This window comes from Schistocerca americana, chromosome 1 (assembly GCF_021461395.2).
Source record: "Schistocerca americana isolate TAMUIC-IGC-003095 chromosome 1, iqSchAmer2.1, whole genome shotgun sequence".
NCBI classification, from domain to species: domain Eukaryota; kingdom Metazoa; phylum Arthropoda; class Insecta; order Orthoptera; family Acrididae; genus Schistocerca; species Schistocerca americana.
Window position 1 is genome coordinate 705,147,965 of NC_060119.1, and position 288,358 is coordinate 705,436,322.

A 288,358-nucleotide genomic window follows, 5' to 3' on the forward strand; every position below is an offset into this window, starting at 1 on the left:
AAAAGTTAAGCATAAACACAAAAATACGAAAATGAAAAGAGAAAAGGTGAGCACTCGCCCAAGTTCACCATAGATATTTACCTATAAACCCTACTTGTTCACTCTGTGTAGGAAAGCAGTACTCCCTGGTGTGAATAGCAGCACAACCAAAAGGTAAACACATGCATTGTATGAGACCCCTCATTCTCAGTCTTGTTTGTCCATTCACAGTGGGCAAAGTGTAATCCCTTTGTGACGCTGACAACATAATGCCACAAAGACGCCATTTGGACCCTGCTTTGCAATATAGAATGTTCGGCCGCCTGGAAGCAGCCCAGATACAGGCTGATGTGTCAATATCTTTGGATGTGCCGAAAAGTGTCATTTCGAGGCCTTGGCGGTGGTTTTGAGACACAGGAGATGTTCGTCATAGGTCAGTGCAAGAGCAACGAAGTATAACCACCTCACAGCAGGACCAATGTCTGGCCTTAACTGCCGAACGAAATCAGGGTACATGTGCGAGACAATTGGCTGCAGAGCTTCCAGCTGCCTAAGGATTTCCTGTGTACCGACAAAATGTGTATCGGAGGCTCAGGATAGCAGGGCTGTTTCCCAAACGCCCAGCCTTTGCATCCCGCTCACTACAGCACAGAGATAAGCCCATATAATGTGGAGTCGGTTGAATTCCACTTCAGTTTGAAAAATGATTCTTGTCGCACATTACTCTGGAGAGAATCTGGTAGCTGATACAACCGCAGGAATATCATGCAAAGAGACCAGTTTGGTGGGATGATGGTGTTATGGTATGGGCAGGCATCATGTTGAATGGCTGTACAGATCTGCATATCTTTGTTGGTGGTTGGAAGAATACTATAAACACTCAGAGGAACAGAGTTGAGCTACCGCTGCCACATGGTCGTCTTTTCACTTGGTCTAGACTTCCTGTCTGTATCGAGCTGCTCTGGTGGATGAATTTCTTGAAGGTGAAGATATTCATTGCATGCACTGGGCAGCAAGGAACCCAGATCTGAGTCTTATAGAAGGTGCCCGAGAATCATTAGGGAGACGAACTACATCACGACAGCCTCTACCAAGGACATTTCCAGACCACTGCAACACTCTTCCTGCAAAATGGGATCAACTGCCAAGAGAGATCTTGAACCATCTCACAGAGACCGTGCCATGTCGCTATGCAGCATGTGTAGCTGTTAGGGATAACCATATCCCTCATTAATAGCATTTTTTGATGTGGAACAGATTTCCCAGCTGTGTTATTTTCTTACAAATGTGAATCTTAGCTATCAGAGCATTTCTAACAGTAAATTTTGGGCACCGTTGTATGCCAGATGTCTTGTAACTAAGCTGTAGCTTGTTCAGTAATCATTTCAACATTCAGATAACACAATATGTTCACTTTTCATATATATTAAAAAGATATATACATATCTACATCCAAATGTTTGTTAGGAGATTGTGTAAAAATCCGAAATAAATCATTCTAGAACTTTTCGAGATGTTGCTAACAAAATAGATCTTTATATCTGAGTGTCTTAAAAATATGGTATATAGTTTGTATCCATCCAAATCTTTATTAGAGTATTATGTAGAATTTTAAGTAGACCAGTCAAGAACTTTTTCCTGTGCCTGTCCCAATATTTATCAGAGTATTGTTAAAAAATTGGAAGTGAATTGAAGAAAAACTTTCAGAGATTTTGGCTAATACGTTTTCCCTTAATATACAGTATTATGTATGTATTTATAAGTTATTTGTATTAAAAATATGTAGCCTATGTCCACACTAACATTTCTTAGAGTGTTGTATAGAAATTTGAAGTAAACTGGTCCAGAGCTTTTGGAGATTTTTGCTAACAACTTTTCCCCTGTATGTATTTTTAAGAAATATATTAAAAATATATAGTGTATATCCCTCTGAATGTTTACGAGAGTATCCTGTAAAATTTTGCAGTAAGTTGGCCAATAACTTTTTGGAAAACAACTTTTCCTGTTTGTATATCATGTACATATTTATATAACATATGTACATATTAAAATATTTGTAATCTATAACTGTCTGAAAGTTTATTAGAGTATTGTGTAAAAATTTGAAGTAAACTGGTCAAAAACGTTTTGAGAATTTTGCTATCAATGTTAAATAAGTCTTGTCTTTATACAGTAATGTAGGTATAGATTTAAGTTTCATTGCTACACTGAGGATATCTGCTTCTAAGTTTCTCATGCTGGCAGCTGTTCTTCAGTAAAATTCTGGAGGATTTACTTCGTCTTCTTTGACGAAAACCATGTTTAGTAAATTCACTTTAGTGGCACTCTCATTGGTAACGTTATTGTGCAGTGAAGGTATTTATTATGTCTTGCCACTGATGTGCATTACAAATGACCAGAATCTCTTTAGATTTTCTGCCATATTGTGAGACAGAGTTTCGCTTTGGAATCTATTAAAAATCGTCTTGCATTGAAGTATGTGGTAAATTTCTAGCTTCTGTAACAAATCGCCAAACTTTGAGCTTTTGCATTATTTTAAATTTGGCACATTCACTTCATTGCTCCTGTGACAGTGTTCTGATCTATTCTGTTTGCTATGGGGGATGTGTTCTGTCTCTTATTAATATATTTAATATAAAGCTCCCAAGTACTGTCAATACTATTTCTTTTAATTAAAGCCACATCTGGTCGACAAGCACATGCTTAGTTTGAAAGGAGTGGGACCTGTTTCTTAAGACAATATTTAAGAATATCTTTTAGGTAACATTATCTAGACAGGCTTTCTGCCTGGTAGATTTATTGTAAGGTGCAGCCTACACTAGTTGCCTGTGATTAAGGGAACAGAAATGGAATAACATTAGAGTATCCAACAGAAAGCTAGTTTTAGAATTAATCACAATTATGTCAGATTAATGATTCAAACACTGAAATTTTATCCTTGTTATATCTGATTAAGTAAATTAACAGATTATTTATATGTTTCATATATGGTTTGGTATCATAAGACATTCAGTATTATATACTTCAGTCTCAGGTCACACAAATTATATGACATCCATCTCCAAGTTTTAGCAGGTCACCATCAGATGATTGGAATACATCACATAGTTAGTTGCTGCACTTTGAAGGATTAGTAAGTAACATATTCATATCATCTGCTAATGCTTTGTTAAGAAGCTGAACCCTCTACTTATGTGTGGCCTTAGGCCGAAATGTATAATAGAAACAGTTTACAACACCATCACTGTGCTCCTCCAAGGTAGTAAGCCTAGTCTGTGTAACTTTGATAACAGTTCTGATAACTTGGTATACAGATACAATACCAGCCTTCCTTTTAAGGTAGTGTTCAGCCAGAGTTTTAGTTTCCCCCTCCTGTACTAAATATTTAATAACTATTATATTGCTCTTAAGGCAATGGTGTAACCTATCTTGGATGGACCCTGCACCAAAATTTGTTGTTGGGCCATTTTATCTGACTGTTGCAAAGCTCAAATGGAGGATAAAGATTTTTCACAAAAGAAACAAAAATTCTTATTTTGAATAAAATAAATATTTATTGATTAAGTATAGATTACATAGCTAAGTAATTAGTAACGACTAATGCTCCTAGGAGCCAAGTTAGCCAAACAATTCAAATATATATTTTCTCGCCTTTTTTTCAGCAAACTTACTCATTAAATCATCCATAGCTGAAGACGGTTTTAGTTTTCAGAGATGTTCTGCCTCTTTAGACAGCACTGAGAAGTCTGAAAGCCGTTCTTGCTTCATAGAAGTCCTAAGATAGCTTTTAATCATTTTAAATTCGAAAATATCTTTGAGCTGTTTCAGTTGTTATAGCAAGAGTAAAAAATTGGAAACATGCTGTTATTATCTACGGAAAACTGAATGCATAGCTATTGAATGTAATCAGTAATCATTCCATGAGTTCCTTAATGGAATGGATTTTCTGAATTTCAGTTTTTAAGCATATTTCCAAAGAAATTAAATGTTATACAGATCCAATTACGTGTCTTTATTGTATTTAACAGTCGGTTTTCCCACTTCCTTTTTTATTATTTCACTTGAAAATGAGGAAATTTCTCCAACTGTAATACTTTGAATATATTATTAAGGTTAAGGTCACAGAGATTTTGAAATCTTTGTTTAGTTTGAGAAATTAATGTACCTAAACAGCAATAGTACACATTGACTTTGAAGTTCGATTCTGGGTCTGAAATTCTCTCATCTCCAGATAACTCTTCAAAATATCGCTTTGTTATATTCCATCTTTTATTTCTGAAAACAGTTGTCACCCACCACTCTTTTGCTAGTTCTCTGGACTCGCTTGAAAACCATGGAATGAATTCTGATTTCTTATTTCGCTCAGTCTATTCAGAACATAACTTAGTAAAATACTAGCTTTCTGCATGTTATTATTTTCAAGCTGTAGAGCCTTAGAAACTGGATTAAAGATTTCAAATAATGAATTTAAAAAGGTGAAAATCACTATAAAATCATACTTCTCTACAATATTAATTATACTTTTACACTCATATTTTTTAGTGGAAATTAAATTTATCTGGAACAAAGTTTTCATTTTTAATGAATAATTTTTCTTTATAAAGCGTCATGTCTTGAAGACCATCCAGTAGCACATTCCATCTTAAGGGTAATTTTATATTTTCTGTATTTATCATTACTCCACACTAATCAGCGTTTTATACTATTGTTAAAAAAGGAATATATATATTTTCCAAATTATCCAGAAAATTGACACATCAGGAAAATGTTCCACACCATCATTTAAAATCAAATTTAATGCACGTGCAACACAACGAATATAATCAGAATTCTACGCATTTTCTTTTATAAGCGCTTGCAAAGATCCCGAGTTTGAGCCTTGGTTCGGCTCATTGTTTTAATCTGCCAGAAAGTTTCAGATCAGCACACACTCAGCTGCAAAGTGAAAATCTCATTCTCCATACACTCCTGACATAATATTTGCTCCATCGTAACTCTACCCTCTACATTTGGTCAAATTAATTCCATATTATTTTACAGTATTAAAAATTTCAGTTTTCAGTCCTTCTGCACTACTATCAGCTACTGATATAAACCCAAAATGGAAATACAGACATTAATTTCCTTAGGCACATGATCATCATTTTTGCTATCGAGATGTATCAAAAATCTACAGATATTTGGTCTGTTTTTGACAGACTAAATAGTTGCCAGAAATTGCGGATTTTTAATTTCTAAAACAATATTTTCTGTAACTCCAGTAGCAAGTTAATTAACAATTTCATTTTTAATAGTGTGGCTTAAGTAATTTATTGCATATTTTGGCTTTAAAAGAAGTTTCGATAGTAAACATAAAATTGATATTAAATTTCCAGATACAGAATTATAGCGTTTTAAAGGTAAAATGCATGAAGCTAAAGTAATTATGACATTAATAACACCATGCAATACATCTTGCCACAAATTAATTTTACTATAGATTTCATGTTGGAGTAAAGTATCAATGACGTTAACCCGTAACCAATTATTAACAGATAGAGCACATTAATATGCTGCTGTGAGTTTTCATGATCAGATCTATATTGTAAAAAATTTCTTATAGCTGAAACACTGTTGACCCATGTGGAGGAATATGATTTGCTTTGACCATCTGCAGACAACTAACAAAAGTAACAATACAGTTTATTTAAAATATTAGAATAACATAGCCATTGCCTTGAACTTTTTATACCGTCCTTCCTGGAATATGAGTAATGATAAACTGAAAAACATTGTTTGGTTTCTGGAGCCTTTGGGAACAGTCCTTGTGGTTTAAATGAGCCTGTGGGGCGGCGGTTGAGTTTGTAAAATTATTTGTAAACTGTAGAAACATTTCCCGGCCGATGCACCATATGTGGGGCGGCGGATGTATAAGTTTGTAATAATAGTAAATCTACAGTTGTATAAACGCTTGCGTGTTGAATCAGTTTCTAGCTTTTAGAATGTTGTTATTGCTGTCTTTTGCCGTTCTCAACACTGGCTCTCTATTTACTCCGTGACCCCCAGAAAGTGATTTAATAAAACTTGGAGCCAGTAAATAGATATCCTAGTGCCCACTTTACCTGAGAATGTTCTTATAGCTGCAGCTTATAGCTCTGAGGAATTAGGAGATTGTCCGGGATTTCTAATCAAAAACGGTTTTCCAAAATAGTTGAGTATATTCTGAAATTCACTGATAAAAACCACAAGTATCCCTACAACCTAACTAACAGAGCAGTTCAGAGTCTAATGCGCTGATGCAACTATAAATGTCCGAATTAAATGTTAAAAAGAATGCTCGCCATAATTTGATGAAAATATTTCATCAAACACCACGCTAAATATTTGGTAGAATGTCTGTCCCGCGACGGCACGTGAAAATACGACAATACGCAAACTGAAGCTAGTTAATGAAAATCATTCCAGAATTAACACTTCACATAAAATGTCTTCATGGTTCCACGTATCTCTAGTAACTTAATACGGCACCCGAGGCTGTCTGTAGCAGATACACTGATGCGACGCGACTCCCGACACAGATGGCGTGTCATTCAGCGTCTGGAGAGAACTGGGGCCTTCCTTCCTCGCGCAGTGTTCTTATATATAAAGCCGCGGTGCGGACGGCTGAGGGATCGCCTGATCAAATACGCTCTCCCGACTAGCCGCTGGGCTAGTAACGCACCACTTCAAGATACATAATAATTTATAGCTTCTTTGGCTGATGGCCGAAGAAGCTCTTAATTTAAACGTGCATTCAGCACGCAGGTAAGTATTGATAATAAAATTTTGACGTGGCTAAGTTAAATACTTTGGGCGAGAGAATTAATCTAATTACCCTGCACGCAGCAGATGAGCTCTGAACTGTCCCTTTTTAGATCCGCTATCGCTATAATTTTATAGGTACTAAAAAGAAACTTTACACATCTTCATAATCATAGCGGACCTCCAACCTATTTAAATCTAAACATCCTAGCCTTATTTACTAACCTACTTAATCTATCTTGCTTCCTTCAGTTTTGAGATGAAAACCACAAAATCATGAATTTCCACTAAAATCTTAATTTGTGAAATCCAAAGTACTATTTTTATTAAATCATTATGAAAGATGAATCTAAATATAAATTTTGAAGTCTCTAGCTCTTTTCTGTTGCGCCAATGATTTTTCCAGAAAAACGTCCAAATCTCGGAAATGGCTGAAGTTATCGAACTGATATTTAACACACATTAATTTAGTATTATTTTTGATATGCTAGAAAAGTTTTAGTTCATTTGCTTGATTTTTAAGGTATTGCGCAACATTTATGACGTCAGAGCTAGTTACAGCAGACTGGCTGGCACACAATGGAAACTGATGTGAATTTACTACAGCGTGAGTAGGCTGCTTCCCTACATCACCCTCTACTTAAATTTTTTTTTGTTTATGAATGTTAATGAATGAAAAAAAATATTTAATTACAAAAAGGGAAGCAAGAGTACAGTTTAACTCCCTATGAAAATCAAAATTGAAATATAAACCTGTAGAAACATTAAAGAAAACTGATTACCTACATTAATTATTTAAATTGTGGGCATGTTCACTGCCTTTTAAACAATGTCATTACTCAAAATTTTAAGCAAAGTCAACAAAATATTTTGGCATACATATTGCCTTAGACAAACAAACACATACAAATTGAAAAATTATGAAAATCTTAGATCCATTAAATACATTTTTACATACACAAATTCAAAGAAAATAACATGATACATAAACAGATGAATATCTCTTAGCAGTCTTTTCTAAACCTGAAAGAAAAGTTCACAAATAATTTTTACACACGTGGTTGTAGCCGCTTTGGCTGGCGTCCTACACTTCCATTCACAAGGGTAGAGAAGGGGAAGTTGCTATGGTGTGCGTCCTTCACGTTCTCTCTAAACTACATGGGGGAAAGGGGAGGGGTCACTGTGAGTTGTGTCCAAGTCACTCCACACTTTCACGCAGCTACCAGGCTGCCATTATCTGGTTTGTCCTGTAGAACAAACAAAAAGAGTGCCTCAGACTCTGTTCACTTAATATCTAAGGGTGGGTCACAAAGAAATGGGGATATATACATTTTATCCTTCAGTATGTTGCTGGAACAAAGTTAACAGAACCTTTCTCAATTTTACTCTCATGGTTACTTAACTGTCATAAAATCGGTAAACAAATGGCTCAAAACGCCGTTAGTCACTTACTAGAGAAAATTTTATGCTCAAGGCATATAATCATAAATCATATTTAATCTGAATTTATCATTTCTGGGCCGGAACACTGAAACAATGCTCGGTACATTCCTGACAAATATGCATCTTATTTACTTAACTGACTCATCTTTGATTACCTTATTCTTAGAGATAGTATGAGTATGATTAGTGGTTGTTTTCTCAGCTTCCATGTACATGTGAGTAACTTTTGGTAATAGTACAGTTTTGAGTGTTCAATACACACTACGTTTAGTTGACTACTAAATCCACTTATTGGTCCTCAGCTGTTGTCAGTTCCACATCTGAAATTACGTACTTACTTACTTTGAAGTGTATTTATGCGGAGCTAAAATAATGTTTTACGTCTGCCATTATGTACTTACTTACTTTGCTAGTGTATGAACTTAAGTAATACTCACTCCATTAATTTAAAGCATAGGAAAGCACATTGATTTCATATTCATAGTGTATTGCAGCTGATTAGTTTGCTCACGTGGCAATCCATTTCCACTCAATCGGACGCTGAAACCACAGGTAGTCTCTCTCAGACCTACCACTAAACTGCATCAAATAATTATGGACGAGCGTAATGCTAAATTCCTTAAACCTATAGGACACCATGAGCTGCTCTGTCTCATATAACATAAGGGTACCTATGGTCGCATTCACGCCTCCAACTCATAACCTCAATACGTGTAGGTGTATCCTGTCACACACTACACTAAAATAATGGCCAGCTCCAACCTTATAAATACTTCAGGGACGTGTCCTTCACGTCTCAACCACAAACACTGCTCAATTCTATTACACTGCCTTTCCTTGCTACACCAGGTGAGTTTATCCTTACAACTTATCTGCATATTTTTCATAACACTAAGCAGTCTCTTTTATTATTAATTAGTTAGCTCTACAGCATACACTAGGTTTCACTACCACTTCAGATCCTGCTTATACATGAACTAATATATCTTTTTAAATTACTGTTGGTGGACCATTTCCAATAAAACAACACTTTGTACTTACTATATTACCAGGTTTCTACACATACTTGTTACTCCAATATATTTTATCTTAATTACTTCATACTTCTCTATTGTTTGTCACTATTAGGTTTGTCACATTAGGTATTTTTCTTCACTAATCGGTAGATAGAATGGTTACATAACTCATGGCTTGATATCCATGACAGAAAATTTTCATGTCTGGAAAGAAAAGGTTGAAATTTTTGTGGATAGGAAAGAGGAAGAATGAGTGAGACCTGAAAGGGAAAGAAGATCTCACACAGCTGGGACTGCACAGCTGCCACACTGTGTAGAGGTTACAGAACAACCTCCTCCCTACAGCATTCATTGGTTTAATGCTGTAAAGAAGAGTTAGAAATTTTAGGTGGATAGAAAAGATGAAGAGTGAGTGAGATCTGAAATGGGAAAGAAGATCTCACACAGCTGGGACTGCACAGCTGCCACACTGTGTAGAGGTTACAGAACAACCTCCTCCCTACAGCATTCAGTGGCTACCTATGAATCTGCCAGGTCGATCTGAAAATACTTTATGATGCCTTTTTAGAACCTGTCTCAGTTCTTCCTTCTGATTGGCTGAAATCCTATCGATTTCCTGCAATTTAGTTTCTATTTTGTCTAAAATAATTGCTTCTTCTTCTTCTTCTTCTGTGTTTAGCTTACTTGTACCAAGATTAACATCCTCGTCCCAATACCTCCTATTTTTCAGAACTCGTATAGGCAGCTCCCAAGTTCCATCATCAGTTACTACATGTTTATCACTAAAAGGGACTGTAATTACTCCGGTTATTGGCAAGACCATTTTTAAATGGCTTCTTTCAAAGTCAACAACACTCTGATATTTTGACAAGAAATCTATGCCAATTAAAACCTCAATACTGAGATTGTTTACAATTAAACATGGATGATCAATTAAATTACCATTAATGTTAAAGGGCAGTAAAGCTTCTTGCTTTACCGTTTTTTGTGCCGGGCCAACTTGCTCACCCAGCTAGTAATATTAGAAATTCAGCTTAGCAATGAACAAAGCATAAGTGGTACTGCAGCACAGCACAAATGATCACTGCATAGATTGGCTGATGTTTGAAATCAGCATGAAAGCTTCTAAGCATCACGCTTGAGATTCCTTTAGATCATACGGGGGTTGTCAAAATGTGAATAAAATAGTGGAGTACAGGGCTTAATTTGGGCAGAAACACACTGGAATGGCGTTTCGTCATCTCTGAGGAAAGATTTTTTTGGTCCCGAGGATACCAAGTCTCCACAGAGATTGGAAGTAGTACACTTATTTTAAAACGTAATGTAAAATATAATTCGCTGCTGCACAGACACTGGTGAACGTTACAGTGACTGGCTCTGTGTTAGCAATTTGTTTGCAAAAAGCAATTCTCACGAACATAAATTTGCAATAGCTGCAAAAACTGCAGTGTGCATTGACTGGCCTCTCTGTATTTGTGCTCTTCCTATTTGCATTCCTCTGTGAGTTTGGTGGATATCGAGAGATATTTCTGTTCAGTCATGTTACACTTCTGTAAAGTGTTACTTATGCACTTATACTGTAGTGTTCCTGTCCTTTTTCGACATAAAATGTGCATTTCTTTTCTTTGGTGAGCTGTTTTTTCATTCTCTCCATTTGTGGCAAATGAAAGTTGTAATAAATGCCATGTAAGCATATTGACCTATGATGTTTTCCAAGGCGCATCAGGTTAGAAACAAATATTTGTAGTTGCTCTAAGACGAAATGAATGGTCTTGGGGAATGTGTAACCAGCATAGTCAACACATCGAACGTATCATCTTGGAATTTATATCGCTGAATCAGACTTTTCGTCTAACCTATAATCCATAAATTCATCGATCTTACTCTAAAAATTCAATTATCGTCTTTACTTACAACGAATGTTCCATCGAGAGTTCTCCCAAGGAACTTTTGTTTTGTTATTGGAGGTACCAGCTCTCATTTTGTTTTCATTATGTGTGACAAAGCGCAAATATCTGTAAAACATACATGCTGATGATAATCGCGGCTCCCGACCTACAATACGTTAGAAACGAGTCAACAATGGGTAGTTACCTGTGTAGTTACATGTCTCGCGTTCATTTCGGAAAAAAATACTGTAACGTTGGAATTTTGTGTTAAAATGTAATTTAACTACGCTTGGGAGTGATAAACAGTTCGTAATTCGCCAGAACCGGAATTCGTGTTAACCGAAAAAAATATACTATTAGAACTAATGTATTCCTATAAGGGCCAAATTTTTTTCGCGTTAACCATGAGTTCGTCTTGAGTGATTTCGCGCTAACAAGGTCAAACAGTGATGGCGTACTACATCGGTTAAAATTTTATATTTTATAAAATCCACATTGACTGATTTAGTTTTCATTGCCCTTTCCACACAAGATGTGTTAGCTGGAAGAGATCTCTTCCTGATATAACCTCACTGTTGTAAACAAATTTAATGTATCACCATCCTGTTAATTGTGTATGACAAAGTGTGTAAAATTAAACATCCATATACCTAATGTGGGAAAACTTGTGTACATAAAATTATGGAATGTATTTTATGGTTCGTACTGCATGTGTACAAATCTAGTGAACGCGCTGATCGCATGTATTTACCTAGTGCATTTCCGTGACGACGTGTAATGATACTCATAAGTCCTATGTCACACAGCGAGGAACGCTACATAACGTAACCTAAATTATAAATCAGAAGTATTTTTTTCCGTGGAGATAGATACGTTTCTAGTACTTACCATTGCAAACGAAATCACTCATAGAATCTGACTTCTGAAAAAATGAAGAAATGTCGGGCAATTTGTTTATAACTTCCTTCTTCTCCTGTTTATCTCTTCATTTCATAGCTCCACCAGGGTAATTTCTCTTTTTTTCACTCATTTCTTTTACAATTAAACCTATTAACGAACAAATAATCACTAAATTTACAACGTTGAACATCATAAACTGCGTGCACAGATTGAAATAAACGCGTATACATTGTTCTCATTCAACTGAATACCGAAATCATTGTTGTCTGCTAAAGTGCGCCGCGGGAAATCTGAGACGTTCATTGTTGCCAACATTTGGCCGCCCGATTAATTAAGTGTTTAGGGCAAGGCCTATGACTTCAGCGTTCACCTTAAGCGAGATTGCGGAAAACATTTTACGAATGGGCGCCGTATCATTGACATGGCTGATGCGGCAGTATCTTAAGGTTAAGAACAATTGTAACTTGTATTGATACACTTCTTTTTCTATACTTTATCAATCATAATCAATTAAAAGATCAAAACCAACTGGACCACACTTCTTGTACTTGTTTTCCTTTAGCCAACGCTCATTCACACACTTTATACGACACTGCAGTATTTCTAATATTGGATTTTATTTCTTATTTATTATACATGACTGTGGGAAAAAGCTATAATTTAATGAAACTGAAGCAATCATTTTGACCTACAAGAAAGGCGACTTAGTATATACAAAAAAAAAAAAAAAGCAATAGCTGCGGAGGACCTAGATCTCTGGTGGGCCACACTTTCTCCTGAAAAAAACTTCTGATTTAGTCAAGTAAACACTTCTCATTCCGGTAATAGTTATATGTGATATAATACAAAGCGGGAGTCTAATGCCGGTAGGTCTGCAATACGAGTCATCCGTGTACAAATGCCAGCAATCCGCGCCACATGCGTAGTCGTGACCCTTCCAAGAATTATATATTTGGCGATAATAAATGAATTGGTTTAAATAAAATAAAATTTTTAAGAAGAATATAGTAATAAACATTTGCAATAAGCGGTGTTCTGACGGGCTCTAGTTGTAATCACACTATGGTATTTCATTATACGGAGAATCTCTGGAATAGTTTCTGTCTCAGAATCATATGGTTGCCTGAGTGTTTAATTAATGACAAGAAAATCTGTGTGTTTTTGTTCGTAAGTGAAACGGCAAAAATAAATAATTATATTTTTAACCATTAGTGGAAAAAGTCGTGAACGGTAGTGTTACTGGTTAGTATGCTGTGTATATTCATGCTAAATAAAATCTAGTTTGTGTGTTGACATTTCGCTAGAGGAATATCGTGTAATCAACCTGTTTTGTCAACCACAATAAAAGAAATAAAATAAAATAAAGACGGTAGTTCAGTCGCTAGTTTCCTTTTGCGTCAGTATAATCAAGGATTTGTAAAGTATCATTGCGAAGTTCCTTATACGAAACGTATGTTCACAGGATTATAACTTAGTGTGAAGTCACAAAGGAAGCGGAGATGCTTCATTCCGAAGAGGGAAAAATAAAGCAGTATTTGTCGAAGGTAATAAATTTTTTGTTACTTTGCGACTGTAAGTCGTACCTTAAGAAACATAAAACCATCAGCTGTGTATAATGGATGTGACTCAACTGTTTCAATATTTTGTAAATATTTCCCGTGTTGTTAACAATTTGATTTTGTTGTAAATGTTAAGAGTTGTGTAGTGTCTCCACCAGTTCCCATATCTGGGTACATGTTTCATAGTTAACGTACTAGCCTTATTCATATCCACCGTAACTGCTCAGTTAAAATCTTAACATAGTTTATTTTCAGAGAAATACTACTTAATCATAAATGAGTGGAAGTTGATAGGATGAAGTTCATAATCCAAATGTTGACTGTGTGACTGCCGTTGGAGAACAGGTGTGAATACTTTCAACAGGACCACAGTATGATAACAAGATTTCTTCACTTCACATATTTATTTATTTATTTATTTATTTGTCTGTCAGTTTCTGTGTGCCCTTGCAAGCCAAAGCTGAGTCAGTATATAATTTACAGGCTGCTGATTAGAAAATTTATAAACAAAACTATTAATCACATGAGAAAGAAACAAGCTTATAGAAATAAACAACTCATTACAGAGAAAAGTTTTTATTTATTTAATATCCATTTTTGAGTATAGAAATGCAATTGATTGTATCATTTAGCTTACATACGTGCATACATCTGTAAAACTATATAGATATTAAGAGAAATATATATTGATATGTGGTAGGCCATTACTGTAACAATATAATTAATTCAAAAACAAACATTATGTTTTACATACAACATTAATGAATCAACATTAGTCTTAAAGATCATCTTTCGGACACATTTAAAATTTTAGTGGTGTCTACAATGTATTTTGCCCAAGACAGTTTCATCCAGTGTTACTCTGTGCACTAAGTGTCACATGATGCACATAATGCAAAGACCTTCTCTACAGAATAGAATCAGTGTACCACAAGGAAACCTTTCAACAGAGATTTGAGAACCTTATGTTTATCTGTCTTTTTTCTGTTGTACTTGAAGCCTACTGAAAATGAAACATGCATAGTGAACTCTTTCCTGTACAATGCTTAAGGAAATATTATCCAAGTGCGGCCATTTTTCTATCTTATGTTCACCGAATAAGTATATAAGTTTCTTCTAAATGAATGTTGTAAACAGCATAATCAAGGGAAGACAGTGTTCGAATTCAAAGACATTCAAACACCAGCCTCACAAAGTTGGCAAACTGACATCATGGATCATTCTGCCCACCGTTTTCTGGGGTAAGAAAATTCTTGGTAAGTGCACTGAGTTGCCCCAGAATATATTACCACATGAGATAATAGAGTGAAAGTAAATCATTTTTATCTGTTTTCCATCTTTCCTCTAGTTGCCCAGAATTCGTGGGGGTATGTACTGTCTGTACAACTAAATGAAGGCAGTTTGTTTATTGCCATATGCGTTTTGCTTCTTTTATTTGGGAAGCATCATCAATGGCCTGAAATACATGTTTCCTTTTATACATACAATAAATGTATTACGTGGTAGATATAACATGCTGCTATGGTACATTTTGTCATGTTTTTGTCATGCTTTTTAGCTTAGAAGCAACTTTTGTAGCAGAAGTTCCGTATTCCGAACGTTACATTCACAATATGGAACTTGTGCTACAGAAGTTGCATCTTACCGAGAAACAAGATAAAAACATGACAAAGTGTAATAGAGCAGCATATTATATCTACCACGTAATACATTTATTGTATGTGTAAAAGGAAACATTTATTTCAGGCCACTGATTATGCTTCCCAAATAAAAGAAGCGAAACACGTATGGCAATAAACAAACTGCCTTCATTTAGTTGCATAGATGGTACATACCTCCACGAAAGAAAACTATCCTTTGTGGTTGTGTCAGAGTGGAGACTGTCATAATGAAGATAGCAAATATTCTTGTACATAGTACTTCCAAGAGAGCTTTCCATCTACCTTCAGATTAAAAATTTAAAATGGTCTTCTTTACCGACTGACACATTGGGATGATTAAATTTCATGTTTACAAGAGTACTGTGTCATAAACTACATGCTTTGCATTTTGTTGTAGTTGAGTGTTAAGCTGTTCTTTGAAAGCTGTCTGCTGATTTTACCACCTAACCTATTATCTACAATATATCATATACATTTTGTTCCACATCTTTCACACTGACACTTGTCAGTTTCTTCTTCTTCTTTCTAGACTAAGCCTGGTCTCTGCAGCCACAGCTTCCTCTCTTCAGTTGTCCCCACCACCTCCATCTGTGAAGAACATCCCATCTCAGTAAACATATTTTTTAAATAGGATGTCCTTGATCTTACCCTCATTTTCTTCTGTATGATCTTGCCTTCAGAAATGTTTTATAAAAGAATATCATATTCGATTAAGTGTCCAGTGGATTTTTCTGTATTTCATGTAGAACCACCTAATTCATTTCCTTATCCCTCCAGCTAGTTCTTGTAATTTTCCTTCACAACTTAATTTTATCATCTTCGATGTGCACAAGATTTCTTGGGCTTTGCCAACTGCCAGGTTTCACATACGTATGTTGGGACAGCTTTCCCAAGCACCAGGTTTCACGTTCGTATGGCGGGACACTCCATACAAAAGTCTTTATGAAGCTTTTCTTAGAGTCGAAGCTGATCTGCTTCTTTAGCAGAAGGTTCTTCTTATTTTGGAAGGCACTCTTTGCCTGTCGTTTTCTTGTCTTGATTTCCTTTTACATCTAGTGTTCCCCTCTGCATTCCTACCAAGATAGGCCTAGTGAAATTTTGTTACTACCTCAAGTTGCTCACAACTTACGCTTGTGTCAGTCTTATTTCAGTCTCCTTTCTTGCCTATGACCATGACTTCTGTCTTCTTTGTATTTGTAGTTTTTGTTATCTCTTTGAGACCTTAAGCATTTTATTTACTTCTTTCTCTGCTTCTGCCACTGTTGCAGAGTCACTGGGAAATCTGACACAGTGAATATGTATACCATTAATTTTGATTCCAATCATCTTTTCTTTCGTTGTTTTTAGTGTCTCCTTGATGAACATATCAAACAAATAAGGTGATAGAGGGCACCTTCTGATTTTTGCTCCTTTTTTACTGTCATTAATATCCAGTTCACCAGTTTCCCTTTCATATATACTCGTAATTAGTCATCTGTCTTTCCAGTCATGCCCTACTTTGCTCAGTGCTTTAAGTAATAACTTCAATCAGCCATATCAAATTCTTGTTCTAGTTCAGTTAACTGCAGTATATGTTGTTCTGTTTACTTCTAAATTTTTTTTTTTTTTTTTTTTTTCAAAATTTGACTTTGTTTCAGATTGCTTCCCTTGATCCTTTCCATGCTGGGAAACAAAATTGATCATTGGCTAAGTTGCAATCTATTTTCTTTGTAAATCTCTCTCTTTATTCACAGTAGTACTTCTGATGCATCTGACAGAAGAGCTGGTGTTCAATAATTTGTACATTCCTTTGTAATTGTCCTCTTGGATAATGCAGCAATTCTACTGTTTGCAAAATCATTTTGTATGGTACCCTCTTCATCACATTTGTATATATTAACGTGTCATTAGGATGAGAGATTTTTTTTTAGTCATATATAGTGGCTGATTGTTGATGTAGGATGCATCAAGAAAAGTAACAGATCTGTGACATAACCTTGTGGCCGCACCCTACTTAACACTACGCTCATTCAAATTTCTTCCCTATTTGTTGACTTAAAAGACAACCTTCAATTTCCTACTCTCAGTTATGATATGGATTGTGGTTGAGCTTTTTCCCTAATCCCACAATTTGCCAGTTTATGCAAAAGTATTGCATGGTCAACACTGTCTTTACATCTCTCTCTCTCTCTCTCTCTCTCTCTCTCTCTCTCTCTCTCTCTCTCTCTCCCCCTCTCCCCCTCTCCCCCTCTCCCCCTCTCCCCCCCCCCTCTCCCCCCCCCCCCACTTCATTTGCTGGCAATTGTTCTTTTTATGAGTGTGATGCTGACATCAAGGCATCAGAGCTCCTACAGCCTGGTCTGACTATTCAACTGCTATATGATTCCCCCTCCCCCAGATGGGACCAAATCAATGGAGCAAAGATATCTTTTTTTTTTTTTTTTTTTTTTTTTTTTTAACATCGTGTCTATTACCCTCATGGGCGGGGGGGGGGGGGGGCTATATTTTTCCTCTGTTGGCTGATATCTTCAAGTTCTTAACAGGTTTCATGTTCTTAATAAAGGATATCATCATCTACCATCATCTACCTGTGGCGATTCAGTTAGTTTTATTTTTCCTCTGTTGGCTGATATCTTCAAGTTTTTGATAGGTTTCATGTTCTTAAGAAAGGATATCCTCATCCACATCTCCTACCCCTGTGGTCATCCAGTTAGTTTGTTGGTTTTTGTTTTGTTGAAGTTTTGTGTTGTTAATGATGTCATCCATTCATCATTCCTTATGGCTCACATATCTGCCATGTAAATGATGTCATTGGTCTGTCAGCTTGGAAACGCATTGTTTATTAATCCTGGAATGTGTGGCTTACTATTATCTCTTTTTGATTCCAATATAAGGTTAAACAGCCAATGTGTTGCACGTTAACATTAGGTGTACATTGACCTGGATTTAGACATTTATTACAGGTGGCTTCATCAGAATGAACAGTTGGTAAATCGTAAAATTACATTGCTAAGAAGCAGTAGTCAGAATTTCGAGCAGCTATGCCCAAGTCAAAGGTAAAACAAAACACTGTAGCTTTTGCCACATGTACCCAGCTGGGAACATCATCAGACTGATCTTTTTGATTCATTCTTTGTTTCCATTTTTTCTCCTTAACTCTTCGCAATATGTTTTTCATTCCTTACTTGATCATTGCATCTGATCTGCAACAGTCTCCTATAATAGCACATTTCAGTGGCTTCTGATCATTTCATTTATGTCTTTCCCATTGTTCACATTTTACGGTTATACCACCATATGCCCAAACATTGCTTTTAATTAAGTTTGTTTGGTCTCAGTTTTTATATTTTTGGGTGTTAACTGTTGTTTCTTTTTATAGAAATCCCCTGTTACTTTGCCTTCTTGCATCTTCATTCTTCATCTGTTCTATTTCCGATGCAGTATAATTCATCTTCTTCCAGAGTCATGCCCAAGTTGGACACTTAGTCATCCAGCATGCCCATCTGTAGTGCACACTATTGTCTCAGGTTGCTTCTAGCTTAGGTTCATACTGTAATGATCAGCTGGCATATGTTCCATTTCATTAAGCATCTAATTCACTTCCTGTTTACTTTTGGGGACCACTCATATGTTACTAGTGGATCATGAAATTTTTTTCATCAAGAGTCGTTTATATCTCTCAGTGTCTCCTCAATACACAAATTAAATATCAGCTCTGACAATAAGCAACCCAGCCTCACATCTTTTGTGATTTTGGCATTTTTTTTTTTTTTTTTTTTTTTTTTTTTTTTTTTTTTTTTTTTTTTGTAACATTCAGTCAGTGCTGACCACTCCAGTGAGATTTGCATAGAGAAAATGGACTAATGGACTAGCTTGCAGCTGTGAGCTATGTTCTCATTTTCAGTTGAACTAATTTCTTATGTGCAACTGTAAATCTTTTGCAAGCATTGTTTCCAATTTCTCGACCCATTTTGAGCCTCCATTACCCAATCACTTTTTTTTTTTTTTTTTTTTTTTTTTTTTTTTTTTTTTTTTTTTTTTTTTTTTTAAGCAGATGTTAAAAATACCACTTCAGCTGTAAATTTCTGTTAGAAGCCCATCTTCAGGTGTTGTAGCTGCGCTGTGGACTCCGAGTGCCGTGTGTACCAGGTGCGGTGTGCTGCCTATGAGCGCAGAACAGTGACTACCCCACCAAACTTTGTCTGTAAAAAAGATTTCCTGTGCCATATCCTCAAACACCCCCAAACTTCCACTAAACCCAAGAATTAGCCATGAAGGAGCACCTCCTTGTCGCACAGAATCATCCATGAAGTGAGATACAGCCTACACAAGATACTTTCCATCTCTCCTAAAGCGATGTTCCATCACTCACCCAACCTGCACTACATTCTAATCCATCCCTATGCCACTCCCATTCCAACCCCCTGCCACAGGAATCAAATCCCTCCCCTGCACCACCAGCCTCTCTGAACCATGCGAAAGGGTCATATCCTTGCAACATATTGTTTGCTCCCTTATTCGTTCTGGGCTCCATCTCTGGTAGCTCACATTCCCCATATCCTGCACCAGCAGATCCCCCTTTCTCCATGATGTTACCCCCTCCCAGTTCATTCTGCTTTTCAGTGAGTGGCCTCCTGTAATGTCTGAAAAAGTAACAATATGTGTATTATAAACTTAGATTAAATTTATTGCCCTGTATGCAGCCTTAGAATTGATAAGTCACACATATCGTAATCTATAATTGGATGAAGCATGGTATGTGATAATAAATATTTTGTTTGAATATAATAGAAAGAAACATTCCATGTGGGAAAAAAATATGTATAAAACAAAGATGCTGTGACTTACCAAATGAGAAAGCACTGGTAGATAGACACAATAAAAAAACTTGTGTGCGTGTGTTTGTGTGTTTTTTTATTGTGTCTATTTACCAGCGCTTTCTCATTTGGTAAGTCACAGCATCTTTGTTTTAAATATTTTGTTTGATTTACATATATTATTATTGCAACTTATTTATTTCATGGCCTTCATTGGACCACTTTAGTCGATTATACAAGGGTTTATACATGGAGTAGTTATTATTTAGTAACCCTATTCAGTTCAATAATATTTCAGTAATACGATTCAATAATAGGCCTACAGTGGTTATATAAAGGATTGTTATAATTTATTGCTATATAAAGTTTATGCTCTTCTGTCTGCCCAGAATTTCTTCATTCTTTCAATCTTTTTTTTTTATCACACCACCTATAGTTCTTCTACTGATCTTCATTTGTATTATGTTTATGTTCATTGCCGTACAGTAGGTCATCTACTGTAGTTGGTGTCCTCTTATGTCTTCATTAATTTCTGTAATCCATTTAATGTTGCTCTTAATATTCCACCATTTTTATATTATTATCTTGCAAATTATGTTTTTTACTGTTCACACACACACACACACACACACACACACACACACATTCATTTTCTTTTAAATGCTATTCTGAGCCTGATTGTCTGTGATATTTCTTGTAGCAGTTTAACTTGTTGTCTGGTTTCTTGAACATTGTTGGCGAAGGAGACCAAGATCATCAGCAGATCCCAAGCAGTATGAACTTGTATAATTTTGTGCTCTTCCAATCCTTTGGATTGTCCTTGTGCCATTCTCTCATTATCTGATCGTCATTAGATGCATTTTCTGTGGTGTTTCTTAAGATATCTGTAATATTGTTTTTGCAGTGTGTACCAGAGACCAGCCCAAACAAATGTAGCTTGTCATGTATTTCATATGACACCCAGTGTTAATGGAATGTGTCAGTTTGTTTCCTGTTACAAACAGAATAGTTTTCAAAGTGGAATTTTATGTGCCTATTCGGTTAAGCGACTCCAAATGAGTCAAGTGTGGTATTCATTTTATCGCTAAATTTGACTTTTGGTTTGGTATTGGTTAGAGTAAGTTGTATTAGTTTAATTAGTTTTAGAGAAGTGGTTGTTGTTGTTGTTGTGGTCTTCAGTCCTGAGACTGGTTTGATGCAGCTCTCCATGCTACTCTATCCTGTGCAAGCTTCTTCGTCTCCCAGTACCTACTGCAACCTACATCCTTCTGAATCTGCTTAGTGTATTCATCTCTTGGTCTCCCTCTACGATTTTTACCCTCCACACTGCCCTCCAATGCTAAATTCGTGATCCCTTGATGCCTCAAAACATGTCCTACCAACCGATTCCTTTTTCTAGTCATGTTGTGCCACAAACTTCTCTTCTCCCCAATCCTATTCAATACCTCCTCATTAGTTACGTGATCTACCCACCTTATCTTCAGCATTCTTCTGTAGCACCACATTTCAAAAGCTTCTATTCTCTTCTTGTCCAAACTGGTTATCGTCCATGTTTCACTTCCATACATGGCTACACTCCATACAAATACTTTCCGAAACGACTTCCTGACACTTAAATCTATACTCGATGTTAACAAATTTCTCTTCTTCAGAAACTATTTCCTTGCCATTGCCAGTCTACATTTTATATCCTCTCTACTTCGACCATCATCAGTTATTTTACTCCCTAAATAGCAAAACTCCTTTACTACTTTCAGTGTCTCATTTCCTAATCTAATCCCCTCAGCATCACTCGACTTAATTTGACTACATTCCATTATCCTCATTTTGCTTTTGTTGATGTTCATCTTATATCCTCCTTTCAAGACACTGTCCATTCCGTTCAACTGCTCTTCCAAGTCCTTTGCTGTCTCTGACAGAATTACAATGTCATCGGCGAACCTCAAAGTTTTTACTTCTTCTCCATGAATTTTAATACCTACTCCGAATTTTTCTTTTGTTTCCTTTACTGCTTGCTCAATATACAGATTGAATAACATCGGGGACAGGCTACAACCCTGTCTCACTCCTTTCCCAACCACTGCTTCCCTTTCATGCTCCTCGACTCTTATAACTGCCATCTGGTTTCTGTACAAATTGCAAATAGCCTTTCGCTCCCTGTATTTTACCCCTGCCACCTTCAGAATTTGAAAGAGAGTATTCCAGTTAACGTTGTCAAAAGCTTTCTCTAAGTCTACAAATGCTAGAAACGTAGGTTTGCCTTTTCTTAATCTTTCTTCTAAGATAAGTCGTAAGGTTAGTATTGCCTCACGTGTTCCAACATTTCTACGGAATCCAAACTGATCTTCCCCGAGGTCCGCTTCTACCAGTTTTTCCATTCGTCTGTAAAGAATTCGCGTTAGTATTTTGCAGCTGTGACTTATTAAACTGATAGTTCGGTAATTTTCACATCTGTCAACACCTGCTTTCTTTGGGATTGGAATTATTATATTCTTCTTGAAGTCTGTGGGTATTTCGCCTGTCTCATACATCTTGAGAGAAGTGGTAGCTTTCTTAAAATTTTTAATGCTGAAGGTCTGTTAAGGCAGTCATATGCCATCTTAAAAGTCTGCAAATGTTACTAACAGAGATTTGTTCCATTTTCTGTAGTATGCCATAATTACGTTTAAACTAATGATCTGATCTGCACAGCTTCTCCATGGTCTGACACGTCCCAGATATTCTTCTAAGTCCTACACTAGTTGTTCCATGATTCTTCCATATAAGATTTTGGATAAAATCTTGTATGTGCAGTCTAGCAGAATGGTCCAGCTGTCGTTGTCCAGATTGCTCTTATCTCCTTCCTTGTTTATTAGGTGAACGGTGGCTGTTATCCAATGTTCTGGGAATTGTTCTGTTATCCAAACTTTTGTTAGAGCCATTTGCATGGAGTACTTAATTGCATCACTTGAATGTTTCCACATGGAAAAAAACTTATCTTCTCCAAATGCTTTACAATTATTTTCTAGTTTTTGAAAGTTGGAGGGTCAAATTTGGTGGGTTTAGTTTTTATCAGGATATTTACATTGATTTGTAAGAGTTCTTTACATTTCATAAGTTTATTAAATGCTTTTGCCATGATTTCAGTATTTTCTGTGTTACAGTGTGCCATTCTTCCATCTTCATCCTTTAGTATTAGTGTAGGAGGCTCATGCTGTTGTTTCCCAAAAATTTTGTAGTAGTTTCTGAAATTGGTTTTGTTGTTATTACCTTCTATAAAATTTATTATGTCTTTATGAAGTCCTCTTTTGAGTCTCCTAATGTTTTGAGTGAATCTTTTCCTTTCATTTTGAGGTTGATGGCATTTTTTGTCTTTGAAGCTTTAATCATGACTGGTGTCTTTCTTCATGGAATTTTTTACTTTCTGGTGTTCAAGGGAGATAGATTCTTGGCTTGGTTTTGAGGCCTGGTACCAGTTCTCCTAGATCATCTGTCAAGTGAATGGTGTGTGTTACTTGTTGATATTTGTCATTTTTCATTAGCTGATGTGGGTTGTAGCTCCCATTCGTTTTTATTGATTTTTCCATTCTTTCCCTCTGACTTAGCAAATTAGATTTTTATTTTAACTAAGTAGTGGCCTGAGTCTATATCTACATTTCCCAATACTTTTAATGTTGTAAGTTTCCTTATGAAAATTTTTTATGTATATAGACATGGTCTAGCTGCCATTCTCCCTTCCTCCAATCTGTGTATTTCCACATTTTAAGCTTAGACTTCTTCTTGAAGTACCAAGTGAGAAGGCACTGTGGTTAGCACACTGGACTTGCATTCAGGAGGACAATGGCTCAAACCTCCAGCCATCCTGATGTAGGTTTTCTGTGATTTCCCTAAATTGCTTCAGACAAATGCCAGGATGGTACCTTTGAAAGGGCACAGCTGACTTCATTTCCCATCCTTCCCTAATCCAATGGGACCAAAGACCTCACTGTTTGGTCCCCTGCCCCAAAGCAACCAACCTCTTGAAGTATGTTGATTTAGATAGATGCTGTGCTCTTTGCAGAGTTCTAAGAGCCTTTGGTCATTCTTGTTTGTTATGTTATGTGGGCTTCATTTTCCAATTGTCTTGATATTTTGTTTATTTTCCCAACTAGGCATTGAATTCTCCCAATAAGATTTTCACATTTCTCTTATTTATCTATTCATGGTTTGTTTGATAAGGTCCCAAAATTTTCCTTTGTTTTTGTTAGATACTTTATTCATTTGTAGGAGAATGAAGATTTATTATTGTGTAAGTTTTATTCATTGTTTAAAAGTTACAGGTCTTTGTGGTATTGCTTGACAAGCAGTTACTGAATCTGTTATTTTTATATTTACTTCAAATCCTGTTCCAAATTGGGGCATTCCTTCAATGCCCTTTGCCCTGGTTTCCTTTTATAGACTTGTATCCTTGTGGTTCAAATGGCTCTTCTATTTTGTCTCTCATTTCTTGGAGCTCTCCTATTAAAACATTTTGTAGATTAGGTTCAAGTTGGACTGTGGTAATTTGCTTGTGAGTTGGTGAGCCAACGAATCCCAGCACAAAAATAAGATTGCCCAAATAGATTTTGGTGTGTAGCATAGCCCAAAATACACATTAATCATCACAGTATCCTATTTGTATGTCTTATTTCCAATTTTATTGAAAATTCTGGTGATCTGGTGAAATTCTAGCCTTATGTAACAAAGTACATGCAAATTTCATTTACTAACCATATGAAATTATGAACTAGCATCTCATTCTCTACCTACATCTCTCTCACAATTCACCATGTTGACCTCTCATGATTCATCATGTTGAGCCACTGCCAGTAACAGCACACAATGGAAAAGCCTCTGTGAGCATAAACACACTTTTGCCACTTAGATATTTAAGATGATCTGTAACATGTGACTGTCAGTTCAGGTTTCTATCAATATAGACATCTAAAAATTTAGAATGTTCTGTTACATTTATTGATTTACCCTCATGCATTATTTCCATAGGTTTAGTCAGGTCTTGTACAGTAGGCCACCTGAATAGCAGGTGTTGCTGTTCACATAAATTCAGTCAAAGTCCAGATGTAGAGAACCAGTATTTATATTTTTGAGTGTTGGAGCTACTCTTTTTCAAGCCTGATTGTAACACTTGCATCATCAGCAAAGTGAACAGTTTCTGTTTCGTGGATATACGATGGAAAATCCTTTGGATATAAGAAGAGCATAGTATCAATCTCTATGGTACAGCTGTCTTGGTTACCCCCCTGAAGGTTCTGTTTCATTGTATAAATCCCCCCTCCCCAGAGGTTCTTAAAGCAACATTATGCATCCACAAATTTAGACAGGATGTAAAAAAATGACAAGATCAGTTAGATCGCTGATGCTGTAATATTTGAAATTTTCTGAAAGAATTCTGTGAACTGCACAATCAAAATGCTTTTGAAAAGTAACAGAAAATAGCTGTTGTGGCAGTATATTGTCATTCTGATTTTGTGTGATTTGACTCTTGAATTGAAAACTGGCCTGTTCTTAGAGAGCCCATTAAAAACCCAATTTTAAACTGACTCAGTATCTTATTTTGAAACAGGTGTTTTATGATTCTTATGTGCATGATATTTTCAGTACCATCAAGGAGGAGGTATGCAGTGAGACTTGTTGGTAACTATTAACATCTGCTGTGCCATGTTTGTTGTAAACATTCGGATATTTCAGTCTAGATGGAAATATCCCTTGTGATAGTGATGTATTGCATCTGTAACTGAATGCATTGCTTGTATGTGAGAAACAAGGTTTTAGTACTAAAAGATATTACTTACTTATTGAGAGTTTTTGATTACGAGGCAGAACATGGATTAACTTTGATTTGTCTGTATGTATGTGGCATTTCTTCTTGCGTATATTCTATTGCTTTATCACTTGTAGTACCCTTGTCAAACATCTCAGATGCTTCAGGAAAGTGATTCTTGAATATAGTGGCTGCTTGACTGCTATAATTTATTTAGCTTTTTCTTTAATGACAATGTTCTCACATTCTTTCAGCGATTTCCTGTTTCTTCTTATATAAGTATTGGTTGTATCGATTGACATTGTTGTCATAGGATACTAATGGTTAGTTATAATTAAACTTTCCCTATTAAACTCATTATATCATGGGAACTAATTACCGCAAGAGTACTAAACTTGGTAGCATTAATGTCCAGAGTATGGGGTGCATGATTTACATGTGTCACAGCGCCACTGTCCAGTTCCAACTATGGCTACCGGGTACTGTGATCAGTCATTGAATATCGGCGGCTGAAAGGATTACAGAAGGGTCCTCTTTCTCCACCTGCTGGGAGGAACATGATGAAGAAACAGTTTTTGACGTCACTGAGCAACAGTCATACAATAACTTTTAAATGAACATACCACCATTTGACTGTATTGTTGTCTATGTAATTACAACCCAGGTTTCAGCCTTTTATGGCATGTTCAAGCAGTTGAGTTTGTCATTAACATATACTGCAGGACATCAAGCTCAAAATTAAGCTAATGATGAGAAAGTTCGAATCAACTCAAGAACTGGACATCACTACACAGGGAGGCCGATGACCGATTGCACCACAGGTGGTTGATGAAATCACTGTTGCTATAGCAGACAACACTGTGCACAATTCCCAATCATCAGGCAGTGCGCATACTGTGTCATAACAGTTGAACATTCTATGATCCACTGAACGGAAGGTGCTTCGAACCATTCTCAAATGGTATCCATACAAGATCCATATCATACAGCAGCTTGCACCACAGGACACATGACAACATGTTGACTTCACTCTCCACTTTCTCGCGAGGATTGAAGTTGACAAGGCCTAGCCCTGGATAATCCTATGGACAGTCAAAGCTCATTTTTCTCTGAGGGTGCAGTGAACACAGAATTGGTGAATGCGGGGCTCTTCACCTCGAATCACTGTGCATGAAATTCCTCTGTATGCTGAACGCGTCACTGTATGGTGCGGTTTCACGGCTGCATTCATTATTGGCCCATTGTTTAGAACAGGATGGCATTCAAGGACCAAGGATGTGCAGCGTGTCTGGTCAGCGTTACTGTGATATGCTTCGCCAGCAGGAGAGACACACATTGAACTGAAATGTTTTCATGCAAGACGGGGCCCCACTGCACATTTGTCATGAAGTTTACCTGCTTCTCTGAAACACACTTGGAAATGATCAAATTATTCCTATTGCTTGGCTGGCATAGTCACCTGATATCACTCCCTGTGATTTATGGTTGGGGGGCTACGTGGAGGACTGGGTTTACCAGGGGAACATTCAAACATGTACTGATCTGAAGCACAGCATATCAAGAGAGGTAGCCAGCATACCTATGGACGTGCTTCATTCTGCTGTGCAGAATGCAATCCTGTGCTTTCAGAATCTTCTGGACACTGATGGGTGTCATATTGAGCCCCTTTTGTATCAGTAATGGTATCAGTATGTAATGGTATGATGTACCGTAGCAGCACATTAAAAGTGTTTCAGCTGAATTCATTCTGCATCATTATTTCCCTTTCTCAGGTCCTTGACATTAATGCTACCAAGTTTGGTACTCTTACAGTAATTAGTTTCCATGTTATAATGTGTTAAATAGGGAAAGTTTAATTATAACCACCTGGTACTTTACTGGATTTAGTGAAGTGTACAATCCAACACGTCTGCCCATTTAAAGGAAGTTTCCAATCTCTGTGCCACCTGAAAATCATATTAAGATCTGACCCAATATTTGTGCAATGTTTTTCAAATAGTACTTAATTTTAAGTAACTAGGCAATTTGTAAAAAGTCCGAGGTTGCTATTAATATTGTCTGCCAGATCATTGCTACATAACATGAACATCATTGGTTATGATTCCCTCCCTTGGGGCACACTTCGCTTTTGTCAGTGACTCCCCATTGAAGACAACATGCTATTTCCTCCCTACCAACATATCCTGTATCGAGTCACAAATTGTGTTTGATATCTCATATGATAGTAGTTTTGTTAAAAAATGTTGGTGTGGTACCAAGTCAAATGCTTTTCAGAAGTCAAGAAATAGAACATTCAGCATTCACTCGATTGCCTTGATCCATGGTTTTCAGGATGCCATGTGACAAACGTTCGAGGTGGAACCCATGCTAATTTTTATGAAGGTCATTTTGATAGAGCTCAAAATATGCGCTAAAAAAATGCAACAGATGGATTTCAGTGACATTGGACAGTAGTTTTGTGGATCACTTCTGCTAACCTCCATATAGGTGGCCGTGACCTGTGCTTACTCCAAACTGCTGAATGAAACAGTTTGTTCAAGGGATCTACAGTGTGTTGTAGTTAAATAAGGGGCTAATTCAGCTGCTAATTATGTATACAGTCTGATAGAGATATAATTGGACCCTAGAATATTGTTTAATTTTAATGAATTTAACTGTTTCTCAGACACTAAACTTTCACTTTGCTACCCTCTGTTTCTGTTCCTGTGCATCTGTGAGCATCTTGACACTATTCTGGTGCCACTGACATCCTTCATGACTAGAATTTCTTAGGTTTTGTGAGAGATCTTTCAATAAGATCCTGCTATCGTAGTCAGTAGGCTTCACATCTTATCTTGTCGTTTTGCCTGCTAAGCACGTTTCATTTAACATGTTTGTATCTATTTCACAATGCTTTATTTTAAACTATTATGCAGTCATTACTGTTTCTTTAGAAATTCCTTTACAGCGATTTTGTATCATGGAAAGTGTTTCCCACCATGAACTGTTCTGCTAAGCTCATATCCATCCAGTGCTTGGTCAGCTATTCTATTAACTGTCGAGCAGGCGTGCCTACGTATAAAGTCTGCCAATCACAAATAACATTGTCGTGTGACATTCTGTTGTTGTTTTCCAATTGCGAGCCTCTACCTATTCCTTCATCATTGCCTCAGCTAATACAGTGATAAGTGGTATGTTGTCACAGAAACTGCGATCTAGGTGAGAAAAAATTTACGATCTATCACTCAGATTCTGAGCTAGCAGTATAACCCCACAATGAGGCAGTTGTCTACAAGATAATTAGTAATTGAATAAGCAGTTGGGAGGGGTCTGATGCAACTGCACTGTTTAATGCTCTGAGGGGTCCATTGCTGAGGAGTAGCACTTGTACATGGCAACAGAATGATCCAGCGAAAGCTACATTGTGTTATTGTTTAATTAAACAGTGATTTAACTTATATGAGTTTATTTTATGATTGATTGATTAAACCAAGGTTAAACTGTGCTTTTGCTCATTCACGTTTACCTTGGGGGGAAAAAAACAGCTATTCTTTACATGTGTACAAAATACACCACGCACCTGCTCGTGTTAAGAAAATCAGCACGCCTACTCAAGGGTTAAACTTGAGCCACAGTTGTACTACAGAAGCCTGCTCAGAGGTGAATGTGTTAAGTTCCTCTTTGAGGTATGACACAGCTGCCTCGTTATCTAGCTCACTAAACATGTAGAGGTTTGTACGCGTTTTAGTTGCATTTTTGTAGTATTATGATCATCGTTGCTTTGACTGCCTCACAGTCATTGGTACCAGTTTCAGTGTTGAAACCTCCAAGGAGGTCAGGTCTGTTTGTTGTTGCAAGTTCCAATATATTTCCATAATGAGTGGGCTTCTGAACTATATATATATATATATTTTTCCAAATAGTTTACTAAGAGGGCATTTAGTTTTTTTCATAATATGCACCAAAATACTCATTTGAGAGTAGGGTATTGTGTAATACAGATCTTTTAAATTGTATTCATTATTATTAACACCAAAAAGCACATTAAATATGGAGTGCAGTCCTTGATTGAAGATATAGCAGGCAGAGGGATCATTGTGTTTTATGTTATTTGGCTGATGGAAGGAGTCCTTTTACATGTCTCTTAATTTAATTTATAGATTTCATTTAATTCTTCAAATGACTTCAGATAGAAACAGGTAACTGTACAGTTTATTCTACAAAAACAGACACAAAAATCTGCACATTCTTAAGAGTATGGCACTGATGATCACTCCTTACATGCATGAGCATTGTTCACATACTAATGTGGTTGATGTGACCGCTCAAGTTATTGAGAGAGCACTGTCATATGAAACAATTGATAATCACAATAATTGGTTTTAGACTGAGTGTTAAAGTAAACAGTGGTCATTGAAAGACACGTTTATGAGTCTTACAAATATTTCAGCAAACACTAGCACAAATTTGCCATTGAAAATCCTTTATCATGTGGCACATCTGTGAGATCGACTTAGCCCCACAGATACTTGTAGTTCTCATTATTTACTTGCATTGTATAATATGCCATTAAGGAACATTGGGATTCTGTATTTTCATCATTCCAGATGTTAAAATTATAAATTTTCTATCAGTCTGTTGAAGTAGATTTCTGTTTCAAATCGTTACACGCACCAGTATGACCTGTTCAGTTTTTGTTTACAACCTCTTCATTGTTCTGAATGACTGTAAATTATCATAGCTTATATGTCTCTAGTTAACTACAAACACAGCTGGTTGGTTGTTTTTCAGGATAAAACAATCTTAATAACTTTACTTTAAGCTATGGTTTAAAGTGTGTGCATGGTGAAGTTTGTCAGCTGTTTTAAGTTTTTTGGGGTGCTTATAAAATATTTTCAGAATCACGTCATGCTTAGAGATGTCAGTTTGTTTTTCAGACTTTTGTGTTGTACAATTTAATGGTTGGTTTAACCTGCAGATGTCTGCTTTCAGAGATATGTATAGACTTTGACATGAGCAACAATTAACTCATAGATGCCAGATTTGTTAAATTTTGTTTTGCTTGTGTTGTTTGTACTGAATTTTTTTTACAGTTTACCATTTTGATCCCCCTCCTCCCTTTGTCCCTTCATTGTCTCTCCCCACCACTACCTACATTATTGCAGTAGGTTAATATGTGATATCTGCTTTTGTTAAAATGTTCTCCCCCTATTATGCCCCTTTTGTGGTCTGCTGACAGTGTGATGGTTTTGCAAGATATTCTGCAACATTAATTAACTTTCATCTGTAAACTGAGGTGACAAAAGTCATGGGATACCTCCTAATATCGTGTTGGACTTCCGTTTGCCCAGCATAGTGCTACAACTCATGTGACATGGCTCCACAAATCATTGGAAGTTCACTGCAGAAATATTGAGCCATTCTGCCTCTGCAGGTGGCTGGTGCAGGATGTGGTGCACGAACTGAGCTCTTGATTATATTCCGTAAATTTTCGATGGAATTCATGTCAGGCGATCTGGGTGGCCAAATCATTTGCTTGACTTGTCCAAAATGTTCTTAAAACTAATTGCAAACAATCATGGTCCAGTGACATGGTGCATTGTCAGCCATAAAAATTCTGTCATAGTTTGGGAGCATGATGTCCATGAATGGCTGCAAATGCTCTCCAAGCAGCCAGTCAATGATCGGTTCAGTTGAACTAAAGGAACCAGTCCATTCCATGTAAACACAGCCCACATCATTATGGAGCCACCAACAGCTTGCACAGTGCCTTGTTTACAAATTGTATCCATGGCTTTGTGGGATCTGTGCCACACTCAAAACCTGCCATCAGCTCCTACCAACTGAAACTGGGATTCATCTGACCAGGCCACAGTTTTCCAGTCATCTAGGGGCCCAACCGAAATTGTCCCGAGACCAGGAGAGGCACTGCAGGTGATGTCATGCTGTTAGCAAAGGCACTCGTGTCAGTTGTCTGCTGCCATAGCCCATTAATGCCAGATTTTGCCACACTGTCCTAACAGATATATTCGTCATACATCCCTCACAGTGTTGCTGGTTTGTTAGCACTGACAACTTTATGTGAATGCTACTGTTCTTGGTCATTAAATGAAGGCTGTTGGTCACCGCATTGTTTGTGGTGATAGGTAATACCTGAAGTCAGGTATTTTCGGCATTCTCTGGACAAAGTGTAACTTGGAATATTGAATTCCCTAATGATTTCTGATGCGTCTAGCTTCAACTATCATTCTGCATTCAAAGTCTGTTAATTCGTGTCATGCAGCCATAATCACATCAGAAACCTTTTCAAATGAATCACCTGAGTGTAAATGACAGCTCCACCAAAGCACTATATGTGTACAAGCATATCACTATCCCGTGATTTTTGCCCCTTCAGTGTATTTAATAACGCCCAAGAAATTTATTTTTATGTCTTCTTCTGCCTTAATGGTGAAATGACTTGTACATCCACCACTGTGTAAATGGATAGTCTGGGTGCAAAAAAAAAAAAAAAAAGGGGGGGGGGGCGCTGATGTATAGCAGCACCAGTAAATTATTGTATAGGTGCGACATGTTTCAGAGTTTTAGAATGTCTACTATTGTTTGGATTTTTCCTGTTTCCTGTATACTGTTTCAGTGTCCATTTTTGGTGCAAGTGGGTCAGTAAACCTCCAGAAATAATGGTGTCATAATGTTTCCTTTGTTAGAAAATATTTAGCAGTAATAGTTTCTTAGGAAATGATGATGCATTGTTGTATGGCAGCTGGATACGGTTTTTATTTTGTTGTTTTTATTGCAGTACCAGAATCCTGATGCAACAAGAAATGATGTTATGAATGCTCTAGACCAGTACCGTGGCCTAGGTGCTCACTATGAACCATTTGGTGAGTTTAAGTGTAAGAACTAAAATATTGACAATTTGATGATAGGTAGTTAATACGGTCTTATATGTTGTTTAAGTTGTGCACTCAGTTATTTTACATTTCTGTATTCCCTCCATTTCAACATTCACTTTTCACTTACTGTAATATTACAATTTTAATGTGTGTAAGTAAGGGAAAGCTCACACATCTGAGTTGCAATACTTGAAATGTGATTTTCATTATATTTGGTTTTTGTTTTGTAAATGTGACCATAAGTTACCGGAAAAAAAAGTTATGGAGGAAGAATTTTATCGATAGAGCAAGGCTGGGTGCATGTGCTTACCTGTCGTGACTTACTTGTTCCTGTATGGTGCAACTGTGATTATTGTGCTTATTTTGCATCGGGAAAGCTGAGTAGTATACACAGCTGAGCAGCTAGTGACAGACTAAAGATAATCACTCACCAAACAGTTGAAGTGTTGAGTCATTGCGAGGTGCATAAACGAGACGGAAAACTTCACTAGCTCTTGGGAGAATCCTTTTCCAGTCTAGAGTTTCTCTCTCTCTCTCTCTCTCTCTCTCTCTCTCACACTCACACTCACACACACACACACACACACACACACACAGAGCTACATTGAGCTGGTGCAGTGTAGCTGTTTAGGTGAGGGTGGGAGATTCAGTGAGTTGTTACCATCACTCTGAAGCATGTTAATTTTCTTTTTGATATTAGCACTGTAAATTACTACAATACATTGAACAACTTTAAAATTTTTGACACAGTTCCTCATAATAAACTAAAGATCAAATTTTACATCATAGTTCGTGCATACTTCTATTGAAATTATCTATAGATACACATGCTTCGAAATTAGTGATACAAAATGCAAAAATATCAGTAGACTTGGCCGCATGAATTTTAGTTTGTCTTCTTTCTCCTTTACTTGCCCTGCAAATAGGACTTCATTGTTCTTTCCTGCAAACTACAGCATTTATTTCTAGTCCTTAGATCATCATCATTTTTAAGTCCATATTTTCACAATCAGACACATTGTGTAAAAGATTTCACCATCTTGACTATGAGAAAATTAATCTAATATTACTTTTCTTGAAGCCTTGTATTTATTTTTTGTTATTTTTTCAGATGTAATGTGCTTTAAAATTAGTTTTCAGTTTCTTCAATCTGTCAAAGGTTTGAAATTCAATTCAGCACTTTTTTAAATTCTCAGTACTGTTGATTTCTCTTTTTTTCTACCCCTAGTTTTACTTTGTGTTGCTGCCTTAGGAAAGCACCAGATTTCATCACCTTCACCATTTCACTTTCTGCATTTCACTTATGCTTACTTATAGGTCTTTGATTTTCTATGGTAAGTCTAGGTCTGCAGCCCAAAACAGCTGGATTTTCTTTGTTTGTACTAGGTTCTTGTTCCGTTGTGCACTTCACTTCAACATGTAAAGCACCACCTACAACTTCTAGGTTGTATATTGCTTGTCATATAAAACTACCTAAACAAATAACTTGCCCATAACAGTCAAAAGATATTGTAAACTTTGCTTTACTGCAAGCTGTTGCCCTCAAATGCCAGTGTTTTCAGTTTTTGCTAAGGTGAACTGTTGATAACAGCTTATGAAGCCTTGACTCAACCAGTTACATTAACGTTATTTACACTCCAATTATTTTCTGTGCTTGGGTCTGGCTGTTTTTGCATATTCTAAGCTGTCATGTATCTTTGGAAGTCAGATTATAGTTCACAATTTTAACATTTAGTAAAGATATTGTAACTCTTTCATATATGGCAGAGGACTAAACTAGCAGTTGAATTAAATGGATCATACCTTGAAAATAGTTAATATGAAAAATATTAACAAAAGTAAAACAAGGATAATGGAATGTAGTCAGAGTAAATCAGCTTATGCAGAAGAAGTTAAATTAAGAAATGGCACATTGAAAGTGGTTATTGAGTTTTAGTATTTGGGCTGTAAAATAACAGAAGTTGGCAGAAGTATAGAGGATGTAAAATGCAGACGATCAATCGGAAGAAAAGCAGTTCGTAAAAAATTAAAATTGTTCAGCTTTGAATATAAATTAAAGTGTTAAGAACTCCTGAAAGGTATTTGTGTGGAATGTGGTTTCGTGTGGACGATACACAGTTAAAACAAGAACGGAACAGAAGCTTTCAAAATGTTGTGTTACAGAAGAATGATGCAAATTAGGTGGGTAGATGAAATAACTAGTGAACAATCCGTTTTACACCACTGATGAATTTTTTGAAGAAGAAAATACTGCATTCTATTGTGTACCTATTTTATGTAAACCAGTTTACATCAATATTGTAGTTTATGTGGAAATATATGCTCTTGACTTTGTCTTTTGCTGTAATCAGCCGAATGACAATAAAATTTTGTTATTATTATTATTATTGTTATTATTAGTGAAGCAGGTTGGAGGAAAAAGAAATCTGTGGCACAATTTGACACAAGATGGAGTCAGTTGATACAACACATCATGAGGCATGAAGGAATTATCAGTTTGGGAGTAAAAGGAAGTGTGGGGGAAAGAGTGTTGGAAAACAAAAGGCCAGTTACAGTAGCTGTTTTAAATGGATTTAGGTTGCGAAAATTACTTGGAAGAGGCTTGCACAGGATAGAGTATCATGCAGAGCTGCATTAGACTAATCTTCAGAGTAAGACAATGGTGACAACAACTTGTTGACTTGTGATTGAGGCTTTTACTTTGCACTTGACAAAATCATTTTTATTGATTAGCAATCTTCTTATGGTTAACAGTGGAGGGAGACCAATTGTCAGCTGTTGTGGAATTTGATGTTTACATATCGTCCATTTAAGCAGAGATTCAGTTGGTGAGAAATTCAAATTGTTGTATGTACCTTTAGTTGAAATGTATCACAAATCTTACCTGTTGTTGTAACATCTAAGTAAAGGTATATTTTTAGTGAAATGTGGGAATTACCCAGTTCTAAGAACATTACAAAACTCTTATTGAATATTCTATGCCAGAATTGATTTTTGCCAATAGATTCATACACACTTTTTCTTGTGTGAAAATTGGATGATGTTATGAAACTCAGATTCCTTGGGTGTTAATGGAATTTTATGTTGAGAAATTCTTGCATATTGCTGTGATAAATGTCTCCACTAATCACAGAGAAAGTATTGAGTGATGTACTGTCAGACGGGGTGATTTCGGACGGTTTTGTCATTATTTTGATTGTAACTTTCGTCTATATTGTTAGATTAAATTGATTGTTGTGGAAGTGGTAGGGTATATGTGTAACGAATAAAATATCCCAGAACCAGAAATTGTATGTGTAGGTGTATTTATCTGAGGAAGTTAAATAAAGTGTCCGAAGTCACCCCATGGATTGGGGATGTGCTTTTAAAATCTCTGTCCGAAGTTACAGTACATAGAGGGCGAATTTGGACAGTTACTGCCTTTTTTAAAATTTACCCGGAGAAGGTAAAGGTGATGCGCTACCAGTGCGACGTGCGACCTTACGTCCCGCCTCCTATGCGCTGCTTTCGGTGTTTGCGCTTTGGGCACATGTCGTCACGGTGTGAGGCTGAGCCCCTTTGTGGCGATTGTGGGCGTCCTCTTCGTGAGGAACATACATGCACCCCACCACCTCAGTGCGTCAATTGTCCTGGCATCCACTCGCCTAGATCTTTAGACTGCCCCGCGTATCAGATGGAGGAGAAGATCCAAGAATTAAAAACTTTGGATCGCCTCTCTTATTCTGAGGCCAGGAAAAAGTATGACCGCCTCCATCCCGTGACGTTGACAACTTCATTTGCCTCAGTCGTGTCCGCTCCTTCCACAGTATCCTCACCCCTATCCTGTCCCCCCCACCACCTCCTCACCCCGTCCGGGGTCTATGCCTCCGCCTCCCAAATCCCTCCCTTCCAAATCCTCCTCCCTCGCGGCCCCTGCCCCTCTGCCCCAGGGGCCACCCTTCCTCCTCCTCCCCCTCCGCTGCCTGAGAAGCGATCCTCTTCTCAGGCATCCATCGGGGAAACGTTCCGAGGTCCGGTGTTCCAAAACAGACCCCGCACGTGAGGACCTTCTTCGGGTCCAGCCCACCATCCCCGTGCCTCATCGGACTTCCCAGAAGGCCTCCAAGAAGAAGTCTTTATCCCCCTCTCCACCCCAGCGCGTTTCTTCTGACGCTCCATCCGTGAGTCGCTGCTCCCGGCCGTCCTCAGTTTCGCCGGGACGCTCTGCTGCCAGGCGTTCAGCTGGCCTCACGTCGGTGATTGATGCTGCCCCTCCTACGCAACCCGGGAAAGCGGCTGCAGCTGGCGACGACTCGATGGAACAGGATCCGCCTCCCGCCGGTTGTAGCGTTGTTCCCTCGAAACCTGGCCCTCCGCAGCCATCGAGGTGACCAGCTCTTCACCCGTTTCGTTACCCCTTTTTTCTGACTAGCGATGGCTTTGTTACATTGGAACATAAGAGGTATTCGATCTAATCGGGAGGAATTACAACTGCTCCTCCGCCTGCACTGTCCACTCGTCCTTGGTCTCCAGGAAACCAAGTTGTGCCCAACTGACCATCTTGCTTTTACCCACTATACCTCGGAGCGGTCTGACCTCACCCCTGTGGACGGTATTCCAGCTCATGGTGGGGTCATGTTGCTCGTTCGGGACGATGTCTATTACCATCCCATCCCATTGACCACCCCACTCCAAGCAATAGCTGTCCGTATTACTCTTTCTGCCTTTACTTTTTCCGTTTGTACCGTCTACGCTCCATCATCATCCGCAGTTAGTCGGGCTGACATGATACACCTGCTTGTTCAGCTTCCTCCGCCGTTTTTATTGTTTGGCGACTTCAATGCCCATCATCTCCTTTGGGGCTCTCCTGCATCCTGTCAGAGAGGCTCCCTCTTGGCGGATGTCTTCAACCATCTCAATCTTGTCTGCCTCAATACTGGCGCCCCGACTTTCCTCTCGGACTCTACTCATACCTACTCCCACTTGGACCTCTCGATCTGTTCTACCACTCTTGCCCGTCGGTTCGAGTGGTATGTCCTTTCTGACACCTATTCGAGCAACCACTTCCCCTGTGTCGTTCGTCTCCTGCACCACACCCCATCCCCACATCCTTTAAGCTGGAACATACCGAAAGCTGACTGGGGACTTTACTCCTCCCTGGCGACATTTCCGGACCACGATTTTCTCAGTTGTGACAGTCAGGTTGAATACCTCACGGCTGTTATCATCAAAGCTGCCGAACGTTCCATTCCTCATACTACCTCTTCTTCACGTCGCGTTTCCGTCCCCTGGTGGAATGAGGCTTGTAGAGAGGCTATCCGTGCTCGACGACGTGCTTTACGCACCTTTCGCCGCCATCCTACGTTGGCAAATTGTATTGGATACAAACGACTCCGAGCGCAATGCCGTAGAGTCATTAAAGACAGCAAAAAAGCTTGTTAGGCCTCTTTCACCAGCTCCTTTAACAGTTTTACTCCCTCTTCTGCCGTCTGGGGTGGCCTGCGCCGGCTGTCGGGCTTTAAGGCCCACTCCTCGGTACCTGGCCTGACTTCAGGTACTGAGGTCCTTGTTGATCCTGTGGATGTCTCCAACGCCTTCGGCCGCTTTTTTGCAGAGGTTTCAAGCTTCGCCCATTACCACCCTGCCTTCCTTCCCAGGAAAGAGGCAGAAGGGGCTCGGCGACCTTCCTTCCACTCGCTGAATCTGGAAAATTATAATGCCCCCTTCACTATGCGGGAACTTGAACGTGCACTTGCACTGTCCCGGTCCTCAGCTCCAGGGCCAGATGCCATTCACGTTCAGATGCTGGCCCACCTTTCTCTGGCAGGCAAAAGCTTCCTTTTTCGTACCTACAATCGCGTCTGGACCGAAGGTCAAGTCCCCATGCGTTGGCGTGACGCCGTCGTTGTTCCTATACCCAAACCCGGGAAGGATAGACACCTTCCTTCTAGTTACCACCCCGTTTCTCTTACAAGCTGTGTCTGTAAGGTGATGGAGCGCATGGTTAACGCTCTGTTAGTTTGGATTCTTGAATCTCGACGGCTGCTTACCAATGTTCAATGTGGCTTTCGTCGCCGCCGCTCCGCTGTTGACCACTTTGTGACCTTGTCGACATTCATCATGAACAACTTTTTGCGAAAGCGCCAAACGGTAGCCGTGTTCTTCAATTTGGAGAAGGCTTATGATACCTGTTGGAGAGGAGGTATCCTCCGCACTATGCACAGGTGGGGTCTACGCGGTCGCCTGCCGCTTTTTATTGATTCCTTTTTAACAGATCGCAATATTAGGGTACATGTGGGTTCCGTATTGTCCGACGTCTTCCTCCAGGAGAACGGAGTGCCTCAGGGCTCCGTCTTGAGTGTAGCCCTTTTTGCCATAGCGATCAATCCAATTATGGATTGCATTCCACCTAATGTCTCGGGCTCTCTTTTTGTCGATGACTTCGCGATCTACTGCAGTGCCCAGAGAACATGCCTCCTGGAGCGCTGCCTTAAGCGTTGTCTAGACAGCCTATACTCATGGAGTGTGGCAAATGGCTTCCGGTTCTCTGAAGAGAAGACGGTTTGTATCAACTTTTGGCGATATAAAGCGTTCCTTCCGCCATCCTTACATCTCGGTCCCGTTGTTCTCCCATTCGTGGAAACAACTAAGTTTCTAGGGCTCACACTGGACAGGAAACTTTGTTGGTCTCCGCACGTCTCTTATTTGGCTGCCCGTTGTACACGTTCCCTTAATGTCCTCAGAGTTCTTAGTGGTTCATCTTGGGGAGCGGATCGCACTGTCCTGCTTCGCTTGTATCGGTCCATAGTCCGATCAAAGCTGGATTATGGGAGCCTCGTCTACTCGTCTGCTCGGCCATCCCTCTTACGCCGTCTCAACTCCATCCACCATTGGGGGTTACGTCTTGCGACCAGAGCATTCTACACTAGTCCCGTCGAGAGTCTTTCTGCTGAAGCTGCCGAATTACCATTGACCTACCGGCGTGACGTACTGCTTTGTCGGTATGCCTGCCGGCTGTTGTCAATGCCCGACCACTCCTCTTATCAGTCCTTCTTCACCGATTCTCTCGACCGTCAGTAAGGGTTGTATGTGTCTGCCCTGCTGCCCCCTGGAGTCCGCTTTCGTCGCCTGCTTCGACAATTGGATTTTACCCTCCCTACCACCTTCAGAGAGGGTTAGAGCCCGACACCACCGTGGCTCTAGGCTCCGGTTCATATTTATCTCGACCTCAGCTCGCTCCCGAAGGAGGGTACTCCGGCTGCAGTGTATTACTCACGGTTTGTCGAACTTCGTGCGCGACTTGCCAGTCACACCTTTATTTACACTGATGGCTCCAGAACTGACAATGGTGTCGGCTGTGCCTTTGTCGTCGGGGCCGGCACCTTTAAATACCGGCTCCTCGACCAGTGTTCCAGCTTTACGGCCGAGCTTTTTGCTCTCCATCAGGCCGTTCATTATGCCCGCCGCCTCCGCCACTCATCGTATGTACTCTGCTCTGATTCACTCAGTGCTCTTCAGAGCCTTGGAGCTCCATATCCAGTCCATCCCTTGGTGCAACGGATCCAGCAGTCCCTCTATTCTTCTGCTGCTGATGGCTCTCCTGTCAACTTTCTGTGGGTTCCCGTCCATGTAGGAGTGCCTGGGAATGAGGCTACTGACACTGCAGCCAATGCTGCAGTCCTCCTGCCTCGGCCAGCCTCACATTGTGTCCCGTCATCTGACATTAGTGGGGTTGTTTGTAGAAGGCTTGTGTCTTTGTGTTGGGATACTTGGTCAACACTTCAAGGAAACAAGCTCCGGGCAGTAAAACCATTCCCAACTGCTTGGACAACCTCCTCCCGACCATCTCCGCGAGAAGAGGTCCTTCTGACCAGATTGCGGATTGGGCATTGCCGGTTTAGCCACCGCTACCTGCTCTCCGGTGACCCAGCCCCGCAGTGCCCTTGTGGTCATGCATTAACAGTGCGCCATGTTTTATTGTCGTGTCCCCGTTTTAGTCAGTCTCGTGTTGTCCTGTCTCTGCCATCTACTTTACAGGATATTTTAGCTGATGACGCTCGAGCAGCTGCTCGTGTTCTTCGTTTTATTACTTTGACTGGCTTGTCCAAAGACATCTAACTCCTTCACTTATTTTATCTGCATCTTTGTAGGAACTTTCTGGTGCCCCCCCCCCCCCCCCCCCTCCCCTTCAGTTTTACTAGATTCTATGTGCTCTAACAATTGTGACTGGGCGCTAATGACCTCAGTAATTGAGCGCCCTTAAACCAAAAAAAAAAAAAAAAAAAAGCCACTTGGGCGACTTTTGTGTCGATGGGGATGAGATGATGATGATGATGATGATAACACAACACCCAGTCCCTGAGTGGAGAAAATGTTCGACCAAGCTGGAAATCGAACCCAGGCCCCTTGGCATGACATTCCATCGCGCTGACCACTCAGCTACCAGGGCAGGCATAATATGGTTTTTGCCACATTCAGACTATCTTGGTGTTAAGCTGTAATCTTTCTTTATGTCCTTCACATTATTATTTTTCTATGAGCACTGCCTTCTTTCAGTTTTTTATTCATCCACACTGTACACTTAAATGGACATCATGCCATATCATTATACAATGCTGGACTAAGAAAGAAACATGAGCTGTGGTATTAGGTAGACTTCACAAGGAGGTGGCACATAGATACTCCTCCCTCCCCTCTCCTCCCCCTCCCCTCCCCTCCCCTCCCCTCCCACATAACCCATTCTCTTCCTACCATTGTATGAATGGACTTCAGTGGATTCTGGGAACTGTACACATATTTTAAGAATATTTCTTTGACGTATGGCTTCACTGCCATGGATTGTATGTCACAAGGTCAAGTTGTCATTGCAGGTGGGTATGTTTAATTTTGGAAATTTTATGCGTATGCCATACTTGACATTCACACGATCTCACTTCCAGGAGCTATGGCAAACTATCTCATGGAAGTTACTTCATACGATTTTCTCACGCACAACTTTGACCAAAAGCTGTCAAACACAATGTTGTTGTCCTTATGACTCAGTACCATTGTTGTTTTGTCTATTTATTTTTAATTTGATTGGAACATAGTGTCAATTACAAAAGAACATTCTTCACAAAAGAAAATAAATCTTCTTAACAAAGTATTGGGCTATTATGAAGTGGCAAAAGTTAAAATATTAATGGAATAACATAAAAATTACAATAAGTCTGCTGATGAAAACAAAAAAAGAATATCAATAAAGGTACACCATGAGAATTAACATCATTTTATACATGTTAATAATGAAGAAGGGAAGAGGAATGTTTGAGCCAAGGGCTATTGCAGCGTTCATCTTCAATGCTTTGGGAAAACTGTGTAAATCGCAAATAATGAAGGCTTCATTACATAAATAAGTTAATCCTGAATCTACAGTACATGAGCAGTTTTCCTACTTCTCATATTGTTTTAGTGAATTATTGTTAAAATAACACAGTGGAGTGGATGTGAAGTAATTTACGAATTGTATTCTACTTTTCCATTCATTATTTTCTATAACACAATTAGGATGACTCAAAAGGATGCCTGCAGTCAGCAGAAATTTGCCAGAAGGCAATTCTTCAGCTTGTGTTTGGAAATAAGTTCTTTGTTACTAACAGCTTTCAACTCTTATGGAAGTATATCGAAAATGAATATTAGGTAGTACTTCATACTTTAACACTGCTTAAGAATGTACTACCAACATTGGGATTGTTTCTCTTCCTTAGAATTCAGTAAATGGATGCTAATAAAAATAATTTCATGTGGCTCAGAGGTCTGGTGGATGTCTTTCAATTGGACACCACTTTGACGACTTAACTTTTTCCCTAACTTGTCCCAGTAATCTGTCTCTTCTAAGCAAGCTCATGTTGTCAACAGAAAATTTTATAAGGAAGTAGATGTACTGCCATGCCACTTTATGAAAGTCTATGGGGATGAGATGATGATGATGATAACACAACACCCAGTCCCTGAGTGGAGAAAATCTCCGACCAAGCTGGAAATTGAACCCAGCATAGTGTTTGAATCTGGTGTGCTGGCAGCCATACCCGCGACACATATCCAAGTACGATATACAGGGTTATAGCACTTTGCAATTAAAAATTGTCCCTAATTAGCACCAGTTATGTTCTGAAGCTTACTTACTTTCAGTATTTTCATTTCTTGATGACTTATGAAATATTGTTTTAGAGCACCTTAGCACAGACACACAGAACAATTTTACACCAAGATTAGTGTCATGTTGACAATTGGGCGGTCTGAGATGGAACACAAGCTCATATGGGTACTTCTTTGCTTGTGCATACTTGAATGTGTCTTTGGTGGCTGTACTGTTACTTGCATCTTACATTATGACACAAGTGGCAACGAGTTCACTTCTGTGTGGTCAGTTTCTTTGGCTATTTCCTCTGTTCTCATGTCTGTGGGGGCAGTACTCAAGTCTCTCCTCAAGCAGCAAGAAGCTCTTACACTTACTGTTAGAAATTTGTTTGCCATGGTGACTGTGCAGGCTTCTACATCGCTTGCGTATCCACCGCCTCTTTCCCCTTACGATGATGTGGCCAAAGACTGGGAAACTTACAAGAAGTGGGTTTGGGACCACTTCCTCATGTTTGGTGTCACTGATGCTAACATGTGTAAGGCTTTGTTTTTTTTGTTGGATTTGCCCTCTTATTTATCATTTGTTGTGCCACTTAGCCCTGCTCCAAGAACCAGCATCACTTTCATTTGACAAAATGTGTATGTGTTTGTCTAATTATCATTGTAAATGCATGCATGTCATTACACCAAATGGCAAGTTCTGTTGTCATAAACAGCCCCATCAGTCCTACGAGGCTTGGGTGACCAAACTCGCCAGCCACAGTCACAAATGTCAGTTTGTTACTGATGCCCATCACGATTTCTGTGCTCATTCTATGGACCGTGACACCATCATTTGGTTGGCTCCCAATGTCGATATGCACTACAGTGCAAAAATTTGTCATTGACTGAAGTGTTAAATATTGCCCAGTGTTTCAAGATGTCTCGTGCTGCTGGCAATCAGATCAAAGCTAGGTGAGGTGTTGCTGCCGTGGCTCCTGCTCCTAGGCATCGGGCATCAGTTAGTTCTTGGGGATGTGCCAGACGAGAATAACCACAGCAGTGGCAGTGCTCAGTCCTCCCATCTTGACCATCTTTTGTGCACCATGACAGGGCCAGGTGCTCTAAGTGCTGGGCAACTTGCAGTAACTGTAGAAAAAAAAAGTGTGACATTCCCAGCATTCTCTTGCAGATATAGACATGGATGTTAATTGTGTGTCTCCATTGCGTACAAATACTAGAAAACTGTTTATTGAAGCGCAAGTGACGGACAAAGTGCTCTGGTTTCATCCACAGGTGCAGCTGTGACATTGCTGAACTCAAAAGCGTGAGGACTTTGGATCTCCGTAGTTGTCTTCTGTTACTCGAAATTTGATGAGTTACAACATGTAGCATGTTCCAGTTTTGGGGCACTTTATGGCTCCTGCTGTTTGTAAATTGGTGGTTTATTCCTTGACTTTTTTAGTGGTGGATGATGCATGCCCCAACAACTTTTGTCTGGATGCTTTCAGTGCTTCTGGTTTTTCTAATGTGGATGCAGTACACTACATTTCCAACAAGTTCCCTTATCAGCAGTTAGATTCTCTGTGTACTAAATTCTTGTCTTCTTTTCTTTTGGATTGGGTTGAGCCACTAATTTTATGGCCCACATTACTCAGAAATGTGTAGCACAACCACATTTCTTCCAGGTACACGCTATTGCAGTGGCCTTGCATGATCAAGTGAAATCTGGGTTGGACAGACTGATGTCATTGGGGATCACCCAGCCTACTATGTCAAATGTTGGTCAACCCATCTTGTGATCGTTAAGAAACTGAATGGTTAGCTTCACCCCTGTGGTAACTTTTAAGTGTCTGGTAACACTCACTCTATCATTGACACCTACCATTTGCCCTGTCAGGGCAAGTTACTGGCTAAACTTGCCAGGAGCCAGTGTTTTCCTAAAACTGATACCGTATTTACTCGAATCTAAGCCACACTTTTTTTCCGGTTTTTGTAATCCATAAAACCGCCTGCGGCTTAGAATCTATAGTTCAATTCATTTATCTTGGCGGCTCGCGCATGCCCGCCCAGACGCGGGAGATTGCAGCGTTGCCAGTTGTACGCGCCAAGAGAAGCAGCGCCGTAGCAGTGTAGTTCTCAAACTTACGTTTAGGGGGGAGCGCGCAGTTTATGAAGTAAAGCCACCACGGCCGCATTAAACCTTTCGCTGCTACAGAGACGTGCTCCCCGCATTCCACGCCGTGCGCGATTTTGTAACCACTGCACTGCTCGCCTGTGCAGACACATAGTGTTCCGACTGCTTTGACACACTTATCATTCGATTTCACAAAAACTATTTGGCCCAAAAATTTGATTTTGACACATCTTCTTGACTGATACCTTCCCCCCATAAATGACTTAGTTTTGTTTCGATTTTCAACGCAGTTATATTGCAGCATTAAATGTAGTAAACCATTGCACGAAATTTTGAAGAGTTTGCAGAGGTAAAGTTCATAGCGTATACTTTCCGTATGTTCGATTGTAGTTACCACAATGTTGAGAACGAAATGTGGACAAGATACCTAAATTTCATATAAAATTTACTGTATAACAACATCTCATTTAATTTAAGTACCAGATTGGTGTCGTATGTAATATTGAGAAATATTCCGTCTTTCGCGACTGTAATAAAAGTTTTATTTACACCGGGCGCGTTTGACTTTATTTTAAAGCACTTCAATCAATCAAAAGGAAGTACACAAAATACTTTAAACAAAACTGTGGACTTACAAAAACATTAGGACTTGAATATACTGTGTATCAGTGCTCTGAGCTATGTCAAATATAATTTTTGTGTGTGGCACACACAAAAAGCATTTATTTGCTAAAACACTGATCGGCCGACACAAACGTTGAATATTGTGTTACCTCAGCACAAAACTACGAAAGGTGACTTGGCAATGGAGGAGACAAAATGCTGTCCAATGAAGATGCTTCAAAAGAAAAAAACGCATCTGGTCTAAATAAGACGCTTATTACAGTTGCAGAAGAGGAATATATTTCAATACCATTGGTAAAATTGCAACTGTGGAACAAAAACAAGAAAGAGAGCATGAGTGTTATTGTGTATGTGCCTTACCCTTCATTGTTGTCAATCGCTGCGATAGTCTTCTGCATCGCTGTAGTCAGTGTCGCAGTCCGAATCATCAGGTCTTAGAGTTATGACGATGGGTTCAAGCAGATTGTCAGTTACAATTTCCCTGTCCATGTCCTCCTCCTGTAGCCTTTGTGCATGCCGAACACATTCAGCCCATGCTGAAGAAGTAATTCTGTCAAGTGCTTCGTGCAGAAGCCTTTCTGTATCGGCAATTTTAAATGTCACGTTTCGTTCTGCGACATACCCTTTCACTTGTGCCCAAATTAACTCTATCGGATTGTATTGGCAATGGTACGGTGGCAAACGCAAAACTGTGTGTCCATGTTCCTGTGCAATACAATCGATTTCATAAATTTTTGTGCGAGGCTTATGAAGCACTACAAGATTCAACATTTCAGCACGAGTTTGGTTGGCAGTATGTGGAATAGTTTTACTTGCAAGCCATAACATGATATCGGCTTTTTTTGTACTTGTTGTGGGTGTCTTGTCAACAACAACAGAGTGATAACTTGCATTGTCCATTACAGTCATCGAGTTTGCAGTCAAGTAAGGGAGAAACTGATTCCTAAACCACAATTTAAATGTCTCAGAGTTCATTTCGGAATGATAATCCCCTGAATTTCTCTTTTTTGCCCGGAACACTAATTTGCTTTCTGGAATGAATCCAGAACCAGAACCAGCGTGAAGCACAATTATTCGTCCACCTTTACCAACTGGTACTTTAAACCCTCCCGAACCATCACTCATTTTCCAACACGCTTTCCTTGTGTGATTTTGGTTCACCCATGTTTCGTCCAAGAAAAAAATGTTCTTATTCCCGGATTTTCTTACTTCAATAATACGTCTTAAAAACTGTGCCCTTGAAGCAGCGATATCACTACGTTCCATTAAAAACTTTCTTCCGTCATTTGTATGTACATATTTGAATCCAATGTTTTTAAGTATTCTATTCATTGAAGTCATGCTACCTTTAAAATTTATGGTTTCACGCATTTTCACAGTGATTTTTTTTACAGTAGGAAATTCGCCTGTGTTGTACATGTTAAGCACTTCTCATCTTAGAACATCTTTGTCGAAATTATCTAAATTAGTTACAGTCCTCTCACGAGTGCGATATTTCCCTGGTGATCTGAAAAGTGGGCTTCCACAGGTCTCCGTAGATAACTTTCCTTCATTGGCAATCCGCTGAACGGTTCTCAAACTAACGCCTGTCGCTTCTGCAGTGCGTTCCTGAGATCTGGCGACATCCGTGATAGGTCCACCGTTTTCTGCTTCGCGCTTGAAAAAAGCGTGAATCCGGTAAATTATGTCCCTCGCCTGTTTATGGAGAGTTTGTCGCTTACCACCATTATCAGCCATGACAACTTGCAACAAATGCGATAAAAATTCACCAAAGAATAACTACAATCACATTTAACACTCGCACTCGCCAAGACATTCCCAGCAGACCGTTCAGAAAACTACTGAACACTCATTGGCTGTCAGCGGATGCATGACGTCAGGTGCGTAGAACGAGCCTTAAATCAACCGCAGTCGTTCATGGTTCCAACTATACAGAGTGTTCATTTTAATTGGAGACATTGAAATATCCGCAAATCTACACATCGGATCAAACAAATTTATAAGTAATTTTTTTTTGTCTCAGAGGGGGACATCCAACGATACCAAATTCGACGAATTTGTAGTCAAATTGGTTATAATTGGATGTCCCCTTCCGGGAGGAACTAATTTTCATTAGGATTTCTTTTGGCTCTGTGTGTCGTTTTCAAGAGATTTCAATGTCCCCATAAAATGAACACCCTTTATAACATAAACAGTGTTTATAAATTGGGAAATATTCTATCTTTAGCAACTGTAACAAAACTTTCTTTATACCAGAGTCATTTCGCTTTTTTCTAAAACGTTCTGATTAAAACGAAGTTGGCGAAGTACACAAAACTGAATTTTGGACGCAATAAAACATAAAACTAAAATATATTGCCAGTGAGGCACAGTGCGCAAACATTTTGTTTTTGTCACAACGGACAGCAAATACTTGCCAAAACATAGATCAGTCGACGAAACCATTGAATATGATGTTGCCAAAGCAGCGAAGCAAAGAATTCCGTCAGACAATCAAATAGCTTGGCAACGTACGAGCCGAAATTCTGCTCTAAATAATACTTTTAATATTGCTGCAAAAGAATATATCTCAATATGAATAGTAAAACAGCGACTGCGGAAGAGGCGATATACAAACAAAACGGATAACATGAATATTGTATGTGTGCCTTTTCGTTGTTTTTAATTGCTGTGAAAAGAAATATTGGAGGAGAAAATTACAAAAACTGAAAACTTATTATGATTATAATGAAGCACAGGAAATTTCAAAACATTACATTCAAACGAATAAAATTCATTAAGTAAGACACTTCGCTATTGTTTTTAAATAAATAAAATATTTAGTATGCAACAAGCCTTGAACTCAGAATCTTCCGATTAGCAGCCCAACACCTTAACCATTACACCAACGCAGCTACTCATTTCTGGCATCTCCTGGAGCACTCTAAACGTTTGCAAAATACCGACAAACACTGTTGGGATTACTATGAATTACTCACGTTGCGTCGAAGTACAATAGGAAATAAACAATTACCGCTGTTCTTTATTGCGAAAAAGCGGTTCGTGAGACTGATACAAACACCTTTCCTTGCTATCGCCTGAATTAGGAGGCTTATTGTTTGTTTGGTTTAATTAATTAATAGAATATGAAGCAATTGGTGTAAAGAATGCTTTTTCCAAACTTTCTATAAAAGAAAGTCTGCTATCAAGACATTGCTTTTGTTCAATTACTTCATTTATGACTGAACGTTTCTAAAATTGAAGACACTCGTCCGTGCTCTGCACTGCAGTCGAGATCTGGCAACGTCGTTCTCTGTTCATTGGCTGACTGTGATTTGTGACGTCAAATGCGCAGAACGAACCTAAACTCGGCCGCCAAGATATATGACGCGCACCTTAGTTCAAAGCAAGCGGAAGTTCTGAAAAATGTTGGTAGGTGCCGCCACAACTAACTTCTGCCGTCGAATATATGTAGCACTACACAGTCATGCCTTGTTGGCACAAAGATAAATACTGGCGCCAAAACCTCTGCGTCAGTAAATAAATTTAAAAAAAAAGGTGGAAGACGATCTTTTTTCCTCCGCCCTGAGTTTTGACCACTGCATTTTCATTCATTATCTAACAAAGTAAATACAAATTCTGTATTGTTTGTTCATCTTCGAATGTAGCAGCATTTCAATGTACTACGAAAATCCGACTGGCAAGACTGTTTGGGATGTTTGTCAGTATGGCCAACTCTACATTCTGAATTTTTTCCTACCTGTGAGAAGAGATGGTTGCTAATAGGAGCTTGATGAATTATGAATCACATGCAGTATTCTCTTCACCATAAGAATAATACGAATATAAACATTTTGCCACGTATTCTTTCATGTTTGCTGCTATCTCATTTAAATCCTGTCTGCCTAATAAACTAAGAAACTAGAGTGAGACAACAGCAAACGCGGAAGAATATACGTATCGTGTCATGTTTATATTCGTATTATTCTTATGCCTAATAGTGATACAGTCAGAAATGAAGCACGGCAACTGACTAGATTTTTAAATGTAAGATGACTCTAATTTCTGTGCAGAATGTAATGTACTAAAGAGGCACCTGCAAAGATTTTCAAACAGAGAAAAATTTTCGCTACACTCTCGTTCAGAACATGTTCTATCGTACGCAGTCTATTATTTGGTTCTTGTTGATCATTATCAAAGAAAGCAGCAGTGTAAGTAACAACAAATAGCAGTCTCTTGCCATTGTTTCGCTAATGAGACGATTCCTCTCTCTCTCTCTCTCTCTCTCTCTCTCTCTCTCTCTCTCTCTCCTTTTTTTTTAAATTGTAAGCGGCAGTAGCGCGCACAAAAGCAAGCCATTCCGCGAGCAGCGACAGGCCATAGTACAGTAATGCATTTTCAGCTTAGAGTGACGAAAACACCTATAACAAAGAAAACGGCACTTATCAGATCAAAGCAAAATAAGCAATCGATTCAAACGAGACGAAGCACGTGAAAAAGGAAGGGTACCCGTATAAATACGGCCGGAGCGCCTGATGCATAGCAATGGCTACCTGGTAAAGCTTGACTGCTAAGCTTACAACTCGAACCAAACTACTGTAGCTGTATAGTCATTCATTCGACCTAAATTGTGTCTCATATTACAATGGACCAACTTTGTTTCGCTTTGGACGTGCGGCCTAAAACTTTTTTGAGTCTCAAATTTCAGGTGCGGCTTAGATTCAGGAAATTTTTTTTCCTTGATTTCGAGTCTCATTTTTCAGGTGCGGCTTAGATTCGAGTAAATACGGTATATCTGAAGTTTACAAGTTCCATTGGATGAGGATTCAAAACAGCTCCTGGTGATTAACACACCCTTTGGGTTGTACCAATATCAGTACCTCTTGTTTGATGCAGCTAGTGCCTGCGGTTTTTTAGCATTTTTTGGAACTATTGATGATGTCCATTCTGGGGCACATCAGCTATCTTGATGACATCATCATGACAGTTGCATCCATATGTGAACACTTACGCATCTTACCCTCATTGTTCCTGACCTCACAGTCTACAGGTTTGAAGTGGAACTTGGCCAAGTTCCACTTTTTTCAGCAAGCAATTGTGTATTTGGCATTTGAGCTTTCTCGGAATGGTGGGTAAAGCCTTTGAGTTATTATTTTACAGCTGTCACAGCTATTCTGTGCCCTACAAATGTCAAAGAACACCAAGCATTTTTAGAGAAAATTGTGTACTATGTATCATAAATTCATTTGAGTACAGGCACATTAGCCCATCCTCTCCACCCCAATTACTCCACAAGGACATTCCTTCTCAGTGGGCGGCAACCTCGGAGCACGCTTTCACTCTTTTGAAATCTAAATTACATTCTGCTTCTTGTTTCGTTACCTTTTGTCCTTGCCATCATGTGGTGTTGGCTGCAGACGCCTCCCAGTATGGGGCTCAAGGCTATTCTTGCACATCGCTATGAGGATGCTTCTGAATATCTGATAGCTTATGCACCAAAAACACTTAACTGTGCTCAGCAGCACTACTCCAAAGTTGAAAAGGAAGTGCTTGCTATCGTCTATGCCCTCAAAAAATTTAATGTATTTTTGTATGGGTCTTTGTTTCCCCTCATCACAAGCAACAAGCCTTTGGTTTCATTGGTTAATCCTTCTGCTTCATTGCCCAACAGGGCTGTATATTGCCTCCAGCATTGGGCGTTTCTGTCTCGCTGCAAATATTAAATACATTTACAGCCTACAACGCAGCCCGCCAACGTTGATGTACTGTCCCGGTTCCTGATGGGGCTGGATCCTACTTTTGATCAGGACGAACTCCTTTGTTTTCTCTTAGATGTTGAGGCACAACATGCAGTGGAAGGTCTCCCTATTAGTCCTTCGGATCACAGCTGCTGTTACTGCTGATCCAGTTTTGCCCAGGTTATTAACCTTGTGCAGCATGGCTGACCACACAGGCCTCCAGACAGGTCTTCTGATCCTGTATGTAACTATTTGCCCTCCGTCACTGCCTGTCAGTGTTTGAAGTTGTTGTTCTCTTAGCTATGGATGGGCTGTCACCCATGAGTGTGATCCCAGCAGCTCTCTAGCAGTATGTAAGTCAGCTCCTACATCAGGAACATTGGTAATTGGTTGTCAATGTCTTCCCAAAATTTTCATATGTTGTCCATTGTTTTTGCCACGTGAGTCCACGGCTGTGCCATTTCCATCCCTACTCACCAGTTCCAGCCCAAAATCTCCTTTAGCTGCTGCCATCATCATCCACAGGTCTCACTGCAGACACTGTGGATGTGTCATTGGTCATCTCAATGCCTGCATCGGAGGAGCACCTTTTTCCCAAGGGAGAGAGTTGTTATAACCTTGTATATCATACCTGGATATGTACTGCACACATGGCTGCTGGCGCACTAGATTCAAACACTCCACCATCAGCGTCTGTGCGGGCCGGCCTCCAGAGGCTGCCTGTAATTTGTGTACATAGCACGGCACATGCTTCATTGTCTGCTGGAACTCTTCCCTATATAAGGACAGTGTGGCAGACACTTGTCCTCAGCTGTACTCTACTGCTTTGTATTGTTACTATGCTTGTGTTTACGTAAATGTATATTAATAAACTCTTGTCTTTGGTGGCCACACTATTTATCATTCATTATGGCATAAAGTGGTTACAATGTTGGGAAGTTGTGAATATTTGTCTTCCATTAGAACTTCCTGGCTACCAAATTCAGTATCTTTTGAACATGCTTCACTATATTATTCAGTACTTGATAAGAGTCTGTGACAATTATGCTCATATCATATTCAAAGAATGTAGCTTTTAGGGGTATATGCTATAGTTAAAGCAAGTTATTAATAAATGGCAGGAAGAGAATTGATCTTAGTATGAAACCATGAAGAACTCCACATGTCACAGTTGAGTATTAAATTATTCCCATTATGTGAAAACAGCCTATGTTCCAGAGGAAAAGGTCCTAGTGAAACATCAAACTGAGTCAGATGCTGATGATGTGTTAGTGTAATAACTGTGAGGACTATTATTTGAGGCCGGCCGGTGTGGCCGAGCGGTTCTAGCCACTTCAGTCTGGAACCGTGCGACCGCTACGGTCGCAGGTTCAAATCCTGCCTCGGGCATGGATGTGTGTGATGTCCTAGGGTTAGTTAGGTTTAAGTAGTTCTAAGCTCTAGGGAACTGATGACCTCAGATGTTAAGTCCCATAGTGCTCAGAGCCATTTGAACCATTTGAACTATTATTTGAACCATGAGCCTCATGCTGTGATTTCCCTGTCTTCCATAAACAGTTAGATCCAATTCGTGGAGGTTTGTAAATTGCAGGGCTGTATGCTTCCACTCTTGGTTATATAAGCCCATCCTTTTGCCTCTGTATATTTCTGTAGTGTCCAGTGTTAGGTGTTCACCAGGATGTAAAAGTACTGCCATATGATTATAAATTACATGATAATTTAGTTTGCTATATATCAGGAGGAGCTTTCTGACCGTAATGGTGAGAATAGTAACTGCTGTGTATTTGGCCGACAGCATGTACATAAAATATGATTTGATGAAATGTAAAGCATGCTGTGTGTCAGTTAATTGTTGAATTAAATTGTTTGAAACTGTTTGTATTAGGAAGGATTTAATTTAGCCAACCTACTAGTTGCTTCAACCAAAGTGTCTATAATTCTAAATAAACCAAGAGCATTTGCATATTTCACTGCAGTGTGTGTATACTCTGTGCTTAAGTACACTCTTAAGTACTTTAATAGGATGCACCTGGCTTGTAGCTATCCAGCGCCCCCTTTCTCTCATGATGCTGGTGACACACTGCAACATGGACTCAATACAACACCAAAAGTGTTGGGAACTCTCCAAATTCATGGCTGCCTACAAAAAGCAGTACTGGTCAGTGCTGGGTCCAAGGTGTGCACATCTTGTTCGCTCACATTCCAGAGGTGCTCAATGGAATTGTCGTCAGATGTAATGTAGGGCCTCCCAAGTACAATCATGTTCTTGGTGAGTTCCTTGAACCATTCTGATGGACTTCAGCAGTGATGCATTGCCATGCTGAAGGACAGATCACCTGTAATGTATTGTAGGTGAAAACTGATGCACGTGATTGGACAATGGGTTCTGTATAGTTTACCTGCGAAAAACAATGGCAGATATATTTGGAGCTGCATATTCTCCTCACTGAACATCTTCCACATGAGAAGTCCACCATCTGTCTAAAGAATGTGCTGTTGGTAAGCAGGATGCACTGTCTCCTTACATTTTCAGGGTACTCTCATGCCAACATCAGCATGTAACGCTGTGTACTTTGATTCATGAATCCAGGTAACATCTTTTCATAGTTTGAGGATCCAGTAGCAGTGTTTCTATGCTCATGATAAATCAGCGTTCCCAGTTAATGTTCAGCGTTCCCAGTTAATGTACACAGGTACATATGTAGGATGTGAAATTCTGAATCGCTGTCCGTGGGGTTTTGTTAGACATTAATTTAGCAAGTGGTTTGTTTGACAGTGACTTATCTACTCTGCTGTTACACTATATGATAGCTTATGACAATCCCTGTCACCAACGCATTGTTGTTCATGGCAGTTGAATCTTGTAGTTGCTGCTTTGTTCGAGTTAAGATACTCAAGCTACATCCTTCACAAAGTGTCATGTAAAAAGCGGGTTGCCTGCATCATGTCATCCAGCATGCAACTGTCTTCTCTCTTCCAACATTACCACTTGTGTACTTGTAAAACAAATGAAAAATTCAAAATAGGCTGTAATGTGCAACGGCAGCAAATTAATTATGAAGTCCTAAAATGAAGTATGCCGTGTAATGCTAGTGTTATATGCTGTAAGAGTACATCTTTGCCCATTTACAGGCTGTTGTTGAGTCAATTTGTACGAGGGTCATTCAATAACTAAAGAGACAAAGTGGTCTGGAGAAAGGAGCATTTATTTTTACAAAACAGTACGTTTTTTGCTTTTCAATATAAACCCATTGAACATTTATGGACTTGTTCCAATGGGCTACAAGCTTTATTCCAGCTGCAAAGAACTCTATATCTTGATGTTTGAACCAATTTCCTACGATCTTTTTCATGCCCTAATTGTCCTGTAACCTCTTCACATGTAATGCCTCCGTCAGTGCACCAAACAAATGGAAACCACTAGGTGCTAAATCAGGACTGTAAGGGGGATGATGCAGTATTTCCCAGCCCAGCCCTGTTTGTTGATAGTTTCACAGGTTAGTTGAGCAATATGAGGGCATGTGTTGTCTTGCTGGAGAATCTCACCTCTCCTCTGAGATCCACGTCTTCTCTCTCTCATGGCTGGCTTCACCTTGTTTAAAAGCAAATCCGAGTAGTATTGGCTGTTCATTGTATGCTGCTCTTTGAGATAATCACAAAAAACTGGACCTTCAGCATCCCAAAACGCTGTTAACATAACTTTTCGTGCTGATGCTTGGGTTTTGAATTTTTTTCTTGATGGGTGAGTTGGTGTGCTTCCACTACATGCTTTGTCTTTTTGATTGTGGCTCATAATAATGCACCCAAGTTTCACACAAGCTAAAATTTTGTTGAGGAGGTGCTCATGTTCTCTTTCATAGTGCTCCTTTAGCTCTGTGCACACTTTCAACCTTGTTTCCTTGTGTAGCCACGTGAACTCCTTTGGGACTCATCTTGCACTTGTTTTGCAGTACTTCAGCTTGTTACAGATAATGCTATGAACTGTACCAGTATTAACTTGAACCTTATCAACTATCATTTCCACCGTCACATTGCAGTCAGCACAAATAATGTCATCAATTCGACTCTTCAAGTGAGGGAGTTGAAACTGCAACTGATCAGTCAGAACGTTGTTCGTCAGTCACTGAGTCACGACTATTTTTGAAATTCTCTACCCACTTGTAAAAATTTGCATGATTCATACAATCTTCACCATAAACTTTAGACATTCTACAGTATATATTCACGGGTTTCTCGCCTTCAACAAGTAAAAAACGAATAACAGAACATTGTTCAACTAATGTGGATGTTTCAAGCAGGCTCACCATCTTGAAATGTATTTTTGAGGTTATAAACAAAACAATGCTGATACATCAGCTGATCAGGGCTCATCTCATTGATACCATTTTAAAGCCATAAAAGCACCAATCGTGCCCTACTAACAGTTTTTTCCCCCAGACCAATTTGTCTCTTTAATTATTGAATGACCCTCTTAACATAAATTTGTTCAGTTTGTTTTGTTCACTTTGTAATGTACATATTATTTTTTTCAATCAAAGAGTGTCATACTGTGTGCACAAATGTGCACTATCACTCGTCATCTTGGTCCCAGCCAAGTTCATGATGACTACATTGCGTACTCTCTCTCTGACTCTGCCCAGAAAAGTTTATATGCTCAGAAAATTAACACTGTCACTTGCTCGCAAACACTTTATGTGTTTGTTTTGTGCCACCCATGATTAATATACTCATAATATCTGAAGTAACATGAAATCAACACTAAATGTTCTGTGTTTCCTCTGAAGTGCATACTACAGAGCATGACAGAATGATGCTATTGGCTGGAGTGTTAGATTGTACACTGCCCCTTGTCACTGCACATTGTCCCAATATGTGTAATAAAAGATTTCATAGAAATGTGTTCATCAAGGTCTGATAATTGCAATATTATTAAAAGGTAGAAATATCAGAGCAACATTAAACCATGCTATAATCCATGTTTGCTTAAAAAATTAACTTATGAGAAATTCCAAATAAGTGCTTAGTTCCAGAGACCTGTATAGTGTCAACTTGTGCAGTGTTTGCTGCACCTAGTGCAGTGTTTCCATTTCAGTGCTCAGGCTGTGCGCAGCTCTGACCAGTGAAGGAGCACCCTCATTCTAGACAGACAATGTTAAATTGGCCATATGTCACAGCTGAGCAATTCTTGCTGGGAGGGTGGGATACACATGTGGCCAACAGATAGATGAATGATCACAGTCTCTTTAAATGAATGTACTTTGAGTGGTTTTAGTGGAAGAAAATCTGGTGACATACGCATTTTACAGTGACATGGCAGAAATAGCTTGGCTTGCTCAGAATGAAAAGTTGCTTTGAACTTAATACATTGGGAATAATTGAATTGAAAAACTAAATCAAGCATTTGAACACTTTCAGTTTAATTATGTAGTTTAGTTGAATCTAACACCTGTGGCATGTCTTATCAGATAATTGTCTATTAATAGAGGATACTGAGATTGGGCTGCTTATTTGCTTTATGTCTGTTGATCTCTTCTTGAATGAAAAAGATTAAATCTTGCGCCACATCTCTGTAAATGCATAGGCCCTTGTTCTCTAATGATTCCTCTGTTACATTCCACTGATTATAACAAATTTCACTGTAATTATGTTAGCGTCTGGTGTAAAGGGAATCTCTATTCTCATAGGATTGTTTTGGAGGGAACCTACCTCAGACCACTTCATTTTGTATCAATAATCAATGCTTTGCATTGCACAGTTAAAATATGTAATAAACCACAGTGGAGGGTAATGTGTAAGACATGATGACATGTTGAAATCTCTCATCTGTGACAACATACAACCGTTTTACTAAATCAGGTTTGATGTTGATGCATGCAGCTCGGCTAATTGTGGCATTATAAATACCTTTGCCAGTATGTGGCGGCCTTCGTATCCTTGGAATTTTTTAGTGGAAAATATCATACATTGCAGTTTTCACCTGTACATTTAAAGAAAAATGAGGGTAATATAATGGTGGCCCATGTACTTACTTGTTCAACCTTCTATTGTGAATTCAATACTACCTCCCCATAGTGCTGACAATTCTTCAGTCAGATCTTATGTGCCTCTTGCAATTGTTATTTCAGTGCCTAACACTTGTTGCGGGGGTAGGGGTAGCAATTTATTTGGATTGACACATCCAAAAGAAGCACCAACATTTTCGGCAGCCTTTACCACATTTATTAGGCATCTCCCTTCAGTGGTGTAAATAACTACCAGTCTGGTGCATGGAATTCGACAGGTGTCCCTGTAATTCTCTTTTTCTCTTGTGATGATGATATAGAATATCTGTGGGTCAGAAAAAAAGGCAGTAACTGCAAAGATTGCAAAAATTTTACCTTTATAGATATATTTACTAAAGATGCTCTAAAGTATCTTAGTTTGTACTCAGGCTGCTGCACTGCTATTGCTCCCCAGACTTTCACATCTGTGCTTTAACAAATGTTTTATACCATTTACTACACCTCACTAATCAGACAAATACACCAAAGTATTTATCTCATACAAGATCCATAGATTTGAATATGTTGTGCGTCATTGATGTAATTATATTTGTCTTCAGTTAATGCCAGTTTCTATCTTTTCACTGATGGAATCACTACTTTCTTTAACTGGCACCTAGAGATATATACAGAGATGTAAGTATTAATTACAGAATTCCACGGAGGCGATCATTAGCACACTCAGATATGTGTAAGAACATTTTGTTTTTGCAGTGTCTGCATAGGTACTATTCCCAAATGTGTAGCAGGCTGCAGTACTGTGCACAGGGCACTTCTTGACTCCCTGTGTTTGCTGCGTGAATCTCTCATCACAAAACCCTTATGTACTATTGTAAAACATTTGTATTACAGCTCAGGTACAGAGCTCAATGAAAAACAACACACTGAAATGTGGTAGGACTCTGTTTTCATGGTTTGGCAGCTACCCAGCCTCCAGTGATGATAAGAAAGGGTTCTCGGAGGGACAGTGAAAAACTGTATGAAATACTGCCGCTGAGAAGAAGTTTATTTCTCTTGTCCTATAAAATAGCTGCAGTTATCCCTTTTGCTTTGTTAGAATTTAAGTTCCGTAAAATAGATTTTTTCAGACATAAAAATAACCAAAGGGATTTTAGCCAATAAAAGTGGTATGTACTGTGGTAAACCACATTTTTCTTTGAAATAACCTTTGCAAAGTGTTCTGACATTATAAAACTTTTTTTATGCACCATTTTTTTTATTTAGTTTTTAGTGTGATAGTCAGCTGCTTCTGTTGTTGCTGTTGTTGTTGTTGTTGTTGTTGTTTACTGTGATGACAGTTTGCTTTGATGTTCTATAGTTGAGACGGCGTAAGTTGACCCATGACAGTTGCAGTGGGCTGTGTGCAGCAGCTTTGTAGACCTACCTCAATGAATAATGTAACGTGGTTTTGTAAACATCTCTTATGGCAATGCCCCAGTGTTGTGAAGGTGCTGTAGATGGCTACTGTTTTTGCCTGCAGCCGTTACCACTTCGCAGTTCAAAGTTGGCAACAGCCCTGCAAGCTGTTAGGGATCTCCTAATCTCCTTACACCGCCTCGACCATAGGCTCCATTCTGGTTTTACCTTACTAACCATACATCCTTCACTGTTGGCTGCATTTGATTTGTCTGTGTTTTAAATGTACCCTCATTACTCAGATGTTGTGCATGTTTCAAATGTGACTCTTAAACAAAAAATTGCAAAATATCATTTAAGTTTTCCCCATAAAAAGTGCTCCTGATGTGATTTTGTGTGTAAATTGAAGATGAAGAGGTGATGAAAGGAAAGGAAAGGAAAGAAAAGGGAGGGGATCACTACTTTCAGCTGCATCGGGATATTATGCAGAATCAGCAGCGACGAGTGGAAATGTGTACCAAACTGGGATTTGAGCCCAGGATCTGTGTAGTGGTTAATGCACCTACTTGGTAAGCAGAAGATCCTGGGATCAAATACCAGTCCGGTACACATTTTCACTCATCGCCGCTGATTCCGCGTAATGTCTCAATGCAGCTGACAGCAGTAATTACCTTCCTTTCCTTTCCTTTCCTTTCCTTTCCTTTCTTCCCCTCTCTACCTTCAATTTACATTTAATGTTTAATAGCTGCGGATTCTGCATGATGTCTTTTTGGGACACGTCTGAGAGAACGGACACCACCCATTCGTATAACATACATGATATGGTTTTGACAGTTGATAACAAGCGGTATATATTTTTTCTCTAATGTATGTGAAAAATGTTTCTTAATTTAACTTAAGGAGACTCACGTAGGAGATATGTTTTGTTAATCCCAGGAAAAGTTTTACTGATTCTCAGGAAAAACACACAGTTCTGATAACAACCATCTCTCATGATACGTTGAGCCCCATTCTTCTTTCCTTTTCTCTTTCACACTGTAGCTCCAACAGTCTAATACAGTAATAATTATTATACTGCCAAACATAAATTAAGGGTAAAGGTGATAAAATGTATTGTAAAAAAGGGTAGGAAATCCTGGGCAAGTGGTTTATTTGTAACAGAATGATCATTGCTTCTGTAAGAGAAAACTGGTCGAATAAACATTTCAGTTAGTGTGTATAAACAGTACATATTCAAAAGGCAGATGCAAAGATAACCACAAATTGCATTCACCTCTGACAGACAATTATTTCAAAAAGCCTTATGGATATCACTGCCTCATTATATGGTGTTTACAAATGCTAAACAGTTCATTTCTTGTGTGTGTTCATTACATGTGGAAAGATCTTTGTTGCTCATTTAATGACTATGGAGAGAAGGGAAAGAGCCTTTACAGAGAACGTATTACCTTTTCATTGAAGGGTTAGGAGTGATGGCCCTGCTTGCCACTCCGTTAATATGATAATGTGCTCCTTCAACTATAGTTTAATTGAAAGAGCTCTTTGTGCTACTATCTTGTTGTATTATTTTTGCTATTCATTCTTAGGTGATACTGATGACATGGCAGTGCATTCATGTCATATTTTTCTTCTAATTATACCAGGTGGGTGATAAGATTGCCCAGGTTCTCATTTGAGATGCCTAAATCTAGAATCTTGCTCTCATGAAAATTAAGGCTCATCTGGTAGATTGACTGCCAAAGCTCTTGGGTCCAACACACAAATGCTCAGTTACATTGTAAATAATCTCTTCTGTGTGCTGGGTAAGGAACACACAATTACATAAATGCATACGTGAACATATTTGGGATCAAGAGGAATATTTGATTTGAGTCATCAGCTTTGAGCACTAACATAATGTTAAAGGCTGTTTTAACATCACCTTTTAGTGTATGTATTAACAGTTTTGTTGTTAAGTGGCAAAGCCAAAGAATGTGAAAGCAAAATAATGGTTGCTGTGCTGATAGACCAATCTGTAGTTTGGCCTGAGGTCTAGGTTAGTTTGGAAAGTGACAATTTGGTTGTGAGTTGCTAAAGCCAATGAATTAAAAAAAAAAAAAAAAAAAAAAAAGAACCTGGTTATGGTGACAGACTGATCTTTCGATTAGATTGTTTGAAAAAATCGCCATTGATATCATATTATAGTCACCGTGTTGTTTACAGCATTTGTCGCGTGTTTCCTTTGTCACTGGCCAAAGTCGGCAACTTACATCAAATATTCCTCTTTATCCTGTATTTGTTATACAGACTGCCTGACAGTAAGCATAATGCCGAGACATCATTGGTTTGATATGACATACCAATTTCCTAGAGCACTTGTACAACTGTGTCATTCAATGTATGCCCAAAATTTTGTACAATTAATATACCCTACACCCAGTTACATTAGACAAATGTCTTAAAAAAGACAAAACAGGCACATACTACTGTTATGATTGACACCGACATTGTTGTATTGCCAGTCTGTAAATCGTTCTGGACATCTGCGTCTCAATCAAATGGGGTATATTGAATCTGAAATCCATTATCACATTTAAATTAGATATCTTTTATCTAAATGGTTGTGTTAAACCACATTTGATACAGTTTCCTTCCCCATAACTCTTCTGCCTAGAATTTTGTGATAGCATAAACTGACAGCAGTGATGTAGGGGAAAATGAGAACATTATGGAGAACAGAACACACTAGAATGAGATAGGAAGTCAGAATAAATGGAGACTGGAGGTAGGAAAGAAAATAAAATTAATTGATTTCTTGTCCAGTGTGAGGAGGAACATCTCAGCAACAGTTTCACAGCTGTTGTAATGGTTTTAAAGAAAATGTCAGCATCAGTTGCACTTTTTTTTATTTAAAACCATGACAGTATCTGTCATGTGTCCTGTGTCCTCCCACGAAGTCTGACATATAAAATGAGCTCTTTGCTTGGCTGTGAAGGCACGAGGGATGTCTGCTGACTGCCGAGTCATCCTCTGCCTTGTGGCGTCATGCGGATGCGGTATTGAGGGACATGTGGCCAGCACACCCAGCCTTTATGTAGACTTTCCAGATCATGTAACCCCAACTGCTCTGTCAAGCGGTTCCTCAATTGGCATCACAAGGCTGAATTCACCCCGTGCCAGTCCTCCCACCAAGGAAAAAATCCTTCCTATACTGACCACTCAGCTACTGAGGCAGACCAAGGATGAGATATACCACTAGATAAATCACTTCGGGGACCAAACCGGTCGTGGTTATAAATAAAAAGAAAAATGCAACTGGTGCAGACATTTTCTTCAAAATTAAAAAAAAATTAATATGCCATATTCCTAAGCCCTTGATTTCTAATGCAGTGGGGTTAGTGCAAAAGCTTTTAAAGAATTACTGACTAGAAAGTAATTGACATGCTTTTTGTATTCTTGATACCAACATAAGACACTTACAGATAGGCTTACCATGTAGAAAAGGTGTGTTTTCATCAGGTGTAGTAAGTGAAAAATAGCAACTACTGACTCAATATTCAAATAATTTCATTTCTCAAGTGTGCTTGATATGACCAGTTCCTTTGGTTCAGGGTAAACATTACTGGGTGCCCAGTCAATAGCGACAACTTGGGTTTAACAATTTGACAAGTTTACAGCATTTGAAGAGCTTTAGCTTTTATTGAGATAAGACCTAGCTGTAAAATATATTTCCACATTAATCGTTTCCTTTGAATTGCATAAAACTGTAAATGTATTCTGATAATTGTGTTACTGACATTGAATTTCAGTCCATTAAACCAAGCATGTAGATAGAAAGACACTTTCAAACTAGAGAGATTGTGACACCCTAGTTGAAGCAAGCTGTTGACTGGCCACACTTTCTCAAATACAACTAAATTTTTTTTAGTATGCACTACATGTCTCGTAAGCATTCTATATAGTTTTCATGTGAATGTTGTCTGGCTTGTCAAGGAAGAGCTGTGAATGTTTGACTGCATTTTGATTGTAGTCTGTATCTTAGATGGGATTTGCACTAACTCATCTGTAGTTGCTGAATGTCCATTTTTCCCCTGAGATCTGGTTTGGCTGTAGAATTTTTAGCTTAATTTTTTGATAACCTTTTTCAGTACTGTGCATAATATATATTTTTCTGTAGTCTTCAATGATGGATCACAAATGGAGCTGTTTAACCTGCAAGGAACAATCCCTGTAAATTACAAGGGTGAGTTTATAACAACAGTAAGTTGCATGGAACACAATTGTTGCCTGTTTCATTCTGTAATGTGATTTTAACATTTTTCATTTCATTACTAATTAATAGAAAAAAAGAAAAGGTCCTCTTCTCTTGGGAAGGAGAAAACTTACTCATCTGTGCAGGTATGTCTAATTATAAGATATTTAATATTGCTTACACCGCATTTCTCATAGAATGTCTACTGTGCAGAGCAGCTTTTGTCCTTCTGACTTATAGTGCGTGTGTAGGGGGACAACTATTGTACAAAGCTGATGACTGTCTCTTTAACCCAAATATCAGCATTTTTTCCTCAGTTTAATGAGTGTCTTTCAAAAGAAACTTCCAGTAAATATGATTTTGTTGTTAGACAGAAACCAGCCATTGTATGTGATGTGCATTGCTTGGATTTCAACCATGTGCTCTTCTGTCTGTTGTGTGGCATCTACACCTCCAAGGAAACATGATAATCAGTGTGTGGGATTATAGACTTTCCCAGCATATACTATTGTTGAGAAGCTCTTGGATCTCCAGCCATATTGTAGTGTTGAGATGCCGCGACATTTTGATACTTGTCATACTCATCATCTTTGCCAGAAGTTGAAGAGTATGACACTCATTGAAGTGTACACAGTATCTTCTCAACACTGCTGCCTGGCTGGAGACTCTAAAGCTTCTCAGTAGCATGATAATTAGTTCCTGCCTATTATCCCAAAAAACATTTTTAGTATTTCCCTAACATAGTTTCTGTTTTTCTCTGAGTCTTCATGTTCATTATATAAAACAGAAAATCATCCCAAATGTAACAAAAGAAAATTGGAGGAGGGAGGTGGGCAAATTAAGTGGTTCATAGTGACTAAAATGCAACTGTCTAACTTTTTCAAATACTTGCATATTTATTAGGGATTTGGGCATGAGCTAGCACATTTAACACATAAACCTACCCATTCTGTTCACACCGCCCATTTTTCGAAATGGAGAGTTGTGAATCACACTGTTCTACAAATTTTCAAAAGTTGAATGTTATGGTGAAGAAAATTATCAGGAACTTCTTTACAACGCCGTCTTGCACCCAATACCTGGAATTCTCAGGGAAATTTGTTTTTCAAGTTTGGGTAGCCACCCTGTCCTCATTTTTGTATATGTTCTTTTTGCATTAGTGGCATATAGCAGAGGAGTGCAAAGAAATTCGTTTCAATTTTGTAAAAGTACTGCTTTATCACTTTGCTCTCTGTAATGCAGACATAGGACATCACAGTGTGCCCTTATTTAAATAACCACTGCTTGGGCGGGGAATGTACCACAGAAAATTGTACGCATCTCCTAGTGGAACGAGTGAGGCAACTGATAAATGATTGGAGTATGCTTTAAAATAGAAAGAGCACTTTCATTCAAATTTATTTATTCATAAGCATTAAAGTACAAAACTTTTCATTGTGTCTTATTTTTTTAAACATTCTTTGGGGTGCTCTGCTTTTTTCGTCATTTCATTTGAATTGTTTAAAAATGAATCACTGCCATCATCAAAATCAATGTCATTCTTATTTTCACATAGAGATTCTTCTATAAGTGCTACAGTCTCCCCCTCAGAAAGTTATGTATGTAAAGGGCTAGCTACTTTGTACTGGCTACCCTTGAATGTAACAGTTACAACCTTTCTCTCAACACAACTGCTACAGTTAGACACTGAGTTAGCAGAGGTATCCCAATATGGCAGTACTATGCAGCATTGATGCCTAGTACAGTCAGATTCAAGAATGGAGCATATGTAAGCAATGAAAAATTGTGCCGAAGGAGGCTTGGCATTGGCGTGGAAAACAAAATTCATAATCTTGAGTGCCACTTGCCATTGGCGTGGAAAGGGTTAAGACCTGTCTTCAAATCATCGATGAACAGTCACTGTTGATCAGGACTATGCTTTATATTCGTTGCCTCATCAGACCAATTAGGTCTTACAGAATGTTAAGCACCTCAAGTTTTAAAAAATTGCTCAAATTCTTTATTTCTAGTGCAAAATGCCGCTTTCACAGAGTTGTGCAGGTACTTCCACTGTTGTAAGTGTGATGCCAACAGTTCTGCCTTATTTTTAGGAAGTTCTAATCACTGATGAGGTCGTTGAGCTCCCCTAAAGTCTTGTGATCCGAGGATGGTTTGCTTGCAAAGAAGTTCACACGTCTTGAAGATGATGGCAGTTCATCTTCATATTCAGTTATGAAAGCGTGGTTCACAGAAGCATTTTCTGCGGGTTCAGAACAGGAAGCTCTTTGTCATGAGGTACTAAGGTGAATTACAGAGGATATATTAGGGTACACAATCATCGATTTTATTTGTTTATAAGGTGAACCATACAGAAATAAGTCAGTAGTATGCTTGTTGGGCTCCCTCCAAATCATTGGGACTCCAAATGCCATATGATGCCCTTTACTACTCATCCATGCCCATATTGGACAAACATGTAATGTAACATACATGTGGTGCCCATTTTTAATCCTGGTTCGCTATCTTACAGCCAAAATACAAGAACAAAGCCATTTTTATATAAAACATAACTGAACGCTTTCTACAAGCAAATGTTACTTTAGGCCAAATGTATCAGAAGTTATCTATATTATTTATGAGACTTCTTTTACTTTCCTGTGTGCAGTAGATTGTCAGCTAGAAGTATACCGCAATACAATTATCTTGGAAGCAATTAGAGACACGACAAAACAAGACTACCTTAAATAATACTTGCCACAATGCTCTTGTCCGGCCACAGACTGCTGAACATGTGATGGCCAAGTGCACAGATGTAACCAGTTACATGGTGATACCTTTCCTATGAGAATGATAATATGCTTAGGTAGTGAAGCAGATTGATTATATATGGGATTCAGTGTTTTGTGATGAAAGAGCATAATTACAGGCAATGGCTGTTATTCAAAAACTAGAGCTAACATGCAAATTGGAATGTCTGTTTTAAATTCAGGGACACCGAATTAACAAAGTTTAGCTCATTTCATTTCCATAACGTGTTGTGTGTAGAACAGTGTCATTGTTGAGAGTAATATTATTCAGGACCCCAGTGTGTATTCTGTTTGGTCTTCAAGGATATATGGCATTTTGCATGATGGGTGTGTATTGCACTCATGGTTTGTAGTGTGCCAGTTGCCAAAGTATCTAGGGTTGCTCTTCCATGTCGAGTTCTGCCTTTATGCACTGTTTGCATTTAAAACAGCTTTGTATTGTTCTTTTCTGCATTTATTCAATTGAGAGTAACATAATACTATTAAGACGGCCTCCAGTTAAAGTTGGTAGCAGCACTAGTAATGTTTTTGAAAATACAATAATAATAATTTACAATTTGCTACTCACCATAAAGGTGACTCGTTGAATTGGCGACAGGCACAACGAAAAGACTGTTACACATTATAGCTTTTGGCCAAAGCCTTCTTCAGCAAAGAATACACACACATATTCACACAAACAAGCCCACCTCACTCACACATAACTACTAGGACTGGCTGCTCTGACCGGAGTTTCCATTGCGTAATAATAATTTAGCCACACTGAAAACTGTGGAGAAAAGCTGTGAAATGAAATCTTTCTTGTAGAGGCTATTTCAATGTCTCGAGTAATGTTGGTTGTGAATGAATTTCCCAAAGTTACAGTTTCTCTGTAATGATGTGGTAAACACAAGCAAGCAGCAGGCAAAAAGGAAAGAGCCATAATATGTATTGAAAAGCTAATGTGGTGTGTGGTGGTGATATTCAAAAGAGTGCAACACTGATATTACTTGTAAATTAACTTGTTCTGCCCAGTTAGATTTATTTATCCATAAAGGTTGCTGTACTGCCTATAAATTAAAACTGTTGGTGGTTATGTTGAACTGGAACACAGTAAATACTGTGTAATTGCTAAAAGCAGGTAGAGTGTTTTTATTTGTCTGGTTTTGTCATGCCATGTTAGGGTTTTTCCCTGTATTATGAGTTACGTTTACTGGGGCATGAACTGTGATGTATTGTAATATTTTACTATTAACACTTTGAAAAATTTGTTTTCTTTTGTACCTAAAATAGAAGTTTCATAAAAATTGTTTCAAAGTTTGTGTACAATGTGGAAGAAATGTGAAAAATAATGAATCTCAACACCAACTGTAGCGGATGATGAATAGTATTCATATTAGTATGAACCTTCATCAGAAAATGACTAAGGATAGTTCTCTATAGCTGTACGGAAAATAGTTAAAATCCAGTGTTTTATTACAATCATTCCATTAATATACAATAACAACAGAAATCAGCAGCTACAGATGTTGTACCAGCTGGCTTGGAATCTGTAAAGGTAGAAGTACCTGTTCATGACTGCAAAAGTCAGGCACTACTGTACAACATTCCATTAAAAAATCCACAGAAAATAAAATGTCCCAAGATCATCTCATTCCATGCTAGTAAACTTTCAATCCATTACTCTATAATATTGTCATTATATTATTTAAAGTGAGCTTTAAATGACTGACAAGTGGAAGCAAAATCTACTGGTGTTTATCTTCAAAGGTTAAAGCTGACGTGTGGAACCTTATTCACTCTGCATTCGACTTATGTTCTAGCTTAAGAATTCATTTTGCATTCAGTTTCTGTTCTGTCTTACGGATTCGTGAAAGAACATAATGCATATCAGTAATGTATCAACTAAAATATACCTTGGGAACATTGTGACATGTAGCACAGCGATATGGCTACACAGTACGCAGAAAAATGTTTATGGGCTGTGGGTTACACTTAGCCACAAGGCCAAGGCTGTAATGGGGTATAACACCCTTACATAGCAGTATAGGACACCTAGTGGCTCCACGTGCTGCAGATTAGGTTTTCCAGCTTGGCTTATAGTAATTCCTCTCACTTCTGGGCAACAAACAACTAATCAGCAGCAGTCTGCTGTAGGGTGTTTAAAGAGTCACATTTTTCAATCTAGTCTCTTTTTCAATCTAATCTCTACTTTGCATGTTAATTGAATTTAAGGTCAAGAAGTTTTTTGGCCATTCTAGACATTTGATGTCATTTTCCATGTATTAGTCCCATCAGGTGAGGCATGTGTGATTGTGTATTATGTTTCATCTGATGGACCCCAGGTCTATGTCCACTCCAAAAACACACACACACACACACACACACACACACACACACACACACACACACACACACACACCATTGTGGAAAGTTTTCCCTATAGACCACAACTGTCACGTAACCCCTATGAAACATATATATGATCTTAACATGCAGCATCCCCAGACTTGAACACCGGTGTTGCCATATTGATCTTTTTCCACAATATTGAAGGTGTTGAACCTTTTTAATTAGTATGCCAGAACAGCAGTCGAGACTCAGTCGTGATGCTGGACAACTACTTATCCATAAACACAACACTGACACACTGTTTTTGTCTCTCCCCACAGTGGGCAAGAAATCAGATTATCTGAACCATGTACAGCATTCCTATTAGAAGAATGCAGTTGGTAGGCTGCAGTGCACACAGATGACTTTTTGAAATCAATAATACATGTGATGTGTAGCTTGGAAGCTGCTGTGAGGTCACTTCTCAGTGTAGGTGCTCTATTGGTCGGCTTTCTTGGGCTCTTAGGGCAAGCTATACATTCTGGCACTGGGTTGTAGCAAGGCTTAATGAGCCATGTATCATTGTTGATTATTTTCTTCCTCTGGCTTCTTTTCCACAGGCATAAACTGATGCTGCCTGTAAAATTGAATGTCCAGTACACCATATGCTGATTGTGGCTGTTTTTTTATCTGGCTGTGATCCAGCCACACGTAGTTCATCCAGGTAGTTCACTAACCACCCTACTTCCCTCTGACTCAATACTGTGTGCCAAATGTGCACAACACACCTTAGAACTACTATATCAAAGATTTTTGCCCAAATATGCTATTGCGGGCGTACTAAGTAATATCATAATGGCATATTTATCGCCTGTTTCCATGTCATCCTGCCACAGTTTAATCTGCACAGTGTCACCATGGAGCAGTTACTTGAAGATATTATAACTTGTCTACTTGACTGTAGTTTGATGCATTGTGAGTGAGTAAAATATACACCTTGGCACCCATTATGAGGGTTAGTATTACACAGCAGTTTCTCTGTATGCTTGCTGCAGTCATAGATTGTTTTGGTGAAATTTGTTTGCATGTTTGCTCTGCTAGTAAAGTAGTGTGTTCATATTCACCTTATTCTTCTTTCCCTGTTATGTTTCACTAGAGCTAGATGTTTCTATGTTTCTCTCTCTCTGTGTTTGTGTGTGTGTGTGTGTGAGAGAGAGAGAGAGAGAGAGAGAGAGAGAGAGAGAGAGAGAATGTAGTTATCTTCTTCCTCTCTTTCACAGTGTTCACCTTCCGTTCCTGTCACCAGTTTCATCTTCTACCTCATACTTACAAATATATTAGGTATTTGAAGTGTAATTTAGAAAAGAGAGGAAGGTGATAAAGTGCTTAAACACTGGATTTGCATTAGGGAAGAACTAGGCTTTTGAACATTATTTCACATCCTGCTGAGTGGATCAGAGAAAAGGCAATTTTGGTGCACTGATTACGTAACTGCATACCAGTTTGGATACTCTAGATCTGTGAACCTTGCATTATTTGTGAGCTTTCATACATGCATCATATATTATTTTAAAGGGCTATGAGGTATTGCATCTCAGTCGGATAATCTCATTTGAACAGCGTTCTATTTTTCAAAGTCAGAGAAACACCTGATTTTATGTTAAGACTAATGAAGCTATGCTGCAAGGGGCGTATTTAACTTCCTAAGATAATACTTTACTTGCAAAGTCAATAAATTTTATTTCATCTGAAAGTGGCAGGGACATCAGGTTTGTTCTTTGTGTGAAAAGAGAGAATGATTGTGGGGCTCAATGTGGGGCTCAATATAACCACAGGTTCCAGGATCCTGCAAACACCAAGGATTGTATGAAATGAGAATGACTATAGATAATGACTGAAAACTAAATATGGATAGATCGTACGACTTGTTCGCAGGTGAATTGGTGTGGCTGGGAGGAATAGGTGAACACTCAATTCCAGAACACACTGGCAGAAGGTCAACGTACAGACTTAAGAATCTGTGGATTGAGATCCATCTTTACTTTGTTATTTAAATTCCTTGTTTGTTCTAGAACATTCCAGATGATCCACAAGAACTTAAATTTATGTTTGTGTGTAAATGCTGTATATGATTTAATGTGGAGTGAATCAACTCGGAGCAAGAATATGAGCTCCTGTGCTTGTTTCATTCTTATTGCTTCACTGATAATAAATTAGGACTTTGTAATTCGGATTAGAATATAGTGAATCTCGCATCCCTGAGGGACTTGTGATGCCTTGTTACTTTATGTCAGTAGTCTTCATTTGCGTTATTATGTAAAGTGCAATGTACATTCTTTGAGAACAAAAGTGTTACAGAAACAACTGGTACAAGTTAATAAGAAAAAGGAGAGAAATGAATAGTAAGCAATATGTATATATTTCTTACTATTGTGATACCTCATGCAGTAGGCATATGTCAAGAAAGCAGACTATTACATTATAGATAGGGAATTATTAGAACAGTCATTATTAAGGTGTTGATAATCACTGTCTTTGTTGATGGCTGATTAGTAACTTAATGTAAAAGTTGCTTTTATGTGTGTGTGGTGTGCCCATGGCAGACATTGTAACAGAATCTGTGTTATATTTGGGATTCATTCTGTGGATTAATTTCAGTTTTCTCAAATTCATTCTTGCTGTGTAAATGTTAGTGGATAACTTGTGAATATGTGTGTTTTCTGTATGACACATACTGTTCACATGCACTTAAGCTTTTCTTGTGTAGCTTTTACTGATAATTTTCTCATAGTGATTTTCCTTTGTCATTTTCATAAAAGTTTTCTCCAATGGTCTTACGAAGAATCTAGTGCATCTAAGTGGAACAATACCTGTCCGCTTTAAAGGTAAGTTTCTTTTTATCTTATGTTGTGTGCACAATTCTTCCTGCTTTCACTTACACAAAAATCATTCCAATAAATAACAGCTTTTCTACATTTCAAGAAAGTTGTTCTCACAGTAATGTACATTAATACAGAATATTAAATTACTCTGCAAAAATTACATGTTTTGGTTATACAAGGTTGAATTGAAAAGTGGTGACCACCTATTTCTTTCAAAGTAAGAAACATAAAAGGAAATATGTTGAATACTGCTGAGCACAATATTGTCCTCATGGAATGCCGAAGCGTAATACTTTTATATTGAATGCATTGTCCGGTTACTCTGTAACACTAATATTCTGGATTGAAATATGGTGTGAAAACTTTTCAAATCACCCTTGAAAATCTTCTTGACCTCTGTATCTTGTTTTTAATTAGTTTGCAATATTTTGTTACACTGTTACTAAGCAGAGGTATGAGTAACTGAGTTCAATTAATTATCTGCTAAAGAAAATTAAAGGGTGAGGGGAGGGGAGGGGATGTTAATCATAGTAAGTGATCTGGTGAAAAGTCAGACAAGGATTTTTTTTTTCTTCAAGGGCAGCAATTCACACAGAGACAGAGGTTAGCAATATATGCAAAAGTGGTTGTTGAGATATATGTATGTAAGATGTTGCAACAGTGAGAAGTTAGGAAGAGGAGAAATAATTTCTTGTGTGAATTTTATAACACTTGCCTTCCTGTATCTGTTTAAGTGTTCAGCAATGAAACTGAAAATTAATAAGCTAAACAAGGAAGAAGAGGTCATTCCATGTCAAAACATGCAATAATTCAAGGATTTGTAACCCCGTTTCTGAGATTTTCACAAAACTTTGCACATTTGCTTGTATCATAGGAACTAGTGCAAAATCTTTTTGGTCTCAGACTACAACTTTATTTTATATCAAATTTTAAATGTAGTTGTATTCTGACAACTGGGCTCTGCAAGAATGTCAATGCAAAATGGTACTTATCTATATAAATGCCCACAACTCAGGTGTTTATGAAGCTTTTGACTTGGAATTTTTTTTCAGAAGTTAAGTAAAGCATATAGTTAACAGATATCAAGTTTTGAAGCAATAAAGTTACAAAATTTTTTAAAAAAATATTAATGTATGTCAATTTTCGATTTCAGAAAAATTGCGAGGACATGGAAAAATGCTTATATCACATTTCTCCAATCTGCTTGGAACCTGATTTTGGTCTTAAATAATCCCCTAGATTGTAAGCTTTTTAATAAAATAAAAATTTGAATGGGTCTTCTGCTAATTGACAGACACATCTGAAATCAAACTACTTTTTGCTGTGATGGAAAAGGGTCATTTTAAGTAAGTTCATCCACTCATTGTCTCACTGCCTCTGATGCATTGGTACCAAATTAGCATATTGAAGTATAACTCATTCTTGGCAGGCAAGTTAACTTTAAGTGTGAAAATTTATTTCCTTTCATTTGACTAATTCAGTAATTTTGAAAGACTGTAATATATATGTTTTATGTGTTCAGCCAGTCACCTGCTCACAGTGATAAAAAAGTGTTCTTAGACAGCAGTAGCTTGTTTGAAACCTTGTATGCATGAAAACAATGCAACAATTGCTGATATTCATGGTTGAGAATAACTAGTATGCAACAATTAGTCTATTTGGCCTCAGTTGCTCTTTGTCTTTCTATGAGACAGGTCATATGTGTTTCTGGTGTGGCCCCATCATTCCAATTGTATAACGTATGTTTTAAGTGAATTAGTGCTCAGTTAATTACAATGGAAAATGTGAATTTATGCACTAAAAACACCATGTCATTTGACTACCTGTACCTTAGTAAAAAGTTAACAAAAAACAGAAGAGCTGAGTGAAGACCAATGAGATTTGATATTGCCGCGATCCCATGTAAGCTTTCCACAAGATCAAGAAAGTGCTACCATATGTGGACATCATCAAAGAACTTGTGATCCTTCCAAAAAACACAGAAAAACAGTTAAAAAATCTTTGAGTCAGTTTGCTTGTCTTTGTCGAAAACATTAAGTGCTAAAAGGATCTATGTAAAACCAGACCAAAAACTGTGCACAACATGTAAGATTAGTTAACAGAAAACTGAAATCAGTGATAAAAACGAAAGTGATGTAGATGACCCAGAGGTGACATTTCACAAATCAGTACTAAAAAGTCGAAGTATTGAGGATGCAAACAAAACTTTACATGATTTGGAGTGCTCTCCCTCAAAACTTTACTCCATTCCAAATTACAGCAAGGCTTCATATGGCAAAAAGAAGCTAGAAAAAGCAAAGCATTTTTTGGAAAGAAAAGTGTGCCGAGCATTAGATTCTGACAATAGAGAAGAAAAATTTGACGATGAAATTGTTAAGAAAGCCAAAGGTTTTGATGCCATGATATTGTTAATGAAAGAAAAATTGGTTAGTGTAAGAGTACCTAAAAAAATTTGTATTTTAACTTTAGCTCCACTGCCTTGGTCAAAAGAAGTATAATGTCAGAATTCAATGTTAGTGAGTACCTGGTTCGAGAAGCAAGTGGCTATTTTATCAATTCCTAAACCAAAAACGGGGAAAGTTATTGCTGATGAAGGGGTAAATATTGTCACTGATTTTTACCAAAATGATGAATATACTCAATGTTACCAGGAGCAAAGGACAAAGATAGCATTCAGAAGACTGTGTATATGCAAAAAAGACTCATCCTTTGCAGTTTAAGAGAACTGTACTCTTCTTTTTTTCACTAAGACTGAAGTGGTGTATTTTAGCTGATGCTGCCAGTGCTCATTCAGTGTGTGTGTGTGCGTGTGTGTGTGTGTGTGTGTGTGTGTGTGTGTGTGTGTTTTATCCACCACAATGTAAAACTTCTTTTGGACCTGAAACACATTGAAGAAACACACAAAGAACTAATAAAATTTCTTGTATGTGATTCTGAAAACTACGATTGCGTGCTTAATCACTGTGATAATTGTTCCAGTGATGACAAACTGTCCAAATTATTAAACCAGAAATTAGCTTACATAGATGCTGATGATCAAATTGAGTTCAGCCAGTGGATAAACACAGATCATCAGGCAGAATTGATAAAGCGGTCTGCAACTGCTGGTGAATACATAGACTGGTTAGTAACAAAATTACAGGCACTTAAACCAAACTCATTTATATGCAAGTGTCAGTCAAAATCCTTGAAAAAATTGAAAGAAAATGTAACCCTGGAAAGAGCAATTCCGTTAATGGACTTTGCTGAAAACTACAGTTTTGTAATTCAGAGTTACCACTGGACAAGAAGCAACTCTACAATCCATTCCATGTGTATTTATGTGGCAAATGAAGAAAGTAAATTGGTAATAGTGAACCACTGCTTTATAAGTGATGATATGGAACATGATGAAGGATTTGTAAATGATGTCTGGAAAGAAATGGTGAAGTGGCTGGCAGAGCATTACCCACAAGTGAAGAAAGTGCATTATTTCACTGATGGATGTACTGCTCAGTACAAGAATAGAAAAAGCTTTAAAAATTTGTGTGAGCAAAAAAAAAAAAAAAAAAAAAAATCTATTAATGCAGAGCATACTTTGTTTGCTACTAGTCACGGTAAATCTGTTTGCGATGGTTTGTGAGGAACTATAAAACGTGTATTGAGAAGAGCTAGTCTTCAACTAGAGGATCTGCATCTGGTGTTTATGATTTCTGCAAAGTTAATATTGGTAATTTTTCTCCTTCTTCTCCTTCTTCTTCTTCTTCTTCGTCTTCTTAGACAAAAGTCGATGTAGATTTGCTATACAACAATCTTGAGAAGAGGTTTTCGACAACCCACACAATACCTGGTACCAGGAAATTTCACCATTGCAAACCACTTTCTTACGATTCTTTAGAGATTAGAAGAGTAACTTTTTCTGAAAAGCCTTCCTTGATTTTTTTCATTCATTGAAAATACCCCACAGTGGACATTCACTCTTCCTCAACAAAATTCTTATGTAGCAGCTGTACATGATGACAGGTGGTGCTTTGGCTTCAGCAGAAATGTCTGTGATGAAGATGGAGATGTTGAACTACTATTTCTGGACCCACCTGGACCAGTAGTGTCATTCATTTGGCCTGAGAAGGAAGACTCTTGTTTTGCACCTTCAGAAAAAAATTTGTGTGCTCTTGGTGTACATAAATCAGCATCATTAAACAGAATGTATTACTTTAATGAAAAAGATATGAAGTTAACAGAATATAATTTATCACAGTGGATTAAAAACAGAGATGCTCTTAAGAATTTTCATTGGTAGTTTCAGGGCTCTTCACTACTGAACATGTACATTTTAAATTAACATTAATGTGGCTAGAATAATTGTTGTTTAAAGATGCTAGTTTGACACCCTAAATAAAGTTAACCCATGTAATGAAAATGTTTCAGTTAAATTTATAACTTTTGGCTCTGTACTTTAATGGGGCAGCCTTACTATAGGTTGTCAGTTCACATAACCTTATTTGAATGACCTGAACGATGATGTGATATATATAAAGAGTACATCCAATATCTATCAAAACTCAGGGTGCTTCTTCTTTTGTCTTTTTTAAAATATTATCAGAGTTTCAATAAAAATACAAGGGTGAGTCAAATGAAAACCTTATATTTGTAATAACAAATTGAAATTTCATGTCATTATTGTGTAAGTTGGTAAGCGTGCTACAAACAGCATGCAGAGTGGCCTGTAGGTGGCAGCATAGTGCAGATGCACACATACCATCGCAGTATCTGTGTAAAAATGGCCACCGCACTTGTGACTTGCACCAGGGAAGTACAGTGTTCTGTTATTTGGTTTTTGCATAGTGAAGGTGTGAAACCTATTGAAATTCATTGATGAATGAAGGTTCAGTACAGTGATGCGTGTTTGTCACAGCAGCAAATCTACGATTGGAGTAGGAAGTTCGCAAGTGGTGTGACTTCAGTGGAAGATGCTCCTCAACCAGGTCAGGCATAACGAGTTGTGACTCCACAGAACATTGCAGCAGTTGAAGCCATAGTGAAGGAAAACCACTGAGTGACACTGAATGACATTGCAGCATGTTTACAGATTAGGTCAGCACACCACATTGTGCATTATGTGCTCCAGTTTCACAAAGTGTCTGCATGATGGATGCCACAGCAGCTGACTCCTGAAATAAGAGAACGACGTGTTGATGCTTGTGAAGAAATTCTTCGGCACTTTTAATGAGAAGGTGATGGCTTCCTTCCAACAATCGTTACTAGGGACGAAACCTGGATTCACTTCCACCAACTGGAAACGAAGAGAGCGAGCAAGGAATGGTGCCATTCCTCATCACCAAAACCAAAGAAGTTTCGAACTGAACCATCTGCCGGAAAGGTTATGCTGACTCTCTTTTGGGACGAAAAAGGCATCATTTTGGAGCATTACATGCCTAGAGGGACCACTGTCACCAGTGCATCATACACAGATCCCCTAAAAAATCATCTGCGGCCTGCAATCAAATCAAAGTGATGTGGATTGCTGTCAGCAGGTGTCCTTTTGCAACATGATAATGCAAGGCCCCACACTGCCTGTACAACAGTTGCAACAATCACAGACCTGCATTTTGAGTGTCTTCCTTATCCACCATACTCACCAGACCTTGCCCCAAGTGATTTCCATATGTTGGGACCACTCAAAGACGCAATGGGAGAAAAGAAGTTCTGTTCTGATGAAGAGGAACGCCACACCATGCATGAGTGGTTGCACGGACTACCAAAAGAATTTTTTTCATAAGGAATTTATGCACTTAGTAAGTGCTGGAGGACTTGCATTGAGTGTGAGGGAGATTATTTTGAAAAGTGATAAAGCTCTGTACCACTTCTGCACAATATTTAAAAAAATATTTAAGGTTTTCATTTGACTCACCCTCGTACATCTGTATCACCTGTCAGAAAGTGTTTTACATTTTAAAAAATCGTTATTTGCACCACAACAGCTTAAGTTGATTTTCTATATTCCTGTAAGCCAAGAATAGTAATTATTTTTTTTTTTTTTCCAAAAGATACATCCCTTCCGAACAACAAACTTCAGTTGCAACATTTATGTTAGTTAAAAATTTCCATTTTCCCCTCAAAGAATAATACATGAAGTACATGGAGAAATTCTGCATTGACTATTGCAATGCAAAAAATAACAAGCAGAAAAAGACTCATGAAAATCTGAAGCAGTGGATGTCAGGTATGAATGATCTTACTTAGAATTTTTTGTTTCCTTCCTCACAACACAATGTATTGTAATATCAGATTTATTTGTGTGTTCATTTGTGGAAACCCATTAATAATTTTATTTTATTACAATGTGTAGTGTCCTGGGAATTATTTAAGACTAATTGTGAGTTCCCACCAGGTTGGAGTAATGTGATGTAAGCATTTTTCAATGTGTCTGTACTTTTCCATAAATTGGAAAGTGACACACATAAAATTTTTTGTATTTTCTTTGTAACTTTACTTCTTACATAATTACGTGTCTATTAAGTATGTACTTCTCTTAATCTATGAAAAAAAATTCCAAATGAAAAGCTTCATAAACACCTGAGTTATGGGCATTTATGTCGATAAGTACCATTTTGCATTGACATTCTTGCAGAGCCCAGTCATCAGAAAATCACTACATTTAAAATTCAATATAAAAAAAAGTTGTAGCCTTGAGAGCAAAAAGATTTTGCACAAATTTGTATGTTTTAAGTATAAGCAACTGTGCAAAGTGAAAATCTGATACGATGGGTGACATGACCTGTGTTATTTGATTTTGAATGACCCAAAGTCCAAAGTAACAAGTGAATTAATATTAATAGACAGAAAATTTAAAGGTACAAAACTTAGAAGAATGGAAACAAGCAAAAACAAAAAACAGAAATATTGATAATTAGAAATTTAATGTTGATGATAAATATTTCTATTTCTTTATAAAATGAAAGGGAACTGTGATTACAAGTTATGCACAACAAGGAGTTTCTTAGACATGCCTTGCAATTTGGTATAGTCTTATAGAATCGGGTGCACCACCAGTGGCCTGCATCCTCCCAACATGATATTTCAACATCGTAACTCAGTGTCTTCATCAGGTGTTTCTTGAGACTGATCACTTTGCTGACCGAGTGTCATATTTATACCTGGGTAGTGCCTGGTGTTCACAATGCTGTCCACGTATACTGTGACTGTTTCTTGCAGAGGTATCCATGTCCAGATGTCCAGGCATATACCCTCTTCCATTCACATTCATTCCAGCTGTCTGCAGCCTTATGCTGTTGGAGTTGTGTATTATGTATGCACATGCTGCAGCAATCTCTTGTGGTGGTAGCCGCCATCTGGTGTTCCGTATTATGCTTGCTGTCAGGTTGTGCAGTGCTTGAGGTTTCAAGTGGTTGATGTTGTTCCCTATCTTGTCTGTGACCACTGTGGCTGTCTCCTGAGGAGCTAGTTGCTGCCTGGTGCTCCATATGAGGCCATATCCTGTTAATTATGCCCCCAGTCATCCGAGATTCATTACCAGAGAAGGGAACTTTTTTCTGGTGTTGCTCTGTAGTTCCAAAGCTAGTTCCATGCTGTACTGAGCTGGTATCCTGCTTCTTATTTCATCACATTCTCTGTCAACATGATTTTAATAGATTCATTGATGACACTACCCTAGAATCTGGAATTTGAGCCAGGATCCCGGTTTTGTCATAATTCTTGGTGTGTTCAAGTCCCAGGCAATGTTCTGCTATTGCTGATTTTGTTTTTTCAAAGATGAGGCCCTTACAACTGCTGCCCACCAGCCTACATTTTTCTTCAGCTATGTTGATGACACGTTCATCATGTAGCCACATGGCTGCAAAAGATTGGATGAATTCCTAAACCATGTGAACTAAAGACATCCGAACATTAAGTTTGCTATGGAACTAGAGAATGGTGGTGAACTCCCATTCCTACATTTTCTGGTGGAGAGGAAAGCAGGTGGCACATTCGGCTACAGTGTGTATAGGAAATTGACACATACTGACTTGAATCTACAGGCTGACAGTTGCCAACACCCAACACAGAAGAATGGGATGCTCAGAACACTTGCACACAGAGCCAAGACAAACTCCAACCAAGACAGCTTGATAACAGAGTTACAAGTGTTCAGGCACAGTGGATATTCAACTAGGGACATTTGCAAAGTGTCACATACCACCAGACGACCTGATACCACTGAAGAGGGACAAGAAGAAGAGACCAGGAAGGTAGCCTATCTGTCATATGTAGGGCCTGTCTCTGCTAAGGTCAGCAGAATCCTGAAGAAACACAAAATCAAAGGTGTGTTCTAAGTGCCCAGCAAGATCTGGGTGCTTCTTAGAATGGTCAAGGGTGATCTGGGGTTTAAGGAAACCTGCATTTACTATACACCTTGTGAATGCGGAATGTCTTACATTGGTCAGACTACCAGAACAGTTGATGTAAGGTGTAAAGAACACCAAATACTTACCAGGCTATGGCAGGCCACTAAATCAGCAATAACAGAACATTGCCTGGAACTTGAACACACCATGAATTATGACAAAGCCAGGATCCTGGCTTGAACCCCCAGATTCTGGGATAGTGTCATCAGTGAATCTGTTGAAGTCAAGTTGGCAGAGAACACGATCAACCGAATAGTGGAGTACCAGCTCAGTTCAGTGTGGAATCCGGCTTTGCTTCTGTTACACAGACACCAGAAGGAAGTTCACTTCTCTGGTAATGAATCTTAGACAACCAGAACCAGACCCCCATACAGAGCACAAGGTGGCAACTACCTCCTTGGGTGAAACTTGCTGAAACTTCCAGCAGCTCACAACCTAGGGACAAACTTAAAGGAGAACACCAGACAGCAGCTACTGCTACAAGAGATTGCTGCAGTATGCCCAGATATGATACACAACTCCAACAGCACCGTGATGATACAGTAAACGCATCTCACAGGTGCATACCAATTTCAGAATGCCAGGAGGATGACATGCCCATGAGAGAGAGAGACACAGTGCTCATGAACAGCACAAGGGACGTCTTCTGCCTCACAATACTGCTAGAAATGTGCTTCGCAGTTGCAGAAGTAATATGAAATGCCGTGGAATGGCTGCCACTGTGGAAGACAGCTGCAACTGGTGCAGATGAAAGAGGGGAAGGTTGGAGACAGATACCACCACAAGAAACAGCCACAGTGGATGCAGACAGCAGATTGAACACTAGGCACTGCCCAAGCATTAGTATGGGACCTGGTCAGCAAAGCGACCAGTCCCAGGAAATACCTGATGAAGATGCTGAGTTACAGTGTCGAAATATTGCGTTGGGAAGATGCGAACAATAGGCAGTATACCCGATTCTACAAAATGACCACTTGTGCATTGTTGAGTCCCATATAAATAGAACACTACACTTGGTTTAAGAATCATGAAAGAAGGTTTTATACATGGAAGAATCCTGGAGATACTAAAAGGTATCAGATAGATTATATAATGGTAAGACAGAGATTTAGGAACCAGGTTTTAAATTGTAAGACATTTCCAGGGGCAGATGTGGACTCTGACCACAATCTATTGGTTATGAACTGTAGATTAAAACTGAAGAAACTGCAAAAAGGTGGGAATTTAAGGAGATGGGACCTGGATAAACTGAAAGAACCAGAGGTTGTACAGAGTTTCAGGGAGAACATAAGGGAACAATTGACAGGAATGGGGGAAAGAAATACAGTAGAAGAAGAATGAGTAGCTCTGAGGGATGAAGTAGTGAAGGCGGCAGAGGATGAAGTAGGTAAAAAGACAAGGACTAGTAGAAATCCTTGGGTAACAGAAGAAATATTGAATTTAATTGATGAAAGGAGAAAATATAAAAATGCAGTAAATGAAGCAGGCAAAATGGAATACAAACGTCTCAAAAATGAGATTGACAGGAAGTGCAAAATGGCTAAGCAGGGATGGCTAGAGGACAAATGTAAGGATGTAGAGGCTTGTCTCACTAGGGGTAAGATAGATACTGCCTACAGGAAAATTAGAGAGACCTTTGGAGAGAAGAGAACCACTTGTATGAATATCAAGAGCTCAGATGGCAACCCAGTTCTAAGCAAAGAAGGGAAGGCAGAAATGTGGAAGAAGTGTATAGAGGGTTTATACAAGGGCGATGTACTTGAGGACAATATTATGGAAATGGAAGAGGATGTAGATGAAGATGAAATGGGAGATAAGATACTGCGTGAAGAGTTTGACAGAGCACTGAAAGACCTAAGTTGAAACAAGGCCCCAGAAGTAGACAACATTCCATTGGAACTACTGATGGCCTTGGGAGAGCCAGTCATGACAAAACTCTACCATCTGGTGAGCAAGATGTATGAGACAGGTGAAATACCCCCAGACGTCAAGAAGAATATAATAATTCCAATCCCAAAGAAAGCAGGTGTTGACAGCTGTGAAAATTACCGAACTATCAGTTTAATAAGTCACAGCTGCAAAATACTAACACGAATTCTTTACAGACAAATGGAAAAACTGGTAGAAGCCGACTTTGCTGAAGATCAGTTTGGATTCTGCAGAAATGTTGGAACACATGAGGCAATACTGACCCTACGACTTATCTTAGAAGCTAAATTAATGAAAGGCAAACCTACATTTCTAGCATTTGTAGACTTAGAGAAAGCTTTTGACAATGTTGACTGGAATACTCTCTTTCAAATTCTAAAGGTGGCAGGGGTAAAATACAGGGAGCGAAAGGCTATTTACAATTTGTACAGAAACCAGATGGCAGTTATAAGAGTCGAGGGGCATGAAAGGGAGCACTGGTTGGGAAGCGAGTGAGACAGGGTTGTAGCCTCTCCCCGATGTTATTCAATCTGTATACTGAGCAAGCAGTGAAGGAAACAAAAGAAAAATTCGGAGTAGGTATTAAAGTCCATGGAGAAGAAATAAAAACCTTGAGGTTCACCAATGACATTGTAATTCTGTCAGAGACAGCAAAGGACATGGAAGACCAGTTGAATGGAATGGACCATGTCTTGAAAGGAGGATATAAGATGAACATCAACAAAAGCAAAACAAGGATAATGGAATGTAGTCGAATTAAGTCGGGTGATACTGAGGGAATTAGATTAGAAATGAGACACTTAAAGTAGTAAAGGAATTTTGCTATTTGGGGAGCAAAATAACTGATGATGGTCGAAGTAGAGAGGATATAAAATGTAAACTGGCAATGGCGAGGAAACCATTTCTGAAGAAGAAAAATTTGTTAACATCAAGTATAGATTTAAATGTCAGGAAGTCGTTTCTGAAAGTATTTGTATGGAGCGTAGCCATGTATGGAAGTGAAATGTGGACGATAAATAGTTTAGACAAGAAGAGAATAGAAGCTTTAGAAATGTGGTGCTACAGAAGAATGCTGAATATTAGATGGGTAGATCACGTAACTAATGAGGAGGTATTGAATAGAACTGGGGAGAAGAGGGGTTTGTGGCACAACTTGACAAGAAGAAGGGATCAGTTGGTAGGACATGTTCTGAGACTTCAAGGGATCGCCAATTTAGTATTGGAGGGCAGCGTAGAGGGTAAAAATCGTAGAGGGAGACCAAGAGATGAATACACTAAGCAGATTCAGAAGGATGTAGGTTGCAGTAGGTACTGGGAGATGAAGAAGCTTGCACAGGATAGAATAGCATGGAGGGCTGCATCAAACCAGTCTCTGGACTGAAGACCACAACAACAACAAAATTATTACTGGCACTTGAAAAAGGAAATAGTATTTTTGGAGGATAATTGAATTTGAATAATTGTATTAGAGTAGGTGTAAACTTGCTGGAGACACCAGGTTGTAGTAATAGTGCATTGTTAATTGAGACTCTACAAACAGTGTCACTGTTAATAATAATGGTAAGCTCAAATAGTTTCAGACCAGAGCTTTCTCTTGTTACATTACATTGGAAGAAAAGAGACTGGTTCACAAATCTCTGGGGCAAGAGCAAATATTTTTCAGTAATGTGAGAAGATCGTGGAAAATAAAAGCCATAACAACTTCAGAAATTAATGGTGGGTTTTGATTTTTAGACCTTCAGTAGGCAACATTTGACTAATGGTCACCTGGAGGATACTATCTAAATGAAACATACCTTAAATGCTAAAGGTATTACAGAATGTTTGTTCATTACAGAGGAGGACAAGTAACTTAATATCAAGGGCTATTTGTTGTAATGTTTACTGACTAGTGTCAAATGTTGAACGATATTAGAACTTAATTTTTGTGGATAGTTTGTGGCTGGTGAGTATTTTGCTGTGAAATGATAAATATATTCAGACAACAGAGAAATTGGACCAGGGTGGGTAAGGAGGAGGGCATGTGGGAGAGATAAGTGGTAAACACACAGAGATTGTATTACAGTATAATATTCTTCAGTCAGCAGAATTTGGTTTCGATGTATGGGGATATGATATGACTGCTCAATTGATTGGCTTTGGGACAAGGATTGAAAATTCTCCGTACAGATTACAAGGTGTTTGACATCTATATCTAGCAATGCTTGCTGCATTCAAAGTGTTAGCAGGATCAGTAATTAAGAGTCCACATGTTTTGTTACATTCACCTGATAGCATAAATTGTCATAATGTAATAAAACATCAACTCCATTTAATGTTCAAAAAGAATCTTGGATTATCAACTGTTCTGTTTTTATGCTAGGATATATGTTATACTTATTATATTGTAAATGAATATGCCCTATACAGTCATAAATGCTTTGCTATACAAGTAAGAGTTGCTCCATCTGTGCATGAGCTCACTGAGGTTCGGACATTAGTGTTTCATATTAAATATAGCACTATGTGTAACAAGTAAAATCTTATGTTTTTGATTGAGTTAATGTTAATCCTTAGAACTGCAAGTTTGTTGGTGGTCTGTGGCCAGTTTCTAGCACAGCCGAGTGTGTGAAGTATATCTCCATCTTCTTATCGTTTTCCAAATTTATTTGTACACTGCTGCTTTTCATTCTTGTATATCTGTCTTTCAGTGAATCATTGTTTTTCGTCCAACATTTCTTTGTGTTGCGATTGCAAACGTTTCAAATTTCTTATTTACAATATGACTGGCTCCATAGGAAATGTGAGCTCAGATCATAGTCTTGCAGTCTCTGATTGTACACACATCAAAAAAAGTTTTGCATCACCTCGGTTCCGAGAGTTCCAAAACCTGTACAGAAAATTGGAATAGAGTTCATCATAAACATCATTTCTGCCCTTTTTATTGCTCAGGAAAACCACACATTGCATTTTGTACCACCATACTGCAAGACCTTCAGTGGTGGTGGTCCAGATTGCTGTACACACCAGTGCCACTAATACCCAGTAGCACGTCCTCTTGCATTGATGCGTGCCTGTATTCATCATGGCATACTATCCACAAGTTCATCAAGGCACTTTTAGTCCAGATTGTCCCACTCCTCAATGGTGATTTGGCATAGATCCCTCAGAGTGGTTGGTGGGTCACATTGTCCATAAACAGCCCTTTTCAATCCATCCCTGGCATATTCGATAGGATTCATGTCTGGAGAACATGCTAGCCACTCTAGTCAAGCAGTGTCATTATCCTGAAGGAAGTCATTCACAAGATGTGCACGATGGGGGCGCGAATTGTCATCCATGAAAAGAATGCCTTGCCAATATGCTGCCGATATGATAGCGCTATGGGTCGGAGGATGGCATTCATGTATCGTACAGCCATTACGGCACCTTCCATGATCACCAGCGGTGTACGTCGGCCCCACATAATGCCACCCCAAAACAGCAGGGAACCTCCACCTTGCTGCACTTACTGGCAGTGTGTCTAAGGTGTTCAACTGACGGGATTGTCTCCAAACACATCATCGACGATTATCTGGCTGAAGACATATGTGGCACTCATCAGTGAAGAGAACGTGATGCCAATCCTGAGTGGTCCATTTGGCATGTTGTTGGGTCCACCTGTACTGCACTGCATGGTGTCGTGGTTGCAAAGATGGACCTCGCTATGGACATAGGGAGTGGAATTGTGCATCATGCAGCCTATTGTGCACAGTTTGAGTCATAACATGATGTCCTGGGGCTGCGCGAAAAGCATCATTCAACACGGTGGCATTGCTGTTAGGGTTCCTCTGAGCCATAATCCGTAAGTAGTGATCATTCACTGCAGTAATAGCCCTTGGGTGGCCTGAGCGAGGCATGTCATTGACAGTTCCTGTCTCTCTGTATCTCCTCCATGTCTGAACAACATCACTTCGGTTCTCTCTGAGGTGCTTGGAAACTTCCCTTGTTGAGGGCTCTTCCTGGCACAAAGTAACAATGTGGACGCAATCGAACCGCGGTGTTGACCATCTAGGCATGGTTGAACTACAGACAACACGAACCTTGCACCTTCTTCCTGGTGAAATGACTGGAACTGATCGGCTGTCGGACTCCCTCCGTCTAATAGGGGCTGCTCATGCATGGTTGTTTACATCTTTGGGCGGGTTTAGTGACATTTCTGAACAGTGAATGGGACTGTGTCTGTGTTGCAATATCCACAGTCACCTCCTATCTTCAGGAGGTCTGGGAACCAGGTTGATGCAAAACTTACCTGCTTCCTGCATTCTTGTTGCCAATTTTTGTGCTATATTTTCTTTAATGCTTTTCTAGTGTACTAAATGTTGCTGTTTCGTCAAACACCAATTTTCATCACTTGAAAATAATGAGCATGTGAAATATTGCAGAGTTTCAATGATGTTATCCAATGTAATACTGGAAAGCATCAGCAACAGTTTCTTTGCTGCCAGTTAATCCTTTGATGAGTTTATGTGTAGACTTCTATGATGTAATAGTTTCACCAGACACTCCATGTACGAAGTTTTCGCTCCTTGTTTCCTCAAAACTTACCGGTTACTTATTGTTTGATATAGCTACTTTTCATACTTTCCGTAAACTAATGCTGTGCACTTGCTGACACACTTGTTAAATCTACTATCATAGAGCTCCTCAAGTGCTGGAGCATCACAATAAGGCATGAATATAATCTTTGTGGTGGACGAATAGTGCTGCTGTTGTGAATCATTTTTGTAAGCAGTTACTGCAGCAGTGTGGTGGTATGCTTCTGTTTAATTCAAGATTATCAAATTTCTTAGTGCATCATACAAAAATATTATTAGATGACCAACAAACAAAATTAAGTAAAAAAACAAATATAAGTTGGAAAGTTGTAGTCAGTAGCAACAGGTATGTAGGGTACTTTTTCTAATTTCATTTTTCATGTATAAATATAAGACTGTAAGCAAGTTCAAAGCTTGTAATCAAATATGTATTTACGTATTTTCTGATATTTATGCATTATTTTGACTAGTTGATTTTTCTTTTTTGGGAACAGGAAATGTATATAACATACCGGTGTGCATTTGGTTAATGGACACTCATCCAAATAATGCTCCAATGTGTTACGTAAAGCCAACTCCAGATATGCAGATCAAAGCATCAAGATACGTTGACTTCAGTGGAAAGGTTTACCTTCCATATCTTCATGACTGGGTTCCAGTGAGTCCTGTGCTGTACACACAAATAATTTGAGACCATTATCTACATTTTTGTGTGTTACGTACTCTTTTCTTCTTCTTTTTAGACTCAGTCTGATTTGGTTGGCCTGATACAGGTTATGATAGTGACATTTGGAGAGCAGCCACCAGTGTTTGCTAAAACAAGGTCTGATGTCCCAACCAGCACACCTTACCCCACACATGGTAAGTGGTAAGATTACGACCAGCTTTTTATTGGCTGTTTTGTAGTATTATTGAAAGACCACTCCTCCATTGCTGATATGTACTTTATTTAACTTCTCAGCTGGTTTCAGCCTGTGAATCCAGACCATTTTAAAATGAAAGAGAAACTGCCATTGTTAATGCACACATGTGTAGTAAAAGTATGGGCAGAATATATATCTTACATTGTACTGTTGTGCAGCAACATCAAATGATAAAAAAGTAAAAGCCTGGTGCGTTTAAAAGTTATATGCCCAATAATTTCATGAGAAACTTGGCTTGTCATAATTTTAAAAACTGTACAATTTGACACATGAAAAGTATTGCCATGCTTCATCTTTAAAATGAGTTGTATTGTGACACGTTCAAAATGTTAAATTGCGTGTTTTCTCAATAAAAAATTAAAAGTAATTTTTAGATTTAATGAGAATCTCAAATAGTTGCAGTGGACAGTGCATCCAGGTCAAGTGTAGCAAGAGTGATGAAAAATTAAAACACAGGTATCTGTAAAGACCACTAGTATGTCTTAGACACAACAGGGACTGCTTAAAAGAACATTTTTACTAACACCTAGATGCAGCCACGAACTTGCAGAGTATTTTTAAAAGAAGTTGTCAGTAGTGGGGCAGCATATGTTCATGTCTCTTAGTATGCACTGTCTATTAAGTATTAAGTGTGTATTCCTTAATTGGTATAATTTTCTGTTTCTTAACATATGTCCATAAAGTATTCCTTCATTGTGTGAAGAATTAAAGGATTGTTTTTGATACTGTGCATTACGTGACTATCTCACATAAGGTGACCTGCAAAGCTGGATTTACTTCCTTCTCCTCCTTCTTCTCCCCATCCCCCCCCCCCCCATCCCCCCTCTATATATTCCTTTTATCATATTTTAAAATTCCTTCCACTAGTCCAAAGTAGATACCCTTGCAGTCAGAGCAGTAAATTTTGTATGTGCTATAAGTCTTTCATTGTGCAAATGTCTTATATTAAATTTATTGTGTAAAATATTTATGTATCTGTCATATAATGCATTAAAATAGGATTTTCATGTCCATTGTAAAGCACCTGAATGTGCGGTTGTGGACTTTAATAAAGTACATATCAGCAAGTGGAGCAGCCTTTCATTAATTGAACATACAGTTGCAGGATAATGACACTCTCAGGACATAGAAAAACTAATTTTGTGATATTATTAACATGCTGCAATTTAGTTTCTTCTTTTCCCTACTTGTTAATAGTTACAAAAGACTGCCTAATAGTGCTTCTTTTATATTTGGAGAAATCCAATCTTAAATCAGTCTCAACAAAAAAGTCTGATTTGAACTACAGACCTAAATGTTACTGCATTATTATAGTGTGTTCCACTTTCAAAACACCGTGGAGGGAGAACCACTTCTCAGAATGACATCAAATTTGAGCAGAATATTATCAGTATATTGGGGGGGGGGGGGGGGGGGGGGAGAATGGTGAAATAAAAGAAAGTAGATGACATTGTAAATGGGGTCAGCTAGAAATGATAGGTGAACTGCAGCATGACAGCTATGTTTTGAGCTGAATTTTACCCCATCCATGCTGTTCAATCTGTAGGATTGCACATGTTTGGCAATCAGCAGTTGTGGCACTGTTAGTTAGGTAAGCCCACCCACCACAGCAAGATAATGCCACATCAGATGGGAAAAATTAGTTTTTAATTGTCCTGAGGCCAAAAACCACATAACGCTCAGGGGGCTCAGCATTTAGTTGCTGGGTACGGGCTTGGCGACCCTGGGGTCCCTGAGCTGGGGACTGGGAAGTGCCACCAGTCCTCAATACCGTAAGCTCTGAGCGTGCTTCAACGACCACCATAAGGCGCAATGGTGGAACATTGTACGGTACAGAGCCTGGGGATCTTTGCTTAACTGCCTGGGTCACGAGGATGGTATAAACCTCTATAAAAAACCCTCAATCTCAATATGTGCTGTGCGCCGAGGAGACGCATGGCTGTTGAGGTAGAACAGTTGCTAACGGGCGACCTCTGGGGAACCTGCCACCCCCGGTTGTATTAGGCTTACCCAGGCAAGCGGGGCTCTGTCTGGATGGACATTCCTTACCCTAGCTGCTCATGGGACCATCATGAAAAGAAATACGAATAGTGCGCAAGCACGAGTCTCTAAGAAAGGAAAGTTCAATGCTTTACAGTATGACCCCCAATCGTTCCCTTCCCTGCCCACACCAGGGGAGGAACGGCGGTCTAAATTACCAGGTGAGACGTATTTTCTCGTTTTATGGTTTGCAGCTGAACTCATTTCTGACCACAAAGCCTCAGTTTTTTGTGGAAATTTTAGAGGACAAGTTTGGAGAAGTTGATGGCACATCTAAAATGAGGTCTGGAGCAGTCCTCATATAGACAGCATCCCCAGCACAGTCACGGGCATTGCTTGCTTGTGACAAGCTCGGTGATGTTGCAGTCTCCATTACGCCTCATAAGAGCCTCAATATGGTTCAGGGACTTATTTTTCATCATGACCTGTTGTTGCAGTCTGATGATGAGCTCCGTGCAAATCTGGAACACCGCGGTGTCCACTTTGTACAGCATGTCTTCAGGGGACCTAAAGATAGTAGGGTCCACACCGGCGTCTTCATCTTGGCTTTCGAGGGAGACACCCTGCCCGAGAAGGTCACTGTGATCATATATCGATGTGATGTTAAGCCTTACGTCCCTCCTCCCATGCGCTGCTTTAAGTGCTGGAGGTTTGGGCATATGTTATCGAGATGTGACGCCAACCCTACCTGTCGGGATTGTGGACGTGCCTCCCACCCCAATGTCCCGTGTTCGCTGCCCCCTGTTTGTGTCAACTGCAGACAGAAACATTCACCTTGCTCGTCAGACTGCACGGTTTATCACAAAGAATGGAAGATTATGGAGTATAAGACCTTGGGCAGGCTCACTTGCACAGAAGCTAAATGCAAGTATGACCGACTTCACCCTGTGCGCATTTCATCGACATTTGCTGCAGCAGCTTCGATGTCGCCATCCCTGGCGATGAGCCCCCAAGCTCAGGCGCTTTTTGTGGGCCCTCCAGCCCAGCCGTCTATTCCTGCCCCCCAGGTAGTTGGGGGAACACCCTCTTCCGTTGCTCCCCTGTTATCATCATCGGGAGTAACAACCCCTCCTTCTTTGGGGACTTCAGTTCCCACCTCTGAGCCAGAGAACTGCCCGCCTCCTCCAGCTCCCCTCTTGCTTGGTGCCCTCCCTTCCACGGTTCCTGCCCCATCAGATGTCAGCCAGTGGCTGAAAAAGCCACCACCTGAGGGCCGTAGGGCTTCCAGGTCTTCCTCAGTCCATGAGACTCGGTCGGAAAAGCCCACCCAGCCTGATAAACTGAAGGACAAACGGGACCCTACCAAAAAGAAGAAAAAGCAAAAGGAGAAGGACATAGGGACAGAAAAGGAGTTCACCACTGCACCTGAAGATGATGTGGAGCATCTAGCATTCACTCAGGAGCACCTCCAATGGAAGTTCATCAGGCTACTTCGCAATCGGTGGCGACGAGCCCCCCCCCCCCCCCCCCCCCATGTTCTTTCATGTCTTCCATTCACAATCGGATACCATTATCCTCCAATGGAATTGCCATGGTTTTTTCCACCACCTTGCTGAGTTGAAACAGCTTTTGTGCCGCTTCCCTGCCACTTGTCTGGCTCTACAGGAAACCTGGTTTTCTGTTCGGCAGACCCCCTCCCTCTGTGGCTACCGGGGTTACTATAAGAACCGCATGGAATACAACAGGGTGTCTGGCGGTCTCTGTGTTTATGTTCTTGCCACTGTTCCTAGTGCCCCAGTGCCACTTCACACGGCTCACAAGGCTGTGGCTGTTAGAATCCGGGCAGGAATGGAGCTTACCATCTGTTCCCTCTACCCTCCCCCGGATGAGGTTGTCCCTCTTGCCGACCTAGCTGCCTTGATTGCCCAGCTCCCCCTGCCATTCCTCCTTCTGGTGGACTTAATGCCCACCACCCTTTATGGGGTGGGGCCCAGATCTCAGGCCTGGGTAGGAACGTTGAGGCTCTCTTGGCACAGTAGGACATTTGCCTCCTTAACACTGGTGCTCCCACATATTTAAGCTTGACTCATGGCACATACTCGGCCATTGTCCTCTATCTTAGTAGCCCAGGTCTTCTTCCATACCTCAGTTGGAGGGTCCATGATGACCTCTGTGGTAGCGACCACTTTCCTATCCTGGTTTCTCTTCTTCAATCCCAACGCCCTGACCAGCTGCCATGATGGTCTCTTCATGGAGCTGATTGGGCAGCCTACACCTCAGCTACTATGGCCATTGCCCCGCTTCCTGGTGATATTGATTTGCCAGTGGACGAGGTCACTATGGCCATTGTTTCTGCTGCCGAGGCAACTGACCCCTGCTCTTCAAGTACCCTAAGGCATAAGTGAGTCCCTTGGTGGACACCACAGATTGCAGAAGCTATCCCGGGCTCGGTGGTTAATCTGTCGGAGCAAACAGGACTGCTGGGAACGATATGTTGCCACCATAGGTTCTCGCACCTCCCCATCTCAGGTGTGGTCGTGGGTTCGACGCATTTTTGGCTTTCGCCCTCATGCATCTGTCCCTTGCCTTTCTCTTCAGGGTACACTTTGTACTGACCCAATCGCCATCGCCGAACATCTGGCAGAGTACTTTGCCTGTATTTCCGCAACAGCAGGCTACAGTGCAGTATTCCGCACCATTAAAGAGCAGGCGGAGCGTACACAGTTGTCGTTTCACACACACCATTGGGAATGATACAATGCCCCGTTTAGTGAATGGGAGTTCCAAAGTGCCCTTACAGCTTGCCCTGAAACCTCTCCAGGTCCAGACCAAATTCACAACCAGTTTCTTCACCATCTCTCGGCGCACTGTCAGGTTGAATTACTCGCCCTGTTTAACCGCATCTGGACGGAGGGCATTTTCCCAACTCGTTGTCAGGATAGCATTACCATCCCGGTGCTGAAACCTGGTGCAGATCCTCTGGTGGTTGATAGCTATTGCCCTATCAGCCTTACCAACGTTATGTGCAAACTCCTGGAGCGGATGGTGAGTTGGCGGCTCATGTGGATCCTCGAAGCTCAGAGCCTCCTAGCCCAGCAACAGGGGGGCTTCCGTCAGGGCCGCTCAGCGATCGACAATTTAGTCTTGCTAGAGTCGGCTATTCGTACAGCTTTTACCCACTGAGAACATCTAGTTCTTTGATCTTCGGAAGGCGTACGATACCACCTGGCGCCATCATATCCTTGCTACACTGCACGAATGGGGCTTACGGGGTCCACTTCAGATTTTTCTACAGAATTTTCTCTCCAATCGCTCCTTTCGGGTTAGAGTTGGCACTTATTTTAGCTTTGCCCATATTCAGGAGAACAGTGTCCCGCAGGGCTCGGTTCTCAGCGTTCCCCTCTTTCTGGTGGAGATTAATGGTCTTGCAGCTGCGGTGGGCTCATCGGTCTGTTCCTCTCTATATGCCGATGACTTTTGTCTTTATTACAGTTCCCCAAGCATCAGTGTCACTGAATGGCAGCTGCAGGGAGCTATCCGTAAGGCACATTTTTGGGCATCCAGCCATCGTTTTCAGTTCTCAGCCTCTAAGACCCGGGTGATGCATTTCTGTCGTCATCGAACGGTCCACCTCCATCCAGAGCTCTACCTTGCCAATGAACTCCTTCATATTGAGGAGACGCATCGCTTCCTTGGCATGCTGTTTGATGCTCAGCTCACTTGGACACCTCATCTTCGCGAGCTTAGACAACAGTGCTGGCGGCACCTCAACATCCTTCGCTGCTTCAGCCGCACCATTTGGGGGGGGGGGGGGGGGGCACGAACAACCCTCCTACAGTTCGATAAGGCCTTAGTCCAGTCCTGTCTTGACTATGGGAGCATGATGTACAACTCAACAGCACCTTCAACGTCGCAGATCCTCGACCCGATTCTCCATTGTGGCATCAGACTGGCGACAGGTGCCTTCCGCACTAGTCCGGTGACTAGCCTTCTTGTAGAAGCTGGAATCCTTCCCCTATGATTCAGCCAACAACAGTTGCTTGCGTTGTACATCGCCCGCGTCCATGCCTCGCCCGACCACCCAAACCACAGGTTCCTTTTTCCATCTTCTGCACTCCCCTCCCCACGGCGGCGGCCTAGGTCGGGTCTCCCGATCGCAGTCCGTGTTCATTCCCTTCTCTCATCACTCGAGTCCTTTCCCCTTCCTCCATCCTTCCGGCCCTCTTCTTCCACCCCTCCTTGGTCCCTCCCTCGCTTGCAGCTTTGCTTAGATTTGTCCTGCGACTCCAAGTCCTCCGTTCCACCCGCCAGTCTTCGTCAACAATTCCTGGCTCTTCTTGCCTCATTTCGCAATGCAGATGTACTCTCCACCGATGGTTCTGTGGTCGATGGGTGCACTGGGTTTGCTTTCATCCACAGCGACTACGTTGAGCAGCTTTCCCTGCCTTGTGGGAGCAGTGTTTTCACTGCGGAGCTGGTTGCTCTTTATCGTACACTCACTCACCTTTTCTCCTGTCCTGGGGAGTCGTTTGTCATATGCAGTGACTCCCTGAGTGGATTGCAAGCACTCGACCAGTGTTTTTCTCGGGACCCTTTGGTGCGTGGTATCCATCAACCACTGTATTCTGTTGTATTCTAGTCAACTATTTGCTCTGCTCCTTTTAAGTGTCCTCTATTTTGTGTTACTGCGGTGTTCATTTTAGCTCTGTACTCCTTGGTGTTCCCTCCCTCTGGGTGCAGAGGTTACACTTTTACTGTATAGGCCTTTTACAAGTATGTCTGTTTGGAACTGGGGACTGATGACCTTGATGTTTAGCTGCCGTCAAACCCCAAAACCAACCAACCAACCAAAAACCACATAAAAAGCAAAATGTTGTTAGTTTCTGATTGTCATGTGGCCTGTGCAAAACATGTTCAGTAAGGAGTCTACCGTTTTCTGCCTCAAACTGAAGTCGAGAAACAGCATGTTCCACAACAGATTGGAGCATCTCAGTGGTCACGTTCAGAATGCATTGCACAATGCGTGCCTTAAATTCAAGTACATCTGGAATTGGAACACTGTTCACATCATGTTTCAGGTAACACCACAGCCAGAAGGCCGGCCGGTGTGGCCGAGCGATTATAGGCGCTACAGTCTGGAACCGCGCGACCGCTACAGTCGCAGGTTTGAATCCTGCCTCGGGCATGGATGTGTGTGATGTCCCTAGGGTAGTTAGGTTTAAGTAGTTCTAGGTTCTAGGGGACTGATGACCTCAGAAGTTAAGTCCCATAGTGCTCAGAGCCATTTGAACAGCCAGAAGTCACACTGATTAAGATCAGCTGATCTGGACAGCCAGGCTGTAGGGAAATGGCAGATGATGATTCTAACATTTCCAAAATGCCTTTGCAGCAGCTGCTTCACTGGCAGTGCAACATGTGGAGGAGCACCATCTTACGTAAAAGTGATCCTACCCACAGAGCCACCGTGTTAAAAGGCTGGAATTACAATGATGTGCAAAAGACTTTCATACTATTTACCAATCACGGTACAGGTAGCAGGACATGCAGGAGTCATCTCACCCTCAGGGGCTTAGCATTCATTTGCTGGTATGGTTTTAATGACCCTGGGGTTCCAGAGCAGTGGACTGGTAAGTGCTGCCAGCCCCCTATTACTGTAAGTTCTGGACATTATCAGCAACCACCATACAGTGCAGTGGTGGAACGTTGAGCATGTCAGGGAACAGGAATCTTGGCTTGACTGCCCAGAGCATGAGGATGGAATAAACCTGTATAAAAAAAACCTCAGTCTCAAGGTGTGCTGCATGCTGATGGGATGCGTGGCTGCTGAGGTGGAACATTCATTAGCGGGCAACCTATGGGGAAAACTGTTGCACCTCAGTTGTATAAGGCTCATTCATGCACATGGGGCTCTGTCTAAATGGGTCCTTATTTCCCTAGCTGCTCCCAGCATAAGGGATGGGCTGCCAGAAGGTACCAACACCCAGTCTAAGAAGGGTGCTCATGTAGCCAGTTCTGCTGATTGAGGCAGTATTGCAGAATATATTTCTTATATTTAAAAGAAGGCTTAGAAGGCATTGCTGTTACCTTAAAGCCTGTTAAGCGCTTGCGCATTGGTACCCTGTTTGCTGAAACATCTAGTTCCAACAAGTCCAGGACCTTCAGAAAGCTTAATGCCTTGGGGATTGTGCGATAGAAGCTGAATTTCACAGCAGCTGGAACTACAGCAAAGGAGTTGTTGTAACTTGCAGGGTTCTAGTTGACATTCCCCGAGAATAATTGAAAGCCAAATGGTCCCAGGAAGGCATTGTTGATGTGCAAAATGTTATGAAATGGGTGGATAGTGGTCTTGTAAAATCAGATTCTTCTATCCTTACTTTTAACAGCCCCGAACTACCAGAGCACGTGAATACAGGTTTCCTCTGCGTAAATGTAAAATCTCATTACCTAAATCCAATGCGGTGTTTTAAATGCCAGCACTTTGGGCACACTACTCTTGGCTATAAAGGAGAAGACATGTGGGAAATGTGGTAAAGTTGCCCATGACAAAATTGGTTGCTCCTCTCCTCCAAAGTGTGTCAAATGCTCTGGGGATCACCCTGTGTGAAGCAGGGACTGCTGAGTTTTCCTTTAGGAACAGAAGATCCCTGAGATCAGAATGACAAAGCACATCCCTTATGGTGAAGCCAAGAAGTTATACAAGTCTATGCAGCCACCCACATTTGCTGCCTGCTTTTCTTCCATTCTGAAACAGCCCGTCCCGGAAACTGATGCCACTACACAAATGGAGGTTGCTACTGCCAGCACTAGCACCTGCATTTGTCAATGCACTTAAACTGCTGCAGTTCCTTTGAAGCCTGCCCCTCCCCCCAGAACTTCAGAAAAGGCCCTGGTTGCTGACATCTTGGATCTTCCTGCCCCTCCAGGGGTCAAGTCTTATGCACTGCCCAGCGCTGCTACAACCACTACCAGAGCCATCTCGGAAAAAAAATATCAAAGTCAAAGGCAAAGAATCTCCCACTGAAGGAGACAGGAGGTACCTAATCTGATGATGTTGATGTCTTCCTATATGATGTCTCTCTCGAATCTTTCTCGGAGGCAGTGGAGGTTGATGTCGAACTGGGGCAATCATCTCATCCCAAGACTGAGCCTCTAACCATTGTGGGCTCCCCTCCTAGGCAGGAAGTCAGTATGAAAGTACTACCCCCCGTGACAGATGGCACCAATTATACAGTGGAACATGAATGGATTTAGGACACATGTGGAGGAACCGAAGCTCCGAGCACTGCAACACCCCCTGTGCTTGTGTTTACAGGAAACACAAGTAAAAGTATCTGCTTCCCCTGTACTATGGGGCTATACACTATATTGCAAGGGTGACCTGACTGGGGAAAGGGCCAAAGGAGAGAACACCACTCCTCTGCCCTCCCCCTGGATACTGACCTGCAAGCAGCTGCAGTTGAAATTCTGTTACAGTTTGCTCTCTTTATTTACTTCTGCTGGATGCAGTAAACTCCGGGGCTGCTGCAGAACTTGTGGAGCAACCCCCCAACCGTTTCTCCTCCAGGAAGACTTCAATCCCCATCGTGTCCTGTGGGTCTTGACCTCTACCTGTCCTTGGGGTTGAGTTTTGGTGCACCTCCTGACATCTCAAGAGCTGTGCATTCTAAACAATGGTACTCCAACTCATTTCTGTGCTGCTACTGGGTCATTCTCGGCCACTGACGTATATCTTTGCTCTCCCGCTGACTCTCTTCACTGGAAGGTCATTGACGACCTTCATTCGAGTGACCGCTGCCCAACCTATGTTCATCTACTGGGCTGTGGACTACTGGAACAGAAGCCACCAACTTGGATGATTGGCAGGGCTAACTGGGCGCTGTTCAGCCAGTTGGTGGCGTTTGAACACTGTGACATCGTCCAGGAATGGGTGGACCACAGCGTGCATGTGATCCATCATGCTGCCGACCTAGCCATACCAAAGTGTTTCACTCCTCTTAGGAAGCGACCTGTACCTTGGCAGACAGAAGAGTGCCATTCAGCCATCCAGGTCAGGCATATGGCTCTTTGAGGGTTTAAATGCCACCCGACAGTGGACACCCTCACAGCCTTTTGAATCGCAAGAGTCGAGGTTCACCACGTCGTGTAGGAGAGCAAAATATGGTCATGGCAAGCGTTCCTGGACTCCATCAACTGTTCCACTTGTTCTACAAAAGTATGGGAAGCCATCCAGTGTATATCCAGTAAACACAGTTGTTTACCAGTGCTAAACAGGAGTGTCCCCAAACGACACCTGGAGACATCACTCAGTCGCTGGCCAAACATTTTGCAAATGCTACAGCCGATGCAAGCCCGGATCTGGCAGTTAGTTGCTACCGTGCAACTGTCGAGAGAGGCAAGTTGGACTTCAGATCCAACTGTTCTGATGCCTACAACTCTCCTTCTCCAAGTGAGAGCTCACTGTCAGATCGATTTGAACAGGACAGTTGTGTCCCACAGGGCAGTGTTGTAAGTGTTACTCTTCTTGCCATAGCCATACACAGTATCACATTTACAGTACGGAGTCCTGTACAATACTCCATATTTGTGAATGATATTGCTGTTTGCTATTCCTCCTGCAGTTTTGCAACAGCGAGCAACTAGTTACAACTTACAGTGCGGCAGTTAGAGGAATGGACTGCAAAGTCAGGTTTTCAGTTTTCTGTGGATAAGTGTGTGTGTGTGTGTGTGTGTGTGTGTGTGTGTGTGTGTGTGTGTGTGTGTGTGTGTTCATTTTAATCGTTCTCGTCGTATTTTTAATTTGCATATGGGGGACACCATCCTATGTTTTAGAGACTGTGTGAAGTTTCTGGGCCTCATTTTTGACTCCAGATAGTCGTGGTTGTCACATCTGAGAGACGTTAAAGCCAGAAGCCTGAAAGCACTGAATATCTTAAAGTGCCTTAGCCACAGATCTTGGGGAGCAGACAGGGCACATCTCCTCCAGTTTTATACGACTTTCATGCATTTGTGACTGGATTATGGGTGCACAGTGTATGAGTCATCAAGGCCCTCTTATTTGCGGATCTTTGACACTGTCCACCATGAGGGGGTTCAGCTGGCCACGGGTGCTTATCGGACCAGTCCCGTACCCAGCCTCTGTGCTGAGGTGGGGGAATCGCCACTTACCATCTGGCGCCAGCACCTCATGGTGCATCAGACGTGTAAGTTCCTCGCAGCTCTGACTTCAACCGCACACCATACTGTTGCTTGTCTGCCTCTGGAGCACCTTTTCTCCAACTGTCTACAATGCCATTTGGGATCTGTGTGCAGTGTATGCTGGAGTCACTCACTGTGGAGTCTGTATGACCCCAAACCCAGGGTTTTAACTGTCTGCCGCCCTGGTTACTGGAGAGGCGCAGAGTGGTTTTAGATCTGGTGTAGTACAGGAGAGAAAGAGCTGCAGCTTGTTTTTAATGTGGTATTTTCTGACATTTTACCTAAGCACCATGCCTGTTTTTACAGATGGGTCGAAACAGGGATTTTGTTGGTTGCTATGTTGTTTTCACAGATCATGTCCTCAAGGTTTGACTGCCACAAGCCTTTGACTGTCTTTGATGCAGAATTGTATGCGGTCTTGCAGGCACTGGAGCAGATGAGACTTTATTCAAGTGCTAAATTTATTGTCCGTTCCAATTCTCTGAGTGCCCTTCACACTCTGAAACATTTGTACCCAGGAGATAAAGTAGTCCAGACTATCCAGGATAGCGTCCTCCACCTATAATGGCTGAGGAAGGAGGTGTCTTTCTGCTGGGTACCAGGGCACCAGGGAATTGTGGGAAACGAAAGGGCAGATCTAGCAGTCAGGAAGGCATGCCTTGATCCTCAGGTCTTTAATAAGTGTGTCATACCCCTGTGTGCTATGACATCACTGTTGAGATCCAGAGTCTTGCGTCAGTGGGAGGATAACTAACTGGAAGTTACTGACAATAAGCTCCGTGTCGTAAAGCCCACAAATAGGCTGTGGCATACCTCCTTCCAGTCATGTTGACAGGACGAGGTCCTCCTCACTTGAATTCGCATAGGCCACAGCCGTATGACATTCGTACTTTTGCTCCAGTGAGCGGACCCTCCAGCATGTGGTACTTGTGGCATACAGATCACTGTATGCCACAAGTGGAGTGCATTTTATTATCTGACCAGCTGACCATGGCTGATTTGCCGATGGATCTACAGCCTATTTTAGGTAACGATCAAACGAATGTGGTTCGAGTTTTATAGTTTTGTTAATTGTCCAACGTTTTTAACAAGATTTTAGGAAGATGATTTCAATGTGTTCGTGGGAGACTGGCTTGCCCATATCTTACACAAGTGGCCAGCCAGTGACAATTCCCTGTGCCTTCCTTTTAGCTCCTTTGTCATTTTACTTGTGGTTCAGTCTCCTGTATATCATCTTTTGATACCATTTGATGTGAGTGCTGATCTTGTGTTGCCCATATTCTACAATGCTGCATATTAACGTGTCATAGGAGATGGAAATGGGCTTTGTCTATCCACAGAATGTTTCATAGTCATTCATTGTCCACTTCCATGTGAGCAAGAAATTCCAGAACGAACGTTTGTCTTGCTGGCAGGTCAGCAGGAAGCAGCTGCTGAACATGGATGTTTTGTATGATCGTATGCACTGTACATGCAGGCACGTTCAGCGTTCGGACAAATCCTTGTGTGCTGAATGTTTGAACACCACTGCTCGACCCTTCCTGCAACACTGTGGCCACATTTTTGACAGACATCACATCAAGTGCTTTCGTCCCTCTACCACATTGCACTTCAAATGAAGCTGTCTTTTTGAATTATGTAATCCTTTGGTCCAAACCCTTAGCAGACAATGGATCAATGCCTTTTTTCCATATTCTCAAGTGTCTATTACTTCTGTAGGGCTACTGGTGCACAGTCATTGATCTTACAAAAGAGCTTTACTAGCAGCATGTGATCCTTCATGGAGACAGTCATGTTGGGCGTCACAGTCGGAGACTCGAACAGCCATGTGCTCCGCGTCTGATGGTGTGCATATTCTGATGCTTACAATGCCACCTATTAGTCCAATTTTTGTTAGTTGATTTCCCCGTGATGTTTCCCCCTGCATCAATAATATGATGTTCAAATTTGACATCATTCTGAGCAGTGGTTCTCTTTCTACATTGTTTTGTAATTTGTACTGTAATTATGGACACTCTGTATGTGTAATGTAAAATTGATACAGCAGTAAAGCAGAAAAGTAATGGAATAATAGGAGGTAACGGGTGTTATGAATATTTTGCCAGTAAGGGAAAACAGATAACTGTAGAAGTGCCTAGAAAATGTTCTCTGGAGTAGTGCATCATTGCACCCGAATCAGAATGTTATAGACTGCTGAAAAGAGGATATCCATTTATTTATTTATAGGAACAGCTTAAATAATAATCAGTTGGATTAACTATATTGTGATAAATGTATGTGTTCAGTCGACTGCAAAAAATAGAAATCCAAGAAAGCAAGATATATAGACTATGATGAAGAATGAGACTTGCCAGTATGGTTCACCAGTTAGATACTTGATGCATATACTGGATAACCTTCCTTGTGCAATTAACTGTACCTCTGTAGCAAGCATGTACAACACTAAGGGTACACTGACACTACTGTTTCTGAAAACTTTTGTTACAGTGTATGACAGTATCCACTGCATTACTCTTCCAGTTGATGCACTGGTTTGGGATTCAAATCACTCAACTTGTTCATCACAGTCTAAATTGTGACTGGCTCAACTAAAATCCCAAAAGAGCCAAATAAAATAGCCAGAGAAAAATGTTTCACTCAGAAATATAGATTATATTCATTACTGATTCCAAGTGCCTGCTTTTAATAGTCATAAGAAATTTAGTGAGTGAGGGAATAGCCACTCCTTATCACCTTAAGCTAGTCCTATAAAAAGGTTGTAACTGGTATACCAGGTCCATTTTTTTTAATCACTGTTTGATCAGTGTAGAAAAACACATATTTTCGAGTAGATCCTTGCAATAAAAGTGAACACATAAATTTTCTGAATTTGTGCCTGTATTTTAAACATTTTGGGATTCTTACCTCATAACAGCCATTTTTAGTATCTCTTGACAACAATTTTTGCAATAGCTGGCAATTAACAGTGAAAATATGCAGACAGTAGCTGGTCTCCTAAAATTTACAAGGAGGGTGAGATGATGTCAGCGGTTACCTTGAATGGTTCACAGTAGTTTGCTAAAAAGTTTGAAGGGGATGTTTTAAAGGACTTGCCACTGTTTTAATTTGGGATAGTAAAAATAATGAATCTTGGAGGTCCGTATATTATAACAATTTGCTGTTTTTGTTCTCCGAAAGCCAACAGACGATCAGTTGTTTACTGCCATTCCAACATTTCCCTGTTGGTAGACATGAACTGAAGGTGGCAATTCTCTTGTGACTGTAGTGATGTTGCACTTTTGTCTTGTGGAGCTACTATCTAGCAAATGCACATGTCGTGAGACTGGGATCACTGACAACCATGATCATGCTAGCATGTAATTGTCAATCCTGTCAAAGAGCATCAAGTGCTACGGGATTTTGATGGTTTGTCTCAGTTTGCATTTTGTATCCATGGCTTTTGGCAAACACATAGACCTCTGAGAACTCCCCAGGCGATTTGAAACAAATGAATTGGCCTCTTATGTACAGAGAATCCCCCGTTCCTCAGAATCATAAATTCTGATGCCCTGTTTTTTATTTAACATTTTGACTTTAAGTGACTGAACAACTTAACTAAATATTGAGTTATTATCTCTACTAATTCCAGTGTATATATTCCACGAAAGACTTTTAGAGAACAGATGTAAGATCGCAAAAGTTCTCAGACAGCATGTAAGCCCATCAGTTTTAACACACGACATTGTATTAAAGTAAAAACTTTAAATCAAACAAAAATAATAAAGCTAAGATTATACGAGGGTCGAATGAAAAGTAATGCCTCCACCTTCGTTAATTGGGTTTGGGTGGGAATATTTTAATAAATCAAATGCAGAAATAATTCGTAAATATTCACTTTTCCACATAATGACCAGCCAATTGGATAAATTTCTGCCAATGATGAACAAGTTTTCTGAAGCACTCATGGAAGTAGTCGACACTCTGTTTCTGAAACCTCAGTCTCACAGTTCTCTCAATGTCTTCATCAGAAGCATAATGATGTCACATGATTGAATGGAGAAAGGTGTAGCTTTCATTCTCGTAACGCGAGAGGAGTTCCTGGCAAATTTCAAGTCTGTGCGCTTTCATTTTGGGAGTCAGCATCTGGGATACCCATCATGCACAATCTTTCGATAGCCAAGCAAAGCAATAATGTGACCCACACGTTCTTGTGAAATGCTGATTGTGCTTTCAGTTTCTCTCTGAGTGATATGATGATCGTCCTGAGTCAATCTATCAACATTTTGCTTGTGAAACTCAGTGGTTGCTGTCACAGGACGTCCAACTCTTTGTTCGTCACGCAGGTCAGATGTTCTTGCATCAACATCGTTAAACTTCTCGCCCAACAACATAAAGTACTTGCATCAACACAATCACCATGAACTGCTTTCAATCTCTGATGAATCTCCTTTGAGGTGACACGTTCTGCTGTCAAGAATTCAATGACAGCACATTGCTTCAATAGCATTGACCGATGTTCTTTGCAGGGTTCCATTCTTTACACTGTAACAACACAACTGTTCAATGCTAAGGCTTCCTGCCAACTGTGGAGAAGAAGCTACGGAACAAGCCAGTACCTGCCGCATACCAATGCTGCCAACTGTTGAAGGGTCATGAAGGTGGAGGCATTACTTTTCAGTCAACCCTCATCTAATAAGGTGTGTCATAAGACTGATGAGTACGTGTGAGAACACCAGTGCAGAGGCTATGAATGTAATCCATGGTCAGTACCAAAAATGTGTACTTGCGCTTTTAATGACCTGACTTTCAGCAAAGATTCAGTGAAAAGTGTCAGTGGTATATGTATTTCAATAAATTGTTGAGAAAGTCATTACATGTCTCAGATGAAAACCAATACAGGACATAGTGGGACACTATCTAGTAAAGAAACTGCTGTCATAATACTTATTCACTATTAATACCTAAATATTTTACTTGGGTATTAGTAGAATTTATTTTACTGTAATTATTTGAAAATGTGTAGTATATAGTGAAGTTTCATACCTATTTATATTTAGCAATAAAATACATATATTAAATTACATTTAATAATCATACCAATACTTTTGCAGCATATATGCCAGTTCCTAATACTGGTTCCAGTGGGCCACCTCCACGGGCAACGCCTTATCCTCCTTATCCTACTGGCACACCATATCAACCTCCTACCTCAACACCGTATCCTCCATACCCTACATCTTATCCTTCCAACCAACCAGGTTTTCCACCATATCCTCCACTATATCAGAGCAACAACCAGGCTGGGTATCGTGGATACCCTCCATACCCAACACAGAACCAAACGGTGAGCATAAAAATAAAATCAAACTTGAGATGTCCTCACACGATGTCTTTTTCTGCTAAACTTGTACATGTGCTTGAAGTCTTAAGCAGCACAGGGTAGGCATGTGTTTAACAGATGCATCTTTTGCCAAAAATAGAAGGCATATGTCAAAGTGCATAGCTTCTTGTCCTCAGTGGGCATCTTGTAAGCTCATTATTTATTAAAGGCTTGTCTGTTTCACAGTGTTTTGTTGTCTCTTTCTATTTGAAATGTCTGGCAACAATAATGCACATTGTTGTCCTTAGAAGATCATGAGATTGTTTTGGAAGTGCAGTTCAAAAGATTATCTTAGTAAAAGTATGAGAGCAGCCTACGAACTAAGAAATTTAAACTCGTGACAGACTGAGATACCTTTTGTAAAATGAAATACAATCTCTGACATCAAAATAGGTGGCATTGGCAACAAATTTCCGCGTTTGTTTGTGCGAATCAGTTGTCTCCGAAATGTCATAACATTTACAATTTTAGAGCAATCCCCAAAAGTATGTAAGTAATTTTGTTCACCTAATTTTATATATATAAATTACTGTTGCAAAACAATTTCAGTGTGCAGTAAAGGTAACAAAATACAATTGAAATTTGTTGTCATTTAGAACATCTCTTGTGGATATTGCAATTTTGTGAAGGAGTCAAAGATATGTTTTGTTTTCAGTCACAAAATTTATTAGCTAATAGTTGCATACAAATCATGTTTTCAGGTACCAAGTCCTTATTGCCTGCTTTATCTCTGCTGAAACTGCATTAAACATAACCTTACCTTGCATAAAGATAACTTTGTTAGTTTTACAAGTACAATGTGAAAATCTTGTGGTAACAGTTGATTTCAATTCCAAGAGCTCTGAGGCAACATCTGGGCACTATTGTGCATATGCATTCAAGCACTAGTGATAGTTGCACTTGTATTCCCTTGCATCTGTACATGCACATGAGGAAACGGACATTGTGTAGACGTACTTTTAGGTTAAAGTCATATTGTTATGCATTCTGTGTCGTTTCAGTAAGACACTGTGGAAAATAGTGCATCTTGTTGGAACCTTATATCAATGCCAAGACCAACCCAGCTATTGTAGACTTCATGTGTCGCAGTCTGACATACTAAACCTTGGAACGGACCATACAGTGTCAATAGCATCAGAAGGAAAATTCAGTTGAGGTAGTTGTAAAATTAGGAGACAGAATGGCTGGCTATATTTACATACCTTCAGGAGGCAGAATTACAGTATGCCAAGAGGTAGACTTAAAAGTAGATAATGAACTTACAACTTTTGGAAGCATAGGTTCTTCTCTTGGGGAGGAAAGAGGAGTAGGTTGGGAAGGATGGGCAGGTCAATGCATTTCCCCAGGATAAAAGAGACCTCCAGGTATAAGGATGTTCCAGCCAAACCTGGGTAACTAGACAGTTAATAATTCCTTAATCCACCCATGTTGGTTTGAGAACACCATGACTGTTTTCAGAAATACTGTCTCAGTGCTAGTCTTGTGCATTAGTCATGGTGAATTTAACTATTATTTCTTGTGGTTTTTTAATGAACTCTTAACCACTGCCTTCTTGTTACATATTGTGAGACCTTAAAACATACAATAAATTTTCTGTAAACATAGCTTATTAGTTCACAAATTGTGTACACAACGGTGTTTAACATGTCATTTTAACACAAAGAGGTAAACAATTATAAAGTTAATCAGTTCATGGATGCAGACATATTGTTATAGATAGGTTTAACTGATGGGGGATGTACTTGTTGTTAACAGGCCTTTTATAATCTCAGAAAATACTCTTCCCCATTGTATTCATTACAAGCATGTGCTAGACACACCCACTTTCAGCCAAAATTGAGGCCATGTTATGTTTTTCATATTTTCCCATTTGTCTATCTGAAAAACTAAATCAGCATCCCTCCACATATGAACAAGATGTTGAGTGCAGAAAAGTTGGGGGATGTTACTTACTACATAATCCATCACATATCTTGGACATAAGATATTATAGTAAATAAAGGAAGGGAAAAGCAACCATTCTTCTATAGTGGACTGATGCGTGGAGCATAGAAATATATAACACAAAAACACTATTCATACTAGCTATTGAGCTCTTGCTCCTTGTGTTCTCTTGTAAGAGTACACGCAACCACACAGACACCTAAACGCACTCTCCTGTGACCACTGCCACAATAAGATGCACTATGTTTTCACTTTATGCTACAGAATGACTGAAGTGTTTATTAAGTTAAATTCTGTTAATTTTTTGCCATTCTTTCTGTTCTCTAAATATTCCTTGTATGTGTAACATTTGTATTTTAGAGGTACAAGTTTAGTGTAGTTTTCTAAGTTTAGTGTAGTTTTCTCCCATGATTATAAATGCTACTGGTGTCCTTAATATGTGTAACGTATTGGTAGATGTCTTCACCTGATGCAGTTAGAATCGCCATCCGAAGCGTCAGGTCTTCAGAGTGAGTCCAGTGACTGTTTTTGGTTATTATTATTATGACAGTTTTTATAGTGTGAAAATTGTGTCAACTTCCCGTGTATTAGATACCAAAAAAATTATTCCAAAACTAAGTGTGTCAAACTTATATGCAGTTTCTGCTAAAAACTAATGACGAGGCTCTACAAGTGGATGACTTTTTCTGTACTATCTTTTTGTTGTGCATTTCACTTCATGTGACTGTCAATATTCATCCCTAAAATGTTGCACTTGCTATACAGTGTATGGATTTATCATTTAAAGTTAGTGTTACATAATCATTTTCCATTTTTAAGAAGAAATTCATGTTGCTTATTTTCTTTATGTTGAATGTTATTTTATTATACAAACTGACCAACTGTAAATTTTCTCAAGGGCTTAATTTATTTTCTGTGCCAGCAGCTCCAGTATTTAGCCTGTTGCTGTTATAGGCTAACAGGATGGTATGGAAATTCATTAATATACACACCGAGCGAGGTGGCGCAGTGGTTAGCACACTGGACTCGCATTCGGGAGGACGACGGTTCAATCCCGTCTCCGGCCATCCTGATTTGGGTTTTCCGTGATTTCCCTAAATCGTTTCAGGCAAATGCCGGGATGGTTCCTTTGAAAGGGCACGGCCGATTTCCTTCCCAATCCTTCCCTACCCCGAGCTTGCGCTCCGTCTCTAATGACCTCGTTGTCGACGGGACGTTAAACACTAACAACCACCACCACCACCATTAATATACAGGGTATCCCAAAAAGATTGACTCGATTTTAAATAGAATTATTTGTGAGGAAGAAGGGCTTAACACCAACAAATTGCATACTAAATTATTTAGAAAAGACAGAAGTTTATAAAAATCCATCATAAATGTCCAATATGTCCTCCACTGGCTGCAAGGACGACATCTAGCCCAATTCATCCCAGACTGAGCGTAAGGTGTCTTTTGTCACTGAAGCTACAGCAGCTGATATTTTGGTTTTTAGTTCATCAGTGTCATGAGGTAAGGGAGGAACGTACACACATTGTTTAAAATATCCCCACAGGAAGAAATCACATGGTGTTAAGTCCGGGGACCTTGGAGGCCAATAGTGTAAAGCCTGGTCTTCCAGTCTTGTACACACTATCCAACGTTGAGGCATGATCGCATTGAGGAAACTGTTGTGACAGTGCGGTGGTGCTTCATCTTGCTGATAGATGAAATTGTCCGAGTCAAGTTGTGGGAATAAACAGTTCAGTAACATTCCTCAAAAAAGTAGGGTCCATAAACCTCGCTTTGCGAAACAGCACAAAAAAATTCTCTTTTGGTGAATCACATTCGTGTTAAATTGTTTCATGAGGAAAGTTGCCTCATCGCTGAATATCAACCGTGACATAAAAGTGTCATCTTCCATGTCCTCTAGAATAGCATTGCTAAAGTCCACTTGCTTCACTTTGTCAGTATCTCGTAGAGCTCGTACCAGTTATAATTGGTATGATTTGAGGGCTAAACGACACTGTAACACAAGTCACACTGTCGTGCGCAGTAACGCAAGTTCTCGGCTAGCACAATGCATAGTCTTTTGGGGGCTCCACTCAAATGCTCATTGGATTTGTTCCACTGTTTGTTCAGGAACGCGTGGCCGGCCAGGACTTTTGCTTTTACATAGGCACCCTGTTTCTTCAAACTGTTTATACCACCATTGAATGTTCTTTGGTGATGGTGGTTTAGCACGAAATCGAATATGAAACACCCGCAGAACTGCGATCCATGATTGAGTACGACTAAATTCAATAACACTATACGCCTTCTGTTGCGTAGACGCAATATTACGCAAGACTTGCTGCACTCTACAGGTCAGCACTCGTAGCGACGTCCAGTGGATTTTTTCTGAAGCTCTAGACCATGCCGAGTACATCTAGTGCTGTTTCAGTTATGTAGTAACATTTGTCTCAATATTATTTCAAGTTAGAATCGGGTCATTCTTTTTGGGACACCCTGTATATAAAGAACAATGTTGGTCCCAAGATACTACCCTGAAGGACTCTTCTGTTGATATATTTTGAATCCAATACTTTAAAGTTTCCCTAAAAAATTCACATCATTTGAAGCCTGTGTTATCTCTACGATCTGTGTTGTATCCTCTGCTGAGAAGTGATGAAACATGCTTTTACAACACAACTGTTTGTTACAGTAACTAAACAAAGTACACTTCTGAGAGAGGTTGTCTTTACAACTTGATAAATGAAAACAATCTATTCTGGACAGTATCTCAAGGAGCAGACAAGAGTGTTCAGCCTTGTCCTAGGAGTGAGGAGATCACAGGCAGCCATTGGTAAAAACAGCAAAGTGGTGCATCATGAGCGGCTGCTAGAAGTACAGCAGAAGTCGTTCTTCACAGCGAACATGGCACAAGAAGTCAGCAGGCAGCAGAGCATACAATGTGGTACCACATGAGCATATGACTGGATGGATAAGATAGTGCCCACGGATTGCTGTGCTGCCTGCTGTGACTTGCACGTCACATTGTCGTGAAGATGTACACAATACCTTGCTTTGCCTGTTTAGTAAGAACCTCATACATGAGGCAGGGGCCGTATGTGGCCCTCTAAACTAAGATGGAAGTGTGGTGGTTGAATTATGCAGGGGGCAGCCCTGCATACATGAGTTATCTCCCCCCTCCCTCCCCCTCCTCCCTTAAAAAGAGTTGGTGCAACCAACTCAGAGAGGCACTGCACATGTGGGAGAAGGCACACCACATCCACCAGTGTTGACGTCAGTGGGAATCACTGGGCTGCCTACAGGGACAGCTGTGGTGGTGGTGGTGGCAAGAGGACAAGCCATGGCAGTGTCAGGAATGAACACATTAACTAGACAGCTGGTGTCAGCACCGACATTGCTGGCAACATCAGGAGGGCTGGCTGGAACAGGGCAGGGCCGGCAGCAGGAAGACTGACAGATGGATGGATGATGTCGCAAATGGATGTTGCGATGACTTGAAGCCTAGCCAGTGCTAGCACGAGGGTCAACTGACAGAGCCAGCAACGGACGGACTGATGAGTGGATCGAAGTTGTAACAGACAGATGTGATGATGATTGGGGGGGGGGGGGGGGGGGGGGCAGGACTGGCGACAGTAGGATGGATGGGATGGCTGGCAGCAGTGTCAGCAGGGATAGTTGACAACATGAGGGTCAGCCAGGACAGGGCTAGTGACATGAAATGATAACAAGACTGACACTGTCACAGACAGTCTTGGTGATGACTGGAGGTCCAGCCGGTATGGGATTGGCAATGTCTAGACTGCCATAGAGCTGACATAGTTGCAGACAGGTGTGGTGATGACACTAGGGCCGGCACTGACAGGAGGTACACCGAGAGGAGGGCTGGTGCCGAGTGGACCAGTGCTGATGAGAGAGTCGGCATCCAGTCTTCCGTAGTCCTGCTACTATGGGCTTTACCAAATTAGCTTTTAGTTTTATTATTTGACATAAACAATATGATAGTCCAAAGTCTTTTGCAGATACATCACAGCTTTCTCTGTCTATGTTTTAATAACATGACCAACTGCTGATGGCTGAAGTTCTTGCTATCTTCATTTCACTGTTTAGCTACTGTGGTATGCTAAAACTGTCATGAACTTTTATACTGGTTTCAGCTAAGATATATGTATTTATATTTATGCCTCCACATAAGATTGTCTAATTTTTTGCTTTGAAACTTTGTCCATAAACTCTGTTAATTCATCAAAATCTGGATTACTGCTAAGTGATAAACACAGAATAATTTTTTAAAACCAATCTCTGTTATTTAAATATCTGTTATTTTAAAATGTTTCTCCTCACTAACTGTTCTGGGGTCGTGTCTGAATTTCAACTGTGTGTTCCTATAGCCCTCACTCTTCTGGGAAGTGCTGCAGTAGCAGATTACCCTCTCACATGTGAATAATACTAAATATTTGGTTTCTGTATCTCCATACCAGTGTTCTGTGGTTCATACTACTATACAGTTTAAAGGCTGAAGTTCATCTTCAAGCTGATATCCTTAATTTGTTATTGCCTTCATATTTTGGTGAAGGGTTGTTGAATCTGTATAAAAACTAATGTTAATTGTCTTTTTGACATCTTTTTTCCTTCTGGTGCCTAATAAGCATGCTTCTTGGTGTAATGTAGTCTCTGTCTTTTGATCTGTGTCTGAATTTATCTAAAAAAAAAAAAAAAAATAAAAACATTTGTCTCCCAAAAGCTGATAAGCTGATGCATATAATTTCACTAATGAGCTCAACCAGCTTTTTCCCTGATAAGAAAATTAAGGTGTTAAACCTTAAGCAGCAACTGTCATGTATTACTTCTTTATTCAGTTGTGTAGAGGTCTTGCTATATACATCCTGTGAGGTCTTTAATAAATGTAATTGTCTGGACAATAATGAGGAAGTTATGTCTTAATTACAGGCAATCTATGTGGCCTTATATACTGCAATTCCTCTATTCTGCAGTTTACTCCCAGGCTGTAGCAAATACTTAATGAAAACTTAAAATCAACTACATTAACTTAGCTTCTACCATGTTTTAACTGATACATTCTACCACCCACAGCTTAATATGCTACACAGGACACTGCGTATAAGAACATCAAAACAACTTTTTTTGACACAGCTGGTTGCCACACTTCACTGGTATTCACTCAGCAATTGAGAAAAACTATAACAACAACATAAACCCCATGAAGTACCATGCCAGATTTTGGCTTATTATTATTATTATTATTATTATTATTACTACAACATAACAGTAGACAAGACAAATAAGTTCACTGTGCTGGGTTTCATATTTTATCACTAGTCTGACACTTCTCAAGCATCTAGGACTGCATGATGTATCGGTGGATGATTCACGCAGATTCCAGTAAAGTGACTTTGTAGTTGTTAGTGGATATATAATCATCATCAGCAGTTTCTTTGTACTAAATATTTGCACCAAATTAAAGTGTTGTCTAAATACAGCAAGGAAGTTTATGAAAGAATGTAAATAATTTAGGCGTAAAGGAGACAACTCAATAAAGAAAAGAGGTGTTGAGTGTCAACAAGCACACGAAAAGTGCTCCTGGCCCCAATCTCTGCGAACCCACTGCACCTGTATCCTTCAACAGTCTCCATTACTCTGGTTTGCCATCCGCTCCCCCGCTCCCAATTCACTGTCAGAGTATGTTATACGAACTCATTGGGTCTGGTGCCCATATATCACTCAGGACACATTTCTATCCCCTACACCTCCTGCCTCTCCCCTTGTGCATTCCTATCCAGCTGCAATCATGGCATTTACAGATATATGTCAGGGTTTTGGAGACAAAGAGTCTATAGCACTAGTACTCTGTGACCTTAGTAAGGCATTGTGTGTTCAGCTGTGTAGAGTAGCAGAGGGGTGTGTGTGTGTGTGTGTGTGTGTGTGTGTGTGTGTGTGTGTGTGTGTGTGTTCTCCCTCTCTGACCTGTTAAAGGACTTGTAAAAAAAAAAGGGGGGGTTTGATTCTTTTTTGTCTGCCTGTAGACAGTTCAATGGCTGTACTGTTCGATGAGTAGTCTCTTGTACTCCTACATTAATAAAGTACTCCTTTTATTGTCTCTGCAGTAGAACTGCTATGTTTTGGAGAATACAGTAGCTACAGTCCAACAATGGGAAGACCAGTGTGGACTGTCAATAGTATTATGAAAAGCATAGATCTTTTTTGCTCGCCATAAAGATGACACTGAGTTTCAGACAGACACAATGAAAAGACTGTAACATATTGAGCTTTTGGCAGAACCCCCCCACTGTTCTTTCACTCCCTTTTCCATTCTTTGTTTCCCTTCTCCCCTCGTTCCTCCATTTCAACATTTGAGGTTCCTCTTTTTCTTCTTCCTCTCTGTGCGCTCCTGAATGCCGGGCCACACATCTGACACGTAATAGGTGACTGGATAACGCATAATTCCCAGCCCCGGGATCGCAGATCGGGTTCACATGTACCCCCGGTAGAGGCCAGGTCCAGCCCAGGGAGGGGTGATTACCTGAGCTGCAAGCTTCCCAAATTGCCGATTGGTCCCTCTGTCAGATGTTTGGGAGGTGCGACCTGAGATGATGTGAACAATCACCTAAGGCGGGTGCATCCCCTTGTGAAGGGGGACCTCAGTTGGAAGGAGCGCGCCATTGGAGATGGTGGCCATCAAGGGGGATTTTCTTGCATTGAGCCAATCATCTTAACAATCAAATTCTATGAAACGTAAACGTAGTGAGATTAATGGTTCAAAGACCCTTGCCGCTGTACCACGGTCCCTAGTGGCCTCACATTCTGAAAATGGCCAGTCCTTCACCGTGGTAAATCCGTTTATTAATCAGAAAGATGTTGTAATTGCCGTCCCTGTGAAATCCTGTTGTCTTTTACGGGATGGCACTTTGCTTTTGGAGACTACTTCTGATTCTCAAGCCCAACAACTGCTTGCCGCCTCGCTTCTCCATGGCTACACTGTTCGTGTCGAGGCCCATAGAACTTTTAATTCTTCCCGTGAGGTTATTTACACTAGACTGCTCGACTGTCTAACGGAGGCTGAAATCCAATCTTACCTCTCTGATCAGGGTGTCATTGCCATCCATCAGGTGATGAAAAAGGTAGATTCATTCTTAGAGCCCACCCTCTTTTTCTCACCTGTGATAGAGTGGTGCTTCCATCCAAGGTCAAAGCAGGCTATGAAATTATCACAGTTCGGCCATACATTCCAAACCCAATGCACTGCTACCAAGTGTCATCATTTGAACCACACTAGAATGTCTTGTCAACACCCAGCCAAATGTGTAACCTGTGGTAGGGGTGCGCTCAAGGGCGATTGTCCACCTCCTCCCCCCCGCTGTATCAACTGCAATGGTGACCGTGCTGCCTCGTCTCAGGATTGTACCATGCATCTTGATGAGGGAGCTGTCCAAGAGATTTGGGTAAGGGAAAAAGTGCCTTACGCCGTACCTCTCAAATTATTGACTAGTTGCTAACCCTGCGTTCTCCCGTCTGGCACTGATAGTATTGTTCTTGTTACCCCTCGCTCCATGAAGGACATGGCCATGCAGACATGTGACCTCAAACTCAGCTCTGAGCTTGTGAAATCACCCAGTGTCAAGGTAGCATCGCTGTCCAGCTGTGCAACAAGCCATCAAACTCTCGCCTCAAGGGGCGAAGCCACCAGCTACACAACTGATAGGCCAGAAAGCACAGAAGGAGTACTCCTAAGTAGACATCTTACGTCCCTCCAGCCAAACAACACCCAACTCTTCCTTTAACCAGAAAGGCTCAAAGTAGTCCACCAAAGACAAACGATCTTCTCCTTCGCCGACTTGAAGATCCTCTTTGACATTGTTGCCATGTGATACCTTAGCCCAGCCAGCCTCTGTGTCACCAGTGCACACCACCAACTGTTTTTCAGTGTTGGACTCCACAGACCATCAGCACAAGCAAGCCAATGCTTCTGTGGACCCCATGGAGCAGGGTCCTCCTGTGTCTGTGCCCTGTAGCAGCGACTCTTCAAGGGCTGTCACTCAGCAGCCACCCAGGTGACACCCCTACATCTCTTCCTCATCATGACTCTCCTCCATTGGAACTTTCTTGGCCTTCGGTCCTACAAAGAGGATTTACTGTTGCTTTTAGCATTGCAGCATCCCCTTGTACTCTGCCTTCAGGAAACGAAATTGCTCCCTTACTACCGCTTTGAGCTTTCACATTTCTTCCCAGTTAGTTTTGACATTCCCCCTGAGGTCGGCATTCCATCTCATGGGGGTGTCATGCTGCTCGCACGGGATGACATTCATAGTCAACCCATCTCCCTGACTACCTTATCTTCTAGCTGTTGCAGTTCGTCTTTTTCTTCCCCACCTGACCTTTTCCCTCTGTACCATTTATGTCCATCCATCATTTGATGTCACCAGGGCAGATTTCCTTCAGCTTATTGGGCTGCTACCTCCCCCATTTCTGCTACTCTGTGACTTTAATGTGCATCATCCCCTTTGGGGTTCTCCCAGAACCTGTCAGAGAGGTGCCCTCTTCGCTGATTTTCTTAATCAACTCAACCTCTTCTACATTAAGATTGGAGCACCCACTTTCCTTTGTGACTCATCACACACCTTGTCTCATTTGGACCTATCATTCTGCACTGCCCAGCTTGCCCATCATCCTGAGTGGCCTGTTCTTTCTGACGCCTACTCGAGCGACCATTTCCCATGTGCTATCCATTTACTGATTCTTACCCCACCTGTGTGCACATCCAAATGGGAGCTTACTAAGGCTGACTGACAGCGCTTTACTATTCCCTGGTGACCTTCGAAAAACATTCCTCACACTTTCTCTTTACCACGCCGCGTCCCAGTCCCTTGGTGGACTGAGGTGTGTCGCGACATAATTTGTGCTCTCCATGTTTTTAACCATAATCCTACGATGATGAACTACATTCATTATAAATAGATGCATGCAAAGTGTCATTGCATTCTTCAGGATAGCAAAAAAGCTACTAGCTGGATTTCATGCACTAGTTCTTTTAACAGTCCCACTCCTTCCTCTGTTGTGTGGGCCAACCTCCGACAGCTCTCTGGGACCAAGATCCATTCACCAATTTCTGGCCTGACAGTAGCAGACGATCTCATCGTGGACCCTATTGCTATCTCCAACACCTTGGGCCGCCATTTTGCGGAAGTTTTGAGCTCTTCCCACTATCACCCTGCCTTACTCCATTGGAAACAAACAGAGGAGACTTGGGCGATACCCTTCTCTTCTCAGAATCGGGAGTGCTACAATGCCATTTTTACTATGAGGGAACTAGATCATGCTCTCAGTTCATCCCGATCCTCCGCCCCAGGCCAGATGCTGTCTAGGTTCAGATGTTGCAACACCTTTCTCTTGCGGGCAAGCACTTTCTGCTTAACACGTACAACCGCATATGGGCAGAGGGCACATTTCCTGGACTTTGGCGTGAAGCCACTGTCATACCCATACCTAAGCCTGGTAAGGATAAAAACCTCCCTTCTAGCTACTGCTCCATCTCTCTCACGAGCTGCATTTGCAAGGTGATGGAACGTATGATTCATGCCCAGCTGGTATGGTGGCTCGAGTCTCGCAGTTTACTAACAAATGCACAGTGTGGATTTCGAGCACGTCATTCTGCAGTTTACCATCTTGTTACTTTGTCCACCCATGTTATGAATGGTTTTCTGCAGAAATCCCAGACTGTGGCAATGTTTTTCGATTTGGAGAAGGCCTACGACACCTGCTGGACAACTGGTATCCTCCTTACTCTTTAAATGTGGGATTTCTGTGGCCGCCTGCCCTGTTTCCTTCAGGAATTTTTAAAAGATCAAGTTTTCAAGGTGTGTGTGGGTTGAGCCTTGTCAGACACCTTTATCAAGGAAAACAGTGTGCCTCAGGGTTCCGTCCTGAGCGGTGTTCTCTTTGCTATCACCGCTAACCCTATATGGCGTGTCTCCCACCAAGCATCTCTGGCTCCCTTTTTGTTATTGATTTTGCCATCTATTGAAGTTTCCCACCGACCTGTCTCACTGAGCGGCATCTTCAGCGATGTCTAGATCATCTTTACTCCTGGAACATTAACAATAGCTTTTGTTTTTCCACTGCAAAACCATCTGAATGAATTTCTGGTGGCGCAATTTACTTCTCCCACCATCTTTACATCTTGGGCCTGTTGCCCTTCCATTTGTCGAAACTACGCCGGCCGAAGTGGCCGTGCGGTTAAAGGCGCTGCAGTCTGGAACCGCAAGACCGCTACGGTCGCAGGTTCGAATCCTGCCTCGGGCATGGATGTTTGTGATGTCCTTAGGTTTAAGTAGTTCTAAGTTCTAGGGGACTAATGACCTCAGAAGTTGAGTCCCATAGTGCTCAGAGCCATTTGTCGAAACTACGAAATTTCTGCGGCTCATGCTCGATAGGAAACTCTCTTGGTTCTCCCATGTGTCTTGCCTGGCAGCCCGCTGTACGTGGTTACTCAATGTCCTACATGTCCTTAATGGTACTTCCTGGGGTGCCGATCGAACCACCCTCCTCCATTTGAACCAGTCCCTTGTCCATTCGAAACTTGACTATGGGTGCTTTGTTTGTGCGTTTGCCCGTCCATCCCTCTTATGCCGTCTCAACACTATCCACCATCGTGCCATCCGTTTGGCCACTGGCGCCTTTTACAATAGCCCAGTTGAGAGCCTGTATGCTGAAGCTGCTGAACTACCACTGTCCTACCGCCGTGAGTTTCTCCTCAGCAGGTATGCATACCGTTTGTCTGCCATGCGTGGCCACCCATCCTATGCCTCCTTCTTCAATGATTCCTTTGATCGCCAGTATGGGGTGTGTCCCTCTTCTCTGTTACCTCCTGGAGTCCGCTTTCGGCACTTGCTACGGCGACTTAACTTCACACTACCTGTAACTTTCCTGGTGGGTGTAAACCCTCCACCACCTTGGCTTTCATTCACTTCCTAAGGACACTACTCCAGCCTCACTCTATCACCTTCTGTGTCATGACCTTCGCAAGGAACTTTGCATTAGAACCTTTGTGCACACTGATGGCTCTTGGACTGACCCTGGGGTTGCGTGTGGCTTCATCTTTGGCACTCATGTCTTTTGATATCGGCTTCCAGCACACTGCTCAGTATTTACAGCTGAGCTCTTCACCCTGTATCAGGCCTTGGAGTACATCCAGTGACACAGACTTCTCAATTGCATCCTCTGCTCAGACTCACTCAGTGCCCTTCAAAGCCTATTTGCATTGTACACTGCCCATCCCTTAGTGCAGCGGGTCCGGGAAAACTGTCACTTGCTTCACTCATGGTGGAGCCACTGTGATGTTTATGTGGGTTCCTTGTCATGTCGGTCTGCCAGGAAACGAGGCTGCTGATGCTGGTGCCAAGGCTGCAGTCCTTGTACCTCAGCCCGTTTGTTCCTGTATTCCCTCCAATGATCCCTGTGTTGCTGTTTGTCAGGAGGGGGTATCCCCTTGGCATTGCTAATGGTCCTCCCTGCACAGGAATAAGCTCCAGCTTATTAACCGTCTCCCAGCGGCTTGGAAGACCTCCTCTCAACGCTCCCATCAGGGGGAGGTCATTTTAACTAGGCTGCGTATTGGGCACTGCCTTTTTAGCCATCGTCATTTGATAAGTGGCACTATTCCACCACTTTTTACACCTTGTGCCCAAGTTTTAACTGTCTGCCACTTCCTGACAAAATGCTCATTTTTTAACTGTTTACGTTCCCGCTTGGGTTTGCCGTCTTGAGTTATTGACCATTTTAGCAAATGACATGCGGGCTGTCAACCATGTTTTACTTTTTATCTGCCAAAGCAATATGGCGAAGGCCATTTAATTTCTAGTTTTGGACCTCCATTTCTGTATAGTCTCTTTTAGCCCCTTCTCCATGTCCCTGTATTTAGCTGTTTTCTCTTATGCCAATTGGGACTGATGTATAGCCATTTTTTTAACTCCTCTCCGTCTTCGTGTTCTATAGTTTTGACTTGGGCACATTTGACCGCAGTTGTTTTTGGAACCTAATGCAAAACAAAACCAACTAATTGTTAGTGGATATTGTGGTTCAGATTACAGTTATGTCTTCAAACCATCTGTTGATTCTGCCGTTACTTCTCCATTATGGCGGAATAGTGTTTGCATTTGCCATGATATACCAGTCCCATAAATCCTCTCACAAGGAAAGCTTATTCTCTTCTACTTTTTCCTCCAGTTGTTCGTATAGTAAAGGGTCCTGAAGATCTTTTACGTACACTATTCCCTATATCAGTTGCTCACTATGTGATACATGTTATGTTAAATACCACTGCTATTAAGTCGGTGCTTATTTTAGAGTTGTCAGTAACGGTTTTTCTGGTAATTGTATTTTTCTTTCCAGAAATGAATAATTTTCATTATGTTCAATATGTTCTTCACTTTTGTATCCATCCATCCACCCATCAGTTCATTCATTCCAGTGTCGTACAGCCTGCCAGATCCAAGTTCTCCAATTTTCATGGAGAATCATACCTGTACATAGGCTAATTTTAGGATGGAGTCGACGCTCCCAAAGGCATTTTAAAACCACTGTCAGCTCTCCCCAGGGAGAAATCCATCTACCTCTTCTGTCTGCACACTGGACTCGCATTCGGGAGGATGATGGTTCAATCCCCCATCTGGCCATCCTGATTTAGGTTTTCCATGATTTCCCTAAATCGCTCCAGGTAAATGCTGGGATGGTTCCTTTCAAAGGGCACGGCCAACTTCCTTCCCTTATCCAATGAAACCGATGACCTCGATGTCTGTTATCCTCCCCCAAAGCTACCCATCTCTTCGTCTGCATCTGGTGTATATTGCATTGTCAAGTGTGACACTGTTTGTGAAAGTTTTAGCACATCATGTAAATGAGGCAGAACCTGAGAACTAGTTTGGCATTTATCTAAGTGTATGTGGGAAACCTAACAACCCCATCCAGGCTGGCTGACACACTGGTTCCTGTCATTAATCCACTGAGCAGATTTGAGATAGGCCCAAAGCAGCTCCTTGTGTACTGGAAGCAGGGAATCTAATGTGCGTGGCTATCTGGACTGGTTCACTTTTGTATATTTGTGTTAATTCTCTCTGTAAATCTTGTAGTAACTAAAATTTAGTGCCAGTACAATACTGAACTGATCCACTGACCTATTGAAGAAGTCTTATAGCAAATAGTTCTCTGAATTTGAAACAAGGCTTGCATTACTCCCCACGAATGATTAACAGCAGTTCATGTATATTTTGTTTTAGTCTGCCATTTTTTGTGTACTTGTCCATGATAGCTCTTGCTAATTCTTTTAAATTTTAACATTCCTCCCACTTCGGAACATCAGTGTGCAAATGATTCATGTTTAATTTCATTTTATTTTTCTGGTACTACACCATATCTGCACCCAATCCATTCTACTAAAAAATAACAGAATGGACTTAATGCATAGAAACAATGCATAGAAATTTAAAATTCAGATGTATGTCCTATTAGGTCCTTGCTGCAAAGTTCAATTGATCACACACTTCCTTTATTGGCAAACCACAACCATTGTAAAGATTGCTAAATACTTTCCTGCAGACAGATCTAACTGTATGTGACCTTAACAATCTGTTTTTCATATTCTTTTAATGTTCAGAATTGTCAGATTGTTTGGCTGTATAATTTTTATTGACTTTTCTTTTTGCCATTTCCTTTTGTCATTTTGCTTTTAAGCCCTGTGCTTTTTAATTTCATTGAAATGTAAGTGAGCATTGTATGGAGGAGACATTGAGTTGCAAACAGACATAACGAAAAAGACTGCTGAAATATTAAAGCTTTCGGACACACACACACACACACACACACACACACACACACACACACACACACACGCGAGGCTAATGCTGCCAGATGGAGCATGCATGAATTTGCTAGGGACAGGATAAGGGAGTTAAGTGCAGTGTCAGGAAGTTGTGCTGGAGGTGTGAGAGAGAGTGGGGGAGGGGGGGGAATAGAGAAAGGGTAAGGACTTACAGACCCTTTGCCAGGATAGACATGTTTGGTACTGGAATGTGAACAGGGAAGGGGATAGGTAGGTGGGACACAGGGTCTTCTGGAGGTTTAAGCTGGGTTTTTATGGGAACAGATGATACGTTGTACAAAGTGTTCCCACTTGTGCAATTCTGAAGTGCCAGAGTTGCCACCCCATATCCCTGCTAAGCTGTTTTTAATTAAAATTTATTTAATGAATTTTTTCCGTAGTTACACTTTCTGAAAAATTTAGCGCCAATCAAGAGTAAAAGATATAAATAAAATGCAGAAGTATGGTTGCCTATCCTTTACCGGACAATAATGAGAGGTTTTCAGGTGGTAACAAACAACTCTGTATGAGTAAACTGCCCTCTTCAGATTTCCTTATATCATCATGTAAAAAAGGAGATAATTTTATTGTGAATATGACGGAATAGCGTTGCCTTAGCAAAAGTAGGCAAAACTTAGTGTTGTCATGATTTTGTTTCTACGTCAGCAGTTGTCGAGACACATAGCCATCCGGTCCCAAAACTGCAGCTCCCTCACAGCGTTATTAAAGCAGTTAAAAATACCCTCAATCCATTTAATGATAGTATTGATAAAAATGTTTTATTTACAGAATGAGATTTTCACTCTGCAGCGGAGTGTGCGCTGATATGAAACTTCCTGGCAGATTAAAACTGTGTGCCCGACCGAGACTCGAACTCGGGACCTTTGCCTTTCGCGGGCAAGTGCTCTACCAACTGAGCTACCGAAGCACGACTCACGTCCGGCACTCACAGCTTTACTTCTGCCAGTACCTCGTCTCCTACCTTCCAAACTTTACAGAAGCTCTCCTGCGAAACATGCAGAACTAGCACTCCTGAAAGAAAGGATATTGCGGAGACATGGCTTAGCCACAGCCTGGGGGATGTTTCCAGAATGAGATTTTCACTCTGCAGGAGATGAGGTACTGGCAGAAGTAAAGCTGTGAGTGCCGGACGTGAGTTGTGCTTCGGTAGCTCAGTTGGTAGAGCACTTGCCCGCGAAAGGCAAAGGTCCCGAGTTCGAGTCTCGGTCGGGCACACAGTTTTAATCTGCCAGGAAGTTTCATGTTTTATTTAACGTTCCTACTGGTAAAGTAGCATCTTCAGATGTTACTTATCTCCTGCTTTCTATTAAGTTGGGAAAGCAACACACAGTACACTGATGGGGGGAAAAAAAAAAAAATCGCAACACCAATGAGGAGATGTGCAATATAAACTAATGTTGGTAGACTGTTTCTATATCTGAAAGATGTCTATACAGATTTCATCGCAGTTGCATTTGAGTAGTGCTAGTAACGCCACTGTAAGGATGCAAATCAGGTTTCCTTCAAATAAATGCTGTAACAGTTGTGAGCACACTACCAGTGTGATTTCAGCTCTCTGAGACTGCGGACGTGTGTGCTAGTTGTGTTTGCGTGAGTGTGTGTGTGTGTGCACATGTGTGTATGTGTGTCTACTGCTGACAAAGGTTTTAATGACCGAAAGCTATAATTGTGTGAATCTTTTTGTTGTGCCTATTGCGACTCAGCATCTCTGCTGTATGGTGAGTAGCAACTTTCCTTATCTGGTGTTGTTACATTCCATCCTGGATTTTCCATTGTTTGAACAGTCTTTCTGTCAGTCTATTGGATGTGGCTGTAGAAAGATGGTCTTCTTTTCCTAATATGGCTGTAATTTCTTCAATATATAAAATTCACTATTATGATGTCTTCTGTATTATGTTTAATCTTTAACAAGTCGCAAAATTTACCTTGTTATTTTTCTTTCTGTGATTTCCAGTGCTTCCCTCATCACCTCTCTGTTCAGGGTTAAACATTCTGCTGCATAAAGTGCTACGGAATGAATTACTGTAGATTAGGGTTTAAGTTTAGCATTGATGGGTACTGATTTCTTATTATATATTTCCTTAGGTAGGTAATATGCTGTTTTTGTATTATTAACTCTCGCCTTAATGGCTTCCTTCTCCAAAATATCGTGTTTAATTACCTCTCCTAGATACTTGAATGTGTTAGTTCTCTCAATTTCTCCTTATTCCGTTTTAATTGTTGAGATACGTAAATTGATGTAGACAGATTTTATTGTTTACTCCATTGTGTTGTAATTACTTGGTGGTGATTATGCATTTTGAGGTGTGTAGTTGTTGTTATTCACGTACTGATTAATAAATAATATGTTATTTCCTAAAAATTTCATGCTTATGTTAAAAAATGCTGAACAAAAGATTGAGCCCAGACACAGGTGTGAAAGTGAGGTTTTACAAATATTACAATTGAAGTGATGCATGGAAGTCCAGAGCTGGTTTGGAAGTTATGTGTATGCTGATCATTAATTTTTTGTTGATTGATCATTCATGTGTGCAGACTGCCAACTTTTTTTCCTCACTCAAGGCTAAAAATGAGTGGTACAGCCCTAACTGAACTTCCAGTGGTTGAAAAGCTGATGGGGCATGAAAATGATTCAATATGAAAATTTGCCATGAAGGCGTATTTTGACCATGACGAATTATAGGATGGTGTAGAAAACCCTCCTTTGCATCTGACGAGAGGAGACAATTTTTGGAAGAAGAGAGACAAAAAAGGCACATTCACATATTATACTTTTCATCAACAAGATGAAGTATCCCCATATAAGGGACACAAATATGGCAGCAGAAGCTTGGACAGCCTTGTAAAAGGCATTTGAAGACTCAGGACTCTTATGTGGAGTGGGCTTGCTTAGATATTAATCACAACCAAATTAGATAAATGCAAGTCATAGATGACTACGCCAATTGAATAATAATGACCATGTTTAAGTTAAATGAAATGAAGTTTCTGGTGAGTGAAGACTGGATAGGAACTTTGCTCCTGGCTGGATTACCTGATCATTATCGGCCTATTATAGTGGCACTTGAAAACATTTGTACATGTATCAGGAGATTGTATTAAAGTTAAACTGTTACAAGACATCAAACCTAAAGACCCAAATGGAAATGAAGAATCTGCTGTATATGCAAATAAACAGAGGCCTACAAAATGTGTTATTAAATGGTACAAGTGCAACAAACCAAATCATTCTGCTAACAATTGTTCTAGCAAAGATGTAAAAGGAGAAAGCTCGTCAAAAATGATGATGACAGATATGTATTTAGGAAACAGACAAATCAAAAGAAAGTTTTTCGTGCAGCTGATGTTAAACAGTCTCACGAAAAGGATATGTGGTTCTTAGACTCCTGTGCCTTGACTCATATTTCAAATGATGGAAGGAAGCTTCATAATGCCAAGCCGTGTAATAGTTCAGTGACCATTGTGGGAGGTGATGGCTTAGTAGCAGAGACTACTGGAAGTGTTCATCTGACCTTCTATACTGGTGATAAAAACTACAGAAGAAGATACATCTGATGTGATTCATACCTCAGACACACCTGTAAATTTGCTCTGTTAGTAAAATTGTAAACAAAGGGTATAAAGTCATTTTTAACAAAAAAAGGTGGATTCATCTACAACACAGAAGGTGAACTAATTGCCAAAGCAAAGCCTAAGTTGGAATCTATTGTTTGAATACAAATGAAGTGAAACGGTGCTACTATACAAAAGATAGTTGAATCTTATGGCATCATTGGCAAGGACATGTGAATTGCAAAAGTATACAGAAATTATCAAAGGTTTCAATGGGACTAAATGAAGTTATTGTGATTAAAGATCGCCGTGAGTTATGCATTGTGGGAAAACACTCACATCTTCCACTCAAACCCAGCTAAAGATATTTTAAACACATCTCAGACTTAGTACATTCTGATTTGTGTGGGCAAATGAAGACAGACAGAATCTATAGTATGTGTGAAGATGGCAGCCAGTGCAAAAGTATGTCGTGCTTCTCCTAGGAAAAATGTAAATATTGCCAGTAAAAAGAAACCGTGTGCAAATTGTAAGGATGAAATATTGAAACTACACGAACGAGTATCCAGTCTATTATCAGTACACTAAAAATGGAAATTACTAAACCTCAAACACCAAAATGTGAACCGCTGATAAAGAAAAGTGCGCCAAAAATTCCGCCAGAAACCATGCCCTTTTCTGAAGAATGGTCTCAAGTAATCAAGAACAAAGTTAAAAAAGTGTTGCAAGAAGCAAGAAGAAAACAGTGCTATGAAGTTTAAAATCAAGGATTCAAGAGCATAATGAGCAAAATGCAGTGAAACACCGTAACCATCATTTGTGTGAAAACTCGCGATCTGTTAGGCCTCAAACAACTGGTGCAAAAGGAAATAAAGTTCTTGTTTTAAGTGACAGTCATGGCAGAAACTGTGGGAGTATACTACAAGACGAAATAGGCAAAAAATTCAGTGTGCAAAGTATTATAAAACCAGGGGCACCAATTAAGGAAGTTGTGAAAAACGCAGGCAAATTAACTGATAACTTCTCCATCAACGATACTTTAATCATTATTGGTGGCACAAATGACACTGATAAACCTCTGGAAGAATTGCAGAGGAACATGAAAGATTCTTTGGAATACATACTTAAACTCACGCAAAAAAACAGATGTAATAATTCATCTAATACCTCTTAGATATGATGCACAAGTTCTAAATGGAAAAATCAAAGCTGCAAACCGCATTATGTTAGAAAAAATCAATACTGCCACAGGCATGTGTAGGAGGAGATTATCTGTGAATTTCGAAATCGAACACCTGAAAAGAAATGAATCTAAAACTCATCGTTTACATCTAAACAAACAAGGAAAGATTCACATTTGTAATAGGCTTGCTTCTTTCATACCCATGGCAAAAACTGAAAAACCAAGTACCAAACGCAAACGGACAATCATATAAGAAAGTGCCAGTCTCAAAGTGATACAACCAATGTCATAAAGTCATACTGTAATAATAAAGGAATGATTCAGTTAGCCAAGAATCTAGTGACAAACTGTAGAACCAAACATATAAAGTATCCTTTTATAAGAAAGCCCTTGGAGTCAGGTGTAATTGATGTTGAACGTCTGCTTCTGAAGAAATGTTAGCCGATGGTTTCGCAAAATCACTTATCAATGCCAGGCATGGAACATGTATAAGAAACTGTAGCTTTGTGAAGAAAGTGGAGGAGTAACTGTACATTTAGACTTCATACTGTGTGTTGATGTCAGTTTAAGGGTACATGTTGAGATATGTAAATTGATATCGACAGTTTTTTTGTTTACTCCTTTGTATTTTAATCAGTGGTGATTATGGGTTCTGGGGTAATATGTACTGAGTAATTAATAAAACATTATTTCAGGAAGCTTTCATGTTTATATTAAAAAATGCTCAACAATTACGTTTGAGACTGCCTTCATGTTTGTCATAAATTTGATTTTCTCAAACAAGATTTGCTTTTCCAGATTGTTCTTTAAGCAATTCTAATCGACTAGTGGTTGTTTCCACTGAATCTAAAAAAAGGTAGCTAGGTCATCCATCTATTTTTAGACTGTTCCTTTTGTAATCTAATATTGATTTTCTCCTAATGACGTTCTCTCTTCCCTTATGACTTTTTCTAGAATACAATTACAGAGAAGAAAGGAGAGACCATCTCCCTGCCGAACTCCAATTTTGATCTCAAAACTTCTAGAAATTTCACTTTACAATTGGTTTTTGTATTCACTTAATTAGAGCTATAATTTTGCTTTCTAAGCCCAGTACATTGAATATTTCGAATAGTGACTTTCTTTCACGTGAGTCATAAGCTTCCCTGAACTTAACGTAAATGATTAACAATACATTATTATTGACTTTTGGTTGACAATCTATTTTAAACATGATTTATTCTTTCTAAAATCACATTGATATTCACCAGTTTGAAAGTTGAGTAGTTGCTGGTCTGCCCAAGCTAATAATTCTTTTTGATAAAATTTCATAGGTGACCAATAGGAGAGAAATGCCTCTGTAATTGTTCACATCGGTTTTGTCTCCTGCTTTCTGCAGTGGACGGATTAAGGCCATCTACCCGTCTTTAGCAGTCTCTTCTGTGAAGATTATTATTATTATTATTATTATTATTATTATTTAGTAGTAGTAGTAGTAGTAGTAGTAGTAGTATTGTTATGCTGTCAAGGCTTTACAATTCACCATTATTTATGATATACTTTTGCTTAATTTACAGTCCTCTCCACCCACAAACTCTTCGGGGAATTCTGGTGGAACAACTGGAACCATCACAGAAGAACACATCAGGGCTTCTTTGCTATCCGCTGTTGAAGATAAAGTGCGCCGTAGACTTCGAGAACAGTTCTCTCAAATGCAGGCCGAGATAGAAACTCTGACTCGTACCCAGCAGGAACTAACTCAGGGCAAAAATAAACTTGATGACATTATAACAAGATTGGAGAAGGAACAGGTAAAGTGGGCCATTTAAGAGACAAGTTAACTGATTTACACTGTACTTTTTCCTCTTGGACTGTTCTTTAGCAAAAGTTTTAATTTCTTTCTCACACATTTGCCATGAGGATTTGCACTTACATGTCTAAGGCTCAGTACGGAGTTTTATATTCTGATGCAAAAGTCTTTAAAGTCTTTAACAGGCTGTTGGTAGAAAAATGTAGGAAATTGGGGATCCACAGATATTCAAAAACAAAATAATTTAACAGAATATTTGGACTTATGGATCTACATTCAAGTTAATACAGTCTTACACAGGTTTTTTACTATTCCAGTATGTAGACAGATGATAGTGCTCTCAGAAATCAGAAAAGTTACGTAAATTCTTAGTATTAACTTGTAGAGAGAAACAACAGCTGGGTAGTGTACGAAAAAGAGCAGTGATTCTTTTTCTCCCAAAGTAGTTACTTTTCATCTAATATACGTAAAATCCAAATCTAATTTTCATAATTAGCAGTGAGAGTAGATTAGCACTAGTCGTAATTTGTTGTTAGTATGCTTTACAGAAACAAGCTGCAGGGCTGCTTCTGCCTGTTTATGTATAACTTGTCTAGTCCATGTTCCTGAAAGTTTTCCTTCATGATGGATTTTAAGAATTTGAATATGTGAATTAATTTAAAAAAGTATAGTGATTTTTCTCAAGGTAACATATGGTATTAAAGTACCCGGTACAAAATCATGACTGTATTAATTTGGGTTGTCAGAGTTGTTGTTGTTGTGGTCTTCAGTCCTGAGACTGGTCTGATGCAGCTCTCCACGCTACTCTATCCTGTGCAAGCTTCTTCATCTCCCAGTACCTGCTGCAGCCTACATCCTTCTGAATCTGCTTAGTGTATTCATCTCTTGGCCTCCCTCTATGATTTTTACCCTTCACACTGCCCTCCAATACTAAACTGGTGATCCCTCGATGTCTCAGAACATGTCCTACCAACCAATCCCTTCTGCTAGTCAAGTTGTGCCACAAGCTCCTCTTCTCCCCAATTCTATTCAATACTTCCTCATTAGTTATGTGATCTACCCATCTAATCTTCAGCATTCTTCTGTAGCACCACATTTCTAAAGCTTCTTTTCTCTTCTTGTCTAAACTATTTATCGTCCACATTTCACTTCCATACATGGCTACACTCCATACAAATACTTTCAGAAACGACTTCCTGACATTTAAATCTATACTCGATGTTAACAAATTTTTCTTCTTCAGAAATGGTTTCCTCGCCATTGCCAGTTTACATTTTATATCCTCTCTACTTCGACCATCATCAGTTATTTTGCTCCCCAAATAGCAAAACTCCTTTACTACTTTCAGTGTCTCATTTCGAAATCTAATTCCCTCAGCATCACCTGACTTAATTCGACTACATTCCATTATCCTCGTTTTGCTTTTGTTGATGTTCATCTTATACCCTCCTTTCAAGACCCTGTCCATTCTGTTCAACTGCTCTTCTAAGTCCTTTGCTGTCTCTGACAGAATTACAATGTCATCGGCGAACCTCGAAGTTTTTATTTTTTCTCCATGGATTTTAATACCTACTCCAAACTTTTCTTTTGTTTCCTTTACTGCTTGCTCAATATACAGATTGAATAACATCGGGGTAGGCTACAACCCAGTCTCACTCCCTTCCCAACCACTGCTTCCCTTTCATGTCCCTCGACTCTTATAACTGCCATCTGGTTTCTGTACAAATTGTAAATAGCCTTTCGCTCCCTGTATTTTACCCCTGCCACCTTCAGAATTTGAAAGAGAGTATTCCAGTCAACATTGTCAAAAGCTTTCTCTAAGTCTACAAATGCTAGAAATGTAGGTTTGCCTTTTCTTAATCTTTCTTCTAAGATAAGTCGTAAGCTCAGTATTGCCTCACGTGTTCGAACATTTCTACGGAATCCAAACTGATCTTCCCCAAGGCCGGCTTCTATCAGTTTTTCCATTCGTCTGTAAAGAATTCGCGTTAGTATTTTGCAGCTGTGACTTATTAAACTGATAGTTTGGTAATTTTCACATCTGTCAACACCTGCTTTCTTTGGGATTGGAATTATTATATTCTTCTTGAAGTCTGAGGGTATTTCGCCTGTCTCGTACATCTTTCTCACCAGATGGTAGAGTTTTGTCAGGACTGGCTCTCCCAAGGCTGTCAGTGGTTCTAATGGAATGTTGTCTACTCCGGGGGCCTTGTTTCGACAGGTCTTTCAGTGCTCTGTCAAACTCTTCATGCAGTATCATATCTCCCATTTCACCTTCATCTACATCCTCTTCCATTTCCATAATATTGTCCTCAAGTACATCGCCCTTGTATAGACCCTCTATATACTCCTTCCACCTTTCTGCTTTCCCTTCTTTGCTTAGAACTGGGTTTCCATCTGAGCTCTTAATATTCATGCAAGAGGTTCTCCTTTCTCCAAAGGTCTCTTTAATTTTCCTGTAGGCAGTATCTATCTTACCCCTCATGAGATAAGCCTCTACATCCTTACATTTGTCCTCTAGCCATCCCTGCTTAGCCATTTTGCACTTCCTGTCAATCTCATTTTTGAGACGTTTGTATTCCATTTTGCCTGCTTCATTTACTGCATTTTTATATTTTCTCCTTTCATCAATTAAATTCAATATTTCTTCTGTTACCCAAGGATTTCTACTAGTCCTTGTCTTTTTACCTACTTCATCCTCTGCCGCCTTCACTACTTCATACCTCAGAGCTACCCATTCTTCTTCTACTGTATTTCTTTCCCCCATTTCTGTCAATTGTTCCCTTATGCTCTCCCTGAAACCATGTACAACCTCTGGTTCTTTCAGTTTATCCAGGTCCCATCTCCTTAAATACCCACATTTTTGCAGTTTCTTCAGTTTTAATCTACAGTTCATAACCAATAGATTGTGGTCAGAGTCCACATCTGCCCGTGGAAATGTCTTACAATTTAAAACCTGGTTCCTAAATCTCTGTCTTACCATTATATAATCTATCTGATATCTTCTAGTATCTCCAGGGTTCTTCCATGTATACAACCTTCTTTCATGATTCTTGAACCAAGTGTTAGTTATAATTAAGTTATGCTCTGCGCAAAATTCTACCAGGTGGCTTCCTCCTTCATTTCTTAGCTTCAATCCATATTCACCTACATTTCCCTCTCTCCCTTTTCCTACTCTCGAATTCCAGTCACCCATGACTATTAAATTTTCGTCTCCCTTCACTACCTGAATAATTTCTTTTATCTCATCATACATTTCATCAATTTCTCCGTCATCTGCAGAGCTAGTCGGCATATAAATTTGTATAACTGTAGTTGACTTGGGCTTCGTGTCTATCTTGGCCACAATAATGCGTTCACTATGCTGTTTGTAGTAGTTACCCATACTCCTGTTTTTTTATTCATTATTAAACCTACTCCTGCATTACCCCTATTTGATTTTGTGTTTATAACCCTGTATTCAGCTGACCAAAAGTCTTGTTCCTCCTGCCACCAAACTTCACTAATTCTCAGTATATCTAACTTTAACCTACCCATTTCCGTTTATAAATTTTCTAACCTACCTGCCCGATTAAGGGATCTGACATTCCACGCTCTGATCCGTAGAACGCCAGTTTTCTTTCTTCTGATAACGATGTCCTCTTGAGTAGTCCCCGCCCGGAGATCCGAATGGGGGACTATTTTACCCCTCGGAATATTTTACCCAACAGGACGCCATCATCATTTAATCATACAGTAAAGCTGCATGCTCTCGGGAAAAATTACGGCTGTAGTTTCCCCTTGCTTTGAGCCGTTCGCAGTACCAGAACAGCAAGGCCATTTTGGATAGTGTTACAAGGCCAGATCAGTCAATCATACCCCTGCAACTACTGAAAAGGTTGCTGCCCCTTTTCAGGAACCACACGTTTGTCTGGCCCCTCAACAGATACCCCTCCGTTGTGGTTGCACCTACGGTATGGCTATCTGTATCGTTGAGGCATGCAAGCCTCCCCACCAATGGCAAGGTCCATGGTCAGAGTACCCCAGTTAATAAAGTCATGATTTTGTACCAGTGTGATTCTTTTCAACCAGGTACTTTTTAACCCCATATGTTTCGTTTAGAAAAATCAGTGCGCTTTTTTGTTTCACTGATAATGATCTGCATAAATATCTGTACTGTAAGTTATGTATTTCCATTAAATTTTACAAGACAAAAATAAAGGTGACACCTATATAAAGATAATTTTTTCTCTTATTTGAAAAGTTTTTCGTTGTCTACTTGAGCAGCATGAAGGTGAATATTCAGCTTCATTTGAAAAGAATAAATCTATATTCCTCCCTCCTTATACTACTTATACTTTTTCTATACAGTTAAAGTTCAAGTGTAAGGGTCATTAATGAGAACTGGAAAATTTTTACATTATTCTCGGGGAAAGGGTCCTAACTGAGCAGTTTGAGATTTCCTTCTTCTGACTTGCTGATAAAGGAATCAAACGTAGGAAAGAAAATTAAACGTAGATATAGAAAACTGCCGTGTTGCTCTAAAACAGTTATGTGGGATGATGAATTGAGATACAATGGATTACATTGTGAAAGGGATTGGAACATGAGGAAGTGATTCAAAAAAAAAAAAAACACAGCATGATACCCCCAGTAGAGGACATTGTAAGAAAGATTAGCAACAACAACAACAAGAACAGTCTTGTTTATGTGCCTATCATTCACTAAATGCCTCAGCTGTATGCTGAGTGGTTACCTTTACTCCTTCCATTATTTATACACCTCTCTGGAAGTTTCAGTAATAAGACCTAGCAGTTTGGAAAACTATCATTGATATCAAAATAACCCCATGTGAACACTTACATGTAAATAACAGACTGTTAGTTGCAGATATTGCAATGTGAAGACATCAGAAAGACTGTAACAGAAGATAACAAAAAATTGAAACTTCATTACACTCTCAAATGACTGTAACAGAAGAGTTCAGAGACCAGATTCACAGCTTGTCGAAAGATGAGCTAAGGTCCTTAAATGAAGTGTGGGATACTCTTTCAGAGTTAGTAGTAGGAACAGGTTTGTCATTATGTAAATGCCAAAACAATATAAGATAAAAAAAGAAAAAAATGCAGTGGAATGATGAAGTAAAATAATGCTTCAAGGGTGCAAAACCAGACAGATTTCATTTTGTTTTTCTTGTTTGCTTTTCATCCAAAATATCAAATTGTTCTATCAGAAATAACCTTAAGTGCCATTATATATTAAAAGAACTGGTTAGACATTTGACAGACATAGGAAACAAAGAATACATGGAGTGTGAGTGGTGAATAAAAGGTGGCAAGATACTGGAGTACTCAGTGATTGGAACTGGTAATGATCAATCTGTTTAAGAACAGTGACTAAAAGAAATGTGTAAACTACAAAAGCGCAAACCTTCTGTCTCGTGGGTTAAAAAGATGAGCCCATCCCGGAGAATAGATTGAGGAAATCCATGGAACCTTAATTGCAGGAGGAACAGGATGGTTATAGAACTAACAGATCAACAATAGATCTCCTTTTTGGTGAGAGAATGCTATTTGAAAAACACTGTGTGAAAATCCAGTGAATCATACTCATATTCTTAAACATGAAGAGGCATGAGACTGTGTACCATGCAAACTTATGTGGAAATGTTGGTGGCAAAAAAAGTACATGTTGATCTTTTGTTCTGAAGAACTGTATAGAAATGATAAGTGTGCATACAGATCCACGCAAGATGATGAAAATGGTTTAAAACTTAAAGTGGAGTTCAATTAGGATGTTGCTTGTCACCACATCTCTTCGTTGTTATCATGAATGAAGTAATAAAAGCAGTAAAATAAAAGAACCGTAATACAAATGCCTCAGTTTTCGTTGATCGTGTCGTGTAATGGGGTGAAACGGAAGTTCTTTACAAATTAATCTTCAGCAAACTGAATTCCAGAAAATAGGAGTGATCATCAGTAGAACAAAGAGTTGGTGTGGAAATGACCAGAAATCCAAAAACAACCCTTTTGAATGTTGGAAATGAAAAGATCTTTATAGATGACAATTTCAAGTATGTAGACAATATTGTCTCTTCAAGTGATACCCTCTCTCAGGAAATTGCCAACAGAAAGCAAATAGCTTCCAAGTTCTGTCACATTATTCATCAGTTACTGTGTTACAAAACTTTCCTATTATTTTAAAGATTTGCAAAAAGCAACTTGTCTTGGATACAGCATCGTTACTGCAGTACCAGTAATCATCACCAGGCAAATGAAGTGCAGTTTCTCCAGTCTTGCTTTCAAGAAAAATTGAAGGATAAATTAATATGTGGAAACATGGCAGTAGCTTCATCTGGAATGGAGCATAAATGGCATAATAGAGCTAGAGCTTGAAAGACTATACTGGCATGGTAATAGGGAACTAATGTCTTTACATAGAATCCTGATACAGTATTTTGAAACAGCTATACCAGGGAAAATATCTGACAGGAAATTTCATGATATTTGTGAGAAAGGCATTGGCAATAAATGTATAATTGTTATTGCAACAAGCCAATATGTTTGAGCTCCTTCTAGGATGTTCTATCCACCCATATCCAACTACACCCAACTTGCTGGAGTCAGGAGCAGTTGATGATAATGATGATGATATGATGATGATGATGTAGAACAGATCAGTCACTCCTGGGTTCATATCCTGTTATTTGTAGAAACTTAGATCTGGTGTGACAGTCATTGTGGATTTAATTTTTAGGCACTATCCTACTTCTATGTTCCCAAACGCGTGGATTCCTTTGTTTGCATCTTAGGTAAGTAATGCACAGTACAGATATAACAGGTCAGATAGACTGTATATTTCATAGTCAAATACTGATTTTGCCTGTGTTCTTTTTATTTACAAAGTAAATGTCCAACTGTTGTAAGCCTATGATGTAAATGCTTGGTACTTTTGTTGAGTTGTACTTCTGGCTGCTGAATCCAACTTCAATTAGTGATGTTATTAATTAGAGTTTTCCATTCAGTAGGTGCTGTTAAAGGAAAGGTTGGATTTCATGATGTTATTATTCATTTATGTATGTTTGTTTTACATTCATAATATTACCCTTCAGCTTTTGTTAATCACTGTGGTTACATGTGTACAAATTTTTCAAAAACATTCTGTATTAGGAGCAGCAAAAAGGTAGAACCAAACTTTCAGCGAACATTTCTCACATATAGAGAAAGAAAATGTTATGTGGACATGGCTCCAGAAACATTTTATTTCCATAGGACTCATTTTGTACTTCTCTTCATAATCACATTAATCATTGAAAACACACAGAAACAGAACGTACCAGCATGAAACAGTTTCTTACTTGAAATGTTCAAAATGCCCTCCTTTAGTAAGGATGCATGCATCAACTTGCCTTCACATTGAATTTCTGATGCACTGATGTATTCCTGGAGGAATGTGTATTGTTTCATAGCGTTCCACAATATGGGTATGAAGACTCTGCATGTCTTGCACTGGAGTTCTGTACACAAGAGTTTCAAGTGCCCGCACAAATAAAACTCTAGTAGTTTTGGTCTGGAGAACTTGGAAGCTAGGAATGGTACACGTCTACCTATCCATCCATCACAGAATTTGTTATTTAGAAGACCACAAACATTAACACAGAAATGAGGAGGAGCTCCATCATGTATAAAGTACATTTTGTCATGCTCATAAAGGCACATGTTCTACCAGAACCAGAGCATGTACAGTATTCTCTGAGAAAGCAGAGTCACCAACAGTGCTGGCCCAAACACTGACTGATTGTGAACAGAAGTAAAAAATGAGCTCTAACATGGAAATATAGTGTTTGCAGTCCCATATCCATTTAATATATTTGTTTCTTCTATGTGTGAATAATGTTTCCTGATTGTATGGCCATGCCGTTTTGTTACAGCCTGTATAACAACAAGCATAAAATCAATAAGCTAAGTAACTTAAATTAAAAAATTCGCCACAAAATAGTACAAATTTGCTGGCTGTGGTGGCCGAGCAGTTCTAGGCGCTACAGTCTGGAACCACGCGACCACTATGGTCGCAGGTTCGAATCCTGCCTCGGGCATGGGTGTGTGTGATGTCCTTAGGTTAGTTAAGTTTAAGTAGTTCTAAGTTCTAGGGGACTGATGACCTCAGAAGTTAAGTCAAACAGTGCTCAGAGCCATTTGAACCAGTACAAATTTGCAAATGAGCAACATCTTGTGGTACTATAAAAGGAATAGAATTTAAAATTTATTGTGTTAATTTATTACTAATAATATGATTTGAAAGAAAAATTAAATTATCTAAATATCCATTTTATTTCCTGCAAAATAATCGTAAATAAAAGATCTGTTTACTTCATCAGGTTGAACTTGATAAGAACATAACTGTCCTGGAGGACAAAGAACAAGAACTGGAGAAGGCTATTGCTCGATTATCTGAACAAGAAGCTATTGATGTTGATGAAGCTGTAACAACAACAGCCCCTCTTTACAAGCAGTAAGTACTTGCATATTAATAATGTAAATGTTAGTGTTATGTGTATAATGCATGGTGCAGTGGTGCCAACAGAGAAAAGCTCTTTTGTCTTCTCACTTATACATTTTTTTTTTTTTTTAGATTTGGAGGAAGTGTGACCTATAACGCTATCAATGCTTGATCATTTATATTTTATTCCCTGTTCAATTAACACTCAAAGCAGATGTTTTAGAGAAAATAATGGGTACACTCTTGTAATGACACATTAATTCTGAAGTTAAATATCTGCAACAAAGGTAGCCACTTCAGTGTATAAAAGAAACAAACTGTTTCTAAGTCCACAACTTAAGTAAAAAGGTAGCATACTTGATGCTCACTTTGATTTGCCAATGTTATAACTTGCATTTTTATCACAAATTGCATCATTGTCTAGCATGCATTATTTTAGGTAAGTCCATATATAGATTGGTTGTCCCCAGAAGCATACACAATTTTTAGTGCTGACAATGACCAACAAAAGAACTATCCAGTCTATTCCATAGGTTTGTTGAAATACTGCATTCATATTCAATAGACAGTGGTTTTACAATATAAATTAAAAATGTTTTGTTTCCTGGTAAATCAAAAATATTATTTATAGTTTGAATATTAATAGTGGACCACTAAACGATAAAACCGGCAATTGGAAAAGTTCTGTTTAACATGTTTGCCGTTGATACCTACAAGGCAGAGGCTTGTAAACAAGCATAAGCTGTAAGCTGGAATCATACTCATGCAAAACACATGAAGTCTGTGTTCTGCACCTATGTGATGTTGACAGAAAATTTATTTCTGCTAGAAGCAAAAATTATGTAAAAAGCCTTGTTTATACCAGGGGTTTGCCGATGACTTTGTAATTCTGTCAGAGACAGCAAAGGACCTGGAAGAGCAGTTGAACGGAATGGACAGTGTATTGAAAGGAGGATATAAGATGAACATCGACAAAAGCAAAACGAGAATAATGGAATCTAGTCTAATTAAATCAGGTGATGCTGAGGGAATTAGATTAGGAAATGAGACACTTAAAGTAGTAGATGACTTTTGCTATTTGAGGAGCAAAATAACTGATGATGGTCCAAGTAGAAAGGATATGAAATGTAGACTGGCAGTGGCAAAGAAAGCGTTTCTGAAGAAGAGAAATTTGTTAACATCGAGTATAGATTTGTGTCAGGAAGTCTTTTCTGAAACTATTTGTATGGAGTGTAGCTATCCATGGAAGTGAAACATGGACGATAACTAGTTTAGACAAGAACAGAATAGAAGCTTTCAAAATGTGGTGCTACAGAAGAATGCTGGAGATTAGGTGGGTAGATCACGAAACTATTGAGGAGGTTACTGAATAGAATTGGGGAGAAGAGGAATTTGTGGCACAACTTGACTAGAAGGAGGGATTGGTTGGTAGGACATGTTCTGAGGCATCAAGGGATCACCAGTTTAGTATTGGAGGGCAGCGAGGAGAGTAAAAATCGTAGAGGGAGACCAAGAGATGAATACACTAAGCAGATTCAGGAGGATGTAGGTTCCAATAGTTACTGAGAGATGAAGAAGCTTGCACAGGATAGAATAGCATGGAGGGCTGCATCAAACCAGTGTCTGGACTGAAGACCACAACAACATATAACAGAATGAATGGAAGTGAACATAGGTGAACGAGCATTCACAAAGCTGTTTGCTAGTGTTCACTATCATTAGCTTCTTCCAGTGAACAAGAATTTATACTGGAGGCAAAAGAAGAGAATGAGCATCAAAGCATGTGAATATTACAAAAACTCCCCCCCCCCCCCCCCCCCCACTCCTCTCATTTCCAATGAAGTCTTATTAAAAACTGTGGTATTCAGGTAGGATTATTTTGTGTGATGAGAGCACTGTGAATCAAAACAGCTCAGTTTGTGTGTGTGATTGGGGGGGGGGGGGGGGGGGGGGGCATTTTGAGGAAGAAGTCTAGGTAAAGATTTGAATAAACTTTTGAAGTGCAACTGGTTGGCTGTATGATCCCCAGTTAGGTGGCTGAACCTGCCTTTCATGGTCTCCCACCCATTCACGCCATATGACTTTACTTTTTTTATGCCCATCCCTGTAATTCGTTCCTTCCTCATTATTTTCACTTAAAATTTTCAGCAATGACTCTAGACTTTCTCCCCTGTTAATTTGGGACCTCACCTCTCTAGACCTCTTCATTCCATACTTCGTCTCTCAAGATTTGCAACAGTCTCCTGTAAAATCCCATTCCAAGCACTTCCAATTATTTGATTTGTCCCTATTGTACACATTTCACACCCATAAAGAGTTATGCTTCAAACAAAGCTTTTCATTAATCCGTATCTGGTCTCAAGGTTCATATTTCTGGATATTAGCAGCTGCTTCTTTTTATAGATATCCCACCTTGTGAAATCCTTGCTACTGTGTCTTTATTGCATTTTCCCCCTTTTTGTCCTCTCTATTCTACTTTGTAGGTAAGAAAATTCTTTCTCATCTTCATTAATCTCCTGTTCAAGTTTATTACTTAGCCACCCATCATGTACATCTGTTGCAAATCATTACCTTAGTTTCCTTTTTGTTTATGCGTATATTATAACAATGACCCTGCACTTATTCTATTCATTAAGTGCCCAACTCAGTTCTTGTTCACTTTTGGCCTTTACTACTAAGTCTTAGCAAGCTTTATCTTGTTAATTTTCTGCCCATGATAAACCACTCCCATATTGAAATTGTCCTTTACTTCCCTCATTCTCTTGCCAATATACATATTAACTTACAGAGGTGACAGTGAGCAAACCTGTCTTAGACCTTTCCTGGTTTATGCCTTCTGTGTGATTCTGTCAATGGACTTTTGTGAGAAGACAGAGGAGCAGATAGAGATTCAGGCTATCTTCTTTTCTTTGAGGTCGGAAACTGTCGCTGAAGGTGGAAGAAACAACAATGACACATGGCATAAAGATGCAGAAGGTAATGAAAACCTCTACATTAAAGACACACAAAGTTTATTCACAGGATATTCAGTCTTCAAAAAATAATATCATGATGACCACTTCACCCACAAATAATTGTAGTCATCATTTCAGATCACTGGTCTGGTCCATAAACTGCTAAGATTGATTAGACTACATTATAGAAGCTTTGCTGGGAAGAGGTACAATCATGGTTCCGCGTAGGCAGCCATAAACATTTTTCCATAGAGGCAGTGGATGTCTTGTCTCAAGTGGAATAAATGTATTAACAGTTATGGTGAAAACAGTTTATTTACTTTTTCCCACCTCTCTCATTTTCGTTTGACTGCCACTTATTTTATGTAAATGTCATTGCTTTTTAGGTGCAATTCAAACTCTGGCACTGTGTTGTGAATGGTTTGGCAGTTAACTACTAGAATTTGAATACTCTTACCTGTGGAGAGCTTTTCTTTGGATCTTACACTGATACTTCTCGATTTCCTACAGCTTTGATTATCTGGATTGAATGGTGAGTCACCTAAAAAAAATTTTAAAAAACCTGTTTGGGCCCCACACACTATCAGCTACCTGGGTAGCTGACTCTGATGTGTAGTGCAACTGGCACATTTAGAGGAGACCCTACAGTTCTGAACCCTTTGGTGTAGGTCTAAGAAGTCACAGACTAGCTTCTCTCAGAATCTTCACAGTCTTTGATTCAGGCCTTCCACTCGACTCAGAACCAGGCGCCCATGATCAGTTCTGAGCGCTTTGCTGCAGATTAGGAGCTTTGATGGGTATTCTCAATCTTCTCTGGTAGTCACTGGAATGATCCAAGTATGATCTCAGAGCCCAGACAACAAGCATTGTTTGCTTCAACATGCATCACAGACTGCAGTTGGTTGCATTCTGTTCCCTCAGTGGCTGCCAGAATAACCTTTTCAACATATTGAATGAGGCCTTGAGGCTTAATCTCTGAGTGCACCTGATGTCCATTCCCATCTCATACTGCCATTTCTCTGACGGGTACCATAATTCTCTATACATTTGAATATAATGATTAATAGACCCTACCACTTTGCTTTTGCTGTCCCCTCACACAGGACACAGGAGGTTCCACAAAAGGTTAACTGAATGTCACTTTTTCAGTTTTAGTGGATAACAGCACCTCAAACCTGTATTTTAAGTGAATGGGCTTAACATATTGAATTCCCTCTGGTCCCTGTCTCCCCTATACAGGATGCCTGGACCTACCACAAACATGCCCTGCAGTCAAGTACACAAGAATGAGGGGTCCTGTATTTGCTGCAGAAGAGACAATACCCTCAGCATAAGATAGTAGTTGAGGTACCTTTGGTACATTACTCTTGTAGCCCTCCCGACACACCCAGTCTCAGCAGATTTTAATTGCTTGCCAGTATTGAAGGCAATTTACAGCTCCTCACTAACAGCAAGCAACTCATCCACCTGCCCGGAACAGAAAATATAATGGTACTGCATTGTGCTTGGCGTAATACCTTACAGAACTGTAAACATGCGACTTTAAACTAAGCTTGATGATTCTCTTTAAATTTATGACTCTGATACACTGCAAGTATTTACCAGTAGCCTTTTAGAATTAAAGAGATTTACAGCCATACGAGGTATCCTTTACAAAAAAGGAAAACTTGGTACAAATTTCTCTGATTCTCGGAACCATTTTTCAGGTTATGGTCACTAATAAATTCATCATCAGCATTAATTTACGATAAATATGGACAGTATACACTTCTGTTAAAAGAGCAAAATACTGTTACACATCATGTTACTTGTTTATAGTAACTGTAAATCACAAATGCTGATTTATTTTGTGTAACACTTGTACATAAGGAAATCTCTGCAAGCATCTCAAATTCTCAAAAATATGCCTTTTTCATGTAAATACATAAATTAGGGAACAGTTGATGTAGAATGAGTTTACTGTGGCAAAAGTTTCTGAAAACACAGATTAAGTTTATAATTGATGATATAATACTATGCACTGTATCATGATCCTGGAAAGCATGGGTTATGTTTACAATTTACAAGATAGCACTACTCAATAGATCACAACAACCAAACAATTTTTGATAAAATCAACATGAAAAGTACATTTTAATTTTATGCCAGTACTTTGGCCCTAAGTTTCTGAAACAGTTTTACCTGGCTCACATGATTTTATTTGTAGACAAAAGAAATACCAGGAGTCAGGTTATATATGTAAATATAACTAAGTAAACATGCAAATCACATGGATTTTGCAAAGCGGCTGATTTGGTGTCGCATTTTGCACTAGCATATCAAAGTGAGCATTGCAGCTACAGTGTGTCTCACAAAAATGGTGTGAAATGAGGAGCACAACAAATGCACATTGGCTCAGGCAGCTAACATGTCACATTGAAGTTGAAAACAACACATAATTGGAAGAAGTGAAAGAATTCTCCTACCAAGGAAACAAGAGTACACAGGACAGTCAAAGCAGGGAATATACAAGAAATAGATTTCTTCAGTAAAAGTGGATATTGATACGGAAATGAGGCAGAAGTTCCAGAATGACACTGCATGATTTTGTACGTTTAACGGCCAATCGTTTAATGGCCAGTAGTGTATTTACAAAAAGAAATGAAACATTATACGTGTGTAAGATCTCCATAAATATTAAGAATTTACAGCATAATTTGTATCGTTCTGTTTGGTAATGATGGGTAACTGTACCAGAGTTTCAAATAGAAACTAGGATTATTTGGGCAGTCACTACACTCAAGTGGTGATGTGTCAGTATGCTTGTCATGTTTGGCACACTTTTTACATCTTTCGTCATGATTTGCTTTTTCCTGTGAGATGCTTCTCGGTATTGCACAAGTGTGATTTGTGAGGTCTGTCTTTCTTACCTTTTGGATTTTCTATCAACGAAAGTAGTCCCTTTACAATTTTTATTGTATATCAATATAACATTTTATTCCCTGAATATTTCTTAAAAAATTGCAAATTGAAATATAGCATATCAGTTAAATGGACGAATAGTTCTTAGGTCACTGGATAGTCTTCTGTTATTGCAAATGATATGGTAACATCTGGTCATGCTTATGGGTCTCAAGCACACTTGCATTATATGTAGACAATTTTCAGTGGTTTGGATATTATTTGCTGGTGTGCTTTGCGACCTGTGCTGTTATATTCATAAATTGTGTGGAATGTAACAGACCTATCTTCCATTTTCCAGTCATCAGGCCGAGTGAATATTGTGCAATTGGATTGTTTTTTCCAGATTTAAAGATACTGCTTTTTTAGGCGTGTTGTTCAAATATTTCTTGTTAACGCAAAGTTATTCTAATAATTGTCTGTGTAGAGTGTGCTGTCAGAGAAACTTACTGCTTCGTCAACATCTGGTAGCGGTCTTCCAAGACTTACAAAACTCACATCATATAACTTCGCAACACCACATCTTAGGTACATTGCATGGACAGGGCTTCCAAGGCAACCTATTAACTTTTATTAAAAATTTCTCCTTCCATCAGCATTTCAGAATTAAGAGTTGTACGGTCCTTCGTAATCAACATGTACAAGAGAACAGGTTAAATCTTCAATGGTACTCTTTTCACAATTGCCATTGTGAGATCATGAATGCATTTTTAGCTGCCCAAGTGGAGGACATAAATCGCTATGTTCCACATTTTACATTGTTTTTATGAAATATACTGACGCTGCAGTGTTCATCTTTGGCGCGTTAGTGAAAAAGGTGATACAAAAGAACCTAAGTCCAAAATCCATGCAGTTCATGTGTGTATTACTTATACAAGCTGACTCCCAGTATTTCCTTTCTCGCTCAGCAAAATCACTTAAGTTAGAAAAATCACCTTGAAAACTTAGGCCCGAAAACTAGACACAAAATTTAAATGTTGTATCAAAACTCATGTGTGTATTGTGATGAAAACATATCCTGTGCTGTAGTATATGTTTGAATCAAAACTCACGCTTCATACAGTTTTAGCAGTAGTATCCTCATTTAAATAATCATTCATCCCACATTTTAGTGTATATCAATGTGAATAAGTTCCCATTTCTGAGAATTTTCAGAAGCTACGAGTGTTATTTTCTGATGCTTACACTCACATATTCTGAAGAATCTTCATAAGTTGCAAATGTTATGCAAACCTGTTTCATAATAAATTGGCATTTGTGATTGACAGTTACTGTAAATACCCAACATATTGTGTCACATTAGTTTCCCATATGGAGTATTGCTTCAGTTGTGCAATTGGATCCATTATTTCTTCTCAGAAACATTACAGTACATAGTAATAGACAGAAAATTACAGATTAATCATAAGTGATATTTGGCATTCCCCAAGAAAGTGTTATAGGCCCTCGGCTATTCCTAATCTATTTAAATGATTTAAAATATCAGAATAGCCCACTCAGATTGTTGGCAAATGATGCTGTCATTTAACATCAGCTGAAGTCATTGGAAGATCAAAACCAATTGCAAAATTATATCTAAATGGTGCAAAAAGTGGCAATTGTCTCTCAGTGAGGAAAAGTGTTAGATCATCTACATGAGTACAAAAATAAATCCGTTAAATTTTGATTACACAATAAATTAAACAAATCTAGAGGCTGTCAGTTCAACTAAATACCTATGTTGACGAAAATAATAATTTAAAAAAAAATATATAATGAAATTGGAAAGATAAAAATCTGCTCACCAGGCAGTGGCAGGAGAACACACTTGTAAAAAAATGGTATTATGTATGCAAACTTTTGTAGTGAGTGGCCGCTTCTTCTGACAGAAGGGTTGAAGGGGAAGGACGAGTGGTGAAGGAAAAGGACTGGGGAGGTTTAGGAAAAAAGAGTGGAGTTTGGTAAAGTCACCCAGAACTATGGGCCAGGGGAGACTTACCAGATGGGATGAGAAGGAAAGATTAATTGTTGGGGACTGCACCAGATGGGATTTGAAAACCTGAGAGCTTAAAAGTGGAAGATGACATGCAAGACAGTGATTACTGCTAAAAGATTGTGCGTGAGTCAATAAGAGTAAAAAGCTAAGTGCATTGTATGTGATGGAGTTAGGAGTGGAATGACAAAAAAAGATGTAGAAAACTAAAATGCAGTGAAGAAAGGAATATTTACTGTGAACAAATGCTGAGACTGAAGAAATTAGCGTAAATTAAGGCCCGGGGGATGGTGAGAACTAAGACATGTTGTAGCGCCAGTTCCCACCCGTGGAGTTCTGAGAAACTGGTGTCTGGGGGAAGAATCCAGATGGCATGTGTTGTGAAACAGGCACTGAGGTCATGAGTGTCATGTGGTAATGCATGCATGCTCTGCAAGAGGATGTTGTGTGTTGCCAGTGTGTGCCATCTGCCTATGCTCATTCATCCTCTAGACCAAAATCCCCCCACATACATGGTCTGTCTGCTGCTGAACATTTCCTCTGTCAGCACCCACCTGATTCAAAACCTATGGCATCCTTCCTGCTAACCTTAATCAGATTTATACTTACCAACGACGACTTCATTTTCAAGGGGCAGACATACTAACAGATCAAGATTACAGCCTTCAGATGCCAACCTTCTCACGGGTCACTTGGAGGGGGCTTTCCTGGGATCCATAAGCCTTCAGCCCTGGTTAGGTTTAGATATATTGATGACATCTTTGCCATATGGACTCACGGTAAGGCTGACCTGTTAAAATTCCTGGAATCTCGAAATACATTCTCCCAATTAAATTTCACATGGTCCTGTTTCAAATCCCATTTCACTTTACTTGGTGTCTATCTCATTCTCACCAAAGGCCAGCTACACACTGCTGTCCACATTAAATCTACTGACAAACAACAGTACTTACATTTTGACAGTTACCATCCTTTTCCTGTCAAATGTTCCCTCCCATGCAGCCTTGGCATTTGAGGCAGATGTATTTCTTCAGATGCAGACACTTTACAGCAAGGCACCACCATTCTCACCTCAGCCTTCACTGGATGCAATTACCCCACCATCCTAGTTCAAAAACAGATTTCCTGGGCCATCACATCCAATACTGGTACTGCTGATCCCTCCAAAATGCAACGTAGGAGCACACCACTTATCTCTCAGTATTATCCTGGTCTTGAATTTATTAACCAGCTATTTTGACAAGGCCACGACTTCGTAAAACTGTGCCTTGAAATGAGGTCCATTCTGTCTGAGATTTTGCCCACTACAACTAGAATAGCTTTTCATTGCTCTCCCAATCTCCACAATATCCTTGCAGACCGTATGCTCCTTCTGTACCCATCTGCATGCCCTGTGGCTCCTACCCCTGTGGCCATCCTTGCTGTGAGACCTGCCGTATGTACCCTCCTACAACCACCTACACCAGCCCTGTAACTGGCAAAGCATATGCTGTCAAAGAGAGAGCCACCTGTGAAGCAACATGTCATATACCAGCTGTTATGTAAACTCTATTTGGCCTTTTACATTGGCATGACTACCACCCAGTCAGGATGAATGGGTATACTGGCAAAACACAAAACACTGTTGCAAAGCATGCTGTACAACATGACCTCAGTGCCTGTTTCACCACACATGCCATCTGGTCTCTTCCCCAGACACCAATTTTTCAGAACTCCGCAGGTAGGAACTGGCGCTACATGTCCTTGGTTCTCACCACCCTTCTGGGCTTACTTTACATCAATTTCTTCGGTCTCAGAATTTTGTCACAGTAACTATTCCTTTCTTCCCTCTATTTTAGTTTTCCACGTCTCATTATTTGACCTGCCATCCGCCTCCCATACATATAATTCACTTAGCTTTTCACTCTTATTAACTCATACACAGTGTCTTAACTGTAACCTCTGTCTTGCATGTTACCTTATCTTTCACCTTAAAGCTCTCAGGTTTTCAAATCTCATCCAGTGCAGTCCCCAACAATCAGTCTTTCTTATCATCCCATCTGATAAGTCTCCACTGACCCCTTGGTTCTGGGTGACTTTCCTGAACTCTACCCTTTTTCCTAAACCTCCCCAATCCTTTTCCTTCACCCCTTTTCTTTCCTCTTCAACCATTCTGCAAGGAGGAGGAGCGACTGGCTCACTTGAGTTCTAAAAGGCTACTGTTAATACTTGTAGCATATTGGGCCCATAAACTAAAAGTGTGTCAGCAAGCTTCGCTTACAGTTATTGGTGTAATATCTTGCAAGGTATGACACCAGGCATAATGCAGCCCCACTGTGTATGCTTTTTGGGTGCAGGACGAATTAGTTGCTGTTCATAAGCAGCCAGAAATTACCTTCTGTCAAGCGATTGGAAACTGCTGTGAATGGATGTGTTGTGAGGGCTACTGACAGTCATGCACCAGATATACCAAAAGTACAGTCGGCTGCACAAGAAAATGTATGCCGTAATTTTAAATGTAACATCCACCGTGACATCTCTACACCTGTAGTAGTGGCCTCAAAAATGTGCTTGGTGTGCTTTTACATAGTGTATAGACAAACAGTGTGAGAGTTGAATGTTTTGTTTTGTCAGTTGCAGTTTAAAATGAGTGTAAAATATCAGAAGCATCATGAGGCAGTGCAAAAACATGCACTATCTATCAAAAATTACTTCTGAGATCCATTAAGAAGGTATTTCGTTTGAACGTGGCAAACTGAGTGCTTCAAGAGGATAACGATGTGGAACATCGCAGCCATCTCTGTAGAGCGTGTAAACAAGATAATGGAGTGTTCATGATGGATTGACCTGCAGTGTCTCTGGATGCAGATCTGATCAAAAATATTTGGTCATGTATTACGAGGAAGCTTAAGGGAAAGCTAATATATACTTTGAAGCAGCTGTTATATAAAATTGGGATGATATGGAAATCATTACCTAGAGAACATGCAGAAAATCTCATGGAAAGCACATTCTAAAAAGATGCCAAGCTACAATTGGTAATGGCAGTGATTGGATTAACTATTAGGTAATTGCACAGTTAGTAATAACATGTATTTTCATGTAACATATATTTATAATAGCATCTTTTATTTCATACACATAAAGGAATACACTTTCTTGTGGAACTGACTGTACATCAAACACTATCACTTCTCATCCACTTGACTGTGAATGGTGTGTCGGTGGCAGATCTAGCCATCCAGGGGAGACAGTGACCAGGGAGAACCCAGGATGTTACACTCATCCCTCTAACCAAAACGTTTGAGGCACTCACTCCATGGTATACAGTCACTATAAAGAAACTTCAGAATAAACAGACTCTACCACATAATAGGTGTAAAACAAAGCATAGGACTATGGATAGGGGGATGCTAAATGAAATGTGTTTAGCTGTCAAGAGAGCAATGCATGAAGTCTTCAAGCTGTAGCAGAATACTGTCAAAAGATCTTTCACAGAATCCAAAGAAATTCTGTAATTGTGTAAAGGCTGTTAGTGGCACAAAAGGTAGAGTCCAGACCTCAGGAACAAGATGGGAACTGAAATTGTGGATAGCGAAGCATAAGCAGAAATGCTTTACTCCATTTTCAAATATTCCTTTACAAAGGAAAAACCAGGAGTATTGCCCAGTTTAATTCCCATACCACTGAAAAGGTGAATGAAATAGATATTAGTGTCAGTGTCATCAAAAAACAGCTAGAATTGTTAAAGTTGTAAAAAAGTGCAGAACCCAGTGGATTTCCTATTAGATTCTACATTGAATTTGTGACTTGGCTCTGAGATCTCTCTGACAAAAAACTGTGCCCAGTAATTGGACGTAAAAACAGGTCACAATCATCCATCATAAAGGTAGCAGAAGTGATCCACAAAACTACCATCAGATATTCTTGACATATATTTGTTGTAGAGTCTTAGATCATATTCTGAGCTCAAACGTAATAAGGTGTCTTGAATAGAATAATCTTCTTCTTGTCAATCAGCAGAAAATTAATCATGTGAAACCCAAAACACACTTTTCTCACACGATGTCTTGGAAGCCATGGATCAAGGCAGTCAGGTAGATGCAGTATTTCTCTATTCCTGAAAAGCATTTGACTTGGTACCACACCTACATTTATTAATGAAAGTACAGTTGTAAGGGGTATCAAGTAGAATTTATTACTGGATTGAGGTTTTTTTGATAGGGAGGATGCAGAAAGTTATCTGGGATGGAGTGTCGTCGACAAATGTAGAAGTAACTTTTTCTATGCTCAAGGCAAGTGTGTTGGGACCCTTGCTGCTCATTTTGGAAACTAATGACACTGTTGACAATATTGATAGTACACTCAGACTTTTTGCAGTGATGCAGCTATCAATAATGAAATACTGTCTGAAAGATGCTGCATAAATATTCAGTTCAGATCTTTACCCATCCTAGAGTATTGCTCAAGTGTGTGGAACCTGTACCAAATAGGACCAACAGGGGATACTGAATGTATACACAAAAGGGCAGCATGAATGGCCACAGGTTAGTTTGTCCATGTCACAGAGATGCTGAGGAAACTGAACTGGCAGACTCTTGAAAATGGATGTAAACCATCCCAAGAAAACATGCTTACAAAGTTCCAAAACCAAGCGAGATGGTGCAGTGGTTAGCGCACTGGACTCACATTGAGGAGAATGATGGTTCAAACCCATGTCCAGCCATCCTGGTATAGATTTTCTGTGATTTCCCTAAATTGCTTCAGGCAAATGCTGGGATGGTTCCTTCGAAAAGGCACGGCTGACTTCCTTCCCCATCCCTCCCTAATCTGATGGGACTGATGACCTCACTGTATGGTCCCTTCCCATAACTCAGCCAACCAAAGTTTCAAGAAAAAACTTTAAATAACAATAAGGAACATACATTTTTCATATTAGGTGCATTGTGCTGCCACCTACTGCCACGTATTCGATATCAGTGACCTCAGTAGTCATTAGACATTGTGAGAGAGCAGAATGGGGCACTCAACAGAACTCGCAGACTTCGAACATGGCCAGGTGATTGGGTTTCACTTGTGTTGTCACATGTCTGTACAAGAGATTTCCACACTCCAGGTCCACTGTTTCCGATGTGATAGTGTAGTGGAAATGTGAAGGGACACACCTCACAAAAGCATACAGGTCGACCTCATCTGTTGACTGACAGAGACCGCTGACAGTTGAAGTGGGTCGTAATGTGTAATAGGCAGACATCTATCCAGACCATCACACAGGAATTCCAAACTGCATCAGGATCCACTGCAAGTACTATGACAGTTAGGTGGGAGGTGAGAAAACTTGGATTTCATGGTCAAGTGGCTACTCATGAGCCACACATCACGCCGGTAAATGCCAAATGGCACCTCGCTTGGTGTAAGGAGCGTAAACATTGGATGACTGAACAGCGGAAAAATGTTGTGTGGAGTGACAAATCACAGTACACAATGTGGCAATGCGATGGTGACAATGCGATGGCGGGGTGTGAGTATGGCCAATGCCCAGTGAATATCATCTGCCAGCATGTGTAGTGACAACAGTAAAATTCAGAGGCAGTGCTGTTATGGTGTGGTCGTGTTTTTCATGAAGGGGGCTTGCACCCCTTGTTGTTTCGCATGGCATTATCACAGTACAGGCCTACATTTATGTTTTGAGCACCTTCTTGCTTCCCACTGTTGAAGAGCAATTTGGGGGTGGCGATTGCATCTTTCAACATGATAAAGCACCTGTTCATAATGCACTTGCCTGTGGATGAGTGGTCACACAACAACAACATCCCTATAAAGGACTGGCCTGCACAGAGTCGTGACCTGAATCCTGTACGACACCTGTGGGATGTTTTGGTATGCCAACTTCACGTCAGGCCTCACTGACAGGCATCAATACCTCTCCTCAGTGCGCAGCACTCCGTGATGAATTGGCTGCCATTCCCCAAGAAACCTTCCAGCACCTGATTGAACATATGCCTGCAAGAGTGGAAGTTGTCATCAAGCCTAAGGGTGGGCCAACACCATATTGAATTCCAGCGTTACCAGTGGAGGGCGTCACGAACTTTCAAACAGATGTCTGGATCACGGTGGTGTATATCTCACTTCCATAGGGATGTTTAAGACAAGATTAGATTAATTGCAATACATGCAGAGGCACTCCGACAATCATTCTCCCCTTGCTCCGTAGATGAATGGAAGGGGAGAAAACTCTTAAGAGCTGGTATAATGGGACTTGCCTTCTGCATGCATGTCACAGTGGTTTGCAGAGTATAGATGTGATTCATCATAGGTATAATCTGCCTTCTGTGTCAATGATTTCTCTCAGCACTGTAGTTCTATGTCATTACATTCAGCAGAACATCATTTTTGAGAGGTCATTCAGAAGGAATAAGTATATCACTGAAAACATCCTGGCAGGTACACTTTCATAGAATTTGATCCCCCTACCTGCATCCTGAATTATATTTGGATATCTAATCCCTGGAAGTGGTAGACAACAGTTGCTTTGTAGGACTGCTGTTTGAGCACGAACTGATATGTTTATCACACATAAAGCACCTCAAGGCATCTTGCATACAGAAATTACGTTGTATGCCTTCCTGGAAACATTTCTTGGTGATCAGCTCGGCAGGTAAAATATCACATCATTTATTTTTAACTCAATTCGAACTATGGATGAATCACTTAGGAGTTAACAGCACCTTCTGTTTTAAAACCACTAGACCCTGTGCACCACATCTGTATTGGTCATATTTACCTCACACATGGCTATATACCGCCCTCAGAGCATCTGCATAGCGACCCTACCCGTTACAGTCCCGCCACATCTTTGAGGCATATCCAAACTTATTTGAACAATGGAAAATCCAGGATGGAATGTAACAGTACCAGAGAAGGAAAGTTGCTACTCACCATATAGAGGAGATGCTGAGTTGGGATAGGCACAACAAAAAGATTCACCCAATTAAAGCTTTCGGCCATTAAGGCCTTTGTCAGCAGTAGACACACATACACATACACACACGCACACGCGCGCGCACACACACACATAAATGCAACTTGCACACACATCTGCAGTCTCAGAGAGCTGAGACCACACTGCACTGCGAACAGCAGCACCAGTGCATGATGGGAGTGGCGACTAGGTGGGGGTAAGGAGGAGGCTGGGGCAGGGAGCGGGAGGGATAGTATGGTGGGAGTGATGGACAGTCAAGTGTTGCAGTTTAGACGGAGGGCAGGAGAGAAGGTGCGGAGGGGGGGGGAGGGGGTAAGTATCGGAAAGTGTGACGGTGAAATGACGGCTGTGTAGTGCTGGAATGGGAACAGGGAGGGGGCTGGATGGGTGAGGACAGTGACTAGCAAAGGTTGAGGCCAGGAGGCGAACGGGAACGGGAACGTCTTCTACCCTTCCTCTTTTTCTGCAAATCCTACAGCTTGTCTTATCAATACTTCCAGTTCACTGTTCTCCACAAGCCATACCATGTGTGACAGCTCTTGATCCGACTGCCTTATTGTTCACAAAACTCTTCTGTTAGCTCACTGATGATGACGATAAAGGAACTAGTAATCATGCTGTTGAGTACCTACAAAACTTCATTCACCACCACGTTAGCACTTCTCTGACTGCTTTACAAGTATAACCAGATTCAAAAACAGTAGGGAAATCTTAAGAATACTTTACCATCATAAGTTTTCATAAACTCAGTTCAGTGCTCCATGACTGGAAGCTCCAGAACTCTTGATAATACATGCAGTTTTCTGCATCTGCTGTAATAATGTTGCTTCTTTATGCGTAAGGCAGGACTGCAAGTAGCATAAAATGTTTACCCCCTGCAGGTCCAGGGGTTAGAATAGGCCCACGGTATTCCTGCCTGTCATAAGAGGCGACTAAAAGGAGTCTCTCACGTTTCGGCCTTTATGTGATGGCCCCCTGTACGGTTTGACCTTCATACTTCCAAATTTTTCTGAAGAGTGAGCCAATTGGGGAAGGGCGCCTTACATGGGGCATCGTGTCCATCATGCACTAAGATCTTTAGCCTGCTTTCTCCTCGTTGCATTGCAGTCTCACTCGCTCTTCATCTCTTGGGCAAGGATACAATCCTGGATGCAGTTTCCGCCATCCATTATGCTGTGTCGCTTTCTGCGCTGCCGACGACCATGGACTTCTTTGCACCTGATATCCAGCACGGGAGCCAGTCCATAATGGTGGGGTCGCCATGTACCCTGTTGGTTGTAGCCCCCTGACCACACAGGGATCACTCTGCTGATGCCTGCACCATTAACTCCCCACGTATGCCAAGGAGTAGATGCCCATCTCCCTGGGGCTCAATTTAATGCAAACACTTATGACCCCAAATCGTTTCCCTCTCCGGCCACACCATGGGAGGAACGAAAAGCTAAGAATGGCAGCGAGACTTATTTGCCCTGCTACCTAGTATGTACGAGAGCTGATGGGGAATCCTTTGTGTCCATGAAGCCTCAGTTCTTTGCAGACCATTTAGAGGACAAGTTTGGGGAAGTGGAGGGCTTGTCCAAATTGCGCTCTGGGACAGTTTTGATAAAAATAGCACCCTCTGCCCAGTCACGGGCATTACTCACTTGTGGAAAGTTGAGGGATGTTTCAGTAACCATCATCCCCCATAAGAGTTTAAATATGGTCCAGGGTATTATATTCCACAGAGACCTTCTTCTGTAGTCTGATGACGAGCTGCGTGCCTACTTAGAGTGGCAAGGTGTTCATTTCGTCTGACGCGTTCATCAGGGTCTGAGAGATAATCAGATTGCCACCGGTGCCTTCATCTTGGCCTTCGAGGGTGATACATTGCCTGAGAAGGTCAAGGTGATAGTCTACTGCTGTGACGTCAAGCCCTATATCCCTCCCCTGATGCGGTGTTAAGTGCTGGAAGTTCGGCCATATGTCTTCCCGCTGTACTTTCAGCCTCACATGTCGTGATTGCGGACGCCCATCACATCCCAATACTCCATGTGCCCCGCCTCCCATCTGTGCCAACTTTCTCACCAGACTGCAGGATTTTACAGAAAGAGTGGAAAATCCTGGAATATAAGACCCTGGACTGACTGTTCTACACTGAGGCTAAGAGGAAATATGTACAAATCCATCATGTGCGAATGACTTCCTCTTATGCTGCCACTACAACAGTGACAGCCCTATCGGTTCAGTGAATTCCAGTCGGCTCCCTGAGCCCTCTTGACTGTGGGGGGCACTACCCTCCCTGTTGCTCCTGTGCCACCTACTTCGGGAACAACACCCTCCTCACCAATTGGGGACATCCGTCCCCACTTTGAAGCTAGAAAAGCGTCGAACTTCTTCGGTTCCTCTCAGCTGGAAGGGGTCCCTTGGGTCCCTCCCTTCCCAGGTTTCCACCAGTGGGAAGGATGATGCCTGCCAGTGGCGTAAGTGCCCACAAGCAGCTGGTCATAGGGCTTCATGATCCTCCTTGGTCCCGGAGACTGAATCAGTGAAGCCCTCCCAACCAGTGAAACCCAAGGAGCAGCGAGAAAAGTCCAAGAATAAGACCTCTAAGACCAAGGAACTTGTGGTGGCGCCCACCCCACTGCAACCTACAAGCTCTGCGTCTGAGGATGGGGTGGATATTCTGACGTCTGCTGAGAACCTACATCTCGCTGGACCCTCTGGCACCATGGAAGTCAATTGCACAGGTACTCAATCGGTGTCAGCAGGTGATACAGCGGCATAATCTGCCTCCTTGGTCCCTTCTCGCCTTTTTTGGCTGCGGACAATGTCATCCTCCAGTGGAATTGCAGCGGTTTTTTCCACCACCTTGCTGAGCTCTGACAACTTCTCAGCCTTCACCCTTTCTTCTGCACTGCTCTCCAGGAAACTTGGTTTCTGACAATGCGAACCCCCGCCCTCCGTGGCTATTGACGTTATTATAAGAATCGGGCAGCTTATGAGAGTGTATCTGGTGGAGTCTGTGTCTACATCCATATCTCCCTTTACAGCGAGTGTGTCCCTCTTCAAACACCTTTAGAGGCTGTCGCTGTTCGGCTGTGGATGCCTCAGGATGTTACTGTCCACAGTCTCTATCTTCCACAGGATGGTGATGTCCCGCAGCATGTATTGGCTGCACTGATAGCCCAGTTTCTGCCACCTTTTCTGTTATTGGGCGACTTTAATGCCCATAACCTTTTGTGGGGTGGATTGGTGGTGGCAACAGGCCGAGAAACTGTCGTTGAGCAAGTGTTGGCACAGCTCAACCTTTCTCTTTTAAATGATGGTGCCATACTCAGCCATCGACCTTTCAGTCTGCAGTCCTGACCTCCTACCATTTGTCCAATGGAGTGTGCATGACGACTTGTGCGGTAGTGACCACTTTCCAATCTTTTTGTCACTGCCCCAGCATCACTCACCTGGGCGCCTTGCCAGATGGGCTTTGAATAAGGCTGACTGGGACTCGATCACCTCCATTGCCACTCTTGAGCCTCTTTCTCATGCTGCCATTGATGTGGTGGTTCACACGATCACCACTGGCATCATTTGTGCCGTGGAATCTGCAATTTCCAGTTCTTACGTGTCACCTCAGCGGAGGATTGTGCCTTGATGGTCACCAGAGATTGCTGAGGCGGTTAGAGATCGCAGGTGGGCCCTCCAGCATCATAAGCGGCACCCATCATTGGAACACCTCATTACCTTTAAACAGCTCCATGCCTGAGCCCAACACCTTATATGCCGACGGAAGCAGGAGTGCTGGGAACGGTATGTCTCCACCATTGGCACCCATACCTCTCCAAGCCTTTTATTCCATACGCACCACCCGAATCGTACAATGCTCCATTCAGTGAGTGGGAATTCCACAGTGCCCTAGCCACTTGCCCTGATATAGTTCCTGGGCTGGATCGCATCCACTATCAGATGCTCAAACATCTCTCGGTGGTCTGCAAGCGACACTTCCTCAACCTTTTCAACCGTATCTGGGTTGAGCGTGAGTTCTCCTGTCAGTGGCGGGAAAGCATTATCATCCCAGTGTTGAAGCCTGGCAAGAACCCCTTGGGGGTGGATAGCTACTGCCCCATTAACCTCAACAACGTTATGTGCAAGTTGCTTGAACGCATGGTGAGCCGGAGGTCGAGTTTGCTACTCGAGTCTTCGGGCCTTCTGGCTCTGTCCCAGGGTCAGTTCTGTAAAGGCCGTTCTGCCGCCGATAATCTGGTCTGCCTGGAGTCTGCCATCCACACGACATTTGCCCGCCGTCAGCATCTGGTTGCCATCTTTTTTTACATGCGGAAGGTGTAAGATATGACATGGCAACATACATCCTCACAACGTTTCATGGGTGGGGTCTTAGTGGCCCGCTCCTGCTTTTTATAAAATTTTCTGTCGCTTTGTTCCTTCCGCATGTAAGTTGGTTCCTCCCGAATCCAGGAGAATGGGGTCCCACAAGGCTCTGTCTTGAGTGTCTGCGTCTTTTTAGTTGCTATCAATTGGCTAGCTGCAGCTGTGGGAACGTCCGTATCGGCTTCTTTGTATGCTGATGACTTTTAACTGTACTATGGCTCCACTGGCATTGTGGTTGCTGAACAGCGACTACAGGGCACTATCCGCAGGGTGCAGTCTTGGGCCATCACACATAGCTTCCAGTTCTCGGCTACCAAGACCTGCGTCATGCATTTCTGCCGGCATCACAGTGTTCACTCTGAGCCATGGCTTTATCTTGACGTTGAACCTCTTGCCGTAGTGGAGATGCATCAGTTTTTGGACTTGCTTTTTGATGCCTAATTGACTTGGCTCCCTCATATTCGGCAGCTTAAGCAAATGTGCTGGCGGCATCTTAATGCTCTTCATTGCTTTAGTCACACCAGCCGGAAGGCCAATCTGTCTACCCTTCTACAACTGTATCAGGCATTGATTCAGTCCCGTCTCGATTATGGGAGCATGGCTTATGATTCGGCATTGCCTTCCGCATTGCTGTTAATTGACCCCATACATCACTGCAGGATCCGACTCGCAACTGGAGCTTTCCGCACAAGCCCTGTAAACAGCCTACTTGTGGAGGCTGGTGTCCCTCCATTGCGGATCCAGTGCCAACGACTACTGGCCACTTATGCTGCACATGTTTGTTGCTTGCCTGGGCATCCAAATTACTGTCTCCTGTTCCCCAACTTGGTCGTCCATCTTCCAGAACGGCATTCCCGGTCAGGGTGTACGATTGCGGTTCGCGTTCGGGCTCTTCTCTCTGGGCTTGAGTTTTACCCTCTCCCACCTCTTTTCATGGCTGATTTACGTATACCCCCATGGTGTGTGTCTGCCCATGCCTTTGGCTGGATTTGGCACAGGGCTTGAAGGACTCAGTCCCTCCTGAGGCCCTACGCCGCCGCTTTCTGTCGGTCCTCCTTGCGTTTCGCCGCTGTGACATGGCCTATACTGGCAGTTAGATGGTTGCTGGTCAAGTTGGTTATGCTCTTACTCTTGGGACTCATTCTGAACAATGCTCATTGCCGGCTGGCTGCAGTGTTTTCACTGCCAAGCTGGTCGCCATCTCTCGCGCCCTAGAGTATATCCACTCCTCCTCAGGTGAGACCTTCGTTATCTGTAGTGTCTCCCTGAGTGGTTTACGAGCTATCGACCAGTGTCTCCTCGCTGTTGTTTGGTGATGGCTACCCAGGAGTCCATCCATACTCTTGCCCGTTGCAGCCACTCCATGGTTTTTATGTGGACCCCGGGTCATGTTGGCATCCCGGGTAATGAATGTGTTGACACGCTGGCCAAAGAGGCTGTCAGTGCACCGGCTGTGGAGATTGGCCTTTCGGAGTGTGATTCCGTTCAGTTTTGCGGCAGAAGGTCCTTGGTACCTGGGGCAATGAGTGGCACGCCCTGCCTTCACCCAACGAACTTCAGATCGTCAAGGAGACTACTGGTGTGTGGCACTCCTGCTTGTGGGCCTCTCGCAAGGACTCTGTTGTACTCTGGCGGCTGTGCATTGGCCACACCTGGATGACACAGTTATTTATTGCGCCGCGAGGACCCGCCTATGTCACTGTGGTTCAACATTGACAGTGGTCCACATTTTGTTGGACTGTCCGCTTTTAACTGCGCTCAGGCAGACATTTGCGCTGCCTGATACGCTCCTTGCACTTTTATCGGATGATGCTGCCATGGCAGGCTTAATTTTGAGTTTTATTTGTGCAGGGGGCTTTTATCCCTCGATCTGAGGGTTTGTCTCTTTCTTTTGTGTCGAGTCTGGCCTTTGGCCTACCGTTTTATATTGGGCTTTTTAGTGTGTCTCTTGGTGGTTGGCTTTTCCTTTTTTTGTTTCCGTAACACACTGTGTATTTTTAATTCCTCTTTTCTGGTCTTTGTCTTTTTTGTTTTCTGTCATCTTTGTTGCTTGTGGGCATTTCATGATCGTGGAAAAAAGGACCGATGGCCTTTGTAGTCAGATTCCTTCAACCCCCACAAATCAACCAACCAACCTACCTAGACTGTTGAGGTCGGAAGTGCATAGTATCTTATTAATTCATGAAGTTTTACACAGGCTTGTGTTACAGATACTTTTATTTTATTAAAAGAGACCTTTGTCGCAGGGTTGTCACCATAAATGTAATTAATTTGTATTACTACAGCACATATTTTATAACATTTTTTGTTAGTTTGTTTAAATAAGATAATCATGAAAGAGCAATTAATCATTAACAGTATAATCTCACCTTTTCCGTAACAGTCTGACAATGTTCAGATAGTTCTCCGTTTCCACACTTGTAGAAATCTATTGGTTTGGAGGTAAAGATGTCAAGCCAAGTTTGAAGCACACTTTCGTCTATAAATAAATTTTCTTCGTGGTTGTTCAACAAGGAGTAAATAAGGTAAACATTTGAGAGTGCAAGATCAGGAGAATAAGTACAGCAAGGGATGATCTCCTCGATAGCTGCTTTGGTCATATCAGCACCTACAGGTAGGCATTATCGTGCTGTAGTAGCACTTGGTAGTTTTTTTCCTTAGATCGTGACTGTATAATGTTGCAGTTGTTGGCAAAAAAAGTTAGCTGCAATAGACACACACCTGGGAAGCAGTTCGTAGTAAACAACACCCAACACTATATAATTTTGAAGGTAACGTAAGGACAGTCAGTGTCATCAACAATAATATTGGACAGGAATAATCAGTAAATAAAGTGATAACTTTCAAGCAAATGTTTAGGTAAGGCCTTTCATTGATATTTTGAATTAGAATATGCAGTACTCCTACACCCAAATTTGGAACTAGCACAGTGATTGCAAATGTTACACATGATTTTACTTATTACGCATATACAGTATTGTTAAGTCCAAAATTAAGTAGGTAGAACTGTCAGCACTGGCAGTAGCAATGGCTGTATACTGGTTGGGCATCGAGTTGATGCAGTTCAAAGTCTGCCAATTATCTACATCTGCAAACCAGTGTGAGGTGTATGGCGGAGCGTACATCCCATTGTATCAGTTATTAGGGTTTCTTCCTGTTCCATTCATGTATGGAGCACAGGAAGAATGCTTGTTTTAATGCCTCTGTGTGTGCAGTAATTATTCTAAATCTTATCCTCATGATCCTTGTGTGACTGATACGGAAGGGGTTGTAGTATATCCCTAATCATTTAAAGCTGCTCCTTGAAACTGTGTTAATAGACTTTCTCGGGATAATTTACGTCTGCTTCAAGATCTGCCATTTCAGTTCCTTCAGTATCTCTGTGACATTCTCATTAAACAAACCTGTGATTGTTTGTGCTGCCCTTCTCTGTATATGTTCAGTGTTCCCTGTTAAGTCCTGTCTGCAGGGCGTATACGGGGACAAGGAAAAAAAATTCCCGGATTATTCCCGGATTTCTCCCGGATATCCCGTTTAAAAAATATGCTATTTCCCGGGCGAAAATACACTTTTTCTGTGCTAAGTGACAGTAGGTTTTCCGCAGATTTTCCCTCGGAACTGTAAAACTTATCAATCTTTTGAATGGTTAACGTTTTATACAATCGCATAGAACTTCCCGGAAAAAAAATAAAAGACAGGACACAGAAGTTTTGGAGAGACTTTTAATAAAAAAAAGGAGAGAAGTTTTGGAAAGACCTTTGATTTGCAGCAACATATACGCTGCAGATTTTCGTATTACAAAAGTATAAATTCGAATTGCACCAAACAAAGCGCGTTAGTTTCCGGAGCGTAGAAACCGAGGTTGCGATGTCCTTTTGTAAGCGAGTCATATCTCAAGCCACGAGATCTCGCCAGCCGATGACGGCAGCTATTCAGTTCATAAGACACGTGTTATAGTCAGCCAATAGCATGATCCCTGGTTACATAGCGCGAACACGCAAGAGGAGAAGTTAACTGTTTACATTAATGTACAAAGTACCGTATATCTACAAGAAAAGCTAAGCTTTCACATATAATTTTGGTCTCTAAGATTAACACGCTACAACAGAAGCTAAGCTTTCACATGTAATATTGATTTTTTTTTTTTTTTTTTTTGCGTGTGTTATACTTTAAGATACATCATACAAATGTGCCAGTAAATTTAAAATTTTGACATAAATGTCTCGGCTCGAAATTCTTGTAAGTGGCTCGTCCTCAAACTGTTCAGTTTCGAACGCTCTGTGGTTTAGATATCCATCCCACTTTCTCACACGTAACATAATTCATCTTGCGTAAAAAGAAATTTACTTTGAAAGTAATGCTTTTCTAACCACCATTCGCAATACTATCCTGAGACTGTTAGAAATAGGTTCGATTTACCAGTTGCCAGAGAGCGCCATAAAACAGGCATTATTGTGTATGTGCAACTGTAGTGGTGTAGGAAGCCCACATGTTCGTATGTATAAAGCACTAGGAGAGCTTAGATTACACCATAAAAGACACAGGGCATCAGAGAATACTCCAAAGAGCATCGGAATTTCGTAAACCTTACTAAAATGCATAACTCGGCTTGAAGTGCAAATTGGCTTTTTCCAGATTCACAATGAAGTAGGTCCCAGGATCGCAGAGTGCGATCTCATTTTTGGTTCTTTATTATGGCATAATGCCGTATATGGCAGAAGATGATAACGTGCACTTGAAATTGCACTTGAAATTCAGCGAACAGTTGGAGCTAGGCAATACTGTAGAATGAAACACTGTTTCAAATAAAATGATTGCCTCAGCGGAAGGATTAATAAAGCCAAATTTCTTTAGCAAACTTGCAAAAATAACTTCACTGTTCTGCAAGGCGATTAATGCTTGAGTGCTACTAACTTGGAAATAAAATAAAATCAGAAAACTGAAATTAATAATATATTTTTGCCCTCCGTAATTATGTGAATGTATTTTAATTCACTTGATAGCTCCCGGCCACAGAAATCTGTTTTGTTTTCATTTGACGTGGGAGCTGTACACGAAGAGAAGCAGCGAAATCACTTAACGTAAACACGGGTCACGTGGAGGTTAACCCCCCTACCCACTACAACTCAGACAACTCTGTGCAAGCGTGAATCTGGCAGCTATGGCGCAGGAGAAAAATTCTTCTCGTTTGCATCTGACTGCTTGCTCCTACTGCCGATACAGCTAACAGCCAAACTTCTAGTAGCGGAAGTAGGTACTGCTTGTACGAGAGTCAAATGCGCATGCGCAACAGACCGCTAGCGATTGGTCAAACTAACCTAACGTAACCAGTTGCGATGTCATGCTCATAGCAAGCAGTTTATTGTTACGAAGAATTACAGTTTGCGCCCTACGGCCTTTGACATATTTTTGATATTTGCAGACACTTGTGCGTGCACGGTGTCTTGTTGTTGTAAATTGCACATTTCCTTTGCCACTAAAGTTTTATTTTTTTCCCTCTCTTTTATATTTTATCGCTGCAGTATCATTCTCCAGTAGCAGGATACAATAACATTCTTTGCTAGAGAATCAATTCTGCAGTCAAAATTACAAAAATTTAACTGAAAGCTAAAACAATGAAAAATTCCCGGAATTCTGAGAAATTCCCGGGTTTTTCCCGGATTTCCCGGGTCGTATACACCCTGTGTCTGGTACAGGTCCCACACATTTGAACAATATTCTAGGATGGGTTGCACGAGTGATTTGTAAGTAATCTCTCTTGTAGACTGATTGCATTTCCCCCCACTGCTTTACCCATGACTGAACCTATGTGATCATTCCATTTCATATCCTTACTAATCATTTGTACGAGTTGGCCAATTTCAACAGTGACTCATTGATATTACAGTCATACGATACTATCTGTTTTTTCTTTTTTTAATTTTGTGACATGAACAGTTTTGCATTTCTGAACATTTAGTTGCCAATTTCTGCACCATGCTGAAATCTTATCAAGATATGACTGAATATTTATGCAGCTTCTCTCAGATAGTGCTTCATTATAGATGACTGCATCGTCTGCAGACAGCTCATTTTACTGTTAATTGTCTGCAAGATAATTAATATACAACATGAACAGCAAGGGTCCAACACACTACCCTGGGGCACACCCGAAGTTACTTCTACATCTGTCGATGACTCTCCATCCGAGATAACATACTGTGCCCTTCCTACCAAAAAGTCCTCATCCAGTCACAAATTTCACTCGATACCCCAGTTATCAGGTAAAGTGACATGCACCGCTATGGATTAAAACGTGTAAATGGTATTTATAAGAGTGTAAGGTGTGTAGCTTTGATGTTACCTGGGTAGGTGCAGATCAGTAGTAGGGGTTGCCAGTGACAAATATCTACTGCACATTGAGGGAAAACTTGTGAGCATAAAGTGTTTCGAACTGGACAGGCGACTGCAAGTTCTTAGAGGATGCACAAGAGTAGTCTAAAAAATCAAGGAAGTAGCTCCAACTCCCGACTTTGCATTTACATTGTGCTCCACAAAGAGACATAAAATAAATTCACCGGATGAAGCTTCCTCATTCTACAGTATTGGCAGTTTTTGTGTTGATAGCCATGTTTTGTAGGTGCGTAATACTCTCAGCTCATTCTGTTGTTGAAATAGTTTAGGTTGGGGGTTTGTGTTGTTCTGGCTGTGGATATCACTACAAAGAGATAATCATACATTTGTCTGCTCGTACTCATAGCTGTTCCTCTGTTTTCAGACAGTGTGTCTTTATTTGTGATTGGATGAACCATACATTACTCATGAAATGAAATAAGACCCCTTTGTCTATATTTGAAGTTACGGTTAGAAGCCCTAAACTCTCCATTCATTTCCACGTGGATCAGTAATAGGCACCACATAGTTGAAACATCTAAAATGGTTCTAGAAAGGATGGACAATAGCTGAAGGCCAAAGGAATGGGGGCAGTGGACCTCATTGCAAAGAAGAAAGTGTGGACAACCTTAGGAGGTCTGGGAAGTGATGGATGGCTGAACTATAAGTACAGTAGCACAATTGAAGGAAGTGGAATACGGTCAGTGAGAAGTGGTGCCAGCAGTAAAATACTCGCGTGATGGCCATAATGATGAATGTAGTACATATTGTTATTCCTTGAGTCAAGGACAAACTGAAGTGGCCATCTTTAAGTAGTAGCCTGAAGAAATACATTGATGATACTGCATTCCAATATGGTTTCTTATCAGGTTCCAGCCATTCTCCTTTCATACATTAAGTGATTCCCAGTCAATACATGTCACAGATGACTACAAGCACAAGAAAATATCCCCAGAGGCTTTGTTGCCTCACACAGAGCTGCATAATGAATAATATAAATTTTGTTCCTCTCTGGAAAGACTTGCACTGTGATTCTACAATCAGGCAAGTGAACTAATTCAAAGGAAGGAACAGCAAACTCCAGGTGTGTGTTATAAGCTAACCACTTTCATTCCAAGAAAAGTTTCAGGATCTAGAAATAATATCCATCTCAGAAGTGGTAGCTTCAGATGTAGTACATGTTGACTGCCACAAGGCTGTTGGCAGCCACAGCAGAAACTTACACATAATGCCTTGGCCTGGTACTGAAACATCCATCACTATACATGCAGCATTCAATGTGTTAAGATAGAATTTGTGCTATTGAGACTTTCGTAAGCCCCAACTCACCACTTGATTTCACAAGTTCCATTCTTCTTTCCTCACTGTGGCTGCAATCTCACAGCTACCTCAACAGTTCTTCCAATATGCGTGGCACTATCACTTTAAAAGTTGTGTTATGTAAGAAAAATGTTGATCTAGCGCAAATTCTAAGGCTGCGTTCACACTGCCGGCCGGGCTGGGCCGGGCTGACGTGTACTGGCTCGGCTCGTGCCTAGCCAGCTCAGGCCGACGAGTAGTGCATTCACACTGCGCGCCGCGCCGCGCCGGGTCGGCGAAATGGGGGAAAATCCACCTCTCCGATTTTCATGTTCTAAAAATTCTTAGCGGTATATAAGACTGCGCCACATCGTTTTATGAACTCATTTTTTCCTTAAAGGCGTTACTTACGTCGTGAAAAAAGAAAAAGTCTACTTTTCGTTTCGCGTGATTTCTTAGTTTCGTAACGCTTCCCAACCGATTTTGAAGAAAGTATGCGGCTAAAAAATCTTATTTTTGTACACGTGCTAGTGTAACATCTTAGCTTTGTATTGAATCATTTATCTTTTCATATTTCTTAACAGTCATTGTGAAATGATGCTATTTGTCAACGTTGTGCACTTGATTTACAAATCTTGTAGTGAAAAAGTTATGTAGCGGGTAGCTTACTGTTAGATCCGTTTTAGACCATACATTGTTGCGAATGAAATGTAGCTAAAAGTACCAAAAAGTTTTTGAAATGATAATGACACTGATATCTGTCTCTGGTCACAAGTAATGCGAGATATTCAGTGGCGTCAGTGCCGCGTCCGCAAGCCACGGAGTTCGAGCCGTTACAGCTTGGTTTAATGTAGTCATATTATGCAGGACAGAAAAAAATTAATTACTAGTGATCAGTGGTGTAAAACCAATCACAAAAACAAACTGGAGATTTGTGATACGTTTACTGCAGAAACTGAAGCGCAATTCTGTAGTCTCGTTGTCTACTTTAACAGAAAAAATAATGGAGAGTTAATGAAACTACTGTACATCGACACAGATGTGCGTTTCATTGTTCTTCATTGTTTTTTTTTTTTCTTCCTTGGCGGGCTGCGCTGCACTGTCAAGGTAATCCCCACTCTTTGGCTAAATGGATGTCAGCTGCCGGAGGCCAAATAAATAAATTTTAAAAAATCCCCACCCTTCGACAGCTGACAAGCAAGTCAGTAGAAAACGCAGCTGCAGCCAACAGCTGCTCGCCTTTAGCTAGTCTGTGCTGTCGTGTAGAAAAATGTCTTCACTATTTTATTCGTATTGTTTTGAATCTGCTGTAACTCGTCGAGTTTTGAAGTACAGAAGAACTAGGAGGTTATGGATTCATCCCATAAATAGCGACAGACATTTAGGAGAGTTTTTTTCTTTATATGAAGAACTTAAAAACTATCCTGAAAAATTTTATTCTAATTACAGAATGAATCATAATACATTTCAGTATGTGCTGCAGAACATTCAAGACAAAATTTCTAAACAGAACACAAATTTTCGCAGAAGTATAACAGCAGAAGAAAAATTGTGTATAACGATAAGGTAAGATTCGTTAGTACAAAATTTTTGGTTTGCAGTAGAACTTTGTACAGCATTCGCTACCTCCAGTTAATTGTAGTCATGCTTTCGTATTTTAAATTTCACAAACGCTAACCTCTGAGGGGAAGAGAGTTTATGGGACTCCTGAGAATCATTAGGAAGTAATTAGCTTCGTCATTTTGGGTAATGTCTTGCTGTGCCTTCAACGAAGAATCGCAGAAATACTCCTTCAGAATTTTCCAACTTGTTTCTTCTTTTTTCTTCATGATGCAGCGCTTGGCAGTGGTGATGGTTCATCATGTGGAGCCACTGATGACCTCACAGAATTCTTTTCATTACCTTGTAAGATAGACAGATTGATAGGCGAAGGGTTTTGAGATAATGCCCTTTGACTCAGTGGTTCTATTTCCACTGATAAGGAACTGCCACAGCATGACTTTACAATGCATTATCATCTGGTAGGGACACATTTCCGTCCCTCAGTGACACTCATATCTGTCTCCGTTTACAAGTAACTGCGAACTATTCAGTGGCGGCAATGCCGCGATCGCTGGCAAGCTATTGTTGTAAATGCATGTAAATACGGTACATTAAATAAATGAAATAAAAGTAATTTCGCATGTATCATCATAATAAACGTAATTTTTCCTCACTGATTGTGAAATGTGAGGTAACATCTTAAAATAAAAGACGTGTGCAGTCACACTTGTGAAGAAAGCAGAAGGGAGACGTGTGATGCGTGTACTGCAGAAGCTGTAGTGCTGCTCCACAGGCTCGCGCCTGCGGTCGGCTCGCGCCGGCAATATTAAACACTCTGAATGTCGTCGGCTCGGCTCCGGGAGGCTCACGCCGTGTCGGCGCGGCCCGGCCGCCAGTGTGAACACCGCAATTCAAAACCATGTGTTTGATATCGAAGCGGGCGGCGGCCCGGCCAGGCTCGGCCCGGCCCGGCCGGCAGTGTGAACACAGCCTAAGAGTAGAACAGTTTTGCCTTTGGCTTCCACTAATCAGCAGTATTTGCTTATGGTGAACCTTCTGAGTAATCTACATTTCAATAGAGTTAGAGCACAGTTAGGAGCTAAATGTCCTCCCATAAAGTAAATTTTGCAAAATTATGAAGAGGTGAAGAACCTAGTATAAATGCTAAACTAAATCATAAAACAATGAACACTTATGTTTGTTGACAATTCCTGGTTACAGGCATTGGTAAAAACTCAAGATGATGATGTTGAAACATACCAGTAATTACTAACACATTCACTACCATGAGGCCACAGCACAGCACAGCAAAGCAAAGTATCACACTCAAGACAGTAGTGTCCTGGGTGAAACATCCGTCTGTGTGTGTGTGGCAGTCAGTGTGTTAAACCACAAGAGAAAAACTACTGTATGAATAAATTGACAATCTCAAGAGAACTTGAGTGTAGTGTGCAAAATCTGAAGAATTAAAGAAATCAAAGACATGCAAAATGAAACTACAGGATGGCTTTTAATGGTTGGATTATAAAGTTTGCAGAAGATGTCACAAGCAAGTCCAAACTACACTCCTGGAAATTGAAATAAGAACACCGTGAATTCATTGTCCCAGGAAGGGGAAACTTTATTGACACATTCCTGGGGTCAGATACATCACATGATCACACTGACAGAGCCACAGGCACATAGACACAGGCAACAGAGCATGCCCAATGTCGGCACTAGTACAGTGTATATCCACCTTTCGCAGCAATGTAGGCTGCTATTCTCCCATGGAGACGATCTTAGAGATGCTGGATGTAGTCCTGTGGAACGGCTTGCCATGCCATTTCCACCTGGCGCCTCAGTTGGACCAGCGTTCGTGCTGGACGTGCAGACCGCGTGAGACGACGCTTCATCCAGTCCCAAACATGCTCAATGGGGGACAGATCCGGAGATCTTGCTGGCCAGGGTAGTTGACTTACACCTTCTAGAGCACGTTGGGTGGCACGGGATACATGCGGACGTGCATTGTCCTGTTGGAACAGCAAGTTCCCTTGCCGGTCTAGGAATGGTAGAACGATGGGTTCGATGACGGTTTGGATGTACCGTGCACTATTCAGTGTCCCCTCGACGATCACCAGTGGTGTACGGCCAGTGTAGGAGATCGCTCCCCACACCATGATGCCGGGTGTTGGCCCTGTGTGCCTCGGTCGTATGCAGTCCTGATTGTGGCGCTCACCTGCACGGCGCCAAACACTCATACGACCATCATTGGCACCAAGGCAGAAGCGACTCTCATCGCTGAAGACGACACGTCTCCATTCGTCCCTCCATTCACGCCTGTCGCGACACCACTGGAGGCGGGCTGCACGATGTTGGGGCGTGAGCGGAAGACGGCCTAGCGGTGTGCGGGACCGTAGCCCAGCTTCATGGAGACGGTTGCGAATGGTCCTCGCCGATACCCCAGGAGCAACAGTGTCCCTAATTTGCCGGGAAGTGGCGGTGCGGTCCCCTACGGCACTGCGTAGGATCCTACGGTCTTGGCGTGCATCCGTGCGTCGCTGCGGTCCGGTCCCAGGTCGACGGGCACGTGCACCTTCCGCCGACCACTGGCGACAACATCGATGTACTGTGGAGACCTCACGCCCCACGTGTTGAGCAATTCGGCGGTACGTCCACCCGGCCTCCCACATGCCCACTATACGCCCTCGCTCAAAGTCCGTCAACTGCACATACGGTTCACGTCCACGCTGTCGCGGCATGCTACCAGTGTTAAAGACTGCGATGGAGCTCCATATGCCACGGCAAACTGGCTGACACTGACGGCGGCGGTGCACAAATGCTGCGCAGCTAGCGCCATTCGACGGCCAACACCGCGGTTCCTGGTGTGTCCGGTGTGCCGTGCGTGTGATCATTGCTTGTACAGCCCTCTCGCAGTGTCCGGAGCAAGTATGGTGGGTCTGACACACCGGTGTCAATGTGTTCTTTTTTCAATTTCCAGGAGTGTACATCTAACACAAATCCAGTCCAATATTTCATAAACTCATATTTTAACTGTGTCACAGTAATAAACAATATCAAATTCTTGTAAACCCAGGAATACTGTGTCAACCTTGGCACCTTCATTTACTATCCTTTTGATATTTTAGTTGAATGGGGTGTGACAAGTTTCACATCTTTGTTGTTCAAAGAATGCAGGTTGAAACCCAAAGACGATATTGGTTTTTCAAGCAGGTTATAATATGTTTTGTAGTTCTGAAATTGTGTGCACCTGCTAGTGACTCTTCTTGAAAATGGGAATGACCTGCTGCTATCTCCAATCTCATGGAACACTACATTGTTCCAGACTTAAGATAAACTGCTGGTAGCAGGAAGCAAAACTCAATGCAATTATAGATACTGGATATGAGAAACAATTTTGAAAGTAACAGTAACTTACAAGGGAACCTCCCCATCGCACCCTCCTCAGATTTAGTTATAAGTTGGCACAGTGGATAGGCCTTGAAAAACTGAACACAGATGAATCGAGAAAACAGGAAGAAGTTGTGTGGAACTATGAAAAAAATAAGCAAAACATACAAACTGAGTAGTCCATCCGCAAGATATGCAACATCAAGGATACTGTGAGGGCAGGAGCGCCGTGGTCCAGTGTTCAGCGTAAGCAGCTCCGGAACGAGAGGTTCTTGGTTCTCGTCTTCCCTGGAGTGAAAATTTTATTTTCGCAAAGTTATGATCTGTCCGTTCATTCATTGACGTTTCTGTTCACTACAACAAGTTTAGTGTCTGTGTTTTGCGACCGCACCGCAAAACCATGCGATTAGTAGACGAAAGGACATGCCTCTGCAATGAGAATCGAAAACATTTGATCGCAAGGTCATAGGTCAACCGATTCATCCACAGGAAAACACGTCTGATATATTCTATACGACACTGGTAACAGCATGTGCGTCACATGACAGGAATATGTTGTCGACCCACCTAACTTGTACACTTGGCGAATGGGTTTTACCTTGCCCGATTTAGGTTTTCTTGTGGATGTGATAATCACTCCCAAAAAAGTCATGAAAACATAAGAATGTGTCACATAAACTGCAACAAATGAATGTTTCACAGTCGCACAGTTTTCCCTGTACTCTGTCAAAATATATGTTTTAAACGTTTTCAAATTTTTCCTTGTGTAGACCGTCAAATCCTGCATATGTCCAAGCAAATCTGAACATGTCCTGGAATTTTGGAGAGCGAAGCTGATTATGTGTGAGTGCCTGAACTTTGATAATTGTCTGAAAATAAAAAATTTAACTTTTCACTCAAGGGAAGACTTGAACCATGGACCTTTCACTCCGCAGCTGCTCACGCTAACCACGGGACCATGGCGCTCCTGAGCTCACACTTGTCCTTGATGTTGCCTTTGTTGCGCATGGACTACTCAGTTTGTATATTTTGCTTATTTTTTTTCATAGTCCCACACAACTTCTTCCTGTTTTCTCGATTGATCTGTGTTCAGTTTTTCAAGGCCTATCCAATGTGCCAACTTATAACTAAATCTGAGGGGGGTGCGATGGGGAGGTTCCCTTGTTAGAATAGAGACAAAGAAATGGGAGTTATAATGCAATATTCTTCAAAGTAAAAATCAGAACACAAAAACAATTACTGGTAAAAGACAAAAATGAGAACATAGCAACTATATAATAATAATAATAATAATAATAATAATAATAGAGTTGAACACCCTGGAGACACACTACTGCCAAAGATGAATCTGGATAAGCTCTGTAGGGTATCAAGTATAGAAATCAACAACTTTGAGGGTATTATCACTGTTGTTATAGAATGCTGTGAGAAATGGAAAATTTTTATATTTCTGTTGAGAAACAGTTGTTTTGCTAAAAAAAATGCAGTTATTAAAGGTTAGTGTTTCATTTCTCATGCATTTTAGGTGTTTAAGGTAATGAAAAATATTGGAGGAACTAAAATTTGATTATAAATCTGCCAGAGGTGTTAGAGAAACCATTTTAGTGAGAAAGTGAATACACAGACCCAAGTAACTTATGGTGTGCTTTTTGTGGTCAGTTTTGAAACAGAGCATTAATTATTAATGGGAGTGAAAGAATGTGGCTGTTGAAAAAAAAAAAAAAAGGGGGGGCGGCAGACATTTATTAAGGGGAGTAGTCTTTCAAGGACCACATAACACTCTTGATAAGCAAATCTGATGTAGTTTTCAATGAAAGTGACAGTAGGTATGGGGAGATATTCACGAGCTTCTAAATGAAGGAATGCAACACTTGAATGAAATACCTTAATATATTTCTGATGGATGTAACAAGTTATGTAGAAGTACACAGAGTAAAATTTGCTTGTGCAATAGCTCTATGGTTCTGGTGACAAAAGTGTAGTATGTAGAATATGATGAAACTCACTCACTCACTCTTGAAATGTAGTACCATTACATGTTTTAAGGTGATAGTAGCATGTTAAACGGTCAGAAAAATCTACACAGATTAGTATTAAGGAGGTGACAAACTTAGCATTTAACAATCGTAGTATGCTCTGAATATCAACATTTCAGAAATTATTAAGAGAACGTTTCCCTTGCAACATCAAAGATTGAAATCTTCTCTACGTCTCAGTACTGATTTCTTGTAACATGGGATTTAACTTCCTCTGTTTTTATGAGAAGTTGATTAGAAGCACAAAATCCCTAATTAATCATTAGGTGTATATTAAGTCAAACTTTCATTTGTTTCAGATTACTTAATGCATTTGCTGAAGAGGCGGCCAACGAAGATGCTATTTATTATATGGGCGAAGCACTGCGGCGTGGTGTGATAGATTTGGATGTCTTCCTGAAACAAGTACGCAGCCTCTCACGTAAACAGTTTATGTTAAGAGCATTAATGCACAAGTGTCGTCAAAGGGCAGGACTTGCCGGGTAACTCAGTTGGTGCCATTAAGGAGTGTAAAGAATTTTTCTTTATGATGGTAAAGTAACTGCTCAGATGTCAAGTGTTTCAGACAGCCACTGTATCATCATGCAGTAATGTGTATATTGTCATATACTTGTTACAGGTGATATATTTATACATGTTGTAATGCCTTTGTAACTGGAAAAATACATGATATTATACTGGAATGGTACTTTATTTATAAATATCCATAACATAAGCCATTTTCGTACTTTTAACTCCAATTACTTTCCAGCCCGATGGATCCAGTTTTCCCCACGCAATGGAATGTTGTTGAAATGGAATCTGTAAAAAAAAAAAAAAATTAAAAAATTGTTTTAAGTAATTAAATTTCTATATACAAATTAAAGGAACTGAATTTTGTAAACAATTTGTACAGTAGTTTGTAAAATAAGTTATCTTTGTACAGTACACACAACTTGGGAATTAAATTTTAACTGCTACACCACCTTGATTCACGCTTCAAACAGAACTACCCCATTTACTAATAAAATAAGACCAAAATTTTATATTTCTTAAACATTATCTGTGAATGTCAAACATGCTAAAGCTTCAATTTTAACACATCTGATGAACTGAAGCACTAGTTGATAAAGTCAAACTAGTATTCCCATGCTCCTTTATATAAATGTTTCGGTTGCACACTCTAAAACAGTGTATAGTACAAATTTGTCTAACAAAACTCATCTACAACAAAAACTGGAATTGAGCATGTTGGTGCCATTGACAAGACACCAAACTCCACTTTGTAAGGAACTGGGGTGCCCAAATGCCCATCTAGACTCCGAGATAAATACCCCTAAGCATTGTGCTTAAGTCTAGCTTCATTGGGGCTTGGGAATTAACAGTAATCTCTTTTACTGTTTTTGTTCCAAATACATAGTTGCCAGTGTAAGAAAAACATTGTTTGTTGCAAACGTGCACTTCATTTTGGAACAGACTTTACATAAGAGCTGTTAAAGTCTCCTTTGAAATACACACAGACAAAAAATCCGGAACTGGTGGGAGGTACCTGCCCATAACGCTCCAAATGTTCTCAATTCGGGAGAGACCTGGGGACCTTGCTGGTTGAGGTAAGGTTTGGCACGCATGAAGGCAAGCAGTAAGAACTCCCACCATGTGTAAGTGATCAGTATCTTGCTGAAATGTAAGCCCAGGATGGCTTGTCATGGAGGGCAACAAAATGGGGCATACAATATCACTGATGTATCGCTGTGCTGTAAGGGTGACACACATAAAAACCAAAGTGGTCTTGCTGTGGAAAGACATGGCAATCTGGATCATCGCTCATGGTTGTTGGGGCATATGGCAGGTAATAGTCAGGTTGGCATACTAACACTGTCTGAAGCTACTCCAGACGTATATTCGGCCAGCAATCCCACTGACTGGAGTAAATTGCCTTCAGCACTGAGCTTCGAATTGAGCCCCGAAGACCAATGAACAGTGTCTGGTCATGCCCCAGACAGCAGTGGGATACCAACCCGATAGTTGCCCACCATACACCTAAACAACTGGGAGTGATTGTCTGGAGTGCCATTTCTTTTCAAAGTAGGACCCCTTTGGTTCCCATCCTCAGCACCCTTACAGCACAGCAGTAAGTCAACAATATTCTATGCTCCATTTTATTACCTTCGTGGCAAACCATCTTCAGCAAGGTAATGTCCACCCGCACATGGCAAGAGATTCTATTGCTTGTCTTCATGCTTGCCAAACTACCTCAGGCAAAAAGGTCTCCACATATCTCCCCAACTGAAGACATTTGGAGCATTATGGGTATTATAGATAGGAAAGTGGACACAGGTGAAGACGAGATGGGAGACATGATACTGCGAGAAGAATTTGACAACGCCCAGGGGTTGACAATATTCCGTCAGAACTATTGATGGCCTTGGGCGAGCCAGCCATGACAAAATTCTACCATCTAGTGTGGAGGATGTGCGAGGCAGGCAAAATACCCTCAGACATCAGGAAGAATGTAGTAATTCCATTCCATACAAAGCAGTTGCCAACAGGTGTGAATATTACCAAACTATCAGTTTAACAAGTCATGGTTGCAAAATATTAATACAAATTCTTTATAGAAGAATGGAAAAACTGGCAGGAGTCATCTCTGTAAAGATCAATTTGGATTCCACAGAAATGTAGGATACATTTATAGCATTTGTAGACTTAGAGAAAGCTTTTGACAATGTTAATGGGAATACTCTTTTTGAAATTCTGAAGTAGCAGGGAAACTATTTACAACTTGTACAGAAACCAGACAGCAGTTACAAGAGTTGACATACATGAAAGGGAAGAAGGGGTTGAAAAGGGAGTGAGACAGGGTAGTAGCCTATTGACAATGTTATTCAATACGTACACTGAACAAGCAGTAAAGGAAACCAAAGAAAAATTTGGAGTAAGAATTAAAGTTCAGGAATTAGAAATAAAAACTCTGAGGTCTGCCTATCATATTATAGTTCTGTTAGAGGCAGCACAGGACTTGGAAGAGCAGTTGAACTGAATGGACAGTATCTTGAAAGGAATATAGATGACTAACATCAACAAAAGCAAAACAGTGGTAATGGAACGTAGTCAAATCGGGCGATACTAAGGGAATCATATTAGGAAACGAGACACTTAAAATAGTGTATGATTTTTGCAATTTAGGTAGCAATGTAACTGCTGATCACTGAAGTAGAGAGAATACAAAATGTAGACTGACAATGGGAAGAAAAGCATTTTTGAGGAAGAGAAATTTGTTAAGACAGAATATAGATTTAAGTGTTAGGAAGTATTTTCTGAAGGTATTTGTCTGGAGTGTAGCCATGTATGGAAATGAAACATAGATGATACACAGTTTAGATAAAAAGAGAATAGAAGCTTTCAAAATGTGGTGCTACAGAAAAATGCTGAAGTTTAGGTGGGTAGATCACATAACTAATAAGGAGGTACTGAACAGAATTGGGGAGACAAGAAATTTGTGGCACAACTTGATCAAAAGAAGGGATCTGTTGACAGGACACATTCTGAGATTTCAAGGGATCACCAATTTAGTACCAGACGAAAGTGTGGGAGGTAAAAATTTTAGAGGAAGACAAAGAGATGAATACAGTAAGCAGATTCAGAAAGAGAGATGTTGCAGTAGTTATTTGGAGATGAAGGAGCTTGCAAGACGATGACGATGATGACAACAAGCAGGGCCTCCCCACTAGTCCAGGATTTTGGCGGCATAACATATCAACTGGACAGAATTTTGCATGATGTGTCTGAGGAGGACATCCAACAACTCTATCCATGCCAAGCTGGAAACAGCTTGCATAAGGGCCAGAGGTGAACCCCAACATGAAGATCTGTTTAATAAATCATCCAATTTTTCTAAAATTGTATTCATTTGTTTGTACATGTACATCACATGTACAGATTCCTGTCCTATTTGGATAATTTCTTCATTGTGTTTCTTTTCTTCTTAATGTGTGTTTATTACAATAGATGGCCTCCAGGGGAAGGAAGATTAAACATGAAATCTACTATGAAGAGCAAGTGGTGATAAGCACATCAAGAGTTGGGACACCACCCAGCTCACAGAAACTTATCTATTTACACGTCATATGCATAGTTTGCAGGACCTAGACTTTTGTGTACATGCTTGTAGGATGTATTAAAGTGCATAAGCTGCACTACTACATTCCAGTGCTTGCTCAGTGCCTTCACTATGTAATGTGGGACTGTAGGCTATGCTTTTTATTTGAAATAAATGCAGAAACATTACCACCTGTTATGTTTAGTGATGTGGAAATTTTTTTACAAACTGTTACTGTCTTCAAACAATGATATACAGTTTGGAATAAATCAAAATGAGGAATGATGTGATCAAAAGTTTACCACTGTTCAACAGTTCCTGCAGTTTTAAACAGCTTTTGCTCTCCCCCCCCCCCCCCCCCCCCCCCCCAAGGCCATTCTGGTTTTCTTATGTCCTGCATTTGAATACCATGTCTAAAATCCTTCATGGCCTCTTAAGTGACTCAAAAATAAGCTGTTGTAATCACCTTAACCTGTGCATGCAGACTTGGTACCTTCTTATTGCAGTTCTATACAGGAATACTGCAGCTGTAGGTGCTCTGACAAAAGTATTGTTCAGATTTCATATAAGAGTTCACCTGCAGTCAGTGATAATATATTGAGCAAATTTTAGAATCAGACAATTGGAAAAGTAATCAAAGTACTGAATCTAATGTGAAATGTTTCCAGTTTTCATGCTTATGCTATAACAACTCACAGAAAAATGGTATCACTATAATCTGGTTTAAATTAGTTGGCATCTGATGGCTGAAAGTCCAAAGTTGCGCTATTTTCACAAGTCTGCAGACAGCCACCACTGCATCAATAAAAAGTGACTTTAAAGTCTCATCTCCCACAAAAACCACATAAATATCAAATTGACATGTGTTATAGACCTATATAGTGTGTGTGAATGTTAAAATGTTCTTAATTGTAAGTAGAAGCAAAGTTCTGTTAATTTTTTTGGAGCAGTATAACTTCTTACAATATCTTGGTTGGCAATCGATTTTATCGAAGTTCTGATTTGTATTCCATCTATGCATATATAAACTTCACAAAATTACTTTTTTGCCATTTTGTCAATATCTAACTCACGTATGAAGTCTACCTGTGACAAAATGTCTTAATTTTTTTATGTTATAGATGTCCATAACACTGTAAAGAATTTAGCAAGAGCAAGTATTGGCTGCAGAGCGAAGAATGTCAAAACCATATTCCTAATTTTAATTAGGACCAGAAATTGGAGAATTCTTTGCATCAAGAAAAGTTTCCTATATGAGAATTGGCAGACAATGGTATATGCTGCAGAACTGTCTTCTCTAAGTCAACACTGCCAGCCTCCAATTGTTTTATTTCTGGAGGTAGCAGTCAAGCATATTCACTGTCAAATGCCAACTAACTTATAAAAAGTGATGAAAAGAATGAAGTTAAGACTTAAAAATAATTTACTTCTAACTATGCAGATAATTTTTTGACCTAGACTGCTTCCACAAAAAACCAAGCCTGACTGGACCTGAAGATAACTGCAAACCCTTACAATGTTTCCAGGAGAATGAGTACACACTTTTTTCCAACTAGACTATTTTTAATTTATACTGCTGTTAGTACCATTTTATCTTTTTCTATGAGGCACCACCATTTAAATTGGACAGTTCACAAAACACCCAGTGATTTAATGCATGAACTACACTCAAAGCATGACTTACACACAAGAAGCTATTTAGTCGAATTGATCTCTTTAATGTTGTTAATTACAAAGTTGTAAAACTGGCATGTAACAAATATTGGTATTACCTATATATCTTTAATGTCATGTAAAAAATTACTTATGGAACAGTTAAGAAAATATACTAGCCATTCCAAAACAGCCTATAAGTTTAGTACTCTTGACTGCAGTGCAAATGCAATAGTTGGGTTTCATCTTAAACTGCTTTTTACTTTTTTGCAGTTGTTATACCAAGCTGTGCTACTGCTAAAACTGATTTCCACTAAATTTGTCCCTGGCTGATAAGCCATACAGAAACAAGCAGTAATACTAACAGCCCGTAAAAATGTTTAGATGCAATCTGAGATATTAATTTCAATATAAAAATCAACTACCTCATTCAAGAGACAGAGCAAACATATATAGGATGAACATTAATAAAACAGACAATCTACAAGGATAGATTCCCGACTGGAAAGGGAAGAAAAAAGGTCCTATTAACATGTGTCCAAACCATGGTAGATGGTGCTGACCAATGAAAGTTCCTCTGCCAAGTACCACGTATTCCTTGCATGTTGCAGGCTGTGTGTGTGACACAGTACACTGTAAACAGCAGAATGGCTCGGTATTTATGTTGGAAACCTACCAATATGGTGTTTGTGTACGGCCAAGCTGATGGAAACTGTTGATAGGCAACATGGCTATATCAAAACAAGTACCCTCACAGACACCACCACATCACACTACATTTCAAGCACTTTTTGGTAATTTACGTGACCATGGGTCCTTTCAGACAGACGAACATGCAGGGAGGCGTACACCAGATTTGGAGGACCAGGTTCTATATGATATGAGATGAACCCTAGTACAAACTCCAAACAAGTGTCCCGCCAACATGGTGTAAGCCAGAGTGCAGCAATCCATGATGCAGCCTGTGAACACGTGCACTGTATCCCATGGAGGCCACTTTGAACATCTGTTGTGACATGGATGCAATGCAGCTCTGTACTGTGTTCTGGAATGATTTTTTGTTGTTGCACGCACACCATCCATTTCCAAGCAGCTGTTCATAGGACGTGTCCAGTCAGGAATCCATCCCTGTAGTCTGTCAGTTTTTTGTGTTCACCCTTCATAATATCAGAAGTCTTATTCCATTAAATGGCATCCCTTACTAGTTTTTGAACTTTGTTCATTTCCAACTTTACAATCCCCATTAGAAAAATTCTTGCCCTTATCTCCCAAAAGCTTACAGATGATCAATATAAAACAAAGAAGAACATGTATAAAATAAGTGTTCTACATACATATTGAGTAAATTATCAATGAGAAGTGATATGGCTGCAGTGATAAAATGCTTCCAAACTTACAATTTTATTTTCAATTCATTTGTTTTTCAGAATCTGTACCTCAACTATAAAGGAATTGCCACAAGTGTTAAGAATGTTGTGTGCCTTCTCATAAACAAACAGCATAGTACTTCTCTATTGGACATTCTCTTTAATAGAGATGGCTGCACCTAAAAATGCATGATGTGTTGCTGCAATTAATACTAATTATACTGCTAGTAGCTTTTTGCAATGTATGTTCATTTTGGAATGTGAAATAATCCTACAAGCTGACTGTATGTCAGGAGCAAAAAGGTACTTATAATCACTAATAATGGTGTGTGTGTGTGTGTGTGTGTGTGTGTGTGTGTGTGTGTGTGTGTGTGTGTGTGTGTGTGTGCGCGCGCGCGTGTGCGTGCGCGTGGCACACCCCAACCAATGTCACACTATGCAGCTATGTTTCCTACAATTAAGAGAAAACAAGATTTTTTCATGAGGCTCTCGAATAAGATATACTGCTTGGAACTATAAAAGATAGCAGCAGGCATAATCCATATCATTTCATTTCAGGCAGGGGTTTACCTTTATAGTCTCAGATATTATTGAATTTAGCATGTGTTAAAATTCAGGAGTAAGTATATAAAAAAAAAAAAAAAAAAAAAAAAATTTAAAAAAAAATCCTGTCCCGACATACAGGCCTCCAAAGATGACACTGAACACCATTTTGAAGATGAGAATTTCGGAAATTTTTTTTAAATGCCGTATCTCTAACCGTTCTAGATATTTGATTAGAGGTTTTTTTTAATTTGAAACACAATTGATTTATGGTTACAATGGTATCCTTCGTTTTGACATCTGTCAAAGTTCTTTCGAATTTTTTTTTTAAATTCGAAGATTTTTTTTTTTTCAAAATTCCAATCCAGAAAAAGTTACGAGTTTCTTCTGTTGATTAGTACCATGTAGTACTATATTATCTGTAAAGAGGAGCTTCCACTTTTAAATTGGACAGGTTTTATTTTAAAAAAATCACTTTTTAACTTTCAAGGGTAATGTATGTTTTCACTGAAGTTGTTCTTACTAATTTCTTTGTTACAATATTAATTTATATTGTCTTTGTTGAAGTTATTTCTTATTACTTTCTTCTGTTGCAGATATTTCTTACACTTTGTTGTAGTTTCTCGTCAGTTTCTTTGTCGTGGTTATTCATTGCAGGTTTCTGTATTGTAGCTGCTCAGTGCTAATTTGTTTACTGAAGAGGCTTCTAACAAATCTGAGAACATTCAGCAAGTTCTGTGTCTTTGTGAGGAATTTGCCCGCTGACACAGTTGCAGGGTGTTTTGTGGAAAGGACTGTTTGAAATGTCTTCTGACTGTGGCCACAGTAGAGTGAAGTGTGCAGACTATTTGCATATCTATAAAAGAGTGATATAGAAGACAAACAAAAAAACAGCCTTTGTTTAGGTTGGGAAGAAGAGTTCTCATTTGAAGACCGTTTCAAAGTGAACACGTTTCCAGTGGCGACTTGTGTGTTCTAAATGTTTTGACAGAATAACAACAACGATAGTGTCTGAACAAGGTGAAGCCTCCCATGGTGCAGATTTTGCATCAACAGAGGAAGAATTAAATACCCTGAATCAGTCAACTACAGAGGTAGGTGTCAGTCTTGTTAAGAAACAGTGGTCAGTGAAGTTGAGTCATAAGCTCTAACGCATCAAGAAAGTGCAGATAAATTACTAAAGCTATGGATGAATTCACCACAGCAAAAATGACCACACTCTTCAAAGTAGAAATTCCATCTTCAGAAGAAAATGAACCAAAGCACTCTTGCACCTCCTGCTAGGAATTATTCACAAATGTCAATTCAGCTGTTGGATATTGTGCATCCTACAGTGAAAAGGTGCAAGTTTTAACTATTATTCCAAAGAAATTTTCAAAGAAAACGACTTTGAACCGCGTTCCATCAGTATCAAAGTAAATGGTAGACAAATCAAGAAATGTGAGTTCCATAAAAGGAGTCTCTATTGTGGTCATCCCGTAGATGCAGCTCAAGTTCAAGAAGTGCAGTCATTTTATCTGGAAGATAAATGGGACTGTTCTCGCCATAGTGCCAACAAGAAAGACACTATAACTGTAACAATTGAAGGTCAAAAAGTTGTGAAAGTGAAGAGGTACATGACTAAGTATTAAAGAAACTATCGCAATTTATAAGGGCAACTATAGTACTTCACGTATTGAAAGATCAAAATTTTATTCATTATGATGTAAGTGGGCAGTGCATGAATTTTGAATCTACTGGAGCACTTGACATATGACACCTTGGTTGAGCATGTGAAATCATAAATAATCTGTGATGTTAAGTGAGAGACTTGTTTGTTTCAAGACTGGTGACTGTCCTGGAAAGGGAGGACTGTCTTTACAGACACTTGGCCTGGAAGGCATAACAGATAACTCTCCAGAAATTACATATGCGTCATCGGAGGAAAATAAACTAATTAAGGAAACTATTGCCTTTGACACTTTCATTGATGAACTTGGTAAATGGTCAGTGAAAGCAGAGCCTGAAGAAATTGCAACAACAACATTGCAGAAGTGAAAGGGTGTGTACAGGCCGAAGAACTACGTTTCGTGTTTCACTGTGATTTTGCTGAAAACTGGTCTGAAATTCTCCCACAAGAAGTTGGAGTAACGACCAGGTTTCAATTTTTACAGGAGTGACACATTTAAAAAACGAGACCACAAATGTTGCAGTCATGACACCGGACATGACTCATCACCTGCTTTGCTAGCAATGCGCTAAATTCTTCAACTGCAAACAGGGGCAGAGAATATCATTATTTCTGATGGTCCTCCTAGTCATTTTAAAAATCGTTACTAGCTGTTTGAATTGAGAAAGTCTCTTGTGCCAACTGACTGGGTATACAGTGCTACTAGTCACGGGAAGGGGGCTTGTGATGGTGTAGGAGGCTTGCTGAAGCACCATGCTACAAAACAAACTACAGCTATGATTCAGAATGTTGAGCATTTTACGAAAGTTGTGAAATCTTATACATCCACAGCCCTCGTTCTTTTGTCCAAAGAGAAAATCTAAGAATTCCGTGAGCAGAAAAAAGAAGAATGGTCCAAACAAACTACTCTTGAGAAAGGAATTCAGAAGAGACACTTTAGGACACAAAGTGATGGGCAAACTCATATTGCATGCACTTTAGAGAGCAGGCGCAAGAAGAAATTTCATTCATTCTGCCAACACCTCAGATTAACAACCTAAGAAGGAGGTGTTTGTGGCTTGTGTGTATGACTGTGACTGATGGATTGCAGAATTATAGACACCTCTTATTATGAGTTAAACGTAATTGTAGTGAACTTTATGCAACCACATGGGCCGGCTGCTGGATATCAACAATGCCATTAGTGCTCATTTCCTGTTCACAATGTTTTTAAAATTGTAAGTGCTCCCGTTCCTATTGTTCACCAGGAATGCATATCTATATCAAAGGAAGATAATGAAGCAGTGGAACACATTTTTAGTTCATTGACTAGCTAATTTCAGTAAAAAACAGAGTGCACAGAAGTCATATAAATTGAAATGTTTAACTTTTTGGATGTTTCACATAAATTTTGGAACCATTTAAAATGCTTGGAGGGGAAAAAAATTGAGTCTCTTACTCATCTTTCAAAACTAAAATTAAGTTAAATAAGGGCAGGTTTTGATTTTTATGAGCCTATTATGTGATAATAAAACAGGTTTTATGTACGGCAAAAATTTCAGTTGTTTATAAAACCTGTTCAAACTGGAAGTGGCTCCCCTTTTCAGGGAATGTAGAACTAACTTATATGGTACTACCAACAGAAACAAATTATGTATTGGCATTTTTGAAAAAAAAAAAAATTTCATAAATTATAAAAAAAGTTCAGAATGCTAAAGTAAAAGAATTGTGACAGGTAAGTCCAAATGGAGGATTTCTTTGTAATCATAAAGCAATTATCTTTCAAATAAAAACACCCCCAACATAATATCTAGAATTGTTCTGGGAATACAGCATTTTTAAAAAAAATTCCAAAATTCGCATCTTCAAAACGGTAAGCAGTGTCATCTTTGAAGGGTTTTAACTCTAAGCAGAAATTTTTTTGGAGAAAACAAATTTATGTTCCTTACTTAGTTCTTCATTTTAACATATGCTAAATTCAATAACATCCGAGACTATGAATGTTAGATTTTTTCCTAGCCTGCCTGAATTGATAGGGACTATGCCAGGAACTATTTCTTGGTGTTCCATTGACAGTCACAGTTTGCAACTAAGAAGTTAGTCCACTCACTTCCACTGCAATGTGGTGTCAAGCCACTAGCACTTCCAAAGAAAGTTAAGGATAACATTTTGCAGTGATGATTTGGGCTGAACACTATTGGGAAAAAATAACAATGCAACACAATTTTGCTGTTCATAATACTTTTTAATTTGCCACAACTGGCAATTTTATAATACGGAAATAGCTAGAACTGTATCTTGTAAGATATTCAATTACAGCACAGCTGCTTTAGTCCAGTAAGTTTGTACCACAAGGTTGGATTCCATATTTACATAAATTTCATTTTGTTTCCGCTCAACATTCGCGATTTCGAAATAACAAAGGCTATGCCACTGCAAGCAGCAACTAAACATCGAAAGCAATTTCCTCCCTTCACTTCCTCGACATGTTTAACCAAGTAATTCACAAATAAGTAACGCTACACAGTTGAACATGATGGCATTTGATTTTGGTATTTTTACCTTCATACGTATATCCCGACCCAGAGAAGTAGAAACAACACTCCTGAACCGGAAAATATTGCTGCCACTAACGCGACAAGCAATTCTTTAAATATGTCGCGTGTAAATTTGGTACTCGTCACTTCATACACGAATAGCCACGCTGTAAAAAATATACCAATCCCCAACAGCACCACAGTAAGGTGTGGGAAAACTGCTGGGTTGACAGGTGATACATATCTGGACATTGACTCAACGTCGAGCTGCAAACAGAAAAGAATAACACTTCTTAACATTAAGTACATAATTTTTCTAGTTGTGAACACATACCGATTTGACAGGATACCCAGCTTTTAACGTTATTAATGCTTATAGCATACTTATAAACAGGGAAGAATAAAACTATACCATTGTTAATGTGATGTATGCTCTTCAAAAATGTAGTCTACTTTTAAATTACAATCCTCACAAAACACAAGACGTGGCTTTCTCGCATACTACGGCGTGGTTTGTACTAGGCAGATCCCATCATTTGATTCGTGTCCTAAGATGATGGGTGACGAAGTTATCTCGGCGCAGTGAGTAACAACACGGCCGTATTTATGATCCAAGCGGCCGTGGTAACAACAGGTCATGTTAAACTGTGGTAACAATCACGATTATCATCGTGTAGACCATAATGAAATATAATAAACAGAGTTTTTGGTGATTCACTTGGAATTTAGAAAGAGTACATTAAGTTGCAATTTAAAAATATCAGCGATATATCGTTCTAAGTTTTGCGAAAATCGTGAACTCGGCGAAACAGTAAGTAGTACCATCTCATTGTTAAGATATGAACTAATGATAATAGATACAGAATTTGGCATGCGTCTCAGTCAACTAAAATGAGTTGGCCTTTTTTTTACGCAGAGTAGATGCATCTCGATGTTAATGATTCCAAATACAATTAAAGTACAACGTAATTCACTATTTAATTGGGATGTTGATGATTCCACCGATTGCACTAAAGGAACAGCATAAGAATGGTAGATTTGCTATTACTGCTCAACGTAAAAGGAAGAATTTTAGATTTAAATTAATTTTTCAAATCATATAATACGTTTACAATTCATCAACAGCCGAGGACCCGCGAACCAGAGATGACCATAGAAGCAAGCGAGAAAGTGCTGCGATCTATCGATGGACTGTTTTAGCATGTGGGCGAAAGATGTGTTGCCAGGATTCTGTACGTGATACGGTAGTTGATTTGTAACGAAACGTGAAGTGTATTTTTTTTAGTAATGTTTGTTATTGTCATAAAAATATTGAAGTGCTGTCGTCAATGCTGCCGTACTTCTGTTTCGTGTCGTTGATTGCTTGACTTCGGAAGTTGGTAACTAGGTTCCCATCTGACAGTTTGTCAAATAAACATTGGAAACTTATTGCTTATGGCTTGAATTTATTTCATAGAATCATATGGCTCGCATCTTTCATCACGATGAGAAGTTCGCCCGGTATATTAGTTCATGTCACTAAACTGATCAACCTTTCTGTGTAGTAACAAATTTTGGTAGGCGGCACCTGTCAATTGGAGTTTACGAAGGGTACGTGCATCGGCGGAATACAGTTTCTGGTTCTCTGTCTGAGATAGTGTACATCGCTTTAATCATGTAACAATAGTGAAATTATTTGAAGACCACCAAGTGACCTACTTATCTACTTTCGGGTACGTAAGATTTGTGGTATATTCAGAATTTCAGGAACTGAAATGAACATAGGGTGATAGCGTACAGATGTTGAATACCGGGATGGTGTGTGGCGCGGATATCTCCATTTATGCGGGATGAGTGAAGAGGAGCTGCTGCAAAGAGCGGCGGAAGAGAGGGCCAGTATTGTGAGCCGTTACAAAAAGGGCCGAGAAAATGGAGCACAGATTGACCCCTGGGAGGATCCAGCCTTCGAAATTTATCATGTTACCGATCGACATGGATTTATACAGTGAGTACATGAATATATTGATTTTTCACTATACCTTCTATTTAGTTAATAGCTTTCCACAAAATTATAGTTTCGTGATATACAAAAATATTCGCGTAGGATGCTGTTGGCAAAAAATTCATTTTCTTTCTTGAAGGTTTGCTGTGTATTTGGTAAAAATAAGCAGTTTTTTAAATGTTGCCAAATACTGTATTTAATTGCCGACCTACACACTTAATAACTGCTTGGCAAAATTTAGTGTAAACAATTTGGTGTTTATTTTTAATTTGACTGTTTATAAACTTATTTTAGAATTAACTGTTACTCCACTTTAACATAGAAATGGAAACCAAATTGAATATGTGTCTACTGAACAATAACTTGCACAGGATATGTGCTGTAATGACATGTTTAACTATCAAATCCTCTAATGATATAGTTGGCTACACTCATCATTGTGCAAGAACAGTTATTTAAAGGCTGCAAAGTAAAACATAAATGCTCCTTCCCTCCCCCATCTCTGACTCTGCCATCCAGATTTTGGTTTCCCTCGGTTTCCTTACGCTACTTTAGTCGAATGGTTCCTCTGAAAGGGCATGGCCGACATACTTTCTCAAAGTTTCTGAGCAGTCTATAGTGACCTCATTGTCAGTGGGATGTAAACATCCCAAGTCTTCCTTTCTTTCATACTACCTCTCTGTTCTGTAGCTACGTTTTATAATATTTGAGACAAAATGAACAGGTTCTATTCTGATCAAATAAGAATTGTACCATTACCCTGTCTATGTTTAGTACAGTGTTTTGAGTGGTTTTGATTCCCTCTGGCACATTTTACATGCCAGTTTCAGTATAAATTTTTCTTTTACTAAGAGGACTATTTAGGCAATTACCACAACTAAATGCTGTCATGCTTTAAAACTTATTTCCTCTGTTCTCTTGACAGCTGGCAACTATCTTCTTTTCTGATTTAGTTTTCTTAACTTAATTTTATTTGGTTGAGTGCCACAGAGTAATGCAATGAGAAACTGTAAGAAGTGGCTCCTGACACATTTTGGCAATTTGTTTAAACACCTTTAGATAAATACCATTAGCTTATGCTACCATTGCCAGTGCTAGTGCACTATGTCTAATGCATTGATATTGATAGAATAGAGAACTAAAACCTTCCTTATTTCATAGCACACAATTTGTTGCCACATATGGTATGTATAGTGCCAATTAACTGCCACGCATCCCTTCTTTCCCAAGCTTTCTTGGGACTAGTGTAGCAGGGGATACAACCCGTCGGCTTTGGACAATGACGTCACAAGTCGCCAAACGAGAAGCGATTCTTCTTAGTGTTGTAGCTCCCTTCAGTAGCTGATAAGTGTTTTTTGGCTTTAAAAAAAAAAACTCAAGAGATAGAATAAACAGATCCACTTTATTAAGCAGTCAGTAAAAAAACGAAACTGAAATATAACAGCAAAAGCGAAAATGGTAAACTGCTCTCTGGCGACTTGTGACGTCATTGTCCAAAGCCGACGGGTTGTATCCCCTGCTACACTAGACCCACTTTCTTTTGTGATCTTGACAAATCTTTGTACAATTATTCTATGAATTTCTTTACCAACCAGGAAGTAAAATTGTTAAACAAACTGGACTCTGCGTGTGTTCTTTCTCATCCTTCTGTTTTTTTTTTACCAACTTACTTTATTAATATTTATAATCACATGTGCTGATTACTGTGATATGGTAAAGCAGGGCTACTTTGCTCATAGGAGGAAAACTTCCCTCCAACTCTGAAAAAGGATTCAATCCTACCTAGCACCTATTCTAATAAACATTTTGCAACAGATTTGATTCTGTCTAACAGTTGAGCATTTCTGCTAGCTCATATGTTTGAGTTATTCTGTTTCCCACTGTCTTGGATATTGTCTGCTAGCAAAATCTGTACTACTATATTTTTGAGTTATTTTTGTCAAGAATAAGTGGTGTTTTACTGTCAGAAAAGAAGACAAATATAATTTATTTATGTGTAGAAGTTGTTTATTGTCTAAAGCATACCCACAAACTTGTAATAAACATGTTATTTATCACTATGATGTAAAACAGCCATGAAGCTTATTTCCTGGAAAGAATGGGGCAACTTTACACCACTGACAAAGTTGATCAAAGTAGCCACACATTATTTTAATTACTTTAAGACGTGATTCAGCTTGGGATGATTCTTATTACGTTGAAAATGTTGTTATAGTGTAGTAAAATTGTAAATGGGAGCTAGGACATAACCAGTTTGCAGTTCATAGCACTGAAAATCTGAAAGAGTGCGTAGAATCAGTTAGAAATATCACTTCACTGAAATGTCATAAGATGTTTCTAAGCCAGTGCTAGCTACTAGTAAACAACTTAAGAGGAGAAAGACCCAGACAGTGCTTGATTCTAATGATGAAGACCTATTAGAGGAACAAATTCTTGATGAAAGTTAACACAAAAATTGGGAACCATACAAAAGATACCACATGGAAGTTATTTGTGGTTTCTATAGTGAACAAAGAGAGGCTATCAAAACCACAGGAAAACTGATACAAATCAGCAAGAAAATTTATTGTGTTTGTGATTACACAGCATGAAAATAAGCATTACCGAGTTATTAAAGCTTTATTGAAGATGGTACACCCATTAATACTGTGATTCCATGTATTAATATCTGGAAATGGGCTGTAAATAAAGATGTACTTTTTCACAAAGGGGATTATACAGTTGAAAGTATAAAGCCCTCAAAATGGTAAAGCAAAAGATGCATTTTTCTCAGTGCTGAAGTTGGTAAATGGTGATGAATTTGTGCTAAACGCTTTGGAAATACGGAAGCATCCGATTCCGCCCGTCTGCTTTGACCCATGACGTCACAAATATGGCGGAAACAAAAACACACACACACTCTATCCACAAGAAGCCTAATGACACTAACAGGACAAGTGCAGGAAATGGGGTGTTTTGGGTGGGGGGCAAACTAAATATAAACAAATTTAAATGCCTTGTGTAGCTACAACGTGTAAGTGAAGACAGCCATGCATGAATACCCACCCACCTCCCCAGGGGTCATAACCCCTGCAACCCATAGAAGATAAAGATGCTTCAGTAGCTGATTAGTGTTTTTTGTCTTTTTAAAAAAAAATCTCACGGGATAGAACGAACAGATCAGAAAAGTAAATAAAATAAGATAAAACAGAACTGGAGACAGCCACACTCAAACCAAACTCCGCACCGTCATGACGTCACACACGACAACACCCTTACGTCACGGGTTAAAGCCGACGCGTGGGATCGGACGCTTCTGTCGACCCAAAGCTTTTCTAGTGTAGTCAGACATTTTCACACACCAGCATACCTAAGGAACAATTAGTCTTTAGTTTAATAACAAAATGACACTGAATTACTTTTTTAGATCTTAAATAAAAAAGTTGCATTATCATGATTTTTTATTATTTTTGTCCCTTTAATACAGAAATGTACAAGTGTTCATGTATTGTGACCTCTTAAGGTAATGCAATAAACTTTAAAGAGGGTAACATTGCCCCCAAGCTATTACCCTGTCTTAAAATAATGTTGGAGCAAATTAATCTGCTTGAACAACTACATTTCTCCAGTTTTTTTAAACTTTATAAAATTTCAAAAATAATTTTTCAATATCTTGTATGTTACTAAATAGGTTTTACCTTGTTTTTAAATAGACTATCTTCATTTTCCAAAGTCTTTTTACAAAACTACTATGCATGACATGATTTTGTTTGAAAAATAATCCAAAAGTGGCACAGAGTGACCCCACATTGCAGTATGTTATTTAATAGGCTTTGATTCGCAATCCCAGTTGAATTTTCGCATTCCTTGAATCTGTATTTTAGATGTATACCATTCATTTATTTTCCATGTCAAATAACAATCGTGATTGGATGTGCAGAAGGAAGTAATTAACAACTGAGGTTTACTTTCCATTGGAATATCTTCCTATTATTATTATAATAATTGTTATTATTATTAAATTGATTGGCCACATTGGACCACTTGAGTCATTCCATGTTCACTTTCTCTTTGATGACTAGACTACTTGCTTCTTGCACTCAGCCCAGTACTTGGTCATTCGTTCTGAACACAATTTTCTTAACTTGTCTGAAATCTCTACTGGACTTCTGTGCATCATTTCTGCTGAAAATTTATGATTAATAACAAGTGTGTTAATTTTGTTTCTGTTCTCTGCCTCAGTAATCCTGAGTCCGACTGCTTCAAGATATTGCTGAATTTCTTTGGCCCACTGTCCTCCTGTCTTCTTTCCGAGACCTCTCATCAGTAGTTGTTTTAAAATCCTGTTGTCAGGCAATTGTAAGACATGAAAGAAATATGAAATTCTTTTGTTCTTCATTGTGCTGGTGATTGGGTCAATTTCACAATAGACAGTTTCATTAGGGAGGATTCTCCAGACTCCATCAACCTGGTATCTTTTATTGATGCGTATTCTGATAATTCCTTGTTCAGTCTTGAGGAGTCCTTTCATTTTTAATTTGGAACAGAGTTTCACAAGCATAAGTTGCTTCTGGGAGAGTTACAGTTTTGTAATGTTGGATCTTAGTGTCTGTCGACAGGCATTTCTTACTATATGTTGACCAGGTTAGAAATTGTTCTTTTTTCATTTAATTGGTTCTATTTATCCATGTTGCTTTCTCACCCAAGATATTTAAATTGTGGAACTATGTTAATTTCATGATCATTATGAAGATTTTGTCCATGCAAAGAGGTTTCATGGGCATGATTTCAGTTTTCTCAAAGGATGTTTGTAATCCTGTTTTTGAAGCAATTTTCTGGAGACTTTTTATCTGAGCACAAACTTCTTCCATGTCAAGGGCTAAGAAAGCTAAATCGTCAGCAAACCCAAGGCAGTTTGCTCATATTACTGGTTTTCCTCCGATTTTGATTTTACACGGATTTTCTTTTTGGCAGATTGTCATGATGTAATCGAGGGCCACATCAAAAAGCAAAGGGGACAATCCATCACCTTATCTTGAGTCCTATTTTCATTTTTAAAGCTTGTGACATTTCTCCTCTGAGCTTGACCTTTGAATTTGTGTTAGTTAAAGTTAGCTGAATGAGTCTTACCAGTTTGGGATGGAGGCCATATGATATAAGGATTTTTAGAAGTGTGGGTCTATGATCACTATCATATGTTTTTTTTTTAAATCTATGGATGAGATGAATAACGTTTGTTTCTACGCTTGTAATACTCCTTTATTAGTTTCAGGCTAAAATTTGTCAAAATCCTCCTTGATATTCTCCAAGTTGTGGTTCCAGAATGTTTTTGATCCTATTGTAAATTGTGCAGGAGAAAATTTTGTATGCGCAGTCCAGAAGGGTTATTCTTCTGTCATTATCTGACCTGGTTCTATCTCCTTTTTTAAATAATGGATGGATTATTCCTGAGGTCCAGTGCCCTGGAATTTTCTCTTTGATCCACATTTCAATTAGATGTTCATGGAGATTTAGAACTACAGCTTTTCCAAATTTCTGCGAATACGTGGTCTTCACAACATGCCTTGTAATTTTTTTAGTTCCTGAATTGTGACTTCTACCTCATTGATAGTTGGAGTTTCTATTAGTTCTGGGTGGTTAAAATAGATGCTTCAGTGTCTCTTGAAATGTTTCCAGTGGGTCATCACAATTTACGTTTGATGAAAGACTCTGCAAGGATCTCTGTATTTTCCTGATTACTATGCGCCAACTTTCCTGACATCTCTCAGCATCAATGTTGGGGACTCATACTTTTTAAGATATCTCCCAAAGATTTTGTAATAATCTCTTGACTGTTTCTTCTGGAAGTTCTCTTCTGTCTTTTCTAGGGTATTTTTAAGATGTTTGCGTTTTGTCTATCTGATGATTTTATGGGTTGACTTTCTTTATTTAATTAGTTCTAGATGTGATTCTTAAGACTTTTGGGCTTGATGCTTTATCCAAGCTTGGTGTCTTCTTTCTAATGCCTGGTCGCATTCTTCATTCCACCGCTCATGTTTCTTCCTGGGATTTATTGGAGCCAACTCTTCTGTTATGGATTTTGATTTGGTGGTTAATTCTTCTAGCGTATTATAGTTGATAGATCCTTCACCTGATTTCCTAGTGTATTCCTCATGTTTTATTAAGATGGTTGGGTCGAATTTTCTTCTACTTTTTTTCTTAGATATTTTCTTAACCATTGGTGTTATTTTAGTTGGTGTTCACGACATAGTGGTCTGGTCCTGAGTCTTCACTTGTTAAAACTTTGACGTTGTAGATTTCATGCGTACATGGTCCAGTTGCCATTCACCCTTTCGGAAATCAGGGTGTTTCCAGGTTTTTTAATTTGTGAGGTTTCCTTTTAAAACATCTTGATTTTGAGACCAGGTTATGGTTTCTACAATTTTCAATTAACCTTCCACCATATACTACACTGAAGAGCCAAAGAAACTGGTACTCCTGCCCAATATCTTGTAGAGCCCCCACAAGCATGCAGGAGTGCTGCAACATGACATGGCATGGACTCCACTAATCTCTGAAGTAGTGCTAGAGGGATCTGACACCATGAATCCTGCAGGGCTGTCCATAAATCTGTAAGAGTACTAGGGGGTGGAGATCTCTTCTGAACAGTAAGTTGCAAAATATCCCAGATAGGCTCAATAATGTCCACACCTGGGGTGGCCAGTGGAAGTGTTTAAACTGAGAAGAGTGTTCCTGGAGCCACTCTGTAGCTATTCTGGAAGTGCAGGGTGTCACATTGTCCTGCTGGAATTTCCCAAATCCGTCAGAATGCACAGTAGACATGAGTGGGTGCAGGTGATAAGAAAGAAAAACTAACGTACGTGTCACCTGTCGGTTGTATCTAGACATATCAGGGATCCAATATCGCTCCAACAGCACACACCCGACACCATTACAGATCTTTCACCAGCTTGAACAGTACCCTGCTGACATGCAGGGTCCATGGATTTATGAGCTTGTCTCCATACCCGTACACGTCCATCCACTCGATACAATTTGAAATGAGTCATCCGGCCAGGCAACATGTTTCCAGTCATCAGTAGTCCAATGTCAGCGTTTACAAGCCCAGGCAACATGTAAAGCTTTGCGTCGTGCAGTCATCAAGGGTACAAGAGTGGGCCTTCGGCTCCGAAAGCCCATATCAGTGATTTTCTGTAGAATGGTTCACACACTGACACTTGTTGACGGCCCATCATTGAAATCCGCAGCAATTTGCGGAAGGTTCCACTTCTGTCATGTTGAATGAGTCTCTTCAATCGTCATTGGTCCTATTCTTACTGGATCTTTTTCCAGCCACATTGATGTTGGAGAATTCATGTTTTACCAGATTCCTGATATTCACGGTACACTCGTGAAATGGCCATACAGGAAAATCCTCACTTCATCGCTACCTCAGAGATGCCGTGTCCCATCACTCGTGCATCAACTATAACACCACTTTCAAACTCATTTAAATCTTGATAACCTGCCATTGCAGCAGCAGTAACCGATCTGACAACTGTGCCAGATACTTATTTCCTTATATTTGTGTTGCCAACTGCAGCACTGTATTCTGCCTGTTTACATATCTCTGTATTTGAATATGCATGCCTATACACTTTCTTTGGCGCTTTTGTGTGTATTATCATATGTATCGTTCAGATATTGTCTTAATTTGTGTGTAATTACATTTAAGGGAGTATTACCTAATCAGAATTGTTATATTACCTATCCAAAAGAGTTTTATTTTACAGTCTATGAAACCAACAAAATACTTAGCTCATGCTTGGGCTATTCCTGCTCCCACTCAACCCCTTGCTTTGTCATATCCTTGCAAAGGTTTGAATTTACATGTAACTTATTTACTCACCCATCACGACTTATTCCAGTCTTGTGATTCATGTGTGTTTTTTAACATCAGTGCTATCTATGATGACAGCGACATTGATAAAAATGTTTTTCTACATTGATATGTGAGTTTTCTGTTGGTACTCACATCTATTTATTTGGTCTGGGCCACCTAGCAAGAATCCACCAATATTAATGATCACAGTATGTATTGTCAGGGGCAACAGCATGCTGCTGAACACACAATGGTCAACTGCTACTGCACAGTGTATACAATTGGGACTTAGAATCCCTTCCTTTTCCATCATCACCATCACTGAAATGTACATAATGTCATCACATTTTTGTATCCTTCATCCTTAAGTAGACTATGTTCTACACACACCTCTATCCTTGGTCACATCCCATTTTGTGTTTCCCTTCTACACACTAGCCAGCTACTCTCTGCTACTCTTGTCAGGCATTGAGTCCTGTACATTCATCTTGTTCCTACATCTACATCAAGACTTTGCAAATCACACTCGGGTGCCTGGCAGTGGGTTCATCACACCAACTGAACACTCATATCTTTCTGTGCTAGCTCTGATTTTCCTTATTTTATTATGGTGATCATTTCTCCCTGTGTAGGTTGGCGCCAACAAAATATTTTCACATTTGGAGAAGAAAGTTGGTAATTGAAATTTCATCAGAAGATACTGCTGCAACAAGAAAAGCCTTTGTTTCAGTTATGTCCACCCCAAATCCTGTATCATGTCCGTGACATTCTGTCTCTGGTTACTCGATAATGCAAAATATGCTGCTCTTATTTGAACTTCCTTGGTGTGCTCTGTCAATCCTGTCTGGTAAGGACCCCACACTGTGCAGCAGTACTCCAAAAGAGGATGGACAAGAATAGTGTACGCAGTCTCTTTAGTAGATCTGTTGCATTTTCTAATTGTTCTGCCAATAAATCAGTCTTCAGTTCGCCTTCCACACAGCATTTTGTTTGTGTTCTTTCCAGTTTAAGTTGTTCATAATTCTGCAATTTCTGGGCATTTAGTTGAATTTATCGCCTTTAGTTTTGACTGATTTATCATGTTACAGAAGTTCAACAGATTCCTTTTAACAGTCACGTGGATGACCTCACACTTTCCATTATCTAGGGTCAATTGCCAATTTTCACACCTTGCAGATAACGTTTCTAAACCGTTTTGCAATTTGTTTTTATCTTCTGATGACTTAACTAGATGATAAACGACTGTATCATCTGCATACAACCTAAGATGGCTGCTCAGAATGCCTCCTAAATTGTTTATGTAGATAAGGAACAGCAGAGGGCTTGTGTAACACTAGGTGCAGTGGTTAGCACACTATACTACCCAAAGCTACTAAACGTCAGTAGTGCTTATATGCTTTGCATCAGAAAACAATTTCATTACCATCAGCATGAGAACAAGTCTGAACTGCATTTGTTTATTTGTTGTTGTTGTTGTTGTCTGTCTGGAGACTGGTTTGATGCAGTCTCCATACTATTCTATCTTTGCAGGCCTCTTCATCTCTGTCTAACCACAGCAGTGCACATCCTTCTGCATCTGCTTAATGTATTCATCTCCCTCTACAAATTTTATCTCCCACACTTCCCTCTAATACTAAAGTGGTGATCCCTTGATGTCTGTGTCCTTTTGATCAAGTTGCACAACAAATTTTTTGTCTCCCAATTCTATTATGTATGTCCTCATTAATTATATGATCTACGCATCTAATCTTCAGCATTCTTCTGTAGCACCACATTTCTAAAGATTCTATTCTTTCTTTATCTAAGCTGTTTATCATCTGTGCTTCACTTCCATACATGCCTGTGCTCCAGACAGATATTTTCAGAAAAGACTTCCTAAAACTTACATCTATATTCAGTGTTCACAAATTTCTCTTATTTTGCTGCCCAGATACCAAATAGCAACACTCATCTGTTTCTTTAATTGTCTTGCTTTCTGATCGAATTCCTGTAGCGTCTCCTGATTTAATTCAACTACATGCCATTACCCTTGTTTTGCTTTTGTTGATGTTCATCGTATATCATTCTTTCAAAACAATGTCCATTCCATTCAGCTGCTCTTCCAAGTTCTTTGCTGTCTCTGACAAAATTACAGTGTCATTGGCAAATGTCAAAGTTTTTATTTCTTTTCCTGAACTTCAATTGTTAATCCAAATTTTTCTTTGTTTTCCTTTACTGCTACCTGAACGTACATATTGAATAAAGTCAGGGATAGGCTATGGCCCTGTATTCCTCCCTTCTCAAAAACTGCTTCCATTTCATTCCCATTGTCTTTTATAATTGCTGTTTGGCTTCTGTACAAGTTGTAAATAGCCTTTCACCTCCTGTATTTTATCCTTGCTACCTTCAGAATTTCAAAGAGAGCATTCCAGTCTACATTGTCAAGAGCTTTCTGTAGTTTACAAATGCTATAAATGTAGGTTGACCTTTCTGTAACGTATCTTCTAATCCAGGATGTTGTTTCAGCATAGATCTTTCAGAGCTCTATCAAATGCTTCTTGCAGTATCATATCACCCATCTCATCTTCATCTACACCCACTACCTTTCGTATAACATTGCCTTCAGGTTTATCTTCCTGATGTAGACCTTCCCTATATAGACTCACTATAGACTTCTTCCACATTTTCTTCTTTGCTTGTAACTGGCTTATCATTTAAGCTCTTGACATTCATACAGCTGTTTCTCTTCACGTCAAAGGCCTCTTTAATTTTCCTGTAAGCGGTCTCTACCTTTCTCCTAGTGAAGTATGCTTTAAATCATTACATTTTCTCTCTTAGCTATCCGTACTTAGCCCTTTTGCACTACCTGTGAATTTAATTTTTTTTTAGCAGTTGTATTCACTTTCATGTGCTTCACTTATTGCATTTTTATATTTTCTCCTTTCATCAGTTAAATTCAATATCTCTTGTGTTATCCAAGGATTTCTACTAGGCCTTGTCTTTTTACCTATTTGATCCTCTGCTGCCTTCCCTATTTCATCTCTCAAAGCTACCCATGTGTCGTCTTCTGTATTCCTTTCCTTTGGTATAGTCAACCATTGCCTAATACTCTCTCTGAACCTCTCAGCAACCTCTGGTTCTTTCAACTTATCCAGATCCCATCCCCTTAATTTCCTACCTTTTTCCAATTTCTTCAGTTTTATTTTATAGTGTATAACCAATAAATTGTGGTCAGAGTCCACATCTATCACTGGAAATGCTTTACAATTTAAAATCTGGTTCCTAAATTGCTGTCTTACCATTATATAATCAGTCTGAAACCTTCCAGTGTCTTCAGGTCTCTTCCACGTATACAGCTTTCATTTATGATTCCTAAACCAAGTGTCAGTGATGATCAGCCAGCCAGTGTGGCCGAGTTGTTCTAGGTGCTTCAGTCTGGAACTGCACGACCGCTACAGTCACAAGTTTGAATCCTGCCTCGTGCATGGATGTGTGTGATGTCCTTAGGTTAGTTAGGTTTAAGTAGTTCTCAGTTCTAGGGGACTGATGACCTCAGACGTTAAGTTCCATAGTGCTCAGAGCCATTTGAACCATTTGCCAGTGATGATCAAACTATGCACTGTGCAGATTTCTATAAGGTGGTTCCTCCTTCATTCCTTTGCCCAAGGCCCCCCTGCGGGTCCGAGGGTTACAATAGGCCCGAGGTATTCCTGCCTGTCATAAGAGGCGACTAAAAGGAGTCTCACATGTTTCGGCCTTTGTGATGGTCTCCTGTAGGGCTTGACCTCCATTTTTCAAAATTAGGGCACCTTGCATGGTGCATCATGTCCGTCATGCGCAGAGACCTATCGCATCCTTCATTGACGTGGATCTGTATTTCTGCTCATTCTACAACTGTTGGATGAGGTTACCCTCCTGGGTGTTTATTTTTCCATCAGCTATGCAGTATCTTTTTCTATGCTAACGATAATAATGAACTTATTTGCTTGGTTGCACCTGATAACCAGCGTGGTAGCCAGTTCGTTGTGGTGGGGTCGCCATGTACCCTGTTGGTTGTAGCCCCCTGCCCACACAAGGATCGCTCTGCTGATGCCTGCACAATTATCTCCCCATGTATGCCAAGGGGTAGATGCCCATCCCCCTGGGGCATCAGGACATCCAGCAATGGCCATCCTCCCAGGTGGCCTTCACTGCAGCTGGGTGGAGTCCGTGGGGAGGTCCCGTGGTCGGAGTGGGTGGCACCAGGGTGGATGACACGCGATGAAGCGTAGTACATCATCTCATGCTGGTGGTCGAACACCAGCAGTCTCTAAGCTTTCACAGGCTCAATTCAATGCCCAGAAGCATGACCCCAAATCGTTCCCCTCCCTGGCCAATCCATGGGAGGAACATCAGGCTAAGGATGGCAGTGGCTCTTATTCACCCCGGTACCTTGTATGTTCTAGAGCTGATGGCAACTCTTTCATGACAATGAAGCCTCAGTTTTTTGTTGAGCATTTAGAGGACAAGTTTGGGGAGGTGGAGGGCTTGTCCAAAATGAGATCTGTGTTAATCTTGATCAAAACAGCATCCTCTGCCCAGTCACGGGTGTTACTCGCTTGTGACGAACTGGGGGATGTTTCTGTAACAGTCACGCCCCATAAGATCTTAAAATGGTCCAGGGTATCATATTCCACGCGGACCTTCTTTTGCAGTCCGACAATGAGCTACACGCCAATTTAGAACGGCGAGGTGTACATTTCTTTCAGCATGTCCACCGGGGTCCAAAGGATAATCAGGTTGCCACCTGTGCCTTCATCTTGGCCTTCAAGGGCGATACATTACCCGAGAAAGTCAAGGTGATGGTCTAATGCTGTGATGTGAAACCTTATACCCTTCCACCAATGCGGTGTTTTAAATGTTGGAAGTTTGGTCATATGTCTTCCCATTGTACGTCCAGTGTCACATGTCGAGATTGCGGACGCCCATCACATCCCAATACTCCATGTGCCCCGCCTCCCATCCATGTCAACTGTGGAGAGCGCCATTCGCCTTGCTCACCAGACTGCAGGATTCTCCCTGGACCGACTGACGTACACTGAGGCTAAGAGGAAATTTGAACACCTACATCCTGTACGTATCACATCTTCTTATGCCGCCGCTACAACAGTTCTAACCCTAACAGCTCCGCCACCCCCAGTCACGTGTAATAGTCAGAAGGCTACACTAGCCCCCTTGATGGTGGGGGGCATTTCCCTCACTGTCGCTCCTGCATCACCTACTGCAGGAGCAACACCCCCCACCCCCCAACCATCGTGGACGTCAGTCCCCGCTTCTAAGTCAGAGAAGCGTACAGCTTCTTCGGCCTCTCTCTGTAGGAAAGGGTCCCTTGGGTCACTCCCTTCCCAGGTTTCTGCTAGTGGAAAAGATGACACCCGCCAGTGGCTGAAGAGTCCAAAATCAGCTGGTCGCAGGTCTTCACACTCATCCTCAATCCCGGAGACTGAATCAGTAAAGTCCTCCCAGCCAGAGAAACCCAAGGAACAGTGAGTGAAATCAAAAAAGGAAGTCCCGAAGACCAAGGGAATTGCGGTGCCACCCACACCACCACCACCACTACCCCCAAGCTCTGCGTCTGCAGATGAGGCGGAGATTCTGGTGTCCGCTGAGGACATAGATCTCGCCGGTCCCTTGGGCAAAATGAATATAGACGGCTCAGGCAAAAAGTCAGTGGCAGCAGGTGACCCTGAGGCGTAAACTGACTCATTGAATGTTCCATGCCTTCCCAGTTTCACGATGATGTCATCCTCCAGTGGAATTGCGGTGGTTTTTTCCTCCGCCTGGCTGAGCTACGGCAACTGTTAAGCCTTACACCTGCTTTCTGCATGGCCCTCCAGGAAACCTGGTTCCCCACAATGCGGACCCGTACCCTCCGCGGCTATAAGGGATACTACAGGAACTGTAGCGACTGTAATAGTGTCAGGTGGAGTTCGCGTTTATGTCCTAAACTCATTCTGTAGTGAAACTGTGCACCTTCAAACCCCTCTTAAAGCTGTGGCTGTCAGAATAAGGACAACGGAGGAAATGACCTCTTTGCAATGTACATCTTCCTCCAGATGGTGCAGTAACCCTTAATGTATTAACTGCACTGATTGATCAACTCCCTAAACCGTTCCTACTTTTGGGAGATTTTAAGACCCATAACTCCTTGTGGGGTGGCACCGTGCTTACCATCCAAGGCAGAGAGCTCGAAACTTTACTGTCTCAGTTCGACTTCTGCCTCTTAAATATTGGGGCCTCCACACATTTCAGTGTGGCTTGAGGTAGTTACTCGGCCATTGACTTATCAATTTGCAGCCCAGGATTTCTCCCATCTATCCACTGGAGAGCACACGACGACCTGTGTGGTAGTGACTACTTCCCCATCTTCCTGTCGCTGCCCCGGCATCAAACCCACGGACGCCTGCCCAGATGGGCTTTAAACAAGGCGGACTGGGAAACTTTCACCTCTGCAACCTCACACAGGAACATCAATGTGATGGTTGAGCAGGTGACTACAACAATCATTTCTGTGGCAGAAAACACAATCCCTCACTCTTTAGGGTGCCCCCAGGAAAGACAGTCTCTTGGTGGTCGCCGGAAGTCGCTGAAGCAATTAAGGAGCGTTGGTGAGCTCTAAAATGGCATAAGCGGCACCCTTCCCTGGAGCACCTTATAGCCTTTAAACGGCTCCGTGCTCACGTTTGCCAACTTATCAAATGACGGAAGTGGGAGTGTTGGGAGAGATATGTCTCGACCATTGGGTGCCATACGTCACCTCACTAAGTCTGGACAAAGATCAAATGTGTTTTCGGGTACCAGACCCCGACAGGTGTACCCGGTGTTAACATAAATGACGTGTTATCTACCGACACAAATATGATTGCTGAGCGCTTTGCTGAACACTATGCTCGAGCCTCTGTGTCGGAGAATTACCCCCAGCCTGTTGCACTCTCAAACGGCAGCTGTAAGGGAAAGTCCTCTTGTTTATTACACGCCACAGTGAATCCTATAATGCCCCTTTGACAGAGTGGGATCTCCTCAGTGCCCTTGCACACTGCCCTGCCACAGCTCCTGGGCCAGATCGGATCTACAGTCAGATGATTATACATCTCTCATCTGACAACAAGCGACATCTCCTCATTATCTTCAACCGGATCTGGTGCAATGGCGTCTTTTCATCGCAATGGCAAGAGAGCACCATCATTCCGGTGCTCAAACCCAGTAAAAACCCACTTGATGTGGATAGCTATCGGCCCATCAGCCTCTCCAACATTCTTTCTAAGCTGCTGGAATCTATGGTGTGTTGGCTGTTGGGTTGGGTCCTGGAGTCATGTGGCCTACCAGTTCCACGTCAGGGCGGCTTCCGCCAGGATCGCTCTACCACTGCTAATCTTGTGTCCCTAGAGTCTGACATCCGAACAGCTTTTTCCAGACGCCAACACCTGGTTGCCATCTTTTTCGATTTGCGAAAAGCATATGACATGACCTGGCGACATCATATCCTTGCCACATTATACGAGGCTGTCCGTAAAATAAGGTTCCAGGTTTTTTTTTTTTTTTTGCCCCCCCACAGTGTAAAACATGTTTATTTCATGAATGTGTATATTTTTGAAAAGTTCAGACTTCAACATATTTTTCTACATAGTCACCACTGAGGTCAATACATTTTTGCATGCAATATACGAGCTTTTGAATTCCCAAGTAAAAAAAATGTGCTGCCAAGCCACGCAGATACCTGAGAACCGCTTCTTCCAACTCTTCTCTGTCGCCGAAATGCGTTCCACACAGGTATTTCTTCAAGTTAGGGAAGAGATTGTAGTCACTTGGAGCTAAGTCTGGGCTGTAGGGTGGGTGTTTGACAATACCCCATCCAAATTTTGCGATGAGCTCGTAGGCGGCTTTAGCGGTGTGCAGTCGAGCGTTATCCTGATGCAAATGCACCCCCTTGGACAGCATACCCCTCCTCTTGTATTGAATTGCACAGCACAATTTTTGCAGTGTCTCACAGTACCCAGCAGTGTTGATTGTTGTACTGGTGGGCAAGAACTCACGCAACAGTACCCCCTTGCTGTCCCAAAACACTGTTGCCACCACTTTGCCGACACTCTGCATTTGTTTGAATTTTCGCGATCTCGCGACTCTGGGTGCTTCTGTTTGTTTGGATTGTTCTTTGGTTTCGGGTGTGCGGTAGTGCACCCAAGTCTCGTCTCCAATGACAGTGGAGTAGAGATATTCCTCTCCATGAGTTCCGTGATCTTGAAGAAGTTCTTGAGCCACCTCAACTCATTGACATTGGTCTTCAGTCAACATTCTTGGCACCCACCTCGCGCAAACCTTAGTATACCCTAGAAGCTCTGTCAAAATCTTGTCAATAGAGGTTTTGCTGACATCAGGGATCATTTCGGAGAGCTCACGAACCTTCACTCTTCAATCTGAGAGCACCGCTGCCTCCACTTTTGCGATTGTTTCATCAGAAACAGATGGCCGTCCGGAACACTCCTCATCACGGACGTCAGTAAGACCATTCTTGAACTCTCTCACCATTTGCGCTTGTGTTGTATGCTCATACACTTGTCTCCGCAAATTTCACATAGCTGGGAATGGATGTCTGTCGGTGCAATGTTTTTTGTAGACAGGAAATGGATCACCGAGCGCAGTTCACACTCTGGCGGGTGAAGCAAGGGGAGATCCATCACGTACAGCTGCCAAGCCAAGACTGAGCTCCACAGGGAGCATGCTAGGGAGGGGATTTGGAGTGGGGGAACCAAGGTACACTACAGAATCGTGGGATCCACTGTAACAGCAGTTTTCAGGACTGTAGTGCCATGGGAACCTTATTTTACGGACAACCCTCGTGCAAGTGGGGTCTCAGAGGCCCACTCCCGATTTTTATCCAGAATTTCTTGTCACTTCAGACTTTACGTGTCCAAGTTGGTGCCTCCCATAGTTCCCTCCCCCATACCCAGGAGAATGGGGTCCCGCAGGGCTCTGTATTGAGTCTCTCTCTATTTTTAGTGGCCATTAATGGTCTAGCAGCAGCTGTAGGGCCATTGGTATCACCTTCTTTGTATGCAGATGACTTCTGTATTTCATACCACTCTACCAGTACTGGTGTTGCTGAGCGGCTCCTTCAGGGAGCCATCCACAAGGCTCAGTCATAGGCTCTAGCCCACGGTTTCCAGTTTTCGGCCACAAAGTCATGTGTGTCATGCACTTCTGTCTGCGTCGTCCAGAACCAGAACTTTACCTTAATGATGATCCGCTCACTGTAGCGGAGACGTATTGATTCTTAGGACTAGTTTTCAACACCCTATTGACTTGGCTTCCTCACCTTCGTCAGCTTAAGCGGAAGTGCTGGCAGCACCTCAATACCCTCCGCTGCACGAGCAACACCAAATAAGGTGTTGATCACTCTACGCTGCTGTAGCTCTACAGAGCCCTTGTTCGATGCCAGCATGACTATGAGAGTCTGGTTTATGGTTTGGCGGCACCCTCAGCATTGCATTTACTCGACCCAATGCACCACTGTGGCATTCACCTAGCAGCAGGAGCTTTTAGGACGAGTCCGGTGACCAGCATACTTGTGGAAGCCGGAGTGCCTCCGTTGCAGGTTAGGCATGCACAACTGCTGACCAGTTATGTAGCACACGTTCGTAGTCGTCTTGCGCATCCGAATCACTGTCTCCTTTTCCCATCCACAGTGGTTCATCTCCCGCATCGGCGGCCCAGGTCAGGGCTTCCAATTCCAGTTTGTGTCCAATCCCTTGTTTCTGAACAGGAGTCCTTGCTTTTACCACCTACACTTGAGGTCCATTCATGTACACCTCCATGGTGTACACCTAGGCCGCAGCTTTGCCTGGACCTTTCACATGGCCCTAAGGACTCAGTTAACCCCACAGCTCTCCACTGCCACTTCCTCTCAATTCTTGACAAGTACAGAGGCCACGAAGTGGTTTACACTGGTGGCTCGATGGCTGGTGCTCATGCCGGCTTCGCCTATGTCCGTGGAGGACATATTGAAGAGCATTCCTTGCCCAATGGGTGCAATGTTTTCACTGCCAAGCTGGTGGCTATATCGCATGCTCTTGAGCACATCCATTCATGCCCTGGGGAGGCGTTCCTTCTGTGTACTGACTCCTTGAGCAGCCTACGAGCTCTCGACCAGTGCTATCCTCGTCATCCTTTGATAGTGATCATCCAGGAGTCCATCTATGCCCTGGAATAGTCCGGTCATTCTGTGGTGTTTGTCTGGACTCCAGGTCACGTCGGAATCCCAGACAACAAACTTGCCGATATACTGGCCAAACAGGCTACACGGAAGCCACTTATGGATATCAGCTTTTCTGCAACTGACCTGTGTTCAGTACTACGCCACAAGGTTTTGAGGCTTTGGGAGATGAAAGGCATAACCTCAACATGCACAACAAACTGCATGCCATTAAGGAGACTATGAATGTGTGGCAGTCCTCCATGCGGGCCTCTCGCAGGGACTCTGTGGTTCTCTCCCGGCTCCACATTGGCCATGACATACAGCCACCTCCTGCACCGTGATGACACACCTCAGTGTCAGTGCAGCGCCCGGCTGACAGTGTCCCATATCTTGGTGAGCTGTCCTCCTTTGACTGCCCTGCGATGGACTCTTCAGTTACTGGACTCTTTGCCAGTAATTTTAGCTGACAATGCCTCATTGGCTAATTAGTTTTATGTTTTATATGGAATGGTGAGTTTTATCATTCTATATAATTTTTAGCGCATGTCCTTTGTCCATTTGTGTTCTACACTCTTAGCTTTTAGGGTGGATGTTTAATGTGTTACAGAGTGGCTGGCTTTTCCTTTTTATTCTCATGGTCGGCCAGCCCGGTCATTGTTTTTACCCCTTCTACCTGTTTCTTGCTTCTCTCTATGGGTTTCTTTTCTGGGTTTTGTCCATAGTAGTGTTAGTTGTCCTTTGTAGTTCTTCCTTTCTCTTGTTCTTGTGCTGTACGTCTCCCTTTTTTTCTTTTTTTCATTGTATAATTATTTTACTGGGAACCAACCAACCAACCTACCTACCTTTGCCCAAGTCCATATTCACCTATTATTTTTCCTTCTCTTCCTTTTCCTACTATCGAATTCCAATCCCTCATCACAGTTAAATTTTTGTCTCCTTTAACTAGCCAAATATTTTTTTATCTCATTGTACATTTCTTCGGTCTGTTAATCATTTGGAGAGCTAGTTGGCAAATAAATTTGTACCACTATGATAGGCATAGGCTTCATGTCTATCCTGGCTATGATAATGCATTCATTATGCTGTTCATAGTAGCTTGCCCACATTCCTGTTTTCTTACTCATTCTTAAACCCATGCCTACGTTACCCATACTTATACAGGTTATGACCACCAGAGGGCTTATAACAGGGGTCACTTCTGTTGTGCTCAGTGACTGGGCGTCAGTTACTATGAATTGTGATCTTTCTGACAGGAAATTGTGAATCTAGTCACCTAGCTGAGATGATACCCATAGGCATGCAATTTGATTAGGAGCTGCTTGTGGGGAACAGTATGAAAAGCCTTCTGGAAATATAGAATCAATTTGAAATACCCTGTTGATAGCACTCATTATGTCATGAGGGTAAAGAGTTAGCTGTGTTGCACCAGAAAAATATTTTCTGAATCCACACTGACTGTGCCAGTAAATTGGCAACAATGGCATGAGTCTGTGATTCAGAGAGGATTACTCCTATTTCCTTTCATGAGTATTAATGTGAACTGGTTAACTTTCCAATCTTTGGGTACAAATCTATTGTTGAGGGAGCAGCTGTATACAATTGCTAAGTATGGAGCTATTACATGGGCATACTCTGTAAGGAACCTAATTAGTAAACAATCTGGGACAGAATAGTTGCCTTTAATTGTAGTATTGAACCTCGCTACGATGACCTTGTGGTCACTAACTTCTGTATCCATCATGATGCTTCGTGTTTACTCTGGATTATTTGTTGCTGAGAGGTCAAGTGTGCTTTTGCTACCATTTTCACTTAGTTGGCTTCTGAACTAATTGTTCAAAATACTTTTCATACAACTAAGTTCAATGTCTTATTACTCATAATCTAAATTCTTGTTTTGGAAATAAATAAATCACCATCTTAAGACAGTTTGTAATTTACATTCATTAATATCTTATGTCATACGATTGGTAGTACAGATGATGAAGATGGTTGGATTATTGTTGTTGAAGTATGCTTCACTTTCAAGATGAGTAATCCCAAATACTAATAAATGTTTATTTTTAATAACTTTAAGCCACTGCACTATTTAGTAATCATGAGTCAACTTGTAACAACACTCTCAAAGAAATTGTGTATGTTGTTATGTTATAAACACAGACAAGTCCAAATTCGAAAGCAAGGTCATCAGTGAAGTACAACACTTAGCACTGAAAGCACATTATTACGAACACCATAAACATGCATAGCAGATTGGACACCTGGATAGTGTATGTTGTTACTAATGCAAATATGGAATATTACAGAATATACAAGCATTATAAACATAAGGAATTTTAAGAACCTTCCAGAAATGATAAATACTGTATGTCAAATAATTTATGGTGACCCACAGCAATGCCAATCAGAGACACTAACCACTACGCTACAGTGCATGCAACAGTGCTTGCACCATTCCTGTGTCTCCTCTAGAAACATCAACCCAGTGTTTCAGAAGTTCTCATTGGAGCCGATTACAATTCCTAGATCTAGATCTTGTCAGAGGTCCTCTGTATGTCAGCAGTGGAGGATCCTCATTCTGTGTTATGACAGCCTCTTCACACTGATGAGCATTGAAGGTACCCCTCCCAGTGAAGCTCACGGTCATTGACTATATCTTAAGTTTCCCTGTGCCTCAGGACTTTAGTATGGTTCCACACAGAGTATATGGACAATGTCTCTGTGCTTTAGTCTTCTTGTTGAAGTGTCGTAATACTTGACTGCAGTCTTGCTTTTTTGGTCCAGGTGATGTTTTCCATGTAGTCATCCTGAATATTGTCCATTTGAAATGGGAATAGTGTACCCATAGTTCCAGCTTCATGAATGGAGCGGAAAGAATGGTGTGAAACCTGTAATGCCTTGCTTCGCTGCGTTATTTGCGAGTATCACAGTGGGCAATAATATATCCTAACCTCTATTTGACATCAACGTACATCAGTTGCGTGTATGTCAATGTCCTACTAAAGCTTTCTGTGAGGCCATTCATCTGGGTGGTGTGCAGTTTCCCCCTGTGAATGATGTTGCAATGTGAAATTACCTCGGATACTGCTCTTCACTGAAAATCTACACCATGATCAGATGTCATTACACGGGATGCTCCATGCTTCAGAGTGATATCTTATACAAGGAACATTGTAATTGCTGGAGCTTCAGCAGCCAGCACAGCTTTGGCGACAGTATACCAGGTGAGGCAGCCAGTGCAGACTACTGTCCGTCAGTTTTGGTGTCAACTTCCGGTACCTCCCATAGAGGTAGATTGCAATTTAGTAGAATGCTGCTCCTGCAGGTGAAATTGGTACCAACTGGCCAGAGAAAATTGTTGGTAAGGCAGGTGCCAGGTTGAGATTCATTGGGAGAGTCCTTAGAAAATGTATTCCATCAACAAATGAAGTGGCTTACAAAACACTCGTTTGACCTATACTTGAGTATTGCTCATCAGTGTGAGATCTGTACCAGGTTGGGTTGACAGAGGAGAGAGAGAAGATACAAAGAACAGCGGCGCGTTTCCTCACAGGGTTATTTGGTAAGCGTGATAGCGTTTAGCAAGCCCAAGTGGCAGACTCTGCAAGATAGGCACTTTGCATCGCGGTGTAGCTTGCTGTCCAGGTTTCGAGAGGGTGCATTTCTGGATGAGGTATCAAATATATTGCTTCCCCCTACTTATACCTCCTGAGGAGATCACGAATGTAAAATTAGAGAAATTCGAGCGCGCGCAGAGACTTTCCGGCAGTCATTCTTCCCGCGAACCATACGCAACTGGAACAGGAAAGGGACGTAATGACAGTGGCATGTAAAGTGCCCTCCGGCACGCACCTTGGGTGGCTTGCGATGTATAAATGTAGATGTAGATGTAGATACTGGGCTGGTGATACCTGTGTCTGATTCTGTCTAGAGCCTGCACAAATTCCAGGTGATAAATGTTTGAGCTTTATGGAAAATGTTGAGAATAACTGGCTGCAGATGAATTATGCTCCAGTGGGATGGAAATGGTTTCTCAGTGTCCCAGCTCACCTTAAACAATACTCAGTTTATGAATTTGAATTCTCCTTTGGTAGGTTCTTCCTCCTACAAGGTGTCTGTGATTTTCTTCCTTGTACCCAGCAGCATTGTCATTTAATGCAGCAATGATTGAACTTTCATCCATGCTAATGTTTTCTGCCAAAGGATTCCTTGAAAGGCTGTCTGCACCCTTCTGTTTATGTCCACTTTTGTATGCAACTGTGATATACTGCTGAAGCCTCAGTGCTCATCATATCAGTCGACTGAACGGATCTTCAAGGCTAGACAGCTAGCATAGGTGATGGACCACCATTCTCTATCTCGTCACTATTGGTGTTAGTGTGAAGTTCTGCCTAAGCTTTTTCATCACACAAATCTAGGACTGAAAAAGACATTAGCGCATCCTTAAGTACAAGGGAAGTTCTTTCTTGTATTTGTTTCCAGGAATATTTGGTATCTCATTGCAGTAATTCTTGCAAAGGACGTGCCTTGGTGTAGAAGTCAGATATGAATCACCTTAAGTATGAGCATATTCCAAGAAGACTTCTCACATAATGAATGCACTGAGGATGTGGAAAATTTGACTGCTTTTACTTTCTCTGGATTGAGACAACCTCCATTGTCATTCACTAGCTGCCCCAAGGTTTTTATTTCTTAGGTGACAGAGCACTTCTTTGGATTCAGGTGGAGGCCTGTAGTCTGAGCATACTTCAACATGGTTGTCAGGTGGGTTAGATGTTCTGCAACTGCATTAGAAAAAAAAAGACAATGTCATCCATGTAGCAAAGACACATTGTCCATTTAACGTGTTGAAGTAGGTTGCCCAACAAACCTTCAAAGGTGGCTAGCACATTGCATAGTCCAAACAGTGTAACTTTGAACCCATAGGCCATCAGGAGTTGTGAATTCAGTCTTTTCCTAGTCAGCTTCATCATCTTCAATTTACTATAAGAGTGTTTACATGTCCATAGTTGAGAAATACCAGGTGTAAAGTATGAAACTGGAATTTCCCTATAGATGGTGCTAGTCTTCAGTGTAAGGCCCATGAGACCACATCTGCAGTGCCATCTGCTTCCTGTAACAGCTGAAGATGAATGTCAACACACAGTAACCCAAGTTCCATACATTGGAACCTATTTCAAACTCGTGAACATTCAAAAAATTCAAAAGTGGTGATTTTGATGTGAGAAACAACGAGTGCAGGAAACGACCAAAAAAGTTCAAAGACAACAAATTACAGGCCTTATTGGATGAAGATTATACTCAAACTCAACAGGAACTTGCAGAACAATTGAAGGTAATCCAGAGAGCTATTTCTCTTCAGTTTAAAACTAAGGGAAAGGTGCAGAAAGTGGGAAAATGGGCTCCAAATGAACTGAGTGAAATACAGCAAGCAAATTGAAAGACCACTTGTGAAATGCTGCCCGCCAGATACAAAAGAAAGTCGTTTCTCCATCGAATAGTGACAGGTGATGAAAAATGGGTCCTAAGCGTTGTAAATCATGGTTGAATCCAGACAAACCATCGACATCTATTAAAAGACCAGATCACTTTGGAGAGAAGACAATGCTCTGTGTTTGGTGGGATCAAAAGGGTGTCATTTATTATGAGCTGTTAAAACTTGGTGAAACTGATCACTACCAACAGCAAATGATCGCTTTAAATCAAGCATTATGTGAAAAACAACTGGAATATGGAAAAAGGCAACACAAAGTCATATTGCTCCATGATAATGCTCCATCACACATGGCAAAACTGATCAGGGAAGTGATCAAGGCATTCAGTTGGGAAGTACTAGGGCATGTGGCTTATTATCCAGACTTGGCTCCATCTGGTTATCATCTATTTGTCTCACTGGGACGCGCTTTTGCTGAACAATGCTTCAATTTGTATGAAAATGTACAAAAATGGCTTGCTGACTGGTTTGCTTCAAAAGAACAATGGAGATTATTTTTAATTAAATATTTTTTATCAGTTTCAAACAACAGATGTGTAATTATGGCAACCAAACTCTGGTTTCATACTTCTACACCTGGTACTTTGCCCCTACCAAGCAGTCAAGGGTGTCTTCAGTGTGCGGCAGTCAATAGTCAACTTTCTTCATAATTTTGTTCTGTCATCATTAGTCAATGCAGAAAGACATCGTGCCTTCCTCCTCCTTCAAAGGGGCCTCTCCACTTCGTCCTGGATTATCTGCCATTTGGCAATTACTGAGATTTCATCCATGCTGCTGTTTTCTGTGAAAGAATTCCTTGAAAGGTAGGCAGTATCCTACAATTTGTGCCCACTTTTGTATGCCACTGTGACATACAGGGTTATTACAAATGATTGAAGCAATTTCACTGCTCTACAATAACTTTATTATTTGAGATATTTTCACAATGCTTTGCACACACATACAAAAACTCAAAAAGTTTTTTTAGGCATTCACAAATGTTTGATATGTGCCCCTTTAGTGATTCGGCAGACATCAAGCCGATAATCGAGTTCCTCCCACACTTGGCGCAGCATGTCCCCATCGATAAGTTCGAAAGCATCGTTGATGCGAGCTCACAGCTCTGGCATGTTTCTTGGTAGAGGAGGTTTAAACACTGAATCTTTCACATAACCCCACAGAAATAAATCGCATGGGGTTAAGTTGGGAGAGTGTGGATGCCATGACATGAATTGCTGATCATGATCTCCACCACGACCGATCCATCGGTTTTCCAATCTCCTGTTTAAGAAATGCCGAACATGATGATGGAAGTGCGGTGGAGCACCATCCTGTTGAAAGATGAAGTCGGCGCTGTCAGTCTCAAGTTGTGGCATGAGCCAATTTTCCAGCATGTCCAGATACACGTGTCCTGTAACGTTTTTTTCGCAGAAGAAAAAGGGGCTGTAAACTTTAAACCGTGAGATTGCACAAAACACGTTAACTTTTGGTGAATTGCGAATTTGCTGCACGAATGCGTGAGGATTCTCTACCGCCCAGATTCGCACATTGTGTCTGTTCACTTCACCATTAAGAAAAAATGTTGCTTCATCACTGAAAACAAGTTTCGCATTGAATGCATCCTCTTCCATAAGCTGTTGCAACTGCGCCGAAAATTCAAAGCATTTGACTTTGTCATCGGATGTCAGGGCTTGTAGCAATAGTAAACGGTAAGGCTTCTGCTTTAGCCTTTTCCGTAAGATTTTCCAAACTGTCGGCTGTGGTACGTTTAGCTCCCTGCTTGCTTTATTCGTCGACTTACGCGGGCTACACGTGAAACTTGCCCGCACGCGTTCAACCATTTCTTCGCTGACTGCAGGCCGAAGGCATCCAGAAGCTTTAAACTGTGCATACCATCGCTGAATGGAGTTAGCAGTTCATTTGTGTTAACGTGCCACAGCAATGCCTTTGCGACGTGCATGGCGTCGTCGCTGGCGGCGCAGCGTTCCTGTTTATCGTTCTTTGAAGGCAATTGATATTGACTTGGCTGGTCAGTTTAATAAACAACAACTAATTGGAGGTCCAAATGTATTTCGTGGACTGAAATTGAACTTCACATGTGATGTACAAGCTGTATTTGGAGGGAGCACATGGCTGACACTTGCAGTTGTGTGGGGCAATCATTGTGATTATGGTGGCCTTGAAGCCTTCCCAGATGCAAATATTCCTACATGGAAGACATGGAGCATAGCAGAGACAGCAGGACTTCTAGCTAAACAGCCGTATGGTACATTAGTTCCTAGTATGCCTTTTGTGTTGACTACACGAAGAAAGAAGAAATTGAATGCCGATGAGTACCTCTTCATATGGGCTAAAGTTGGTAATGGAAATTGTAAAATAAAAATTAATGGTGACTGTATGTTATATTACAGACAATAAAGTTTGTTCTACCCGACAACCACCCTTATCTCTCCCGTGAGATTTTTTTTTTTTTTTTTTTTTTTTTTTTTTAAATTGAAAACAGTATTCACTTATAACTATGTGTCCGCGCCCATGCTGGTTGCCCGCTAGGCGGGTGACCTTGAGCGGGACTTAGCGCGCTGTGCGCCGCGCAAGTCACGTGACCAGGGGTGTACACTGGGCGGTGCGCTAGGGCTATCCACTGCGCCAAGCCTGGCTCACGCAACACTGACTGATGTGAGTGCATTTCAAGCACGACATATGCTTTCTTGGCTCCTGTCGCCATTTTGTCTCACTGCACTCTCGAACGCTCTGGCGGCAGAAACCTGAAGTGCGGCTTCAGCCGAACAAAACTTTATGAGTTTTTCTACGTATCTGTAGTGTGTCGTGACCATATGTCAATGAATGGAGCTACAGTGAATTTATGAAATCGCTTCAATCATTTGTAATAGCCCTGTATATGAGTGCTGGCTAATAGATGGATGATCCCCATCGTTGATACACTGCTTTACCATGGGCCATTTGGTCTGTCTTGTTTTGACTTCGGATTTGAAAGCATCCAAAAATTGGCAGCAATATGGCGAACACTGTTCCTCAGCCAGACCAGATTCTGTTGGCAGTTCCATAGTAGCCTCCTCCTCTGCATTGTCTGCACTTGTAAAATAACACAGTATTTCGTTGATGGCACTTAACTGCTTTTCTTGGACCAGTTCTGCTCTTCCTAGGCGCCTACCTTTGTGGACGAGTTGGGGCAGCTCTTGACAGTTGGTGATCCAAAGGTTTCCTTGACCACCTGTAATGCTTGTCATCCTAACTGGCATTTAATCGTTTTGTGAGTGTGAGTAGCTTTTTGCAGTTGACAGAAGCTTCACAGTTTAACTGAGCATCTAGATTGATGAGTCAGATTTCTCCTTGATTACTGTGGGATAATGTCTTAAACAGCAAACCACCATCCAAAGCAGTCTGTGTTATGTGCATTTGTTGCAGTAGCTTTGTCAATATGAAGCTCCAATCATCCACTTCTTGACTGTTTGTGATGTCTTCAAGAAGTCATATATGAGAATAACATGGGACTAATTTCTGTTAAAATGACAAATTCCAAGGGCTGTATTCTGTCATTGATAGTATTCTTGGAACAAATTTTTCTGTTAGCTGAACATCTTTCCCACTTGCATCTTTCAGCACAATTGCATTCATATCACAGAATAGTTTTCTTTAGCTGATGATACATATTCAACATTACAGAAACAGCAGCAGCCCCTAAGTGTACTAGAGCCTAAAAAGGTTGGCCATTGATGATGGCAGCAAGATTTCCTGACATCTTGGTAGCTATTGTATCTGTAGCAGCCTCACCTCCTTATATGGTCGCCTCACTTATTTGCCTTAATTCGGCAGCTGGGCAAGTGGCTGGTACCTCTGTTTGGCGACGGGGAACAACTATGGCGTGTTGGAGAGTGACCTCATCCGAGTTATGTCAATGGACTCTGTCAGGTCAACTGTAATTGTCTGCAGTTGACGGACGTGAATGGGTTTGTTGTGATGGTTGACTTCTTGCAGTGTAATTGTCATAAAACACTCATCTTCTTTCTCTGCAGTAACATAAAACTTGCCAAGAGTATCTACAGTGAAAACACACCAGCCTGTTCTCCTCTGTCCTCCGAATGTCTTTTCTTCTGTGAAGCACTACACTTGAAGGAGAAGATGGTTGTTCCTGCATTGTTCGAATGCTAGTTTGACATTTGATAGCTGCAGCGAAGTCCATTCTTTGTGATGCATTTGATTGGTGGCAAAGATTGGTGCTACAGATAGATACACGTCTTCTTCCATGTTCTGTTATATCCTGATGTATGGGGTCAACATTTGTGGTTGCCATCTCTCGCCCACTTGGTCTTGGATACAGTGCTGTACCTCTTCTCTTCCTATATGGTGTAGGAGAGAAATGAGCTCATGGTGGTGTTGCACAACTGCCATAGGAACCTCATTCATACTTCTTTCATCCGACTCTTTCCTTTTACGTTTCCTTGATTTGTTGGCACCAATGACGAATTCATCTGCTGTTGTGACATATTTTGCTAGGAGAGCTTGGTACATGCTTCTGTGACACTTTTAATCAAGCGTGAAATTTTGTCGTCTTCTGTCATACTTTGGATCACAATGTGGCATAGGTGCAAAACATTCTTTATGTAAGACTGTCATTTCCCCATGATGTTAGGGCCCTGCTCTTCTGCTAAGATGACTTGCTGCTGATTGTCACCAAATGTTTTCTTTTGTGTGGCCTAGAATTTGTTCCAGATATTTAGCTTCTCTTTGTTCTCAGAGGACTGCTGCACTGTGCCGTCCAAATAAAAATAAACATTTTCCAAATACTCATCATGTCATCCCACTTGTATTTGGTCGAATCCTTTCATCTATTTATACGGAGCCTGACAAGCATCTCCAGAAAACAAGTGATTGCTGTCTGATGTACAGGTGACGTGCTGCTGTTTTGGAATCCATTGGTTTCCTGAGTATTCGGACCTTGGGAACTATGAATTTCCTGTATTCTGGTTCCTGTTTGTGTAGGCAACTTTTATGTTGCCTAGCTGGGGCCACAGTGATTTAGGTTTTGAAGTACCTAGTATCTCCAACAGTGTCATTTTGTAACCACACTCAAGTCCTAATCCAAAAGCAAGGTCATCAGTGAAATACAGCACTTACAGGCAGAACAGATTGAACTCTTGTTTGGAGAGCACTGCTATTAATACAAACATAGACTATTCCAGAATATGCAACCATTATAAACAAAAGAAATTTCAAGAACCTTCCAGGAATGATAAATACTAAGTAACAAATAATTGCTGGTGGTCTGGTTTGAACTGGCAGCCTGCAGCATTCCAGCCAACGCCGCTAACTGTTATGCTACATTGCATGTTGTATAACTTGTGGGAGTATGTACTCTATAAACTGACCCATTGTACATCAGTAAAAATTGTGCTGTGGAACTGTGGATCGTAAAATTAAATCTGGCAGATTTCAAGGGCGTGATGTACCGCGTGAATTGTGTGACAAGTTCTGGCCTGCTTAAATATATTGTATGTAACTTATTATCCATGTGTTAAATTTATTGTTAGTACAGTGTGTATAAGCATGTGTTTATAAGTCCCTGTTTTTGTGGATGTTTCAGCAGAGTTTGTTGTCATAACGTAATTAAATGGAATGTGTTACAAACAACGTACAGTAGAGTCCGTATGGGAAGAAACCTGACAGTTGAGGGCACTCTTGCCAGCTTTCAACTGTGAAGTGCAAACAGCTGCAGGTGAACACTATAGTCTTCTGTAGAGCTGTGACAACTCGCAGGTGTATACAAAAATCACATTATGTGATTGGTAGAAATGGACACATTAAGCAGCTGCGCCAAGTCCACCACAATTGTCTGGAATCTTCTATTGCGGCTTGATTACAGTATTGCTAATGTAAATTTTCTTTCAGTTGGTAATAAATTGTAATGTGGCCATTGAGCTACGTACCTTGTGATTTCAATTAGAATTAGGTAAGATATAGTGGTTTAAGTCCCTGATATTAAAGAGTAACAGGGACTTTATCACTTTCTGTGGCACTGTTTGTCATTCTTTCCCTCTGATTGTTATTGATACAATGTTTGGCCTTGTTAACACGTGCCAGTTGAAAAAGCAGCATTTTATTTACAGTGACAAACGCCTGCCAGCAAAAGCCGGTCCAAATGAAGCACGTCAAATTCAAATTGAAATGGAACGAGTCAAAAAGTGGCTTAAGATGATAAATTCGTGGGAAACAGCAGTCACAACTGAAAAGATGAGAAGGCGCCTTTTCAAAGGCATACCAAATTCTCTTCGCGGACAAGTGTGGGCATTGTTGCTTAATGTGAAGGCCATCAAAGAAGAAAATAAAGGGAAATATCAGGTAAGAAACAGATTTTACTACCACTCTTAAGAAATAGCCTGTCTTTCATATCATTGTAATACAGAGAAAGTATTAGAATTATTCCCGTATATTATTATTGAGCATTTGTCACATATAATTGATTCAGTTTTTTGAGGGTATTCCACCATGATCAATGTATGATACAATTCTGAGGATCTTTCAGGGTTTACCGTTCCAGTTTTATGTACGACAGTTCAGTGAGTGACAGTGATTGTCTTGGATATGGTTGTTATCTGGACAAGAGTCAAACAGCTGCATGGAGTCTGTGTAGAGACCAGTCACACTAATGCCATCACTCATAGCACCTGAGATAGCCATCTTGACCATTCATTGAATTATTATGCTTTAAAGTGGAATGACCCACCTGGCTGGATGCTAGATGATGTATCCACTAATATTTACTGTGTGCACTTTTTCTTAGTTGATTTTGAGGAAAGTGCAGGGAGCAGAGCAAGTCTTGTCTTGCACATTGACCATTGTTTCAAGCAGAACACTTCAGTGGTGTGAACCCTACCTTCTTCATGCAGAGCAGCCACTATGTCTGATTTGTTTCGTACTGAGCATATACCAGTGAATAGCAGAGTTAATAGATAATTTTACAAATGAAATTTCTGTTTAACATGCACAGTTTTAACCAGGAACTGAGTCGTCATTCATTCCAGCAAAATGGCATGATCGCAGCACAGTGAAGTGAAACACAGCATTCGCTATTGGCTACTGCAGTGATCCTGAATTCAGTATTGTTGAGCCATTAATGTTAACAATGACAGATCACTAAACACTTAAGCCCAATGTCTTCATACTTTCTCCAGTTTCCTATTTTTCACTGAAATCTAAAAATTCAGAATAAGATCAATCAGTTAACATTGAGTGCTCAGCAAACACCCTAATGAAGAACTTGTTGAACCACATCCACAATTTGGGAGTGATGGGGTGGTAATTTGTTTCACAGAATCTCTCTGCTCTAGCAGAATGCTGTAGGTAGATAATTGCACTTATTCTTCTAACAGCTCACTGTATCATCAGTTGTGAAGAACAGTATACTGTCTAACACATGTTTCATTTCACCCCATGGTAACATTGCTAATGTGGAGCTTCCACTGGCTTTAAATATACCCTGTCACTGTGAGAAATGCCACATCTTTTGTACTTCCTACTGCACTCACGGCTTACTTTCAGTGTACCAATATATATTTGTACTGTGCCTCATCCATCTGATAGATCTTTTTCCGTACGAAGACAAAGCAATGGTTAGCTTTGTTAATATCTGTGACCTATGATGTATGGTTTGCAGATACATTTGTGGAAGATGGTGGCTTCTTCACCCCATTGGGAAAACGTGGTTCTTGCTGATAATGGCAGCTCATTAGTCGTAGTAGTGATGATCATTGGATTTTTCAAATACTTCGTTCCACTGAGTGCTGCTATCTGCTGTTACAGTCAATTGGAAAATGATGAGCCATGTCATTCACATGTTTTTGACTGAGGCAGTTGATATTGTGGTGGCAGTGTGACACATTGACCTTTAAGGAAGCCTGTGCCTGCATGGCTTTGCTGATATTGCCCAGTATTTCTTGCCCTTGTGAAATTGGTGAGGTGGTTGGTATCAAATGTATTGCGAATTCACAAAATACTGCAAAGAATGAGAGATGTGGAAATTAAATAGTCTTTTTGTCAGGAGATCTTTCTAAAATTCTATTTATTTTACTCATGAGTGAAACTAATCATTTTTGTAGGCAAGCTATGTCTTAGCTCTGAGAGATGGTTTTAATATTTCCTGCTGTTGAAAATGTAAGAAATGGACACCATGCTCCATCACGGATGAACTGATAAGTAGCGACTGGAACCCTAAATGGAGTTATGTTAATTTCTTCATGTTGTTTGTAATATTAAAATGTTCAAGCGCATATAAATACTCTTCTGACATTATAAATGTCAGGTTCTTAATATCAATAAAGAGGAACTTCTGTCTTTGTACAGAATGTCTGTAATTTCTGTAGTTGCATACTCTCCCTTTCATTTGAGAGTATAATGATTTTGTCATTGAATATGTTACTTTGAAACAAAAAATGTAAAAGATATGACTTTGGTTGTCTGATGTAGTAATGCCTTCAGTGCTATTTTCTTTGAGAAGTATATACATTTTACTCTTTTGGCTGTACCAAAAGGAAAATTCTCTAGAAAAGTATAAATTTTTAGACAGAATTGCTACCCAATATGCAGGTCAAATATTAGTACTGCCAATAGGCATATAAAAAATTAGGCAACTCTATCCTAGCTTTCAGAGCTAATAGTTCCTTCCTCACAAGAAGAGGGGATAGGTTGTGGAGGGTTATAAAGGAAGAGCAGGTCACTTGGACCCAGGATAACAGGGATGCATCTGTTTTGAGAATGAGTGAGAGTTGCAACTCTGTGGGGACCCATCTTTGTCTCCCCATGTGCTCAAAATTGGTGGGTCCCATTCAACCTGGAATCTGAGTGACGAACATTTCTTTCTTAACCTTCCCCAATCTATTCTTCCACTTCCCAGGAAGGGAACTATTAATTCAGAAAACTAATAGTGTGTCATATATTTTTGTCTGTGCCTATCAGCAGTACTAATATTTCACTTCCTGAAGGAATAAAAGTAAAATAGCACAGATTTAGAAACAAACACATTGCAGAAAGGTTATTTGGGGGAGCAGGGCTCATCAAGATGATGGTTTTAACTGCTGGGGAAGGGTCATTTACAGTCCGTGTCAAGGTAAACATACCATGTTCTAGGGAAAGTAAGTATCTAAAGAGCAAATGGCCTCTGTAACTTCTATTATTCATTTAAGAGACTTTGCCTTTATGATTTCATTTTTCTTATTAATGGACAGTTCTGTAAGAATGTTGCCCAGTTTGTGTGCTTTAAAAGTGTTGGTGAAAATAAATGTTTCAAAGATATATGGACCTCTATTGTATGCCTCTCATCTTAATTGCAAAATGCTGTTGTTTATAATGAAATATATATATTTATCTTCCAGGACATGCTAGAGCTAGCATATCGTTGGTCCCCTGATATTCGACAAATAGACCTTGACGTCAATAGGACATACCGTGACCATATCATGTTCCGTGAGCGTTATGGCCTACAGCAGCAAGCACTTTTTAATGTTCTTTCTGCATATAGTGTTTACAATTTGGATATTGGCTATTGTCAGGGTATGTCACAAATTGCTGCTCTCCTCCTCATGTACCTAAGTGAAGAAGATGCATTTTGGGCACTTTCCATTTTAATTGCTGATAAGAAGTATGCTATGCATGGTAAGCATTAACCCAGTTTTTATTTGTGCACAGAGCTGATTATTAATGTAAACTTGACTATTAATGTATCATTTATAATTTTTGGGTTTATCAACATTTCAAGGTTTCTTTATTCCTGGATTTCCGAAGTTGCTACGCTACCAAGAACACCATGACAAAATAATGAATAAATTTCTGCCAAAGTTGAAGAAGCACCTTGATAAAAATGGTGTCGACACAGGCATTTATACACTGAAGTGGTTTTTCCAATGTTTTTTGGATAGGGTAAGGATCATTTTTTAAATAATGTTCTCATTATCTTAGGAATATGATTGTGGAACAGCAAATGAAAAGAGATTAAAGAGGCATATAAAATATCTTTTTCCTCAAAAAAGGGAAGATCTGAAAGGTAGTTTCCCATCAGAGCTGTTAACATTTAAAGTTACGTCAGACAATGTGATTTTGTAAGGTACTGTGGAAGCAACAGTTTGATGTAACACTTGATGGCCTGTGCAGTAATTGCATAACAGAGTGAAATTTTAAAAATACGGTTAAAATGAAGTATTTTTCAATCAAACTAAATTGTGACAAATACAGTAAGTAACAGGTATTTGGCGATTGCACGGGGTATTGTTCAAAATGCAAACTTGTGAGCATAAAATATAATCAGTTTTATAGGCAACCATATCTTAGTATTATACTTGCTCTCTTTCTGTTGTCTTTCTTGTTACTATTCTACTAACCAAATTGAGAGTTTGAAGTAGTGGTTTTGAAGCCTTTCTCTGACATGGGAAAGTGATGATCATGTCACTAAAAAATGTACAAAAAGTAAAGCGATAACTTTAGTATCAAAGGTTTCACTAGTTAACCATATTAGTACTGTAGTCTTTAATGTAAACCAAATAATACATCTGAAATGAGCCAGTCTTGTCACACCACATTCACACACTTCGGAACTGTCCATATTTTTAATACTTGTACTGGAGCTTGAGGCACAACTGAAAATGCAACAAAGTTTGGTGCTATATTGTGTCATAGAATATGATTAGAACATCTGAGGTATGTTGAGTAATCCATATGAACACAATGAACTTGGAATCACTGAACTCTCCAGATACTGACAGCTCTAGCTAAGAATATGGGCAAGCATGATGTATGCCTGTGACATTTTAATTATGTTCCCGAGTGTAACTACAGGTGGAAAAAAAACTTGTTTTTCCAACCAGTGCATTAATGTCCATTCTATTCTGTAGTATTACTGCATGGTATGAGATCCTAACCAAATAGGTTTGATGGAGGACACGGAAAAATGTCAAAGTATTGTATTACCACGAAATAGGTGAAAGGAGGTCATGGCTGTAAGCGAGTTGGGGAGACAGTCATTAAAACAAGGACATTTACTGTTGTCTTCGTTGATCCATTATGGACTGTGTGACAACGGCTGGCATGTATTTCTTGATGCAATAATTTACCAAAAGCCGTATGTATTGCAGAAATGTATTTTATGAACGTCTTATGTGCTACCAGTTTCAGGATTACATTGATGCCATCTTCAGGTCCCACACGTCACAGTCGTAAAAACGCTATACACAGAAGGAGCCATATAACTGGATCCGTGAATCAAATCATTATGCAACAGCTCTTGCTGGCCAGGCGACACAGACGCCTGGCCACTTTGTTTTTCATAACAGTGAGCACACTGCTGTTCCGTGGATCAAAATAACACCAAAAAAAGCTGCTCTTATGTGTTGCGTGACTTCCTTTATTGCCTTCTTTGAATTATTGTTGTAAAGTTGGAAGGAAGGCATTTCCCCTCTGTTCTGGAATTAAATCCCCCTTAACAACACTCTTAACTTAACCAACTATGTAGCACTTTCTGGAGCCTTGTTTTCTTTAACAAATGCATTCTGCTATGCCTTAAAATTTGTGAAAATAATTATAACAATCTAGCTTGTCTAACGTTCTAAGACTTAAAGTGTGAGTGTGGATCTGGGTTATATTGGTTTATCCCCCCGAAACCACCTTCCACTTCTTTACGAGGTGACTTACTTGGAACTTGCAGCCACTCTTCTTTACTGGCTAGCTGGCTGCTGAAAAACCCTCTTGATTTGTTCTCCATAGAATAATGCTAGGTATAGGAATTTTTAGACACTTTCTACTTATTCCATAAGTAGACATACAAACTTTATTTTTCGTCAATTAGCAATGTATTTAACTTCCATACACAATAAAACTCTCACTTTCCACATAAATATGTAACTTCCTGTAAGTATCCTGTACAGCCAGACGTCATAAACAAATTACTTTACAGTTAAAAGAAAGTTGCCTTAGATACCATAACTTCTCTTAACACGAATCAGAAAATAAGTCTTGCCGATAGCAAGGTTATGTCAAGAGTTTTCAAGAGTTCTTTTTCAGCTGTCTTTGTTTTAATAACAGTAGTCAATGACACAATAAGCACAGAGCTGCATATAAACTCCATGGTTTTTCCTTACACACACACTAAAACATCTATGGATTGCCCGACAGGTACTTGTTGGTGCCATTTGTCCCCGCGTCTACTTTCTTCCCGCGACTGATTTTAAACCTGCACACACAAACATGTGATGCGCAGTAGGTTGGATTCTACACTCCCACACTCATATCCAGAATATTGTGTGTTCGAGACGGTAGAACACTGAGTGGTTCTAGAATTTACACAGAAATCCTCGAATTGCTACAATCGCAAAAACATTTATTCAAAGGTGACCAGTTTTGATAACCTTCAGATCTAGCTGTAATATAATACACGAAAAAAAATTAGAGGGATACATTAAAAGAACTTAAAATTAGGTAAAAAAATTTATGAAAGATAGATATACCTATTTTGATGGACAGTGGCTGCGTATGGAGCAGGAACCTCAGAATGACGGTAGTCAATTGTGGAAGAAAGCAATACAGCTGTTTCTTAAATACTGGAGAGACTACCTACAGCTGACATCATGATATCAGTATTAGCCAGCCAGATATAAGTCAACAGAATTATGTAGAGAAAGATGTACTTATTAGTAAATAAAACATCAAAATTATTTAGAATAAATTTACAATATAGAAGAAACAGCATGTTAACACGTATGTTGTGAGATAAGTATACTAAAAGCTTTAAAAAGGAAACAAATAAACATCACATTGCTGTCTATGGGTTGCCCTCTAATGGCATGTGGCAAAATAATTACATTGTTGTTGGTTTTTATGGAGGTGATGGATGCCATACCAAAGATGTAGCATCAGGGAGATTTCCAATGAGATGGCTGTGAATATCGATACGTGATGTCCAGTAGACGACCCTCCATAGATGCACTGTGGAGATAGAAAATGTTGATCTTGAGTGGTTTCCATCTCTACAGTAACCAACTGCTCCGTACATCTGTGGAAGATCATCTGCTGGACATCACCTGTCAATATTCACAGCCATCTCTTGGAAATCCCGTTGATATGACATCCATCATCTCCATAGAAACCAACAACATTGTAATTATTTTGCAACATGCCTCTAGAGGGCAGCCCATATACAGTGAGTATGATGTTTGTTTCCTTTTTAAAGCTTTTAGTACATTTATTTCACAATAGTTGTGTTAACAAGCTGTTTCTTCTTTGTTGTAAAATTATTCTATGTAATTTTGATGTTTCATTTACTAATTAGTGCATCTTTCTGTTCATACTCTTTCAACTTATACGTGATTGGCTAATGCTGGCATCATGCTGTCAGCTGTAGGTGGAGCCTCCAGTATGGAAGAAATAGCTGCACTGCTCTCTCCAACAGTTGACTACAGTCATTCTGAGGTTCCTGCTCCATACATGGCCAATGTCCATCAAAATGGGTAAATATATGTTTTGTTAATTTCAAGTTCTTCTGTTTTTTCCCTCTAATTCATATCCTGTATTATATTACATTTAGATCTGAAGGAGAACTTGTAATGATTGAAACTGGTCACCTTTGAATAAGTGTATTTTTGAACTAGACTGTTACAATTACTTTCATAGATAATAATTGGATCACTAATACCTCCAGTCATGTGTTCAAAAATACTTAAAATTTGTTGTCTGCATTCGCACTTGCAAGGAAGATTGGTCAAAGGCTCTCCATGACTGATTATTTTTATTTATAGCCAACAGTAGTCTCATTTATTATTATTTCTTACTTCAGATTTTTCACTTTCAGTATCAATTTAACATTACTGGTATATGAGAAAATTACGAGGTGCATTCATTAAGTAATGGAACACTTTTTCGTATCCTTTTGGCGAATTTCGGATGAAAAATATGTGATTTGTTCTGAGATATCATGGAATATTCGCAAATTGGCCCCTAAAGTTTCATGAAGTTCAGAGAGGGTTGGCGCAATACATAACCTTCAAAATAGTGTCTGTAATGGAGGTGCATTCCAAGCAGATAGTTGTCATTGATTTTCTTTTGGTGGAAAACCAGAGCATCGCAGATATTCATAGGGCCTTGCAGAATGTTTGCAGAGGCCTGGCAGTGAACAAAAGCATGGGGAGTTGTTGGGCGAGGCATGCATCACCATTGCAATAAGGTCGCGCACACTTGTCTGATGTCCTGTGTGCCTGCTGGCCACACACAGCTGTGACTCCTGCAATGTCAAAACGTGTGGATACTCATTTGAGGTTATCGATGGATCACAAACACCCACCTTGCTGCATAGCTAGACGTCTCTTTTGGGGGTGCTGGCGTGCTCATCCACCAGTTAGAGTACCCAGAAGTGTGTGCCCACTGGGTTTTTCACCGTCTAACAGAAGACCATAAAGAGCAACAAAGTTCCACCTGCGCAGAATTGCTTGTGCATTACGAGGCTGATCGTGATAATTTTATTGATGGTTCTGCCATTGACCAGGAGAGTAGTACCATGCAAACATACAGGTCCACCCAGTAAGGTGGCATAAGTCCATCACATTGAATGTTAATAATGTTGAAAAACAGTGTTTTGTAGCCAAAAGGGTGGAGAATAATATGGTGTATTTCTATCATGAATAAAACAAACCTACTTTCAGCAAACATTCATGTTTCATTACTTATTGAACACCCTTCATATCTTTCTGCTCTGTGCTCACCTCGCTAGTTACTTCATAAAAGATTTGAAGTAATTTTGTGGAATGTTCTATGATTTTCACCCCTCCAGCGTCAATTTATGCTCATTGTTTCCGAGACCAGTTGAAGTTATAATTATGGACAATTTATTCCAAAAAACACAGACCAGCTTGTTGAAAAGACAAGTTCCATCGCATTGGGACTTCTTGTTTTAATTTTAGTATTGGCAGATTCATTTGTGCCTGCATTTCTTTAAATTTATTCATTGCAAATGAATCTTTTTTTGACGTATAGAACGACAAATGAAATCTTTTTACCATACTCCCAATTGGTGCTAGTTAAGAAAACGGTAGTACATGAAGGGGCATGCTGGAAAAGTTGCACAGGCTGGTTCTGACTTAGTAATCCAAAAGCTAATGACTTCAGTAATATTTGAAATGGGCTAATACCTCTCAATCGAGGAGGGTTGGACTGGGCGGACCATGGGTGACTTGCAACATTTGTTTGGAGTTGTCCAGCAGCGTGGGGGAAAAAACTTAAATGTCACACTTGGTGGCAAATGATTGCCAGATCGGCTGGGGATAGGATAGTAATAAATCAGCCTGGAAATCTTAGCACACACTGCACTATTTGCACTACACTGCCCACAGTACTCCATTTGCTGATACCAGGTGGATGAACCGGGGCATCCGGCATCAGGCTTTGTACTCCTGTAGACAGTAGAACTGCCTCAAGAAGATGCAGCTCAGGAAGGCAGCGAGGAAAAAACATGGTAGCACTCCTCTCATTAAATGGACCACAACAGGACAATGGCAACAAGTGTAGGATAAGAGTTCTGTGCTTCGTGCATACCCTGGCAAAGATGCGGCGAACGGTGATGCGGGCCATGTAGCAATGCGCGGGCGAGCTGCCGAGTGCGTGGCCAGGGATATTGCCTCGTCGCGGCGGAACAAGAGACTGGTAGAATGACGGTTTGGCATACCCAAAGTCTGGAAAGCGTGACTGTCTTAAGTTCTCCCCCTAGTGGGAGTGACCAGTGAGGGTGTTGTGGGACTGATTTCCGGTCTATGCAGCCCATCGTCTGTTGCTACAGATGGAGGTAAGGGAAGGAGTCACCACACAGTTCCGCCCTTTCGAGAGGAAGACACCGGTGTCAACTGCGCAGAGGGGTGCTTGAAGCTTACTGATGATGCTTTCTGTGGGGCATGCTGTGCTCATGCTGTGGTTTCCAGTGAAAGGGGAGGGGCATGTGTCATTGGGAGCATGCGAAGTACCATTGCTGCTCCATGCTGCAGGTGCTAGCGGCAGTGGTGATGACACTCTGTTGAGCATGGTGAGCACCTGTGGGGATAGGGCACTTTCTATGTCGGCTGGAGGCTGCGAATAGGCCAGTGCGGTGGCGACATCAGGATCCTAGGCACTGGGAGGTGTGTCACTTATTTAGTCGGTTGGTAGGAGACCAGAGGCAGCGTCGGCTGGTGGTGTGTTGGATACAGTGTTCGGGGTGGCATCAGCTGGTGGTACATCAGGGATACCAGAGGGAATGGTGTTGGCCTTCATTTTATTGTACGCTGTTGTTGATGGTGCTGTGGCTGGATCCGGTGGTAGGTGAGGACAACTCTACCTCAGTGGTGCTGTGCTTGTTGGCTGGAGGGGGCTCTAGGACATAGGCCAGCTTGAGCCTGTCTACGCAGATAGTAGTTGTGACCCCATTCAGATGAATGGAGAATGTCTTTTCTCCCCGCATCACAACACCAGGTGTGGGTCCGAATTCTGAGGGCGGGTAGGCGGTTGGTATGCATCCACTTGAAGCATTATGTGTGTGCATGCTATGAGGTCCCAGAGGATGAAGGTACAGTTCACATCATGCCATTGCGGAGGTGTTGGTCACAGTTGGGACATAAAGCCCTGGAGCTGCTGCACAAAACCTGGGATGATGATGTCAGGAGGGAGTAAGGTCACTTACAAAAACTCACAAGGAATGGAGAGTGGCTGTCCGTAGACCAGCTCAGTAATCAAAGTTCCCAGGTCAGTTTTGTGTGTGATCTGAAGGCATAGAAGTACAAAGGGCAGGGCAGCAGACCATTCAGAAGAATAGCATGTGAGGGCAGCTTTAAGTGTGTGGTGGAACCGCTCCACCTTGCTGTTAGCTCCAGGGTGCTAGCTGGTGGTATGGTGGAGACTGGAGCCATAGGTGGCTGTCAGAGATCGGAAGATGGCGAGGTGGACTGGCACCCAAGGTTTATAGTGATGTCACGTGGGCAACCGAAGCGGGACACCCAGGTTTGAACAAAGGTTGAGCCATGGTTTTGGCTGAAATGTGTGGAATAGGGGTGGCCTCCGGCCAGCAAGAAAGTCTGTCAATAATTGTCTGCAGATATCAATACCCGTTGGAGGAGGGTAGTGGGCTGACAATGTCAAGGTGAAAGTGCGTGAACTGGTGTTGTGTCGGGGTGTGAACACGCCATCCGACCTTGGCACGGAACACAGGACCAGGCCCAGTTGCTGCAGTCACGTTGGATGCTCGGCCGGACAAAGCGTTGTTTCATGATGATGGAGACGGAAGTGAACATGCCTGGTGTGTAAGGCCGTGGACACAGTCAAATGACGGGTTTTGGAAGGTGGAAGGGAGGAAGGGGCAGGCAGTCATTGAGCCATCAGGTTGTGAAGGATCCAAAAGGATGTCGCACCAGGTCTTACTATTGGACGCAGGTATGGATCTTAGTTGGAGGTTGAGGTGGTGTCCGCATTCCAAAAGGCATGGGCCAGGTCTAGGTCGCACTCTTGAGCAGCAGTCAGGGAATTGTAGTCTAAGGGTTAGGTGATGGCACAGGAGCGGCTAAGGCAATCTGCCACAATGTTGTCGATGCCGGCCCCATGCCAGACATCGGTAGTAAATTGTGCAATATAATCCTATAGCCCAAATTGTCAGGGTGAGATCTGGTCTATGTCTTTCCTTCAAAAGCCAGAAGCTAGGGGGTGCTGGTCTGTAGAGATTGTAAAGACACATCTCTCAACTGAAGATCGGAAATAGTGGACGGCTTCATGGACTGCAGGCAGCTCGCAGCTATATGTGCCCCAGTGGTGTTGTGTATCGGAGAGCTTGGACGAAGATGTGGTGCGATATCCTTGTGGATCACTCACAACCTGACGGCTCAATGATCGCCCGTCCCTTCTTCCCTCCCGCCTTCCCGAAAACCGGCATTTGATCGTGTCCACAGTATCGCACATCCAGGCATGTGCACTTCCGTCACCCTCAAGAAACAATGTTGTCCATGTATTGTTGAAGGATGGCTCCAATAGCCATCTAGCTCACATCCACCTCTATTGAGGGGAGGGGGGAGGGGAAGAGCTGGTAGGGCCACATAGGGTAGGCCCTATTTTGTTTTTTCTAAGCTCCTGATCATGGCCATGGTCCAAGGGACCAGCTTGTTCCCTCCGTTTTTATCAGCATGGAGTGCTGCAGTAAGATACTCTTGTGTGGCAGAAGGAGGGGGACGGAAAAAATAGACCATGGCAATGAGACACCAGAGCTCTTTGTAGGTAATAGGGCGTGGAATTTCCACTACTGCCTGTACTGTCACGAGGAGGGGCTGGGACTTGATGGCAGAGACAACGTGTCCAAGGAATTCGACATCACTCACCCCAAAAACGCATTTTGCCAAGTAGAAGATCATGCCAGCTTTCTGTAGACAGGAAAACATTTTGTGTGTATGTTGGTGATGCTCATGTGGGTCTCTGGAGTAGATGAGTATATCATGTAGATAGCCGAAACACCCTCATGCACCTCGGAGGGTGTTGTCCAAAAACCGCTGCCAGGTTTGTGCGGCATTGCATAGGGCAAATGTCATGAATGCATTCTTGAACAGCTGTTTTCTCAATATCCTCTGGGGTGACTAGGATTTGTGTGTAAGCTTTAGTGCAATCTATCTTACTGAAGATAGTAGCTCCTGAGAAGACGTCACTGTAAGTGCAGAGGAGAGGGACCAGATAGCGGTCAGGATGTTATCGGCATTTAGTTTGCGGTAATCACCACAAGGGCAGGAATTGTTTTTCTTGGGGACAAGGTGAAGAGCCATGGGCTTTTGGAAGGGCGAAGTACGCCGGCAGTGAACAGTTCTTCAGACTCCTTTTGTGTGATTTTGCACTTGTGAGCAGGTAGGGGACAGTCACAGCAGAAAATTGGAGCTCCAGGGGTAGTTGTTATTTAATGCACAGTGTCATGCTGAACATTTCGCGGGGCGGGGAGGGGGGGGGGGGTGCTAGATGGCTCCATGAGGAGGGGGAGTTCTGCAAGGAGCAGAGCGTATGGACCTGAAACAGCCAGCTATTTCACGGCAAAGCACATGGTGGGGCGGGAGCTGCACTGGACGGTCTTGCCGGAAGTGCCCTCAATTAAACTGCACTTCACTGCGTTGGCCAATAGGCCTTAATGACCAAGGAAGTCGGTGCCCAGAATGGGGCCGGTTAGAGCGCCCATTGGGCTTCCGTGGGGGTGGGATCATGTGGCAGAGACATCGCAAATTAACCATGCGTATAGCATTTTGTGGTGTGTGGGGGAGGGTGCTGGCAGGCAATGTTGCAGAGGAGGAAGCAGGTGGGGCACGCGCCATGTAGACTGCACAATACAATCTCCACCTTGTTTTGTTGGGGAAGGTGTCTTCATTATGCCGCATGGTTAATGGTTACACTGTAGCTTATCCAGGTGCACGTCTGTCACTTCCGGGAGGGTGATGGTGATGTGCGTGGGGGGTGGGGGCGGGGGGTGGCGTACCTTGAGGGGCACGGGAGTGGGACGCTGGTGCACGTGAAGGGATGGCGTGTGTGGAGGGGTGCCGACGGGTGGAGAGGGCAGGGGGTGGATGGCTGGCAAGCTGGATGCGTCCGACTGACCTAGTTGGAAGTGATTTTGCAACCATGTGGGTTGTGCTAATTGGAATATTAAGAAAAAAGGAAAACCATTAATGAGACTCAGTGCTATGGTTTACAGGGGGTCATCAATGATGGAATGAATTATGAGGGGGCGCACATGCCTACATGGTGTGCTAGTTAAGAAAACGGTAGTACATGAAGGGCCACTCTGGAAGAGCCACACCTACTGGTTCTGACTTACAAATACAAAAGCTAATGGCTACAGTAACATTCAAAATGGGCTAATACCTCTTAACTGAGAATGGTCTGGACTGGTTGGACCACGGGTGGCTTACAACCTTTGTTGGGCTTCGTCAGCAGGGTGGGAAAAAAATGCTTCAATGGCGCGCTTGGTGGCAAGGGAACGCTAAAACGGCTAGGGATAAGATAGTAATAAATCAGCACGGTAGTCTTGGCATGCACTGCATTTCACTGCACTATTTGCACTACACTGCATGCAGTACTCCAATTGCTTATACCCGGGGGACGAACTAGGCGTCCGGCATTGGGCTTCATACTCCTTTAGTCAGTAGAACTGCTTCAAGAAGACACATCTCAGGAAGGCGCCATGGAGAAAATGCTGTAGCATTCCTCTCATTAAATGGATCACAAGAGGACAACGGCGACGAGCTTGGGATGCATTTCGTGCATACACCGGCAATAATGCAGCTGATGATGATGCAGGCCACATGGCGTTGTGCTGGCGAGCTACCGGGAGCACAACTGGAATGTTGCCTCATCAGAGCGGAACAAGAGACTGATTGAGTGACAGTTCGGCATGCCTAACGTCCGGAAAGCGTGCCGTCTGCATTCTCCCCCTGACAGGAGCGACCCACGAGGGTGTTGTGAAGCTGGTTTCTGGTTTACACAGCCCGTCGTCTGCTGCTGCAGATGGAGGGAAAGGAAGGAGTCACTACAGTTTTATACTTGATTTGACAATTAAATAAATAGTGTGGGTGTAGCAGGGCATCTGAGTTCATTTACAAATTTTGACTGCAGCAACAATGTTAACTGCATTGTTACTTACAACTGCCACCATTTTGCTATGTACTGATCAGTTGGTTACTTCTCTTTTTAGAAAAATGCTATATTTTCAGCAATGTGCTGAGGTGAAATTCCAGGCAACTCGGTACACTCGAATGGAGCTTCGTGTCATGGTGTGCAGTAATTACAGTAAAACTTTGGTTATTCACGGAACTCCACCAGTCAATTGTTAAAGTGACTGCCGCTATCAGAAACCATTTTCCGTGTAAATTATTGCACAGTTGATTAGATAGTTGTGGCAGAAAGTTGATGGAAAGTGTTTCCTACTAGGAAGTTGATTAGGCAGAGCAGGGAGACAAACTTCTTAAATTCTGTATCCTCCATAATCCTGAAGGGATGGTATCCCTTACAAATCATTTTAAGTGACTGAATGTCATTTTCTTTGCTTTTATAAATTGGGAGCTTAAAAATGTTGACAAAATTTGTCAAACATGATTGCCCTACTCTTACCAAAACAGGTTCAAAGGCGGCAAATGAAGGTGTCCTACAGATCAGATTGTTCGATGATAACGGAACAACTTTGCAGATGGATTCACTCTTTTTGCTTCCTGTAGCAGAAACAGAGGCTAGTGCATTAGAGGCTGGTGTGGATCACTGGTAAAATACAGTTGACATTATAGAACTTGTTCCTGCAGGTTTTGATGGTGGAGATCCAGGTCAAAAACCCATGCTTTCCAGTGGCACTGGGGGATGTCTTTTTGTGAGATAGCTTTTTAAGTTACCCATAGAGCCTCTAGCAATACTGATGACAACTTTGAAATATTTGCATACCCTCGAGCCACATCTTTTTTATTGAAGTGATACCACAATGTACTGCCAGAATATGAAAATTTTAGCGTCTTTAATATTGTTAAAATTTCATTACTAATTTGCCTTTACAAGTTACCCTGAAAAGTTTTAAAGAGAATCTCAGTGTACATTGTCTACCATTACAGATAAATATTGATATCTAAAATTACAGATAATCAAAATAATTGAAAACTGAATAGTGGAGAATGGTGTTGATCAACTCAGCGATAAAAATTTGAAGTGTTGTTTGGCTGCACTTATGTGACTCTTTCTAAAATTTATGATTTCTTTTCTGGAGCTCCATTCCATATCGAAACGAGGTGTGGGAAATTTGAACTTACTGATAAGCAGAAGGGAGGCTCCTGGACTATAAAAATCTGAAAAATCCAGAGAAGTCCAGCCAGGTGTCACTTCTGCATGATTGCATGATAAATTTGTTGATTACCTAATCTAGACAGGTTGTTTACTTTGATTTCCGTAGCTGAATGCATTCTCAGAAAGCATCACAGTAGCCAGCTGGCTGAATGGAAGTAGGGTAATTATAGAACTTGTACCTGTTGATGACCCAGCGCAGACCACCCAAGAACCCAGTCATCATTCACTTTTGAGGGAAGATGTCCTCATTATTTACAGAAAAAATAAAAATAAGTGGCCAGTATTCTGTTAAATGTCCTTTACACTTTGTTGGTGTGTGTATTAACTAGGCATCAAAGTGCCATACTAGTTGTACGGGAACTGAAATTGTATTTGGAAATATCATTTCTTCCAACATAGGACCTGAGAAACAGTGTACTAAAATTAGACACTTTGTATCAGCAATGGCAGCAACTACATAAACGTGCTGAAAGATTGTCGTAACATTACCAGTGACAATAAAAAGACTACTCTTTTGCAAAATCTTGAAAACTTAGCCCATGCCACCATTTTGAAGATCTTTACAATTGGGGAGGGGTGGGGGGCAGATTTTATCACTCCAACATTTTAAAGGAGGGCCAGGGCTTGTGCAATTCTGACTGGCAGGGGATACTTTTTTGGGGGGGGAGGGGGGAGCAACATTTGTTGGTCACTGTTGTACTTTTATCTGTAATAACTCGAAAACTACGGTCTCTAGGAAAAACTTATGCCTGTAAAAAAAATTGAACTACATTAAATTTCCCGCTAAAAAATCATATTAATTTTCTCTAGTGGAGTAATGCTTTACACGTAGATAGCTAGAGAATATGAAAACCTTGAACATAGGCTGTAGCTTAGGTGGTTCTAGTTGGCCAGTTTGAGGTTGTTTCCTGACTTGATAGACCAGAAGTGTCATGTATAAAATAGTTTGTCTCGACTTCCTATAGATGACTGTGGTACGTTGTAAACAGTTATCATTTACACGTTGTATATGCTTCAGGCTGGCTGAGAGTTATGAGATTCTCAGACAAAGAAGAGACTTAATGGAAGAATAAATTGTTTTAAAAGAAAGCATGCTTTCCTTCTCATATCTTTCTCACAAACTTAGCAAATAGTAGGTTTGTAGACTGTGTTATTAAAGTTAATGCAGCAGTTAATAATTAAGTTGAAAGTATAAAAGTGTTTGGATTAAGATCTGCTTCTAAACAATCAATTTTTTTATTATTTTTTATTTTTATAAGATTAAAAGGAAATACTATCTTCTGGCATTCAGTGTCTTTTTGAATGGTGATGTACCCCTTCCCATTTCCTAACAAGCCTAAATCATGAACTTAATTTTTTTTTCACAAAGAAAATGAAACAAACTAGTTGGTAGCACACAGAAACAACAACACATGAAAAATTAGTCTTCATAAGTGTCACATTTTGTTTATGGAAGAAATATAGAATTCATAAGTTTTATGTGAACTTACACAACAGCTTAAGAAAATGTACAAATAATTTAAAAAATGCAATTTTCTAAACACATATTCTGTCATACCTGAAAAAAGATATGTATTACATACAATGTGATTTTTATGTAAGATGTGTAATTATAAAATACTCATAAATTATCAGTTATGGACGCTCAATAAAACACAAAGAACCATAAGTCCAGAGTACAAGAACAGTTTGTAATGACAGTAGGGGAGTGCAGTGAATGAAACGAGTGACGAGATACTGAACTAGGAGCTGTGGAACTGGCATGAGTGACTAATGAAAGAACTAGTCTGGCCAATGCAGGAACGGGTACAGGGGAGCTAGACTGGCAGACAAGACCAATCGTGACCGAAGGGAACGGTGAGCAGCCATTTTAGAAATGAGACAGATGGCGACTGAGGTTGTTCCTCTGTCCTTCACTTTAGTGAACCATTCCTTTTGGCCTGATCATTTGCAAATGACCCACCTCTAATCTGAACACAAATCTTGTGGTTATTGTGAAAAGTCACCTTAGCCAGTTAGGTCATTCAAGTATGCCTCTAGGAATGACCCAAACTCAATGTATTGATGTTTCCCTCCATGTAGAGCTCTATTGCAGGGTAAGCTGTTGTTTTCCTCCGTTCCCATTCCTTTGGTAGTGCTTTCTGTACATACTTCGTTGAACATGGTTATAGTGTTGAAAGGCAGTAGGGAGGCAATATCAATGAGAGGTCACTCCCCATCTTCTCAGGTACTGGCTGGGCTTTGTTGCATGTGTAACTGTTTCCTACAAAAGTGTTTAGTATCTTCATTAACAAGGACACTGTTACTGAGTCTCTAATAGTTTCTTATCGCTTAGCATTCCACTTAAGAAAAAATGTCTGTCTCATAAACATATAGTGGTATGTCAGTGTGCCTTTGTGTATGCAACACCCCAGTCAGTGAATGCTGAGCAGTACTATACCTTCATATGATTCCATTCTCATAACCAAAGACTTAAACATATTAGCAACAAGAGTGAAACACCAGTACTGGTATCTTCATTGTTTATGACAAGACTTGGAAATTCCTTACAAGTGGTGTTTCTCTATGAAAACCTGGAAGGAACTCAAGTGTTCTAGATAGCTATAGACTATTAATCACAATTGGTTTGCATTCATTTTTGCAAGTTTTGTTTATAAGATGATTTGTTTGTCTGATGATTTTCAGATCTATAAAAGAATTAAAACTTGAAGAATTGTTAGTATTAACCATCTTCAGTCATCACAGAGCGATCCATTATAGTATAAACGTGACATTGCTTAATAATAACATAACATCCAGTATTACCTCACACAGGTAATGATGGGAAAACTGAATGAAGATATTTAGTCAGTTGTTGGAAAAGAATTGATTAAATTGGTTGTAGCTTCATGTGTTGGTTGGCCTACTCACTCATTCTTTCAATGAAACCACTCTGTGGTAGCAACCGAATGGAAGCGGTCAACACAGTTCATTGTAATTTTGCATATTGACTGAATAATTCATTCTATCTTTCAAGTGAAACCAGTATTTGTTCTTTCAACTGAACCACTCTTTGGTGTTCTAGTTGGTGTAGCTACCAGTTCATTCTTCTGAGTGAAACCCATGTGTAGTGCTTTTATTTGTTGAACTAAAGCAGTTGTATACCACAAGGGTGTAGATACTCCCCCGCCCCTGCCCCAAAAGGGTAGTACTACCCCCTGGGGGTTATGTAAAGACTTGTCAGGGGGATAGGCCAAATTTAACATAAGATTTTACATATTCGCAGTCTTACCATATTTTTTAGATCCAACCTAGGACATATTTTTGGAACTACCTGAAAGTGTTAAGTTCAGTGTCTCAGTACAATTAATTTGTTCAGTGATGTTTTTCACTAAACATAACAATAATTGCCTCCAGTTTTGGTTCTAGCAGATGAAGATTTTGGGTCATATAATATTTTAACCATTTCAGATGTGCAGTCTGATATTTTGAACTGAGTTCTCGACAGACAGTGTGGTATGAAAATGTGATTGCTTTAGCAGCATACTCCAGATCATCATTATTCCCATCTGTGGCTTTAAAAAAGTCTCTTCTATGTTCAGCTGTTCACAGGTGGTTTTTAAAAGCATTGTTTCATTTCCGTGCAAACTCTTTATTTGTAGCCTTCAGCAGCAGCCTTTCCTTTATGTGCAGCAGAAAGTTCTCCAGTATACTATCTGCAATAAATACAGGGTGATTCAAAAAGAATACCACAACTTTAAAAATGTGTATTTAATGAAAGAAACATAATATAACCTTCTGTTATACATCATTACAAAGAGTATTTAAAAAGGTTTTTTTTTTCACTCAAAAACAAGTTCAGAGATGTTCAATATGGCCCCCTCCAGATACACGAGCAATATCAACCCGATACTCCAACTCGTTCCACACTCTCTGTAGCATATCAGGCGTAACAGTTTGGATAGCTGCTGTTATTTCTCATTTCAAATCATCAATGGTGGCTGGGAGAGGTGGCCGAAACACCATATCCTTAACATACCCCCATAAGAAAAAATCGCAGGGGGTAAGATCAGGGCTTCTTGGAGGCCAGTGATGACGTGCTCTGTCACGGGCTGCCTGGCGGCCAATCCATCGCCTCGGGTAGTTGACGTTCAGGTAGTTACGGACAGATAAGTGCCAATGTGGTGGCGCTCCATCCTGCTGAAATATGAATTGTTGTGCTTCTTGTTTGAGCTGAGGGAACAGCCAATTTTCTAACATCTCCAGATACTGTAGTCCAGTTACAGTAGCACCTTCGAAGAAAAAGGGACCAAAAACTTTATTGGCTGAAATGGCGAACAAATGTACGACTAAATGAAACTTTATAGCTCCCTTAATTCGCCGACAGATAGTGCTTAGCTCTGCCTTTTGTCGTTGCAGAGTTTTAAATTCCTAAAGTTGTGGTATTCTTTTTGAATCACCCTGTATATTCATTGTTACCATCATACAGAGTTTTTGAAAAATTGTATTCCTTTTGGAGGTTAACATTAAACACACACTTTCTCTTGGGCAGTGCTAAAAGGTGAGACAAAAAACAAAGACAGATAAATGATTGAAAACAAGTAGATGACTTACTTTACATACACAAACAACACTAACACGTTGCCCCTGTTGTGTTGCCAAAGGACTAACATGAAAGAGAAAAGTTGTGACGGAACCGGGAGCCATGCCTCCCATTCAGTACGAGCGCTTGCTGCCTGGTTGACTGAGAGACACCCGACCATAGGAAAATTTTTAAAAGCAAGATGTCAAAACACACAACCCAAAAATTTAATAAAGTCCATGTCAGTCATAAAATTCTTGGAACCTGGACATTATCAAGGACAGCACTAAAAAACAGGACTGTTTGGGCTAATCCCGAACATATAATAACCCTACATATTCATTTAATAATATACTGAATAGACTAATTCTTCTTTTTATCATTTAAAATTGATTGAAGTATTTCTGTGGATTAAAGTGGATTAAATTGTTCCAGTGCAGTTGACATGTAACTGATTAAGCTGATGTATCATGGGCAGTACAAAGTTGAGCATAAAAGTTCCCTTATGGGTACTTGAAGGAGAAAAGAAGATTGTCATATTTTGTAGACTGTTTGCATTCCATTTTACTGAAAAGGTCTAATGTCCATTAGTTAAAATTGTTTTGAATTTAGGCCTCAAACATTTATTCCGCCATTTAGTTGTATTGAACATAGACATATTATTCAGAAAATTACATTATTGGCTACAGACATGTAAATCAAACCAATACACACAAATCTGTTTACATTTCACAGCCGGTGCAGGTATAAGAGTTCATGGGCATGAGGAAGTACTCCTTACATTTACACATTGGTACTTCGTAGTTAAGCCCATCCCTACCATCACTGCACACACTCTGTTACCATGTTTGCATGACTCTGGACCGCTGGAAGCGACCATTGGAGTTAACTGAGACCTAGTGCATTCAGCAGTTGTTTTGGTGCTGTTAACTTTCTGTCACTCTCCATCTGTTAGTTTCAGCTATCATTGTCTCTCATTTACTCTGCTTGCATTGTTCATGAAACATTATTGTAGCCTGGAGGAAACTAGTCATCTTCATGAGCACTATTGCTACAATTTGAAACAAAGTAGTGTTTGTTTCTTTAAAGTTTTACTGAATCTAGGAAAGCAATAATGTGCATAATTTTAGGCATATCTAAACTGATTACAGGTAATTACCTGGAATATGTACTTCCAAAAAGTAAATATTCTCTATATTTTTAGTTTGTGGAATAAATGTCAAAGTGAAAAACCTAGGACAGAGTTTAGCAGAGATCATGATGATGGCTGGAATGGTTGCAAGAGCTGGATGATGAAGGTCCTTACAGCAGTGTTGCTGACTCGGAGAACAAGGATTGTGTACATGAAAGTGGTCATGATTCAGGAACAGAATAAGAATAGTCAGAAAATTATGAATTTGAATCACAGAAAGGAGTAATTCAAGAGGATGTATTTCTTATATGAAAAGATGGAATAGCTAAATGGAGGAAAAGTAAATATCCTACTAATGTTAGAATAAGAGCTTCTAATGTTAGTACACATTTACCTGAACCAAAAAATGAAGCTCGTATAACAAAGACAGAAATAGAAATTAAAAAGTTATTCTTGAATGAAAATTTAATATTCCTTAATTGCAACATGTACTAGAATTTACATCAATGAAGTTCATGTTAACTGTTCTAGGGAAAGGGATGCTAAAGAAACAGATGTTATAAGAGATCAGAGTTTTATTGGTTTGTAATATTGTGTGGATATCGAAGACATTCTAGAATGAGTTTGTCAGAGTTGTTGGATAACTCAAAGAGCAACAGACTTGAATCATGCTACCTGTGCATGAGTAAAAACTGTTTCAGGGTGGGAGTGGCCAAGTGGTTTGAGGCACCATGTCATGGATTGTGTGGCCCCTCCTGCCAGAGGTTCGAGTCTTCCCTCAGGCTTGTGTGTGTGTGTGTGTGTGTGTGTGTGTGTGTGTGTGTGTGTGATTCTTAGCATAAGTTAATGTAGTTTAAGTAAGGTGTAAGTCTAGGAACTGATGACCTCAGAAGTTTGGTCCCTTAGGAATTCACACACATTTGAACATTTTTGATTCAGGTTGCACTTGAGATGTCTCAGGTGATAATATCGTTGATAGAGGTGTTCACAGAGAGAATGAGAAGTTGGCTGCTATTTAGAGGTCCTGGGGCTATTTATGAACAACTGTAAAAAATATTTATCACCTAATGTATACCTTACTGTATTTGTGAATTAAAAGTATTATATTTAGATTTAAATAAAACACTTCTAAAATCATTTATATACACTGTCCAAAGTGTGGAAATACACTGTTTATGGTGTGGAGGTGGAGGACACCTGTCATCCACATGCGTAACCACGTCAGGAATTATCACATGAGCAACTGAGCGTTAAACCATTGTTGATTGTACTCCATTATCATCTGTGATTAATGTTACTTTCATTCCATTATTTGATTTTATTGAGTGCCAATAACTAGCTTTTAGTTCAGCTTTCAGACCATTTTTATGAATAGTCATTTATTTAATAGTGAATGACGAAACACTCAATGATGTGAGAATGGAAGAAGTCATATGACTGGATGAAAAGTGATTCTCTAGATAAATGAATTGGAAAATACAGTATCTGCAAAACATGATTCATTTTCTGAAACTATATTAATTGTATAAATCAAAGAAAATTAACAAATGGTGACAAATATTTATCATAAAAAATAATTCAGACAAGTGACAGTAATACTTAAAAAGCAATTGATTTGTCACCAAACAATTAAAAGCATTGTATTTTAAATGCTTTCTGTTCACGTCACAGCAGCATTTACCAAAAGAGGATTATGGGTGCTGGTTCAAACTAGTGGGAGAGAGAGGCAGGGTCCCAATAAATTTAAAGAAAAAGGTAATTGTTGATGCTTTTAAACGTAAATAATATGAATATAGCACCAGTTATTAATATATACACTACTGGCCATTAAAATTGCTACACCAAGAAGAAATGCAGATGATAAATGGATATTCATTGGACAAATATATTATACTAGAACTGACATGTGATTACATTTTCATGCAATTTGGGTGCATAGATCCTGAGAAATCAGTAGCCAGAACAACCATCTCTGGCCGTAATAACGGCCTTGATACGCCTGGGCATTGAGTCAAACAGAGCTTGGATGGCGTGTACAGGTACAGTTGCCCATGCAGCTTCAACACGATACTACTGTTCATCAAGAGTAGTGATTGGCGTGTTGTGACAAGCCAGTTGCTCGGCCACCATTGACCTGACGTTTTCAATTGGTGAGAGATCTGGAGAATGTGCTGGCCAGGGCAGCAGTCGAACATTTTCTGTATCCAGAAAGGCCTGTAGAGGACCTGCAACATGCGGTCGTGCATTATCCTGCTGAAATGTAGGGTTTCGCAGGGATCAAATGAAGGGTAGAGCCATGGGTCGTAACACATCTGAAATGTAACGTCCACTGTTCAAAGTGCCGTCAATGCGAACAAGAGGTGACCGAGACGTGTAACCAATGGCACCCCATACCATCATGCCAGGTGATACGCCAGTATGGCGATGACGAATACACGCTTCCAATGTGTGTTCACCGCGATGTCGCCAAACATGGATGCGACCATCACGATGCTGTAAACAGAACCTGGATTTATCCGAAAAAATGACGTTTTGCCATTCGTGCACCCAGTTTTGACGTTGAGTACACCTTCGCAGGCGCTCCTGTCTGTGATGCAGCGTCAAGGGTAACCGCAGCCATGGTCTCCGAGCTGATAGTCCATGCTGCTGCAAACGTCGTCAAACTGTTCGTGTAGATAGTTGTTGTCTTGCAAACGTCCTCATCTGTTGACTCAGGGATCGAGACGTGGCTGCATGATCCGTTACAGCCATGCAGATAAGATGCCTGTCATCTCGACTGCTAGTGATACGAGGCCATTGGGATCCAGCATGGTGTTCCGTATTACCCTCCTGAACCCATTGATTCCATATTCTGCTAACAGTCATTGGATCTTGACCAATGCAAGCACCAATGTCGCGATACGATAAACTGCAATCGCGATAGGCTACAATCCGACCTTTTGTCAAAGTCTGAAACGTGATGGTACGCATTTCTCCTCCTTACACGAGGCATCACAACAACGTTTCACCAGGCAGTGCCGGCCAACGGCTGTTTGTGTATGAGAAATCGGTTGGAAACTTTCCTCATGTCAGCACGTTGTAGGTGTCGCCACTGGTGCCAACCTTGTGTGAATGCTCTGAAAAGCTAATCATTTGCATATCACAGCATCTTCTTCAACTCAGTTAAATTTCATGTCTGTAGCACGTCATCTTCGTGGTGTAGCAATTTTAATGGCCAGTAGTGTATTTGCTGCCCTCCCCCTTCCTCCACCCAGTGTGTGTTGATCTTCTGAGTGTGTGCTACCTGGGCTGACATGAGGGGGAAACTGCTGTTGAACATTTTTGTGCTCCTCATATTTGCAGATGATGAAATAGCTGTTGGACAAAAGAGATTCATGAATTACCATATAATTATATGACTTATAAATTTGTTTGTCAGTGTCATTGTTGGTATGGAAGGAGACACTCTCCCGCAAGTATTGGCTTGGGAGTGCTTCCAGCCAGATCTTCATGTAGCCCTATTCCTAATAAAAACTTTCACATGTTTTTAGTCTAGGGGTAATAGTGCAAAGTGATATGAAATGAAACAAGTACGTAAAGTCCAGTAGCAGGGAAGGCAAGAATTCTAGGGAAATGTAGCTCGTCTATAAAGAAGACTTATAGAACACCTGCGCCATTATTTCCTGAATACTGTCACGTGTTTGGGATCCCAACAATGTCGGATCAAAGGAAGACATCAAAGCAGTTCAGACATGTGCTGCTAGATATCTTACGATAGGTTCAATCAACATACAAATATGACAGAGATGCTTCATGAACTTAAGTGTTCTTTTTGAGAAAAACACTACTGAGAAAAATTTTATATCTTGCATTTGCAACTGACTGCAGAAAGATTCTGTTGCTGCTAGCGTATATTTCATGTGTGGACCGCGAAGACAAGAGAAATTAAGGCTCATAAGGAGGCATACAGACAGTTGCTTTCTGTCGACCCATTTGCAAGTGGAACAGGAAGGGAAATGACTAGTAGTGGTACAACATACCCTCCACCATGCATGGAACATATTGTTGCTGGCAGAGTATGTATGTAGATGTAGACACACAAGTTATGCATGTTGTTGCTAACATGTTTCCAGTGCTGGATAGCTGAATTTACCTTTGCATACCATTAAGTTTTTGCTGTTCCTCCAGTGCAAACCACTGTGAATAGCAGTGGGTACTGTTTACTAACATTGCTGCTATTAATTATAAGAAACCTCCCACTGCCACCCCCCAACCCCACCCTTACCCCAAAAGTGTGTTGGGTCAGCATGCAGTATAGGCTTAGGAGACTCCAGCTTGTTCCCCTCCTGCACTGACCTCAAGCATTACCATCTCCTTCCTTTTTGATTGTTTTTCCAATTCTTCAGCATCTACAAATTTACAATGTTTTTTACTAACATAATATTTTCAAACACCCATTTGTACTGAATACATATTCATTTGCCAATTGGCCTTAATGTACCATGGCAATTAGACCTCTGTTACTGAGAAAGGTTTCTATTATTTTTTTTCTAGGTCATTGTGACCTGAGCATCTTGAGGGTACAGATCATGATGGCTACATACTGTAGTCTCTTTACAACCAATTAATCAGTTTATCTATGAGAAGGAAAAAGAGGCAAATCTCTATCGCCTTAAGAAAGGACTTTTTTTGTTCTAAAATCTTTAAATTTTGTTATTTTTGTGCATTTATAACAAGCTTGGTGTTTTGGACTGTAGTTTCATTGGCTTTCAAGCGAGCTACATAATTTTATGGCTGTCTTTGCTTCAAGGTATTGATTGTTGTTTCTATATTCTTTTAAGGTTCCATTCACATTGACGTTACGAATATGGGATGTTTATTTGTTTATCGGTGAACGTGTTATCACTGCAATGGCCTTAAATTTACTTCGCATGCATCGGCGCACACTCAATAATCTTGGCATGGATGAAATTCTCCAGTTTCTGCAGGTAAATATTTATTAGACTACAGGTTTTCATAAGATGTGGTTCACACTGTAAAATAAGTTCTAGTGTTGTTACAACATAAATTGGCTTAATAACTTCTAATATTAGCATTTTCTCAAATGCTAATTCATTATACTTTAGTTTCACCTTGTTGAAAATATAACTGTATTTACTACCTACAATTTTACACACATACTGGCCTAGAGATGAAGGGGTGTTAAGTATAGTTTTGTAACCTTTGTGGTTAAAAAGCTTTACTTGTATTCTGCTTGGCAAAAAAGCAGTTCCGATTTTGTTTTGATTTTTAAACTGTGCTTAATATTTTTCTTACATTAATGGCTTAGTAGGAAGTCCAGTTGTACTGTAAAATGGAAGTTCGTGGATCTACCCTCTCAACTGATTGTGACTGGTAACATTAATCTTGAATAATACAAAATACATTTGGGGTATAGTACGTTTGCACTTAGTCATGTTACAAGCGATGTCCATTTATAAATTATTCTCATTCAGGCGTGGCTCGAATTAAAGTCTCTTTTGTGAAGCCGCCCCAAAATATACATTAAAAGAAATTTATCAACAATGTATTATAGAATTTAAATTATCAGAATGCATTTCACATATTCCCAAACAGATTTAAATAATTGTGGTCAATGTTTTTGGAGCTGTTGGTATGTGATATCAGTGATATTTTTCAGACGGGTAGGAGCTAGTCTTAAGATTGTGCCTAGAAATGTTCCTTAGCTCTGCGTAGCAGAGGTTTGGGGGCATGACTTCCTCAGAATATAGCTCTTACAGGCGTGCGGAAGGCTCTGGTGTTTCAGCCTAAGGGCGTCCTACCAACCTGCACACAATTTTCATGTCCCATTGCGTACATTGAAAGGGAATGAAGAAAGTTGCTGTAACTTCACCACCAAATCCCTATCTCTCTATATCTCTCTTATGCTTTGATGCATCAGTAATTGATGTTCAGTATTATTATTTTGATAGTTTTGTAGAGAGGTTTTTTTTTCTGCCATTGGCTGTTCTATCCACTGTTGGAATTAGTTTGCAGATGTATCACCAGAGTGCACAAGATTACAGTAACGTAAGTATTGCCACCTAGTGAGGCTTTCAGAAATGATTAGAGAAAGAAGCACGCGAAATATATCCCTGCCCGAAATATGCCCTGTTACTTTAGTTTCCTTGCTAGATGACTGCAGGTGACGTACGTTATTAGCAAGTTTCTTTTTGGGAATGTATTATGCATGAGTTCAGTGAGTTTATGTTCTTGCTAATAGCAACAGCTTACCATGAGTTCGAAAACAATGCATCATGAATTCGTTGTGCAGTTTATCAGGTAAAATTTTGTAACTGTGGTTAGGGAGAAAGTGAAGGAGCGTGGTGCACCCAGAACCGATGTAAACATGAATCAAGAACAAAACTGTAAATCCAGGCAAAGGTATAAACACTATTTAAACAGAGCAGTGCACAATACAGCTGAGTGGTCGTGTGTGCCATACCACTTAAAATGCATATTTTTGTATTACACAAGTGTAAATGACAAATACAGTGCAGTTGCTCAGATGGCTCGTGTCAGCCAGTCACAGCAAAAGATTTATGACCTCGTGGAAACATCACTGTTTCATCAAGTGGACTCAAAACACCACAATGTGAGTGCACAAAACATTGAAATCTGAAGTTTAGAAATGAAAATACCAAAAACATTAAGCACATACAGCAAAGCTAACATACACCGCGTTAAAGATCTCTCCAAAGTGCATCTTTTAGTACAATTTGTTGTGGTAAACTGTCGGGAAATGTGACATTTAGGGATAAATAAGCTATCTGTATATTTTATCTTGGAGTTAGCTTTTGATGTTATTTAGTAGTTGATTATAAAACTGAAAAAAGATACAGTATGTAAATGTTTGGCTAGAGTGTAATATTGTCCCCGTCCCCTCCCCCTCCCTTCTAAAATTTTGGTTCTGACAGATTGATCTGTAGCGTAACCCAGAGTCTAGGTTAGGTCCAATTAGTAAGTGTTGCAGCCTTTCCCAGTATGGAAACCAGTAGCCGTGCCTGTACTCAATAGTCAACATGTATATGAAGGTCTTTGCAGTTATATTCACTCTCCTTTATGTGTATGTTCTGTGAGAGATAAAATGCATACCAAATTTTTTCGCTTCCTATTGATAGTCTACCTGTATATGAAGTATGTGGCTCTTGCAAAGATCTTGCCATCATTTTTAGTTGTTTAGTTTCGTGCTTCCTCTAGAGAAATATCTAGTCTCTGCACTATCTGTCAATTTAACCATTCGATTATGAGTCACTAGTCAGAAGGGAATCTGAAACAGGATTGAGAATGGAAGAAGAGCTCATTGTACTAAAGTAGTTTCACTCAAAATGTTTGCAAGCCTATCTTGAACTTATCATTTCAACCAGATGACTGAAACTTATAATGTATTAGACAGTAACCTGTATTGGGTTCATGGGAAGAGATAGTTAAATTCATTAGGTTATGGCTCGTTCCTGTGATTTGTATGCATCCAGTTACCTCCATCTAGTAAAGTTACTGTCACTTTTGACCAGTTGGTCATACAGGCCCTTAATTACTGACAGTGCAGAAAATTTATATCGATGCAGATTCACAACATAGCCCAAATAATTATTGATCTGGATACGCTTTATTATCCCATCTTAAAAAGTGCAAAAACTAAACGTGAAAAGATGTTCTTGCTTTTTAATCTTTTTGAGTGCACCTGACCAGAGAGTTTACATTATCTGTACACAAAAACTTACTCAGTTTTTTGTCTGATGGTGGTGCTGTACGCTGCCAGATATTTGTAATGAGTGGCCCACAGTCACATAATGTAACTTATCAGTTGTAAGTTGACTCTGTGAATTTACCTTATTGTATGGTGGTGTAACACACTGTATTTCCACAGTTCTGAAGGTGCTGAGAGAAACATGTAAAGTAAAGAAAAAGTTACATGTGACTTGTGGTGGCTGTACAATTGTAACAAAATAAGTTGTTTTTTTATGACTTGTCAAGCAGAAAATCCTCATCTCAGTTGAGCATGTTGTCTGCTAACTGTATTTCCACAGCTTTCTTGACCATTGAATCCCAGTAAAGTGAGGCTGTGGCTAGTATCTTTACTTTCTCGTAATCCATAGAAAGACCAATGGAAATACAGTGTAAAGCCACTGCTGATTTGTTGGGCTGTAGAAGATGGGAGTGTCTCTGGTGTTAGAATGCACTATTCTTGGACAGTGTGAGCAGTTTTTCTTATGTAACTTGCACCACAGTGACAAGGAATTTAATAAATAACCACCTTTCATAAAAACAGGCCATCTTTCACAGATCCCAGGCAAGCTGCCACCTTGGCCAGTGGTCGGAAGATGACATCCATTTTATGCTTCTTCATTATTCTGGCAATTTTTGAAGAAACATTTCCCGCATACGCTAGAAAGACCATAGACCACATTTCTTCCTCTTGCTCTTCCTTTGATTGGTCTGGTGTTTTCACTTGCAGTGCTCTCTTAACGAGGTGTTTTGTATATTCATTTTTATTGAATATTTCTTCCAAATCTATCAGTTCATCCTGTAGGCTGTTGGTGTCAGACCTTGCATAGAGGCCCTTTTTACCAAAGGTTTTAAGTGTGCTCATTTTTTGTGAAGAATAGTGGCAGATGGGTGCCTGCACATAAAAATTGTTATGAGTAGGCTTGTGGTACACTTAGCCTAAAAGCCTATCCTCCTCACGCTGAACTAATACATTTAAAAACTGTCCACAGACAACCATTTCCCATTCCATGGTAAATCTGATATTTTCATGAACGGAGTTAAGATGCTCAGGGAACTCCCAATTTATCTTCACCATTGTCCAAACTATAAATATGTTATTGACATCTCCAGAACACACTTGGTTTTAAAACTGTGATGTTGATTTTTTTTTTTTTTTTCAAAGTCCTCCATAAATAAATTGGTTACTGTGGGTGAGAGTGCTACCATGGTGACACTGTCAGTGCATTCAAAATATTGGCTATCAAACAGAAAGTAAGTAGAGATTATTGTATACTTAAATAATGCTGTTATCAGCAGCAGTTACTCTAGTAAACAAGGAGATGACGTCAAAGCCAACCAGTAAATCAGAAGCATTAATTTTCAATGTTTTTATCCAACTAATAAAATCTAATGAATAATGGACATTGTGTTCGTAATTACTCAGTACTAAAGCTGATGAGGAATCTTCACTGACTACTTTTTCAACATCTGAGATTCTATGAGAATGTCAAGGCACTGACAAGCTGACGGGTACTGCATTTGAGGTTTCTTAACTTTCTAAAGTTTTATTTGATACTCTAGTGGAATTTCAGTTGTACATTCTCTGATTTTACATTTTTTGCCGTTGTATGCCATAAATTCTTATCTGCTGTGAAAAACGCGTAACATCAATTTGAAAACTCCCTGGTTTCATGTGTCTTCCTAGTGAGGCGCCAACACAACTTTGAACATTTGGCTTCACTGTGCAGTTATGACAAGGCTACTGTCAGGTTGCGGCAACAATGGAAAAACAGGACAGTGTAAGTGAAGTGTTCCGGACCAAGCCAGTACATGACGAAGGAGCCCAGGCGCCACCTTTTCTTGTGCCACTTATAACTCTGTCTTGTCTTTTTGCGTGTGTCTCCAATGTAACATATTCAGCAACAATATCGATCATCAGCATTTTAAATTCAAACACTGAGTCTCAGAGAATATGCTCGGTCAGAATCAAGGAAACTTCGGGCATTTCTGGTTGGGGAGCTTTTATTTGCTGCAGACTTAAGTTACCCAACAGCCAGTGCAGGCACCACACCACACTAAAGCCGGTTTTACACTAGCCACTTGTTGGTCAAAATCAACTACTAAATGTGCATGCGCCTTTCTTGCTTGTATATAAATCAGTGACCAACCATGACACGAGTGAGTCTATGGTGTCAATGATCTATAGATTGTGCCGAGTGTGGAGTTCAAAATTTCCACGTATGTTGCACACTGTGGATGCACAGAGACGAAGGACTATGGCAGCATCAGTTAACACGAAAGGTTCTGGTTGAGTTTACTCCTAGTATGGAAATGGATTTTGTGATTTCATGTCATTTAGTCTTCATTGTATTCTACAATAATGATGGAAGCTGGAGAAATGAATTAAAATTTGTGCCATGGCTGGGACTCAAACCCGGGTCTCCTTGCTTAGTAAGCAGGAATGCTGACCATTACACCACCACAGCACTATGGTCAACATCACTGTACTGACTGCCCAGGTCCAGTGCCCTCCCCAATACAAACTCAAATTCATGTCTTCAGTTTAATTTCCCCCTAAACCGTCACTATTGCCGGGGGCTCTCTGGCATTGGAATAGCACCCCAGCATTGGACATAATGGGGAAGGCTTGTACCTGAGGTGAATCTAATAGATCATATAATTAAATTATCCCTGAGACATTTAAGTCTCATCTTTATCTGCAATAATGATGCAAGCTGAAGAAACAAATATAAAATTTATACTACAGCCAGGACTTGAACCTGCGTCTCTTTGCTTACTAGACAGGAATGCTGACCATTACACCACCACAGCACTATTGTCAACATTGCTGCACAGACTACCCAAGTCCAGTCTCCTTCCTGCCTAATAAGCAAGGAGACCGGGGTTAAAGTCCTGGCCTTGGCACAAATTTAAATTCATTTCTTCAGCTTCTATCATTATCGTAGATAAAGATGAGACTTAAATGTCTCAGGGAAAATTTAATAACAAGATCTTTATTGTGTTGTTTGCTTTGTTTTAGTGGGACACTGAAAGGTTACACAAGGGCCTGGTATTTTTTCGTACTAGTGTTCTCCTACAAGAGAAACAAAATATATGAAAGAAAAATTTGTTTGCATTTTATAGAGAAAGAACCTCCACTGTACATAAATAAGAATGTAAATAGATTAATATATTTTCGTGAAAACTATTTCAACAGTGAAAACCCAGAATTACTGGACGAGAAAAATAATTTTCTATGTTATGTGGCATCTAGCAAAAAACAAGATCTCTTTTTAAGGTTTTTATATTTAAATGACATAGGTATTCAAACTGAAAAGATATAATGAAACAAGACTCGTACCTCTGATTACCAGTCAGAAGCACTTGATTGTTATTTTCCTCACTTTTATTATTTTATGCACCATGGAAATGCTGCTAGAATATGCACCTTTGTTTAAAAATCTGCGTTGGCCATGAATTGAACCCAGGCCACTCATATGCCAAGCGTGAATTCTATCACATAACCTATTGAAAGATCGATCTTTCTTTGGGATCTTAAAACACGCTCTGAAAACTTCAAATTCAATATTCTCGAATTTTTGAAAGTTGTATGAGACTGCTTTGACTGCATCATACTTGAGTTCTGAACTTCAGATATTATAAATTTAAAATAAAAAGAAATATAAAATTTTTGTCATTTTTATTTGTTTTCTATCTTTCCGTTAGTTCTAAATTCGTGGAGGTATATACCGTCTATGCAACTAAATGAAGGCAGTTTGTTTGTTGCCATACGCGTTTTGCTTCATTTATTTGGAAAGCATCATCAGTGGCTTGAAATACATGTTTCTTTCTACATACATACAGTAAGCATATTATGTGATAGATGGTCTCAGGAAATCCAGTTATTCCGGAATATTGAGCCAGATGTATGAATATCATGACTTTCTGTTGAACTCTGAAATTCTGCTTGGTCATTATTCATTTTTGTTTAAAAGAAGTCAAATTCTCATGACGCATCACACCTGTTGATATTGATCTCCTCCCCCTCCCCCTCCCTCAGTCATTCCAGTGCTAGCTTTTTCACAGAACTCTTTAATGAAGAATACTCAAATCATTTAATGACCTGCTCCCAAGGGATGGAAAGACTGTAATTACTCATAAAACACACTCACTGTAATTAGGAATGTTTTTGTGACCCTTGTCAGCTAGTGTGGAACACTCTGTTTGGTAAGTTTCTCACCTTAATAGTTTCAGTTGCTCTGCTGAGAATTATATGAGATTTTCATGCAGCATTCTTATACACACTCAGATGAAGTCTATATCACATACTTAGAGAAGGAGTATTCCATGAGCATTCCAGTAGTAATGGGCTTAGTTGGTTCTGGGACTTTTTGCTAATTTTACTTGTTTTAATTTGTGATTATTACTTCCAAACAGAGAGGTATGTGTGAAAGATCTCAACCATCGATCAGACTCCCGAGTGGAGGAGATAGTAATAGGCTTCAATGGCATAGAGAAGCAACTAAAAGAATTGAAAACAAATAAGTTGCCAGGTCTGGACAGAATCCTAAATAAGTTTTATACATTGTACTCTGTGTCATTGGCACTTTACTTAGCTTGCATTTATCACATATTTCTCACCCAGTGCGAAGTCCCAATCAACTGGAAAAAGAAAAATGGACCCACAAAATTGCAGTCTAATATCATTAACATCATTTTGTTGCAGAATTCTTGAACATATTCTCAGTTTGAATATAATAAATTTCCTGGATACAGAAAAGCTTCTATCCACAAATCAGTGAAGATTTAGAAAGCATTTCTTATGCAAAATTCAGCTTGCCGTTTTCTCACATGAGATCCTGTGAACTGTGGATGAAGGGCAACAGCGACATTCAATATTCCAAGATTTCCGGAAAGCAGTTTGACATGGTGCCCCACTGGAAACTGTTAACGAACGTACGAGCATATGGAATAGGTTCCCAGAAATGCAAGTGGCTCGAAGACTTCTTAGTAATAGAACCCAGTGTATTGTCCTCATTGATAAGTGTTCATCAGAAACAAGGGTATAGTCAGAAGTTCACCATGAAAGAGTGATAGAACTGCTCTTATTATCTATATACATAAATGATGTGACAAACAGGGTGACCAGCAATCTGCGGTTGTAGTATATAGGAAAGTATCGTCATTGGGTGACTGTATGAGGGTACAGGTTGACTTATTAAACAGAATTTCTGTTTGGTTATAATAGAGGGAAACATTCCACGTAGGAAATATATATCTAAAAACAAAGATGATGTGACTTACCAAATGAAAGTGCTGGCAGGTCGACAGACACACAAACAAACACAAACATACACACAAAATTCAAGCTTTCGCAACAAACTGTTGCCTCATCAGGAAAGAGGGAAGGAGAGGTCGACCTGCCAGCACTTTCATTTGGTAAGTCACATCATCTTTGTTTTTAGAATTTCTGTTTGGTGTGACGAATAGCAGCTTGCTCTAAATTTAGAAAAATGAAAACAAATGCAGACAAGTAGGAAAAACAATCCTATAATGTTGAAACACAGTATTAATGGTATGCTGCATGGCAGTCATGTTGATTAAATATGGAGGCATAATATTGCAAAACAATGTGAAGTGGAATAGCACGTGACGACAAATGTGAGCAAATGGTCGACTTTGATTTATTGGAAAAATGCAGCTCGTGTGTAAAAGAGGTCACGTATATAACACTTGGGCAACCCATTCTTGAGTACTGTTAGTGTTTGGAATCCGCTACCAGGTTGGGAATTAAAAGAAGACATTGAAGCAAATCAAAATGACTTTGCTAGATTTTTTACCAGTAGGTTCGGTCAATATGGAAGTGTTAAGGAGATGCTTTGTGATCTCAAATAGGAATCCCTGGGGCAGGGAGACGATGTTCTGTTCATGAAATGCTGTTGAGAAAATTTAGAGAACCGGCATTTGCAGCAGAGTGCAGAACAATTCTACTAGCACCAACATACAATTCGCGTACGGATCACGGAGTCTAGATCAGAGAAATTAGAGTTCATACAGAGTGTTATAGACAGTCATTCTTTCCTCCCTCCATTTGTGAGTGGAACAGGAAAGGGAATGAATAGTAGTAGTAGTAGTAGTAGTAGTAGTAGTACAACAAAGGACCGTTTTCCATGCATTGTTTGGTGGGTTTCCGAGTATGAAGATTAGTGCTTAATGTTCACTGTAGCATTAAATATGCTGCTGGATGTCTCATTATATGATTGTGACAGAGAACTGTGTAGTAAGTCAGTTGAAAGTCTAGTCCCAGTTAAAGCTGATCTGCAAGTACAGTCGACAGCACTAAAACTGGCAACCCCTCAGAATTCTCTGTCTGGGCATCAGCACAATCTGCCAACACTGTCTGATGTGAAAGTTTCAGGGTGACATACTGTCTTCTGCTCCAACTGTCACAGTGTTGTACCTGCCCTTGGTCTAGTGCTAAATGTCCCTCAATGTAGATATAAAGTCCCTAGTTCAAGTCTCCTTATTCCTTTATATTTGTTAACCACATTCAGCTGTCTGCTCAAGTTATCAGTGTGATGGAACCTTAAAGAAAATTTTCATCACTTTCTATCCCACCAGTAATAGCAAACCTTCCACAAACGTGTTAGTGGTTGCATCAAGAGCAGAACAGTTTCTGTATGAGAGTTTCCTCACCATACAGCAGCCCCCGGCCACTTGACATCAGCCACCACCTGGCCAGGTGAACGAAACCTGGTGCATCTTGGGCACATTTCTGCTCTCACATTGGTAGGCATAAAATTGTTTCTTATGGTGGTATGATTTTCCATACAAAGTAAGTTCTGTAAACAGAGTGAACACTCTGCAGTTACACAACATGCTTAGGTTACTAGGAGTGTGTTTATCAACTGTCATTTTCTTATTTGGAGTTCTAGTATTTGTCTCTCAGTTATGAATTGGCTTTTTCATACTTGAATCTTATGAACATCATTTAAGCATTATGTAATAGCTGTAGGTGGAAAAAGTTCTAACTTTGGCAACTTACTGTTTGTTTTGGGTTTAATTGATGTGTGAAGGCTGTGAAGCTGCTTTAAATGTTTGTGCCACATGTGAGGGGGAGTGCTGTCAGATAAATAACATCAGAAAAGAATTTTCTCATTTTAAGAAAGAACGTCTGGCATGGATGAGTTTCCACACTCAAAGTTTCTATTACTGACATATATGATGAACCATGACAGTGTAACATTTGTGCAGTATTTGCATTCAGTAGACAAGGTTCAGAAGCTAGTTACAGGGGCAATAAAGCTGTCACCAAGCAAGATATGAAGTGCATTTTTGCCTGGAAAGGAATTTCCTTTATGGTTGTTAAATAAGGAGCAGGGAAGGTGAACATTTGAGAGTACAAGATCTCAAGTAGTGCATGAGTGATAAATACCCCCGGATAGTTTTGTTTGTGAAATCAGCAGTGTGTGTTGTCATATAGTGGCATTGACACATTTTTGTTGGTCATTTCTCTTACAGTGTGACTGAAAGGTGTCTCAATTGTTTGCAACAAATACCAGCTTGTGATGGAGGAGTTCATAATGCACAACACAGTACCATTTTAGTTCCATCAGATGCAAAATATTATCTTTTCGCACTGCCCTTTGTTCAAGGAAATGTCTTTCATATGGGTTCAGCCAGTAATTTCTTCTCAAGGAGTAAACATAAGGCCATCAGACTATTCACAAGTAACAATATTGCGTAGGGATGTTCAACGAGTGAACTGACGATGTTCAAACAAAAACACAGTAGTAGTCGCCCCTTTCATTTTTGTTGCTTTGAATTAGAGTATGTAGTACTCCCAAACCTGACTTCTGAACCTTGGCTATCGAAAGCAAATGTCACACAGAGGTTAAATGATCGCAGTTCGTCACATACGTCAGTTGAGTCTTCGTGAATGTGGAAAGTGTTTTCTGACATGATTTGTCCAACAGTAATCATATTGCCCATGACAAATGTTTCAAGCTGCCTCTGCAGCCTTCGCCTGTGTATTAGGCCGAAAGTGAACAATATGACTCAAATGTTAGACATTTTCCACTTGCAACTCTGTTTTATAATTCTTAAACATCATTTATAGGATTCTAATATGTATAACCCAATTCATAACTGCAAGACAAGTACTAGAACACCAAATAAGAAAATGTCAATTCATAAACATGCCCATAGCAGCAAGTTACGTATTTTTGTAATTGTGCATTTGTTACTATGTTTATCAAAGTTATTTCTTGCAGAAAATTGAACTGTAATAAGAAACAATTTTAGGTTTATCAATGCGAGAGCAGAAATGTGCCCAAGGTGCGCCTTGCCACCTTATCTGGTCAGACAGCAGTTGCTGGCGGCCACCGTAGGACAAGGAAACTCGTTGAGCAGAAACTGTTCTGATCTTGATGCAACTAAGAACTCTTACTCAGAAGGTTTTCCTGTTACTGTATTCTGGTGGGCTACAAATTGAAGCAAATTATCTTTGAGATTCCATCATACTGATACTGTTAGCACACAAACAAAATGCAGTAAAAAAGGGTGGGGGAATGAGGTGACTCGAATTTACGGCTTTATTCTAAATTGTGTGATGCTTAGCATTAAACCATGAGCAGATGCAGCACTGCAATAGCTCAGACAAAAGACAACACTTCTGCATCCTACAGTGTTGCCAGATCATGCAGGTATCTGAACTTACAATTTGGAGTTGCTTTGACTCTTCCTTCACCACCCTGGTCTGGTGTTCTCCTTTCTCCAAATCATGTACTCTTGAGTAAGTTGCATAACTATGATGGCGAAATGGCCAGTTTTATTCTGTCTTTTTGTTTTTTAAATAAAGCAGCAACTTTCATGATCTTTTAATTATGTAATTTTTGAAGTAGTTAAAAGTGTGAGCAATGTGCAAAGAGAGAGACATGGCCCATTGCTGGCACATAATGTAGTAATATCAGTACACACAAAGACCTTCATAGCTCATCCACATTCAGTGGAAGTATTTCTTTTGGTAATGACATATAGTCTTTTAGTAAGCTACCATACAGAAGTATGTAATTTTGTAATTAAAAATATACATTGCAGCTAGCCAACCAAATACAACAACAAAATTTCTCTTTATGTTTGAAACATGAAATAACCAAATTCCAATTGTAATTCTAATTTGCCATGTATCAGAATTTTATCTTCAGTGTTAAGATCAAATCATATATGTGTCTGTTTTAATGTTTCCTGTTACGTGTCATTACTGTTTTGTTGTCACATAAGACATAGTGTTGGCCTGTTTGTTATATGTTGTGATATATGTAACATTATTGATTTTAAGGTTAAACTGGAGCATGACTTTGGTTTTGAGGATGATGTAGTGATGGTGAACCTGGAACAGTCAATGGCAGAACTGAAACGTCATAAACTGGATTATGCAGGATCACCCCCACCACATGAACTTCCAAAGCGACCATTTGGACAATTCTCTGAACCAACATTTGAAAGAAAAGTGGGTCGGCGGAGCCATGAATTTAGTGCAATTGAGAAAGCAACCAAAGAAAGTGTTGTTTTGCGAAGAGATGCAGCAGTAGCTGAACACAATTCTACCAACTCAAATAGCAACAATAGAAATTCAAGAGTGTCAGTTGGTGATGGTCTGAGTGGTAAGTTGCTTTATGTAACTCATCTCTGATATTGACCATCATACACATTATTAGATACATTTCATGAAAATATTTCCATTGTCGTAATATTTCATGAGAATGTGACATGTGTGCATTGCATGGGAATTACACAAGTGTAAATCTTTGGTAATTGTAATTATTTATTATTGAATTTGTTTGTGTGCCTGTGTGTGCATTTTGTAATTTTTTAATACAATGCTCACATCAGTAATTATTGTAGTAATGCATTGTTCAAAATGTCCTGTTTGGAGTGCTGATGATACCATTTGTGTGCAAAAGTGTAGTGTTGAAAACTATATATGAATATTTATCAAAGTACTTTGCTGTTAATCCATTGCAATTTTTGCCTGCTTCTTCCCTTTGTAGATTTTGGCATGTATCCACAGTACCTTGTTAATACTTATGCAAAAAAGGCAATTTATTGTCATTAGTAGTACCTTTATTTTATCTTTTGTGTATACTAGTTGTATGAATCACAGCCAGTAGCCTTGTGCTTTATCTTGCGAACAATGAACAAATTCTAAAAAGTTAAACAGTGCTAATTTTTGGGTTCATTAACTTATTTAAGAGTGGGGTTGATATTCACTACAGAAACTCCATGAGTGTTAGCATTGGCAAAAAACATGCCAAATTACATTTAGTTGTCCGATTAGCAAAGTTTTCAGGTGAAAAGTAAGGCCCTAGAAATAATTATGTAGTATTCACTAACAAAGAGACACATTTAAATAAATTCCTATTTTGGGTAAACATAAAACCACACTCCATAAAAAGTAACAGAAAATGGCAGTGTCAAGGTGTTCCAATAATTTAGGCTAGACCGGGCAATTTGTAATGCGGCAGTCTTTAAAAAAGTTGTATGTAGGGCTTTGTGCATCAAAAAGTGGAATAACAGTGAATAGAAACTAGAAAACTTCAAGTGGCAGATGTAGAATGACATGCAATGAAAATGACATCCAACAAGTGGCCCAGGCAATTGACTGAATTATTCTAGGGATCAAAAAACATATGAATTACAAAAACGGAAAAATTGTTCTGAATTTGCAGGATCATCAGGGCATTAGACATATCTTGAGCAAACTGAATGGTGTCAAAATTGCAAAGAAAGTGTATGGTTCGTGGCAAATTTATAAAATAAGATACATTGACATATTTGCCCATTCTATTGGTTTTTAAGATTTTAAAAATAAATCCAGACTTTTATAAGAAAAGATTGTAATCTCCCCTATCTTCACAGTTCCATTGCTTCCTTCTGAATCTTTGGAAATAATGTATGATCTGTGATTCCTACAGCTGTATTTTCTCCACCCCACCCCAGATTTTCACTGTTAAGTAACATTAGGTTTCAGTTACTAAGGTATAATCAATATCATGAAAGTGAAAACATGCATGAGCTGCTTACTTTTGTATTTTTCATTTCATACCTTTTTGTAAAATGAGTGTCCTGAGCATATCTGTTGTCAATCTTTGTGTGCTGCACTGTGCTATTGTGTTAATATATTTTTCAATATTTATTGTACAAAGTCTTCCTTATTTAAAAAAATAATTAACACAAACTATGTTCTAATTGTTGATATACTTCAGTCAGTATTAAAGTTTGCATGAAGTTATTTTTTGTGTACTTCCTGTTTATTATTGTGATTCATTTCTTCCATTGGTGATGGTTAACTGCACCATTTTTTTACACATTTCACAAAATAAACCCACACTTGAGTTCATTCAAAAATAAATGCTTTACAATACGAGGCACCTAGTACACACTTTAGTATTAGTGTGTTATTTTGGAAGCATGATCTCAGTTTCCTTCTTCTTTCCCATCCTTCCTGAAGTGTTGTCACTGTTCTCAGGTAACCACCATGAATTACAAAACATAGTCTTTTTTTTTTTTTTTTTTTTTTTAAACAATTGTTCATTTCTGTGTTATAAAATGCCTTTTAGCTTGACAGTTTCTTGCATTGTACATTTCTAAAGGCTTTCTTCATTGAGTGTGTTGGTAAATCATTTAAGAGTATGCAAGTTTTATGAATGTAAGCTGAACTTTAAAATAGTTGAATTCTTAATGGCAAATTGTCATATCTGAAAATAAGTCTGTCTATTTACACAGCTTCCTTCCAGCTCAGTGGAATTCGCTTTTGATTGCAACATTATCTACAGTGATGTAGTTGACACTTATAAGCGAGATAAATAAATTTAGGATTCTTGAAAACATTCCTTGAGGAAACTTTTATTATTTCACTGTAATTAGTTTCAGCGGGAATTCATCCTCACATGGCTACATCTTTGTTTACATTCCTTTCCTACAATATTCTTTAGTTCTGGCAACTATCAGCCATTATTCATGTTTTCAGGAGTGCTGATAAAGAAAATGCAAGATTAGCTCTCATTTTGAAGTTATGATGGCCTTACGTTATTGCCTATATAAGCTTAAGCATTTATTTAGCTTGGAGTTATCCCTTGGTGAAAGGTCACTGCAGGCACAGCTGCTTTGCCTGGCATTCATATATTTCTGCTGGTGATACCCTGATTGATATCCAGCAATAATCTGCTAACGTTGATGTGCTCTATTTTCCATGGTATTTCATTACCATGTCTGAAATTTGCTGGTGGAAGTGTTCTCTGTACTCATCGGTTACAGCACCGAAGTTGTCAGGAAAGAAGTCCAAGTGGGAATCTATTTGCACCCCATTCTACTGTAGCAGTGTGGAAGATTTGCCACAAGACCTGTAAAGTTTCCTGCTGCCTTATTTCCTAGGAAGTTTGTTTACACTTGAACAAAGGCATCCCAAGCTAATGGAATTGTCTTGATAAGACACCTGTAGAATGGTACAGTTTGTGGGTCTGGAGACCCATGAAAATATCCTCTTTTATTTTTTCCTCACTAAGATTTGGAAATTTCTCGCACAGATAGAAAAATCCTTCCCCAGTTTTGAGCATGACCTTAACAAAATTTTTCATTTGGCCCAATTTCATGTCAAGTGCAGGGAGAATTACGTTCTTAGATTTGAGAAGTGCTTCATGCGTAACATTGTGAGATCTTGTTTAAGCGATAGACACTTGGCCAGTGTTTCTTGATGCAGCTATCCCAGAGGCACACAAAGCAACAGAATTTGGTGTAGTCATGTTGTAGCCCAAGTAATATGGCTGTGACTTTCAGACCCCAGAAATCTACCATTTAAAGTTACCGTAGTTCAATCTCAATAACAATTGTTTCATATTTTTCTTTCATGTAAGGTGCATACCGAATAGGAATCAATAGTAACATGTTTTCATTGTGCAGTATCACACACTTCAAACTTACATTGAAGGAGCCAATGAACAACCTCCACTGATCACAGTAGTAGTCGGTGGCAGATCCTGTTCACCACCACAAAATACCAAGTTCTTTTCACTTTCTAAAAATGGAAGGAATGGCTTACAGTAGTTATGGAATGCTATTACCTTTAGCATCTTATCAAGACAACTCTACTGTTGTAGTCTTGACGCCAACAGTTCAGCTTTGCCTTTCAGCAATTCCAGGTCTCTCGCTGTCATTAAGTTCACACTGTGTTATTTTGTGAGTCTCTGTACACTAATCACAAAAGAACGATGGAGCAGCACTAATTTCACTGCCTTCTTCATTGTCGCAATCACAAGGGACAGAAACAGGCAGTCCATCTCCGTGAGGCACTGGTCGCGTGGATGATGCTATGTTAGGATGGTCAAGCAAGACTTTTCTTCTTGGAAATACCATGTGTTAATGGAGTTGTCACACAAAAGTAACAATCAATCTCATGGTTTGATGGCTCTCGCCAGATCATAGTTATAGCAAAGTCCATGAAGATCTTTTACAATTCAACCACAAATGAAGACTCGTAACAGAAGATATGTTGCATACATTAGGAGCCCAGGGCTTGTCCTGGTCACCAATTTCATAGCCAAAGTACAATCTGTATGCCTTCCTGATATATGGCATTATTGGTCTCCTTTGTGATTTCAGTGTAGTCTGTCCGCTAATGTAGCATAAAGTGGAACCACTGGTTGCATGGACGATGCTATGTTAGGATCATTAAGGAAGACTTTTCTTCTTTACAAGGCATTTTCAATCACAGGATTTACAATTACCACATGCACTGACTATACTTCAGTAACATGTTCATCCAGCACATGATCAGAACACAGAGTGCAGCAGACTGAAACTACACTTAAATGGAATATGCTCCTCTCCTCCCTCCCCCTCCCCCTCAATCCCGTCTCCAACCATCCTGATTTAGGTTTTCCGTGATTTCCCTAAATCGTTTCAGGCAAATGCCGGGATAGTTCCTTTGAAAGGGCACGGCCGATTTCCTTCCCAATCCTTCCCTAACCCGAGCTTGCGCTCCGTCTCTAATGACCTCGTTGTCAACGGGATGTTAAAAACTAACTACCTACCTACCTCCCCCTCCCCCTCCCCCTTGTTGCTACAAGCCCAGGCTAAAGATAGCGACAAAATACACAAAGCTCTTGTTGCCTCAAACTTCATGACTGTCTACCAACAACGGAATTTCCAAGCCTGTATGGGAAGAGATTGACGATGAATTCCAATTGTCAAACACTATGCAAATTCATCATTGGAGTATACTGTTTGCTTTCACGAAGTTGATATTGATTTCATGCCAAACTAATCCATTACATTTCCACAATATCCAGAGTACAGTGTACTCAATATGTATATGAGATTCAGACATTTTGGACATAAAGTAAAAAGTTCAAAGATATATGTAATCTTAAAATAAAGCTGCCATCCACCTGAAAGTGGAGTTGAGCACCTTGCTGCTATTGGAGGTGGTATGCTCTTGGTCTTTTGATCAGTTAACTGACCTATGCAGCCAGTAATAGGGAGACTTCTAGAATGCAACTTGACGTTTCACTTACACAAGACATTGCTAAAAGTGAAAGAAGTGATCAGTTAATCAAAAATTATAGAAATTACTCGGTTCAGACTGAACCTTTTGATTTTTAGAAGACATGTAGTCACTCGGACACAGAACCACTCATCAGTAATGTAAATGTTGTCATCTGATGATAGGCCTCAGCTTGAAACTAGTCATAATATAAATGAATAATCAGGCCTTTTGAAGCAAACTTAATTACAGAGACTGCAGACCACACTCAGGACAGAGGAAAATAATCTGACAAATTTTCCTTCTTTATGTCGTAACAGTTTTTTTAATCTGCTTTTGGAGTCACTTTCTATAAAATAGATAGATATCTACATATTACTGTGGAAAAAGTATACCATGGTTCTGAAGCAGATCTGCAGATTCTTTTAAAACTTTTACTCAAAACAGCAGTAATAAATCATAAAAATTCACAGAAAGCATTATAACATGAAATTTGTTAGTGGTACACAAATTACACACACGTAATTAAAATATGTCTTTGTTTGTAGAGACGCTACTTTTTCATCAAACTTAAATATCAAATATGTAGGAACACAAAGTAGCAATTGAAAATAAGAAAGGCAAACCATTGTGCTACTTGTTCTGTTTTTCCACTGTAAGAAGACAGAGCATTGTAATTGTTTACTTACCACTTCTAAATGAGACAAATCTAGTAGAGGTTAGTATAGGTTTTCCCTCTAGTCACTGTGTTCATAAAGACTGCCATTCGCCAGTTTAAAACAAAATATAGAAACAGTTGTAGAAGATGGCTGCATCACGGTCACCATAAAGATGAATTGGACCATATTTTTTAAATATATTTATGAACACGCATAATGATTCTGTTGTGCAGTGAGCACTTCTTGCCTAAGCAATAAGTTACTGCATTTTTTTCTGTAGTACAGAAGCAATTAAAGATGTGTAAAACAGCCACCACTATCAGTGGCCTCAAAAATCAGTTTTTTCTTGTAAATCTGCTAAATGTAATATCATAAAATGTACACAGTGTATCTTCTCTTGTTTAATTTCTCATTTGTGTTTGCACATGTAAACTTGAACCATCTGATCTATGTACTGTCTCCTTTAACCGTAATTCATGATTTTATATTTCTCAGCCAACTCTAACAACCTTCTTGGAAACACAGTGGGCCCTAATCTTCCTTCCTTGTACTTCTTAAATTGTACATCATAGCACACTTTCGTATGTCCCATATTGAAAACATCTATCTGTAAGAAAGTTGCATATAACATTTGCCAAAACATTTATCATCTTCGTTATTGGTAAATCTACCCATAAATAAGTTCTATAAAGGGACTATGACATAAAGTGAATCCCATTAGTGAAGAATATTTATCATGGGATAAAATGGGACATTGAAATGGGGTTTCAGTTCAGCCCCAGACATAATTCTTGGTAATAACTCTTTTACCAGTGTTTATACTCTGCAAAACACAGAAAAATTAATCATCTTTGTGAAAAAAATACGGCCATCAAAAAGGCAAAAAATTAATCAGACTACTGAGATAAAAACTGGAAGAACAGTGTGCAAGTTCATTATTAACTATTATTGGTACGGGTTAACATGTTTCAGTGCATTCTTCATCCATCTTCCCCCTCCTCCCCTAATCGGAAACCAGACTTAGTAAATTGTTAGACAACCAACCACCAATGTCTAATGGAGTGCATTTGGCAGCTGGTCCACAAACTAATTTACAGCTACAGTATACAGTAGGCGACTGTCATCATATTCGCAACAAACTACTCCTTGGGAGAGATGGAGTATCATCCTAATATCTGGTAGGAAAATGTATTCAATATGTGGAATCTTTTTCGGTCAGGTTGTCAATTTGTTTTAGATGATAGTACATGTATTTGAGACTGAGGCTTGCTTTGAGGTACAAGTGCAGGCGGCATTTCGGGAAATAAGTATTCCAGTTTTACCGTGTTGATTGAGATGGCAGTAGTTTTACCACTCAGTACAATATCCAGTTTTTGTTCTTCTATTTTGATCACTCATGGTGAGACTGTGAACAGAGCATATAAAAATGGTTTGATGCCATCTGTATGCAACATTACTTGCATGCATGTTTGTAGTCCTGATGTCCAAAGATAGGTATGGTTCGCGTCTGGAGGTGAAAGCATGCAACGTGGTTCCTCAGGCGACAAATGAAATCTGACAGGCCATGGTCCAAAATGTTTCACCATATAAAAGCTTCACTGAGAATGTAATTAGTGTCAAGGACCAAGTAAGACCATAGGTAATGCAATTGTGCAGTTGGTGATGTGACACATTCATGTAGCTTTTAGGGAAAGATGCTGTCACTCAATGATATCATTGCTTGCAGAATGGTAACTGATGATGGAAGGTGCCACTGAATTTCCCGAGATGGGTAAATAACTCTGACTCAGATTATCAGCTGTGGTCCATAGTAATGTGTAGTGGACACACAAAGCGAGAAACTCGTTTGAAATGAAGACAAAGGCTAGCATCTCCACCAATATGTTCCAGCTGGCATAGCTTCCATCCAGTGGGTAAAAGAGTCAGTGGCACCCAATAGGTAACAGATATTAGGAGGAAGTGGACACACACCATCAGTGAGCACATGTGCAGACCACATTGCTGAGTCTGGAAATTCTCCAATGGACACATGCCCATGACAGGCTGTAATGACTTCTGTGGTCTCCAACTGGGTCACAAGTACCTAATTGCTTCATACGCAGACAGAAGCTCATGATTGTAAACACACTATTTCCTTTGAGAAGTGGAGAGCTTACATGACAAGGAGGCAAATGATTGCCATGTGCCATAGACGTGGGGTTACACTGCACCGATAGGTGTATGACTGGCATCGACTACTAACGCGAGTGGTGCATCCAATGCAGGGTGTGCCAGGATTGCAACATTTGCTAGACTTTGTTTCACTTAAAAACAGAGCTCATCTCATCTGTCCAGTGGATGGGTGAATTCCACAGAGGGTAGGTGAGTCCTCCATAGTTCTGAGACCAGTAAGTGCTGCAGTTTGTGGTTCTTGCAACTTGTCTGAGTGGAGCAAATGTTGCCAGTAAAAATTTGGCATCCCCGAGAAACACAATAATCCCTGGATGGTTTCTGCAATGGGATACACATGATTGCTTCCACTTTCTCGGGTAGTGACAGTGATCATGCAAGCAAAATTAGTTGGCACAGAGGTGATGTGAGGTTTGCTGAGAACACACTTGGCAGTGTTAAACACCACACAATCCTCTTCTAGGTGTTTGAAGATCTTCACGTGGTGTTGCAGATGCTGTTCTGCTGTGGCTGAAAAGATGAGAACATCATTCAAGTATGCAAAACATAATGACAGTTCGTGCAACTCAGTCATTGAACCACTGCCATGATTGATCAGCATAGTGCAAACCGAATGTCAGATAATGACTATTGAACAAATTGATGGAGTGACTACAGCAGTACGAAATGTCTTTGTTTGCCACAGGAATTTGTGTAGAAGCATTTGCATAATCTGGTACGCTAAACACAGTTGCAACACTTTGGCATACTATGGTATCTGACTGTTTTCTGGGAATCATCTTAAGTGGTTAATTAAGTCATTTTATGCTCATAACATGTTTATTTTTCTCATGAAAGTTTTTTGTAGGAAGTGAAATTCAAATAATTTGATTGCTAAAACACTTCATTTGAGCTGTGTGATGCCTGTGATGTCACTAGTTAGTATGCTGCTCCTAATGTCGTAAAGGTCATTCACAGATATATCTTGTTTTGTAATTTGAGTTTTGGAAAATGAATTACAAATGGTGTGTAGTACCACATTGTACATATACATATTTAAAAACCCCTGAAAATTTGTTTTCGAGTGTTGTGAAGAATGAGAACATGCATAAAATTTGGTTGTAACTCACTTATAGAGGTCCAAATGAGATAGCAATCACTACGTGTGTTTATTTCTGTGAGTATGATTTTGATGTAAGTAAACACTCCATGTGCACATCTTTTCACTTCTAGTGTAGTAGGTAGCATGCTATAGTTTACTTTGTTTGTAATACACGTATGTCAGAACTTTAAATTCTATATCATATTACAAAATTTTAATATTTCTCTTCATTTTACACCTGATTAATTTGAGATGAATCACAAGGATAGTGTTAAGAAACCGTATTTCATGCCTGATGTAGCTCTTATTCTGAAGAATCTGAGAAACCATTTAAGAATAATTTGCCACTTCCAGTTGTCTCCATTGAGCCTGTTGTAAAGCTTTACAACTGTGAAAGAGAGAAAAACAGAACATTGCTTGGAATGTACAAGGAAATGCAATAAGACCAAGTCATTGTGATAAAATAAAAGTTGCCTCTGCATAATCCCTTCTAAATCATAGTGACCTATTTATACCAAATTTTAAAGTTATGGTCACGTATGCTGCCATCCCCCCTTTATTTCTGTTACAGAAACCAATATTATTTAGAAAAGAACTATGAACTTTCTGATACCAGCGATTACATGTATGATACATTGTATATGTTGGTAACAGTGCAGGTTTCTAGTGTCTGTAAATGATTATCTTTGCTAGTATTTATTTTTGTTTCGCTGAAGCAGTTAGTTCAACATGTTACTGAATGTTTGTTGCCCAAGTAATACATATATTTGTGGAAGTACATATCTTTTAGTATGCAATAAACATGAACTATGCCACACATCAAGAAATTCAATAAAAGGAAATTCTGTGATAACCATTTCACAAACAAAGCAAGCCACGCTGTTGAAAGTAACCTATGTATCAGTTCTTCAGGGAAGAAACTCCCACATGGCACACCTCACAGTGATTCAAATTTTTGTGTTAACAATGATGCTGTTTGTAGTGGATTTGTTGTTGTTGATTCGGGCATCTTATCTTCTTTGATAAAGGAAGTGGCGAAATGTAAACAATATGATGGTGTAGGCTGTCTGGAAATAACTGAACAACAAAGTAGCAGGAAGGGTTTAGCATCAAAATTAGCTGTTCTGTGTAGATCCTACAATAAATCTACCTCAAAAATGACTTTGAACATTGTGCATAATTCATATGATGTTAATTTGAAGTTGGTGTATGCAGTTCGTGCAATAGGAAAAGGAAAAAAGGCTGCTCAAACGTTTTGTGGTTTGATGGGCCTTCCTCCTCCTCCCAGTAGGTTCAGCAAGTACATAAAAATACTTTTTGGTGCCTTTATGGTTGTGTCTAAAGCATCTATGGAACATGCAGTAGAATAAATGGTAAATATTAGTGGAACCAGGGATATTGCTGTTGGACTTGATGGGACATGGCAACATGGAGGATATCATTCCTTGTATGGTGTTGTAAGTGCTACTTCTCTGGAGAATGGAAAAGTTGCTGATGTTGAAGTGCTTATCTAAGTACTACCACACCTGCCATGGTAACACTGAAGGACATATTGAACATCAGTATTCTAAGAATTATGATGGTTACAGTGGAGGTATGGAGTGTGATGGAGCTCCAAAATATTTCATAGGTTGGTGCCCGTCTGCAACGTTACATATACGAAGTACCTAGGCGATGGGGACTCTAAAGCTATCAATAAAATTATTGAGTTCAATGTTTGGTAACAAAACTGGAGTGTTGTGGACATGTGCAAAAGAGAATGAGTGCTAGATTGAGGAAGCTACGAAGAGGAAAGGAAAGTTGCTATCTGATGGAAAATCTCTGTCTGGCCAAGGCAGATTGACAGAAACTGAAACAGACCTTCTTGAGAATTATTATGGACTGGCCATTAGATGAACTGCACCTCTGAATGATGATACAGCAATGAGAAAGCTGTATGGGCCACCTACTTTCATAAGGTCTCCATAGATGACTACCCTGTTCATGGATTTTCCCATAACGGAGAAGATTCTTGGTGTGGTTATCAAAAAGCAAAAGAAAGTGGTCAAATATACCATCATAAGCTTTCTCTTCCTGAGCCTGTTGTGAATGAAATAAAACTAATTTGTAGAGACGTGAGGGACTCTGTTTTGCTTAGTAAATGTCTACATGGGGCACTCAGAATACAAATGAAAGTTTCAACCACTGCATGTGGGAAAGATTACCCAAGAATGTTTTTGTAGGACTAAATACATTAAAAGTTGGTGTACTAGATGCAGTGATATGTTTCAATGATGGAGTGATAGGAAGGTTGCAAGCCCTGAGAAATTTAGGCATAAAATTTGCCTCTAATAGGGAAGACCAATTGCTTGCGTATGACTGACAATAGGTGCATGAACCTGAAAGATTCACTCTTAAAGTTACCGAAGAAGCAATAAGTGCTAAAAGGAATGCCAAGAGGAAGCTTGAAGATGAAGAAATGCTGCAGGCTGAAGACTTTGCTTCAGGAATGTTCTGAGGCACAGTTTAATTGGACTCATATCTTCACTCACAAATTCCCTCAAGTTGTATTTTTCAGAATTCAGGTACAAATATTTCCTAAAGTTTATGAAGCATTGCTCTAACTTTTTTCTGTAACTTGCAATAGTCCATACTCATGTAGTAGACCTAAGCTTTATTGCAGAATCAAATTTTTATTAGGAAAAAAATTATAAAAATTAAGATGTAAGATGTGATACTTTTTTATCCTTGTAATATACAAAATAGGTGGAATTAAATAGGTCTAGTACTTCAGCCATCATGTCATGCATACCTGGTAAAAATTTGGTCCCCTTCAAATGTGTAACATTGGATTAAATGGGACCTCAATTTGAGGAAGTATTTTGGAAAAAAATTGCATCAATTTCTCTGTAATTTTTTTAATAACCCCAAGCAGGTTCAAAAATATTGAAAATACGTCTAATTTGTTTAGAAAGTGTGCTGCATCACCTGATATCAATAAAAAATCTGTAAAACATGCACATTAAAAACAGTGCCTGAGAGAAATAGGTGTTGATTTTTACATAATATTGAGCTGGAAAAGTACCCTGTATCCTAAGTAATGGTTATGGGTTATCTGGAATTGTTCGTGTGTTCAGTGCACGGCCACCACGTGCCATCCCTTTTTGGTTCAAGATAGAGGGGTGAAGACCAAGGACTACAAGAAGGGTAAATGAGATCTTCCCTGAGCTTTGAGTTAAACTCCGTCTGTTCAATCACAAGGTGACTGGGAGCTAAACATCTAGGACAGGAGGAAACAGGCAGGCCATTGTAATTTTGATGAAATGCTCAGTGTTGTGACTTATCTTTCTTGGCACACCATGTTGTCGGTTTATTGCTGGAAAATTGTTGAGCAACTTTGCGTATCTACTTTTTGCTCAAGCTGGGCACTTATGAATCAATGCAGTGCATCAGAATCCAGCAGCGTAAAGTCCATTGAGCTGTCAGCAAGTTGTGTGTTTGCTACATCAGGCAACGGATGGTAATATGCCAGAAAATCATCTCCAATTATAGACTCGTGACATTCACAGCAGAAAACATTCTAGACGAAGGCACAATGCAGCACCAAGTCCAGCTCAATATGTTCTGCACTGTAAGTGGCTATTGATGGATTATTAGTTGGTGGCCGGTAATTATACAAGAAAGTACATGGATAAATACACAAATCCAAGTCTGTGTCCAAAATGAATTTGTCTGGTCTTCTGGATACTAATATAGACACTGAGACGCTGTCCAGAGTTATGTCTGACTGCTTCTGCTGTTTGGGTTGATGCCAGATGATGTGTACCGTATTTACTCAAATCTAAGCCGCACTTTTTTTCCGGTTTTTGTAATCCAAAAAACCGCCTGCGGCTTAGAATCGAATGCAAAGTAAGTGGAAGTTCTGAAAAATGTTGGTAGGTGTCGCCACAACTAACTTCTGCCATCAAATACATGTAGCGCAACACAGGTATGCTTTGCAAGCACAAAGATAAATACTAGCGCCAAAACCTCTTCGTCAGTAAATAAATTAAAAGAAAAGGTAGAAGAATGTAAACATTATGACATGTATTCTTTCGTGTTTTCTGCTATCTCATTTAAATCCTGTCTGTCTAATAAACTACGAAACTAGAGTGAGACAACAGCAAACGCGGAAGAACATACATATCATGTCATGTTTATATTCGTATTATTCTTATGTTGAATAGTGATACAGTCAGAAATGAAGCATGGCAACTGACTAGATTCTTAAATATAAGATGACTCTAATTTCTGTGCAGAATGTAATGTACTAAAGAGGCATCTGCAAAGATTTTCAAACGGAGGAAAATTTTCGCTAAACTCTTGTTCAGAACATCTTCTGTCATACGCAGTCTATTATTTGGTTCTTGTTGATCATTATCAAAGAAAGCAGCAGTGTAAGTAACAACAAATAGCAGTATCATGCCATTGTTTCGCTTATGAGACAATTCCTCTTTTTTTTTATTCTAAGCCGCGGTAGCGCGCACAAAAGCAAGCCATGCCGCAAGCGGCGACAGGTCGTGAACACTCATTATCAGAATGCGACAAACAATGCATGACACAGTACAATAATGCATTTTCAGCTTAGAGTGACGTAAACCCCTATATCAAAGAGAACGACACTTATCAGATCAAAGCAAAATAAGCAATCGATTCAAACCAGACGAAGCACGCGAAAAAGGAAGCGCCTGACACAGCAATGGCTACTTGTTAAAGCTTAACTGTCAGGCTTACGACTCGAACCAAACTACTGTAGCTGTATCTTCATCCATTCAACCTCAGTTGTGTTTCACGTTGCAATGGGCCAACTTTGTTTCGATTTGGAGGGGCAGTCTAAAACTTTTCTCTCACCTTGAATTTCGAGTCTTAAATTTCAGGAGCGGCTTAGATTCGGGAATATTTTTTTTCCCCTATTTCGAGTCTCATTTTTCAGGTGCGGCTTAGATTCGAGTAAATACGGTACTTGCAGACTTTACACCAAAATTCCTGGTGAAAAAAGCATGTTGTAGGTGACTGTACTGTGCCACTTAGAGCAACATTCATTCAGGAACGACTGCATAATTTTTTGCAATAATGACCTCTGTCCTTGCTGTTACTGTGTCGAGGCAGCAGTTCACTCGTTTGACTAGCCAATGTCCATTTTGTCTGACAGTTGATCATAATCTGCCAATGTCAGTACTGTCATAACGCTGAAGAAGTGAGCATGATATAATAGGCATGTTAAATTCCTCTTGTGCATCTTTACCATTGTCGAGGAAAACTAGTTTCGGCAAGTTTAACTGCCACCTTCAGATCATCTTCATTTTGTCCAGGCTGCCAGCCAGTGTGACAGCTATTTCAATTTCTGTAACGTCGAATGTTGACTGTATGTAGAGTTTTCTGCACCTTTTCCACTCATCCACTTTAGAACCCAACATTGATGGGGTCTAGTTTGCTGTAGAATAAATAACATAACATAATTTGACAGATATAGGTACTCACTGAGAATATTTTATATTTTTGTGCAAATTATTAAGTCAGATGTATTCAGCTAATAAACAGAAAATGATCTTCAATCTTTCACAATAAAATCGACGGAGAAAATTTATTTCAGAATTGAAGACAACAGAGCTCAGAGGAAAAATCCCTTTCTGCAGAATTTTCTTTATAACAACTTATTCAGCTCTTTTCTGTAAGCACATAATCTATATATGACAATATGGAAATGACAGAACATAAAGGTGGTGTTCAGTTTGAGGCACAATGAAAACAAAGGAAGACTAGAAATGTATAAGTTTTGGAAAAAGTCCTTCCTCAGAAGTTCAACTCTAAATTTATTTTTATTTTTTATTTTTTAAATTGTAGTAAAACATAATTTAACTTTCAATGTGTGAAGGAGTCTTATTACTTGTTGAGAGTTCATAACTTCTAATCTTTTTCTTTGATTATGTGAAGCAAGTATAGGTGGCATAAAGTAGTAGTCTTATTCCACATTTGGGGGGTGGGGGGGTGGAATAACAAGATTTCTGATGTGAAGAAATAGCACACCAGTTGCATTAAAAAAAAACAGTTTTTAATGTCACTAGTGTGCTGTTTCTTCACGTCAGCATTCTTCAAAAACAGTTGCTGAAAATGATGAACAAAAATCTAAATGACAAGACGTCTTTGCAGTGGGAGGAGATGTTTGAGGGGGAAATGCTGTCATAATCTGTACTGAGTGCTACTAACAGAACAGCAAGTTTAACTTCACCACACAATTTTGACACAACTGCTAGGTCACTGGCATTTGTGGAAATGCAAAAACGGGGAAGTCGAAGTGTTTGGACAGAGCCAATATGTGATGAAACCCAATGAGAGACTCACGAACATCTTTCATTATTCTAATTACATGCAGTTACTATTGTGAGCAAAGTGGTTACTGTCAAGTGTGAACTTGTATCGTATTCCTTTAAATTCTTGCTCTATGGCGGATAAGCAGGCTGATGGCTTGTTGGTGTACACAATATCTAATAATAATTCAATATTTAAATACGCACCTCTAAAACTGGCAATATATTTACCATGTGCAGCCAATATTTTTACGTCGATATTTTTCTCATTGATACATCGAAAAGACTGATAATGATATTTTTTAAATTTCAATATATCAGATTCCTCATATTTTTAAAAATATCAGCCAACATCAGACAGTCACAGTCAAGAATTACTACCCGGAAACAATAGGCACGTCCATTCTGGACTTTCCATCTTTGTTTGATCTCAACTCAAATTCTTTCTATGAAATGAAACTTCATTTTTCTGAGGTTGATATTTACGAGCAAGTCTCTACTTTTGGTAACTTGCAGTGATTTATTAGTCACTTCTGCATATATTTAACTTGAAAACTGTTTTCAAAGAGCCAACATCCTCAGTTTCCTGTTGGCATTCATCACATATCACTAGCTTAACCACTTGAAAATTACTTAAAAATTGGAATTGCAGTTGCAGAAATTATAATAAACATTGAAGTTCATGACGAAAATATTATCATTTAAAACATTTGAGGAGACTGTGAACTGGAGACAAATACAGTTGTGAATAAAATACTTGCTTGACACTTACACTGCTTTATACAGTTTTATCACCTTGGGTCAGCGTATACATCTGGAGTTAAAGCTCTGAAACTGGCAATAACTTGCTATGTTCTGTGAGTTTCACTTCACTCATTTCAAGCAAAGATTGAATTTGCCCTTGTGTGAAACATTGAACTAAATAGTCTTCATATCCTTTCATAAATTTTAATATTTTATGTGGGATAGCAGTTCATATTCATTTTGAGCATATTTCAGTGTGTCTTGCAGCGTGAGATGATTATAATTGGATTGAATTATAAAATGACTACTGTAGTCAGTTCCCCCTAGGAGGTACACTGCTCATTTGAGGGTACGTGTGTAATGTGCGTGGGGCCCTGGTTCCCTTGGAGTTTGAACTCCCTTCCTAAATTCTGTTCCCATAGATTGAGCCATTTTAGTAAGAGCTCTCTCTCCCTAGTGTTTCTGGCATGGGTTCCCCCTCTCCCCTCCTTCCCCTCTTTCTTTGCTGCCCCCCCCCCCCTCCCCCCTACACTAGGTCACCAAAGCATGTAGCCAATCCATGTGGTGGGGCTGTTATGTACTCATCTGGCTGAGGCCCCTGACATCACAGGGATCACACTTCTGGCACCGGAGCTGTCACCGCTTCGTGTATGCCTAGGAGTGGTTGCTTGTCTTTCGGGGGCTTGGAACTCCTGGCAGTGACTGCCGTGCCAGGCGGCCCTTCCCACAGCTGAGTTCCTCTTTGGAGTAAACAGAATCAGGGCATATGGTCTGCACATGAAGCATGCTAAGCTCCTTACTTCTGCATGGTCTTTTTTCGTGGAACATATCGAAGATAAGTTTGGTGAAGTTGGCTAACATAGTAAGATGCAATCCGGTTCCCTTATTAAGATCTCTTCTGCCAATCAGTTAGCATCCTTTGTGCTTGTGAGCACTTAGGAGACATCCCAGTAAGCTTTGTCCCTCACCAGCTCTTAAATATGACCCAGGGCATTATCTTCCACAGGGACCTCCACCTTCAATCTGTCGAGGAACTCAGCACTAATTTAGCATAGCATGGCATTCATTTTTTATGGCAAGTCCAGAGAGGTCCTAAGGACAATTGAGTTGATACTAGTGCTTTTATCCTGGCTTTTGAGTGAGATACCCATCCAGAAAAAGTTAAAGCCATGATCCTCCATTTTAGACCTACAGTAACAATATGCATTCTATATCTCCTCCCTGACAGACCTTCTATGCTTCCTGCTTTTCTGGCCCCCCTTCAACAGCTACTGCCCCCTTCCTTCTTGGGAATTTTAATACTGCAATCCTCTGTGGGGTGGTACTGCAACCACTGACCAGAACAGAATTGTTGAAGACCTGCTGGTAGGGCTTGATTTCTTCCTCCTCAACACTGGAGCCCCCACACACTTTAGTATGCCATATGGCACTTTCTTGCCCATCAGTCATTCCATATGTAGCCCTGGATTCCTCCCCTCTGTCGATGAGGAGTTCATGACGATTTGTGCAACACCAATCATTTTCCAATCATCCTATCTCTTCTCTAGCATCACTTACCTGGACACCCTCGCAGGTGGACCTTTACTAATGCAGATTGGGATGGCTTTCCATGGCTGCCATCCCAACCACTCCACTCCACTCCACAATGGCATTGATGATTCAGTACATAGTTCGACCAACTCCATCCTTTCATCAACTGCTATAGCGATTCCTTCTTCTTAGGGTTCTCACCAGTGGAAGATTGTCCCTTGGTGAACCCCAAAATAGCTGTGGCTATTAAATACTGCCATCATGCCTTCCATCTCTCCACCACCTCCTGGCTTTAAACAGCTTTGTGCCCAGGTTCAATATCTTCTTAAATATCTGAAATGGATTTGTTGCAAATGATATGTCACTGCCATCTGTTTTGAGTACCCCTCTCTCTGTTTAGTGGCTATCATAGTCTGGTGGTCGCTGTTGGCCTTACGGTGTCTTCTTTTCTTTGTATGCTGATGATTGTTGGTTTTATTTTTGTTTATCTGTGATGGGCGTTACTGAATGCGGACTGCAAGGAGCAATACACCGAGCCCAATCTTGGGCTCTCACTCATGGGTTCCAGTTTTCGGCTGCCAAGACCTTCGTTATGCATTTCTGTCATCACTGTACAGTTCATCTCTATCAGAATGTTGTACTTTGATGACCAGTCCGTCAATTTGGTGGATTCTCATCGTGTTTTGGGACTGGTCTTTGATGCCTGGTTTACATGGCTCCCCATCTTCATCTACTAAAGTGGACATGTTGGTCACACCTCAGTGCTCTGTGAAGCCTTAGCAACATCATCTGGGGCGCGAACTGCTCTACTCTGAAATGGCTGTACACAGCATTCATCCAGTTCTGTCTAGATTATGGAGATCCACTTCCCACAATAACGGTCCTGTGTTGACCTAACACAAGGTCCAAACTACTTGGCTCATTCTGTGGCCCTCTGCCACCAGTTCTTTTCCATTCTCAGTGCATTTCAGGATTCAGAAGTAGCCTATACTGGTGGCTCGATGGTTGCCGATCATGCCGGCTTTACTTATGTTAATGCGGTATGTAATGAACTCTGCTTCTTGCTGGATGGCTGCAATGTTTTCACTGTGGAATTGGTAGCCATCTCTCATGCTCTTCAGCATACCCATCCCTACATGGTGAGTCCTTCATCGTCTTTAGTGAGTCTTTGAATAGTTAACAAGCTCTTGACCAATGTTACTCTTGCCATCCCTTGGTCCCAACTATCCTCGATTCCCCTTTTGCCCTTGAACAATGTGGAACTCAGTGGTCTTTGTACCCTGGGTCAGGTTGAGATCCCAGGCATGAACTTGCTGACAGGTTGGCCAGATTGGCTTGCTAACAAGCGGTCTCTTGAGATTAGTATTCTGGAATTGGACGTTCAATCAGTATTATGCCTTCAAGTTCTAAGGATTTGGAATACAGAATGGTATTCTGACTTTGCCGAATGAACAACTGGTGATAAAGGAGGAGACCACGAATTTGTGGAGGTCCTGCATGTGGGCCTCTAGCAAAGATTCCACCGTCCTTTGCCAGCTCCGCATTGGCCATGCTAGGCTGACTCGTGGTCATCTTCTCCTTTGCGAGATTGAGGTGCATGTTAGAAAGTGGTCCACATTTTGCTGGACTGTCCTAGCTTAGCCACCCTGTGGTAGACTCTCAATCCCCTGATGATAGCAGATGATGCCTCAGTGGCTGCTCTCTCTCTCACTCTCTCTCTCTCTCTCTCTCTCTCTCTCTCTCTCTCTCTAATGAAGGGTGCCTCAGCCCTTTGTGAGGCTAGCAGGAGGCCCTGCTGTTTCTTTTGCCCCAAACAGGAAGTGCCTGTCTGGGTTTGTTGGTCTGCCCCAGCCTTCACTCCCCCAACCCCCCTGCTGTTTTGCTCTTCTTCACCTTTTTTGCATATTCTGTTTGACTTGGTGTTTTTCCTCTGTTTTCCTGGGCTTGTCTCACCCTGTCCATGTCACTGTCTTTTCTGGGTATTGCTGCATGGGGTGCCTCTGGTAAGTGGCGGGAGGTATGTCCACCATCACACTTTCTACCTTTGGGGTGTCTGGCAGCTGCCTGGATGGACACACCACCCGCCTTTACCCCCCCCCCCCCCCCCCCCCACTCTTCCTTCTTCCTTGTACGCTTCTCTAGGCTTTGTTGATCTTCAGTAGACCTTGGGGTTGTCTTACCTTGGGTTTCATGCGCTATGCCCTGTTGACTTACCTGGTCCAGGTAGGATGGACTGATGACCTCATAGTTTAATCATTAAACCGAACAAACACACAACTGCAATCAGTTCACTTCTAAATAACATGGAAAATGGAGTTACCCATATTTTATAATGAGCTCCTCTTTTGAATATGCATTATTAATAATTTAGTCCATAATTTAAGTGTGTAGTTTCGAAATTGTGAATACACTTTAATAATGTGTATATAAATATCAGAGAGAAAATTATTCTATATACAGGGTGTCCCAGGAGGACTGGTCAGTATTTAGGGATATGACAGGAAGAATAATTTGAATCCATAAACTTAATATGGGCATATGCCCTATTTCAAATGATTTCCAAGGTGGAACACTCAATGTACATTGTTATTTATTTTCTGTGTTATTCAATACATTGTCAGGTTTAAACACATACAACTGTTAGCAAACATAACAACATGCATTTTACAAAGTATCAGTTGAAAAATATGTATTTAACACATTCACTTCTAAGCATTATTGCACGTTACACTTTACAGCTGTTTTACAGTTCACAACAAATGTTTGACTATCCTACCACCAACTTTAATGCATTTTTGCACACTTGGAAGTATATTTTACGTTGCTTGTCTGAGTATCTCTGCACATTCCGTAGTGATGGCAGTAGTATTCATAATGCAACCAAGCAGTTCGTCTTTCATATTTATCCAACACCATAAACAAAAGTATAATGACATAAGGTCTGGCAACCTTGGTAACCAGTTAGCTGTAACTGTACTACCATGACCAACCCAGCAATTAGAGCAAGACACATACACATGGGCCATTAGCCCAAAAACAAATGTAAATTAAAAGTGTCTTCTCATCATCATTTCTGTTTTCCATCATTCCTTAGTTGCTTCAAAAGTCATGGAGGTATGATCTGTCTATGCAACTAATCGAAGGCAGTTTGTTTATTGCCGTATGCATTTCACTTCTCTTATTTGTGAAGCATCTTCAGTGGCCTGTAATACGTGTTTCTTTTTATATATATAATAAATGTATTATGTGGTAGTTACAATTTGTCACTGTGTTATATTTTATTGTATTGTTCTTTTGTTTTTTAGATTGGAATCAACTTTTGTAGCACAGATTTCATGATGTGAAATTATTTTCCAGCATTGTTAGCTCATGCGTGTGGTCCTGGAGATGTGTTCTTTAATCTCCATGCTCCAGTTGCCTCATTTCCAGTGTTCTTTCACCCACATTTCATTCAACACATTGCATGCATACATACATCATTTGAACTTTGCATTTTGTGTTCAACATGTGTGTGTTTTCGGTGTGTAGTGATGCCAACTCTCTCTGCGTTTGTCTTTCATTGTTTGTTTGTTTGTTTGTTTGCTTTTGTGTGTGTGTGAGTGTGTGAGTGAGAGTGAGAGAGAGAGAGAGAGAGAGAGAGAGAGAGAGAGGGGGGAGGGGGGGATAAAGTCATTAATTATTTATTCTGATTGTATTTTGGATCTCCGTTTGTTATTATTTTGGTGGCTAGCATAATCGGAGTGTTATTGCTTACATGGATTTGGTCATCCTTATCCATTTTCTTATCCATTGCAGTAGCTCTTTGTATGTAAAAGTTTTCTTGCATTGTGAAGAGCTTTTTGTTGTGATTATTCACTCTCATAACTGTCATGTCATGGTCCATGTTGGATGGTTCGTGTCCATGCTTTATCAGGAGTTTGATGAAGGTAGAATGGCTATTTTCATATTTACAATGTCTTATATGTTCTTTATATCAAATACATAGGTATAATAAACACATTTCTTGGAAATTACCATAATGAGAGACAACTATAAACACACATTTGACATCTTCAGAAAGCCAACAGCCACAGACACAATTATACATGCTTCGTGCAACCACCCGCAAAATCAAAGATTGGCGGCCCTACAACACATGTTACACAAATAACATCCCATTCAACAAAGAAAACTATGAAAACAAATTACAAGCAATCCAACTCATAGCTACAAACAATGGTTACAGCACCAGTACAGTACAAAACTCAACCAAAAAACTATATCACAACTAAAGAAAAATGAAAACAAGCAGAGAACACAAACACTGAAGAACCCCACAGACACTACAGCACACACAGAGAACAAAACCATAACACTTACGACATAACTAATACAAAGAATGGTACACATTAACATACAAACACAAAGCCACACACAAGATAGCAAATATATGAAAGAAACAGGAATTACATATAGTTTACAGAACACGAAACACACTCCAGTCACATTTAAAAACAACAGACAAGCCAGATAAACATCAAGGAGCAGGTATATACCAGCTACAATACCAAGAATGTAAATCTATATATCTGGGGAGGACAGGAAGGAACTTCAAAACTAGATATAAAGAACACACACAACATTGGAAATATGCAAATAGGCATTCTACCTTCACCAAACACCAGATGAAACATGGATAAGAACCATCGAATATGGAATGTGACACAACAGTTATCAGATTGAAAATCACAACAAAAAGCTCCTGACATTGCAAGAAAACTTTCACATACAAAGAGCTATTGCAGTCGATAAGAAGGTACTCGGTGATCAAATCCAAAGCAATAACACTCTGATCATGCTATCCACCAAAACAATAACAAACAGAGATTGAATCTCTCTCTCCCTCAAAAGACGAAAGACAAACACAGTGACAGTTGGCATCACTACACACTGGAAACACATATTGAACACAAAATGCAAAGTGCAAGTGATGTATGTGATGCGTTGAATCAAATGTGAGTGAAAGAACACCAGAAATCAGCCAACTGGGGCATGTAAACTAATGGACACCTCTACAGGACCACACACATGAGCTAGCAATACGGAAATCGTAACCAACACCGAATGATAATTTCACATCATGAAATCTGTGCTACAAAAGTAGATTCTAACCTAAAAAAGAGAAAAATACAACAAAATGTTACAAAGTAACTTATTGGAAGTACTGCAAAATACGTTTATTATATGTATAAAAAGAAACGTGTAAGGCTACTGAAGATGCTTCACAAATAAAATAAGCGAAACGCTTATGGTAATAAACAAACTGCCTACAATTAGCTGCAAAGACAAAACATACCTCCACAAATAAATGTGTCTTACCTTGGAAACCATTCAAAATAGGACATATGTCCATATGAAGTGCTTTGCTTCAATTGAATTATACTGTCATATCCATGAATATTGACCATTCCTCCTGGGACACTCTGTACGTTTGTAAATATTTTTTCACATATATATTTGAGTATGGTGCCTTATGTATGCCTTACATGTGAGCAGATAAATAAAAGGTGTGTCAAATAATTGGAGAAATAATGTCTATGTACCCCTTGAGCAGGAGAAACGGATCATACATTGTGCTCGAGATATGGACAAGTTTTCTTCTGAAGAAGGCTCTGTTGAGTCCTAAAGAGCTAGTTACTGTAGCACACACAACCTTTTTCGTATTGGAATTCACAGAAAATGGGTAGTAGAAGAGATTAGAGGAGAAGACATACAGGGTATTGTCCATAAAAATTTGACTGTTCCAGTGGCTACACTGGTGAAAGTTCACACAATTCTGCCCATATAAAAATTGTCTGAGGTTTATTATTGTGAGTAAAAATATTTAGCCTGTAAGACAGAATATTCTATTTCTTAAAAATAATGGTATTGGCTTTAATAAGATCAAAAGTCCTTTTATCATAATTTATGTAACTGTAGAAAGGGAACTTGAGTTTCTCCCTGAGCATAGACATTCAGTTACAGAAGGTTGAAGTGATTGACGCATATTATATCCACGATACTGGCAAAAGTTAGTAGAACTTCATCCATCTGTAGAAAGACTAATGCAAAAAGCATACAACTACTACCACTGTCATATCTTAGCAAAAGAAAATTCTGGTCCTAAGTAAAATTGCTAAGCGAGTTGAATGCCTCTATCCAGTTGCTTGCTAACAAGTCTAGTGTGACAATAGAAGATAGTGAAAGGAAAACTAAAGTTTTAAATTTCGCACATACAAAATCATTCACGCACCTCAGTATCGTACAAACATACCGTTGTTTGATTGTCACACAAACTCCAGTATGGAGGACATAGTGATAGCCATCCCTGCTGCAGAAAATCGACCAAAAAGATTTGAAAACAAATATGCCAGGTCTAGCTGTAATCCCAGTTGGGTTTTACAGTGTATACTCTTCGGCATTGGCCCCTTATGTAGTTTGCATTTATTATGAATCTCTTGCCCAGCCCCAAGTCCCAGGCAACTGGGTAGAAGCACAGGTGTCTCCTAAATACAGAAATAATAAGAGAACAGAATTGTAGAATGACACACCAGATTTGTTGAGTATGTTCCAAGTTTGAATGTAATAAATTTCCTTGTATGCAATAAATATCCTTGAGACGGATAAGCTTTTGACCGCATATCAGCATGGATTTAGAAAGCATAACTCACACGAAACTCAGTGTGCCCTTTTTCATGATACCCTGTGAACCACAGATGAAGGGCAACAGGCAGATTCCATATTCTTAGATTTTCAGAAAGCATTTGACGCAGTGCCCCACTGCAGACTATTGACAAAGGTCTGAGCATACAGATTAGGTTCCCAGATATGCGAGTGGCTCAAAGACTTCTTAAGTATTAGAACATAGGAGAAGAAAGTGTGGTGTCTGTTCTTTCAGACATGTGTGAAAGAACAGACACTACACATTCACGTAGTTGATTCTACTCGATGGGCAAATGGATCAACCACTTTCAGTGCAGATGCACAATTACATGTGACCTCCTGCAGGAATCTCAAAGTAGGGAGCATGGAGTACATGAACAGGGATTGCGGGTAGGTGGTGCTGTGTGGGAATGTGTGTCAGCCAAGAGGCATGTCAAGATTGTCTGTGCAGTTGTGATAAACACTGGCATAATAGTTAATGCAACTGTGTAGTGAGCAGGAGATCCCGGGTTTGACACATTTTGACTCATCACCGCTGATTCCATGTAAAGTCCTGATACAGCTGAAATCAGTAGTCCCTTCCCTTCCCTTCCCTTTTTCCATCTTCTGTTTACACTGTATGTTGTCCTTGATGGTGAGTGTTCATTAGAGACAAGGGTGTGGTCAGAAATTCCCTTGTGAAACGTTTTAGGACCAACGGTACATAAATGATATGACAGACAGGGTGAGCAGCAATCTGCAGCTGTTTGCTAATGAGGTTGTGGTGTACAGGATGATGTCACAATGGAATTACTGTACGTGGATACAGGGTGGTTAGACAAAATTTCTATTTGATGTGGTGAATGGCAGATTGGTCTAGCAGTAGAAAAACTAAAGTGCATGCCGATGGATAGGAAAAACAATGCTGCGATGTTCGAATAAAGTATTAGCCATGTGCTGCGTGACACAGTCACATCAATTAAATATCTAGGCATAATACATTAAAAATAAAATAAAAACAGTCTCAATTGTGTTTTCAGATTTTTATTCTTTAGCAGCTCTGACCATTTTCAGGCTTTTCCACACAATTATGGATGCAGGTGGTGGCAGATGGTGTGAGCTCCTTAGACGTAAGAATCACAAAATTTGTGCTTATATGGCTGGGACTTGGACATGGATCTCTTTGCTTACTAGGCAGGTGTGCTAGCCATTACACTACCACAGCATTGATTTTTAGCGTTTTATACTGATAGCTGCTTTTTAAAATTTTATCTAGGCATAATGTTGCAATGCAATATGAAATGGAGTGAGCACGTGGGGACAGCAGCAAGAAAGGCAAATGGTTGACTCATTAATTCAGAGAATTTTTTGACTTGTTAATTCAGAGAATTTTAGAGAAGTGTGGTTCATCTGTAAAGGAGTACTGCTCGAATGTTTGGGATCCCCACCATATCGTATTAAGGGAAGACACTGAAGCAATTCAGCTGCTACATTTGTTACTAGCAGGTTTTATCAGCAAGTGAGTATGATGGAGATATTTCATGAACTAAAATGGGAATCCCTGGAGACAAGATAATGTTCTTTTCATGAAACTCTATGGAGAAAATTTAGAGAACGAGCATTTGAAGTTGACTGCAGAATGATTCTACTGCCACCAGTGTATTTGTTCCATAAAGATTGTGAAATAAGAGAAATTAGCACTTGTGCAGAAGCATGCAGGCAATTGTTTTCCCCTCACTCTATTTGCAGTGGGGGAAATGTGGAAATGATGAGTAGTGGGACGACGTACCATCGCCACACGCCATACAATTGCTTGAGGAGTTTGTATGTAGATGTACTACTTCATTGTTAATGGCCTTCTGATTGACTAGCTTCTTTCTGATCTCGATCTGCATCTCCTCAAAGACAATACTCATACCCACTTTAGTACTGCAATGGTACTGTTTCGGCTATCGACTTTGATTGCTTCCCCCGATCTCATGGCTTCACTACACTGATCATTCCACTGTGATCTTAGTGACAGTAACACTTTCCAGTAATCCTGTCACTTCCTTATCACCTCTTGATGGTCAGCGTGCCACGTTGGGCCCTTCAGAGAGCCATCTCCATCATTGTGCGTAAACATCACTGTGGTAGACTCCTCCTATAGCAATCACCCACACTGCAGGAGCTGCTAACCCCACCCTCCTTTTATGTGGGCCCACTCTATCACCAGTCAACCAATGGTATTCCATCAAGGCATTTGTGGTTAACAATATTCACTCATTCTCAAGGAAATGCAGATATCATATAGTGAGCACTCAAAAATTTGAAGTTTGATAAGAATTCTTAATCATTATAAGTATGAACCGTTTTAAAGGTTTCATTTTTATTAGGCTCTCAGCAGAACTGAAAAAGTCAAGAAATAATTATTTTTCAAATGAAAGTTGAAAGACCTCCTTGTGGCACAGTCCATTCACTCTGTATTTAAGTTTCTTGCAGTAGTTTGGAGCCTATTACTGTAACTGGCCTCTGTTTTATTTCCTGAATAGTTTTTCTTTTTTTATATTTTTATTGACATTCTGTGAAATAAATATTTCATTCCATGACTGAATAGTTTTGGCTCATGTGGTTCCATGCTTCCACAGAATCAGAGATTATTATTATTATTATTATTATTATTATTTGGGAGGAGACACTTTTTTTATGAACTCCATTTTGCACGAATTTGTGATTGGACCTCTCTGATTTTATCTAGTGCCATTTAATTATTTGCCCCAACATTATACCCTATGTGTACTTCCAACACGTATATAGTCATGTCAAGTAATTTGTTGTACAAGTTTTTTGAATGATTGTAGAGGCACCTTTAACATACGCATCAAATATATCAGCTGGGTGTGTGCATATTTTAAAATTCGTGTTGTTCCCTTGTGGTTTCTCAGTTACTGCAGTTATATATGGTCGCTTTCCTGCAATATTGTGATAATTTAGTATTCACAATTGAAATGCTGTAAGTTTACTTGTAGCAAATAACCCCATTTCAAAAATTTTAACTTTTCAGGGTAAACTGCAGTCTGTCATTTACTTTTGCTTTCCAATACAAGGTTACTTAAATCGTTCAGTTTCCAGGTTGAACTCAGTATTGTTGAGGACTAGTGTACAAATCAAATTTATTATTGTTTTAGACAGTTCTCTGTATTCATATGCAAAACTCCAATATTGTTATCTGCATGACCTGTTCTGCTGACAGGCTTATCTAAAAGTTGCTTTTCAACTACCTTATGCTGATTTAGTATGCACTGTTCCTTCTTTTATGATAAGATAAATGTAAGTTAGAGTAATTCATCTGTAGTAAACAGATGCCAATAAAACATTACTTTAAACAAAACAAAAAAGAAATCTTAAATGAGTGCTATGTTTTAGCCTTTTCCCAGTTTGCTGTTGTGGCTATAATTCCGTACACAGGGATTATGTGATGCAATTTGAGTAGATGTTGCAATTATTTCTCCTTATATCTTTTCGTGTCACTATTTATATTAATAGGAAAAACATCTCAGGAAAATACAGTGACAGCAGCCCTATTGAGTCCTGATGGGACAAGGCCAGCAGTGCGTTGGCTGTGTGGTGAAGACACTGCAGAGGATGGAAGTGGCACAGGTGTGTCTGTGGCAGCAGCAGTGACTTGCTTGCAATCTTATGCCATCAAGGTTACGTTGCTTCCTAATCCAAGACTTACTATGCATGCCTTTTTCAGTTTTTCAGGCATTAGTTTTTTTAAAAAAAAGTAGATAATTAGTAAACATAATCATTTTACACTGCAGTAGTGATCATCAATTCCTTCTACTGTAGAGATTCTTTTATGATTTTGAAATCTGTAGATTTCTGAGTTGCAGTAGAAAGTACATTTCTAATGGAGCTGCTCTCACGAGAAGTTTTCAACAAGGTATCATGAAGTGTAGACTTAGATTGTATGTGTGTTGAAACTTTTGTAAACCCAGTTGTCAAACCAAGATGACCATCTTTGGCTAACAACTTTGTGAACACTGGCTCATCAGAGGTGGTAGTTCCCCCCCACCCCCCCCCCCCCCCCCCCCACCCTCAGAAATCTTACTCATTGTATTATATGGTCCTCCAGACCAGACCTCATCATTAAAAAATGTGCTAGTGGCATTTTGAGAATTATTTAAAGTTCAGTTTGCAGCGTACATTTGAAAGCTACTTTTTTTTCCAGACTAAAAACTCAAAGACTGTTGCTGCTTTGTTGTGTGTAATAATGTACAGGATGCCATGTACTGGAGTATACAAAAATAGTAGAAACATATGCTTACATGCTAACGTTCTCCTAGAGTTTGTAACAAAAGAGAACTGGTTACCAGCAGTTTAAAGTGAAGCAACAGGGACTAAATAAGTGACAACAACTGTGAAATTTAATTTTGTGGTTTCTGAGAAATTCCAGTTCACTTATTTGCTTTCCTTTTTGCCATTTGGTTTTGTACAAGATCTGTAGGCACTGCTTCCAAAGAACTGAGTGAGATGCAATGGTAAGGTTGCCAAACTCATATTTAGCTGAAGCATGGCTCAAATGCTTATCTGACCAACCATAATTTATTGTAGAAATGACATATTGTAACACGTGAAGCTGCTGTATAGTTTATTTTTAATTGTCTGACCGGTTTTGATCAGAGATCATTTTCTTGTACTGATTTGTACTGGAAAATGGTCTCTGGCTAAAACCAGTTGCGTAATTAAAAAAAAATTAAACAGCAGATTCACAGTCAATAAAAATCACCCTAATTAGTTTTTCTGTTGCTTTCCAGAATACTTTCTAACAAGTAATTGGCTAATTTAATTCTCTTTCCTTGTTCATACACTGGTGTTCTCTTTATAATGATCTTGGTGTCAGTGGGCTAATATATTCTCACCATTTTTCCTAACTGGTTGGTGAAGAATATATGCTGACTAAAAAGCGTTATCATTTTACTAGCCCTCATGCCATTCACTTACTTCCAACACCATAACTACCAAAAGTTCATGTAATAAGCCAGTTTCATAATCACCTTTGCTATTTTATACTTGTCTTTCACTTTTATTCTTTTACAGAAATTGTTTCTAAACATACTTAGATTAAGACAAGTTGTTATTTGACATTTGTCACATGGCAGTAAAACTTTGCCATATTTTATGTCAGCCTTATCTCACTTAAGGTTTGGGCTGTGAGCATGGCAGTTTTCACTCACTGCGGCCAGTAGGAATTCAGTGGGCTTCAGCAGAGCTTGATAATGGATTGTGTATATATGCCACTGAGGTAACTGACACTTTCTTGTGCAACATTGGCAACAGCATATGATAAGTGTGTAACGGTGAGATATTTGAGTGGAAGAAACTAAGTGCCACAGCATGAAATATCAATTATTGTGTAATTTTAATCAGACTAATAAGTTCCACCCAGACACATATTCCGTACTGACATAAAACGTAACTCCACCTATTTCTTTCTTGTATAGTTACACACAAAAAAGTTGTGATAAGCTATTCAGTCAGTAAAGCAAATACATTTTCAGTGATGGTATATATCTGTGATCTGCGAAATAAATAATCATAGTATTTGCAATGCAAAGTAATAAATATCCACAACTCAGCAAGTACATGTTCCATAGCAAGCATTTGTGAGATTCTCATGAGGCACATCTGAGAAAGTAATATCTCTCCATTTGATATCCACTTCTAGATGAAGGCATCCTCCAGACTGATTCATGCATTGTGGTCTCAGCTATGTGCTTTTATATCCCCCATCCATTTTTTCTGATGCCATGTACTCACATTCCATTAGGGTGTCTTTACTTACCTCTTAGAATCTAGCCATGAACTTCATTAGTCCATCCACTGCCCATTTGCCTTACTATATATCTTTTTCCCACTTCACCGTTTTGTTGCTATTACAGCCACAATTACATATCCTACTTCAGCCCGTTCCATGATGAGTTTGTTTGATTTTCTCTCTTTCCAGGTAATTTTCAACATGAATCCTTCCGTTGTTAACCAACTGTAATTTTTTTCTGAATTTTTTCATGAAAAGTATATTTTTCATTACTGTAAGTCAAAACTGGTATTGAACATTACTTGTAAACTTATCTTTTCAGACACATCAGAAGACTAGTTTTTAAAACTGTAGTTAATGTTGCAACAGCACCCCAGGCCATTTGTACTGTTTTGCTGTCCATCTAATTATCTGCAGCTGCCCCCAAATACAAAATTCATCAACTATTTCTACAAATTCGTCATTAATTTGTACAGTTTTCTGTTCAACTTATTGATTATTGGTTTAAAGTATTCTCAGGTCTATTTTTGAACTTGCTCTATTAACTTTTTCGATTTGCTGCTGAAGTTTGTGTACACTGAAGTAAATTGTAGAATGTCATCAGCAAACACAAATGATTTAGGTAAGTTCCATTAACACATAACCCTCCATTTTTCTCAATTTGAAGACCTGAAATCTTTACTTACTTTTGGTAATATGGAATCTCCTTGCTTGACTCCTCTTCAGATCTGAAATTCCCACTCTCCTAAGGGACTCAGTAGTATTGATATGACATGTATAGTCTTCATTCTATTAAAACAAGTTGCTACAAATGGTGACTTAACAAAGAACTGAATTGGAGACACCTTATAAGCAATAACATAAACCTTACAAACTTAACAGTCTCATCTACTTTTTATTTGTTCTGCTGCTGCTGTCCCAGTGGTGGTCTTCAGTCCAAAGACTGATCTGAGGCAGCTACTGTATTTTGTGCAAGCCTCTTCATCTCGAACTAACTACTGCAACTTACATTCTTTTAAATCTGCTTGTTGTATTCATCTCTTGGTCGCCCTGTACGATCTATACTCCCCATGCTTCCCTCCAGTATTAAATTGGTGATCCCTTGATGTCTCAGGATGTGTCCTACCAACTGATCCACTCTCCTCATTAGGTCGTGCCACAAATTTCTTTACTCCCCAGTTCTGTTCAGTACCTCCTCATTAGTTACGTGAATTACCCATCTGATTTTCAGCATTCTGTTGTAGCACCAAATTCGAAAGCTTCTGTTCCCTTCTTGTCTAAACTTTTTATCATCCTTGTTTCACTTCCATACATGGCTACACTCCATACAAATATTTTCAAAAAATACGTCCTAACACTTAAATCTGTACTCGGTGTTAACAAACTTCTCTCCTTTGGAAATGCTTTTCTTGCCATTGCCAGTCTACATTTTATATCCTCTCTACTTCGACCATCATCAGTTCTTTTGCTGCCCAAATAGCAAAACTCCTTTACTACTTTAAGTGTCTCATTTCGTAATCTGATTCCCTCAGCATCATCTGATTTAATTCAACTACATTCCATTATCTTCATTTTGCTTTTGTTGATGTTCATCCTATACCCCTTTTCAAAACACTGTTCATTCCGTTCAACTGCTCTTCCAAGTCCTTGCTGTCTCTGACATAATTACAATATCATTGACAGACCTCAAAGTGTTTATTCCTTGTTCCTGAACCTCAATTCCTATTCCAAATTTTTCAGTTGTTTCCTTTACCGCTTGCTCAATGTAGAGATTGAATAATATTGGAATAGGCTACAATCTTGTCTCACTCCCTACTCAATCACTGCTTCCCATTCATACCCCTCAATTCTTATTACTGCTGTCTGGTTTCTTTACAAGTTGTAAATAGCCTTTCGCTTCCTGTATTTTACTCTTGCTACGTTCAGAATTTCGAAGAGATTATTCCAGTCAACATTGTCCAAAGCGTTCGTGAAGTCTACAAATACTATAAACGTAGGTTTGCCTTTCCTTAACCTATTTTCCAAGAGAATTCATAGGGTCGATATCCCTCGTGTGTACCTACATTTCTCCAGAATCGAAATGGATCTTCCCCGAGTTCAGAATACACCAGTTTTTCCATTCTTCTTCTGTACAGAATTTATGTTTGATTTTTGCAACCGTGACTTATTAAACTGATAATTCTATAATTTTCACACCTGTCAGCACTCACTTTCTTTGGAATTGGCGTTATCATATTCTTCTTGAAGTCTGAGGTTATTTTGCTCATCTTGTACATCTTCTCACCAGATGGAAGAGTTTTGTCATGGCTGGCTCCCCCGAAATTATAAATAGTTCTAACAGAATGTTGTCTACTCCTTGGGCCTTGTTTTGACTTCGGTCTTTCGATGCTCTGTCATGTTCTTCATGCAGTATCATATCTCCCATCTCATCTTCATATACATCCTCTTCCATTTCCTTAATATTGCCCTCAATTGCGTCTCCCTTGTCTAGACCCTCTATATACTCCTTCCACATTTCTGCTTTCCCTTCTTTGCTTAGGACTGGTTTTTCATCTTCATACAGCTGGTTCTCTTTTCTCCAAAGGTCTCTTTAATTTTCCTGCATATATCTTTTCCCTAGTGATGTATGCTTCTTCATCCTTATTTGCCCTTAGCCATTCCTGCTAGCCATTTTACACTTCAGTCTCATTTTTTAGATATTTGTATTTCCTTTTGCTTGCTTCATTTAGTGCTTTTTATATTTCCTTCTTTCATCAGTTAAATTCAATATCTCTCTTGTTACCCAAGGACTTTTACTAGCCCTCATCTTTTTACTACTTGATCCTCTGCTACCTTCACTATTTCCTCTCTCAAAGCTACCCATTCTTCTTCTTTTGTATTCCTTTCTCCTGTTGTTGTCAATTATTCCTTAATGCTCCCTCTGTAACTCTCAACAACATCTGGTTCTTTCAATTTATCCAAGTCCTGTCCCCTTAAATTGCTACCTTTTTTGCAGTTTCTTTAGTTTTAATCTACATTTCATAAGCAATAAATCGTGGTCAGAGTCCACATCTGACTCTGAAAATGTCTTACAGTTTAAAACCTGGTTCCAAAATCTCTGCCTTACAATTATAGAATCAATCTGAAATTTTCCAGTGTCTCCAAGCCTCTTCCACTTATACAACCTTCTTTCATGGTTCTTAAACCAAATGTCGGCTATGATCTCATCATACATTTCTTCAATCGCTTCATCATCTGCGGATCTAGTTGGCATATAGACTTGTGCTACTGTGCTGGGTGTGGGCTTCATGTCCATTTTGGCCACAATAATGCATTGACTATACTGTTCATCTAACGCATGTTCCTATTTTTTTATTCATTATTAAACCTACTCCTGAATTACTCATATTTGATTTTGTATTTGTAACCCTGTATTCACCTGACCACAAGTCCTGTTCCTCCTGACAACGAACTTTACTAACTCCCTCTATATCTAGTTTTAACCTATTGATTTGCCTTTTCAAATTCTCTGCCTTTTTAAGGGATTTGACATTCCTGCTTCGATCCATAGAAGGCCAGTTTTGTTTCTCCTGATAATGATATCCATCTGAGTACCCTTTGCCCGGAGATCCAAATGGGGGATGTTTTATCTCCAGAATATTTTACCCAAGGGGATTCCAAATCATTTAACCATACAGTAGAGCTGCACAACCTTGGGAAAAATTATAGCTGTAGTTTCCTCTTGCTTTCACCAGCCGTTTGCAGTACCAGCACAGCAAGGCCATTTTGGTTGATGTTGCAAGGCCAGATCAGTCAATCATCCAAACTGTTGCCCCTGCAACTACTGAAAAGGCTGCTACCCCTCTTCAAGAACCACACGTGTGTCTGGCCTCTCAACAGATACCCCTGCATTGTGGTTGCACGTATGGTATGGCTATCTGCATCACTGAGGCATGCAAACATCGCCAACAACAGCAAGGTCCATAGTTCATGGCAATAAATTATAGAACTTCAGAATCTGAAGATAGGCAGTGGAACAGGAAGAGTTGTTAAATAGCATAAAATTGAATATCATAGGTTTATATGAAATGAAGCAATAAAATGGAAACCACATTCAATTAAAATCTGTACATTATGATATATTACAGAGGAATAGAGCAGGAGGGAAATTCAGGTGTAGAAAGTATAGCGAAGGAATCTCTAACAATATGGTAAGATTTGTAGTAAACAAGGAGGTTAAAATAAAGGAGAAATTGCATTATTTATGCCAAACACTGATGTCAGTTGAAGCCTGTCCGCCACCTTGGGGAGACTGTTTCTGTTTAAAGCCCTCTGTTAAGTCTAGCCTCTTAGTGTCAGTGTGTTGAATTGACAAGTCAGGTCTGAGTATACACTTTGAAACAACTACCTTTGTGGATGAGTGTTCATCATCAGACAGTTGAAACATTAATGCTAATTCTCACTTGTTGAACATGGTGTACTTTGCGGCAAAATAGCCAGACGATTTATTCCTGCTTTAATTAGGTCGAAGAGCAACACTGCAATACTAACATTTTACAATGAATCACCATTGTGATGGAGGCAGGCTTTGCATTTTCATTGTAAGGGCGTCTCCTTACTTTCTAACCTCCTTGGTTGTAAAATTAAAGAAAAGATATTCTGTGGTAAACGCCCAAGCCTATTCACTGACTTGTTCACACTCTAATTTTGAGGTAGATAAACTGCTTCAAATCCCACTACTATGCAGTAATTGGGGGTTTTAATAGGAAAGTAAGACAAAACATAAAGAATAATTCTTCAGTATGAAACTGCAGACTGTGTACCAGAAATGTCAGAAGTTATACTCTAGTAGAATTAACAGAAAACAAGAAGTTCAGGCATAACACGTTCTGCTATAGGAAAACGAATAAGAAATGGGCTTGTCAAGGACCACATGGGGCTAAAATGAATTTTACTACATTTTATCAAACAAAGGGTGTGATCATTCTACACCATTTCAGAACTTCTAAGTGATCATGCAGAATAAAAATAGATACCAAAATGGAAACAAACATGTACATTAGGCAAGAAATGAGGACTGGAGATTATTAGAACTCATTTCTGAACGGGGAGGTTTACTGGATTTCATGAAGCAACAGGTGTAGTGTCTTGGAAAATAAGTATTATATAGACATAGATTAATGGGCAATTATTTAAGAAAGACTGTCAGAAAGTAACCTCCATTTTCCTGTAACATGTTAAGTAGTGGGAGAACTGAACATTCACTGCAGTGATTAGTGCAGTAGGTCAAATTACTTTTAGCGTTTGAGTAGTGAGAAAGTCGCATTGTGTTTTATTTGTGTACAGTAGTCATTCAAAATGAACACTGCAATCAGAAGTCTGATAAATGTGAAATATGTCTCAAAGATGTTGTCATTCATCGTGAATCTTCTTCCATAGACAGACTGAATATGATAAGTGAATATAGTGTGTGTCTATGGTTTCATTATTTAATAGTCAAAGGATGATTGTTCAGAAACCTACTTAGGACAGAAATATATAACATGTAATTGCAACAAATTGCCTCTGCCTTTTGGAGGGTGTCCACATCAAAACTGGTATTACATAGTAACCAAGTGGTTGTCGTAGCAATATTTATTGGCAAGGTACAAAACGCAGCTAAAACAAGAAAATATTTACATGTTCAGTGATGTAGATAAGAAGGCAGCAGTGTCGTATCTCATTGAATAGCTCTAATAATTTAGCACTGGGCATCAATACATAATGGAACAGTTTTTTAGAATATTCTCTCTCTCTCTCTCTCTCCCTCTCTCTCTCTCTCTCTCTCTCTCTCTCTCTCTCTCTCTCTCTCTCTGTGTGTGTGTGTGTGTGTGTGTGTGTGTGTGTGTGTGTGTGTGTGTGTGTGTGTGTTTGTGTGTGTGTGTGTGTGTGTGTGTGTGTGTGTGTGTGCAGTAAATATTCTAAACATCAACCAACTAATCCCATGTTTGAGAGCAGCATTCACAGTGGGGCTGCATTCTGGCTGGTGCAATGTATTGCAAGACAGTGAAACACTTTGATGTTATGTATTAGAACAGCTCATGATAATGGGAGGTGCTCTCCATAGTATTAAGTAAAGAAACACCTGAAATTGTTCAACTTAAACAAGGCTCCAGAGCCCAACTTAATCTATACCAGATTCTGTACAGAATTTGTGGCTAAGTTATCCCCCATTTTAACCGTCACATACCATAGATCCTTCAAACAAGAAACTGTGCTCTGTATTTGGAAGAAAGCCTAGGTCGCATGTCCCTACAAGAAGGGTAAAAGAAGTGATCTCCAAAACTACTGTCCAACATCATTGACATCTCTCTGCTGTACAATCTAGAACATGTTCTGGGCTGAAACACAGTGAGATATCTCAGACAGCCCACTTCAATGCCTACCAGCTTTAATTCCAAAAACATTGGTAACTCAAAACCTAATTCATGCTTTTGTCACATGATGCTGTGGAAGTCGTGGATCAAGGCAGTCAAGTGGATGCAATATTTATTGGCTTCCAGAAAACATTTGACTCAGTAAGTCACCAATTCTTATTATTAAAACTACATGTGTTATCAAGTAAAATTTGTGACTGGATTGAGAATTTCTTAGTGGGGAGGATAGTGATTTAAATGTTCATAAATATAAAATTGTGCACTTCTCATTATGAAAAAAATATTGTACAACTCCACAATCTGTGAGTCACATTTAGAATCAGTCAATTTGTACAAATACTCTGGGCTAACAATTTAGGGGGATGAAATACAGTGATCACATAGCCTCAGTCATAGGGAAAGTAGGTGGCAGACTTCAGTTTATTGGTAAGATAATGGTAAAATGCAGTCTGCTAACATAACACCCTACAACCCATTGTAGAATATTGCTCAAGTGTTTGGGGCTCATACCAAAAACAACTAACAGGGAATATTCATTGTACACAAGGAAGGACAGCATGAATTATTACATGTTCCTGTGACTCATGGGAGACTGATGAAATGTGATGTTTGCCCAAGTTCCTGTGTTTTTTTTTCTTCAGATTCTTGTCATTTTTAACTGTTTCCACTACCCAATTTTTATTGTAATTTCTCATATCCTCTCAAGGACACTTCTGAATAGTTTTGTTTAACTCAGACTATCCATTTTATATTGGTTTTCACCTGAAAAGTGTTTTAAGAAACAACATGTTCTCCTTTTGGCAAATTCTACTGAAAAAAGGCCTATTTCATCTTTGGTATCTAAGCCAAAGTTTCCTGTTGATGGAACATGCTTCATTGTTGTCTTGCTTTTGCTTTAAAATCCCTCATTACCATCTTGAAGTGGAATTTGTGTCATTCTGTGTGTATTATTTGTAGAAACCTTCTACATCTTCAAAATGTGAGCACGTTGTTGCAGGAACTTGAATGATTTCCATGGATTACTTGTTTGTAAAAAGGGCTTGCTATTCTATTTGAGATTCCATCAATATCTGTTAATGTTGTTTTCAATTTTCTTCTGAACAAAAGTCCACATCAGAACTTTTCCCCAGTTCTGTTCTTCACATAACTAAAGTGATTGATTTCAGTCAGTGCACTACTCTTAATATGCTTTCAATCAGGTCATAGTTCTGACATCTTAGGAACTTGTACAGGCCTGTCAGTCATCCGACACTCCTACTCTTTGTGCAGTAGGTTGCTGTGGCCCAAAGATTTCTGTGGGATATTCAAATAGTGCTAAACCTTGGCAAGGGTATACTCAAAGAATTCTCAGTTCAGAGTGCTTACGAATCTCGGGGTCTGAAACTGACACTACTTGTTCTTGTGTCAAATTCTTTTCAGCAGAGCTCTCAGGCCACTAATTATTATTGTCTTGCAGTGGTTTATCTGGTTTTGTATAACTCTTATGTATTCAAGGTTAGACCAGAGGTTTGTATACAGTGAATCACAAAGCTGTTGGCAATGCAGGCTAGTTAGCAGCCCACCCATACTTGTTATTCATAAAGCGATCTGTCAAGATGGTTGCCTTATGGGTACGGACAGCTGTTTTTTTGTGGATATCGGGTTTGTGGGTTGGTACCTAACATGTTCGGTCTCCTGAATCCTAACTGAGATGTAATTAAGAGCTCTGCTATCAATTCAGAGCAGAGGCAGCTTTTGCAACTGATCATTTGTTCACACATATTTATGTTGAATTAATTATGATCATGCTTCAGCCATCCAACCAAAACACTGCAGTGGAGTTTGATTTTCTGTAGGCAATATCCTTTGAAATCAGGCTCCTTGACATATTGCTGTCAAAGCAAAGTACAGTTATTTTAATAACTGCCTTATGACAGTTTTTTTTTCCTCAATGTATTCCTCTATCCAGTCTTTTAAAAAAAAGTGTGGTTGCTTATATCTATTCACCATAATAACGTGTTTTACATTCACTTGTCATTTGGTATCATGCTTGGATGCT

At 40.0% G+C, this 288,358-nt stretch overlaps 2 protein-coding genes across 7 annotated transcripts in view; both read left to right on the forward strand.

Annotated features, from left to right (window-relative positions):
* The first annotated feature begins 13,099 nt into the window (after positions 1 to 13,099).
* On the forward strand, positions 13,100 to 168,500 carry LOC124609767 (tumor susceptibility gene 101 protein). 4 transcript variants are annotated; one of them, XM_047140099.1, is made up of 11 exons: positions 13,100 to 13,249; positions 13,470 to 13,551; positions 32,581 to 32,665; positions 62,786 to 62,851; positions 70,776 to 70,841; positions 86,202 to 86,365; positions 86,451 to 86,568; positions 102,896 to 103,128; positions 125,279 to 125,512; positions 133,868 to 134,001; positions 168,117 to 168,500. In XM_047140099.1, the coding sequence occupies exons 2-11, from the start codon at positions 13,507 to 13,509 to the stop codon at positions 168,301 to 168,303; spliced, it is 1,332 nt and encodes a 443-aa protein (XP_046996055.1). In that variant the 5' UTR covers positions 13,100 to 13,249; positions 13,470 to 13,506; the 3' UTR covers positions 168,304 to 168,500. The 4 variants fall into 4 exon arrangements, with proteins under 4 accessions (XP_046996055.1, XP_046996056.1, XP_046996057.1 ...); XM_047140100.1 differs by lacking the exon at positions 70,776 to 70,841; XM_047140101.1 differs by lacking the exon at positions 62,786 to 62,851.
* Positions 168,501 to 180,295: 11,795 nt separating this feature from the next.
* LOC124609730 (USP6 N-terminal-like protein) overlaps positions 180,296 to 288,358 on the forward strand; it is a 130,452-nt gene continuing 22,389 nt past the window's right edge. Inside the window, exons 1-8 of one of the 3 annotated variants that reach the window (XM_047140097.1) lie at positions 180,296 to 180,454; positions 181,382 to 181,627; positions 211,270 to 211,501; positions 214,531 to 214,810; positions 214,914 to 215,074; positions 237,507 to 237,653; positions 249,755 to 250,079; positions 277,651 to 277,764. In XM_047140097.1, coding sequence (XP_046996053.1) covers positions 181,473 to 181,627; positions 211,270 to 211,501; positions 214,531 to 214,810; positions 214,914 to 215,074; positions 237,507 to 237,653; positions 249,755 to 250,079; positions 277,651 to 277,764 — 1,414 coding nt within the window. In that variant the 5' untranslated portion in view covers positions 180,296 to 180,454; positions 181,382 to 181,472. Of the gene's footprint in view, positions 180,455 to 180,798; positions 181,628 to 211,269; positions 211,502 to 214,530; positions 214,811 to 214,913; positions 215,075 to 237,506; positions 237,654 to 249,754; positions 250,080 to 277,650; positions 277,765 to 288,358 lie in introns of those variants that run through there. The other 2 variants (XM_047140096.1, XM_047140098.1) reach the window with 2 other exon arrangements.

Coding starts and splice junctions, on each gene's coding strand:
- LOC124609767 (XM_047140099.1), top strand. CDS start 13,507: ATGCTTCATTCCGAAGAGGGAAAAATAAAGCAGTATTTGTCGAAG. Junction 70,842..86,201: donor AATACCTGTCCGCTTTAAAG/GTAAGTTTCTTT, acceptor TTTTGGGAACAG/GAAATGTATATAACATACCG. Junction 103,129..125,278: donor ACCCAACACAGAACCAAACG/GTGAGCATAAAA, acceptor CTTAATTTACAG/TCCTCTCCACCCACAAACTC.